Here is a 288,358-nt window from a genome sequence, read left to right on the forward strand (position 1 = left end):
GGTCACACAAACATTTTACTGTGAAGAACCAGGAACTCTGAGGGGAATTCTGCCTCACTTAAAAACTGAAACAGAAATAATTATATCTAGAAAAAAGAAACACAGCAACGAGACTAATGGCACACTGCTTTATGATGACTTTTCTTACAGAAGCCTCATTTGCAGGTACTAGTTGAACTGTATATAATGAGAATTAGATTGACAAGAAACTTCCTCACATACACACACCACACCTCCTATTTGTATTTTTGTCAACATAGGACAGAACTAGCACATTCTTTTTCCCTTCTCTCATCTCCACACCTGGCTCCCACTTCCACTATCCTTGCAGGTATTTCTGATATGCCAGTGTCTAAAATTACACTGGCTTTCTATTGAGTATTTAACTTGGGGAGTATTTCCAGAAGCTGAAGAGCCATATAAAGGATGAAAAATATCAAACATATTATTTGGGTAAGTAGACTATGATCCTCATATAGTGGTTAGTGCTAAAAAGTCTTTGTTGATAATGATATTTTAAATATTTTAAATAGATTGAGTTACACTAATCCACTGAAAGCTATAGTCTTAATTGTTCCAACAGGGACCAGAAAAAATCCTCAGTAGGCAAAAAAACCCCCAACATTTAGAGACAGTGTTCAAAATTTTTCTTCTTCCAGAAAATTTGAGAAATTAATAATCATCATCTGTGAGGCAGGATCATGACTATACTCATACCCTATGATACATAAAATGAAAAGCTTGTTTCACCTGTAAGAGCAGGAATAAAGAAACAATATTGTTATAGAGGAAATATAAAAAAATCAGTACATTGCATACTATTCTTTGGTTTTCTCTCATATACAGAAATAAGCAGAAGAGAACAAGTTTATACAGAAACTGCTTCTCAGTTCAAGAGAACAGTCTTTTTTTATTCTAAACAAAAAAAGTTCTGAAGAGCTATACAGATACAGCAAGCAGCTTACATTAACCTTGCCTGCCTAAAACATTCAGCAGCCCTCTTCTCCCACAAGCATTAAAAGTAAATTTTATTATATAGCTAAAATAATTTTAAATTAACATTCCCAATGAACTTCATGGTTTTGTCCTGAAAAGTAAAGAGCCACTCAATATTTTAGTCTAACGTAATCCACTCCCAATGGTACTGAGAGCCATAAAGCAATCAGTGGTAAGATGGGCAAGTGAGGATGACATGGTAGAGCCTCTTAACCAAGACACCAGCAGTTAGACTGCCGACTGCCACTCCTTCCTTCTCCCCTCCTTCCTTGTTGAAGGAATAAGCTTATGTTTGTTACGTGAATATACAAAGAGTTAGGTCTGCAACTACAAACCCATTTAAAGAAAAATATTGCACATATTGTACAATGTTTCTGACGGTCAGACTATTGGGACTATACAAACATCTTCTGTTCCCAGGATCCTTCCCTGCCACTGAGGCTCACTGGCACACAATGCATCAGATCCACACTATTATATTTTCTTAGTTTCCAAACTAGGGTGGCTACATGCAAACTGCAAGTGGCCACTGGCCTGTGCTAGCCCCTGAGAACGATGTGGGAACATGAAAAAAAATGTGTAAAGGATAATTCTAACCATTTTAAACTACCGATGATTGGGTTTAAACATCCATGGAAGTTCCATGACGCTCATTAAATTTACTGGCACAGATATAACCTTAAAGTAGATTCCCAATGATTTTGGCCATAAATGTTACAAATCCCCTACAATTATTAGTGTGCAGAAGCAGGAAAGTTTTGGTTATAATAGTAAATCACCATGACAATCAGCAAATGTGGGCAGCATATGATCCAGCTGCACCAAAACCTTCTGTGCTGTTATACACAGAACAAATACATAAAGGTCTGATCATTTTACCTCTGCTTTAAAACAGCTACTGAACTATATTTATTATCAGGGCTTTGTTGCTAAATTGGCTTATAATATTAACAAAACCTGTGGTTTGAGAGGGCCTGAAACAAGCTTACAATTATGATGGCTAACTCAGTAGGCTGTAAATTCTCTTTCTGCTCTCATTAAGAGGAAAGGGTATACACAGAGTAAGACTAATGAATTAAAAAAATGATCTAAATTAGAAGTGACAATGGAGTTGCCATGCCAGAGCTTAATTTCTGTACCAACAAACCTGAGCTAATTTTAATAAATATTGCTAGTTCTCATGAATTTTTATTTAGCCTTATAAAGCCTTCCCATGACTAAGACAAGCTACAGGTATTGTATTAATGGAATTGCATTCTTTCTGATGGGACTTTCTATCAAATCTAGGAGGTAGACACAGAGAAGAATATGAAAAGACAGCAAATATATACACAGATGTCTGAATGCCAAAGGCCAAGGCTAAAACCGATACAAAACCTGTATAATTACACAGGGATTTCCATGAACATAATGTGTAATTAATAATAAACAAGAACAAACAAACAAGAAAGCCCAAACTCATTATTTTAATGCTTACTCAGGAAATAGTCTGCTTGAGAACAAAAATGTGCTATGTGTTAGTTCCATTCAAACTATTTTCATTGACATGACACAAAATGCAGTCGTTTACTGAGTCCATAGTTCTTACAAGTATAGTGAGCTGTACCTGCATCATACCTGATGACTAATTGTCCTTACCCATCATTTACAGCCTTCTGTCACAAGGAGGCTACAGCCTGCCCGGGTAACCTGCCCAGGGCTTACTGCTACAGACTGTTTCTCAATGAGCAATTGTAATTTTTTTAGGTTTTGTAATTTAGACCTGTAACATCTTTTCCCATCCAGAGTGACTACAACTTTCCGTCATTCTAACAGTAAGTTTTCTTTGATTTCAGCTGTGACTGAGGCACCTGAGGAAGTGTATGTAGAGAGGAGAGAGGACAGTAAGTCTGTTAGGGCAGGAAAGCAGGGAAACAACTGTCTCTGGAGCATTAAAGCCAGCATGAATCCGGAGAGATACCACATTACATAGAGCAAACAACAACACTTGAGAAATGGTAACAGGAGTAGGTATCTTTGCTACGGGAAACACTAGAACACTTTTATTCTACAAATAATAGTCATGGCATGTTATTTCTTCTGAGCAGTATAGGAGAACATGCATGTACTGAAAACTGCCCACAAAACATTTGACATATTGTTTGCCTTATCCTTTCTTTTTTTCCACATTTATCCTGTTAAGTGTCCTAAGCGGACTGTGTTTACATGTATCTCTAAGCAAGCCACAACTGTTGCTAGCTACATATCATCTTTATAGTCCCATTATCTCCAGTTCTCCAAATTCAGTCTGGCCCACAGAGTAAATATTAACACTTGCTGGTAATGAGTCTTCTGAAAACCTTCTAATCAATGTGCCCTGCATGCAAGACAAATGTTTAGCTCCTCAATTATGGTACTTACCTGTTAATTTTCACAACTAGCTATGTAGCGTCAGCTTCAATGTAGAGCCTCAGGTGCTGTCTGAAAAGTAAGGGTTTAACAATCTCAGCTATGCAGAAGCTGTCTCTGAAATGTTTGTATATTATCGACACACAAAAAAACACGCCAATGTCTAGAGTGTCCTTTTGCAGTTCAGAATGTTCTTTATTTTTCTGTTTACACTAGTATCATTGAAGATACTCGATTAGAAATCTATCTATCCAAAGAAAAAAGCTGTTCTTATGTTTCTTCTAAGAGAAGTTGCCTTATTTATAATTTGTATTCTATATTACATATGTAACATTGTAAAATCCCTGATAAATAAAATATTGGAGTGGAAAAAAGCTATCATGGGCATTCTTTGTAATAAAAGATCTTTCAAAAAGAAGTGCTTATTTTCAGTGCATGTCTTTAATCTTCTAGAAAACAGTAGATAAAAACAGCTTCAAACCTGCACGGTGCCAGTTTTTATGACTGTTAGTGCTCTTAGCAATTCCAATGATCTCAGCACAATAGTGTTCAGAACTGTTTCTTCAGTGTTTTCAGATAAATATTCTTACTGCATCTCTATAGCTACAATAGATTGCATCACCAAGATACCACGAAGATTTAGAAGTTTATCATTTCTCCTAAATAGTCAATGGAACTGCTATCTGGTCTATCTGCCTGAGATTAAAAGTTGCTCATTTCAGAGGTATAAAATATTGCTGGTTTATTTCTGAAGGCATATATTGAGAGACAGTTTTCAGTTTCTTTCATAAGGAGGGCTTACTAAAAGACATGTCCTAGAGGCAGAAAGACTCCAGCAAGCATGATTTTTTCATCCAGGTTTTCTCTTATAAGAATTCCCTGATTCAACACTTGAAAAGTTTGGATCTGGGCTCTTTCAGATTACAAAATTAAAGATGAGGTTTCTCTAGTATTGAGTAGCATGATAGATTGTCCTTCAAAAGTAGTTGAAAATCCTTTCAAGGAACACATAACAATATTTTGATGTAGAGTGGCATTTGGAAAGAAACCAAAAAATAAGCACAGAAATTGGGTGAGATGGTCTCATCTATGTTAAGAAAGAAACAAATAACTGTGAGTTATTCTATCTGAACCTTTCAGCTGACCTTCAGGCTTGGCTTACCATGGCCTGTGGTGTGTATAATTCATCAAGACTGGTGTGATTTGTTTTAAGCATGTTTCCAAAGATGAAAGAACTAATTTATGATCTTGTTACTACCTCCACCCTCAAAGAATCAGGAGTTGCAGCTGAAGGTTACTTCAGTTATTGAAGTTATGTTATTGAATGAAATGCAACAACTCTGTTACATTTTATTTTTTCTGTTTACTATCAAACATTCCTACTATCCCTACTAAAATTACAAATAGTTGTAATAATGTGCAATGAGTTTGTTTCATCCAGTTCCCTAATTTCATCAGATCAGAAAATATGGCAAATAGTCTTGTTCATGCCAAGTAATAAGAAAACACCATGTTGTTTTTGGTGCAATCATGCATTTGTTATCTGCTAAAATTAATTAAGCATCTCTATACAATCTTGAGATGTTTAATAACAAAAAATTCTTGTAGCATTTTGTCAGTCACAGACCTTTTAAAGTCTTACTCTCTAAAAGTGGGATTCATGCAGTGCATTCCTAGAAATGCAACCAGAATTGAACAGGAAGATAAAAATGATGAAAAGGAAAGAGAATAAGCACAAAGATAAGGAAATCTGGAAATAGCAATAAGACAATAGTTAAAATAGGTGTTTATTGAAAAGAAAACTGGCAATGGCTGAGGAGAAACTTGTAACCAAAAAGAAGACATAGAAAACCCCTGAAAAGACAAAAGAGAAAATGACAGCGTTCCACTAGTAGCTCACAGAGCCATGGAAGCTATTATTTCCTAATAGTTCATTTAGGAAAGTCACTGTCAAATCTAGCGATTAATATATTGTTACATTAAAAATACATTTCTTAGAGTTTTTCATGGAAGTAGTTACAGTGGCAGAGAGCCATACAAGGAATTCTTCAAATTTAAGAGTGTGTGTATGTCTGAGCTGCTATATATGGGTCATTGCCAACATCTAGGCTCTACTTAATTTCATAGGTAGAAGTTGCCTTTTATGTCCATGTCCTAGGATCAGCCAGTCCAAAAAAATGGACAAAGGAAGGGAAAGATATGGGAGTAACATTCAGCTTGTTCCCATAGAGTCTCCTGCTGGCCTTTTAGCTCCACTATGTAAATTTGGTCAATTTACAATAATTCTTCTTCAGTGAAGCCCTCAGGGAAGGGCATACACGGGGAAACCTCCACCTCCCCCACCACACAGTCCTTCTGCAGTAAACTGAAAAAAGAAAGCCTTTCTAAAAGGAGACCTGAAAAAAAGATTTACTTTGGGATATTAGTCTTCCTGTAGGAACCTCTCCCCAGGCACAATTGTTTCAGCAGTCCATGTTCCAGAATGTTATGGCTAGATAATGTTTGTTCAAGATGTATTGCCACCCTTGTATAAAATACTTAGGTCATTCCCATAACATTCTCAATATGTAGCAGATAGGTATTTCATGGTCTTTATTGTTTAAGGCCAAAGCTTGAACTAAAGTCACAACAACATTTGTAATGGACACAATGAGGCAGTTATCTTGATCAGGGCAGAACCTGGTAGTTACCTTGTGCGTTTTCCCCTTGTTTTCCTTCCCTTTGTAGCTACACAGATGGAAGAAACACAGTTCAGTGGTTTTTTTGCCCTTCATCTCAAGTTTTCCTGTCGTAGGCAGAGCAGAACAAAGAAAACTGCCAGTTTAGGATTTTTGGCCTAAAATGTTAGCATTCCTGATGGCTGGAAATATACTTACCTTAAAATCATGGGTGTGGGTCACCTGAACTGCTTTTATTAGATGAAAAAAAACATTAAGTACAAACATTTCAGGTATGTTTGTGCCATAATATTTCTGCTATGGTTATCCATGCTCTGACTTTGCTGAGTTTGTTTCTTCAGCATCTATGTACAGTCTACACATAAGCAGCTGAATAGTTGCTATCATAACATGATTAATGACATGAAGCTTGGTGATGATGCTATCTATGCTTAGGCTTGTGATGCCTAGAACAACCTACCATGATCCTCTCCAATTCTATTACAACTGCAGTCCCTAAGCAGTGCAAGCTGCATGAGACAGATATGTATATAGATGCATCAAACTATCCTACAAATATTTATATCTGCCTAATATACAGTCAGAAAACCACTAATTTCTAACATCAAGCTATATGCAGACTTAAAGCAGAATTTTCTACAAATAAACAAATTGTTCTGGTTTAAGCCACAGCATGTCATGGGTGAGGGAAAGGACAGAATATGGTATCCTTCTTGCTGTTGAATTCCTTTTGTTAATGCTAGGCATTTAATGGAGTTCCTTGGAATTCACATGATGTAAGAACAGTCAATATTGGTAATGTCCGATAATACTGTGCTCATTTAATTGATCCTCTATCACACTGATACTATATTTGCATGCATCCAAACAGCAGAGCTATTACATGTTTTCAGAAGTAATTTATAAGAATGACATAACTTACAGAATAACAGAGGAGGACCATGAAGATGATCAGAGGGATGGAGCATCTCTCCTGTGGAGACAGGCTGGCAGATTTGGGGATGTTCAGCCTGGAGAAAAGAAGGCTCTGGGGACACATTCTAGAGCCTTCCAGTACCTAAAGGAAAGGGGGCCTACAAGAAAGCACGAAAGGAACTTTTTACAGTGACTTGTAGTGATAGGACAAGGGGAAACAGCTTTAAACTGAAAGAAGGTAAACCTAGCTTAGATATAAGGAAGAAATTCTTCATTATGAGAGTGGTGAGACCCTGGAAGAGGTTTTCCAGAGGAGTTGTGGTTGCCCCATCCCTGGAAGTGTCCAAGGCCAGGCTGGATGGGGCTTTGAGCAACCTGGTCTAGTGGAAGGTGTCCCTGCCCATGGCAGGGGAGTGGAGCTAGATGGTCTTTAAGGTCCCTCCTAACCTAAACCATTCTGTGATTTTATGAATAATCTTTGAACAGTACTCCATATTCTGACTCACCTATGTCTTCTTTATGAAATAAAACATCATTTTTTAGTAGCTGGGTCATTTCCATCTATAAAAAGCACAGAAATCACAGTGTTTAGTCTGGTAATATTTCCAATCCCTTCAATCTATTTAGCTTAACAGATGTAGAGAGCCACACAGATGGAAACAAATCAGTCCTTTTCAAGCTTGTTGTTCAAGAAATAATCAGGACAGCAAGCTGGTGACACTATTCCTGTCTTCTCTTGTAACTGAAACCATTGCAATGGTGATATAGGAAGTAAAAACATATTAATTTCTAGAAAACTATGGCTTCCGTGTGGCTTATCTAATATCCAGCCTATCTTAATCCCAGAAATAACTCCAATTTAACAGAAGAAGTAGCTCTCCTCATCAACTCTGAGCAGCATGCTGTTTTGCAAGGGCTTCTGTTGAAATTAATGGTTCATCCAAACTGCAGGTGCTGTTGATCCCTGAGCCTGCGTTGAGGTGGATGCTGGCTGCATCCTATGGCAGGATGAGGTGAGCTGCAATTGAATCTAATCTTTTCTCTTCCTTTTCCCTTATTTCCTATACTCCAGTTTACACTGGAAGAAGAAATACCAATAGGAAGGAAAGTCAGTGTGTGCTGTGCACTGGGATAGCTAACTGCAGGATCAGTAACAAACTACGGCAGCTCGGTAGCCTAAATGCGATTCAGGAAAAGAGACTACTGAATATAGAGTTAACAGAAGCTAATCAATGATGAAAGTTCATCACACTTTTCTAAGGAGTGATAGGATTCAGAAAAAAAACATAGTAGTGCTCTTTGGTTTGATGAGCAGCCACCTGTACTGCCAGATGTACAGATCCTCAGGCTTTTGTACCTTTCAAATCAGTATTCTGCAATCCAGTCACTCCAACCAGCAATCAGGTAACAGTCTCAAACATTCAGCATGGCTCACTCAGGAATTTCAGCTGGGATTTGGACCCTACAGGACTTTTCTTGGGGGAACTTGTCACAGCATGTTTGTGCTGACAGAGGTCTTTAGAAACAGACTAAGTTGTATTACTTTTTGTGAGGTAAAAAGCCTTTAGGAAAAGTAATAAATCAATAAATCCTCTTTGTAAGTTAATCTCATCACTGAAAAGAAAACAAACAAAAACCCACCTTGTTGTTTTGAAGAGATATCAACGGCACATTTTTGACAGCTTCTTCTTTCTTTTCAAACTTCCTCCTGTTTGATTCTTGAGATTTTGGGCTTCCCCTGATCCAAGGATCACTGTTTAATGCTGTATTCCTCCCAAGCATTCTTATCCCAATATACCCAATGTGCAAGCATATTTCTCTATAGCCTTGAATAGGTATGGGGAGATTGTACCAGTAATATTATTTTACCTTTCTTACTCACTTTTTTAACTCTTCCTTTGTTGCTTTCTTTTATTGAACTCCTAGCTGTTCAAGAGGCAGGCAGAAATACAAAGCTAAACATATTAGTAATTGAAAGTATCTCCACCGCCTTGCATCAAAATGTGTTTTGTTTCTTCTGCAGCTGTACACTGCACAAAGACAGATTCATGAAATCACACACAACTTTGGTTATTTTGAAGGCATAGGGAAAAAAGCAACAAGAGCAAAACAAGCAAAACATCCAAGAGTAGACATATCCTCTTTAATTGCTTTCTTAATGAAATTAAACCGTATTCTTCAAGAATGAATGCTTAAGGTGTCTAACTTAAATATATGGAAAGTGGTATTAGGTGTAATTAAATGCTTTTATTTTTTAATAGTTCTTATGTCAATGCTTACATGCAGTTTTACTTACTGTGACTCTCACACAATGGAAAATTACAGGTGTAGTGTGCAAGTTGAGACCTATTATAATGCAGACTGATTATTTTTTTCTAGAGGGGGAAAAAGAAAGTGAGCGATAATCAGAAAAATCATTGACTTAGATTGAACTGAAACAGCAATAATTCATACTTGTTAGAAAAATGAGCACTTCCTTATCTCCAAGTATCTTTTCCAAAAGACAATTTCTTCATTAAGGCATCAGTTAAGTTTTCCAGCCTTTGGAGTAAACACTTTAAAAAGCACTGCAAACTTTTTTTTTCCCTCCAGTGTCAGTTGAAATAAAGTCAGGATTAGCGCTCAGCGGATTTGCTGAAATAAGTGAATCTCACATACACAATAAATAAACTACTTGGATCCAGCTCTACTCAAAATGTATACAAATTTTCTTTTTGCTATGGGTTTATAAAGTACTATGCACAATGAATCCAACACAATTCAGGCTCAGATTTTGAGTGGACTCTCAGGCACACTTTCTATGTGTTATCTATTTCATTTGAAGCTATCAGGCTGAAATAAATAGGCATCAGCTTACATTCTGCATAATAACTAATAAATAAATTTGAATTATCCTGTTAAGTTGAGTTTTGAAAAGTCAGAATTAAACCAAACAACCTGCCTGAAATCTAACAAATGTGGAATACCTAACATTCCTTAACATACCATATTACAAATACAAATAACACAATTAATACACAACATAGGTAATAAAAAAACCAAAACCCAGTAGCAATATATTGATATCCAGTTGCCAAATTGCTCCTGAAGAGCTATTGTTATGCAAATCAGGAGAGGAGTTCCCAGGGAAATGTTATTTCTAAGGAACTGTTGCTATTAAGTGGTTATGCTGCAAGCAAGCATATGGATAATAATAATAACACTAATTTAAAGAACTAATAAATACTTCTTGAACCATAGGCATACTGCACAAATCCTGACTAAGCAAAACCCTAAGTCATGCCTATTTGCTTTCATTCCGTATTTTCACCTTGGAAGGAAACAAAGCCAACCTCCCCTCTCAGTTCTCCCCACAGGATCTCCAGGAATTAGGTGTTTCAAGCTGAACAGAAGCAGTGAGAAAGCATGGGATTTATGGGCTGTCGTAAGCAACTTCGGAGGGCAACCACAACATGAAATCCACACCTACCCTATCAACCACCATACAAAGCATTTAAAAACTTCTATAGAAGTGGGCTAAGATTCATAAACCCATACAGCTTTAGTCTTAAGGTAAACTCCAATTGCTCTGAGATTTCAGCATGCATACTGTGAACAGCCCTGTTATTAAAAAGTGCGCATTCACCTCAGTTTGTGAAGAAGGAAAGAGATTATTATTACTATTATTATCAGTGTAAATCCATGTTATATGTATGGCACAACTAGCTAGTTACAAAGAAAGTTACAAAAATGAAGGATAGAAAAATCCTAAAATACAGTGCTGATATGTCATTCTCAGAGGCAGGTCATATGGTAGGAATGGGCCAATAAATATTAATATAAACAAATAAAGCAATAAACAGTAATAAATATATATTGTATCATGACAATAAAATGGGAAGAGTAGCCTGGAAACAGCACACAAACTGTTTCCAAAATCAGGCAGAACTGATCTAAAGCTTGGAGGCAGGGAAGTAGAAGAGATGTTAATCTGATCATGCAGCAATCCTTATGACCCCTTTATGTTGATAGGATCATTCCTCTTAAGAGGAATTAAGACTTATGCAGGAATAAATATGCGAAACTGTGCTGAGATGAAAATGCTTATCAAATTGTATTTTGCTATGCTGTGAAGGCTGCCCATGAGACATCACTGCACTACTGCCGTGTGAAGGCAAGGTGCTCATTTTGAACAACTTGCTTCTGCAGGAATCTGTTGATTTGCTTGGCATATTGCATCACTGCCTCAGGAGCCTTCTTTCTTCTTTGGTGTTTAGCAGGCCATCATGAGGCACCTGGGTGTCCATTTGCTTCAACTAAAAAAACCACTAATGAAATATCAACCAGCTTCCATTCATGACTGGTTTAAGATTGCCAGACTGAAATGAGTAGGTGCTATTTAATTTTTGTATCACAGTTCATACCCAGACCTGGATGTTTCAAGAAAATTTAAATTAAGATGCCTATAATTTAACATTTTGAAAGAAATCCAACAAAACCAGAATTTCTGATACAGGTTGTGAACACAAGATTGTGCATTGTGTATATAAACAGTGAAATAAAGTTGGAAAGCTCAATCAACCTTCATGCTTTGGATCATCTGGAAGTCAAATAAGATTTTTACAAGAACAGCAAATGGACTAAATAAGAGGGAAAATAGATTTAATGAAAATAATTAAGCAAATATTTTTCTTTGATTACAATGTATTACTGTTAGCATTGTTCACTTCAAGCTTTTAGCTTATTATGGTTGTGTCTTCCTTTGGACACAACTAACCAGATTGCCTCAGCATAATTTAATTCTTTTGGGCATAATAAGCTTGATGCTTTATACGGCGGTGCTAAACCTAAAAATTGTTACACAGTCCTGTATATACAGAGAGTAATGGGTCATCATATAAATCACGTGTGAATAACCCAATTTGGACAAAGCTATAAACTACTTCAAGCAAGATTTGAAAGGTGTCAACACATGGCATGACACAAAACTATTTGTGCAAGAGAATATTCCAGGCACTAAAAATGTATTTACAAAACACAGATGCATTTTTTTTCCTTTTGCAAGACACCACAGCACAGCACAGTATCAACTGCACTCTGTACATACTAAATGCTCAGGTGAAATTTCAGAAATATTTTAATTAAAAAAGTTATCAATTACTTGAAAATTAAAATGTTCAAACAGTTCCTTATCCTCTTCTCACTTGTTAAAATTTCTGAGTAATAATGTTTTTCTGGGAGGGACATGGAGGAAGGAAGACAGCTCATAGATATTTTTACTCTAATGCTGAAGGCTATGTCTATAGCTGGTATGTAGTATATAAAAATACTAAGTATCAGTAGGTCTGTTAATCTTTTTTTTAAACCCAAGATAACTTCTGAGTGTATTGACAAATCTCCTGTGAAAAAGGAACTAGTCTTTTATTTAAAAGATAGAAAGATCTTACATGTATAAATATACTTCTAAAACCTTCCTTAATCAGAAGGATCAGTATTTGCATTTTTATCATATGCCACATCATTAGCCATTTATTTTGGAGTTTAGCTACTACTATTGAGATACATTCACAATATCTTTTGATTCTGGATTTCTTTTCTTAAAAGTTTCTCTTAATTCCCTTAAATTGAAAGTCTCATCTCCTCCTCTACTCTAAAAGATCAGTTCCAGTAGACTATCTCAAAAATCAATAACAAAATTTGCTACCTATGTTAAGTAGCCATAGTACTTTGGATTATTAGCAATGAAGGGATATTTTGTATTCCAGTGCACCTTTTGCAGTATTTGCTTGCTTTTTTTTTTTTTTTTTTTAAATGCTTTCTTTGTCTTATACAATAGAAAATACAAGAGTTGTGAACAGACCTAAACATTTCAGGATTTTGTGTCATGATGTAATCATATAGTTGTGTGTGTATGTGTGTGAGTTATTCTGCAGAAAATTGAAACCCATTTGTATGGTTTTCATGGTTACGCAACTTGCTGAACTGACATTTGAAAAATACATTTGACTCATACTGCCTCCTATTTTGAGGAAAACTTCTGGAGTCTCACAGCTCACAAGAGAAGAAACCTATGCAGACCTTTTGAGTTGATTAGGCAGTGTGACCGAGTTCAACCACATCTCCAAAAAAGACACTAGCTGTCTCTCCTTTTACTGCCTTTGTAGCAATGGACACTAAATCTAACATGCAGGGGAAATACAGAGCTTAAAGTTTTTTCCAGATAGAGCAGCAGAAAGATGGACTCCTCTTTACATTAGATAGTTGAGAAGATGCTGAATGAAGGCATGAACAAAAATATAGTCCTAGGGCCAGCGTGGTTAGTATGCTGCATAAGGGTGTCAGCTCTCTTAAGGATTAAAGCAAAAGAAGCAAAAGCTTCCAACATGCTGGGGAATTACCTCTTGTTCAAAGGGAAAATTTAGTATCCATCATAATACTTCAGTATTTCATCTAAAGAGAATGTAGCATCAAACAAGTGGAAAAGGGGCGGGGGGGGGGGAGGGGCTCAGGAAGAGTGTGACTATAGTCATTCCTTCATTCAACTTGATACATTTGCTCATTTTATTATTTTTACCAAAACAAGGGAAACCAAGCAGATTTTTTTTAAAAAAAAGAGGAAGAGCAATGAGGTAAAATGTTTCCTGGGCTTGTCAGACTTCTTTATTCTCAGAATTTCCTTGTCCGTTTTCACACAGAATCCACACAGAAATACACTGGCAGTGCTGACAAGTCCACTCAGTTCAGGTTTACTTCCCTTTTCCCTTTAACGTAATAAAATGGCTAACAACAATAACAAATATGTTGCAGTCCGCTAGTTTCACAAGAAATTCAACACGTATCTGTGGCTGGTGTGTACAAAGTAAAAAGTGAGCAATAAACTCTTATATTGTAATCACAGCCTTTTCCTAACTTTGAAAAAAATTCTACTATAGCTTAAGTGGTTCAGGGAAAGCCTCTTATTTCTCTCTTTTTTTTTTTTTTTCTTTTTTTGCACATTCAAATCTAGATATGAAAATCCCTGTATGTCAGCTGACCCTGACCTGAACACTTGCACCAAAGAAGTTGGTATGCAAAATGAAAACCGATGGCTAAGGCCTCTCTATATTTAATGGCTTTTATTATCTAAAATGTTACCCTATTTCCTTTGCAGGAGACCCTTCCAATGCTCTGAATGATGACAGCACCTCCATTCAGGAATACTGATCGTATGCTCATTGACCTTTGGGAAAAAGAAAAATAATTTAAAAAAAAAAAGCCACATTTGGACCTATACTTTCCTAAACAGGCATGGATTTCAGAAGACTCTCAGGAGTTTCACCAGCAGATGCAATGTCTCAATCAATGTGTCTTTTAACTTGTATGTCATGCCAGGGAACGTGCAAAACATTTCTTTAACCATCACCTAAGAGCATTCTTCCTCTGTTGATAAGAAACAATATAAAGTGGTATACTCTCTATCCTCATCTGTGTCTAAAATGACTGGATATAGTTAATCTCACAGGGCTGGCAGTAAGAAGACTGGACAGATGTAACCACCCCATTAGCACTGAGGAAGCTAGGCCCTAAAGCAGAATAGCCAGCACATAAACTAAACAAACTTGATTTGACTGTAGCAGTTAGGAATGGGAAGGGCTGATTACAGATTAGAGAATCCAACTCTATGCTAATGTATGGTAGAGTTGCCAGATAGATGTTACAGCAGATAAAAAAATAAGATATCTGACATACTCTAAAATATATTTAATACAGGAAGAGTATCTCCTGTAAAATGAATTGAAATGCAGAAAGGAAAATGAACAATGCTTGTTTTGACAACCTGTACCTCGATCGTTATTTCAGGGATTACTTAATGATTTACTCAGCAGAGGTTTGTATGTAAATCACCTCTAGGGCTTCTGTGTGTGCTTTTCGTTATGTAAATATTGTCAAATATGATATTCTGGCTTTTATTTTGTGCTTCCGTGTTGCTCCTGTGGCTGGAACAGTGGGAGGGATGACCAGCTCCCCAGCATCTTACTGTAACCACCACTTCTCCAGAGAAAGCAGCTCCCTGCAAATCAGTATTCACTCCACTCAGGTGCTTTCCCACAAAATCCTCAGATGGGAGGCTTAAAGTAAGCCCTTAAAGGGATCAGATTGTGCTCCTGAGGATCAGTTGCTTTTATATTCTCTTTTCTCCGGAAAAGGAACAGCAAAACATCTGCTGTAGGGTGTAAGGTAGGTAGAAAAAGAGGTTTTTGATAGGCCTAAAGAAGAATGAGGGAGAAGACAAAGTCTAGAAAACAGATAACAGTCTTAACATGTTGCTTCAATGTACTTTTGTAAACTACTGAAGATGCTTCTGCTGCATCTACCATTATTGATACAAAAGTATAATAAAATTTTGCTTACTGTAAAGTAAAAAAGTGAAAAATATAGGATTTACAGTAGTCTGAGAAACCTTAAATCTTTTTTCTTACGTAATTCTGGAGAGGTCAGAATAAACAGAGTGCTATAGAATAAGATAGCACCTAAGGATGTAATTGAAGGCAATATTATAATCGGTATATACAAATGCAGCATAACACTACCGGTATCTTTTCCTGCACTATGAAGCTTGTCATCTAGACTCAATAGTGTGTATCATTTTACACTAAGTAGTCCTTTCTTCACGCATTTCAGTTCTATAACTCATAAAACTAGAGATAGCCCTCAAACTGTCAGCTGTAAGACACCTCAGGTATGGAGTAACTTTGCCACTCCACGTGATGTAGTTTTATGCATGTTTTCATCTTCTGAAAAAAAATATGCCAAGAGGCGTAATAGGATCGACAAGCAAAATTAATTCCCATGAAATATACCTGCATCATCATCATATATGTATAATGTCTGGGAAAAAAATCCTAAAAGAATGTTATTTGGGATGTAACAGCAACAGTTGAAATGTAGCTTTCGTATATTATGAAAGCGACACTTCAGCTCTGCAGTGCATTCAGGGTTCCACAGCTGCCTACTGCGACTCAGGTTTGTTGCTCAGCCTTGGAGGTTCCAGGAAAAATACATGAGAAAGAGAATATATAGAGACTTTTTCAAAAGTTTTGTGACGGTAGTCACTGATGTCTGGGACTGTTTCCAGTAACAACTGCCCCGAGGAAACAGCACAATCAGCAGCTATGAAGTCCAAAAATTAGAAATTAGTTTGGCGTAGAAATCAGTAACTTTGAGGAAAGGAGCCAAATGAAGAACACTTTATGCATCTGCCGTCTGGTGAATAGCTGCTCTGTATGGCACAGAATGATACTGTGGGCAAAGGTTTGAAACAAACTAGAAACAAGTGGCTTAAAACCAAGTCTTCTGGGGACTGAGAAAAATTCCATGTTGATAACAATATGGAAAAGCTAAAATACAAGGCTCCTGTGAAAAGGGTGAACCACAAGCAGCATTGCTAGGAACATGGCTGAACAGAACTAAATATCATTTCCCATAGCTTTAGCATGCAGGTAAGCTAAAAACACATCTCTCTTAGTAAAGACAGCAACTGAGATTATTAATACATTATTAATTACATGACAAGTAGAAAAAAAGTTATTTTTAATGTGCTAGAAATATGAATGTTAACCTGTCAGTTCTTAAAGTTCACCATTTTTCAATGTGAGTGAGAAACGTGGAACTGGGATCTACCATATTAAAGCGACTCTGAATTATTATTTAAGATAAGGCTTTGTATAGCATTAGATGAAAGAAGGCTGTGAATAAACTAATGTTCCTTAAGCCCTAATGGGATTAAGGCAGCAACATGATGCAACTCGATTGATCTTTCCAATAAGAAGTTGAACTCATTTGGTTTTCACTGCCATAAAAGCATCACTCTTTTCTAAGCGTTTTTTATTTTGATGGGGTAGCCAGTATAACATGATGTGGATCAGCTTAAAGGCGGTTGTGTTTGATTATTTTCCTCTTGTTGTTTATTATGTTCCTACTGTTATTTTAAATATAAGGATCTCTGCAAGGCTGAGGTGGACAGATTCAAAAGCTGTAATTAACAAACTCTAGACATGGGCTACTCTGAATGTATACAAATACAAAAGAAGTCTTGAGCCAAATCTGAGCATGATAAGTAAATTATTCAAAGAGCCATTACTTAAATATCATCAGCAATGCCAGACTGCAAGGAAAAAATTGCAAATTGAAAACATGACCTTATATATTCCCTAATTGCAAGCACTGAAAATTTACAGAGCCTGGCCTGCTTTTAATTGTAAGCTCCCAAATGTCTGTTAGAGACCCTTTGACCTGAGGCACCAGACTGTGACCACATCGGTTTGGTTTTTTTTTTTCCCCACCCCGCCACATCGTACAGTGATGCACATGTAACTATGACCTACCAAACGAGTCTGTAAGACTCCTTTGGCCTTTAACAAGAGCAAGTGCTCCACCCTCTTGCCTTTGACTTTTTTCTTCAGCTTAGCCTCTGGTTTTAGTGTTAGCCTTTTAACCAAACGAGTGCTCGTGTTTTCTGTGGTCAGCTTCTCATGGGAACACCTACTACACTCATCAGCAGACACTGAACATTAACATGTTAACGTTCTCCTGCACATTTGTATTGCATTCATCTCAGAAGCCCACCTGTCTGACAAAAAGAGAAGGTGGTATTTCTATTTTTGTTAGACTACAAGTCTGTGGCTTCCATATACAAGAAACAAAAATTAAAACAAAGGGCAAGTGTGGGGAGTCAGTCTGGTTCAGCTGTTCTCAAAATACATAGCTTCTGACCAGGCAGAAGGGCCTCCAAGCTACCTTTGAAGTGTAAATGCTTATTAGTGGCAAAGAAATAATGAATTTTGCTTTGGGACATTACAGCGTAAGAACCAGGTCAAAGGATTCAGAGAGTGGAGCTTTTTGCTGCTTTCAAGTTGTCAGATTTATCTTGCGCTAAAAGCCACTGTGGTCCCTGGTGAAAGTTAGGAGGCTGTTTACACCTCACAGAGGGAAGAAATGACCCTTGGCTGATGTTTGTGAGATGTCTCCTGCAGCCAGAATCCTTTATAGTTCAGAAATCTGGTTCCTCTCCCCTAGCACCCAGGCAAGCTCCCTCTGCTGGGGATTTCCTCGGCTTGGTGAGGGAGAACTTGGCAGAGCCAGGAATCCGGAATAGCTTCCATTGCTCCCAGTTTAGCCAGACTTGGCAAGAGCAGTATTTGTCTCTAAAATTTCCCTTTTTAAAGCTATGTTTATAAAAACATGTGAGCAGTGATTGGGGGAAGGAAGCAGGATGGTTATTATTGTTAATTTAAAATTTATACTTGAATGGATGTACAGCGAGCAGAAAACATTAGTCTTTTAAGGCAGGGCTACATTCAGTGCTGTGGCGTTGACACTGAGGTCTGCTGTACTGCAGCAAAGCATTTTTGTTTTGGTATTGGCATTTCAGTTTGGCATCCTTGGTAGACTCCAAAAAGTCCATAAAAGGGTGGCTGACACCCTTGCGACACACACCTTTCCCTTTTATCCAGCCCCTGCCGTTGCGCAGCGTGCATTTGCCTGGGTACTTTTCAGGCCAAAGCAGCCTAGTAATGCTTTAAGGCTCACCCTCCAGATCCATTCATCCACCTCATCTAGACAGGGGCTGTACCCTTACCTTTTTTGGCAGAGTTAAATACTCAGGCATATCATCTCAGAAGTGAAAATTTCCGCCATTTCTTGACATTTATACCACAGAGATGTTAAACCACTTGATAGACAAGATGTTACTATATTTGTTAATCAGATAAAAATGACGGAAATCCAACCACGACTGAAAAATCATTCTAATACAGCGTTCTCACTGATACAGCCAAATGGAGAAACGTAGATCTGAAATGACGGAAATCCAACCACGACTGAAAAATCATTCTAATACAGCGTTCTCACTGATACAGCCAAATGGAGAAACGTAGATCTGAAAATACACCGGTTGCTTCCAAAGCTAACAAAATCTTCAGTGCAATTTCTCCTCCCACTGTATATTTCTGTACTCCTGTGGCTTTTTAAATCCATAGGCTCACACACCCACACAGAGCAACTAAATGAATCATTTTCCTCCACAACTTCCCCTATGTCTACAAAAAAAAAAAAAAAAAATTGAATAACCAGACTGTTAGCAGTCGTGTATAAAAATGAGAGACAATCAAGGAAACATGATTTCTCAAAATGTCACCAATGCCGTAAGTTCCATAAAGGGCTTTGAATGAGGTCACAGTTGCATATAGAGATAGCTTATGTTCTGCTGATCAGGCTGCCAGTTCCCTATCCAAGGGAGGCTCCCTCTTAAGAGCATCTGATCACTTCCATGCAAGAGCAATCCCATTGAGGTAACAGGAATATATGATTGTAAAGTTTAGCTCAGCTTATTAAAATGTCAGAGAACAGGGAACACCCACTTCACTCCCTGATTGCTTTCTTCAAGCATCTCATACCAAAAGCACCCTTTTAGTGCTGGCTAATATCAAGAAAACATATATGATACTCCTACCAACTGTGCAAAAGCAAGCTCCATTTCAAACTGTAAAGAAGAAAGAAATCCAAAGAAAAACAGAGAAAATCATGGCAAAAAAGCACTGGGGAAAGTTGTAACAAATGATGAAATAATCTTTCTTAGGATCATAGCTGAATTCATCAGTCTTTGAATACTGTGCTGCTTACCAAACATAACACATATTTCTGCTTTTCAGTAGTAGGAAGCAGCCACAGAGAAAAATCAGTTTAGGAGGAGGTAAGACACCTGTTACATTAACTACTTAGCTGTGGGAATACTTTCACATGTTTTGAAGAACCAGCCAGGATATATGAGCGCATATTTTTATTTCCCATATTCTCTAAAATCTAGAATGCAGTTTGCAGTTTAATTTTAATAATTAAGAAAGGAAGTTGAGCTTTCCTGTGGACAAGTGAGCATATTATGTGTTATCCCTAATGTGTAACATTGATTTAAAAAACTTATTTAAATATGATTAAAGGGCTATTTTCAGCTACTCTATTTTTCTCTTTTCTTGTGAAAGAAGTGTAACTTTTTCCTGTGTTGCAAAGCATTAACATGATACTGGGGGAAAAATTAATTTCAGTTGTATTTTATATGGTATATGGAGTAGAAAGAGCATGTGCATATGAGTACTCTGGAAGACGGTTGTGAAGAGGATCTGTGAAATTTCTGTTAAATTTGTGAGGCTAAAGAAACAGGAAAAAGAGAAGGCTGAGTAGGAAATGATGTATGTACATTGACTGAGTGAGTACTTAGTTTTCTAAAGTGAAGTCTGTTGCAAACATTGCAGCATTATCTCTCTCTTCTTGACAATTGCAGTGGAGTTGCTTGGGATACCTAACAAAGCAGATGAAATACTGGCCTTAGTGAGCTGGGGAATACTTATACACAGGGAAATTTGTAACTGTGCTAGGAGCTAGCACACTATTTATTTTCTTCTGAGAATTCAGTCAGGCTAGATCACATGAAGAATTTTAAGGGAGCCACTTAAATGCAAGGATGGGTTTCACAGAGATCTACTTTTGTGTTGTTTAAACTTAGAAAATGCACAGACACAGCAGAAGGGTTGATTTATACAGTACTGGCTGCTACTGACTGGGACTACCACAATCTCCTGTAAATCGCTCATCTTGTTACTGTCCTGTTCAAGGCTGCAGAGACGTATTTACCCTTAGAGACAGTTAAGCATCTGCCAGCTGGTTTTCTAATGAAGAATTTGTGGCAGGAAGATAATGGTCTTTAAACAAAAAATTTTGCTTTTCCCCTGTCTTTCTTTTCACTTTCATTATGCAAGGAACACATTTCTTCATTGTTACATGCCTTTTGCTTAAATAACTAAACTAAATAGCTTAATATCTATTAAACAGCTTAAATAGCTACAAGCAATAAAAGCGTGTAATGCCAGAAAACTCTGTCAGATTTTTGCAGACTATAACGACTTCAGAGAAGAAAACATCACCCTCCCCTCATTACCAGTCTGCATACCTGGTTCTTTCCCTATTGCATTTAAGCGTATCAGCAGAACCACAACACTCAGATTTCATTGGAACAAATTATAACCTTAAAGCAATTGATTGTGCTGTCTACCCTGTCATGTGATAGCCAGGCAATCCATTTATAGCTGTGCTGTTAAAATAAAGTATCAATAATTTAGAGGAAGCAATGAACACTGCAAAGACTCTGTGTACACAGAAGAAGAAATCTATCAGTAAGAAGTATTTTAGTGATGCTGGCATTCTCTAACGAGTTCCTCGTTTTCCCTTTGGCAGAGTAGCAGTCCCTTTCAGCACACTGCAGTCTGGATTTCTAGCAGGATGAGTGCACTCCAGCAGTACCTCTTAACCACGGTGAAAGCTGGAGGCTCATCTTTCTCTATAAAATGTGTTACACAGAAAACAGTGGTGCAAACTCCTACATGGTGCTTGCACTTTTTGTGGGTGAACGGGTAGTGCATTCTCCCCTTTTCATCCACATTTGCCTGCTGACATGACAACTAAAAAAAAAAATAAATTGAAGAGTAGTTTTATCTGTGGATCTGTCAGTGGTGTACTGCACCGTTTATGCACTGAAAACAGGACTGAAATGTAACCTTTTCCTTATGTGATAGAAATTGTTAGACAAAATTTTTCTGGCAACTCAAAATTAGTACTGAAATAGAGAAGAAAAGCATTTTGGAGGTATTTTTGATTCATCCAAAAGTCTGGCAAAGCCCTTGACTGAGAACGTAATAGAGTCTGTTTGGGCAGCTGATGATATCACAGTGTGACAGACACACAAAATGCCATGAGTTCTGTCTTTTTAAAATTCTTCCTCACATGACTGCTAACAATGCTAGACAGCAGTGTATTTATGATTTCATTACCTATGTTTGTGCTAAATACAAACATTTTTAAGTTGCTGAAGATATGTAAATATACAGTGACCCAATTAAGGCAGCCTGAATTTCAAAATCCTCACGAGCTGCTTGTCCATCTCAAAATATTAGGGTTTGGGGGGGACATGGTTTGGTGTTAGACTTTGCAATGTTAGGTTTACAGTTGGAGTTGATGATCTTAAAGGTCTTTTCCAACCTAAACGATTCTATGCTTCTATGAATATTCCTCACACCAAAATTTTGTGGCATTCTAGTTCCCCTCTGCTTTACAAAGCACAATGACAGCGTTGTCTTGGCCGCAGAGGGATCCCAGGAAGCACATCTGTATCCACCACCCTGTAACGTGAACAGTAATACCATTTCTCCATAAAGATAGTGTTGAACTGTGGTACTAATTCTACCTGTTGCAAAGGAAACGATGTATTGTTATGTATGTACAGAACAAGGAAGAGCTGCTTCTGTCCCTCCCCAAGTGGTGTGGGTGCACTTCCAGACAATTCGCAAGTGGTGCAGGCCTGGGCTGCTTTGAGATTGGAAACAGGAGATGGGGCTCCAAACTGGTGAGAAAGAGGTTGAATTTCTTATCTAAGAGAATTGCACAAGCCATAAAGTATTGAGGAGGGTAAGGCGGCTGCTAGATAGGCACGGAACATGTAACAGAAAGGTTGGGGGTCTTCTACTCCTTCTGGGAGTTGTCCTTCAGCTGAGAAAGGGGGTAGAGAACTTTAGGGATGCAAAAGCATGGATTTCTGGTCTAGACATATGAACTCTATTTGGAAGCTTGGGAGATGCCAGCATCAATATGTAGCTCCTGTCAATGACTACTCATGTTGGAACGTGTTAGATAGTTCCCATCACAGCCCAATAAACTGTAGCCAAATAAGAAAAACTCTGCTCTTAGGACTTAAAGCTGGATTTCCAGTTGAACAAGTGTTCATTGGTATTGTAAGGAGCCTTTTCTCTATGTAATAGAAATTATTATATTTTATGGAACAATAATTTTGATTGTATCATCTTGAGCGACAGAAATGGTCTGTCCTGCAACAAAAGTAATTTATACATCTACAACCTCGAAATTATGCAAACCATACATGTGTAAATATCACACGAAAACTTTCATTCTAAATGGAAAAAAATGTTTGATCATACAGTTAGTGGATAATGTGTCAACTTGACTGTAACTGAGTGAACAGTGTTGTCACATGTCTCGTGATGAGTCTATTCTTACTGGAGGAGGTTATAAAGAATGCATATTTCATCCACACACCACAAACTATCTACATTTCAGCAGATGTTTTCTCACAGCAGAAATTTTGGAAACAAAAGCCAGTCTTTTTAACCACAAGATATGAATCACACTGCAGTAGCATGGAAACCAAGGTTCTAATATGATGTGCATTCAGAAAAAACAAATAAAGAACAAAGATAGCAGTCTATCATGATAACTATACTTCTCAAGAATTTCTACAGGAAATCTTGTTTGCTCTATGAACAAATTAAACTTTACAGTTTACTTATGAATGAGACTGATTAAATTCTTCTGTCTCTGACTAAAAGGATTTTCAACCACTAATTATGCTTTTTTGCAAGTAATTCTAGCTCTAGTCTCATATTTTAAGTTATGTCTCACTGAGTTTTACAGACGTGAGATGCTATTTGCACTTACATTTTAAAATTGAATACTTTGGAATTTATAAGATGTAAAAATAAAGTTAATCTCCATTTCTTGAATCCTTCCATCACTTTTTGCCATACCGTGTGGTTTGAATTAATTAATTAATAATTAATCCCATAGAGTGTGGTTTGGCAGAAAAAAGAATATGTTTACCCTCCCTTTCCCAGCTCTTGTTAAGCAAATCTGAATTATCCTGCATTTAACGACTAAGAATGACATAATAAACATGTATGTTTTTAGCAAAATCCTAATTAAAATTAGAAAGATGAAGTTAATTCTTGTATCCTTTATTGTTCTTACATACTGCAGGGCAGAAACCAAGCAAATAAATAAAACTGAATACAACAGACCTCTGCCTTCAGCTAAAGTTGGGATTATTAATGTATGCAGACAGGTCAAATACTGTTGTGGTTTCACATCAGTTTCTTCTGGTTTACTTCCATATTTTTGAGAGCTTCCCTTAGGTAAGGAACACATCTGTTTATGTCTGAAAACAATAGATATGCTCAAGCTGGAATGTGGAAGAGGTTTCTCTTCACAAAACAAGCACAGCACTCTCCTGGCAGGCTTGCCAGAGGGCACAACATAACTAAGAATATGAACTGCTCCACTTACCGTCTCTACAAACACAAGGTTTTTCTCCAGACAGGCTCTTGATGATACCAGGAGAATGTATCTGAAGCTAACACTGGAATATTCCCTTGTACTTCCTGACACTGAGATAACCTATCCATCAAACTCACAAAAGCAGGTTACTTCCAGTGTAGTATTATTCAGATTATTACACTGGGGAAGGAAAAAAAAAAAAAAGGAAAAAAAAAGCTCAATGTGCATATCAGCAATAAAATTGTGCATAAACAGAGCAAAATGCCGGCCACCCTACAGCCAGAGAGTTTTTGTCTTCATTTTTACTGAAATTAATATTTAACCTTAAATGTCTACAATATTCATGCAATTAAAGATGTAGTCTATTGAAATGAAATCAGATCTGCATTCACATGTTAAAAAACCCCATTTGGCTAAGCTTTAAAGAATCAGTCATGAAAAGGTTACATGTACACTACTAGTACGAGATCAATGTTAGAGATAGTGCCTTGGCAATGATATTTCCTTCAAGCTATGGTGAGAAGAGAAAAACACATTTTTAGTGCAGTCATTAAGTTAACTTCTTTCATAATTAATAAAGAATCATGCGTCACTTTCTGGGAACAGTATTAAAGAAACTTCAGGATGTAGTATTTGAAGAAAGAGAATTTGGGAAGTCCTGTGATATTGTGGTACTGCATTTCTTGATAATTCAGGCAAGTGATTTTAAGCAACTTTGGAGGAGGTGTTGGTGAATTCTTTTAGCAAAAATGAATCACAGAAGTACGGGATGCTGGAACCTGACAGTCAAAATGAAACATCACCAAATAATACAAGTAACTAGCAATATAGTTCTGAGATATAAGCCAACCACAGGGTCCTGGCAAGTGTTTTATCAAGAAAACTTGGAGTAGTTACAGCAATATAAAGCACAGAGTGGTTAGGTTGTCTGCTGTTTTAACCACTGAAGCCTTAATGGTTTAGCAGGCAATACTGGTTAGGAAATTACTAGTTCTATATTCATACATGTTTATACATATATTTACATATATTTATAGCATTTGTTTAAGATTTCAGATAACACAGTTAAGAAATCAACAGTGATGGAAATCATTCTATCTAATTAGTTTGCTTATTTCAGATGCAGCTTCAGCAAAAGGTCGGGGTTGTAGCCTCTGCTTTCAGGACTGGTTTTTATTTTGTGTAGCAATGATCTAATATAAATGCATACATAATCCTTGCCATGGCATTTCAGTGGTGTCCCTTACCAGGCACTCCAGCTGGTGGACTAGGCTCTCTTTTACCTGCTTTCCTTTTTACCCCATGACACCTCCATTCTCGGCAGCACAGATGAATCAGCTTCAGCCACCATAGCAGCATCTCAGTCAGGCTGCTACTCAGCCTTGTGGTTAGGACAGATACTGGACCTCAGGTTCAATTCTCTCCAGTTTAAAGCACCCAGTACTACCCACTTCCTACAGCAATATCAGCCTCCATCAGACTTAACTGTGCACTTGAGCATATCAAACTTCTAAGATTTTCCTGCAAGATTTTGATGAAGCAGCTTTCTACCCACAGGACACCAAAAAACAGGTCAGTCTCTCCCTCTGTCCCGAACAGCCTCTGTGAGCAAATGTTCTGAAATGCTGAAAATATTGGGGAGGGGGGAGAAACTGAAAATTCTGAAATGTTCTGAAACTTTTACTCAGAAGGCCTCACAGTCCCTGAAACTGGTGAAGTAAAGGTCCCAGATCTTTTTGGTATCATGCAGGCAGATTCTGCTCTATTTTATTATGAAATTCCTTATATAATCATGTCTGATAGGAAGGCTGGTTCTGCTTGCATCAAGGAAGAGGAACTAGATCCTGTGCCATATTTTCACGCTTCTCTAATTTACTTGAGCATTACTTCCTGACATGGCTTCAAAAAGAAGGAAAAACAGATTACTACGTTCCCCTCCTTCTTCTCCAGCCAAATTAAAATTCTTCCCTAAGACTTGTTTATCCATCACAAGGTTAATAGTAACAATAGTACATTTAATAAATGGTACATTTTATTCAACAACAAGTAAAGATTTTTACAAAGCAGGAGAGAAAGTTTAAAGGTAAATGTAAAAGGAGGCATAACTTATCTTCTCATCTTCCTTTTCCATTCTGCTCTTTTAAAAGTCTTTCTTCCTGAAATTGTTACCTTTGTCTCACATTCCAATTCTATTACATAAACACTCTTACTAAGCCTTTTTTTCCCTCTAGTAATCTACCCCCCCAACCCACCCCCCTCCCAGGAGAAAGATGAAAGGCAGGTAATTTGTCTGCAGAGACTCCAGAATTATGAGAAGCAAGAGATTCTTTGCACACATGACTAAGAAAACGTCACAGAAATGGGTTTCTCAGTGACACAAATACTGTTTGGAACCAGTAATCGATCAGATTATATATTTAAGCTACTGCAATGAGAAAGTAAGAATCTGTATTTTAAATTAAAGGGTAATGTTTCCACTGAAGGTAAAAAAAAAGCAAAATGTTTTATTTTGCTTGGGAATAAGAACCCCAAAATAACGATCATGTCTTTTTAATCTTCCAGAATAGAAGTAATCAATCCTCATCAGTAAGAGGAAGCTTTATGAGTATATCTTGGTTTAATTAGCTATTCTGTAAATATATTCTTCCTAATTTAGGAAGAAAATTTGAAACATTTGATCTCAAAGAAATAAATATTTACTCTTTGAAAGCTGAACACATCCACACACTGCTTTATTGAGCCTGTGACAAAGTTTGAGGTGCAAGTTGTAGTAGACACATCTGTGCTTTTGTCTTTTGATGGAATTTCGACCCAAAGTGTGGAAATAACTGAAGTCAGATTACTCCTGCAGGTGAAGTAAATAGGTCCTGACATGAGCAACAGAAACAGACAAACTAAATTACTTTCAAGAATATATCCTTTTATCTAAAATAAGTAGTCCACCTGCTTTTTGTTTCTGTTGTTTTAAGACTGACTCTTCATTTGAAGAGAAGTTTTCTTCCCTGAAGGGGAAATATAAGGAATGGGAACTGATAACAAAAGATAACAAGCTTTACAAATGTATCCAAGGGACACAAGTGCACAGTGCCTCAGGGGGTAAATGAAAAAAAAAATATTTCCAGATATTTCTATGTTGTTGTCAATGACAGTCTCTCAGTAAGAGGTGGTATTAACTTAATCTTCACCTGCAACAACCCCCCCAAAATCCTCTGTCTTAAGAAAAATCTTTCCAGTTCCTCTGTTTTCTTTCAAATGTCAGAAGGGAACCTAAGTGAATTTAACAGGTAGGTAAAGAGAACATTAGCAGAAACTAAAATTTACTGTTTCATTATGCAAACTAGTGTAAGTCTTACAGCGCGGCTCCTGGTAAAGCCCAGGACGGTCCCGCCGGCAGCTCAGTGCAGGGGCTGGCTGGGACCTGCTGCTGCCCACCTATTTTTGCTTTTGTGCTCTTTCACTCCAGAGACAACCAGCAATGCAGGTAATTCTGTTCACATTGAAATAACTCAGATTAAAGAATAGCCTAAATAACTGTGCTTATTCTATTTCACAGGACTGAAGGAAATGCCATTCCTTCTCCTCCCCCCTGCCGCCCGCTGTTATTTCTTTTAATTTTAACTGGGCAACATAACATCTACACATCTACACAGTATAATCAACAGGTTACTTCTCAGAGATCACCTCCACCCCTTCCCACAGCTCCTCTTCCAGCCACACCTCCTACCCCAGTCTCTCTTCCCACACTCTAACCTCCCAACCACTGCCAGCATGCCCTACGGTTTTTCAGTCTCAGTGGAGTATTGCAGTAAGTGTCGTTCAAAGGCTACATTCACCATACAAAACTAACCCTTATTAGCTATTTCCCTGATAAATCCTTTGGCAGATATGTGAAATACAGTTGTCTCGGACATCTGGAATGAATACTACATTCACAACTTTTAAAAAATAAGCATACTTCAAAAAGTGTTGGCTAAACATATTTGCCTTCTTTCTCCAGGGAATAATGTTAAAAAAATGAAGATAAGGCAGATGACCCCTGCTTTTTTTTATTACATGAGTGATCTAAAACAGTCTTTGTGCACACACACACACTCCCCCAAATCAGACTCTACTATCATCAAGCATTTAAAAGATGAAAGTAAACACAAGTGTAATATAACATTGACAGAATTACACCAGGTTGCTTCCCTTTACGCATGTCATAGGCTAAAGGCTCTCCTGCAAAGACCTGCTTTGCCTCTGCTGCTGTGTAGTCCTTAGACATGCTGGTATAATTAATTACACTGTGTGCCTGACTCTGTCATTAACTGGACAAAGTAAAACAGCTGCAAAATGAGGCTTTAGGTATCAGCCCGTGAACCATCTAAATCCATGGTTTCAGATGAAGAATCTTAGTGTAAAAGTTTACATGGTGATCTGGGAGGAAAGTAGAAAGCAGAAAGAAGAAAAACTGTGCGTGAGTTTCTCTGTCATCAAAGTATAGGTCTTAATTTAAGAACATATATTATGATACTATTTGGTAGTGCCTGAGGGTCAATAAAGAACGAAGCCCTGCATCATCCTGTCTAGCATCTATACAAATAGAGACATAGGTTTCCTGTAAAGCTTATCAAGCAAATAGAAAGGGAAGACCCAAGGCAGAGGAAGTGGTAAAATAATTAGATTTGAGCTGTGTGAAGGCAGCACTTTCATGTTAGTTTCCTTATTGATTAGAAAGGAGTAAAGTAAATAGAAAAAAAGGAGTATGAAAGGGTGTTGAAGGAAAAAGGGTAAGAATTAAAATGTAAAATGAAGGATGGTAAGGAGCCAGTCATCACAGGGCAAAACGTAGCCAAACCCAGGAAGATTACCTGAATGCCAAAGCCCCTGATTTGGTTTTCATGGATACATCTGAAAGTAGGTGCTCTGCTACACACTCCTTTGTGATATTCCCTAAAATTTCAAGCATGGAGAGCAAGAGCACCTTGTACATCTCAATGGATCCAAAGCTGGAGCCTCTTCTACACTGGATTGCTTGCTGGTGATGCTCGGCATGGGGGCTGTGCTTGCCTCTGCGGGACCCTTCTGAGTATAGGTGGTTCCAGGTATCAAGAATATAAAAGCAAAGGGGGGATGGAAGTCAAACACACAGCAGACACACATCTGATATCTAAAAATAAATTTAGAAGGTCAATGTGTGACAGATCCTGGGTAAAAAAAATTACGCTGTTTCCTGCTGTACGTAAAAGCTGTTGGTTTTGTTTCTCATTCAGTTTTATGTTGTTGTTTCAATGCCGAAGGAATCTCTGAATGCAATACTTCAGCAAGTAACAGGTAATGCACAGCAAACAAGCTAACACCCTGCGTATAGTTGCCTGAAAATTCGTACAGTGAATGATCACATACATCATAACATGTTGCTGACTCATTGCTAGTACAAGAGAAAATAATTTCCCCTCAGGGACAATAATAGCTTATCTGTTATCTCTCATCTGCAAAAAGAATAATAACCTTGAAGTCATAGAAAATGATCTCCACCTGTGACACTGATGAAATACTGAAAAGAAGCTGGCCAGGTGAAATTGTAGAGGTTGCAACTGTAAAATAAAAACATCTGTCTGGAAAAGGCTGTATATTCACACATAAGAAGATAAACAAAAGGACAATGTTCAGTTATGATATCTGTAGTGGAATATAATGAGTCAAATAACCACAGTGTGTGTTGTAGCTGGAAAAAAAAAAAAGAAGAGACATCTGTCTGAGTCTGGCATCTATAAGAAAAAAAAGAAGTTCCTTTTCTGAGTAAGTTTCTCTTTTTAATAACTTCCTAAACTCCCAAGGTATACTTTTTATTTTGCTCTATAACTAAGGAAGTAGAAGCCAAAAAATGAAAAAAAATATTGCACAATATCACAAAGGAAAGACTATGTCTGTTTTAGAGATGGATCAGATTAGTCTGTAAAAGCAGAAACTTTGTACTTGTGAAATTTAAATGTCAGTATAAGCACTTACTATATTTGAGAGCATGTAAATGCTGAATGCATATGTTTGGGTTTCTTCAGCAGAACTTGCAGGATTTTTCTCACCATTCATCCAGAGTCAGTGAAACTTTACATTGGTACAGACTGGGGCACCCATGTGCTCCCTAACTTAGCTCAGATGGGCTACCAGCATGGTGAGATAGATGGTGCTAGTCACCCCCTCTAAGTGTGTGCAGCTTCAGCAAAAATCTTTGCAGTGAATCAGTCTCCTAATTCAGAGTCTCATTTTAGTGCTGCCTTGCCATAATTTTATTTACCTTGTCCCAGGAAAGGGGAGTCCACCAGCACAGGCGCTTCACTTCCTGAAAATACAATCAATAGACAGAGGGAGACATCTTTGGAGACCAGGAGAGGAAAACCCAGTCCATCTAGCATAGATGGTTTCCATCTTTTTGGATGCACAAGCAATTGATGCAATCTTCAGTTCATTTTGCATAGGTATCTAGCTCTTCCATTGAAGGTACAAGAAATAAAAAATTTTAAGCAAATCAATCTCTTTATGGGCCAGCCGGCTTAGTTTTCTTTTGACAAGCCTAAATCTGTCTTCTAACGTGACTCTGCCAATGTGAAAAGGTTCTTAGACCTTAAACAGTTTGGCAAAATTAGCTCCTGGGATACTGCTACTGATAGAAATAGAGACGGAGGCTACAGCGTAAAGAGGCATTGACTTTTTTATCAGGGTTCTGCTCTGTGAAGATTTAGTGGGTAACTGTAGCACATGGAAGAATTACCTGCATTTGGGAGAACTAAGCTCAGCAGTCCATGAAAAGCACCTGATGAAGCTGCATTGATGTAATCTCCAGAGCGGCTGAAGCCCATGATGTAGATAAAACTACGCTGAGTAGCTGGGTGTTGTATATCAGGAACCAGTGAAAACATAGTCAGCTGACCATAGCCAGCCTTCCTTGCTCAGTCTCTGAGTAGACACAACTGCACCTTTGTGCAGTAATTTCAAGCACAGAGATGTCTGAGCCTTTACCAAAAGAGAATTACGACTACAGTTTTCCTTGTGGTTATGGAGGCTTTATTCTGAAGTCTGATACTACAAAAATCAGAGTGGACAACAACCTTGTATCAAGCCAAGGTCAGAGTCAATCTTGGTCTAATTGGGCCACTAATTTATCATGTTCTCATGTTAAGATTCACTAATTGTTACTGACAGCAGCATAAACTGGCATGATGTGGATTATATTATGCTTTTAACTACACAACCTCAACATTCAAGTACACATTTACAGGAGGGAGAAATTTTTGGAAGCTTTTGGCTTCAATTTTGACCTCTATATCTGCAGTGAAATTTATTCACCACCATCAATGTAATAGGTATGGAAGAAGAAGTTACTTACTCCAGTAAATACATAAAAAACTTCTCATTTTCTTATAACCATTGATTTCCAAGTTGGCAGGATGTATGTAAGATTTCATAAGACAGAAAGGGAGTAATAGTTAAGAACATTGTGTCCTTGCTTTGAAAGCTTTTGCTGGAAGCAAACTTTTATAATTGAATTCAACTTAGAAAGAAAAGGGTATGGAATGACCCAAGAAGATCTTTCACAGTTGATTGTGCTTTCATAATTTAAAACATGCACCAGAAAAGTAAAAACCCAAGAAAAATAGTGGTGGTGTTTTCCCAAGATAACAGCCTACACACTAATTTAAATCTACTCTTTCTTATGCCCTGGGATAGCAGCCAGAACCAGTTTTGAATTTGTTAATTTTCTTTTAACCAGAATTAAACATTTCACAAAGAGGTTATTAGATCTTAGATGATAAAATAGGTCAATCAGTCTAACATGCAGCATGGTGTTTCTGAGGAAAATTCAGTAGAAATGCGCAGGTTAATACAGAGCATATAATGTGATTCTGTGAGACTTAATTTTCATCATAGTCATTATACTGCCACTATGTCATAGTCCTAAAGCATATTTCTGTCAGCATCATTTGCTTATTGTAACTCATCTGTTCTATAAGCTCAGGTACACAGCAACCATCACAGAGGGCTGGAGAGATTATATCACTATGCTATTGCTAATTCAATGCAATCACTTAATAACAGCATATGAAACTACAGCCTGTACAGTTGACAATAAATATCCAAATGTTGATGTAAATATTCTTATCTAGAAATGTTCAGATGGAAAACCTCTAGAATAAATTTTTTTACTTGCTGCACTAACAGTTTCCCAGGCTCTTTCTGTTCTTGCCTACTCAACGTGTGCAGTTTGTCACGCAATACTGAATGGACAAGACCCAGTGGAGGGTCAAGATCCTGACAGGGTGGATCTGACCACTGTCCAATTCCAACCGGTATGTCAAGGCACCAGAGCCTAGACCTTCATCTGGTCCAGGTCCTATTGAGGGAACTCCCATAGGAATTAAGAATCAATACAGAATATACTTTATGTGTAACTTTATAGTAAATTTTTAATTTTATGTAATTAAACCCATTCAAAAGTCACAGTCTGAACCCTGGTATTGCTTTTGTGACTTCTGTTTAAAACAATTTCAGCACTAATACAGATGATAATGAACCTATGTACGTACATGTATACACACACACATACACACATACACTCTAAGTGGATAATCTTTCCTTTAATAGCCTGCTATTTTTTACTTTCACTTGTGTCATCATGTCTTAAAATTGAGGGAGCTCCCAGATGCTCAGATTGGCATATGTTATCACTTTGTTTTGGTTTATTAAAATCCATATATTTATTCACAGTAAAGATAGCTGTACTTCATTTTCCAGCACAGTGTGTATGTAGTACAGCGCCTGCTTACAGAGCATAAGTTCTTATAAACTTTGTGAGAGAAATACAGACCTCCCTGAACTGTGCTGGACACAGTGGTTCTGTTGCTGGCCCCTGAGAGTTTGTACTTCTACCCCCAACCTCCCTGTTGCTCTACAAAGAACGTGGACACCTTTTGAGTCTAAATTACGTTAGCTGAAAGAAACTAAATACTGGTTATTAAAGCTTCCTGTTTTCATGTTGTTAGGAAGTCTAATATTAAACAAACTAATCCTTACCACCCACACCTGTGAATCCTGTGAAGTGTTCACCTTGGTCCATAATCTTAGAACTATTGTAAGTTTAGAATCTGGGAAGAAAAGCCAAAAATCAGAAGCAGAACTCTGTTAATGATTCACTGGTGATTCAGAGTGTATCATTTATCCTCTATTTGTTACCAAGGGAACTTAACACCCACTTCCTACCACATCATCGCTACAACCAAAACAGTGTCAAGCCACAATATTGCTTTGCTGCTGCTTACAACTGCTAAATACCAACTTCTTGTAAAAAGTAACTGTGTAAAACAGGTTTTTTAAATATCGTCATTAAGTTTTTGGCTTACCGCTATCAGTGGCCAGCTTGAAATCACAGTGGAAAAGAACAGTATGATCTGCAGCTTCTAATCTGTCTTCTGCAGAACTGTTGAACTGGTTCTGCTAAGGGATTTGAACTATTGGACTATAGTACACCCTCAAGCTTCAGTTGTGTAAGGGGCTTGATGGGTTTTTACTGAAATATTTTCTTGACTTCTGAAACCATTTCAACAAGAAATAAGCTAAAATTGGAGGTACTTGAAAGTGGTTTTCTGGTTTGTAAAAAATGTTCTGGGGTGGTTTGGGTTTTTTTTTTGGTTTTGTATTTTTCAATTTATTTTTAATGTGGTTTACATCCAAAATAGATTAAATCAATATTTTCCAACACTTTCAATTAACTGCAATCTTCCCTTACCTTATTCACTGCCAGTGAGACTGGTATTCTTGCCACCAGATGTGTCTGCTCTGAGGACAGGGAACTGAAGTGGCATCTAATACACTTTAACTGAAATGGTTTAGGCTCAAACAACTGATATCCAAAGAAGGCATCTTGCTGAAGATTTTAGGGCCTAGTATGATAAAAATATTTCAGACTGGTCCTATGCTTTCTGATTTTAAAATCAGTTTAGCTGAAATGATTTCAAAACACTTTAGAAAGTCCCACATACACTTTAGACTGACCTGTGGAATCACTCAGTGATCTCCCTTGCCTCCTTCAGACAGGTCTCTGTCTACCACTGTAGAAGAAAAAGAAACAAGAGAATTGAAGAGAAGCAATTTCATAATAAACAATAAAATATGTTTATTTTGCTTACGGTCGTATTTACCTTATCACAGTGTTGCAAGGTTTCTTGGGTGGTTTGCCTGTTAGAGATTCTGCTGTCACTGAGGGCTGGGGTTTACAAGTTGTTGGATAGATCTGCATTGGGAGCATTTCCTTGTCACACACAGAAAATTGGTTTTGAAATCTCGTTTTCTATCGGTAAATAGGTCTTGAAATCTCTTTTCAAATCGCCACTAAATGAATTCAAGAAAAGCATGGGAAGGGGAGAAAGTGCTGCATTCTACTAGGAAGGGCAGTTATTCAAAACCTGGAGTTCAGAAATTCTACACTGGAAGCCCATACTTTTTTCAATTCAGAGTGACCTCAGACAAAATCTTTGCTTCAAGCCAATCAAAAAAGTAATTTAAACCTGTGTCTTCTACCAACAGAATAAAACATACTCCCCAGACTAATCTATGCTCTGTGGCATACTTTCACTAGAAGTTCTTCTTCCACTCAACCATTTTTTTTAAATTTCTCTTTGCCAAAACAAAACTTTTTGGTCTTTACTATGTGACATTTTGGCAGAAAGAAGGCTTGGCAAACCCAATTTAGTGTTTAACACAGTGGCTTTGGTCCAGCAAAGCACTCTGCATTCTTACCCCTAAGACTTAGCCCACATTGTTCCAGCTACTTGAAATTATGTAGAGCGTTCTTTACCATCAGGGATGTAATACAATAGGAACTTAATAAGAATATATTCTCAAATGAATACCCTGCTATGGTTCAAAATACACATGAGTAACATGTTCTAGGAATTCATTAATGTTACAGTATTTTGATTTAATTTGCCAAAAACAATTAGAAAATAATTGAAAAAATATTTTTAAACCTCCTGTTTATCTGTTTGTCTCATTCCTCAAGAATTAAAAATTGAAAGTTCCCTAAATAACTATCAAAGCCTAGTACCTGACGAAAGAAGAATTCTGTAGTACAAGTATGGAGCTGGAGTATAATCCCATTTTATGTATGCTCTCTTTTTAATACCATATTTACAATATCTTTTTTCAATATGAGAAGTAAATATACCTAAACATTCAGGTGTTTAGAAAAGCTAATTGCATTTTAAGAAGAAGCTGTACAGATTTGTAATTGTTAAATATATGAAAATACAAATATGAGGGCCATATGAAGACCAAGGATATTTATTTCTGTCTTCCCAAAGTCATGTGAATAAATTTTGCTTGTAATCATGTCTATGTTGATATGTATGTATATACATAAATAGCTAAGAAGATATTTCAACAAAAGGTTTCAATGCCTGCTTGTGCATTCAGTGTTTTTCATCCGAAAAAATTTGAATTTCCTAACTTTTTTTGAGTTTAAATCCACTTGACATAAAAAACATAATAAAAAAGAATAATAAAAATGATAGAGATAGAGATAATAAGATAATAAGCAGGAATAGATAGACAACAAATAAGAAAAAAATATTTTAAGCTTAACATTTGTTATACTCAGCGCAGTGTGAGAAGGAGTTAGAAGATCAGGTTATATTATTCAGGGCACAATGTAGTCTCTTTCTGGGGCCAAAAAATATTTCTTACTGGCTTTTTAAGGGCCAGTGAGCAAAGCTGGAGTCCACTTTCAAGGTGCCGATGCAGAACATTTTGCTCCCCACAACTTGACTTTCCATGGTCTACGGCACACACTAGTGTACTCCTTTAACTTGCCAGGAAACTGAGGCAAAGAGAGGCTATTTGCCCAGCCCCAGAGTAGATTAAGGAACCTTTGGGAAGAATGGACAGCCAGTGGCTCTCAGCCAGCTTTTGGTAGCCACGTCTGGGACCCTGGGGCCTCTGCTGGGTGGGTGCTGACAACCAGAGGAGAGTGTGTGGCACACCAGCAGTGCCCTTATGTGAGAGACCTGGAGGCAAGGTTGGAATGAAGCCCTGTGTCTTTAGTGTTTTGGAGAGAAAAGCAGGGAGGACATAGACTTCAAACATCTGTTACATTGCCAAGCAAGCAAAAAGGAACTTAATTACAACTGCTAATGTGACCAGCAGGGTCAGTGGTCCAGCTGGAAGCCAAGCTCTGTTTGCTTCACGTTCAGGTTCCTTTGAATCTCCCCTGTGTCAAATGTTAAGGATATTTTAGATGGTAACCGTTTCTTAACATAATTTTAACTAGTTCACTTGAAAACAACAATAAAGCTTCTATTGACTTCAGTGAGATCAGGGCTTGACTGTAATCCAGGACCTGAGAACATTTCTTACATTAGATAAGGGCTCCATTTCATCTTGGGTTACTTGTAAACTTTTCTCCTTAATTTCTTCTGAAGGAAGGGACTTGCACCCTTAGAAAAAAGGATAATACTGGGTCTAGTACTTCTGAAAGAGTAGACCGCACTCTTCTGAGTCTTCTCAGCAATATTTTCATGCCCAGAAGGGAGGCTGACTAGCACAACCCTGTTGTGAAACTTGCTTCGGTTACTGCTAGAAAGAATGCCTTGGGTGTATTTCTGCTTTCCAAGCGTCAAGTATTGTAAGATCAACTTGAAAATACAAAAGAATGTATTTATTGTAGTGTGAGCTAATGAAAATTTCCTGAGTTAAGTACAATTAGCAGATAGAATGTTAATGACGTGACGTTCGTCTCAATGCTGTGAGCTGCTTATATGTTTAAGAGATTTTAAGCATATGATTGGCATTAAGGTGCCATTGTTATCTTGTAATACCCTCCTCTACACATACCTTTTTTTTCATGGTCAGGCTGGATAAAAAATATTAAAAGTGTGGTACATATTCTTTTCTTTTCTACAGAAATACCTGTTGGCTGCAGTCAGACATAACAGCCCTTCATCTGACTTTTTTCTTGAAAGAAGGGATCTATCCTTGGTCCCTCGGCATCTTCTAATATCCCTGTTTGCAGGAACAGTTACTTTTAGATTCTACTTATGCAGCCTTGTCAATTCAACAATCTGCACCACCACTGAAAAGAGGAGGATTGATGCCCTTCTGCGTGCTGACTCTAGTCTTCAGGTGGCTGCTCTGGGAACTAGATCAAGGATTCAGACTGCCTGGAAAGACAAAACAAATCCAGCAGCCTGCATAGCAGCTGGGTGAAAGTAGCTGTACAGCTCCAATCATAGCAGAGTTGGTGTTGACTGAAAGGTAGAGCAGCCTTGAAACTTTCCTAAAATAGTCTGAGGTCCAACCTGCTGCCCAGTCAGAAAACACCTCTGGCTTCAGCCTTGCACAGAGCAGCACTACATGGAAGTGGACAGCTGTTTGTCTGGACTGCTGGGTGGACAGGCGGCTATCCCAGCGTCGAAGCATGTAATATTGTTGTTGAAGGCATTCACGTTGCTCCCTGTTACAGATCGTGCATATCAGAAAAGTTTGCTAACTTTGAAATATTTCAGACAATTATGATTTACAGCCTTTTCGCTCCTTGCTCCATTTTCACCCAAAAAGGAAAAAAACAAAACAACAGTCAGGCATTTTCAAGGTTTCCCAGGTAAAAATTACATTGTATTGTGTGTTGTTATGTAATCATAGTTGAAATTAATGTTTTTTTTTCCTTGGGTTACTAAGTCCATGCTTTGAACTCCAAGTGTTGGTATGCATTAAAGTCAGAAAAATATCAAAAGTTCAGTGCTCGAAGGCATGTCTCCCTTTTTAGGCAGCGCTCAGGTCTTGAACTTTGGAAGAAAAAATCTCTATTTTTCTAATACTGCTGTGACTACATCTGCAGCTGTCAGGAGATCTATATCCAATAGCCCAAAAGGCATTTTGAGATGAGTTAGATTTAATTTTTAATGTGAAAGAAATAGCTTAGTTCATTTTATTAATTCCATTTAACTTCCATACGCATTCTCCTTTTCTCTTGTATTACCAAAAAGACTGTCATTCCTATGCCCAGCATAATTTCTGACACAGCATATGGACTCTTGTTATAGAACTGTGTGTGGAATAAATTTTCTTTGTACTTCTTTAGTGCCTTATGCCAGAGGTCACTAAAATGATTCAAAAACATCCACTAAGGCAACATATACTGGAACAAAGAGATGTTTATGGGTTGCTTTACTCAATGCTAGATGACAGAAGAATGTAAGCAAAATACTCAGTAGCTATAAGCCACTTAATGTTTCAACCCCAACATTATTTTTTTCCTGGATGTGGCTGAAATCACTGCTTTTGCAAAATGTACCATGTGTTACACACATAATAATATATACTTTTTTCTGTACACTACATCTACTCGTTCAAGAAGACAGCTAGAGGTAGCTACTGTGGTCTTTTCAAATAATATTTTCCAAGGAAAATGTTGGGGTTTTTTTCTTTTTCTTTTTAACATAGAAACCTATTTTAAGAAGAAATCTGCTGGGTTTTTCTTTAATTTTTTCTGCCTTTTTTATAAAAAGCTTTGTTATCAGAGAATCTTCAGTTATCACAAGTGATGAGTTTTATACTTTATCTGAAAAAAGGCTCCTTCAAGAATGTAAAGATTCTCATCACTATAATACTGAGCATGGGGGTTAAGTCATTCTTGGAGTAAAGTGCTGTTCACAGAGGGTCACCGTCAAACATTTTGCAGTCATTTATTTTTTCCGGATGTCACCCTTCTTTATATTAAATTAATGAAATGCTTATTTGGTGGTGATACATGAACACAACATAATGTAACTGGATATAGACCAGCTGCTTTGATTGCTAACAGAGTCATCATGTGGATGTGCCTGGCCACGTGCAGTCACTGATTGAATGGTTGGATAGATTTGATTGATTCTTTTTGCCTAAAATCTTTTAGTTGAAAAATGAGGGTTTAGCAGTAATAAACTTTTTCACCAGAAAGATTTTAATCTTTCCAGAAATATTTAGATTTTTTATTTCATATTTTATTTTGATATAATATTTTTAAGTCCAATATAAAGTTGCATTAAACTTTCAACAATAGGTGAAACTATGCCTTGAGTTGCAACTTACATTTCGATCATCTTCACAGAACCCAAACACTCTTCTAATAGAAATAAAACATACAAGTGAAATGTACAAATAATCTTCATTTCTTTAAAGCATCAAAGAAGTATTTTATTTGGGTTATGGAAACTAGAAGCAGAGATTTAGTCCACCTTAAGTTGCAACAAAAAAAAAAAAAGGTAATTTTATTGCCAGCTAACCCAAAAGAGTCACATCACTAGTTTTCTTAAATCAGGGGGCTGTATTGAATCACAAGGCCAGGAGAACAGGAAAGGTTGCTAAGGCCTGATGGTTCTGAAGGGCTGCAAGAAAAGGTACTGTCAAATGATAGCTTTAAGTCATCCCTTATACAAGAAAACTTAACTAATTAGACACTTCAGCTACTTATGTGGTCAAAATAGATTTTCAAAGTAATAGGTCAGAGATTTAAAGAAATCTCACTGAAGTGAGCAGGAATTTCCTTTTGACCATTGGTGTTGGAATCAGCTTGAGTAATGCTTTACTCAAGGAGTGACTTTACCCTCTCCTTCATGAAGCTGCACCCACCAGGCAGCTCAGCAGCCCCAGAAATCACAGCCTGTTGCAGTTTCCTGACATTTTGTGCAATATTTTCATGAACAATTGAAGGCGTGGAGCTGCAATTGCAGTGAAATCTTCTTTGATGTCCACTGGGATAGTTCCTTCCCAACTGACAGACCGTTTTCACTGTTGTATCCATATTATGAATGTATTATTCTTTGTTCTTTAAAACTGCCTTCCAAAAAAAAAGGTGTGTGAGCAAATTGTGCTACAATGACGGACCTACATCAGGAAATACAAATGAGATCTTTGAACTTCAAAGATCTAAAGTATTTTTAAATGCTGTGCTGAAGAAATTAGATTTATATGTATCTCATGTTCCCCAGGCTTTTAAATGAATTAGTAAATGAGAACAATCTTCCCATTTCATCCAAGTGAAACTATCTTGGGTAACATTTCCCTAGTGTATAGCTGCATTTAGGTTAGGTGGTGGCTGAATATTTTTTCATGGTAACTAAATCCCTTAGCCAGCAGACATTACTGTGGGATTTAAGAAAGATTAAACTTCTAGGATTCTGCCAAAAGCAATAATTAAAGTCACTGGGTTCTGCTTATATAAACAACTGTCATTTTATTTTAACTGGGACTTTTGCCTTTCACTAGTGTCAAACAGAATAAGCTTCCCAGAGATTCAGCTTTCAAGAGTTCCCTTTAGTAACTGTATCTTTTCTGAAATTTTAGTACGACACAGTATTTGCATACTCTGCCCCTTCTAAGACATACGTATAAACTCTTGAGAATTGATTATGTAATGATCCTGTAATGGCCATGGGGTAGAAGATGTTCAATGTAATAAAAAGATCAGAAACATGAGAAGGAAAAGGAATAGTTATAATGACAAAGAAAATAGTCAGCTGGGGAAGAGCAAGAAGAAGCAGTAAGCCTAGCTTGGGCTGCAGCTGCCTGGGTCCTGAGTGCTCAGGACACCCAGCTTCTTGCCCTGTAAGTAGGTATAAGTCATCTGGTCACAGTTGCTTATGAACTCCAGTGACCTGTGAGACACAGCACTCGTTCCTCTAGGATGAAGCCCAAGGTATGAGCAGGCTATCAGCAGAAGGCTGGGTCCATGTTGGAAGAAGCAAAGTCTATCCACAAGCAGCATAGTGGACTCCTGGGAAGTGCATGCTACCCCACCTTGTCTCCTCTTGATCTCCTTCCCATGCCACACATGCACAAGCACAGCCTGGATCTGCCCCAGGCCAGCCCTGAAAGTCCCTCAGCAGGACAGCAAGGTGGGCAGCTGGGGGAACGGTCCCCATCCACCCTTCAGAGTACAAGACAGGGCATAAGGCTCCCAAGACTCAAAAGTGTGTGCCCAGCCAACAGGAGACCCTGTTAGCTACTACGGTGAGGGCAGGCACAACAAAACCCTCTTTCTTTGGCTTCTGTGGAGACCCATATCATGGTTTCATTGATGGCGGGCCCCTCATGCTCATTTTCCCCAGTCTAGAGCTCCAAATCCTGTCTGAGACTTCCTGTAGGTTGCAGTGAGCTCTTATCCAAATGCTCCATGACGACAGCTCCCAGTTTTATGAAGTTATTGGGTACTAATAGGAGTTCTAGGATGTGGCCCATGACCTGTTACTTTTAGCATATGTTTCATTTATGTTTCTACTTTTCATTGCACTATTTTGGCAGGAAAAGAAGGAAAATTTTGTGTCGGGCTGCTGAAAATCCATTCTTAGCCGCTGGCAAACCAGCACTTATTTTTCATTCTCCTCTAAGTCCTGCTTGGAGGACAATGGTTTTAACTCTATTTTCCTATCCTTTAAGTAAATTAAAGCATTGTATTAAAAACAATGCCAGCAATGTTTTGCCTAATAGACAGATAGACATACAGAGCTTATTGGCATAATTAAAGGCAGACTGGTCTTTAAAAGCTAACAATTTCCACAGAGTCTAAGAGTCTGTCATTGAATTAAGAGGAAGCAGTCGATGTATTTCATGATTTCTTGTCGAGGACCTGCCCTGAAAACTCAGTGCCAAGTTCCTAGGTAAGGCCAAAGGAGTCTTAAAATTCCCTCCAACTGTCAGCATCCACATTATCCCAAGCCACTTTAAACCTGACAGCGTTTTTAAATTCTGGCTGCTGAAAATCACACTCTGAGGGACTAGAGAGAAAGGTGTACAGGAAAATCTACTAGCAGGTGCGTGTAAGAAATTTTAAATTAAAGAGACCACCAACTGCTTCTACACAGATTATGTTCTGGCTTCTTGCCAGTTAAATTAGTAACATTTTCGACACCCACATAACAGATACTTAGAGAGTATACATAACAGAACATAACAGAGTCTTAGAGAGATTTACAAATGGAAAACACGCAGTACAGAGAATTGCAGGTACTATCTTGTGTGTCTTTTTATAGAGTTAATGACTTTTTCTTTATAATCAATTATGTATAGAATAATTGCTGATTATTGACCCCAGATGCACAAATATAGCGGTCATGAATATTGTCTCTCCTCCTGTAACCTGCATCCAATCTGACACTAACATATCCCCGTCAGAGGCGGAGACTTGAAGGCTGGTCTCTCAACAGAGAGGATATGTGAGAACTGGGCTATACTTAAAGTTTTGTTGATTCTGGCATTCAGTGACCACATCTGTCTGTCACCAGTTCTCACAGCTATACAAGTATACAGCAGTGCGCAGAGCAGGTAAGTTTATTTGAGAAGTGTAGGCATTTCTGCGGGCTAGGATAGCAACTCTGCAGTGCTGATGGAGCATAACGTTAAGGGGGCTTTCACCTCCTTCCGGTACTTCTCTGTACCTAAAGCTTCTGACTCTGCTATTCCCTCTCTTTTCTATGCCTCAAAAGCTTTCAATCACTAAATTCAATGTTTAATCTTTATTTTTTTATGTACAGCATCTCAGGCAGTTTATGTACAGTTAAGTCCTGCTATGCCTTGCTCAAAATGATCTTCTAAAAATAAAGCAACTTGGAAAAAAGAGTCATCAAACCCAGGGTGCAGTTGGCCCTTACTAAACTACAGCTAACCAGGATCACTACACTGGGTGATACATGATAGCCAGAACCTTAAGCAGTTTTCTGAAGAAAAGTCAGGGTAGGGAATACACTCAGATGGTAAGTTGTTTCTACTATATTTGCTACTGGCATAGGGGAAAGAAGATTATAAACAGGGAATAATTTGCTGAGTTACAGCCACAGCTGTTACTGTAAAAAAGAATTTTATTGTTCCTGGACAATATTTAGTTTCTGTTATGGACAGAGGACAAACGGTGCATTTCCAGAGCTCATTGCCACCATCTTTTGAAAATATTGAGAAAAAAATTAATGTATAATAATATTGTATCATATCATATCAATCATATCATATCATAGTATTGTTTGCTTTGGAAGGGACCTTAAATATCTTCTAGTTCCAACCCCCCTGCCATGGGCAGGGTCACCTTCCACTAGACCAGGTTGCTCAAAGCCACATAAAATTGCCTTTGCAGATTTAAAGAAAACTGAAGGCCTTGCAAACAAAAGCAGATATTTTCAGACATTTTTTTTTTCATAAAGAGACTACACCACACAATAATGTTGACTTAGCCCTCACTAAATAGCAAAGCACAGGTTATTTCATCAGTGCCCATGTTTACATGCTATAGGTGTTAGTGGTAGGCATTGACCACCAGCAGGTTTCATGTCCAAACTACCTGATGGAGAACATCTGAGGAAAAGGAAGATGGAACACAGTTTTACAAAAGTGTTGTTACCCTTCTTTACTACAGGTCTGCATGACTTCAAGTGTATGCTAGTACTGGGGCAGTCAAGCCAGATGACCATGATTATACTGCTTCTATCACACAGTCATACAGTCATGTATTGCTACTGGCATAGGGGAAAGAAGATTGTAAACAGGGAATAATTTGCCTCTGTGTTAACTGAGTTTAGCTAATTAGTGTGACACACAGCAAGGAACTTTCAAAGCCAGTGGAGTTTCTGGGGATGATAGGATCTCAATCTCCTACATTGAGCCACAGATAAAAACATCCTACAACATATGCCTTGAAAAAGTTACAGTATGCAGGAAGGTGTTGCAGCTTCCTACCTATCAGCACAAAAAGTTGTGGAAACACAAGCAAAATATTAGGATGACAGGAGGCAAGTTTACCTAGGTCAAGTTTAACAAGCTGTTGCTGTAATCTATAAGTGAAATACCAGTTACAGAAAAGAAACTGTCAAACCTCTATCCATTCCCTCTTTCAGGAATGTCAGCTCAGCAAAAGTGGCTAGTCTTTATAGATCAGCGCTCCGCCTCAAAATCCGACCCCATCTAGAAATCGTGTGTGAAGAGCAGTCTTCCTCGCCAACAATTGGAAGTGACGACCATTCTATTTGGAATCTTACTCAAAAAACCTGAAAACACAATGTGTCATCACTTGTACAGACCAGCAAAATATCACAACTTCATCATATAACAAATAGTTCTGGGAACAAGAAGAATCATCCAGGCAGTGGTCCACTGACCTGAGAATTTTGTTGCCAACAGCCCAGCAGCCTAACTGCAAAAGAAGACCCATAAAATTCTACTGTTTCAGCCTCCAGAAATGAACATTTACTGATGCATTCCCTGAAGCTGGAGTAGTTATATCCTCAAAGGAGACTCATAGTTTGATTTATTAAAATACAGTGCTATCGTATGATGATAGCAGTGTCCCCATACAGATAGCAGTGCCTTTAGCTAGCACAGCCCTCACCCTCCCTTGCAGGCAACAAACCGATTGACAGCTGCAGTCATTTTTCAGAAGATGACCAAGCTGAGCAGGGCTGTGAACTAAAATCATCAGAGGATTCGTAACGCAGGCAAAGCCCAGTGAATGAGCCAAAGGAGGGGCAGGTTAAAATTACAGAAAACACCAAAGGAACGCATTTCCACTTCACATTGAACAGTCTTTATATCAGAAACTCATGGTATTTCTTATAGAGCTTAATAACTGTGGAAACTGACAGCCTAGCTTAGTGTAGGCTTTTCTTAGTTTGATGTTATTCTTCCTAACTTGTAAAATATGCTGGGGGCCTTGTGGCACACGTGTATGATGGATCTCTCTCTACAGCCTGTTTTGGCTGCAGAATTCCTTAAGTGAATGTAGAAGATCACCAGTAAAAGGTAATGCTGGAAGTCACCTAGCTTGCCTATCTCTAGTTATACTTTGATAAAGCTGACTGGCAACCAGCTTTCCCATGTAATTGGCAAACTCCTCTCTTTCATTGCTTTCTGAAAGAGAACTTAAACTGAAAGTGCTGGAAGGCTCCATGAAAAAAACAAACCCCCATAACATAAAGGTAATTATCTAAATAAAAATAAAAATAAAGCACCACATTCTAGTTTCAAACATTTTAAATGTTTCCACTTTCAATATTAAAAAATGTTGAGTTTTCTTAGTTTAAAATGTCATTTTAATGGAAAATGGGGATCATTCCACTAAGGTGTCAGAGAAGCTGCTTTTTTAATATTACTAAAAAAGTCTATTTTGTCACTTACATTTTTTTAAGGCAAACTGCATTTTCATCCAAATCAGCACACTTTTCCAGCCTTCTGATTTTTATTGATATAAGCAGCAGTTCCCCTTAAACCAGACTACTTGTAGAAGGCAAATGGGAATGCGTATGCACATAAATCCTCTGCAAAGATAGGGAATTTTACCTCTAAGTGACCTTCGTATTTTCATGTAATCACCACATTCTGGATGGACACGCTTATTCTAGAGGAACTGACATCAACTAAACTTGAAATAAGGTTAAAATAATTACAGTATTTTAATCACTGAAGTCGTATACCTTGTTTATCAGTGCCATTTAGAACCTGATAAGATTATGGAAATTGAATGAACGCTGACCCCACTCACTTTCTTATCTTCAATGTAAAAAAAAAAAAAAAAATTCTGGCAAGAGGAAGCACAGAGAGCCTTTGTTGGCCAGTACAGGCTGTAGCAGTTGTCTATATCATGGCATCGTGGGGGAAAACAGAAGCTTTGTAAAGTCAAATTGCCAGTGATTCTGCAACCTGGAGCTATTTCCTAATTGCCTTTGATGAACGATAGTCAGTCTGAGTGTGTAAATTTCTTCTGTTGTTAAAGGACAGTAACACATATATGCTCAGTGTAAGTAGTACATTTTAGGATTAGGAACATCTTGTTCTTGCAGCGGTTTCAGAGCACCTTTTAATAATTTGGAAGAATATTTTTAATGCTAACTATGTCTGGCACCATGACACTGCCAGGTCTCATATTTCAAGTATTTCATGGTTGCCAAACACATGTGCAAGCTAAGGACGCCAGCAGGGAATTTAAGGTTAACTTGTTCTTTTTTTCACATTCATTTTGTTTGTTTTTTCCCTCCACCTAATCCCCAAGATCCAAACATTATCATCTCTAATTTTGATTTTTTTATATGTTTACATTGAGTTGGAATAAGTAAAACTTTCTTTTAAGTGCTCAGCCTATTTTCTCTAATGTAATAAGGTCCATTCTTTGTGCACAGGGAATGTACAATTTACACAAGCTAGACCAGAAGTTTGCATAAATGTCATGGAAATTTATTCTTGTTTTACAAATATGTAAAGTAAACACTGTTTATATGGTACTTAAGGTGCTCTGAAAAGTAACCCAGTCATCAGATTTGAATCAACAGGGAGGGAATGGAGTGCTAACAGAGCATTTGCAGAAAGATTTTCATAAGGAGTAATTGGTTTAGGAAAAAGAGTAGTAGCAAAATACTCACAGAGGGCCAAGCCCAGAGTTGCCTTCCTTGTCTTAATCTGTCGGACTAACACAGGGGCCAGGAGTGCCTTGATCTTTCCTAAATGTGTGCCAGCTGCCACAAAAAGAAGTTTGTCTGAATGAAAACAGAGCGCCAAATATTGGCTGCACCAGTTCCAGTGGGAGTTTCACCAAGATTTCAGCCCATAAGAACACTCAAATTTTGGCTCTGAAAAAAGAGCTGTAGTGGGAAAAAAATTAAGGAAAATTGAATAACACTAAGCTGAGTATCATGGCCTGGAAGTAATATTTAATGAAGAGGTGCAATATGAAGATTATAAGGCAGAGAAGGGAAAATGATGCCATTTAAATAGAAAAAACCTCAGGGATATACTAGCTATTAAATGAAGATGAACAGCTCTACATCTGTGCTGGACTTGAAACAAACCAGGGTTTATAGGAATCTGTTTAAAATCTCATGTTTAACTGCTGATCCACAGCTTAGTCCACAACACAGATGCCTAATGAGCAGATATCTGTGTTGGACAATATAACTGAACATATTTAAATCATTTGCTCAGAAAAATAAAATTTTATGAGAAAGGAGAGGTGCAGAGACAACTGAAGGGCCAAATTCTGTTCTCAGTTACACATACGTAATTCCACTGATTTCAAATTCATGTACTTGCATGTAAACTGAGAGCAGATGCAGGGAGAAAAACAGATTTGGTCTGAATTTGATCAATCTGCCTCAGCCCAAGAGGAACCTTGACAACTGGATTTCTAAAATTGGTTTTGTTTCTTTCATTGAGTGAGATCCATGTGCATATTTAAGGCGCTATGGATCAACAATCACTCATGAACACTATTAATTAATTTTATCTGCATTAAATATTACCTGTAATACTGAGTAATTCTGGAATAAATGGAGAGGGATTAAAGTGTCTTGAAAACACAGTGGGTCGATTTCTGCTTTAACTTGTGCTAGCAGAAATCAAATTATTTTTGTATAATATATTATTAGAAACTATGAGTCAAGCAAGCAACACATTGGCCCTTTAGTAATAGATTCTGGGAGACACTTTCAGTCTCAAATGACACCACTAGAATATTTCAATACCTATTTAGAGTGAAAAAAATGAGGCTCTTACCCTTATATATCTTTACCAAGCTTGGTACTGTTTAGGGCAAGTACTTTCCATTATCTCTGACAAAATTTACATTATGTGAACAGTATTTTCATCTTTGATAGCACTGGGAGATCAACAGTTTTGTAGGTGTTGCATTGCATAGGTCATAGCTAAAAATAGGATAAATTATACTTTCCCTGTATAAGAAAGGAAACTCCTGTGACTGATGTAAAGACTTACCTATATGCATCAGTCCTTAAATGAGAAGCAATCCACTTAAAGAACTTTATGTATTAGAGCAAAAGGTTTGATCACTAGAGTAGCAATCCTGTGGTGTTTGCATACCTCTACAGGATTCTGTAGCCACAGTGTTTATGAATGTGAACATCAAAATTAATTTTACAAGAAATTATTTCCTTCTGTGTAAAAGAAGTTTAGTTTTCCCTTGGAAGAATCAAGTTTTAAGTTGTTTGCACAACAATGCTGATGTCTTTTACAACTTGACTTAATGGCCAGACTAATAATCATTCAGTAAGAAGCAAAATTATCCATGTATTAAAAAAAGGAAGACGGAAATTTAAAAACCTGAGTTTAATTTTCTATGGCATTAACATTCCTGCAGCAGGTTCAAAAATAATTAGAGATGAAAAAAACCCTGAATGTGTACCTAACCTTATGACCCAAATCCAGGTCAGACATGCTTTTTTGGTATGCAGATCTGAGATGCCACGTTGAGTTCCTTTCCTTTTCAGTCTTTGCTGAAGATACAACACGCTCCAATATGATATGGATTAGAGATATTTTTGTGTAGAATACGTCGTTTAGTTTTTCTTATCACAATGCAATACAATACCCACCACTTTGAATCTGATGCTTTTCTCTTTCATAGATGTCCAATTAATGTGATTTGGTGTTGGTCGCAGAGGGAAAGAGCATGTTGAGCTGCAAAAGCCTCAGATCTGACCTACTACGGTTGTTCTCATGTTCTAATACAACATATATCAATATTGCCATGAACTATTCTTAAAGACAGAGTAACAGCACTTAACTGTAGGCATACTTCACCTTGTGGATGTGGATTAATTTATTTCTCTGTCATCCCCACAGACCACAGATCAGTCCTTTAAAGAGAACATTTTCTCAGACTCTTTATCCCCTGAGAATGCTTACCACAGGGCATAAGAATTACTTTGATAACAGAGAATAGACACCCAAAAGCTTCCTCAGTATTAGTGGGTTGCCAGTAAAAGAGAGAAACAATTATGCAGGGAGTTATGATTCAGAGCCACTGACTCCATTGTAACAATGTCTCCTTTATCATTTCAACATAGATCATAGCCTCATGCTAAAAGAAATTGCCAAAAACAATCAGAAAAATATCCAAGCAGGCATTTGGAGCAACAACATTAAAGCATATTCAGAGAGTGTGTAATGTGCACTCGCACCCATTTGTTGGGTCATTTGGGACTCACTGACCTTTTTCAAGTAATTTCAAATCTTCCTGACTGGGATGAGCCTATTTGCCATAGCTTAGTAACTTGCAGTTCGGACCAGTTATATTTGTTTTGGGAGAGAAAAGTATTTACTCCAATAAATGTCTGTGTGATACAAGCAGTACTGTTTCTTCCTGCACTTACCAAGATTCTGAGTATAAATTTGACATTTTTGGTCATTGTGATGACCTCAGAACAGTGATGGGTGAAGAAGACACACACTGTCAACATTGAAAAAATGCGAGTGCAACCATATGAAAAACGAAAAGCTCTTTCAACACGGTACGTGTCTTCAGAAGAAGTAGTTACTTATTTCTGTACACTTTGCAGCTCCTATGTGGAGTTTCTTACTCACTGTATCCCTACCATTAGCAAGACATGCAGACTATTTACTGTAATTAGTCAGTTATGAGGTTTCCTCCTTATATGCCTTCTCGAATTAATGTAATTAGCCAGTAACAATTTCTGAATAATGCTTACTAATATAATAAGAAATACCAGGAATGGAATTTTCAAAGGAGAGTAAGGAAGTCAACTCCCATTGAGGGTTGTGTTTTTAAAGGAAAGAGTTCACACGCAATTGTTTTTATGGAGTATTACTTGCTAATTAGTAGCAAACTACACACCAGATTCCACAATTTATGGAGCTGGCTGGCTGGTAGCCAAAGCACAGTTTTCATCAGAGCAATAGATTATTGATTTTAGGGAAGAAAATTACTTCCCTTTTTCATTAGCAAAGTGTCAGATGACTGGATAAAAAATGGGTTTATAACTGCAACTGTAGTTTGTGTCCTGTTATACTCAGAACTTAAGTTGAACAGGAGTATTGTTAGACTCTCCCTGATATCCTTAAATTCCTCCCATAGGGCTTTAAAAATGGGGTTTCAAAATGTTGAATGCTGATGCAAAGACTGAGTCCTCGGTTTCTACAGACCCAGTAGGATCAGGCATCAAAGCTGATTCACAATGTCTTGCTAGTCCTAGATCATCAAACACATCAGGAAGGTTTCAAGTGTTAAAATACAGGCAAAAAGCATCATTTTAGGCATTCCTGAGTGTCTGACACAACAACCCAGGACTTACAAAATGACAAAGGACAACTTGGGAGACCTCCAGCATTCAGGAAAAGATGGGATATGCTGAACAGCCTAATAGGACACCAGACACCTACGATGAAGCCCAGTAATCTCTTCTGAAAAACAACAAGAGGAAATAGCTTCCCATTTTAGCAAAAGTGAGAATGTAGACTTTCCTCAGGACCAGAAGACAAAACCTCAAGTTAGAAAAAAAAAAAAATTAGTTTGCTGGACTGTGCTATTTATGGTTTGGTTACTTCTGTATATTTTCTGAAGGTGTCTGAAAATTCTGTCTTCCTAAGAAGTTCAAAATGTCTGCATAACTTTTCTGAGAGTAATCAAATATTCAACAAAAAACTGCCAAATTCTCATTATGTAGTTCTTATTTTTCATCTAAAATTACTTACAAAGGCCCCCATACCTTCAAGCCAATGGATTTCTGATTGTAATCAAAGTAAAATCTGTACTTCAAAATTAAATTCCGCTTTTCATAGGCTTCAGGTGTCGTAGAAGACATGGAGAACAGCCATATCTCAGCCATGTCATGTGCTTGTCCCTCAGCCATGCATTTGGTCTAGTAAGAATATACTCTTCATGCCTTTGGTCTTTTCTCTGTTTCCATAAAGCTATGTGTTACAATTAATTTATCAGCAGGCTATTTCACTTCCATTTCTAAGACAGAAGTGTTTTCAATAAGCTAGCCACCTTTATTATATATCTGCAGCCTACTGATACAGGACAGTTCATAAAGAAATAACTTTCTACAATTGTGGTTAAAGAAGTGTGGAAAATATGTGCCTTGTTTCTCACTGCTTGACAAATCCCTTCAGGACAGCCTCAAATGTTGGGAGCTAGGCCCTAAAACTAGGATTGTTTTCAAAAGCACAAGGAGTTACATAGTATATTCTTTTTCAAGGAGTCAATAATTAAATAAAGCAATTATCTAATTATATCTCTCTTTCAACTAAAGCATCTGATGTAGGAAAATTTATTTTTTTTTTACCCAAACAGCAAACAAATGCCTTGAAAAGGCGCTAGTGGGTATTTTGTAGAAAAATGTATTCAAAAGTCTTATCTCCTTCCAAACAGCCAAGCTTTTGCAACAAACATCTGCTATGAATTTTCTGTGCCTAAATTGTGGACTGCTAACTGAAACTGTTGATTCTTTTCTTCTGCCAACAGAAAAGTCCTTAGACCTAGATAATCACTGTATTGTATAAGCTACAGTCATTGCTTACACACCTGCACACCTTCATATGAGCAATGCTTTTGGGACACAAGTTAAAAATATATCTATGACAACTGAACTTCTTCCTTGCTTACTGTCTTATTGCTCTTTCTGTCATTTGAAGTTTCCCAACAGGCCTGGCCTGAAATGGAGTTTATTTCAGAGGGAAGAGTGGAAAAAAATTTAATTATGATTAATTACATTGTTTGGAATTTGATGTTCCCAAACTAATAAAGTCTTTAGAACAAGAAGTAGCAAATATTCATTTTCAGTGTCTTTACAACATCATTGAAATGATATGTAATATCAAAACAATTGCTTTCAGTGAATTGGCAATGGTACCCAGTGAAACTTATATAACTGTCTGGGTTCAGAAGAATACTTGTTTGAATGCCAGTGCTTTCCCAGATTGTGTCAGACACTCCTTTCATGGCTGCAAAAAAAATACCCAGAGCCTTTCCCATCAAATGAAAATAAGCTGATATTCTTAATCTTTTCATTAATGCTAGATAACAGGGAGCTACAGAGGAGATTAGCTGAACTTCTTCGAGTTATCTGTTGAAAGAGTCTGCTGTTCCAGTCCCAGAGCTTAACAAGATCATAAAGTAGAATCTGAAACAAGGAGGAGCCCAACATGTCAAGAGTCATCTATCGTACAATTCATTTAATGAAAATCCTTTCAACAGCTACACTGCTAAAGTCAGGCCAGCCATGTTGCATTTTAAAAGGGCTATTTTTGTAGAACAATGTTGCCCAAAGCATTTCCTGTTCTTATCGCTCCTACAGCAATATGTCTGGAGCTCATTACCAGTAGCTCCTACTTTTAATAGACAATCTTTCGCAAAAGACATTCATTCATGTTTTCTCCCCTTCCTCACCAATTTGCCTTGTGAATTATCTGATAATATATCACTGTTGCACTGATTCACTTAGGAAAACACAGACAGGCCTATTCACATCTCAAGAAAGTGTTGAACAAAAGGCAAATTCTCAGACCACCCACCCACTGAAAATCTGTACCTTGCAGCTAAAAGATTTCAAAATCTTGAAGGAATTAATTTGCATTTTATTATTCAATGTTTGTCAAGTAAGTAATTAAGTGGCCATGTTGAGAAGTCAGACTATGCATGTTCTTTGTTTCTTTTTTATTGAAAAGTATATACTAAGAACATTTGGTAACAATTTTGTGTGTATTTGTTCTGTGCTGATGGCCCCTGTGTGCTGGTTGCTGTGAATGCATGGAATTATCATGCTTAAATATAACATCAAAAGAGTAAAACAATATAAATATAACACATTCTGGAAGCTTCAAGGATGAAACCAAAGTTATAGAGAATTAATGGATATGTGGATGTACATAAACTAATGAAAGGGACACTATAACGTGGCAGGAAAATGGAGTTTATGAACCAGGATGTCTCTTTCAGGACCATATTCTCAGAGGCTTGTTGATGGGACAGGATGAACTGAAGTCCTGAAGTGATTATGGGAAACCTGAAGCAAAATGCAGTGGGGGGAAAAAAAACAACAACTTTCCACTGAAGCTGCAGTTCAGCAAGTGGTGCAAGCATGTGCCTATCTTTAAGCACAAAATTACTCCTATAGAGAGAAATCGTGTCTTCACTGAAGTTACATTTTCCTCAGAGACCCACCAGGGTTCAGTCTCTGCATTTCTCCATTAGTTTCAGAAACCTTCATAAGCTGCACCCATGTCCAAGCAGGCAGGCTTTGCCAGACAGATTTTTCAAGGACAACTTTCACAGAGGAATTTTGCAAGCTGGTAGGAATTGCATGCTTGCCTCCCTGCTCCTTGGGTGAGCTAGGTGTTTGACACAAGGAAGTGGTATTCACACAGGTTCTATAAGGAATATAATTTTCGTGCCAAAATCAATAGAGAGGGACAGTTCTCTTAATTACTTGATCAAAATTAGCATCTATGGGAGAGTCTACATCTCTCCATTGACTTTACAGGAATTACAGACTTGTAGTTCATCCAGTAACTTTGATAGCTCCACCACAGCCTGAGATGGCCAGCCTGCTGGCCACCACTCACTCACCCCATGCAAGCCTCTGGAGGAGTGATTGCACCAGACCCCATGCCACACTATTTCATCAAGCTAAAATTGGAACAAACAAACAGCTGTTTTGGCAGTGAGGATTTCTGATGGTTTAATGAGATGTACCTAATTGCAGCATGGAGGCTGCTAGGGACAAGTAGACATGTCCTGATCAAGAATGAGAGTCAGGATGGCACCACAGCAGCCACTGTCAGCTTGGTCATGGAATTCAAGCCCTGAGTTAATGACTTAGATGTTAAAAAAGGAGCGCAGCACTGAATTCAAGTCTGATACAGAGAAACTTGATCTCAGCTTTTAATTATACTATTGGGAAAAAAAAAAAAAAAAAACAAACAAATGCAAAAAACACAACACGGTGTTAAAAATATGACTTGTAAGACCCCAGTGCCACAAAGACTTATCCACAGGCTTATGTGTCTCTTTATATTCTAAGTGACACTCCCAGGAGTATATTGCCTGGTAAGAGAAATACTGCCATGAAAGCCAGATATACCACATAAGAACATGTGAGATACCAGGATACATTTCTAAGTGATGATTAAAGAGTGGGTAAAAATAGCACATTATCTAGTTTTGAGGATTTACATTTTACAGTGAAAGACCTTTTAAGTGTTGCCAATAATTAAAAACAAAGGAAAAGCTCATAAATGAATGGAAATTGTGCAGGCATGAAGTGTACAGTGTTCAGAAGGTACTGGTCTCCTGTGTACCAGTTACTGCAGGGTTAAGAAAACCCTAATTACTTCCTAAAATAATTTAACTAAATGCATATTTTTTACAGTAATGGGCAGGCTGTTACTGGAAGTAGGCATAAATGTACCACTATTTGTATGCATTATAAAATCTGGAAAAGTACTATATTCAGGAATTCCCCAACACTGGCTCTGCAACCTGAACCTCTGACTCAGATTCTTACTTCTTTTGTTTTCATCCAGCACTTGCATAAACCCAGTCAACTTAACTGAAAGACCTGATTTTTACAGTGTGCAATTGCAATGAAGCTTTATACTCTCTGGAGGCTTTTCAAGGCAGGGAAGTTAGTGTACTGTAAACCGGCAGGCTGATTGATATACAACCCAGCAGTTGCTTCTGACCTCATAGTGACAATCTGACAGCTAAGTGGTCTGCTGCACCTTCAGCATGTGTTGGCAGGAGCCTGGAAGAAAGGGAAGGCAAGAAGCTAAGATGCCCAAATTAATAAGCTGTTTTCCCAAGACTCTATTATCAAAGGGTAGGGTCTACGGGAAGACCCTCCCTTTTCCTCCTCATCCATCATAGCCTAGCACTCACGGCACCAGCCAAAAACAAGTTAACCTCCCTCCTTCTTGCCAGTTTGGTTTTGACTCAGGTCGGTTTCTGGATCTGCTTTAGCATGTGGCCATACACGTTGGTGTTGGCACAAGGTGGGGAGAGGCGGAGAAGAGTAGGAGGGCAGGACTGCCTTTTTCAGGGGCATCGTTTTGTACGTCCTAGTTTTATTCAAACTGTTTTTCCTGTGTGAACAAGTCTTGGCCCTGAATTTCCTTTCCTCCTGGTTATTGTCATTGACCCACCCAGTCACACAAGTGAGAAAAGTATTACTTGTACCTTGTCTATGTCCACTCAAAGCAAGGTGGAAAAATCCATAAGTTTTATTATTATAGAATTATGACTACATTGCTATAGATTAATGGAATTGGACTGTGACACAAAAATCATATTTTTAATGCAAACACATCAGCTTACACTACACTTGAAGCCCAAAAGTTAGGGTATGTCAAGAAATGGGTCTTTCATGCTATTCTACCTCAAGCCAGAGGTTGCCAAATATCTTACAAGAAAATTATTTCTTATCAAAAGGAGTTTGAAAAGTTTTAATATAAGGATTTTTTCAGAGCTTATTCCAAAACAAATGCTTAGCACTGAGACCACTGAAACATTGAAAAAACAAAAGCTAAAAATCTTTCTTAGACTTAGACACTTCAAAGTAATCTAGATTTAAATTGCTATAGCCTGAAACAACTCTGCTGCTCTCAATGTGAGGAATTATGTCCTGCATATTCAGACATGTTACAGGACATATACATTATAAGACAGTTTTCAAGCCACCACTTTCTCTTCTTAAGAGTGCATGACCTGAAATTTATGCTTTAACTTTTGCTCAAACCACTGTTTTTTTACATTATTTATATCCCATACCACTAATGAACTAAAGATGCATGAAAATCTTCCAGGTTTTGAACATCAACAAACTTTGCCACGCACGAGGCAGAAGCTCTCGATTTGTAACGGAACCCCAAGGAGGGCAGATTTGGGCCTGCTTTCTCTCCATAATTTTTGATGCAGGTTTGGTTGAAAATGTTTTCAGTCAAACCCCCATTTCTGCTTGCTCATCACTTTCTCTATGGATTATTAATACATAGTCACAAACTCAGATATGGGACTCACCACATCAGTGATTTTTTTAATGTCAATTTGTTTTGAAAACTTTGAAACAAACCCATTCTGCTATCAAATTTAGTCATACGCTCATCTTTTTCTGCATTGCTGCATTTTAATTCAATACAATGGGAGAATTACTGAGAGGATGTTACATAGTTTGTAGAAATTTCTTCTGTTTAATTAGTTCATATGGAGTACATTTTCCTGCCATGAACCATTTGATTAGCTTATTTAAAGCCCAGTCTACAAGACCATGTAAGGTGACTAATACGAAAGGTAAACTTGCATTTAAGAAAAACAACATACTAGGAAAGTACAGAGGAAAAATTCCCACTGGCAGAAGTCTTTTGTAATTGGAAGCTGGTTTTCCCATTTCTGTCTGGGAACAGTGTTGGAAATGAGGTTCAAAGTAGCAAGACGAGTACATAATGTTAAAAAGCATTAGTTTATACAGCAATTCTTACTGGGCTTTGCCCTTCAGTTGTGCCTCTGAGAAAACAAATTGAATTTCCTGATTTCAAATGGCAAACTCTGCTATTACATACTTTGTGATTTCAAAGAGCATCTGTCATCACACAAAGACAAATACATTTCTTGGAGAAACATCTGGTGCTTTTTTAAACAAGCCTGGGGCCAGGTCTGCGCAATGAATGAAATATGTACTATAGATAGAGTGTTATTTAGTGTTGCTTTTCATTTAATCAACTTTGTGTGGAATGTTTGTATTGCGTTAACTATCTCTAAAATATTGGCTCTCCTACCACTTTGGGCAATTGCTGCCCTTTACAAAAAAATTTAAAATTGTGCTTCGAGTATAACAACAAAGAGCAGTAAGTCGGCTCTACTTCCTAGTTCCTTGCAGGACATCTGTGGGAAAGGCAGTAGATGTTCACACACTTTTTTTTTAAGAAGGCAAGTGTTTAGTCTTTGTGCTTTGCAAAAAACAGCAATAAGCTCTTCATTTGGCTGTCTGAATCTGCAATAGAAAAATTAATATACATCCAACCCCACCCCTCACTGAGCTAATGTAAAAAATCTGTACTGTAGCTCAGAAAAGAATACACAGCAAGCTAATCAGCATAGCAGTACCCCTGAAGACCCATTTGTCAGATTTTGAACGTTTTCTTGGGTACTTCTTGCTGTGATGGCATTAAACCAGCCAGTAGCATGGTTGTGTCACAACCACCCAGTACAGGTGTCACAAGCTTGTTGGTAACATTGCTCTTATGCCAAACATCAGAGCAGCGATGGCTGTTGAAGAGCTCCTTGATTTCTCTCTGTGTTTAGGCTTTCTCATGTCCCTTGTCTGACCATTTCTTTCACAGTAAATTTATGTGTGGAGTGAATGGATAAGGGGGCAGTGTCACATGCATGAGTAAGGAAGCTGCTGAGTAACTGATCTATGGCATACTGAAAGTTAACACAAAAGCCAAAAAGAGAGAAAGGGAGAAAAGGATGGAAAGGAGGTGAAGTATCTTGTCCAGATCATGTGGAACGGCCATAATGAGATATTCATATCGGGGACAACACTTCCCTCTTTTCTTGAAATGAAGGGGCTGTGCTCTGGTTTGACTCACTCTATTGCCCCTGCTAATGTGTTATTCGATATTGGTCCAAACATTTTCAAAGACTAGTTTCTAGGTGTGATGCAGACACATCTCACTCTGTGTCTCCCTTGACTTACAGTACCCTGGAATAGCACACATTCGAAGAGCAGAATTGTACAATCCATTTACCTTGGCCTTCGTTCACTGTAGGGAAAAAGACAGCATATCATCTGCATCCTTTACATTCACATCCTGCTTTTAGGTGAATGGTTCAGCAGTCAAAAATGCAACTAGTACACTAATGTAAATATACTGCATACACTTGGAGGACAAGGAACGAAAATAGCAAGTATGCATAAATAGATAGTCACAAAACACTAAAAAAGCACTGAATAACAGAATCAAGCTTAGTGTATGTCTACATTCAAAACAAAACAAAAAAAGACAAACAAGACCTCAGAATGCATAAACAAATAATTGGAACACAGATACAAAGATCTATTGCTAGGCAATGTAACATCCATCCCACTGAAGTGTCTTCTGCAATACTGTCTGCGAATTAAATCTTCTAAGCCAAACCTTGTTCTCATTAAGAGTGACTGTCAACTAAAAAAGTAATTTTCGAATGAATGAGAATTATCATACTTAAGTGCATGAAATAATCTCAAAGTAATAGGGGTCAGAAAGAAAATTCCATGAATAGGAAATTATACAAGCTCCTGTACAGTTTTAATCACATTCTTCCGAAGCAAGTGAAATGTGTCACCGTTGGGCTGAAAATTGGATGTAGAAAATAGTGATCTGATTTGGGCAGTTTAAGAGCTTTTTTATCCTCTAGAAATGGGAAAAGAAGTGTGATAGACATGAAATACCTCTTTTGAGCAAAATTCTTTGTGTGAGTGTAGCATTTTGGGAAGAAAAATATTCCTTTAGGAGGACAACAGCAGCCTGGCTAGCAGTATTGTATAGCGCACACATTCAACAGGCAGCTCAAATTACAAAGAGCTTTTCCATTGTCTAAGCCAAGGATCTCAAAGTGTTTGTACTGATGCCAAGTTTTGCACTGACAGATTTGGGTGGGCATTAGTGGCAGTGAGCTACAGTGCTTTTTAAAGTAAATTTGGCACCAGATGCTGAAAAGGTTTACCATCACTGATCCAAGCTACTCCATTTCAAATCTAATGGCCATTAGTCCAGGAACGTGTGATAACATGTCTGAGATAAAGCAACTATTCTCTGCTCTCAAAAACCATGTGAATAAAGATCATAGAATCATAGAATCATTTAGGTTGGAAAAGATCTTTAAGATCATAAATCACAACCTTTAATCTAATGCTGCCGAATCCACCCACTAACCCATGTCCCTAAGCACCGCATCTATACATTTTTTAAGTACCTCCAGGGATGGTGACTCAACCACTTCCCTGGACAGCCTGTTCCAATGCTTGACAACCCTTTTAGTGAGGGATATTTTCCTGATATCCAGTCTAATTCTCCCCTGGTGCAACTAGAGACCGTTCCCTCTTCTATCACTTGTTCCCTGGGAGAAGAGACTGACTCCTACCTTGCTACAGCCTTCTGTCAGGGAGCTGCCGCGTGCGATAAGGTCTCCCCTGAGCCTCCTTTTCTCCAGTCTAAACAGCCCCAGTTCCCTCAGCTGCTCCTCATAAGACTTGTGCTCCAGAACCTTCAGCTTCGTTGCCCATCTCTGAACACGCTCCAGCACCTCAGTGTCTTTCTTTTAGTGAGGGGCCCAAAACTGAACCCAGTATTCGAGATGCAGCCTCACCAGTGCCGAGTACAGGGGGACGATCACTTCCCTAGTCATGCTGGCCACACTGTTTCAGATACCAGCCAGGATGCTGGTGACCTTCTTGGCCACCTGGGCACACTGCTGGCTCATGTTCCGCTGGCTATGCACCAACACCCCCAGGTCCTTTCCCACCAGGCACTTTCCAGCCACTCCTGCCCAAGCCTGTAGCGCAGCGTGGGGCTGGTGTGACCCAGGTGCAGGACCCGGCACTAAGCCTTGTTGAACCTCACACAGTGGCCTCGGCCATCAGCCCAGCCTGCCCAGACCCCTCTGCAGAGCCTTCCTGCCCTCCAGCAGATCAGCTCTACCGCCCAGCTTGGTGTCACCTGCAAACTGACTGAGGGTGCGCTCGATCCCCTTGTCCAGATCATTGACAAAGACATTAAACCGGACTGGCCCCAGTGCTGAGCCCTGGGGAACACCGCTTGTGACCGGCTGCCAGCTGGGTTGAGCTCCATTCACCACCGCTCTCTGGGCTCGGCCATCCAGACAGTGTTTTACCCAGCGAACAGTACACCCGTCCAAGCCCTGAGCAGCCCGTTTCTCCAGGAGAATGCTGTGGGAAATGGTGTCAAAAGCTTTACTACAGTCTAGGAAGAAAACATCCACAGCCTTTCCCTCATCCACTAAGTGGGTCACCTTGTCATAGAAGGAGATCAGGTTAGTCAAGCAGGACCTGTCTTTTGTAAACCCCTGCTGACTGGGCCTGATCACCTGATTGTCCTGTATGTGCCATGTGATAACAGTTATGAAGATCTGCTCTGTAACTTCACCTATCATCAAGGTCAGGCTGACAGGCCTGTAGTTCCCTGGATCTTCCTTCCAGCCCTTCTTGCAGATGGACATCACACCGGCTAACCTCCAGTCAGCTGTGACCTCCTCAGGTCGCCAGGACTGCCGTTAAATGATGGACAGTAGCTTGGTGAGCTCCTCCACCAGCTCCATCAGTACCTTTGGGTGGATCCCACATGGCCCCATAGGCTTGTGTGTGTCTAAGTGGTGTAGCAGGTTGCTGACCATTTCCCCTTAGACTATGGGAGCTTCATTCTGCTCCCCACCTGTCTTCAATTTCAGGGGGCTGGGTACCCCAAGAACAATTGGTCTGGCCATTAAAGGCTGAGACAAAGGAAGAATTAAGTACCTCAGCCTTTTCCTCATCCTTTGTCACTATGTTCCTCCCACATAAAATAATTCTTAGCCCTTACTTTGTTGCTAATGTATTTATAGAAAGATTTTTTATCGTCTTTTATATCAGTAGCCAGATTAAGTTCTAGCTGGGCTTTGACACTTCTAATTTTCTCCCTGCATAATGTCACAACATCCTTGTCACCCCCCTCAGTTGCCTGTCCCTTCTTCCAAAGGTCATAAACTCTGGGGTTTTTCCTGAGTTCCAGCCAAAGTTCTATGTTCAACCAGCAGCTCTTCTTCCCCACCAGCTTATCTTTTGGCACATGGGACAGCCTGTTCCTGTGCCTTGAAGATTTCCTTTTTGAAGACTGTCCAGCCTTCCTGGACTTCTTTGCCCTTCAGGACTGCCTCCCAAGGGACTCTGCCAACCAGTCTCCTCAAAAGGCCAAAGTCTGCCCTCAAGATGGCAAATAGCAGTGGCCACAGCACACTGCTTGGTCTGAGCACAGAGCTCCAGCTGGCGTTGGCATCAAAGCTAATCTGCCAGCCTTGCCCTCATCCAATACACATCCCCTGCTCGCACGCCCTGACTCCCACCCTTTGTAGGGCCATCACTAGAAAAGCTGCAGTCCTGTCCTACACTTGCTCATCGGATCCTAAGTGAGGCAGACACATAGCCTGGAGATGTGCAGGAGGGTTTATCCCTTCAGGAAGGTCTGTTTCATATCCCTTCGAGCAAGCAGTGTCCAGTGCTTCCTCTCAGCACTGACTTGTACCCTCACTCCCCTGTACTACTTCACCCATCGTCCTCTGGACAGCAGATGCCCCAAGTTTCCATGATCTTTTCTTTTATTACCATCATCTCTACCCAGTAGCCTTGGTATAAATTCAACCTATGATCAAAAAAAGTATTCCTGCTTATGCTAAACCTGCAAGCATAGATTAGTCCTCTGTACTCAGGTTCAGATACTGGTTCAGCTATAGTTCAGACAAATTCAGTTATACAAATGAAATAACAAAATTTAAGTAATTTCCTTGATGTTGTTCCCATAATGTAAAGTTATCAAACTAAAACAAAAGGTTAAATAGGCTGAATTATCAACTAGAATTATGGATGGCTACATCATATGAACGCAAACAAAGGTGATGGGGGATTTAAAATACACAGAACTGCAATTATTTTCTTTTTAAGTAATGTAAAGGTAAGAAATATCAGAGAACAGAGAAAATAACTCCAGTCTGATTGTAAATACATGAAATATGCCACAGTTTTGTAGTTCTAGGCATAAAAAATGTACATATACATTTGTATAAGTGTATGTATTGCTTTGAACACTGACTATTGTCTGACTTCTCTATTATTTCCACAGATACCAGGTTACACTGAGGGACAAAACAGACCAAATAACATCCCAAGATAGGGAGGGAAAACTCTCATGTAATGAGGAAGATTGCATCAGTCTGAATAAGGCTTTCCATTTCTATTGAATTTATATTGCTTTAAAAATATTTATTTTTCAAACAGCTTCTCTTGTGGGAAGTTTGCCTGTACCAGTGCCAAAGCACTCTCCAAACCATCAAGCTGCAAGAAGGTCTTTTATTACCATCTCATACTAACACACTTCATGCCAGTCCCTCTGCTGCCTTCTCCTCATCTCACCTCATCCAGGACCCACTCTCTCTTCTTTTGCTTCTTCCTGTCTCTGCTTCTTCCTCAACTGCTCTCTCTTCATTGGCTCTCAATAACTTAATAGAACCAGCCAGCTGCACCTTATCTACATCAGGCAACCCACCGCCCCTGAAGCCAGCCCACAGTTGTATGTTATCAATGCTAATTAACCCAGCTTCATTCCTCTGCATACCAGCAGCAAAGCATAGCTTCTGCTCTCCTATGTGCATGAGCTCCCTGAATCTCGGGAGCAGCAGCATCTCTTGGGTGGCTCAGTGTGGGAGGTTTGGGCCAGTGGCACTGAGCTGTGTGTCAGGGGGTGAAGCCAGAAGCATCCCTGGAGCAGGGCTCTGAGCTGGCATCATCGCCCCTCTCGCCCACTGCAGTCTTCAGGCACACTGCAGTGCCTGTCTGAAACCAGCCTGGGGCAATTTATTAATGCTGACTTGTTAATTAATTTATTTGCTCTGGCTTACCCTTGACAGGTTACAATATTTTGTTTGCTGTGGAAGAAAGATGACAAAAAGATAGGAAAGTAGGAAAACAGGGCAACCAGACTCTTCTGAAAGCCAAACAAGTACAGAAAAGAGCTTCACGTGGTAAAAGCCAGCAAGACAGCAAGATGGTCCTCAGAGGCAGTGTGACGTAGTGACAGAGCAGTTGGAGATTAAAAAAACTTGCAGCATGATTTTCAGCAAAGGAAGTCGTGGGGAGATTACAGGAATCTAACTAAAACATGGATGTTTTCTTATACTAAGATTTGGGATTTTTTTAAAAATCCCTTTAATTTCCTCATTCTTTAATACTGGAAGAGTGTGGGCTTACACAGTTTTATACATTTCAATGACTAATACGCGGTAGGTATGTTGAAAGGTATTTCTTTTGCCTTTTTAACCAGAAATTGACTTCATGGGAGTATTCTCTATGATGCCTATCATAAAAATGAGAAGCTGTGGACATGTTGCAACAAAATGTGATTGTCACTGAAAAAACCTACTACGGCAAGAAAATAGCAAAGTATGCTGATAGTCACTTTACACATACTTACAACTGCAACAACTTAAATAAAATAAAAATGGTCCAAGTCCCTATTTTGACAAAACTGTTTCATTATTAAAACTAGTCAGGGTAGTGCTTTCCGTTGAGAATATTTCCATTAAAACCATTCTATCCCATAAAATGTGTTTTTACCAGGTCTTACTGGAAACATGGTATTTTTCAGTGCTTCTGTTAAAAAAAAAATATTATTCAGTACCTCTTAGTATTCAATGAAAAGAAAACCTGTTATTGAAATAAAAAATATTAACCTAACTCCATTTTTAACTGGATAAATAATCAAACAACATATCAGTCCTCTTCTAAAGGACTGAGATGTAAAGAAGATACTTGTATAGAATGATCTCCAAATTTAAATCCAACAACCTAAGGCTAAAGGAATAGTGACAAAACACAAAAAAACTGAAATTTACATTAAATTAATCCCACATTTGAAATCTGTTGTTCGACTGTTTATGTTAGTTTGTTTTAGCTTGATAAGATCAACAGTTTAAAATGGATTAATATAATCATGGGAAGAGACATAGAACATGCAGACATGATGTAACAAAGACAGTTAACTCTAGCAAGCAAATTGCTTCATTGCTTCTTTCTTGAAGATAAAGTTACAGATGGAAAAACAAATGTTTTGAGGAAAATTAAAACAAGTCCTAGAAGGACAAAGGAAATTAAGGAACATACCTGACCCATTCATAATTGAAGTATAGGTAAGTTTAAAGTATAAGCTTAAGTTCTGTTATTAGTCAAGAAGTAGGAAATAAAGGGTGTATAAAAATCCTCAAATGTTCTTGTAAGCTAAGACAGAAAACCGTATCTACAATAAGAAACCAAATGCTAGCTTGTAGGCATTTTGCTATATACTGTAACAGTGATACTCAGCAAGTACCATTTCTGTCCTTTTATTTATGCTGTTATGCAAACATCTTTACCCTCACTGTAAACCCGGGGGACTGAAGCACAGCACAGTGGGGATGGGAAGACCAGTGAGCCAAATTTTCCTTTCCTTAGATAGCAGCTTTGAAACTTTTCCTGCTGCATTAGGCTGTGATTCCCTGTAGAGCAGGGAAGCAGCCCCAGTGCTGACAGAGGGAACGCACAGTAATCTAGGAACATCCCATCCCAAGCTCCATGTTGTTAGTCAGTCCTGTGGTTAACTGTGCTCCTAAACATCCGCTGTCCTTCTAGGAGCTCCCTTTCAAATCAGAGAGTGCTTGTCTGTTTACATCTCTCTTTCTCCATTCCGCATAAACTTCCTTTGACCTCAGATGGTCCAGCAGCTAACTATGTCTCTTCTGCTATATAAGCACATCCCTCTGATTCTCCTTTTCATCCATCACTTGTTATTCTTGCAAAAGACCTGGATCCTCTTTATTCTTTTTGAAAAATACAGGCTGGCTGGACAGTCTCACCTCTCTGTCCAGCAAGACCAGGGAGCAGATCCTCCTGGAAACTATGCTAAGGCACATGGAAAATAAGGAATTGAGTCATGGAAGCCACTAAGGGCAAATCGTGCCTGACAAATTTGATGGCTTTCTACAATGGAGTTACAGCATTGGTGGATAAGGAAGGAGCAACTGACAGCATCTACCTGGACTTGTCCAAAGTGTTTGACACTGTCTGACACAAAATCCTTGTTTTTAAACTGGAGAGACATGGATTTGATGGATGGACCACTCAATGGATAAGGAATTGGCTGGATGGTCACACTCAAAGAGATGTGGCCAACAACTCAATATCCAAGTGCAGACCAGTGATGAATGGCATTCCTCAGGGGTCCATACTGGAACCAGTGCCATTTAATATCTTTTACAGTGACATGGACAGTGGGGTCAAGTGCACCCTCAGCAAGTTTGCTGATGACACCAAGCTGTATGGCACAGTCCACAAGCTGGAGGGAAGGGATGCCATCCAGAGGGACCTTGACAGGCTTGAGATGTGAGCCCATACAAACCTCACGAAGTTCAACAAGGCCAAGTGCAAGGTCCTGCATGTAGGTTGGGGCAATCCCAAGCACAAATACAGGCTGGGCAGAGAATGGATTAAAAGCAGCCCTGAGGAGAAGGACTTAGAGGTGTTGGTTGACAAGAAGCTCAACCTGACCCAGCCATGTGTGGTTGCAACCCAGAAAGCCAACTATATCCTGGGCTGCATCAAAAGCAGTGTGACCAGCAGGTCAAAGGACATGATTCTCCCCCTCTACTCTGCCCTCATGAGGACCCACCTGGAGTACTGCTTTCAGCTCTGGGGTCCCCAACATAAAAAGCACATGGAACTGTTGGAGCAAGTCCAGAGGAGGACCATGAAGATGATCAGAGGGCTGGAGCACCTCTCCTGCGAAGACAGGCTGAGGAAAGTTGGGATTCTTCAACCTGGAGAAGAGAAGGCTCCAGAGACACCTTCTAGCAGCCTTTCAGTACCTAAAAGGGGCCTACAAGAAAGCAAGAAAGGGACTTTTTACAAGGGCCTGTAGTGATAGGCCAATGGGCAACAGCTTTAAACTGAAAGAAGGTAAACCTAGCTTAGATATAAGGAAGAAATTCTTCATTATGAGAGTGGTGAGGCACTGGAAGAGGTTGCCCAGAGGAGTTGTGGATGCCCCATCCCTGGAAGTGTCCAAGGCCAGGCTGGGTGGGGCTTTGAGCAACCTGGTCAAGTGGAAGGTGTCCCTGCCCATGGCAGGGGAGTTAGAATTAGATGGTCTTTAAGGTGCCTTCCAACCCAAACCATTCTGATTCCTTGATAAACTGTGTCCCTTTGTCAGTTATGATCTTTTGATGTGGTCACAGATTTTCAACTCTCATTTTTTTGGTGGTGTTTTGGTTTTTTAATATCTATATATTTGGAGGAATCATTTGTCTCAACTGCAGCCAATATTGTTAAACATTCACATTTAAAGTCCCCAGATGACTGGAGCTCTCTCTTGCTTTAGCAGGTACTTCGTAAAGCCCTAATCAATGTGCTGTCTTTCAGCACATTTAAACAGTTTGTAATTTTATCATGTCAGCTGGAACTTACCATTCGGCAATAGAAATCTTTCACAAAGCTACATCCATGAAATCCCAGTGAAGAAAACAGACATCATTTAGAGCACATACACTCTTATTTAATATATGAGACTACTACTGTTAGTTATTATGGAAAACAATTGCTTGCAGTACATAATTATTATTAAGCCACATATCAAATATCATATTTATAGGTAATATATATCATGAAACTGAAATATTACTTTGTAAAACTTCTGGTTTAGATGATAGTTTGGAAACTTAACTTCTTCTGAAAAAGATTAGTCTGCTTAGTTTTGCTTCAGTTAGATCAGGTAGATTTCATTTTCCATACTTTTTTCTTTCAACACAAACATGTTACAGACATGAGAAACTTCTAGTTCTGTATTATTCAAAACTTAACTATGTACTTCATTAATGAGCCAAAAAAGTAAATCAAACTTCAGAACACAATCACTTCAGCACCGTAAAATGTACCAGGTACTTTCTGAACAATACTGTTTATACAGTACTGACCTGACTGTAATGATGAAGTATATCACCATTATGTGGTCATCTAGTGTAAGAGTAGCAAAGGAGATACAGTTACTTAATGGAATTGTTTTCTTCTCTTTATTCTACCCAAAAAAATCTTTCCACCAGATCAGAATGTGCTATCATGATCATCCAGCCTGGCCTCTTCCACAGCCCTGTAGCACTGTTTTAGCTTTGCTCCCTCAAAAAGCCCAGAACTGCTGCTCAGGCTAGAACTGTTTGGTTTTTTGGTTTGGTTTGGTTTTTTGTTTGTTTGTTTGTTTTCCCAGAAAGGTGCAGGTTATAGAGTTTACTCCAAAGATCTACATAAAAGAGACTGAGGAGAAAGCAGAATGCAGATATTAGGTTAAAAATGCAAACAAGTAATAGTTATAACTTCTGCTGTCTTCTTTGTGAAGCTGGACTTGGGAGGCACTGCTGATCTGAAGAGGAGGAACAGAAAAGAGCAAATAAAGCCTGTAAACAAACTGATTATCAGCTGCTCATTGATGCTGAATTCTCTTAACTTACACATGGGAAGTAATGTTACAAAGCTTCCTGTGAGCAGATGCAGTTTTGGCAGGATATCAGATGAATAATTCTGTATGAAATCATGTGTGTTTAAGGTATTTCAAGCAGTGGATTTATAGCAAAATGAAGAAGCTCCAAGCCACACAAACCATGACACAGAGATAATCTTGATGATGTGAATATGTTAACACTTTTATCAAATGCTTCTGTTGTAGTAATGTGTGCTGTTCTGGTATTCTATCACGCAGGTACAGGCAAGAGTTTTAGTCTTCATAACAATAAAGACTGTGTAGTAGCAGTCAATTTTCAATGCACACGGCATCCTAACCACAAGGATGGTAAGAGATAGTTTGTTCATGCTATCCATTTGTCAATGGTGTTGTCTGCATTAGAGTAAAAGACAGGTGCACATTGCAGTAACGGCTCTGTCAAAGATGGTCACTAATTAAATTCCCTATCTAGAGTATACATATACATTTCCCCCTCATATACCTTCTTAATTAACACAAAGTTCAACCTATAGACAAGTATGTTTTTGATTAAGAAGTAGATCCCTGAATTTCTTTTTGCTTTTCAGATGAATGAGAAGTTGAGGAGGGCATACTCTTCTTTTTTCACCAGGTTCTGAATTCCAGTACAGTCTGTTGAAATCTGGATTTGTACTTTCAGCCCTTGTGACCGTTGTCAAAATGATCAGTCTTCTGAAAAAGCATAATTCAGCTATGCAGTATCAGTCACAGAGCTAAATCATGTCTAGTGTCCCAATCCTAAAAGGTTCTGAGAGCTGCGAGTGCCTAAAATTCCAGTTAGAAACCAAACCAAAGTGTATCTCCCATCCAATTTCATGATTTCTTTATTTTGAATGTTAATTTAGCTGAATTTTGGCTTATACAGTTGGAAAGAACTAATGGTTTTTGCTTTTAGGGTATGTGTCTGTGTGTGTATATATATATATAAATGGGTGTGTGTGCAGGTGAACTGGAAAAATTCCTCTTTTTTATTGTAAGCATGTAAGAATGGGAAATTTTTTCTTGTGAGGGCTGTGTATACAAATAGAATTGGAAAAAACAGGTTTCTACAAAATGTCATAGGTGTTTTAGTCACAGAACTGTGCTGAGGAGGAATCACTCATATCCATTAGCTGTTTCAAGGCTAAAGTTTCATATCAGAATCTCACAAAGATAAACACCCAAGCTAAAAGCAGGTTTCTTTTTAACTTTTATCAGAATCAAGATCTGAATCTTCCCAAGAAATTTGAGTCTGGATTTGATATTCTCATACTATTATTTAGCAAGATAATTATATTGAAAGTGTGGTTTTCTATGTAGGAGTATATCCTGAACAAACAGGGAAGACTTATAATAAACAAGAATACCAGAATGCTAAAACAAAATACATAGCAGTTACATCATTTATCAACATTGTGTGAAGCTTGATACCTTGGAATATTCATGTTCTGCTCTAAATTTAGCACCAATGTCACTATGAACTGAAAAAGTAGCATGTTTGCTGTCTTCAGAGAATCCAGCTGAGTCTCTAAATGTGATGAATTAATCAACTTAAAAGGTGCCTTATGTCAAACTGTTGACTTCAGAATGTTAGAGATTAAAGCATCACCAGATGTGTTGTCCAGCTACCACTACACACTGCAATGATGTTGTACACAGTTACTGATTCTTACCAAGTTAAGTCCCTCTACTCTTTGTCATAAGTTACAGCAGTCACTTATAGGGATTTTACACAGTAACTCACTGTCCAAAGGACTTGAAAATACAAAGCAAAAGAAAGGACAGATCAATTCCAGGAGAAGATTACACTCCTTGTTACAATTAGCATTGAATATTAAAGAAAATGTCAATATGCAGGATTTAAAGAAAAACAATCCAGGACATGTCTCGTGTTCTGTAACATATGCTAGGCTAATGCCACAGGACAAAACTGATAAGGTCTTACAAAATGTCACTTCACGCTGAGTTTTATTTACTGTTGTTGGCAATTATGCATGTAAAAATAGGTTGTTTAGACAATAAGGATTTCTAAAGATGTGTCATATGTTCATAGTTAAATTTGCTAAATGTCACATTAAAGCTGACATGGCTATGGCTCAAGGCAAAAACATTGTCAAGCTGTCTATGACCCAGATGTGGTATATGTCATCAAGCTGATTGTTTCTGTTTGACTGTAGTTTATAGTGCATAATATTGAGTGTCAAATGTCCTGCAAAAGTGCTGCTTGCAATGAGAGAGGTTTTCCTCCCCCTTTGGTATTTACTTGTAGTTTGGTCTTGTTACAGCTGCTGACAGATATTAAAGATATGTTTCAGTTAGTGCTAGCTTCCCTTTAATTGGGAAATATGTATGTATAAATACACATATGTGTATATAAGTATATGAGAAAAATGTAAGTAAATATATGGAAATTAAATTAAATTACTGTGGAGGCATACTCCTCAGAGGAAATCAATAGCACTACTGTGCAACCTTACTATAGTAGGCAGACTTTCTGGAGAAGCCATGAATGTGTGGGAAAGCTAAGATTTTTCCACTAAAGTCTTGTTTGACTGCTTATGGATCAGCTAAAAGTGCTCTTTTGATGACATTTTTTACCTCAGGCCTTAACTTTGTCCTTTTATTAGTGGAGCGAACCAGTGCTTTTAAGAAATAAGTTTAAAGAACCTTCAGTAGCAGTTGACTCAGAAGACTACCTCTGGAGCAAACCATTCTGAGTGGTGATTTACAATATTTTAATTATTCTTAATATATGGCTTTTTAACACAGCTGGACCTGCATTGCAGTTGTACTGGGAATCTGTACTTGCTGGCAGATAGCATATTATTTTTTGCCAGACAGATTTCTATCACCACTTGTAACTTTTTTTTCCATTAATGGGATATTTATAAACACTGTTTCAGGCATGTGTTTGCAGCATAAGTTATCACCAATTAAATCCTCTAGGAGCCATTCCAGTTCATCCTAGAAAATCAGCATTTTTCATGTTTTTACTGTAGCTCTAGAAATTGATGATAAAAATAGTAAAAAGGCTTTCTTTGGACTGGAGAGAGCCTTTGAGTGATAGCTGCTGTTACTCCCAGAGAAGACCCAAGAAGGATTTTTAATATTATGTCATAAAATGCCTTTCTGGTTTCCACAGAAAGAAGCTAATGTGATTTTTAACTAGATTCAGAATATGTACCTTCTTATAGCAGATCAGCTCTAATTATGGCACTTCAAATTGAGCAGAATGGAACCGGGTCTCTGTATCTTTCTTCTTCTGGTGGGGAGGCCCGTTTGTTCGTTTGAGTGAAGAGCAGAGGGTATACCCTCGTTTCTGTTACTGCTGTAGTGACTCCGAAGAAACTTTATAGGGTCTTTGCACCCTTTTGTTGTTCTGTTATGCTGAGCCGCGATCTATTCCCTCCTGCCTAGGGCAAAACCAAGACTACCAAGTGATGTAACTAGCAGTCATTGAGAAAGCTTTGATGGAGCCATTTGGCACCAGAAGACTACTGGTTCCTGTAATCATGACCACTCCAACCATAACTGCTTTCACTGAAACAGAAATGGGTCCTGACAAATATCAAAATTTATGTGTTATAGTTACAGAATGAAATGTTTGACACTAAAAACCTTTTTGCCTAAGTAGGAGGTAGAGGTAATTACCCATATTGCATATTGTAATGGAAGCTATCTTTTATTTGTTTGGCTTCCCCTGGCCCCATCACATGAAGAATTTCAAATTTTGGAGCATTTGTTCCAAACTGGAACCAAAAAGAAATGATGAACTCCAGTGGTCTTTGACCAAACAGATTTTCCATCCTCAATACATCAAACGCTCTGCAGAAAACTGTCAATGGTAGCTTAGTTCTGGTTTCTCTCTTCAACTGATAAAGCAGAAAGGGGAAGCTCAAGCTCTATTTAATCCCCTGAGGAGTGCACTTAGAGCTCAGAAGTTGCCATAGTGGCTTGTGAGGAGAGCAGAAGGACATGGCTATCAGCTTGAGGCACTCGCAGTGCTGGTGTCACAAGCCTCACCGTTTTCAGTGGCAGGTAAGCATTAAGACCAGTAGAGTGACTAATCTCTCCCCCTGAATGTGGGGGAATGGAGATACTGCCTGATATTTTTGTGCCTTTTAGGTTCAGACACAGTTTGACAGCATGTAGGAAAAAGAATTTTTATTCATGTCTTGAATACCTCCAACATACATGATTTCTTGTCTTAGAATACTAAGAAATGCACTGCTCCAGTTAGTATCTGGATGTCCCATGCAACTCCACGGCCAAAAGCTCCACATTTCCAACATATTCCTTGCCAGATCTGTAATGAGTAACTCACTTGTTCCACAGAGTTTAGGTGCCCCAACAGCTCCATATCTCTGGAGAACTGTAAAGACAAGTAGGTGGGAGGAAGTTTCTCCACTTCTGAGCACATCTCACCATTAGCACCCCCCAAAACATATACAGAGGCTGACAAAAAAGGCATACTCCCACACATTTTTAGCACATTACCAAGTTTTGTAACCCAGAGCATGCAAGTCCAAACTTGGTAAACACATGTTTTATAATTGCCTGTGAAGAAGTGTCTTATACTGTCTTCATGCTCTTTTTACATTTTCAGAGACAGTGGAAGATACAGAGTCATTCTTTCATTACTCTTCCTTTTTGAAGTGTAATATGAGCCACAGATCTGATGCCTCCATAAGGAAGGCATTGAAATAAGAAAATTATGTAAATCATAAATCTGGAAACTGCTTTCCTGACAAAATGAGCAGGGCTCTAAAGTTAGGCTGTAACTAATGACTTCATGTGAATTAAATGGCTATAACTGAGGTTAGGATTTGGCACTTCTGGGGCTGAAATTCATGAGTACAACAGAAGAAGATTGCATAATAAAAAAGAAACCAGCTGATTTTACTCCTGTGTAGGTTTCCCAGCTCTGCAAAGGCAGTTCAGCTGACGTAACTATGACTTTTTGCATTGTGTAAAAATCATAGAAGAGGTTAGCTGGTTTTGATAGAATAGAATCTGACTCCTAGGGGGAAATCAAGTAATACCTGACAGCTGAAAAGCACCCACATGACAAAAAAGCAAGAATCAATGTTACAGGATTCTAGATCTCTTTCAAAAGCATTTTTGTTGGATTCACACCAAACCAAGGTTTAAATCTTAGCTTTCTTTCTGTACACCTACTATAACCTGTCTCCACACAGACTGCTTCAACCCTCTGCTGCCCCTTCTCCCGTGAGCCAAACATCTGTGCCTGTGCTTATGCCAACAGGCAGCTTCTTCATCTCATTTTGTTTTATGAGGATGATCAAGCTCAGGCCATCTCTGTGGGTTCAGTTCTTGATGGGTCAGTCCTCCTTTCTTGTTATTTGGTGCTCTCTGTGGCTTTTCCTAACATAGATAGAATCAATGTGTCTTTGCGTATCTCTGCCAGATTTTAATCACAAAGTCACCGGTGTTTACTGTGATGATAGTAAGAAGACTTAGAGAAGGAAATAAAGGTACAGCATTGGCAAAGAATACAGCTAATGGCCAACTACCAGTTAAGGCCAAGCAGCAGCAAATGTATACAATCAAGTCCCACCCTTACAGTGTCTGCCCAGGCAGAGCATTGCTAAGACATACGTATATAAACATATTTAAGCTCTGTTGCTAGTTATGAAATCTGGGTGACTGAATTAAGCACTGCATAAATGGAGTAACAAAGATCTCATTAAAAAAAAGATTATTCTGTAAATAGAAATCATAAGCAGAAAGTTGAGAGGAAAACAAGGAAAACAAAGGACAAAGTTGAAGTGATGTGCTCAAAGGAAAACATCAATAGCTGAGGAACCCAAAGGTTTTTCTTGTCTGTTCTTTTACAGGATGCAACTGTTCAGTTTTGTAGATCTAATATAAAATTTAATATTATCAATGGAATTATACCCACTGAGGTTGGCCTTGGAAAGAGACATTTTGATTTTCATTCTTCTGTTAAGATCACTTCTTATTCCATTTTCACAGGTTGAGTTGTATTTAACACAAAGCTGGCTGAGAGGTCTTCTATAGTGTGTTCTTACTGGAAAATGCCATTTCTTCTAAATCAGCTCTTTTTATGAGAATGAACAAGCTTCAGCTTGACACTAAGCTCTTGGCTATACTATTCTTGCAGGCATTTCATGTTTTATTAATAGTAATTCATACAGACTGGGGAGAGAACACTGATTGGAGCAATTGCCTCATGTTCACCTCCCCGATCTGCTGCTGTCAGCGCTGAGGTGAATGCTCTGACTAGGCAGCAATACCAGGAAGGGCTTTCTCCATCTCTGTTCCAGAATAAACATCCTCTCGCTAATTTTTTCAAAAATCTTTGAAAAGTCTTGATGGTATCCCAAAATTATTCTAGTTATACCCTCTGTCAGATTAAAAGAAAACAGAATTAGGAAGGTGCTTTCCATGTCACCTGTGCTTTCCCTTGCTGGAAGACTGCCACATATGGCATACTCCTCTGCAAGATTTGCCTCTGTCCCTCCAAGTTCCCAATAGCTAGCTGTGGGACTAGGCTTTTGAAAATCTCTGAGTGAGGTTTCACCTCCAATTCCTGCTCCTTACGTACATTTTGAGATGAGTTATTTTACATACAAAGCCATGACAGTCCATAAAACATCCCTAAGAATCTGAATCAGTAATTAAATGTGTGTTTTCCGGCCTTCAATCACTACCATGTTAATGCAATTTTCTGGTATTAGGCTGACCAAGAAATTTGACTTTGCAATGAGACCCGCCACAATTTAGACATACGTAGGGAAATGTCTATGGATTGAAATTCAAAAGATTTCTCTTTAAATCTTGTATATAACAAAAATAAAAATACTATATAATCACATTAAGGTTACAGAAGTTAACATAATTGAACTGAAATTCTCATAGCACTTCCTTCTTGATGGTTATTTTAAATTTGCCCAAGATTGTGCACTTGTTGAATGGCTCCAGTATGGGGTATAAACTAGGAAAAATAATTACAGATTGTAACAAGAATGGTTAGACAGCCCTCTGTACTCTGGTCATGTCACCACAGAACAGGGTTCTCGGCTTCCTCCAAATGCAGCTTACATGTATTGTAAAAAGCTAGCTCACGGCAATTCAATTTCTATTCAGTTTTCAGTCTGCATTTTCTTTCCATCAAAAGAAATAGATAAGGTATTTAAGGAGAACTGGCCTCTCGTGATAGCACCAGGTCATCCGTCTGGATTGCAACAATGCTTTTAAGAGATGTTACATAGAAGTTTTTACCCATTGATTCTATCTTTAATGCTGCAAAGATTAGATGGTGGTTTACAGTTTGGAACCTAAACCAGATCAGCCCATTTATTTAACTGTACAAAAGACTTTTTTACACTTTTTGAAATAGGTGTATGAGTAAGGAATGCTAAAAGAGTCCAGGAACGATGGCCTAAAACACTTTGCCCCCAAATGCCTCTTATTTTACTCTAGTATTTCCTCTTCATCCATGCTTTTATGTTCTTTTAATCTCATAGACTGAAGGGAAGAGTTTGTGAGGAAAATATTTGCTAGCAGTCATGATGGACAGAAGCCTTGGCAGAAGCCAACAGAAGCCTTTTTTCAACTGCCTTGATGGGGGAAAAAGGTGAGTGAAGCATATGTAATTTTGCATAATCTTAAAAATATTAAAATCGGGCAATTTGAGTTAAATCAGCGTGGGTTTCAGCTCTTTGATTCTGTTATGCATATTTAAATAGGTCTTTATGTTGCTTGCTGGTTGCTAAATGTAATCTAAAAGCACAGGTGTTTTTCTTATTTTTTTCCATTCCTAAGAGAAATGATGTGGTATAGACCACAACAAACTGTACAAAACCCCAGTAGGAAGACCAGTTCTTCAGAAATGCCAGTAATGGCAGAGCAGATTGCATGACATGCAAATGATTCTGTGAATTTCAGCCACTTGCCAACCTTTGTGGCCTTTCAAAGAGAAAATAGCAGCACTTCAAACTATAGGCAAGGCTTTGCTCCTCAGGTGGTAACAGAGGTTCTTCTCTTCTAATCGATCTTGTCCAGGTCCTAGTGGATAACCTCACCATCACTTGTTTCCGTGGACAGGATTTCTTCCATTTTCTAAAAATGCACAATAGCTACTAGGCTGTACACCACAGCAACTTCAAGCAAGCACTGCTTATAAATCAGAAAGCCCAGCCTGTAGCAAATACAAGTAAAAAGAATTGTTGGTTTTACATTTAGGTTTTGGTAAGTAATTCAGGAGTCTGCTGCTCAAAAGAAAACTATGATTTTCTTCTCTTCTCCTCTCCATCATTTGTTCTAGCCATAGAAGGCTTTCAGTGGTAGTTTTCAGAGCAAAGTTCTCAATTCTTTTGTAACAATCTCTGTAGAGACCAGGCAGGCAGGGATTGGAGGCTGTAGAGCTACCATGAGACTCAGCTGGGATAGAGAACTTCCAAAAAAAATTTGGATTCGATGTGAGGAGTGGAAATTCATTTGTCAGTTCCTGAAGAAGAAATAAAGCTGAAATTGAAAACCAGAGGAATGGCAGACATCAACCCAAAGGAGGGTGATGTCAACATCTTCAGCCTGCAAGACAACCCAGCTGAGTGGAGGCAGGCTGACCTGTAAAGGCTACCATGTCCTCCATCAGTGGTAGAGATTTCCTTGGAATGAATAGGAATTGCCAGGGTTTTGAGCACAGCAGCCTGTAGGTCATTTACTGATAAAGGGAAAGTCAAGCTCTCTGTGCAACTGCAAATTGTTCAAGTTGGAAGGCGTCCTAAATAACAAGAGGCACAAATGGTGAGCATGTGAAACACCCACCTTTGAGAAACCTTGCCACAGATATTTTATGTGCAGAACTGAGGAGATTTCAAGTCATGGTTTCAGCTCATTGTCATGTGCTGATATGCATGAGCAACTGCCATCAGTTTCAATAGCATTTAACTGCAGGGGAAAACCTGTCCCCTCCCTGCCGTGCTACAGCCCTGGGCTGTGCAGGAGACAGGATCATAAGAAAAGGTTGTCTGAAATCTGCAGCCTAACTTTAGGCCTGGTATCAAAACTAATATCCATCTTTGTTAAGAAATAGCTATCCAGCCATTTGTATTGAGAAATCAGCCTGTAGAGATATCTATCTGATCCTGAAAGCATGTGTTGATCCCACCTCCTTCCCTCCATCTGTTCTTTATGCTCCTGATACCCACTGTCATGTTCCATTTTCCAGGTACCAGTCCCAGGTTACAGGTATGCTTCAGTGACTATGGACTAGCCTACGAGAAATGGCAGTACTGGGTATAACCAGCTCCCCTTTGGCAACTAACCAGCTACCTGCAGCTGAGCACCTTCTCGGATCATCAGCCAACAGCCTCATGACGTTTGGCCATGCAACCAGGCTTAGCCAGAAGCATGTTCCATATTACTACCTGCCAAAAACTTAAAGCTTGGACATAGGCATCTACACTTGCAGAAATATTTCTGCTGCCATAATATTCTGACAACAGTAAAAAGAAAATAACAAGACATCAGACACCAGGCACAGTGTGCCCGCTCCACCAGCTGCAGGGGAAGGTCAGTGTGAAATGAAGCATGGTCAGTGCTTCAAATGTGGTGCAGAGGTAGCCAAGGAGGCAGGAAAGTCATGGAGACAAAATAAAACCTTGTTGAATGAACTCAAATCAAAACAGAAGGCCAGACTGTGAGGTCTGTGTCTTTCTCATTACTCCCAAATATATGACATCATAATGGATAAAAAGGAAATACCAGACTGAATATATTAAGAAGCTTAAACTGTAAAATGGTCTTTGCACAGCCTATTCAAAGCAAGGAGGTCATGCTTTTTATCCCCTCTAAAGTATACATAATTCCAGGCAGGTAAATTGAGTCACCCTTTTACAGAGCAGAGTGAAAACAAGAGAATTAGGTTTAAGTCTTTTTCTCCTGATTCTATGCATTCTTGTTCTGTTCTGTTCTTTTCTTTTTTTCCTTTTTCATGTTTATCGGTTGGAATGGGGAAATGTACAGATAAGGAAACAGTGGAGTCTTTTTCTTTCAACTTTACCAAGTTTCCAATACAAATAAAACCCAATTTACTGCAGAAATATTATTCCAAGAAAGACATTTGCTGTGAATTTCCATAACTTAATTTTGTACTGTTGTATATTTTTGTGTCTCTGACTTCTCTTTACTAAAAAACAAAATAAGAGTTTGGGACTCTGAGTGAATTCCAAGAGAAAGGGTTTCATCATCTGCCACATATTATGCTGATAACTACAGACTTGCCTGGTTTTCAAAAATAACTCTGTCTTCTCAATTCTATTGAAAATTCCAACACATTATTTTTTTACTTTGAAAGAAAAAAAAACATAACCTTTGTTACTGCTTATTATTGGTTTGGATTGCGTTTACCTGGATCTTACATGCTACCAAAACAGCCACTGAGCAAACCTGATATTTTCTTCCTTTCCCTTTTCTACAGATTTGAAGTTGTCAAGACATCACAATGTTAATGACTTCATTTTCCCAACACTTTATAGTGGTCTAAGTGTTTCTTTAAATTGCACAATAGGAAACTGAATTTTAAAGATGTGACATTAAAGACAATTGACAGACAGCCTGATTTTCAAAGGTACTGACAAAGGGAGTTTGGATTACTGAGCACCACTGTTAATCTAGTCTATGTTGTTTCCAGGGACTACTCAAAATTGCTATACATTTTTAAAAGCCAAGACCATTTGGGCTATAATCTCCAACTACTTTGGCCTGGCTGTCAGACTTGTGCTATAACTGGAATTTTTTTTTTTAACTGTGTATTTATAATAGACATTTACCAAACACCTCACTCCAAAAACACTGTAGTGAATATTGACCTAATTTTACTTCCAAATTTAATCATGTGTGACGGCTGCAGAGAAAAGAGACGGTCCTGAAGAAGCTACAGTTGCTTAACTATGGCTGCTTCAGCTTTTTTGCTAATACACGATTCCCTTTTTGAGGTAGGAAACTAGTCTGTATGAACACTGTACAAGTACCTGTAAAACTGCTCTCAGACAATGAAGTTAAGTGAGTATAGTGCTAACAGAAAGACATTTTGAGGGTTTACAAGCTTTGATTTATTTTTTTTACTATTAGATTTTTATCCAAAGCCTACTATGCTCAGAGTAGCCCAGCCTGACCTTTTAGCCTGAAGAATGATGGGAAAGTTTTAGATGCCTGTATAGGATCAGCTCAGTGGTACCTTTTTAAGCCTCTCTAATGCACCATATCTTGTCCCATATTGCCACCTGCATAGTGCAGTGGATTGAAATGGTGTCAGGTGAATATCAAAGGCGAAATTCACAAGCTGCATCACCCTCCCTAGCAGGGAAGTACAATGTGTGCATAGCTTCTCAACCATTGAACTGATCCAGCATGAAAAACAACCCTCCCCAGAACCAGTATTTGCTCTGAGCATGGCTCAGCATCCAGTTTGGTGTGAGGTGGGAGCCTGCACTAGGAGCTGCATGCACCAGGGGCTTGCACTAGAAGAAAGGGGTGTGAAATGAGAGCCTCAGATGATAGACAAACACTGAACAGGTGCTTGCTCACATCTAGTTGGGATCATCCCAAATCTCTCACACTACCAATGCAGGCTGCACAGCACATGCCATCCTCACAAGGTGTCTGGTTAAACGCTTTCCACTGTGCTCATCACATTATCACAGCACTCAATGCCGACAACACCTCCAGCATTGCAGACTGCCTTTGCTGCGGGAACTGCCAGACTAAAGATGAAAAGATAATGCGAGGACTGCAGCCAGACACCTGGAGAGCAAGAGGGGAGAATAGTTCAGGTTGGTAGCAAGAGGCAATTAAATCTATCAAATGCTATGTAAGTTGAGAGTTAAGATACAGCTCGAATAAAATGATTGTGATTTATCATTCTTTGTGATTGACATTACACTGGTGATGGTAATAATTTAATAAAATTACTAGAGTTTTGCTATTTTTTCATTTTATCAAAGGCTCAAAAGCATTCAAATACATTAAATTGCTTGGAAGGAAAAATAATACACTAAAATTATACTTTTAGTAATCCTCTGTCCTAACTAAGAAAAATTACTGCTAAGGGTATAAATAGAGAGATAAAGATAGATTCAGGGCAACACAAGCAAAAGTAGGCCAAATGAACTCTTCCAATACAAGAAACTACACCTGCTAATCTACATCTCCCTCTCTATATTTTGGCTTGCTGTTCTCTGAAGCCTTTTGAGGCAGCTGTGTCCTGAAGATGGATGCCTCAGTGCTCTCACAGGTCATTCAGACCCTCCCAGACTTTTCCTGTCCTGTAAGCTTTGTGAATTTATGTTTGTATTTGGATGACGTGTAAACCCTTCAAATAGCTTTCAGCTCAACTGAAGAGCGTAAGTGGAGTGTGGGCGCTCCTCTTCTGTCAAACAAAATCCTTGAAATGAGGTGTTGAGTACTTCCTTTGCAACTATTTCTTAGACCTACTGGCTTCTCAAAGTGAAAGTCTTGTCAGCCACTAAGACCTGGACTGCCAAACAGCCCAGCATAGGCACTTGCTGTGTCTCCTGCACTGTTCAAAGAAGTAAAATATTCAAATATATTCATTCTGGTAGGCATCATTATTTATGACCTCCTCACAATGACAAAAAAGAAGGAATGCAATTTGTCCTGAAGTTCACTGACATATATGAGAGGAAATATTTTTAAACTAGTGACAGATATAAAAGGACAGCATATTCCAGGTGAATGAGGAGTAGGCAAAATGTCTCCTCCTTTCAGATATGTTTCTACAAGTTCTTTTTTTTTTTTTAATTCATGCTGACAAGCATACACTGAACCTAGCAGATAAATATTTTACTCAGATTTTATGCTGTCACTGACATGTTTGCACAGCAAGAATCAAGTCTGCTCCTCATTTTCGGGGGCATGCCAAAGCAAGTGCCAGCCTATACTGCTCTGCTCTTCAGAGGGCAGGCTCTTCTCTGATGGCTATCCCTGGCAGGCACAGCATGGCAAAGCTGCAGCAGATAGCTAATTACTTGTCAATTCTGTAGTCTAACAAGTCAAATGCAACCAGTACAAAGGGGCAGCTGCCTATATGGTAGTGGCATTTTGGTATTAAACAGCCTACCAGTGGAAAAACAACTCTGGCTGTGGGAACTGGGTAAGTAGGTTCCTCCTGCCCAGAGCCTTCACCGTGGGAGCAGGTCTAGGGACAGTCAGCACTGACTCTGGGCTCTCAGGATTTTTACCAATCTTGTTAACCATAGCCGCGTTTTACAAAGCCAAAAAGAGGAATTGCATGACTTATTACTCAATGGTTAATAATTTTCTGAATCATTCACAAGTTTCAGAGTTTGATATAGCAGTTGCTGGGTTACTGGGTAACATTTTAAAACATGTGCTCTGCTGCTGTTCAGATAAGATTTTATAGCAATTTGCTCTAGAAATGTGATACTGCTAGTTTAATACCAAATGTAGAAATAGGAGGTTAGAGTACAGGGAATCCTCAGCTACAGAAAGTTACTCTTTGCCTATTTACTGTAGTAAAAGCTACCTGCAGTGCGGTTTGCTCAGATGACTAGCTGTTTCAACAGTAGTAGGAAAAGACACTTTGTAAGCACCACTGGGTATTTCTGCCAGCAGGACTTTTGTACTTTTTTTTTACTTTTTTTTTTTGTGCTTTTCTATTGAGAATAGCAGCACCTTCAGCTATTGGTGCCAGGTACTTTTTATCCTTTTACTAGCAGTTCTCTCTTCTCCTCAGCTTCTTTCACACACCCTTGGTAGCTGAACACAAGAAGTGCAGTTCCCAAGAAACTAGTGGCATGATAATAATCAGCTCTTTATTAAGATGAGACAAAGCTAGAAGATGGAGTCAGTTACTGGCACCGAGCTGTTAGTACAAGGCACTGCTAAACCACATCTGCTTAATCCAGAAAGCTTCCAGTCAAACAAAAAGCAGGTTCATGTGCTGCTGATGCAGAGAGAGGTGAATCATCAACTTTGCTGGCAAGCTTTCCTTTACATTGGCATGGCCCAAGAGATTTCCAAATTACAAAATAATTGGAAGCTAATTTTCTCTGGAGAAAAGAAAATCAGCAGGGAGGGTGTTGTGATGGAGAATGGAAGTAACGCTATGCTTTGCTTCAGGTGTTACGTGCAGTCAGGGCTGCACCTTCCCTAGAGCACTGGAAAGTGACAGATGCACCAGGCGGTGATCAGCATGGGTGTAATATCTGGTGTGCTGAGTGGATGGGACCAAGGGAAATGTGGATTTCTCCACTGTGGTGGGCACTGGGGAACACTCTAGTAACAGCAGCAGACTATTGCCCAGTTTGGTGATAATCCAGCAACAGACAACTGGGCAGTTCACCAAAAGACCAAGCCCTGCGCAGGATTAGCATAAACAGTACAAACTCCAGCAGTGCAAACAAACACATAAATATGACTATAGCTAAACTGCCTTGCAATGGTAATGCTTTTTTCTTCTACTCTCACTGATTTGCTTGCTCAGATCTGTTTTCGTTCTAGCTTGACATCAGGATCTTTCAAACTGCTCTTTTAAGTACTTGGTATGGGAAGTTAAAGCTTGAAATCAATCGGAAGCAAATGTTTGCGATGCCACCCAAACTCAAATTCAAATGCTTTAATATAGTGTTACAAACTCCAAAGAACAGCTGCACTTTCACAAAGAATTTTGTGGGGTTTGGTAAAACTGATTTTGAAGGATAAAAAACCTCTGCCGTCTATGTTAAGTGTCACTTTCAACATCTGTATATTTATCGGTATTTTACATGAAGTATTTTTTTTATATTTTTTGAGTGCACAAACTGCCAGCTAGACATCATACAGTTGTATGTATTTCTAACATTAGCATTTATTTATATGCATTTATTTGTGAATTTATATGCACATGAGCAAAAAGCAACCTTAAAATGGCAGTCACAAGTAGAATGGCACTTTGGCAATGTTTGTGAATCATTCTGGCATATTAAGGAAAAAGTTGAAATAGGCTAATAAGTCAAAAGACTCATTCTCTCTAGAACAATGTGTGTACATATATATTTAACATGGGGTTTTTTCCAGTTTCTGTTGTCACCACACATATTCCTCCTCCTCTTTGGAATTACATTTTTGCGATATGGGATCCCAAGCAGCTAACTCTGAGCAACAAAAATCACTCTCAAAACATCAGTTTACTTACTTATTCACTTTATATAATAGTTTTTGCGAAATCTCAAGGAACCTATTTAACTGTGAATTGCTCAATGAACTGTATCCACATACAAGCTCTTTCCTTTGAGTCCCTATCATTGTGTAGCTGTATCAAACATAACAGTGGCAGGAACTCTAGAGGATACAGCGAACCAGTGCTGGAGGTAGTTCAGGAGGATGTAGCAGTCATAGGTGAATAAATAAATGAAAAAGCACCCCTTGGTGAGATTTCCCTATGCATTCATTCTGGTTGCTGCTTCTGCCCAAGAATTGTCTCTCCCCTTGTTTCACCAGGGAAAGACCATTCAACCCACCTCAGAGGCCCCCAAAGCTCCCTCCTCACCTCAGTAGCCCTGTGAGGCTGTCATGATACAGCTCCAATAAACTTGGCTCTAGCAAGAATTCTTATGTAAATATGTGATTCTTTGTGGAATTTTCTAACCAAAAATTGGCACACAAAGATACCACTTTCCCATTTTTTGTTTGTTGTTTTGCAAAAGATCGTGGGCCAAACAAACCTTTAATAACTCTAAATAAATGTTCTTTCCTTCTGGGGCTGACATGATAATATGTTATCAGTACACTTGAATTTTCTTCATGCTGTTGATTTGAAAGCATGAGGGGAAACATGTTATGCAAAGAAGCATCTCAGATTTGGTTTCCCTCCTCCTTTTTTAGACTTAGGCGGAATGCACGTCTTTGCTGCAAAACTTAATTCCTTTACATAATGCAGAGACTTCCAGGAACTCTTTATCAGATTGGGTTGCTGATAAAAGCATGACAATACCACAGCCCACAGGGCTCCACACTGGTGCAATCTACTCTTTCACTGTCATTTTAACCTAAGCCTAATTAATACATGATGGGGAGATACAGAGAAAATGACTGACATTTTCAGAGGGACCTAGACTGCTGTTACATCAAAGTCTTAGTAATGCAGGCTGGCGTGAAAGTTATAATAAGCTAATTTCAGAGCCTTAGTCATCGTGCAGACCTCCATGTAGATCATTTTCCTTCACTGTTGCATTCCAGCCATTTTGCTTACTGTTAATTAAATAATACTCACCCCTGACCAACCAATTTTTTTCCCCTTGATCTTTGAAGCAAATCTTGAAGGTTCAACCTCCCTGCTCCCAAACTTCATTCACACCTATGCTCTCCTCATTGGCGATGAAGTCCCCATACTCCAAACAACCTCCAAAGACCAGCAGCATCAGAGTGAATCACTAGACCACACACTAGAGAAGAAACCATGGAGTCAATCCTGATTTAGTGGTTCTATTCCCTGCACATACCAAGGGAGATAAAAAAAAAAATCTGTCAACTAACAGTAAGGGATTAAAAGCCAGCCTATCCTCCTTCACTGAAGATGAAAAGCTTAGAAAACTGAACAAAATCCCACCAAACAGACAAAAGGTCAAACACATTAAATAAAATTCTGAGTTCTAACCTGCATCTCCTGTGTGATAAAGCTCAAGACTGGTTTAACATGTGTCAAACATTGCTGAGCTTCTGGAGAGATGACCATCATGGCACCACCTCACCCTTCGGCTCTCTCTGCCTTAACCATGGCTATAAGAAAAGACCTCATTTTATTTATGAGGTTGTTTATGCTAGCTACTAGTGCCAGCTGCAGTCTCCCCAGGGCAATTACGATTTCTCCTTTATGTCACCTGTAACCAGCAGGGCATATAGGTGTAGTTCAGTTGAGGGCTCTCAGACCTCGATCCAGCCAGGCATTCAATATTGAAGTGAACTTTTGACTTGAATAAGGGAAGTTAAGCAAGCACTGGCTTCCAGTGAGCAAAAACTCCTCCAGTACTTTATGTCAAGACACACCTAGCCCCAGCACACCAAAACTGGAAACATTTCTGTCATATCTTTTGTGCCAACATGTTTCAAATCAGCCTCACAGAAAATTGCCACAACAGGAAACGAAAGCCTGTCTGACTGTCATTCACCAGATTTTTAAGACTTCAATGTATTTATGGTGAAGCAAACTGGTTGCTCAGTCCCCTTTGCCAGATATGCCAAACACAAAGCACTTCCAAATACGCATAGAATTTAGTTTATCAATGCAAGAACCATAAGGTAATTTAAGGTGGGACTTCAAACTGCCAGCAAGAAACAAATGGTAAGAAAGCGTGATTCAAAATACAATTAATCCAGTCCAGATTGTAATTGAAACAGCAGCTTTGGCAGTTTTCAGTAAATCTGTGCAGACCATGTATTCCTCTTTTTGTTATCCTTTAACATGAGCAGCCACAGCACTGAACCTTTGCTTTTTGTTCTTCTGTTTGTTAGCAATGCTCTGCACAGAAGATGACCAGGGTGTGATCCATCAGCCTTGGAGGTGAGCAGTAAATCCAGTGAATCCGGCATCTCTTAAATCATATTTTTAGCGAACAAACCTGGCAGAGGAATGGCTTAGAAACATGATACAATTGTATAAAAGATACCACAGCAGCATTTTTTCTTTCTTTTTTCTTGCACGGGCAGGGTCTGATCTGTGTGCCAAAGGCCCCTTTCTGTGCAGAAGTCCCCAAGATGATCTGGCTGTAAACTAACAAGCGGGTTGCAAAGGAAAGGTTTAGATTCCCCTTTTGACTAAATTCAAAGACTGCACACATTTTCCACCATGGTTTGTTTATGATGTAAATGATGGCTTAAGCATTGTTCTTCACTGAAAATAGTCCAGCTGCCCATAATCTGTCATTGATTTTCAGTGCATATTTTGCAGCTTTTAAATACATTCTTGGCAAGAAAGTTAGAAATTTTAGCCTAGGATATTAAAATCTGTAACTGAACTTGAGTGTGGAAACATTTTTCCTGGTCTTCAATCTGCTCCATTTTAGGAAACTCCACTTTAGTCCTGGATGCATGAGAACATTGCATTTGAGCCATCAGCAGGTGTAAAGTGCACCACTGCTCCAGGAGCATCATTTTTCTGAAGTCATTTCTGAAAAACAGGAGAGCTTGTGGCTTGCTGCGGCAGTACACAACTTTGCATTTGCTCTCCCAGTTTATGTACAAATTATCACATTATATAGTTTGAAATTCTTGTTAACACACTGTAAAACATTTGTAATTCTTAAAAAAAGTAACCCTCAATCTTATCATTCAGTCCGATCTCTTCAGATTTATGCCTAATCAATAAAATTAAAACACAAAAGCAAAAAGAAAAGCACTTCTCTGCTGCTAATGATGACTAAAGTTGCTAATACTCTGTCTGAAAGCAAGTGTACAATTTAAGCTCTCCTGATTTACAATCATTAAGGTTTTAAGTGGCAGACTTCTCTCTTCACTGACGTTGAAGTTAGCACGGGTTTCAGACATTCAGTGTAAATTATGGCTTAAACAGTATCCTTCATTTATAGCTGTGAATAATAAAGATCCAGACACACACACACCACTACGCCAAATTACACTGCTGTGAGAAAAGTAAACTGAAAATATACCTGAAAATCACTGTGCTATAATACTATCCCATCTCCCTCCCTCAAGACACTCAAAATACCAGGCTGAATCCTAGTAGAATGAACTTGTTTACACAGAGTTTGGTTTGGACATAATAAAGCTCAAAGATCCAACAACAGAGTCCTGAAAAATCTCAGAGAAGTTACTGTATTTTTGGTTCAAACACAATGCTGATCTGATGTGGCAGTCTTTTCATAAAAAACTCCATTTGTATATATCTTATTGAAAAGCCACTACACTGTAATACCCAAAAGAGAATAGTTATTAAAACTGGAGCCTTTGCAAATGTTGTATGGCAGTTATGACAGAAACAACCATTATATTCTGGCCCAATAGGTACAATATCACTGCTCTTCTGAAGAAACAGATAAAGTAGCTACTAAAGGCAGCCTGCCCTGACAGCGGTGGGAGGGGAAGAGGCGAGGTTTACCCATCAACACATTATAAACTTGGAATTTTCTTTAGTCTGCAAATGAACATTCTTGTGATTTTCTGATCCAGAGGTGGTTGATATTAACTGAAGATTTCTGTTGACTTCATTAAGCTTTACATTTAGTCCTAAAGAAAGAGTGAGTTTTGCCAGAAGTTGAGAACCTTGGTTTTTTTCCTCTCTTTGCCATCTCTCCAAGGTTCAGCTCTGCAGCAGCTCACTGAAACAGACTGAAAGCCTGAGTCCAATTTCCAGTTGATGTAATTTTTTTGTATTTGAGTGGATTTCCACCAGCAGATAATTTTGTCCCAGCATCCCTTTCTACAATAGCTTTGACACAGTATTGCCTCATTTGATATTACGGCCAAAGTGCATATGGCTTCATTCAGTAAATGCAGACTGCCAGGGAAGGAGGACATCTTTGGCTATCTCCTAGTGTCAAACCAGAGTAGGGCTTGGACTCAAGCTTTCTGGTCATAAGCACTACCTGCATGTTGACTCACAAACTGGCATGGACCTGGAGTGGGGCAGCTGGCTCCTGAGGCAAAAGAGCTCAGACACGGGAAACCTTGGGAACGCTCACTCCACTCCTCCTCTCACAGACACTATAAAGGGGTCTGTGCAGCCTGGCCCAGGGGACTTGGTCCAATGTTTGGGCTCTTGCAATGTCTCACCATGTGAAGGACTGAAATTTGTGTTGAATGGATTATACCAGCAAGCCAGGCTTTTCTCCACCACAGACTGATGCCAAGAAATACCTCACCCTTAATCAGAGATGACCTCAAAAGATTGTAGCTTAATTTTACTTCCACCGTGAGATGGACTGGAAATGTAGGTTATGAAATGTTCAAGATGTTAAATGAGGTTTCAGTTTGGGTTAGCCACATAATGGGAAAAAAAGGATAACTTAACACTTACAAAAAAGCTTGTCAAGTTTTGTTTCCTTCTACCAACATTAGCCAGGGAGGTTTGGATCTTGCTTGCATGCAGAGGTTGGGGAAGAAGGAGGATGGAAAGGTTCCACATTTGGTCTCTCTTTCTCACCGTGCTGAAAATTAGTAATGGATCACTCAGTTTCCTTCTGTTTGAAACTACTGTACTCTGCTGGGCAGATGTACCATACTAGTGCAAGCGCTAAGAAATATGATAATAACCCTATGGGATTCTATATATTCCATTAGCCTTGTAGATGCTTTCCCATAAATGTCAGACAGACAGTTCAATTCTAAACTGGTTATGTGCACTGCTTTTAACTTACTCCCTCCTACTTCATTCCTGTCCTGCTGCTGTTGCTCTCTGAAGTCTGTTTGCCACTCTCTGAAGTCTGTTATGTCTTTGTATTTCTTCTCTACAGTTTTTGTGCATAACTGGGTTACTGTTTTTTCCAAGCATTTTGATATTTTTCCTGTTCTCTTTTCTCATCGTGATATAATTCCCTAGGTTTGGTTTCATTCTCATAGGTCATGCGGCATTTGATTTGCTAGTTCAGGTTTTTTCGCATCTCTCTGTTTCTTCTCTTCTCTCCTCTCATTCAGCACTGCACGTTCCTCCAAAGGCTGATTCCTCCTTCTGACTTGTATTCGAATATCTTTTCTCTTTTATCACAGCCCTATCACAGTGTGTGCAATAGTTTCCAAGTGACTCTCAGAAGCTGTAAAGAGGTACCTTTCCTTCAAAATTACATCACATCTGTATTTGAATTTCCACAGAGTGCCACCTCTTCTAATAAAGGGGGAAAAAAGGATAAAAGTTTATTTTGAATGGAAACTATACTATTTTAACTGCACCAGATTCCTTGGAAAGTATAACCAGCTAATATCTGTGAAATGCTTCCAGCATTAAGAAAGCATGCCAAAATTGAAAAGTGTGAGTTGAACATGAACAGATTTGGAGCTGCCCTGTAATAATTACAAATACTGAATGCTGGCCTCCTTGTTGGAATAGTTACTGTGCAGATAGATTTATCAGTGGGAAAAAAACATCTAGGACAGAAGAAAATAGGGATAGACAAGTCACTTTTCTCTGGACAAGGGAAGATTGTTCAGAGACAATTACAGAACAAGAACAAGCCTGGCTAACAAAGGAGAGTAGTGGTTTTAAAAGCAGCATGTTCTCAAAAGAAGTATTCTGGGAACGAAACTGAGAAAAATGTACCCTTGTCGTTGTCTGAAGAAATCAAGCCTGGACCGCTAGCCTGGATTTGGTCAGGATCCCACTGTGATTACAAAGAACTAAAACTTTAATCAAGCAAGTAGCCCACTGAGTTAAAGATAAGAACATATGTCTCTGCAGGACCAGAGAGTTATTTTGCAGCCACTTTATGATTTTTGCTTGAGCTGATTCAAGAGCAAAATCTCAAAGCTTCAGTTGACTTATTCCTCCGAATATTTAAAATCTTCCAAAGTTCCCTAAAGTAGATTTAACATTCCTTTTAAGCTTTCTTATTAGTGTAGAGTGGCCAGTGTCTTTCCTACATGAAATTTCCCTTAAACACTCAAACTCAGGCAAAGAATTTCTGTGTTCATGCCAATAGTCCCTCTCCATGGACAGAACATGAAGACAAAAACAAAAAGAAATCAACCCTTGAAAAAAAAAAAAACCCTCTTGCAAAATTATTTTTAAAGAATAGTTAACAGAGCACAGAAAAGTCATGTGAGTATACTCCAGCCAGAGAGGTATGCATATTTTTCCGGCTTTTAATGCTTTCTCTGATGAACCTTAAAAATCTCAGTTCTCCATTACCATCCAGCCTTTGAGTCAGCAATCAAGAGAGAATAATTCAGAACTGACATCACAGCCAACTTCACAGTTTAATGTCAGCAGTTGACAGGGAAAGGAGAGACTTGCATCAGGTTTTCATCAAACTGTGTTTAGAACTTATCATGAGTTTCTAAACATAGGTCTGAACAGTCCCACATTTGGCACCAAGTGCAGCCTTTCACAGCCTGCTTTGGAAGGGATTTTTGTGACTTGATTTCTTCCTTGTCAGATGCTGTAACCGTTTTTAGGTGACTAATGAATATTTTAATCTGACCTTCTAACCTCCAAGTGTGTTACATGCCAAAGAATAATAAGATAGGGGAGAATATGTTACAAAATAGATGATTTCATTGAAAATCAGAATCCCTTGCCAAATTTTACTGTAGTTTATGTTCTGCAATATGCCAAAAATATCAGACAAACAGGCATCAGTATGATTAATTTCACCACTGTTTCCTTTTCTCCCTTAAATTGACCACTGAGGCCACTAAACTGGCACGCAAAAGCATACACTTTGCACATGTTAACTCAAGTGTTTGTCAACAAATTACATTCCTTTCTCCATTAGCTTGTCTTTAGTCAGCCATCTTGAGCTATTATACAAGAATTAGTATCAGATGAGTGGTTTGCTTTTGCATCTCCATCCATGCCAAACTGAAATGGGTAAAGATTCACAACAGAAAGGGGGGGTTGTTTCTTAAGATTTGGTGTACAGTTTTTAGTTCACTAGATCAAACTCCCTTGAGTATATCTTAGATCCAGAACCATTTTGAATGCTCCTAGTTTTTCTCGTCTAGAATCTTACTTGTAGATTATAACTAATAATTCATAAAATTAAAGGGTTTTATATCCAGATCCTGTCCAATGGTATAATTGTTGCAAATGTCACTTATGGCAACTGAAGTTTCATCTAAATTCCAAAGAATTAAGGGTAAACTCTGTCCACTGATATCTCACAGAAAGTTTAAGCAACATTAAACTGGTAGGCAGCTCAGGTCCAGAATAAAGGTCTGAACCATGTATAGAACTGCTTTTTCTTTCACAGTACAAAGAACATCACTTTTTCCAGAGCAGTAAATATAATCCTATCTTCTATTTAAAGCATGCAGTTTATTATCCCTATTTTTCACTTACATTTCTCTATATGGTCTCTTAATGCATTTCACTGAAAAGAGGATTTACCAAGTGTAGCACGTATCAGATTTCCTGACAGACAGACAGATTTCCTGTTTTCTTCTATTAGTAAATGCAAAGCTATTTCTTTTTGAAACTGTTCACAAGTGGCAGCTGAATGAAAAGATTTCCTTTTTTTCCCCAACTACTGTACAAGAACCCTGTGTCTACAAGAGTGTTGGAGGAAGATCAGAGGAATATTCATGTAGTGTCATGCATATGTACAAAATTTCTAATTGATTAATCATACATTATGCAAACCTGTCAAACATCATGTCAAAATGTATACCAGAGTTTCAAAAATGATGAATTATTATTAATCCTTCTGCGATTCCCAAAGCAGGTAAAAGATGACTGAATTAATCCTCATGATGATTATGTAAGACAAGCAGTATTTCACTTTGAAAGACAAGAATCATTATTTTCTACAAGGACTTCTCAGTGTGAACCTTCAGTAATGAACTTCCTGATATGGATTCTTAAAAGGAATCAAGAATCTAGAGATTGCAGTGTGTCAGATAGGCCTGTATACGTCGTTTCATGTCATCCCTTTCTGAACAAGCAAGGAAAGAAACAGCCTTTGTGACTACAGAAACAGGCACACAAAAAACTGACAGAATTGAAGTTCTGAAGGAAACATCAGGCAAGGGCTCTGCCACAGCCCAGCTGGGCAGTCAGGCCTCCCAACCCCATCACTTAACTGCGGAAACCATCTAGACTACCCTACACTATATACTAGGTCTCAGAAATTTCCCTGTTGGTCATAGCTTCTTTGCCATAGTCCCTCCAAGTATTACATGGTCCTTTTTAGCAAAATATTATTGTTTCCCATATACCTGCATTTTTCCCCCTTCTTTAAACATGGTCTTCTTGATCCTTAGAATAGCTGTACTGCAACTTCATTACCTGGTGGCTCACTGAAAACTTTTCAGATCCATACTCCAAGAAACACCTGAAGGAAACCTTCTTATCCTTGGCCTCAAGGTGCTGTTTCTCCATATGTGGAAGTAGGAAATGAAACCAGCAGTCTCCAGAGAAGTCTTGCCAATCTGATTCTGCCTCCTGCGGATGACAAGCCTGTAACAACATTATTTCAGCTGTCAGGTTACAGAGGTAGAGGGAGGAGAAAGGAAGGTGGAAGAATTTATTTCTTTTCTCCTGGAAATTTTCCTGTGACTCAGGGAAGCCAACTAAGCTAGAAATCTAAAGTTCATAAATCCACAGCCACACTTGCTAGTGCCTCCTGTAATTCTGAACACCAGAATCACCACCAAGCAATGGCACATCTGACAGCTTTGGTAGGAAAAACCAATCCTTCAGTCCTTTCACAAAATAATTTTAGAGGCACGGAGACTAGAACTAAATTCTGTACAACAACCCAGCAAGTTTTCTCCCATTTCACTGAATCACTGAATCACAGAATCACAGAATCAATGGTCGGGGTTGGACGGGACCTCTGGATATCATCTAGTCCAACCCCCTGCTAAAGCAGGCTCACCTCGAGCAGGTTGCACAGGATCGCGTCTAGGTGGGTTTTGAATGCCTCCAGAGAAGGACTCCATTGCCTCACAATCTGGTCACAATTGGGAAGTATCTGCATTCACAGCTCTCTAACAGCAGGATGCTCAACTGTCCCAGGGCTGCAACTCATACCAAAAATATTCAGAAGGCTGAAAGGCAGAAAGCCCCTAGGTGCATACTACACACCTCCAAAAGCTCAGAATGGGGGAACTCTGCGGGAAATTAATTGGCCAGGGGTGCAAGTGGTTCTCCAGATGTCCTCCACACTCACTGAGCAAGTGCCTGCATCCCAGTGCAGTTTGGCAACCGTGTCTCAGATGCCTTTTAGGCTAGCTTGCTCCGCCAGCCCTGCTTCCAGGAACCCAAGGCACTCTCCACAAGGAACTGCTCTGGAGCAACTCAAGTGCAATGTGAGTTTCAAGAGCTATTATTTAGATACATCTGCTCTTGTAGGCAGCGCACAAAAAGGTATTTCTGATGATACAAATGGAAAGGCTGAATGCAAGTAATGAAGGCTGCTGTTTTCTTCATCACAACGTCTCACACCCAGTCCCCCAAATGACCCAGACAGGGGAGCCTCCACACAGCAGTTCAAGTTTTGCAGCATCTTCTAAGGGAAGGGCTGCTGCACTGCAGGGTTCGGGCAGCTACTCTGTGTGGTAGTCCACAGAGAAAGAATTTTCACCTTCAGCTCTAGTCAGCACCGCAGCTGAGCTGGAAGAGAGCCAAGCTCCTGCAGATGGGCAGGAAAAAAATCAAAAATCAAAAGAAAGGCCAAAAGCAACTTTTATTTTTTGATAATATTGTGCTTGAGGAACATCTGATTAATGAACTTAGAAGTTCAAGAGCAGACAGAGTTCAGGACAAGCTTAATTTACCTGTAGTTCACAGTTCAACATAATTAGTAGTAAATAATGATGGGGCTCCTGGTCTGAAATCCAAGGACTTGGACTCTTTTTGCATCACATCACTGGATCACCTGTTTATAATTTGAAGTATAACAACCTGATGACATTTTGATGTGGACTGTTTGTGGATTTTTTATAGCTCTCAGGAATTCTGCCTAACCTTTTTCTCTAGCATACAGAAAGATACTCTGTTATGATACATTCTTGAGCCCCTGCTTCAGCAAAGGCTTTAACACTTACTTGGAGATAAGCTAATACGGAAAGGCTTTTCCTTACAACTTGCACGTTAGCTCATATTTGAGCACCAATGTTAGCTTTCAGGTGACTTTTTGGATTACTTCAGATGATACACACTGTCCAGTGTTGGTTTACACTAAAAATCTGTAAGTGTTTTTATCTGGGAGGAATTTTCTACTTGAGAAGGAGAGATTGGGTTTGTTGATCCTGTCCGTTCTTGATTTGTTTTTATTTTTTAATTTTTATTCTTTGATGACTTGGAAAACTGATGCCTGGATATTTTTCCATAGCTTTTGGGGAAGGAAATAGGAAGAAACTCACACTGGATTGGAGCCTATGTAACCTAATTTTAAGTTTTAGCATGCGGCATATTTATTATCAAATTACAACCCCTATAAAGCATAGTTTGAGAGCACCGTGGCAGGCTAGCATTTAACCGGATGGAGACAAAATATACAGCTGTAAAAAGCCACTAAACTAAAGCTGTACAACAAACCAGGCTGTACAAAGACTTTCACTGCTTACACAGTTTCTTTGTTTTAACTCTAGGGTTACTTAGCCTTGGCTTCCAAATAATTAAAACCTATTGTAATTATCCTCGTTAACTGTATCCTTTAATATAAAAAATGTCTAGCTTCAAAAGATGGTGATATAATGAGGATAGAGTGTGATGGACATGTATTACTTTGCTTCCAGGTACCCTGGAGGAACTAATATATCTTTATACTAATTTTTTGCCCTGTTTGGGTCTTATTCCACTTCCTCTGTGGTTGCCTTGCTCTGGGCCTGTGACGACAACCAATGATAAATGCAGACTACACACAACTCAGCTGCAGACTTACAGAGTCAAAAAATAGACAGAGCAGTAACACAAACCATAAAAACAGTTTCTGGGGAGGGTGTTCATGTAACCCCATCCCTGTCTTTTTCTTCTCTCTTCATTTCCCCAGGGGAACAATTATGTTTAAGAATAATCCCCTGTTTTAGCGTATTTGAACAAGGAAAATTAAATTAGCTGCTTCCCTGGCTACATTTCCTAACATTATTGTGAAATGCTTAATGAAGGCTCCTCAGAACCCCTTCATGCATCTTGTTAACTAAAAGTACATGGTTTACAGCTCCCAGCCACAATAGCCAAGAAATGCCAATTAGCAAATATGCCTTATCCAGAGAACATACACAACTGAAATATTAGACACAAATAATGACCATAGTGGCTCATGTTAGGATGGAAGCTTCCCATGTTACAGATGTACAGACTGGGTAATATTCGTTGCTCCTCACGGCTTTTTGCTTTGGCATAACTCTAGCTTATGAGGTGATGGGATGGGTGGATGAAGGCTTATGAAAGCCCTTGGAAAGTGAGCCAGTGGCCTGGACAAAAGAGTGTATTGTGATGAAATAGCCTTTCATGAGCCCTGATCCCCACTATGCAAAAACCAACCTCAGGCAAGATTATTTTTTTCCTTCAGATTTTAAAAAAATGAAGTTTGGGAAAATTTTAACGACCAGAAAGGCAAGAACATTAAAGAATAAATATAAAAATCCTGGATGCTAGAAAAAAATTTGCAGGGCCCTTGAGAGTGCTAGGCTGTATCCCAGCATTAAGCCAGCCTGTGTCATAAGTAAAATAAGAAATGGGGACAGACCCAAAGCCTACTGAAGTCATGGGCAAATGTTCTGCTGCTTTCATGGTATTAGGGCTAATGAAAAAGTGCCATCCTTAACCAAGTTTTAGTTTTGTTAGGACATCAGCCTTTTACTATAAAGTTATCTACCAACATTTCTTTTAAATAAAATATAAATATATTGTCCAAAATTGTCCGTTAACGAATACCAAAAGGAAACCAAATCAATAGTTTTCTTATATCTTACTCTGACATTACAATGCAAATAACTGAGAATCCTTTTCAGGTTTGCACTTTCCATACATATGTGTATCCACACCAGCCGTTGTCATATGATTTTACTCACAGACTAAGAAACACACTCTAGCAATTATTAAAATGTAGTGCAACTAACACTCTTAGCGGAGTAGTGTAAGTCAGTCTGAGATGCTTTTAAGGATTCTGTGCTGCTTGATCTGTTTGGTCTGGAGGTATTTTAGGATTTCTAAGAAGCATGGTTTGGTATTTTTTCCCCAGATAGTGGAAATGTGTTACAGATAGCTGCAATTTTGGTAACATACAGTACTAAAAAAACCCAGGACCTATAATCTAATACTACCCACTGGAAGGTGAAGCAAAGTAATCTGGCTCCTAGGTCTGAGTGTCCTGAAGTAGTGCCTTTAATCTGGTGGTGGAGTAATTTAAGAGGGCTCAGGGGCCTCTGTATGCCATAGATGCAGGCTATTGCTTATGGTGCTTAATATTACCTTAAGGTGTTTAAGCATTCAAAACGAACAGAGAAAAAGCATAGCCAAAAATTTTACTTTGATTCTAGTTTTTCACGTATGCTTTAGTCTGATCTCATTTGATTCACCAGTAATTAGATATGAGGAACGTCAAGCTAAACAGAAGTAAAATAACTATCTGTACCATTCTTCTTGGACTTGCAATCTATAGTCATAGACTAAGTTGAAAATCACCTAAATAAACACATCTGTTAAGCTAACATTTTCCAGTGATAGCAGTTTTAATGTTGTGAAATGTGTTTGATGTGTTCATGTTACAAAGACCAGTTTCCAAAATGTTACTTTCCAACTTTTTTTTTTTTTTAAGTGTAAACTGACCTTTTTCCTGTTGGCTCTGTGCTGGCCAAGATATATTTCTTTTAATACTGGCTAAAGCTAGAGGTAAAATGTTAAAATACTCTAGCGGTTTTATATGTACATTGGAAAGAAAATATTGTGAGGGTTGTATGGGGAGTAGGACCAAAGAATTTAGCTCTGTTAAATGTCTTCTCTAACAGTCACACACTGCAATAGATCACTTTGGTCAACATTTAGGTAGGAAAGACCACACTTTTTAAGATAATGACAACTGACTTTTTTGACCTCCAAGAGAAGGTTATTAATTATATGAGGTGATAACACACAAAGCCAGAGTCAGCACTGGCACATAATGCAAAATTATCTGTAATGCACATGTGTAAGCATTTATGCCTGTGCCTATGTAGAGGAATCAAAGTGCCAAAACATATTCCCTTTGAATGTGATGCAAGAAAGTCCTATTTGCCTTCAAGGTGCAGTATCAGGCTCCTCGTGATAACAGAAGCACCACCGGTAGGGTAATAAGTGATGATTAGCTGGACAAGGGGTCACTAGGGAAGGGAGGTGGTGCTTGAACTCAAAAAGCTTCTCTTGCAGTCGCTTTTCCTGTTGTTTTTCTGGGTATTCACATAGGTGGCCACCCAGCTACATACAGCCCATCATTTGCACCATTTTACTTTTCACTCCTAGATTTGGTCTTGAGCTTCTGGGAACAGACCAGAACTGAAATCTCAGAAAAATAGCCAAGAGGGCAGATACCGATTTTTTACTTCTCCCAGGCACAGAGAGGCTGGCCTGCCAAAGGTCCAACACCCCTTTGCTGGTGGATAGGTGAAGAAATAGTCTTTCATTTCTATTTCTCTTGAGAACACACCAACTTTGTTACTTGCTTAAACCAAGAGATTTACATTATTAGAAATCCTATGTCCGAGCATCATCCCAGTGATTTCCTTTTAATCAGAAATCAGATCTAATGTGCAACTGGCTTCTTTGCTAAAGAATCAGCAGTTGCACTTCAAATGCTATTTGTTTATTGTCATGACAGCTTATTTTTTCCCCTTAGCCTTCCAAAGCTTGATGAGGTTGAAAGGCTTGTACATGCCAGGCTGGCATCAGACACTGATTAAAAAAGAGGGCACATGATTTGTGACACACTGTCATTGAGTACCTAGAATGATCTCATAAACTCATCAGTCCAGCTATATTAAGACCTGTAATAAAATACACTCATTAGAGCACAAAGGATGGACAATAGCCTGACATTAAAGTGCTTTAATTCTCTTGCAGTACAGCAACCGCAGCACTCAAGTTTAACAGCATCTGCTCTTATGAAGCTTGATATAATGTGTATACAAGTAAATAAACCAGAGAGTACTGTTAATACTGAATATACAAAGTATTCAATGGGAGTTTCTGTGCCAAATGCTGAAATGAAGATATATTCATGTATTTATGGGACACAAAGGAAACATGGACTTGCCCAAAACTCAGCAGAATTCAGCAAGCAAATCACAGAAGTTACTCTGGAGATGGCAGACAGTGACGTCGAGCATTCAGGGGTGAAACTTTTGCAAGATGAATCAGGGTGTTAGATCGGTACAAACTTTTAATTGACAGCTGCTTTTCATCTCTTCCCCACACCTCCCATAAATAATGCCTTTATAAATACTGGAGAGACACCTCCTTTCTGACACTGGGAGCACTAACGGTGATGTGTAAATTCTTTTAATAAAGCCCAAAAGCGAGGAGGCAGGACAGATCCTGGGCGCCAAGTGTCACCTTGTTTCAACTGCCTTCCAGGTCCTCCAGCTGAGATCTTGAGAACTGGAATAACAGAGATGCTGGGAAGGAAGGGCACAAGAAAAGCAGGAAAAATGAGAGCTGTAAGTCTTCATCAGAGAGCAAGTGAGAATGATGATTGTAGGTCAAGGATGGCTAAGATGACAAATGTGCAAGGGCTGAGGCCAAAACAAGAACACAGGAAATAGTAAAGGCAGAAAATATATCAGATGAGGCAAAAGCTGCCCGCAGGAAAAGGAACAGGGTGTGAGTCACACACTGGTTCTCTGATACCAAAAAGTAGATAGGAGGAAAGAGATAGACATCCAAATGATGAGAAAACAATTCCAAAAACAAAGAAGGAAGAAATAAAAGGTAATAAAAAGAAATAAATAAATAAAAAAAGAAATTTAGATCAGCAATTTGGAGGTCATTTTGTTTCTTAAGAAAACAGTTGGTTGACAGTTACAAGTCAAATTCTTTCACTGCAAACATCAGATGTGGAGATGTTAGAAAGCTTTGTGATTGTGCCAGTTTGATAAACTAAGTGGCTTGCACGTGGTGGAGGTGGGGGAAACAGGCACTAAAATTTTTCCCCTAAAGTCAAAATAATCCATTTCAACACTTTTGTGAGATAAACACTTTTTTAAAAAATCAAAATGACTTTTTATAAAGTCCCTCAGTTTTGCCTTTTGGGCCAGGAGCTATTTTTAACCTAGCTCCCTTAAGAAAATTGAGGATGTCCATTATGGATAACATTTGACAGGATGGATTTTACCGACTGTAAAAATAGTTTACAATTTCTCCTGCCCATGCAGCCAGAAAGTAGCAGAAACCTGGACAAAACTAGTTTTCTTTCTTCTTTTAACTGCCAGTGAACCAAAAGGGGGGAAAAATCAGTCATTCGTTCAGTTTTAATTCAGAAAATTCGAGACTGACACTTTTTCACCACATCTTTTGAGCTCCTGGTGATGTTCTGATTGCGTTTGCTCGGCTCTGGAGAAGGCCCACAGATTATAAACTCTTTCTGACAAGGCCTCATTTATGTACTGCTGCCCGGAGTTGCCTTAGGGCTGCATGACGTGGTATGGGAGGCCTGAAAGACTGCTGAAGCTCACTTTCCCAGCATTGTCCGTGTTTTGTTACATAATTCAACATAAACAAAGATTCGATAACTTCTGACTGTTTGGGGGAACACTTCACTTTGTTCAGAGTACTAAAAAACCCTCTTTAATTGAGCTATTGAAAACTCATATATTATGATGTCTCGTTTCAGAATTCATCTTTATGATGCTTTTTACTGACGGTTAAAGTAATTAGCAGCAACTTCATACTGTTTCTGGCTACTCCCAGCCTCATGCTTCAGGAATATAATCATGCTCTACTGAACTGGGAGCCTCAGGTTCAAAGCCAGAGGCAAGAACTGTGAGAACTGCTTTAATAGCTTGCCTTACGATACATTAGAGCAAGAGTTTTACCAATACTGTATTTGCAGATTTGGCTTGAATGACTTGACAGCCTGCAGTCTGGAAGTATGCTAAGAGAAAAAAAAATAGCTCACTAAAAAGAGGATGAAATATTTCCCTATTTATTGGAAGAGATCCTATTTAGATTAGGCCGTTTCTCTTAGGGGCTTACGAACTCTGCCTTAAAGTCTAATATTGATAAAATCTCTGAGGCTATGGTTAGTGGCAAGTAGTAATCACCTATGGGAGAAGAAAAGCATAAACCAGAGACTATTGCACTGCATTTTTACAAATTAAAAACTGGCCATAACTTGTATAATGTGAGTTGATTCCATTACAGTTAATACAGCTGTAGTTTTCTCCCAGAGAACTGGGCTTTTTTTACAAGAGAAAGGGCTTAATTTTTTGTGACTATCTATCTTCTCTGTGGAGAATTTCTCTTCCAAAAAATGCTGAAGTTGAAAATTACCATACTGAGAACCATATGTTGAAAATACATGCTTTGTTAGAGGAAAAATGGGAGTGTTCATGCAGATACAATAGGCTATTATTTAGTGTTCATAAATTAGTGAATGCATTTCTTGGAAAGCTGTTGTTGCCGAAAGGCAGGGTAGCAATGTAGGTGGCCTTCTAACTTTATTAGTTGTTATCAACAAATTGTGGTAAAGAAAGTACTGTGAAGCAAAAGATGCTAGAAATTAGACAGAATTGGTAACTAACATGATGGGGTCTGTGTAATAGCTTGCAGCCAGTGTAATTCATACTGCAGTAAAAAGTGCTGTGTCTCAGAAAAATTCAAAAAGAAAACAGATACTCAAGACCAGATAGCGATGTATTTTTTCAGGCTAGTCAGACTTCCAAATATGCATATATGCATATATATATATGTGTGTGTGTGTGTATATATAATTTCACAAGAAGGAAATGCTTCAACATGATCTACTGAAGTTTTTTTTGGTCAAATTTAACAATCTGCATCTGTGATTACACAAGTAATTCTGACCTAGATCTTGGAACACCAGAGATTTGTTCCCACTGATGATATCACATCACTGTCGGTTTAATTTTCTGTTCCCTATTCTGAAAAATGAAATTGTATCCATGGTTCGTATTTTTACATTTTCCTAATTCCTGTACTCAGGCTGCTCAAGTATACTGCTCTCAGTATCTTTCCAAAACGTCCTTTCATTTGTGTCTCTAAGCGCCTCTCATATCACATTTTCTTTCAGGTATTCTGTTGGTCCTTCTCTCCGAAAGACTAACAGCGTTCACTCGATTCCTTCTTAACACACATATTTTCTGGGAATGTCAATGTTAATCTGTTGGAGATAGAGATCATTTAATAAAATAAGTCTGCACAACCTGAGAGATTAAAGCCCAATCTGATCATTCCCCACGTTTTATTTATGTGTCTGACTAGTACTGTTTATCACATTGGAAGTGTGTAATCTAAGGGAGTGGCCCTTGAGGTTCAAAAAGCATCACAGTCAGTATGAATGCTACATAAGATACACTTATTGTCTACATTTTAAAAAACAGTTTCTGATTTTGAGAAACCAAGTTGATATTCAGTTTTCAGAACAGGTGGTCCAGCCAGATCCACACCAACATGTATGCTTAAAATGAGGAAATGCAAAGTTATTAAACACTGAAAATTAGGTCAGTATAATCATAGGAACTGTCTTTCAGCACATTAGAAATAAAAAATTAAAAATACCTCTCTTGCCAGATAAGAATAAATTCTCTGTAGAATAGTGGAAGGCATATTTTAGCTGTAATGGATGAAGAGGAAAACCACCAAATATAAAGTAAAATTGCTAAAAAGAAAGAACATAATTTCATGGCAAGGCTAACTACTGCATGTTATTCTATCTTACAGTTGGATTCAAAGACAAAAAGAAATTTTTTTTCTTTTGTTTGCTAACATTTTGAATCCTAGATTTAACCCTGTACTTTATGCCAGGGGATCATTCAGCTACTGCTAATGAAAAAGGTGAATGAAAAAGCTTGCAATTTTATATGGCTGCATAGCAGGGATATGCAGGAATAAATTTTTTGTTACCGCAGGCTCATTAGAAACTAACTTCTTTGCTGCATTACCTTCTAAACAATTTCTCTCCAGTTTATGGACAACTAAACTTGACCTGCCCCCATAAAAGGTTTCATTAGATATCCTAAAGCACCCAGTTTCCTCAAATTATTCTTTTTCAGCCATCACAATACTGTTAAAACTATTTTTCGGATACAAGACGACATTGGGAGTTATTATCAAGTGCAGCTACTTCTGTAAAAATAAATAAAGACTAGTACCCTGTGAGCTAATGCTAATAAAAATCAACCCTGGGGACTTTTTTCCCACAGCCACTGGATCTGATCAAAGCTGCAAAGTCAGTGGAAAAATTGTTATTCACCTCAATAAATGCAGGCCAGTCTCATGCTCAAGGGCCCTGCAGCTCATTCCCCAGTGTCTTGCCACCGTTAGTGCTGCTGTTACTGCTGTGCCCCATGCATGTTTGCTGTCCATGGAGAAAACTCATCCAGCAGACTGGGATGATTTACATGCTCAGACATGGCACTGCAAAATAAAAGGCTATAAAAGTAATTCATTTAGCAACGTGACAGTGCTGGCTGTGAAACTGAAAAATTATTAATAATGAGGGTGGTTATTTATAGATCACCTCTAATCCACAGAAGATCAAGGCACTCACCACATTTTACAAACTGATTTATAAACTGTGTATCAGAGGGATAAGGTCACCTAGCAATGAAACCTCTGGAACAACAATTCATAGAAGAGAAGAACAGAACAGAGCATGAAGAAGAAATAATACGCTCGTTTAACAGTACTATGTGGGTATGCACTGTGCCAGCTGGAATTTGCCTAGGACTGCAGAGCTAGCTCCTCTAACCTTGTGAGAGTACTAGAGCACCATAAAACGTCATGCCTGATGTTTCATCCAAAACATAAGAAAAAGACTGAAAGTGAAGATTATCAATCACCATAGATGACATACTTAAACCTTGTTTTCTTTCTTACCCAGACAAGTGTCTGTTAAAACCTTTTGCAGGAGTTGCTTGCAGCAATTGCCTTCTGCTGCTACAAAGTACAGTGCAGCGACTTAGACAAAGACATGACACTTCAGAGCATTTTCTTTGCTTACACACCCCTGCACACACTCTGAAGCAGGTTTGTCTACTGAAATGGGATGGGAGCAAGAAAGTGCCCTGTAAACTTTCTTGGATAATTCAGCAAGTATAACACCTCTTGTATAAGATTTTATTATCAGTAAAATGAGTAACACCCATCTCTTGATTTCTGCATCAATAAACTGATATAAATAAAAATCATATATCACATGTGAGACATGCACAAAAAGCAAAATGACTTAGTGACTTGAAAATATGATGTGTAATACCTGTTAGTTTAAATCATGAGGCTAAAGAACCAAGAAAAAATTTACTTTCTTGTTTACAAAAATACTTCCTTGTATACTAATTTTTAAAATTTAGAATACAAAAAGTCCGTATTTATGGCCAAGAACTACATAGCTAGATTCTATCTGTCTGTATTACATGTTTTATATAAGAAATTAATCAACTGAAGAAATCTGTAAGGTGCTTAAACTTGAGAATAAACACTTTCTAACAGTCAAAAGTTTTATTTTTCTCCTAGCATTAAGGGAAGTACAGTGACTAAGCTGAAAACATCTGCTCTACTCCTTGCGTATGGAAGTACAACGGTCTATGTATAGTGCCAATATCAATATACTGTTTCATATTTGCAGAGCAGTGCTGGCTATCATCAAAAGCACACCTTTAATGGAGTAGCTGAAAGGCACAGATCCACAACCGTACTCAAGTAAGAATGGGATACGGCAGTGATTGAATCTAAATCTGTTCCTTATCATTTTATATCCCAGATGAGGTGAAAGACAGAAACGTTGTACCTTGCTCCTAGCTCTCTCTAAATGGTGACATGTACCATTTTAGCTCTAGCTCCAGCTCCAAGTCTGTCAAAGCCCATGCAATGAAATGTGACCTCTCTCCTTTTTCTTGCCCATACAGCTGCCTGATTAGAAGCCTTAGTGAGGAAACAGAAACATCACAAATACAGAGTGTACTCATCTCTGTACAGGTGACATTAACAACATCCTTCAAGCCAAGCTCCAGGGGTTTCTTATTGGTGGCAAAGGAGCCTCCATAAAGCAGATAAGCCAAACTAGATTTTTTCATTTTGTTTTGGTTTTTTTTTTACCCATTGTCTCTTACCAACAACATAGTCAAACATTCTGCAACTGAGCTTCTCCACCAGTGCGGTTCTTCTTACAATGATCACCAATAGCGGTCACTCACCCAGCATCCAGATGCCGCATGCAGATAACTTTACCTTTAAATTCTCTCCAGAAGGAACAAAATACTAGTTAATTCTGTGAGCTTCAGAGCTCATCCTCCATTTAACACCAGGAAGGATGTAACACAACAAAGCCAGCACCAGTCTGACTTTCCTCAAAGACAGATCCCAGCAGCCCCTGTACTGAAGGTGTGCAGCTGTGGGTTTTCCACCCCACAGGGACAAAAGGGCTAACGCTGTCCTGCTGGGATTGTCCATCCCCACAACACCCACAGAAACTCATTTAAAAATGGCATGATGTATACTGGAAGAAATTAAATTATCTGGTGAAGATGAAGGCCAGCAAACAATCTTTCATGCAACTAGACAGTATCACCACTGACTGCACATGGGGGACATCTAGCAGTCACTACTCATATTAGCCAATCCCACATACCAATTAATGTAATTTTTCTTCCAGACTAGATCTTTCCAAATAAAAAGTTATCAAGATATACTGTGATGCCTCCCTGCCTTTTATTTTATCTTATCCTTAATTATCCTTCCTTTTTCTCTTGTAGCTAGGCCAAGATTTCCTTACCATCCTCTTTTCCCCCAGCTCCTCTTCCCTCAGGAATGACTTCTCGCTGCATTCCCTCCTTTTTGGAGAACTCTAGTTTGTCCTCTGTTTTGCCTCATATAATGGGACTTCTTCACAAGCATGTGTGTTTTTTCTCATGTCAGTGAAGCATTTGGCACACAGTTGCTGTGATCAGAAGTTAATAATATACAGTAGTTGTGGACCAAAAGAATACCAGGAACAACATTTCTGACATATGAAGACAGAATCTGCCAGGAAACACTTTGTTACATTGAACTGCAGGTAGTGTCATTTTTCCCTCCTTTCTTAGCTAACTGGTTCTTTGCCTAATTCAAGAATAATTTACACCAGCATATATGAAGACTAACCTCTCTAGAGCTGTTGATGCCTAGGAGGAGCTTACTGTCCATTGCAGTCCTACCCCAGCAATGAAATCACACTGACATGTTGCCGTGTGTGCAGACTATAGGTAAAGCTATAGGTCTAGGGGTCTGTGAGGTCTGATATGGGATTAGTAGCTGGTGTTCTAGAGGCAGGCTATAAATTACCAAGACACTGGCATTTTATTACTGCTCAGAACTATTCAAAACAAAAAAAAAAAATGTGTGCGTTTTGGAATAAAAAACATTACCCACTTGAGTTAATAAACAACAAACAAGATGCCACTGTAAACGCTGCAATAATTAGTTACAACATCTTCACAGTGTTGGGTATCACATTTTACTTTATCTTACATAAGTTTCCTATATAACGAAGGCAGTAATATCTGCCATATGGGCAGTAATATTTTTTTGCCAGTTTTGCTACACAGCATGCTAAGGACACTGATATTTTACCCCTGTCAGGATAAAAGCCATTTGTTTTAACAGGTTTTTTGCAAAGATCCACAGAAAGCGCATGTGTATCTGTTGCTCATTAACACTGGAGTATAAATATTTTTTGTATGGTTAACAGAAATGGTAGCAGGAATATGTTAAAATGGTTTAAAACTGCAAACTTGCTTACTATCTCTTCTTTCACAGCTATCAGCATAATGATGGAGAATGCAACATAAAATTCACAGTTTGGATCAGTTTTCACAGTTATCTAGTATGATGAGCAATTACTCCAAGTATTCGTAAGTTATGAAGATGACAGATAGCCACCCAAAGTTATTTGAGAAAGAGATATTGTCTTTCAGAAGCAAGCAATGATTTGAATTTGCAGTTCTTGAAATCCTGGGGGCATTAAGCTGAACTTCCAAAACCTTAAACCTTAAAATACGCTGCCTAGGATCAGATGTTTTCACAAGCCTATGCTGGAATAAGCACCCAAACAATAGCTCTTCATCCCTAACTTCTGTATTTTAATCTCCTTGGTCTGCAAAATTGTGTTAAGACATTTTGCAACAGCTGTCTTTCAAATGAAGTTTCTGGTACTTCCTTATTTGTGTTAAGACAGGGAAAAACATTTCAGAGTAATATTATTTCAGAGCATCAGTATTTTACTTCTGCTTCTGATCAACACCAGAAAATGTAAGGGCAGACAAGGAAGGATATCTAGTGAGTGATAGGATAGGTATTGAAGAGGAGAGTTCAATCAGATTTTCTTCAGCTTCAGAGAAGATGTAGTTCACATTTTAAGCAAAAGTCTCAAAACCATTGTTAAATATTTTTTCCCAAAATCTTCATTATATATTTGTTTCTACCATAATTTTTGTGTGCAAGCTGTGTGACTATCTACAACTACCATAGACTGCTTTTTATGAGCAATACAGACTTGAAAGTAGTATTCAGAGTTAGAAGCAAGACAGCAAGAATAAGAAGGCAAAAGCAAGAACTAATCCAAGGTGCACCAGCGTAGCTGTACCAGTGGGACTCACCAAGACACAGCCTATGCCCCTTTGGGCAGCATCCAACTGAGCCAGTGTATAAACCTGGCTACACAGAAACAGCCAAGTACATGCACTCCATTATTTTTTCCTCCATGAATTCTGAGATCTCTTTTTCCTCCTCTCTCCCAAGAGAAAAAACCCACAGACGAGTGTTTATCAGCTGTATTTTTGCTAAAGAGTGTAACATGGGCTCTGACCTATGCGGTCTGAAATGAACTCATGTTCCTCAGCTGGAAGCACCACCTAACGAAACATTGATGGGAAGAAGGTAGAGAAAACTCACGCAGCTCATCAGAGAGTGCTAACTATTTAGCCCACCCATAGCAAATATTGTTTCCATTACTTTTGGGCTTCTCTGTAAATCTTACCCCCTCTGTTACTATTTACACTGGAAAATTACAAACAAGCACAGACCTAAATTACATGCGATAAAGGACCTTCTGACTTGTTGTTTCAGTAAATGTTTTGGATTAGTAAAGCCAATTAGACCAAACTTTCTGCCACAAATCTGGGGAAAAGTCCTTCTTGGAAATGTGGTAATCCCTGTGATAAACAGAGGTATGTTTGGAAAAGGTGTCCCAGGAATTTCTGTTGGTATGTAATCGGGGCATTTGTGTCTTAACAAGAAAAGCAGACATCACAGAATTGCTGGCTCGTTTATTTAGAGCTGAGTGGAAAGAACACATTAAAATGAAGGTGAACAACATCCAGTGGTGACAGAAGCAATTTGCTATTTATCAAATATGCCAATGTTACCAGACATAATGGCAGCGTTCTGCAGAGGCTGATGACAAATAGCATCTTCTTCAGTGTTGGTGCAGCATTTAGTGCTCCCAGACTGACAGGAAAAGGGGAGGAAAGGAAGTGAAAGGACCGTTCACACTGAGTTTCAGTTAATTAGAAGCAGAAATTTGGGAGAGGGAGAAGTCTTACTTTCTGAAATCTCACTTGCTTCTCTTTAGATTATATTATGCCCAAAGGCTGAATAAAGATTCTTTTGGTGTTTGGAGCCAAACAATGACTCTGGTCCACAAATATTCCCAGTGTCATTACATGTGCCATAGAAGAAGCTGAACATGTGTGTTTTCTTTTTTTCTCCAGCATCAGCAATGAAAGCAAAACAAGGACATTAAGCATTTGTGGTCAATTCATTGTGGAAAGCAAAAAAAGAAAAAGTAGATCACAGGAAATCACACTTCTATTCTGCACTTGTAAGATTGCTAGAAGGAGCTGATTGTAAAAAGGAAGCTAAAAATCTGGTGATTTACAAGAAGTGACCGCTTCCCCTTTAGGGACTGTCATCATATTCTGATTTACTGAGGGTACATTTTCCTGGATCTTAGACCAGAAATAAGACCTCTGCAGTAGTTCCTCTGTTTGTTAGGATCACCAAGAACAAATTGTGATTTACAGTATCCATTCTAGTAGTTATTCATACCTCAGTATTTGAAAATGCTCCATAACCCAGACATTCCAGGAATTGTCTCAGAATCTATTTGCATTTCCTTTTGTCCCATACACCATTGTTTCCCCATTTCACCTTCTTAAAAATAACATTGTACAGTCCAATATTTCATTTCTTTCACATTAATGCAGATAAAGACTTCATTTGAGTAATAGATTGTGTACAGTGATTTCTGATTATTGACTTTTAGGGAACAGTTTCCTTGAAGTGTTGGGATCTTGCTGTAAAATCTTGGAGGCCCTGATCCAGGAAAACATTCCAGTGTTGAAATAATTCCCATGAATTTGATGTATTTTAGTTAAGCATTGGCTGTTTTATTTTATTTTAAAGTTTCCCATCTGCCCAAAAGCTTTGTTGTTGGTCATGTTCCGAAGCACCTTGGCTTTGAGAACCAGTCACGTAACTCTGCTCTTGCACCCAGCCCCAGGTTCCAGATGTTCACCCAAGCAGACAAACAGCTGTGGGATGGGATTGCCCTGGGTTTAGCACATGCACTGCCCATGCAGCCAGTGGAGGTCCTCACAAAATGCCATTAGAATCACCATTTTCTTATAAACATCTCCAGCTATAGAAGGACTGCTGTGACTGCCTCCTCTTAGTGTAAAGCCCAGACCCAGCAGTGGGGACATAGAGTATTGCTTACTTACAGGAAGGTTTTAGGCCACTTTCTGGGATGTATAGGATGTGCAGGTTAAAACTCCTCGACTGAAAAAATCCCAAGATTTCCACATTTCATCAGGTACTCTAGACATCACTGTACTGCATAGTCATATCACCGATACTCACCCCACCTTCCCAACTATACTGAAAGAAAAAAGCAAGGCCAGCTTGTTTCCTCAAAAGCAGCAACGTAAGGCACTTAGGTTTGAGAGAGACATTTACGCTATGGATCACACCTGGGAAAGTCCTTCTCCCTCCAGCCAGGAGTGAGGGGGAGGCAGGCAAGAAGAAAGGGTTCACAACCCATTCTTGTCCTCACGGTTTCTCATTGGACTCTGCATGGTGTGCCCATGGACTCTCCTAGGCACAGCGCTGGCTGTGCAGGCCCTGTTAATCACTACGCTAATGAGGGAACATCCCTGCTTTCTGCTTAGGGAGTGCGGGCACCCACTGCTTCTCATCACAATGTGGGGACAAGCATGGCTCTTGGTGTCATTTTTAACTCGGGCAACTTTCTTAATTCAACCAGCTCTCTCTTGGCAGGGTGACTGTCACAGCCTGGCCCTGCTCCTCGTTATCCTCAATCACTTCCATAATAAGCATGGGTAGTTTTAAAACAAAATTAGTATGAGAGGAACTGCAAAGTCTTTAAAAAGTATAGCTTCCTGGCACAAATATAATTATCAATTCTACCATCTGAGACCGCAGCTCCTGTGATTCCAGTGACACAACAAACAGGCTTCTGCACTAACATCTGAGGTCATGCAGAATTTGAAAGGCTTTGTCTCACTTTATATTTTCTCTAGTTTCTTAAAATTCAGACCATCCAATCACTGCCTCAACCAGTTTGTTCTGTTTTATATTATAAACTCTCAACTTTGCAATCCAGTTTGTTCTTATAGCATGCATCTTCTCTGACATTTCTTCCTTTTTTATTCTTTCTGGACTGGTTCTATACAGACTTACATGATTTTGAAATTATAGTGGTACTGCCAGTCCTGAAAATGGCTAAACTAATTTAAAATGTGTATCTTTAGTTACTGTGGGTTTCTATATAAGCGGTTTTACATTTGGGTTTCAAAAAAACTTGCAAACAAATGTTCTTTTAACGGTTGTGCAAGCTTAGTATTTTGAAATTTTGTCCTTGCATTATTTTAGTGAAAGAACATATACTAATTCCCAGGTCAGTGCTATGTAATCTCTGGAGGGCAGCAGAAAGAGGAGCGACATTTTAGCATGGTTGGATAGATGTAATTCTGTTAACTTATTACTTGAACAGAAATATTTATGGCATGCTTTGTGCTTCCCTGGGAAACCACTCCAGTGTTTGGGTCTGATGCAGCTCACCAGCTATGTCTTTATTAGTAAATAAAAAAGGTCCAGAGGACAAAGTCAAGGCTTGTAGTTGCCCTATCCCTGGAAACATTCAAGGCCAATTTGGATGGGGCTCTGAGCAACCTGATCTACATGAAGATGTCCCAGCCATTGCAGAGGGATTGAATTAGATGACCTTTAATGGTCTCTTTCAGCCCAAACCATTTTATGATTCTAAGCTCTAGCCCAGGATCATCCAAACCATACAACCCTTCCCACAGTCCTGGCCACAACTTCAGGCCATGCTCACTCTCACCACACAGATACAGCCCCCAGCCCAGAGACTCCATGTGCCACAAGATGCTTCCTGCTGGTGGTTTGGATGCGGTTGCCCTGCCTGGTGTGCAGGGAAGGCACTGAGGCATGGACAGAAGCTGGGCCATGTTACTCACCTTCAGAGCCAGTCTGAGGTCTCTTTGATGACACTGACTGGCACAGCTGCTGGTGGTCTCCTCATAGACTTCACTGAAACTGGGAGAGCCCCCTTGTCAGTGAGCCCAATCAGTGGCATTGGTCATTGCCCTGCAGTGAGCGACAGGTGTATCAGAGTTCTGTAACTCGATACATTTTATTATTTTATCACAAAAGTGCTAACAAAATCTATTGCCTAAAAACATCATTTGTAATGAAGTAGAAGCACAAACAGGCCAAAGAGAAGAGAACATCTTCTTGAACGCTGAAGGACAAATTTCTACCTCAACTTCTCTGCTGAAGGCAGTACTACTTGAATTACTTTTTTTAGCTGATTAGAACCCAACTAACAGTGCCTGGTACCTACCTACCTGTGGGCCTCAATATTTGGTGAATGGTAACAGAGGTATAACATCATTCTGAGCCAAATACCTACTCCAAAAGTTGGAATTTTTTTGGTCAATAATGTCAAAAATAATGGCTGAATCAAGTCAGGTTGCTGAATGCATCAGCTCTGGTGAGATGGAAGTAGGCTATTATACCTTCTTCCAGACTATATATTATGCTAATAGATAATGTACTGTAAGGTTACAAAGCTAATTCTATTTGCCTTAGACAACAGGGTTAGGAACTGCAAAAAAATACCACTTCAGGGACAGGAAACAATCTTCTATCTGTAAAAGCACCCCTATAAAAATGCAGCCTTATGTACATGCATTTCATATCCCCATTCCACAACATTTGCATATGATCTATAATCAAAATATTTTGCTCCAGCAAAGAAGTGACAGCAACACCACTAGCACGTTATTTAATGAGTAAAACCAGGATACAAGCAACACAGGGATCTGCCTTAGTATATAGACAGGGAAGGAGAGTAAAAATTATTATTGGTAGATGGTTCATTGCAGTGAATTCCAGTTTTACAGAATTCAAACCTACTACCCATAATCAATCTGAGCAATGTCTTTGGGGTCAGCTCTGCTCTTAGAAAAGCAGAAAGACCCAGGTAATTTTCTTCCTTTTGCTGGACTTACATTCATTAAGCTCAGGTGTTCTTCCCACAGAGATGAGCATGAAGCCATACAGGTAAGCACAGCTGAGAGGACATAGACCATCCTAAGAAAGGTCTGCTGCTTCTCACTGCTGACAGAATCAGCATGAGCCCTGACAATGGGATGGGGTCTGAGAAACACTTCAAGCTAGTACCCATCCACAAGATGGAGGATGGAGAAAGCAGACCTTGCTCATGTCCCTGGAAGTCAGAGTGTGTTGTGTAAGCAGTCACCACATCTGTGGGAGCAGCAATTAGACAAAAAAAGGGGAGTGATGTGCAGGTGAGGTACATGGAACAGTAACTGGAAATAACCAGCTCAGCTGTGGGGTCAGAGCTCACTTGGTAAGTGGGTACTCACACCTCAGGCACATCTTAGCACCTGCTGCTCAGCTTCCTACTAGGGACAAGGACACCTGCATTCAATGACTGTTTTTCTCAATTTGCTTATTTGTCATTAAAGTGGTCTGACAACACATACGCAGCCCTTTTCATCTCTTCCTGTACTCATGCTCAGGCAGGGCAGTTTGAAGCCTGACACAGCCTGGGGAAAGCTGATCTTTTGTCAGACGTGTTTGAAATAAGTGTGTGTTACATTGCCAGTATTTCTGCTTTGTCTAGATTCAAATCTAGCCTTGGAAATGTCTAAAAAAATGTCAAAAATATCTGAGATCTCTGTGGGACCAAAGGGGAAAAAAAAAAAAGAAAGGGTGATTTAGGTCTGGTTAATTTGTAAAGCACCTTTCAGATTTGGCTTGAATTTTCACAACATATGCATACAGTTTTTGCCTGAGGAGTCTAGTGAGCCTGGTGTTTCTTCTGCTAACACAAGCCAAGAGTGAAAATGCATGAGATTGCAGGACAGGCTTCACTCCTTCAGTTTTCAACAGTTCCTTCCTGATCTTTTCACCCTGGAAGGGCCTCATTTAGAGGTGCTGCAGGGAGTAAAGCTGGCAAGAAGGGGTGGGGTTCCCCTTGACTTGTCTGTCTGAAGGACAGATATTGAGCCAATGTTCCTCTACAGCCACAGGAGAGACCAAGGCACCTTGTACCCATCTGATCCTTACTATAGGCCACACCATTTTCCTCTGAAGTGCCTCTCCCTCTCTCCTGTTTCTCCGGCTGTAACAAAGCCCTTCTCTTGCTAACTTTTCATCTGCTCACTTCCCTATACTCAGTTCCAAGTGAAATTGAGAGAGGAAGTGTTGAAACAGCGGAGAGCTTTTCTCACAGTATTTCTGGATCAAACAGAAGCACTGAGCACTGGAAAACTTCTGTCCAGTTTTGCACACTCTGAGGACAAGTAAACAGCCTCTATAGCAACATAGCTGTGACTAGACAAGTTACAAATATGACTGTAAACTTGCAGACATCAAGGACTCCATGACTTATAAGCATATATTAAACTTTACCTCCACCCTAAAATTATATAAAACATGTTTGCCTTCTGAATGAAAAATATTAAAAGGGAATAAATCAAAAACTACAGCCACTTTTTCTTTTCCTTTTTTTTTTTTTTGAAGGAGGAAGAAAATATGGCAGTTTTTCTGCCTACCCAAAACATACTGACATCCCTGAACTCAGAGATAAAAACTGTATGCTGCTGCTTTTTTTTTTTTTTTTCTTTCTTTTAACTTCTTCTGGTGCAAATGGGCATAGCCTCTGTCAATCTGGCTGCTTGGATCTGATGGCTGAAAATTTCAGCACCACAGTTGCACCAGAAGTGTATGGAAAAACAAAATATTTGAATCAGTTGGAGACCTAAACATGTATACTTAACAGAGTAAAACCAGCGTATCAGATTGCATGGTAAATAATAACAGAAGGGGTGGAGGGGGAAAGTGGAGGAAAGAGAGAACATCATTTGATATTTGTCACCAAACACAGAAGAGTGCGCTTCACCAGCTGAAGTTTCTGAATGACCTTTATGGACAGCCCTATGCAAAAGGCATTGCAATAATTTAGCTAGCAACTGAAGAATGAATAATTGTCCTGACATATTCGTGTGTTATAAATATCTATCCAGGTGCTGATGGAAAAAAAAAATCACTTATGGTTTTCCATATCACTTGAGACACTGAGTTCCTAAAACTAAATCTAGACATACAGCTGAATTTTTTCCTAAACGGTTTCAAGGCTTTCTCTCTTCTGTATAGGTTCTTGATGAGCATTTGTCTTAGGGAACAAATTGATTGATGCAGAGAGAGTAACTGCAAGGTGTCACTGCAATAGAAGAATGAAAATTCAGCCTAGGATTTTCTTGTAGCAATCAGAGATAAGAAAAAAATAATTTAAAAGTAATTTGCCCAAGCTATCTGCAAACAGAACTAGAATATCCTTCAAGTGACCATATAATTTCTTTCTGGTCATAGTAAAGAAATACCAAAGTCATCCTTACAAATGCATCTCCTACCAGTTTATGAAAACACCCCATGAAACAGGTTTCCCAATATTCTTTGGTTACCTGTTTCATTCTTCACTACTTTTATAACAAGGAAATAAAAAAAAAAAACCTATAACAAGTATTTTTTTAGCTAAAAATGTGATTGGTTTTTCTGGTTCTATCGTATTGGAATAGAATAACTGATCTTCCTCATAGGACCTTTCATGTATCAAACACTATGTCCTACACTATCCATCACTGCATCTTAGTCTTCTCTTCTAGACTACTCCTCAAACTTGATGTTTTCTAAACTTATTTATACTGCTTTTCTCTGGGCTACATCTAAGCAATCTGCCTATTTCGTGGAGTCAGGGACCCAGCTATGAACAAAATTTTCTTGCCAAGACACAAACAGCACAACATAAAGAATTACAAGCTCCAATCTTTTATATATGTAGTGCTCTTATCTCTGAATTACTTACGTTGTTTTCCAAAAGTGCCATATTCTTGATGCATTTTTTCATTTACAGTCTCAGATCTTCAGTATTCCTTGCCTAACCCTGATTTTTATGAAAAAATATTCAGATCATGCCTCACTTTCTTTGGCCCTGTGTTACTTTTACCTTGTATGAAATATATTTTTGTGACCGATGTTAATATCCATATGTCCTTTATTCTGTCAGCAAGACAGTTTCCAGACAGCAGTTCCATAAAGTCGTGCCACGCTTTCTTCACAAGCCATGGCAGCTTTAGTCCTGCAGCCCAGCATTTACAATACAAACCTAATTGTCTTTATTAGCCATTATATTTTTCTTAACAAATTAACATTTGAAAGGCTTGGTAATTCTATTTAGAGGGTCTGTTGTGGGAAAAACAACCTCCAACAAATAACTGAATTCCTCAAGCTCAATGCAATCATAATTGCTTGATACAAGGTACAGATTGCCTTTGTGTTTTCCTAAATGGGATTAATGCTTGAAGGATTCAGTAACTCCTCATTAACAGGCAAAATGATTGAGTGCAACTGACTTCCAAATAATGGCTTTGGTCAGATTATGAGTGTGCCAGAGAAACATATACCCTAAATGACTGAAATAGTCCTTTCAGCTTTCCCTTCTGTGCAGACCATGGATTTGAAGGGATAATAGACTCTCAGCTAGCATAATTGCAGAGTATCTTCTTATTATCTCTGGCTAAACATCTTCGTGGGCTGAGCAGAAAGGCAAACTTTTGACTAACATTTCCTGCTGCTGCAGAAGCAAACTGTGATATCGTGGCAGTTATCACAAAGGAGCGTTCCTAGATGCAGAAGTGCTTTTGTGGACCAAGCAAACCTGTCCACCATACAATAGCAATAGCCTGTAATGTGATTCAGAATTTCTGTGGAAAGAGAAGGGGGGAAAAAAAGTATCATTTGGCACTGAAGAGGACTCACGCTGTCATTTTTTCTTAGTGCGTGAAGCATTGTACGGCTATATGTTGAAGGAAAGGTGAATTCTATGCTTTTGATAAAACACTATGCACACCCACTACATAAATATCTGATGGAGCCAAACAAGGATTTGGCACGGTGTCCCTGGGCTCTCTGGTTTTTTTTTTTCTTTTTTCTTTTTTTCACCAGTGATTAATAATGCTACTAGGTGTATGATGCCAGGAACTTTGTTCAGTTTCAAACATCTGGCAAACTCTTAGCCTCAACAGTCTGAAAGCTTCCAGAAAGGTAATTCAAGAACTCTTAAGTGAGTCTCTCGGGGCAAATGACCATGGCATTAAGAGTATGATCCAGCTCCCACCGAAGGCAATGAAAGTCCTTTCACAGACAACAAAGGGAGCCAGATCAGGCTACTGTCACATGGTTATTTCCAGGTACCTTCTTCTTAAGCTGTAACAAGCATGCAGAGACCTCTAAAACAATGGTTTTACAGCACTGTAGATGCAAAGACCTATTAATGTACAACTAGAATATACCTGTAAAGCCTACTTCTTGAATTAATAATGTTGCTGTTATTTAGCTAAAGGCCTTTACTTACCTGAGAAATGTGCTGCTGAATTTTGCTTTCTTTGCTCAAGATGCCATTATTCTAAATAATAAAGGAATGGGGAGGTGAGAATGGGAGTGTGGATATATTCTCGGCACATCACCCTGTGCAGCATTCTGAGAGCTCCATGACCTCAAATGCACCAAGAACACACAGGGTACCACAGTTCTTGCTCGCACAAATTTATATTTTAAGTACGGCTACACTGTAATTGAAGTGCTTGTTTTTTACACTCTGGTGATTTCCAGCTGCAGAATGGAAACTAGCACTTCAAAGAGCTGAAATTATTTACTCAGCATCTTCTAACTTATTATGCACATCAAAAGACAAGATAACTGAATGATAATATGCAAGGATGTTGTATAAACAGCTTTAAAGCATTTCTTATGAAAGCACTGTGTGGTTGTACTAGATAGTGCATCTGCTTGCAGGAGGGGCCATGCTCCAGGAAATTTTAATGGGTCAGAAATTAAAAGGCACAAGTAGAAGGCTATAAAATAAAGCCTAAGCAAGAACACTTCTTATTTTAATAGCAACTTCAACAGAAATCTGTAAGACAGATCATCATTCAAATCAGCTGGACAAGCAGAAAAGCAGGATACTATGTCAGGAGAAAGGAGGAAGTGTCTCACAAAAATCACAAAAAAAAACCCCAAATTATCCCTTAGCTTCACATTTGAAAAATTTTTCAAGCTGAGAATTACGTTCTTTATGTCTCAAATGACTCAAAAATACTATCTTGATGTCATCCACAGACACAAAAGATAACAGAACATAAAACTGTAGCAGACAACAGATCTGTCTCTCATAGGAGAGGAAAAGGCCTAGAATCTGCAAACGTTGGGTGTTAATGCCTTTCTAGTCAAATACAGCTATCAGTTTGGCTAGTTTCCCATTTTATATGCTGTTGTACAATAAAGAATAAATTGCAGAAGCAGGGAACACCATCAGGCAGCATTGCTACTGAGCTAAGGAAATAGATACTCAGCACATGAAATTTCTCTTTAATGAAGAAACACCTGTCTTCTCAGCTCTAGGCAGTAGGATGTAGGCTCCATTTGAAAGGGTACTCCATTTGAAACCAGCTCCCATTTGAAGGGGTAGCTTTTCCTCTCCCCTGATGGGGGATACAGGAAAGGCGGATCTCCCCAGAGGGAACTGTGACATTGTCCCCAGCATATGGAACAAAGTTTTCCAAGGGGAGTTGTTCCTTGGAGAGGTGCAGCACATACTTGCTTGGCACTTACGAGGTTAGGCCAATGAATTACATTTGCCTCTGGTTTATACGGAGAGATATTTTTGTTTAAATGGGAACTTCATATTCACCAGTGTATTTTCAAATCTGCTTGACATGGTTTCTAACAGGATTTAGACCTAAATTGTTGGGTGGGTTTTTTTAGAATTTCAGAAACAGATGGAAATTTTCAGTTGAATGGTATTTTTTTTTCTCTCCTTTGTGGATTTTCTCGTTTTCTGGTTTAATTCCAAATGCCAGTTAAGCAAGTGAAGGGGGGGTGGGGGGCAGGGTGAGGGCAGAAGGAAGAAAAAGACAAATAACCAGTTGAATATCACACGACATTTATCAGTGATTTTTAACTTGTGAGTCTTTTCATCAAAATAATGCAGTCTAGTGTTACACTCTGTCCTGCTTTTCACATGTGCAAGAAGTCTCTTTCAAGAGCACTTAATATTATGAAGTTCTCTCTTCTATGCTTAACTACTTTCTGGAATAACAAGAGACTGCAGTTAAAGAAAACCCATTTTGTTTTGTTCAATGTCTTAGTAATATTTAACAGTGATAAAATAGATCATTAAATCATAACTAGCAGCATAATACTGTACATACATTGTTCTTTATTTATACTGAAAAGCTAAGGAATTTATATCTTAACCACGTACGGTGTTACCTAACACAGAGGTTTCTGAAATATTTTTAATGATGTGGGTGGTAATGATGATTAATGCAAAAGACACAAACAGCCTTCTCAAATTTTTTCTCTCACAGTTTTAATACTCACACGTCCAAACATGTCCACTGATGGGAAAACAGAAATTTATGTCAGGCTATACCAGAACACAGCTACAAAAATTCTGTAACTTGGGCTTGTTCCTCAAAGCCAGCGATCATTTGGGGAATCACTGTGGATTCAGATGTGAAGAGTGGATATGATTTCCAATGCTTGCAGCAGAAAGCTGCATTAAAGAAGATTAATCAGCGAACTAATCTGTGGCTCCAGGACCCGGGAACAGCATGATGGTCACAGGTAAGGGGAAAGGCAGGGCTGGAAAGTACAATGATTGTACCAGTCAGTTTAACCAACTAGAATGGTCCCTAGAACTGTAGGGCAGACATGCACCATCGTGTCCTTTGCAATCCCTTTTGCCTCAAGTGTGATGCCTGGGTCTGGCCACTGCATCTGGGTTCCTTCTTCAAGGTGCAGAGCAGGAAGGCTGATGCTCTCACCCACAACTGCAAGCTGTGGAGCATGCCCAGGTCTCAAACCCTAGACACAGCATAAGAAACCACCATACTTTTGCAGAACACAGAAAAATTTTTCTCTGTTGTTCTTAGCCTGGGGAAGTGAAAAGTGCACTAAAGGTTTACCCATACCTATGCAAAGCATTAATTTAATGGGAGCTGAAAGCTTTCAACATCTTCCCAGAGGCAAGTATGAAATGCCGGTTTAGAATGCTTGGCAGAATTCGCCAAAATATAAATAAATGTGGCAAATGTGTAAACTCTGTTTACCAGTTAAGCTAGGCTTCTGCCTAGGCTAGTCCAGCTGGGCCCTGACCTCTGGACCATTCAGACCGTTACTCTCCTGACCCACACCCTGACGGCTCCTGCTCCCACCCCTGTGCCTGGGAACTCTTGTGCAATGCAGAGGCTGAGCTACTCCTAAGTGCAGGCAGGACAGGGGCCAACCCAGCACGTCCACCTGTCGCAGTCTGAAAAGCACCACGATGGTGAACACCTTTTGCTAAGAGCTGAAGTAAATGAGCACCCTGGCTCTGTTCCCATGCTGCAGCATAAGCCACAGCTTGGCCCTATAATGCAAGAGGGGAAGGGTGCTCATATAGTCAGCCTCCGTAGCAGAAAAACCAGCAACAACTAGCACTGGTTTCAGCCAAGCCCACCAGCTCAGACACCTTCCCAGCTGCAGCCAGGTGTGGAAACACTAGCAATGAGCCCAGAGATGCACCAGGACTAGTGTCTGGATTCGGGATGGACTATATATTTGTGGGTGTGTGTATATATATAAATATATATGTGCAACACGAAAATGCAACTGGACTTCAAGGATAAACGTCAGCGCTGTGTAGTGGGTGTGCGACAGATTTACATCCTCTGTTGGCTGGAACTGGCAACGTGCACTGAATTACACAGAAACAATTCTATTTCCCAGATCCTTTCTCACAGTTGTACCAGCAATATTATTCTTTATTACTAAAACAATTCACAGAATTGTGGGAATAACACACTTACTCATCTAGTCTAATGTACTATATAGTAAGAAATGAATCAAATTTTACACAGTCATTAACCTAGGTCCGCCACCCACCCCAGTTTGAGTGAGAGAGACCTGGTTTTGGTGGGAAATATCTTCAGGGCAGAGACTGAGTGAACAAATATTTGAATGCTGCAAACATGCAAAGCACATGATAGTGGGCACCATGTGTACCCTGGCTGGCTATGTAGTGAGACGCTACTTCGGAGGCAATAGACTGTACTTCATTCACAACCTGTATGTTTTAAAAAACCAAGTAAAACCAGACCCCAAATCACAATTTTTGAACATAAGCCAGGAGAAAGCCACTCAGGATCTCCTGACAAGTATCTGGAGACACCTTCCTCACAGCTGACTACAGAAGGATCTTAGGGAGATGAAAATAGCTTCAGTGTGAGTCCATCCACAAGAATCACTGTCTCTATCCTCACATTTGAAATCTTCGAGCGGGAAGTCACTGTGGACAGTACTCTCAAGCCAAAATCCTAAATTCCTGCCCTGTCGTTTCTGGCATTAGTACTATTTTTTTTTTATTTTTTTTTTTTTTCCAAAAAGAAAATTATTTTCATCACATGAACCACGGACATGTCTCATGGCAGGGACTGGTTTCTGTTTCACCTAACATCTCATTGTCAATACACCTTGTCATATACTGCCCAACTTTAATGGCATATCTCACAATGAGCATATTATACCCACTTTCTTCATCCTTCCACAATAGCTACTGGCACTGAAATGCTGCCTGCTGTGAACACCGTGAAGAAAGCTGCACTTTCCACTCCTCAGGGTGAGAGACGCGTAAAGGGAAAGATCTTATATCTCACGAGAGCAATACAAACCAACACTTGCACATGTGCACACCTTGGGAGGTTGTCTGTTCTTAATACACTTGTCCCTTTGCATATTTTTGGACCATTTTCCCTCCATGACTACTGGACCATCCTAGAGTTGAAATAGTAAGGACCAATCTAATAAAGGATTTTTAACAGTGCCACAATAAAAGATCTTGGCATTAAAATATTTTTCTCTCAAATATTAGTAATGTTATGAAAATATTTAAAATCATGTTCTGATTTTTTTTTTCAGAAATACAGTGCATATTGTTAAAGGGGTGCTACTAAGCAGACTAACATGATTATTCCTGCTCATCCTGAAAGCTGTCCCTTATTTTTACAGTAATAAACTATATAATACAGGAACCTGAAACACCCTTATCCTTGAGCTTCAGAACACTCAGATAATATTTAGCACAACTTCAGATACTAAAAATCTTTTGTAACTACCCAATTCATCTGTAATGATCAATAGTGTAAACTTATTTATAATGTTCAAGTTTAAAGCTGTTAGCCTTTAAATCCCCCCAATTTTTCAAGCTGAATAAAGGTTGAGACCAATCATCTGAAATGTGATTGCTCAGCTATACCCTGGACAGTAAACAAAATTTGTTTAAGACTAATTTTATTTCAGGCTTGAGAATTTTGGTCATCAAAGTTTGCTTCAATAATCATGTTAGCTCTGCATCAGAACAGATGCTTCCAATTGTACGATTACAGTCCTCAGTTGAAGTCTTTACTCAGGTGAAGTCTTTGTTTAGATAAAAGTCTAATTTATCCCTTTAAACACAAGCCAGCCTACTTTGTAAGAGCACTGTAGGAGGACTAGAGACTGAGCTAGCATCCTGCACTGGAGTTTGCCCTGCTAGAGCATGGATGACCTCTGCTTTCTAAAAAGAAGCTTCAATTATGTTTTTAAAATACCTGAAAGAAAGGTGACAGTTTCCAGGGGTAGGGTTAATTTTGTACTATAACTTCTAAGAGTAACAAGTTTAGTTAGTTACAACTAACTAACAACAAGTTAGTGTGGAAAGTCTGGAGAGTAATTTGAACTTGTGCTTTGATTGCCACTTTAGTTGTGTGGCTCACAGTTGTGCAGAAAAAAAAAATGAAGATTTGGCTGGGAATAATCTAACACCAAATAATAAAAATGTCATTCTAGCAAGACAGGCTCTAATTTGCAGAAGGTCAGAAGGAATACCATAAACAGTATAATCTCTAGGTTCCCACTCTTTCTGTGAAAGTGGATCAGCAAGTCAACACTACGAAGTTTTTAACCACTTTTGACTCTCCTTGCTGTGGAAAGGGTTCATTTCTGTGGTGCACATCTAACAAATAACTCACACAACAGATTGCTATTGGATCAACCTTGATACTAAGTCTCTCTCAATTACAAGAATCAATTCCTTAGTCTTATACTTAGATATTACAATAAGGTTGGACACATTTGTATATTGTATAGTAAAAGTTAATTTGCACATAGTTGGAGTCATCTTGGATGCAACCTGGGAAACGATACCTGCTGGAGCCCAGTGCTCCCTGGCACTTTCACACAGGCACAATCACATCAAAAGGTGATAAATACAGCAAAGTCAAGCACTTGGCAATATGGAAAGACTACAGATAACCTTAATCTGAATTTGGTCCCTTCCCATCTAATCACTTTGTGAACAATAACATAGAAATCCCATGACATAACAAACAGTGTGGTCTTCCATAAAAACTTTGCGTAGTGTAGACTGACAAAGGCAGCTTCACACGCTGAACAGCATGAAGAAATGTTAAGTGTTCTTCCAAAAGAGGTTCTGTGCATGTACCAAGGTGAGAACACACTGGTGAGGATAAAGTCCTGTATGAATAGCAGTTTTTCAGCTAATAGCTAAAATAAATCAAAATAATTTCCTTCTTTCAGTGTTCCCTTATCACAAGTTGGATAGAATCTGCTCAGTTTCAGAAATTATGTTGGCTGAAATTGTTTGCATAACCCCTGTCTGCCTCGAGATGAGTCAATTCTGTTGAATCAAGGTTATGTTTGGTTTTGTTTTTAACTCAGCAATGCTACAGCTCTGTTTTCATGTCTGGCTGTATTTTAACTCCCACACTGCACCTGACTGGTTTTATGGTATCCACCTACAATGTACCTTTCTTAGATAAAAGATTTTTGCAGTTAAGTCTGTTTAGTTTTTTCCATTCAGGTATGACGGGTCAATACCACAGGATATTTTTCAAAGAAATCACATTAAATGTGAAATAGTATAAGAATAATTTCCTGAGCGATCTTTGGGGGAAAAAAAATAGGCCTAAATAAACTCAGTCTTTAAACTTAGTTTTTGGCTTCCAGTGAAAACGGGCTAATTTCCTGAAATCTGTGATATTCTGTTACAGTCCTTATCTCATGACTCTTGTTAATTTCCAAGAATAGATATTAGACATCATCTGATGTGATAATGTGTTATGTTATAAGTCTGATATGAATCATCTCCAAGTAAAGCTGTGGCACCAAGCTGACTGCTCCCTGTACAGGATCTGGCATACAAATTTCTCTGCTGCCATAAATTTGAATTATGACACAGGAAATACCAAACTTACCCACTTACCCACTAGTAAAGCCAAAATACTTATCTGGATCATTTGCCCTGAAGTGATTGATGCATGACAAGTTTTAATTATGTGTTTTATCCTGGACCTGCTCCACAAGGAGAAGCTAGTAAGCCAAGAAAAAAAGGCATTTTTTGAGAGCTGCATTCTTAAGAAGCTTTAGCATAAGCCAGTTAGAAACACTTTCTTTCTCATGCAGAATTTAAGCAATGCTCGTAGGTGTGTGTGCATCAGGTCTCCCTGTCACTCTTATGGTCTAACTGATGGCTGATCAAAACTTCTTGCCAGGACCAAATGGACTACAAAAATGCTGGGAAGAGAGCTGAAATACTGAAGAGGTGTGGACATCAGAATGAGTCCAATACAAAGGCTTAACATTTTATCTGCTGGCAGCAGGTGCCTGCAAAATGGCGAAGACTCAGAAAGACTCAGAAAGCAGATTTTTGATCATAGCACCATCTGTTAAACCAAGTTTTTAACAGATTTTGGTTAACAAAAGAAGGTTAGTTATGAAATTATATCGCAGCAAGTTGAGTACTGTACACCACAGGAGAATGAATTTTAAAGGAAGGTGGGGAAAAAAAGAGGCTGTTAGAGAGCTGCTGAATCCAGCAGCCAAAGAAAGGCAAGGCTGCCTCTGGCACGTCCCAGGTCCAGCAAGGCCAGTAGGCATGCACAGAAACCACATCTGCATATACGTAGCCATCCACACAGATCGACACAGGCAGGCACACTCAGCACACACCATGAACAGCAGCCCCATCCTGTTTGCCTCTCCGGCAGACCAGGATGAAGGTCCATTAATAGGAATATATATGTGCATGTGTACAAGGTGGATCCAGGCAGCAGCTGTCCAGCCCAGACGCTGCCCATTAGCTGTCCATGGATCCCAGTCTCCCCGGTTGCTGGCACTGGGGCATACAGGCCCTCAAGGCTGCAGGGCCCATGCAGAGCCCTCTTGCACACCCTCATAACCGCCTCTCAGCCAGCCCCGGACACCACGATCGATCTCTCCAGCAGTTGCCCTGGACCTCCTGGTTCCCACGGTAGCCAATTCTTCCGGTGTTCTCACACACAGTGACACACACATCTTATGGCTGTTTTGAAATCTGGCTGTCAGGACAGGTCTCCTACTTGTGGGCTAGCCCAGTTTGATATGTGATAGTTACTGCACACTAGCACAGGTACTCTTACTTGGTGTCGTCACTGGTGCCAGTCGTGTGGCCCCTGCGACCATGGCCGGACTCCAGCTGCTGGCACACAGACCTCCAGGCAGACAGGCACACAGAGGCAGTCCCCTCACACAGCAAAACAGTTAGAAATGGAGTTAATAAGAAGGTAGGACAGACTGCACTGGTCAGGTGTAGGGCATGGCCAGATAAGCCTACTGACCATCAGCCTGTTTACCTACAACTAGCCCCGACTCTGTTTTCCCACATTTCTTCCATCCCAAACTGCCTTGATCCCTCTCTTTCCCTGTCTTTGGTTCCTCCCCTAAATCTCCCATAATAAATCTTGTGCCATCCCAAAATACTCTTCCCTGCATCCTGTAATGTGTCCCACACCCCCAGGCAATGTCCCCTTCAGTGCAAAAAGGTGCTCTGCAGAGCAGCTGTCACTGGTGCTGGCTGTCACCCCCAGTACATGGGGCTGAAGGCACCACTGGGACAGCCCTGGAAGGAACCACATCCCTTTCCCTGACTGGGTTATGAGGTTCTCCCACCTGCCATTGTGCCCCTGAGCTCCTTTGTGTCTGTGGAGATGAGCTTTTTATCCCATAAGCTAGCAAAGTATTTCTGTCAGCCTTGGATCTGGTCATGCAGTTTTGTGGCTGAGGCACAAGAGGACCCTGTTAATGATGCACAGGAACAGAGGACTAGCCCTCACCTAGCTAGACCATGGCGAGCCCCTGAAGTCAGCCTTTACAAAGCAACTGGAATATTACAAGCGAAAAACATCACCAGCTCAGACTGAACCTTAAAAGGGACTCTGTCACTGTGATCACAATGAGGAATCAAAAATACCACAAGAGACCTGAGGCAAAAATCTCCAAGGCCATGTTCACAGCACAAGGAGTCCCACAAATTAGAGCAAGAGCAGACAGCAGGATGACATGTGATGTTTGGAAAAAAATACAAGAGGCTCAGTGGTTTATATCTCTTTGCCTGAGCTTGCATTGCCATTCAAGTGTGCAAAACCTGGGTAAATATAAAAGGCATCAGAATTGCTAGGTCAGGGCAATTACTTCTGTAATAAAGAGCAACATTGCAGTAGGAGATTATCAGACTACTCTTTTGCACTGAAAGCAGAAAGGATTGCATCAGTTTTGACAGAGATCTGTAGGTCAGTGTAGGAAAGACCTGCAAATCTGGATTAAAGCACTGGGCATCAAGGAAACCTCACTACTCTAACAACCAAATAGCTCAACCACAATAGCCGTTTCAGCTGGTTCCCAGAATATCCCTCTGCTGCTCTAGGTCACTGGGATAGTAACAACTCCTGGCTCCTCTGTGGCTAGTACCACATGCATCAGATACTACATGCCCCCCCAGCCTCCCACTCCACCCTCTTAATGTGGAGGCAAAAGCAGCAGATGTTTTTGGTTACTTTGTGTCAGGCTATTTGTAAATGTAGATGAAGGTTCTGACTGCGGGCACCCAACAGTTCTGCCACATCTCCCTGCAAGGGCTCCCAGTCACCTCTGCTGGGCCACACTGGTCTGCATAACAGAGAACTTGTCAGTATTTGAAATTCCTTTGCCTGGCAATGTCCACTGTTAGGTAACAATCCTTTTATGTTTTTTGAAAGAAGATGGAGGGAGGAGTACCTTTGGGAGGCTTTGATACCAGTTGCTTGGAGCCACTTGTATGATACATCTCATCCTTTATTATACAGTAATGCTTAGACTGTACACAATGTGAGGCTATAACTTGCATCCTGCAGTACCTCTTTTCCCCATATCCCCACCCTCCAACAGGCTCCCCAGTTGTCCAGACAGCATGTGACATGCCTTGGCACCCTCACAGCCTCTGCCCCCATGGTTGCACCCCATGGATAAGCAGGCACAGCTTGCTGGGGCTGGTGCATGCCCAGGTCTTGCTGCAGAACTGGGAAACAGCCAAGGCACATACCTGGTAGGAGCCGAGACACAGAATGAGAGACTCCTTGGCTCCATGGTGCTGCTGAACAACACATTAAATGTTGCGACCTTGGCCACCTTTCGAAATGGCCCTCAGCCCTTTTACACTGTAAAGGTAACACACTTCAGCTGGGTTTGCCATCCATCCAACTACAAAACTGTCACTGCAAGCAATGGGGAAAGGCTCTCTCTTACTTTGGACAGTGAGATGTAGTATAAGGAAAATTAATATGCCTTCTATATTCTCTATTTATGTATCAACTTCACCATTTGTGTAAAGCCTCTTAAAGAAGATGAGATTCCTTCAAGTGACGATGGAGGAAAAGGAAAAGAGAAGGAAAGGATAAACCCAGGTATTTTTTTCCCAAAAAACATGTAGTTTAAATAAAATTCTTACACAGAATATTTCATTATCACTAGTGTTAGATAAAAAAAAATCTCATCTGTTCTCACTGTAGCCTCTGGTTCTGTCATTCTGTTTCTTTTCATGTAAATTATTACAAAATGCTGCTGCTGCTGTGCATTCACCTTTCTGGCTGCTCTGGGAGATACCACCTTGGGCCACCAGAGCAGCTTTTCTGTTTGGAATGCATTACTCTCCAGCTTGCAAAAGGTTTTTCCACTATTATAAGGTACATTTGTGTTATACTTAGAGCATTTCTACCCTGAGGTAGTGTCAGACTGGCATCACCCAGAAATGCAGCCATGACACAGCGATGATCTTGTTAAATGCTGAATAAAAGCTGTTAATATGCTAGAGTACTGCCTGGTGAACGGCAAAGTCCTGCACCATCTTGTATCCGCTGCACAGTGCACTGTCAGCAAAACCCTCTCCTTGCCGTGCTATCCACCTCTTCCTTTGGTTGTCCATTTGTGTGCCTTTAAAATCTTTTAGCCACAAAGTGTGAAAAGGCTGCACTGATTTAGGCTCAGAATATTTTTTTCAATAGTCAACTGTTTCAGAAGCATTTTCTTAAAGCATCTATAAATATTTTTAAAAGGTGACTCACAGCACATTTTTTCAGGTTCCCATTTAGTTAGAATCCTAGAAAATACATCGCACTTTGCATCCTCTCATGAAACACTCATGAAATAATTTAAGAATAACCCAAGAAACTGTTGCAAGAGACTTTGCATGCCTGCATACCTTCTCATTGAGCAGGGCAGGTGAAGTGGTCACCAGGTTTACAGTTTCACAGGTTCCTTGGATCCACAAGGAAGAGGATAAGAGATCCCCGGGAGGGTTTTCTTTCTCCACATTGTTGCTTCTTTCTTAGAAATGAATGCCCAGCTTTATTAGTGATCAGAAATCTCTAAGTCAGCATAGATGGTTGTTGCTGCCTCATCCGTTGACTTCACTCCTACAGCCCTGATCCCATGGGCTCACAGCAAAAACAAAAACCCCAGCCACATAATCTAGAGAGGCATGGATACCATGAACCACTGACCAGAGGTAAGATCTTCTGGATCTGTGAAGAGGAAGAAACAGCGGCTAATGCAAGTGTGTGAAAGCCACAGGGAGAACCGGCACTCTGCTGCTGACACACAGAGAGAGGCTGCACCCGCCTCGGGGAGCCTCTGGCCCCAGAGAGCAGTGATGCTAAACTTCAGCTGCCAGAAAGCAAAGAGAAAGTAAATGCAAGTTTTGCCTTTTGCAAAGCCATTGATAAACACTATCTTTCTGCATGAGAGTAAATCACAGGCAATTTAAAATTCTGCACTGCAAGAGATACAAGAGCACTCCCACAGCCTCATTCAGTGATTCTCTTTCCTTTCTCCCAGCTCATGGATTAGATTACAGAGAGATGCTTTCTGTATTTACACTATTTGTTATATTCTTGTTAAGTTTTCCCTGCTAGCCACCTTAACTGATAAAATACTGAGTTAAGCAGGAGTTTGACTCATTGTGGCTCATTATATTGCCTTCTTACCTATTTCATATCATTTGCTCAAAAGAGAAGGGTCACCTCTCCTTGGCTCGCACTTGGTACGTTGTTTGCACCCTCCTAAGCAGGTATTAACCTGACCTGTTGGTACAGCAGAACTTTGTGCTCACATTTTCACAGAGCAGGACACAGCATATTAGAGCAAAGCCTTGTGAAATCAAACTGATAGTTCCTGTAAAATCTCAGACACCCTTCAGTAGTATTTCCTGACCCTCAGAACCTCATGACAATGGTATTAAACTAAAGATTTTAGTATTACTTCTATTTAATTTCTTTTTCACAGTTTTTCTGTTACTGTACCCATGGACTCCATTTGGTGATGAATTCCCAGCACAAGTTTAGCATTTATTTTCCGTAGTTTTAAGACTACTCTGAGCTGGCAAAACACAAGGGCAAGAGCACCTTTTGGGGAGAGGTTTCCTCGCCCAACACACCAAAACACAGAGACCCTTATCTTCGCATTCATTCATGTAGAATGACGTCTCCCTCCAGACGATTGCACTGACTTTCAGTCTTGCTTCATCGGCAGCCTTGAGGAAAACACACAAAATAATCCCTGCGACACCTAGATGGTGCATTGAGAGGCTGGAGTGAAGAGAATCTCTGGAGTTCCCTGCCTGCGCGGAAGCAGCCAGAGCCACTCTCCAACAGCTACACAAAAGAGCCTCTGTCTCTGATGATGAGAGATCCTTTTGAAGCTTGGGAATCCTGCCCGGCAGCATTTCATATCTGGCCATCTTTAGGTTTGGAGCAAAGAAGAATGGGAAGGAAGACAAAGATGGGAAAGAGCAGGGAATAAAAAAGGTAGGATCTGCTCAGAACTGGCTAAGAGCCTGTGACAACAACATGCATTTTGCACTACCACACCTATGCCATTTTTTGGCTTAACACTTTCTTATCAGTCAGCACGGAAATTTCCAGTTTGTTTTTGACATTTTTACCAGAGAGTGGGCAATTGCTAAAGAGATATAATTCACTATTAAGAAACATAAAACATCCTCAATATAAAGGTACATTGTAAAACATAAGCGCAAACCAGAAGCACGCAGTTTCATTACAAAGAATGCATGCATTGCTCATTTCTCTATCAGATTATGGGGAATTCTTTACACAAATGAATTCCAAATACCTGCAAATAAACTGCTTATGTTTGATTATGAATATTTCCAGGTTTAGAAAACTCTGATTTGCTTCTTAGGTCCCTGCTGTGGTGAGGTTACGAAATACTTTTACCCCTCTGTCTTGCTTTCTCCACTCATAAACCATAAAACTACCTTGCTGATATCTGTAAAAATATTGTAGCTGATTCTCATACCACAGCATGCATTCACTTTTCAAAGATCAAAAACATCCTAGAAGTTAAACTTTTAATGTAACAAATCTGTTCCTTGAAGATATTTTCCTTCACCACTGTCAACTTCATCTTTCCCTGATGTAGAAAACAGAAAAGCTTAATTCACCTGTCTGATCAACTGTTCTGGTTATTGTTGTTATTCTACCTTATTCAATTAAATATCATTTACTATGGCTGCAGTGGCAGAAAATGGCTTACAAAATAAATTACTCTTTCACTCTCAGGTCTTTGAATAAAAAAAGAATCAACAATTCATTACATTTGTGTTCCTTTCTTTAAAATGCATAACCTTGGTCTTATGAGAAAAGAACCCTAATATTAGATATTTCAGAGGCAAAAGCAAGTACTAAGTGTAAGACTTTTCTGACTGATATAAAAGGGCTCAAGAAATTCCTCTCCACATCTGAAAAAAAGGACAGACTATGATTCATCAAGGCCAAAGCAAGAATGGTAGAGAAAGAAGTAGATCTCAAGAATCAGTGATTCTATCACAAGTTCTAAAACTTAAAATCTTTCTTTTTTGAAAGTGTCAGAATTTCACTTTCTTCTGAGTATGCTTCCCAATGCTTGCAGCACTTCTGCTTTTTATCAAAGACTTGTAAAACTTCAAAATTTTCTTCATTACTTTACTGTAACAGGGTCTCTTATGAAATGTTCAGCCTAGAGACGGCCTGGCTGTGATCTCTGATCTGTGTGGAACTCAAAGGTGATGCCAGGTGACCAGCCCCAAAGCTCTGCTGGGGTGCTGCCATGCCTAAGTGCCCAGGTAATCTCAGCTGTCCACCACCTCATCCATGTCCTGCTGAAGGGGCCCCAGGAGGCCACTGCCACACTCTTCTGGCTACCAGCCACATTTCTTGGAGCTGCCTGTCCCCTCCATTCTCCAAACAGCTGATACTGGTCTGGCTGTGCAAGAAATGGGTGTGAGGGGAGGAAGATTAGGGAAAGTTTGCTATTCCTTCATTAGTGCTTTCATTTTGCTGTAATGTGTGAACACCTGCAAAGACAGGGGAAAAATAAAATAAAAATATTTCAGCATTTTCCTCTTCCTCCTACAGGTCAAGACAGGAACGTGAAGGAAAATCCCCTAACGATTAATTTAATGGGTGAGGAGATAGGGATTTTTTTTTTACACACCTAAGTAGATAATAGTGAATGCTGACATTTTTATTTAAGGTCTAAAATCTGTCCTCAAAGAGGTAGAAATAGCTGGGTGAAAGTCTGCATTGTGGGAGAGGCATAGGAGTCTGAAATACTGCCCCTCTTAGCCTCAGAAAAAAAATAAATAAAATATTTAAAGCCTATGAATATAATTTATTTGTGACTTGCCTACAACTACCGTGCTCACTGACTTCACTTGATCTACGCTGGTGGAGTTCATCAGCCTGGCAGAAGTGCTGCTACATTACAGTGCACTGACTCGATTAAAACAGTGCGCAAGCAGCTAAACTGGGGCAGCCCTACATTTACCAGAGCCTCGGCTGGCCCCGGCGGCTCAGGAGAGAAGCCAGCCCTAGCAGAGGGGGGGTGTAGGCAGGCTGCCCTCCACTGCACACCTGGAAGCCTGCATTTGCCAAAAAGAAGCCTCAGCGAGTTCCCTTGTCAGGGGACCGACCCTTACACTCCCGGGGAAGATGTCCCCCTGGGAACAGCATCTCTTTGCTCACGAAGGAGCAGTCGCAGAGCCCTGAGCAGAGCCACTCTGCGATTGCACTTCAGTTGTGCTCATATGCACATAACTTCTTGGTTGCATTACAGTGGTCAGACCAGTGAAAAGGCAAAAATCAGCAGCCATTAAGAGTTATCAAGGTTCAAACACACCCACTACCTCTGCCGCGATTCACTTGATGGGGAGCAGAGAACCATGACTGAAATCCAGCTCATCAGCACCAAGTCAAATATTTGCCATCTCTCCAGGTAGATCCCACTTGACGTCCGAGCTGGCGCCAGCCGGACTCCTGGCTGTTAGCTGATGAGACATCATAAAAACTCAGAAGCAGCAGTTACCTCATACGCAAACAGGTACTTATTAACATCTCCTTACTGGGTCTGACACAGCATAACATGTCCTGTATTCTTTCTGAAATAAGTAGACAGAGGCCCTGAGAGTTTCAATTATAATTATTATTACTGCTAATAGCCAGGAACATTAGGGCACTTACCACCAGCCAGTTGCTCCCCACCTGGGAACCTCTGCTGGGAGCACAAGCGGGTGACTCACCCCTCCTCTTCTTCTGGGACTTTGCTCTTTCTTCTGAGTATTTGAAGTCCACATCATCATTACAAGGTTTTACTTTCTTTTTTTTTTTTTTTTTTCCCCTTTTTAAAAGGAGTATTTTCTTTCTTGCATGGGATCTTGTGGCATCCTTGCCAGGAGCTGTTACTCTGAATGGTCAGAGAGGAGTTTTACCAGGATAGTTACAGCTCCCAGCTTTCTGCTGAAATTTTGGGAGACAAACATCTATTCATTTCAGTCAAATAGCCCAGGACCTTTCTCTTGCACTTGTCACATTCATAAAACAGGTATTACTTTCTCTTTCCTATCCTGCATCAAAACACAGCCTAGCTTTCCTACAGTCATTTTAGTCACAGCAGTTTAACCAGGAGGAATAACTAATACTGTTTTGAGCGGGGAAGCTCAGTACAGAAAGGTCAAGTGGCTTACCCCAGATAGCTGAGCAGGTATGACACACATAGTAGTGAAGCCCAGGTCTACTGCGCACAGGAGCTTTCCTGTGCAGCATAGCAGAGCTGCAGCAGGGTCCTGGTCCTGAGGGGCTCCTTTAGGATCTTCCACAGGATAAATAACTACAATTTCCCACTAACACTCCAAGCATTTCCTGCTATTAAGCTGTTGTTGGTTAACACAGTAATGTCAGGATATCAGATTTAAAATATTTGGCACCTAGAGCCACAATTAGGCTCAAAAGGATGTTGCCCAGATTTGTCAGAGGCAAATAATACCGGCATCTTGCACTCTTTTAGCATCAACTGCTTGCCCAAGTGCCTAGGTATAAGTTCCATTCCTAGCAGATGTCACCCAAATTAAAAAAGACTGTTCTTTACCATAAATTCACATTATTTTCAGCATGTTGGATTAGTATCTGTGATGAAGAGCTTTGCATTTGACTGAAAGAAGCAGCTTTTTTTCTCTGAACTGAGGAGCAGCTGACTTTTGTGGCCTTCTCTCTTTTTTGTCCAGGCCTAATTGTCTTGGGAAAAATGACCCGTTTATCGATTTAAACAAAACAACTGCTCTCCAGAACAGACCAATAAAAGAGGATTTATCTGAGGAGCTACGGGTTTATTGGCTATTGGTTTAAGCTGTTTGTCCTGTTTTAGGAGAGTAACATTTTTATTAGGTTTTTTCCCCCCCTGTTGAAAAGGCTATTAATTATATTGTCATAAGTAAGGAGCTACATTGTTTAATATGGCCGTTAAAAAGGAGGTTTATAGATCACATGATCACAAGGGTTCACTTAGGTCTTGTAGTAATTAATAGGAATGGATGTACAGCAGCAGCTCACAACGTGCTCGTTTGACCTTTTCGCCCTACATATTCGACCTCTTTGGGAGTGTTTTATGTAACCTCCCCAAAACCCGACCTTCATTGCCCTCTGCTGGCTACACCGCTTACTGACTGTGCACGAACTGGGACGCGGGCCGGGCAAGTGACAGGGCACCTGGACAAGGCTGCTAGAGGTAGGAGCTGTCTCAGGGACGGCAACCATGTTAACGACCTTAACCATGGTTACCTACAGGTACATCGCAGGAAGCACACTGCCGCTTAGGGCAGACACATCATGTTAGGGACAGAGTGAATCTTCCTACAACAAAAAAATATTTCAAAAAAACCCCCCGTATTAGTTCAAACCTGTACAGTAGAGCCTGCTCTGATAATCCAGCAGACATTGTACTTTACTAAATATCTTTAAAGACTTTTTTAACGCCTGCATTTAAAACAATTTTATTTCCAGATCAGTGTAAGAATAGCCAATTTCTGCAATATCATAACATGTCTACCGGTGCCTCACAGGAACTGGCCAGGCAGCGCTGCAGAATGGTAGCCAGCCCTCCGTTACTGAGATGTATTTTGTCTCATTTCAACAGTGAATGGTATTGCTTGGTAACACGGTGATTTATGTAAAATGTGGTTATGGGCACAATCCAGCCTCTCACAGATGCATTTCCATGAAACCAGGGAATTTGCTGGTTATTTGGTTGGCAGGGGCAGCTGAGGGGCCAGAGCTGAAGCAAGCACTGATGCAGAGCTCATCCCTCTACTTTAGCAGTGAAAAGTGTACGCTGCAGGTTAAGCGCGCTTGAGGGGTGGGGACATTTGAATTGTGGTTGTCTTTACTACATGTATTTCTTGAATAAGTACAATGTTGTTGTGCCTTCTTTCACAAGCATCTAATTCACTAACACTGAAAATACTCTCCCTTCACACATTCTCCATGTGCTTGGCAGGTGCTGATCACACATGCTGTAGGAAGCTGGCTTTGAAAGAGAGATAAAAATCCCCTTTCTGGCAGAGATAATGCAGCTCATGATTCTCTGGGTCTTTTATTTTTTCAGCCATATCCTTTCCCTTGAAAATGGTTCTGAGAAGATGTTTTTGCCAAATATAAGATAGCATATTTGGCAGAGCACCAAGTAGGCATTTTTTCACCAAGTAGGAGGTTCATATTACACAAGTTGAACCCTACAGGTGCTTTACATAAAAAAAAAAAAAAAAAATTAAAATGAGGAGAACAGAATATTCTGGGCATCTTGAGTTTTCATCAATTAGATCAAAATGTAATCACAGTGTAGTGGACCTAGAAAACTATGGAGTGGAGCTGTCCTTGAGGAAGAAAGAATTACCCTACATTAAAAAAAAAAATTATATAAAGAGCAAACAGAAAAGAAAGTTAAATGAGTCATGGTCTTGGAATGGAGAAGCGGGTATTTCTCTTGTTCTGTCTGAGTTCCCCTTGAAAATCAGCAGTGATAGTGCCCTGTGGTTTTCTTTGAAAGGGTTTCAGGACACAGAGGACTGCATCTGTTTTCCCACGGTTCATCTGCGGACTTTACCAATGCTGTCTGTAACTATCAAGCCAGTTACTGGAAACTCTTGAGGCTCTGCTAGGTCTGCCAGGTAAGATGAGGTTGTCACACAAGACCTCTGCATTCCCTGTGGACAAGAAAGGAAAGTCCCCTCTAAGTAGCTGTCATGGGGCCCTTTAACACTGTATACACCTTTTCCTTTAAAGGGAAGAGAGAGGGGGAGATTGCTATTTTGTTAAATTCACCTTTCAATAATAAGTTTATGCAGCTCCCTAGTTCCTATCCCTTATTCTTCATCACTTAGACTCTTTTCAACACAGTGGATAATATGCTGTAAGAAGAAAGCTGGGTTTTTCATTGGAGGAAAAGATGAGACCTGACTGACAGCCTAGCGAGAAGATGCTCAGCGTGCAAGGACCTTCCAGCCTTCCTGAAGTGCCTCTAGCCAATGTGCTATACAATCAAGGCACAAATGTTTAAACCTTAATTTAATTCATCTGATTCCCTCCAGTCTAATTTGACTGTTAAATCACACATCCTGAAGGAGAAAACAGCTGTGTTAAGTCCAGTGAGCTGCATGTACCTAGAAATGTGAGGCATTCTTTGCTCTAGCTCAGCAGGCTCTGTATGGAGACTCACAGGTTTGTTTGTCTGATTGAGGGTCAGTCAGAAGTGAACAGTACAGTGTGGGCAGGGGAAGTGTCCTCAAACTGAGGTAACGCTGAAAGTGGCTACAGCCAAATTCCTCAGCATCACAATGGTTTCCCACCTGTGACTCATCTGTCTGTCTTGCTGTGACCGTGTATCTGCTTTACACAGCCCCAGAAGGGAATGCTTCCTGTCACACACCTCCTGGGCTTCAAAACAAACATGTAGTGTGACCTAATGCTTCACACCCAGTACGAATTAACCTTAAGAAATTATATCATTAAACTGATGTGCTCCTGGAGGTTGTTAAGCAAGTCGTATGTTAGAGAGCTAAGCAGCTGTCCAGTTATCAGACATTTGGTCTTTATATAGTCAGGATTCTGGATACTGACTGGAGTTAAATGCCAAAATAAAGTGAGATGCATTTGGGATTTAAAAAAAAAATAACAAAATGTCAAGACACCTTGAAGAGTTGAAAGCAGAGCATTTACACTCCCAGGAGATAAGACGGTGAGACCATAAATCCTGCCCTGTCATTAGAACCAAACATTAGAGTATCTGGTCTGTTCAAGAAAACCCACAGAAATGGGAAATGTCATTTATGAATAATTATCCCTTTTTCTGGGCTCCTACTCACTTTACAAAGTCATCTGTAAAAATGGCCCCACCTCCATCAGAGCAAAGGGAAAAGAAAATTTATTCTTGACAAGATGACAAAATGTCAGGAGGGGTCCTCAGCAGGATCCTAGGAAACTGATTAAAAAGAAGACAGGCTTCTTTCTAAAATGTTATAAAATCATATTTTCTAATGGTGTCCCATGGCTTTTTCCTATTCTCCATTAGTCTGGAATGGAAAATGTTCAAAGGATCTTGCCATGAAAACAATTCGTATAGAATAATGAAAATCTCTGCTTCCATCTTGAAAGCAACATGAGCCTGCTATCCATTAAAACAACAGACAACAAATGAAGTTTCCATCCAAGTTCTGGGAAAGGGAAATGTAAACTCATATTCGTCTCTCCCTTGTCCCTTTTGATGTCATACGTACATTCATCAAAGAAATGCAGAAACAAATTGCGTGGAGGATAATGAGTTTGAGGGAAAGTTTCAGAAACTTCTGGCTTCTCTTTTAACAAACACCAAATCAACAACACATCGTTAGCTCATAAGAGACCCTATCCAAAATCAGTGAAATCAGTGGGAAAGCTTCCAGTTGGCTACGGCAAGCTCTGAATCAACAAAAGTGCAATTACAGATGTTTAAAATTTTTTACAGTGAAATTACTTTTTTAATGAAAAATATCTTTTTAACAACAGTGACATTCTCTTGGGACCATTTGCTTTCATTTATGTACTTTTGTCTCTTTGGTAGAGCAGGCTGGACATAAATAAATAAATAAATTTCCATCTCACCCATCCCCCAAACTTTTAAAATTCATTTATTTCTATTTTACTGGAAAAATATGAGAAACTGCATGAAGCCTGGAAGGGCTCAAGAAGGCAGCACAGTGGTCAGATCAGAGAGCTGGACCACCTGGAAAGCTGGTTGCTTGGTAGAAGCAGGGGAGAAATGATCCCAGAGGTGGGCAGCTTAGCCAGTTCTCTTACTTTCTTGGTTGCCCCAGCAAGCAACTCCTTTCTTCTTTGTCTTTTTTGATGTTGCACACAAATTGATTAAAGAAATGCAGAAATTATATTGCATGGAGTCTAAGAAAACTTACAGAAAGTCTTAAAATATGTAAGCAGAATTGATAGATTCCAAACAAGTAGTACATTTGAGCAGAAACGGAGAACATCAGCTGTTTCTTGGTCAGCTGCAGGTATATGGGAACTATACATGATCACCCATGACAGCCTGCAGAGTTCTCTTTCATCATTCTTCCCTCAGCTGTCCATTCAGTTTACTGAAAAACAATAAAATTGTTTTGCAAGTCTCCATCTTCCACCATAATACCTAGAAGATCATCTTGCTGAGCGTTTGTTTTTTTGGTTGTTTGGTTTTTTTGGGTTTTTTTAAGAAGTAATTTTCCCCTTCAATAGAAAGCACCGCACACATGAGACTGATCTGCCCTCAACAAGTGAAACACACCTGTGGTAACATCAAACATCTGGTTTCCTGAAGGTGTCCAGACAAGTACAGTGGCTACAATTATCTGTGTGCATTTAGACATGCTCTTATTTAGGAAAGGGTTATCAGTTGTTGCATTTGGTGTAGGTGTCAAGTAGTGAGGGGGCTGCAGGTGTGGCCCCTGTGAGAAGAGGCCAGCTCCAGTAGACTTACCACAGGACACAGGTGAGCACCACCCAAGCTGGCGGTGCCTCTGGGAAAATGTATTTAAGAAAGGGCACAGACACCAAACAGGCAGATGAGTAAGTGAAAAAGTGAGAAAGAGCACAGTGAACACCAAGGCCAGAGAACGAGGGGAGAAGGAGAAGCTCCCTGCAGCCTGTGGAGAAGACCATGGTGGAGTGGATGTCCACACTGCAGCCCAGGGAGGACCTCATTCCAACATTAGCGGATATTTTCTGAGAGAGCAGCAGCCTGTGGGAAGGCCACACAGGAGCTGGTTTATCTGAAGGACTACAGTCTGTGGAAAGGACCCATGCTGGAGCAAGGGGAAAAACGTGAGGAGGAATGAGCAGCAGAGAGGAGCTGCTAGGGACTGCCCATGGCCTCCCACATGGCCCATCCTGCCTGTGCTGCTCGGGGTGGAGAGGAAGTATAGGTGTCAGGAATGAAGGAATAAATTGAGCCTGAGGAAAAACGGGTGAGTAGGGGGAATGTGTTGCTTTAATCCTTGGTTTTGTTTTTGCTTTTGGCTATCTAAATGTATTTTAATTGCCAATAAATTAATTTTCCAAAAAAAAAGTTGTCTGCTTTGCCTGGGATGGTAACTGGAAGTGATATCCCTGTCCTTATCTCAACCGACAAGCTTTTTAATCTTATTTTCTCACCGTGTACTGCTGAGGAGAGGGAGTGAGCAACTGGGGGGCTGTGTCTAGCTGCTGGCCACATTTAACTCCCCATAGTTGTATACCTTTCTGTTGCTACTGGCTATCAGTTGCATTGCACTACTGTCTCAACATTAATGACATCATTTTTCCCTTCCTTCTTTTCAACTCTTATACAGTGTTGCACATATTTCATGCTATCCTGCCATCCCCTCAAGAACAGTCTCCAGCCTTGTGTTTAGCATTACTAAAATCTGGAGTAATAGTGCTTCTCCTTCCTGCCCCCCACCCCCACGTGTTTTAATTAGCAAAATCTTTGAGCCTTGAAAAGAGATTTACTACATGTCAGCACATGAATTGATGTTACTTGAGCCCATAACACTTTCTCTGTTATTTCATAGCCATAATTTACTGCATGCAAGCATCCTGTTTATTTTGCTAACTACTGATGCATATTGGCCAAACAGATTTGCTGAGATCTCTGCTTAATAACAGCACTCCTGAACAGAACTGGGAGCTGGGAAGCCCTGGTCGTCTGCAGCATCTGAAGACATTATGCCCACAGAAACCAGAACAGGCAGATTCTCAACTTTGTTATCACAGTTGCTCTTCTGATTTGCAGTGTTTAGAAATCCACTTAGCAGAGCAGGCCTGTCTGCAAGAACAGTTAAATCCTCACACCTTGACCACAGTCAGCCAAGTTAGAAACGGCTGCCTGCCTATCAAGTTAGGTCAGAAGCGATTGTTACCAGTTACACCACCCCCTTAGGAGCTATGGCTGGCATAAAATAGGCTATTCCCACTGCACTAGCCCATAGGATTATGTAGGTGTAGGCAGAAGCTGAAATAACTGTCTGGCACCCAAAAAAAAAAAAAAAAATCATCTTTGATTTGTATCTTTCTATCCAGTGCTGTTATACACCATGCACAAATTGCACATTTGTATTCATCTCCTTTTAATAACAAATTGTCAGGACAATTACCCAGTTAAGTCTTGTCTATTGTGTTGTTTTTCTTTCCCAGCTCTCACTTTTTCCATCTTTCTCCTCTTTTATGCTCCTCTAACAATCCTTTCTTTTATGTGGAGGGAAATAACACTCCATCCAAACTGACATTGACTTGCTGACTGGCACAAGGTCTCTGTCACTTCTCAAGGTAAGTTTCTGAGCTTAGGACACAGATCTTGAGCCTGAATGTGTCTTATGGGTAACATCCCAGTATATACTAGAATTTTCCACGTTTATCCAATGCTGTAGTATTATGTTTCCTGAATACTGCCACATGGCTTGAATAAGATGCAAAACGCATTATACTTTCTGTGCATACAGAAGTATGTGAAAAAAAATATGTTTGTTTTCCATATGTAGGAACTCTATGAACTCTGTTTTTCTCTAAATACATTCAGAGGTCCATGACCACATCTGACAATGTTTCCTGTCATCCCTTCGTGTTTCCTATAAAAATCCAGTATGCTACCATAAATGTCAAGAATGAGGCCAGATAGTTTCAATTAATTGTTTCAAGAAGATGCCTTTTAAATCACAGCTTCTTACTCAAAGTGCAGCTGTTTGGGTCACATTACACGTCAAGAGGCAAACTTCATGATTACTGATATTTTCTGTATGTGTAAGTCTCAGAAGGCAAGGAAGTGTGGAGTGCCTACATAAAAGAGCATTTCATAGTGAGAATTGCTTCAGGCACATACACTGCCACTGAAAGGATGGGAATCTTGAGAGGAATATGCCAGTCCTGGATAGATTAGCTCCATTTGATGTGCACCATGGTGACCAGAGCTGCATAAGACCTACAGTTATACCATGCCAATGTTCCCAGCAAACAGGTGAGTATTAATAGATGTTGCTTTCATCATGGCCAAAGGCAGCACATTCTGAAGTCAGCGGAAAGGCTTTCAAAGACAATGAAGAACTTTGATGACATGGTTGTTTTCTGTGATTTAGCCAAGAACTTAAAGAAAACGTAAGCAGGAGGCCTTGTAGATGACCATGTACAAAATACTACTGCTTTTTGCTACTTTATCAGTTTTTTCCCTAGGTTTCAATCTAAAAAAACCCTTCTTGGAGACAGAAGGGTCTGGAAGACATGCATCCTATTAGAAACCTGAAACAGCAGTGTTGCAAAGCTAGGAAACCTTGCTGTGGTACGCCATATAAACCAAATCTGCCAGGCAGGCATAGATTTGTATTACCTGACCTGTGTTAGTTCATCGATTTAAATACCTCCTGCAAAACTGAGATAATTCGGTTCAGCTGAAAAGCTTGCTAGTGAGGTGCTTACGAAGGGAGAGACTCCTTTCCCTGTCTATAGCCTCTAACACAGCTGAGAGACTCCACAAATAGAGACTCTTCTGCTTACTCAAAGCAATAACCTCTACAGCCATTAGCTGCACAATCCCATAAACAGAATTCCTTATTGCCGGCTTCCAAAATCTTTTTTCCACCCCATCTTAATGTAAGGTGTTTCTGTGCAGCTGAACTGTGTCCCACAGGAGCAGATGCAGACCTCTTTAGGTAGGTATGTTGAACTTGCACATTCTTGCACACAATGACCTAAACCACCAACAGTACCAGGGACCTCCTCCACCCATGAAAGTAAGCGGGAGGACTGCCAGTAACTGATTGTCGCAGCACTCTCGAGACTATCAAGCTGCAACAAGGTCTTTTACCATCTCATACCAGCACTCTCTTCACATCAGTCCCTCTGCTGCCTTCTCCTCACCTCATCTCACCTCACCCAGGGCATGCTCACTCTCTTCTCTCTGCTTTTCCTCTCTCCTCTTCTCTTCCTCGGCTGCTCTCTCTCCATTGGCTCTCAACCACTTAACCAGCCAGCTGCACCTTATCTACATCTGCCAACCTGCCACCTGTGAAGCCAGCCCACAGCTGTATGTTATCAATGCTAATTAACCCAGCTTCATTCCTCTACAACTGATGGCTTTAACAAATCAACTCAAGCTTTAAACTTTTCTATTAAAAAATAAAATTAAAAATTAATACAACTCTTTCTTTTTTTGTAGTGTGAAATTTTAAAAAACTGTAAAAAGTGTTACAGTTGCATCACACTACTGCCAAAGTTCTGAAAAGGAAGTTCTGTCTAGACATTTTTAGACTTATCTATACTTTATTCATCTCTGAAAAAATATTTAGGTCCTGCTGTGGTACATGCAGTTTGGTTGATACAGCTAAAGGTTTGTAAAACTTCTCTTGCACATCCTGTTCTTTGAAGAATGAAAAAAAAGCTAGTTATAGAAAGCCTTGAACAAGTTAATTTTTTTGTGGTAGGAAGTGTACTTCTAGCTGGGGAGAGGCACAACTGACTGCATATGGAACTTCCAGGTAAGACCATTTTTCAGATATTTTTTTAAAATACTTTGCTAGTTAATCGCATTTCTCTTGGTGTTCTAACACTGTTCTTCAACTACATTGTCTTCTAGAAGCTTATCCTTTTATACAGTTCGTATTTAGGTAATTGTTTTTATCACAGCCATTTGCCATGAAAATACAAAGTAATAATTCAGGTTAAGGTTTGTACATGATGAGGAAAACAGTAAAGCAATTAAACATTTCACATGAGAAACTATTACTACTGTTCACTTGTTACAATAAACAGTAATAATGAAAATATTACTGCTGATTTTTGCAGCGTTCCAGGAGTCATCTCTTTTCCCAGCTTAAAACTCAACTGCATTACAACATGCTGTAAAAACTCACATGGACCTTACATCTCTGTCAGAACAGTTCAGTGAAAGCTCTGATGGACATAATACTATAACCGTGAAATAAGTATAACTAGAATTGGTAGGCAGTAACATCATAACACACATATTATGAATGTATTCTAATGCATTCTCCAGGGGCAAAAACGTACCAAAGATACTGTGATGCCATAACATAGAAATGGGTATTTCCAAAATAACTTATGAAAATGATAGTTCATAAGCAGTGGGAAATGCAGCTCCTGAGACCCATCATGAGTACGACTAACAAGCATTGCTGAAGAGTCACAGAAAATATATCTCAGGCAAACATGGGAGAAATTATTCAAGTCCATTTTACACAACAGAAAATATACCCAGAGAAGTCAATAGGAATGACTATAAAATACTAATTGGTGGTTAAAATGTGACATAAAAATTGACAGATCTAATTAATACTTTGGAAAGCAAAATTTTAAAGTCACAAAGGCAGAGATGTCAGGTATCAGAAGTATGTGAATCAGAAGGCAAATCTGATAAAATATCATTAAATAAATTATGCAAGTGAATAAAATAAGGAGTTACAAGAAATCTACATAACATTTTTTTTGCCTCTTTTTTTTTTTTTTTTTTTTTTTTTTTAATTCATAGAAGTTGGTTGTAAGTAGCCTACCTTAGATCTTCATTTTTATGGTAGAAAAGATGAAGCATCATCAAGATGTTCAAGCACTATTAAGATTCTCATAGAGAAGATACAGGAATAAACTAATTTTGAAAGTGACTTCCCAATCATTTCTTCACTGATGTAAATTATCTTTAATAACGATAATCAAAGGAGGTAGACACATTTCCTCAGTGGCAGTTCTCCCAGAAGAAGTCCACGTCTGTGTTCACAGCTACAAAAGATTTTTTTTTTTCATTTCATACAGGATTATGTAGCAATTCTTTAGGATTGAGAATATAAGAAAATATTCTTCCCTCTTAGTCCTGCTGAGAGACAAAGGAAACACAGAGCCTGATCTTCGCTTCTTGTGCAGTTGACTGTATCGCCTGCGCTTTCCTCAGGCCACCAGCTCGTCCCACAGTGGGTTATACCTACAGCGGTCATGTGATGTAGAACAGACATGCAAGTACTATATGTACTTCATCAGTCACCAGCTTGAGGCCCCCTCCACATCACAGTTGACTTCACTGGTGTAGGATGAAACTCATACTGAAAGAAACAGGGCACGGCTAGAGGCTGGGGAACCAGTGTTTTGTGCTGTGTTTTGGTCTTGTGGTATTACGGGCACCTGTGAGTTGGGAGTGTGCGCACCAAACACTGTGACAGCTAGGAGAGCATAAAGGAAGCTTTGAACCTTTTTGCATTCCAGACTTCTCTTGTGGGCCTTTTGGATAGACCCAGCAAGCTGCCTTGGATAACCTGAGTCAGGTTAACCTAGACCCCATTTTCAGAATGAAGAACCGCACTTTGGGAAGAAAGAACCGATCTGTTACTTCAACTCTACATTTGGATACTGTGAGCTCTTTTTCTGCATTATTTAGGAGTGTCTGTGACGGTCACAGCTTACCAGCAGAGTACTGGCACTCCAGCAGTGAAGCACCATGCCATCTAAAATTTGGCGGGGGTATTTGATATTTTTGTTCTTCTTCTCTACTTTCAAGACCTCCCCCCATTTCTTCTGCTGTTTTCCTCATGCAACAGCCTTGTCCAAAACTTCCCGTTTATTTTTCATTGATAAAATTTCTCAGTGGTTTTGTAAATATTCATTATTTATTATGTGTAATGATTTAGAAATAGGACATCAAATTACATTATTGTCAATATTGCACAAATGCATAAAATTCAGACATACCACTCACCGAAGATATTGTGTACAGTATTTTGATAAAAAGTAAAAGTCAGGACCAAATAATAGTGGAATGGATGAAAAAATGCCAAGGAAGACTACTATAGCTGCAAAAACGTGTAGACTGGGTACTTAGGGTAGTCTGAGATGATAAATTCTACATAAAATTAAGTATTTTTTTCCATCTACTACCTACATTTGTACATTTGCAATGGCATTTCTCTCAGCACTGTTAGTTTACTAGTTTCAATTATGTCTGCTGATATGATTTTTTCCAAGTTTTCATCTTCCTTGGCAGAAAATGCTTTGGAGATTCACCTCTGTGATAAATTCTGATATAGATATATAGATATATATATATATATATTTCCAAATCCCATTTTCCATATGCTTCTATGACTATTAGAGACATATGAGCATATCAAGGGGAGTTTTAAGAGCTGCTTACAGATTGTGCCACGGACAAAACAGCAAACCAGGTTCGTTCTTCTCATGCCCAAGAACTTTTCCTTCCTTTAGGGCATGGTTGTGAAAACAGAATGTTTATTAATGTAAATTTGCAGGCTTGAGCTTTAAATCTGTAATTGTGAACTGCTAAATAAACCCAAGAGATTGTCTTTAGGTCTGTGCCTGGTTTTAAACACAGTTTTATTCTGTGGTTGCCCTATTTAACCTTTTCTGCTTTTTCACTCTAAACATTTCTGCTGGTTGGTTGGTTGGGGTGAGGAACTAGATGTACCTTGTTCTAAGCCTAATTTAATGTGATTATATTTCTGGAGAGTCATGAAATTAAAAAATAAAAAATGCAAAGTCCTGAACCTGGGAAGAGCTAACCCAGTGCAGTGGTGCAGTCTGAAGACTCGACAGCTTTATGAGCAGCTCTGCTGAAAAGGACTGGGGTCTTCCTTGACGATATGCTCAACATGAGTCAGCAGTGTGCCCTTGCAGCAGCAAAGGCCAACATCATCTCGGACCGAATTACTAAATGTCCTGCTACTGATTATTTCTCTTTACTCGGCACTTTAACAGACTGCATATGTAAACTTGCATCCAGGTTCTCTACCCCGAAGTACATGAAAGGTGAAGACAGGCTTTAGAAATATATTTAGCAAGACGCCACCAAGGTGTTCAGGAGCCAGAGCAACTGTCCTGTAAGGAAAAGCTGGAGGATTTGGGCTTAATCAGCCTGGGGAAGAGATGTTTTAGGGAGGACCTAACAGAAGCCTGCCAGTGCCTACTGGGAGGTAAGGAGAATAAGCCAAGCTTTTCACTGGGGGGACAATGGGTATAATTTGGAACAGGGAAGGTTCCAACTGGACTCAAGGACAAAAAAAAAATAAAAAAAAATCCCTGAAGATAATTAAGCATTTAATTAGGTTACCCAGAGAAGTCATGGAATCCCTTCTCTGGCAGGCTTTCAAGACTCAACTGGACTAAGCCCTGAACAGCGCAGTCTGAATTCATTGTCAAATCTGCCCTGAGCAGGAGATTGGACTAGAGACCTCCCAAGGTAATTTCCAACTTGAATGTTTCTGTATTTAACCACCAATGAATCTGGAGTCTGTTAGGAAATGGGAAATAGATTTATCTTAAAATAATTGAAGAAAACATTGATTTTTCCATTTTTAAAAGCATGCTTTGGAAGAAGTCAAAATTTCATGACCTGCTAGCCAGGAAAGCTTTGTGAAGATGAAAGGAAGGTAAACAGGCAAGAAATTACTAGGGTTTAAAGTGTTATCCTGTTACCCAAATGCCATCTCAGCACTGCAGCTAGTTTAGATCTCATGATGCCCCTCTGAAATGTGTTCAGTGTTGTACAAGCAATAGTACAAGCAATAGCTGTTTTTTCCTGTTCCTATCACGATTCACCTTTTGCTTATGCTTGCTTTTTAGTTTGGTGGACATTGTCAGTCTGAGAGACCTCCCTTCAGTAAGAACCCAGGGTCAGCTTGCTGTGTATGAGGATGGGTTAGTTTTAACAGTCCATTTCTCCAGAGGATCCTTCCACTGTGCACTCCCTCTTGTCACCATCTGAAACATATGGGGTAGATTCCCTGCACGCAAGTGCAGATGTCCACAGCACAGATTTCCATATTTGAGCTAGCCAATGTACCTTCCACGAACATGCCTTATGATTAGTGAAAGCACAAAACGTAGAGATCTCCACCACCCAGTTTTAGACTTCTACATTAGAATAAGACTAATCACAGTGCGGGTGTCTGCATTTGCCAGAGGGAATATCACCATGGTATTTGCATTGTATTGGGACTGAGTCTTTCACCTCAGCTAGAATACAAAAGCATGGGAAATTGTGCTATGGCATCCATATAGCACTCTCATGCAACTTATGGCTACTAGCAAGCTAAACTAGAATTAAATCAATGTGCAAGGGAAGGTAAAAGTCTTTGTAAGCCACTAGCATTCTCCCACGCAGCCCATTTCCCATCAATGAGATGCTGTGCCAGTGACCTCCACAGTAACACTACACTGCGGACCTAGTTGAGCATTCAGTCTAATTCATGCTCTTATGACAAACAACAGATGTTCTTTTCAGCACATTTCCACTGATCTTTACTATGTCATTTGTGCTGGATTTTCCTGCCATAATTAAATATCGTAATTAAATATTTTCTTTCCTTTTTTTATTAATTTATTTGAATTTGTCTTCCCTGCAGTATGGGCAGATTAACTCAGCCATTGGCAGATATTCTTTTTCATTCCAGTCTCACCACTGAAATCTTACAAGTACTGGTGAAAACTAGGTAATTTTCCTCCTGTCTTCACCCCTCAAGGAATGTCACAGATCACTGTGTAATTTGTATGCACATATCAAATGAAAAACTGAAAAATTTTCTCAGTTTAAAAGTAAAAATGTCCCTCCGTGTTCCTCCAATGGGACACCCTGTAGACTTTTTCTGAAAACTTTTCTTTCTTCTCCCTCATATATGATCTTCCCTTAAAAAAAAAAAAAAAAAGAACAAAATTAAATTAAAAACCATTTCTGCTGTTTTACAGTGTCAATAATACTTTTGGGCCAACATTAGAATTGTTCTTCTATATTATCCCAAATAACTATGGTTAAAATAGGGATTTTTCATCACTTAGAAAAACCTAAATGTCAGAAAAGGAATTTTCAAACTTTTTTTTTTTTTTTTTAACTACCAGAACTGTTAGGAAACTCTCTGAATAAAATTATATGCTGTCAAAAGATGGGCTTATGTTTCAGAAGACATACCACCACATTTCCAAAAGACAAAGACCTCTGGACGTGACAGTACAGCTCCATTAACATAAAGGATAAAGCTGCCTTTTATTGCAGTGAGATTGCTCCTTTTTGTTGAAATGAAAGAAAAGTACAGAAAATAGTCCCAAAATCTTGTGTAAAGTTGATATCTAAGATAAATACAAGACCTACATGCTTTCCTAGGATCTGTTTCCCCGCGTATTTGGGGGTCATGTGGTTTTTCCAGACATGCTGGTTTCTGTTTAAGCAATAGTCCTTGCAGAATATGGAGGAATCTACAGCTACAGCCCAAGGCACCTCACTTTGCAAGTCTCCTCAGTACCTGCCTTCAGCCAACTGAGAAGGAAGGGCTTTCCCAAGAGGGTGACTTGAGGAGTCTAGCTTAGCCTAGCCACGGTACCTTCCTCACTAAAAGCCACACAAAGTTAAGAAATGTGAATACCACTTCACAACCTTTAATCTGAACACGGTGTCTCCATGGGCTGTCCCCCATTTGCAGTGGTGCAGATGTGGGAGAAAGTTCATTAATTTCCTTTTCCTCGTGGAAATGCAACATGGCAGAAGATGAGCAAACAGAACCTCAGGGTAATTGCAACCCATCCCTCACCACAAACCACACTTCCTGAAACAATGCACCGGAATCTTTAAGCCAAATACCAGTTGCAGTGCTTTACAGGTACGTGCAACAATAACATGTGTCTTATTCAAGAAAAGGGAAAAGATAAGGTCACTGGAATCTCTTACAATGTCTTCTTTTGTGCAACATCACTGACAGAGATAACAAAGAACTGCCAGGTTACACCTGTCTACTGAGTCATCTCACTAATTCAAACAAAAGATCATCCTTTATTCCAAAACACATTCATGGGAATGTGCCACAGCTGGAAGCTGTCATGCAGGCCTTGGATATGATTGTCAGCAGAATATCGGTAAAATGGGTGTATGGTGATGACTAGGGCACCTTGTCAACTCCTTGAGGTTAACTTCAGTATCAGTAACAGATTTTAGTGTTTCGAATTTCTAGATGTTTGGGCTTGAAACCTGTTAAGTTTTTGGGGGGTTTGGTTTGTTTGTTTTGGGTTTTGGGGGGGTTTTTTGAGGTCTAACATCATCCGTTTCACTGTACTTGCTAAGGAAGAATGCAGATACACAAGAGATTCCAAAGATGTGACTGGAAAGATACCTAAAGGGACTAACATCAGCTGATGGGAGCCAATCTCCCAAGCTCTCTTTATCTGGTGCCTCCCATCCAGGTCCTATGTGGCTTCCCCAGATAGTGATTTAGAGTAGACTTAACCTATGTGTTTGCAGTCATCTCTGTTCATCTCCATCACCTAAAGTAGTGGCTTTAGGGAGACCATACTGCTTTAGGCTATGTATAGCCTGAGTGAATACTCCTATAGGGAAAAATGCAAGTTGTTCCAGTTTTCCTCACTGTAGAGGCCAGCTCATCCACATCTTACAAAGATTGTTAAAGACAAAAAAAGACACTCCTATAAAAAATTCTTTTCACAGAGATTACTGGCAGACATTTCTGCTCAAACTTTGAGGCCTGTCAATTGCAAAAGATCCTGGAAGATACAGATGTGGGTAAAATCATGGTCAGCCGTAGGGTGGATCATACTATGGTTGATCATTAGTGACTAGTATTTAAAAAAAGGCTGTAAGAGAGGCACATGTGACACTAGGAGGTATCAGACAATGGATTTCCAGAGAGACAGAGTAGTTGTACAGGCACACGTAGGACCGTATCTGTAACATAGTGGTAACATTTCTGCTTGGGAAAGCTGAACTCCTACTAGAATAGATGCAGAGAAGGACATCTAGATGAGGTGAATGAAGAAGTTTTCTTGCAACAGGAAACTCAAAATCCCTTCTTTGTTCCATCCAGAAGAAAGAAGACCAAGCTGAGATATTATTTCCCTGCGGAAATACTTACAAGAGAGAGAGTAATTATTTAGAGCAATGCTAGCAAAAGAGCATTTGATTAGAAGCTGCCAAGTGTAAGTTTAGGCTACTTAAATCAGAGTTTGTCTCAAAGGAGTGAGTTTCAAAAGCAGGCTTGAGAAAGAAGAATGGGCAAAATTCCTAAGTAACTTTAATGGATATATAAGCAGGATATTACAGTGTGGTTGCCCCCAGGAGTGGAGGACAGCACTTGATGATTCACTCAGTCCTATGTTTCTGTCTGTCTCCTGTTAATCTTTGGCTTTAAAAAAGCAACAGCAAGAAAATACTCTAGCTAGAAGCTAATCTGAAGCTAAAGATTTTTCTGCATTAACTACATGGGCTTACAAATGTAATAAAATAGCAAAAGGTTATGTTTGGCCAGGCTAAAAATATATTCCAAAACTAAAAGTGAATTGTTACTCAATGGAAGCCAGACAGTGATATTTAACAGCTTTTAATACGCATGGAGATAAAGAAAAGCAACAGCTCAGATACCCGTCAACATTTCAAGATACTCACATGTACTTTTAGATGTCCCCTCTCTCCATCTCTGCCACTCTACTCAAAGTGAAATTGTTTTCAATTAGGTAACGCTAATTTCGTCCTGCTTCTCAGATGTGAATCCTAACAATAGGAGACCACAGCAAGCCATAAAACCTGCGTTTGCTGGGGTTTTTTTAAAACTTCTGATTCAAGTGTTCTGAATATACTAAATATTCACATATATTATGGAGGATAATATATGTGAAAGCAGCTTTCTATTTTAGGAATATGAAAGTCTGTTGTCACTTACCTTTTTCAGACTGAAAGAAAAGTGTTCCACGTCACAACAGATCGCAGATGAAGAGACAACAGCTCCACGAATCAACCACAGTGAAGGAGCTCAGACCTAGGGTAATGGGTGAGCACCACCGAAGGGGTTAGTGCAGGGAATTCAGGTTGTTGCTCTACAAGATGCTCAGGTGAGCTGTTCTACATTGCAAGGACCAAAGCTGAAACCTTTCTGTGGGTAAGGCAGCATGGTCTGCTCAGTCAGTGAGGAATGATCAGCCAGAGCCCCTTTCTAGCAACTGGCTGTTGGGGATGAGCACGGCCACTCCAGGACAGGTCCGCATCAAAAAAGAAGCTTGTTTGGCTTCTTTAGGAGAAGCCTTCCTGGGGACTTGCCAGAGACCTCAATCCCATCTTCTCTGATGCAGGATAGACACTTGAGAACATGCTTAACTTTAAGCATATGAGTGGTCCTATGGACATCAATGGGGTTGCTAATGTGCCTAAAGTTAAATATGTATCAAGTGCTGTGCTGGAATAGGGCCAAGGACTCAAAAAACTTGCAGGATCAAGGTTTGGCTGAAGAACAGAGAGTAAGAAGGGAGACAAAAGCGGAGAGATACCGAGTTGCTCTCATGCCCTCTTGCATCAGTCCCTCATGGAAGCAAGCCCGACGATAAACCCCGTATTGCAGTAAACTTTAAAGACGTACCTGTAAAGAAATCTCATACACTAAAAGATACTGTAAACACATTTTACAGCACACAACGTCTTTTGATTTTGAGATGGTATTACATTTTACAGCAGATACAGTGATGTCACTGCAGGAAAACATCACAGAAACATTGCAGCAGGGCTCCCAGCGCGGGCCTGGCTGACTCACCCTCACAGCTGCGGCAAAGCAGTCCAATGTGTTTCTGGAGAGCAGTCTTGCTTGTGAAGTCTTGATTGCGACACTCTGAGTGCAGGGGAATGCAGCCGTTTTTCGTTTCTTGTGGCAGTCAGAAAGTTTCATTGAATATTTCTGAGCTCTCAATCTCTTCCAAAACACATGATGAATTTCCTGGCTTTCTTCCTTAAAATCTGTTCTGGGTTTCTACCCCTGTCCCCTCTCAAACTACTTTATGTGCACATAAATTAAAAAAAAATTAATATATATATATATATAAAGCACCCTGTATTTTCAAAATTTATTTTTAACTCTTTTTCCAAACTTTGTCAATTTTTATATGCGATCACTTTTATGTTTAAATTATTTGTATTCTGAACTTATCACTGGAATCCACCAGCAAAGTTAAAATAAAAACAGTTGTCCTTTTGCTATTAGTAATGCAACACTGCCAACTAGAGGCATTGGGAACAATCAAATTCTTGTCTTATGGACCGCATCGATAAATCTAAAGGGTTGTATAACTATAAACTCTGAAAGATTGTATTTGCTCTACAGAAATTCCACCTGAATCCTCCAACTACATTGGTGTTTGCATTTTATTTTCTTTAGATTTTGATGCTTCATTAAGTCATTATTTAATCCAAACACCACATCACATCATCCAGAAACTCAAACATAATCAAGTCAGATCTCAAATTACTTCAGGTTCCTCAAAGAGTTACTGAGCCATTCCACCAGCTTTTGGAAATATGGCTCCACAAGACATTGCAAGTATTTAAAAGATCAAAAATTTATAACTTTGAGGGAAAAATAAATACTAGCTATCATTTTCTCAATGCACAATTGAAATAAGACTTCATAATCTGTTGGAATAAAGAAATAATAATCTATTCATGTGGGCTAAAATCCAGTTTCTGTAAGTTTTCAGCTCTGTAAGATGGCGTACACTTTGAGGAGAGGTATTTGTTCACTGCTGAAGCAATAAGATTGAACAGAGAGAAGACATGCACTTGACCAGAAAAAGCTTAGTTACTGCCCACTGCGTGTGATTCCCTGACCTGTACGTGCTTGCTAGTTCATTGTATTGGAAGAGACTCAACATGAAGCTGCCGATGTTCGTGCACCGTGCACAGACTGGGGCTCCGCTGACCCTGCCCTCTTCCCTGCCATGCCCATGATGGCAGGGCACAGCACCGTGCAGCTGCCCACTATCCAGCAAGAGGCAGCTGGAGCAGAGGAGGACAGGGACCTTCTGCAGGTCCTCATGCCGGCCAAGGTCCAACAAAGCCTTGGGGAAAGGCTCTTTCAAGTTGCCCCCCATTCATCTTCTGCCATGTGACCAGATCAAACACAACCCTGTGTGCAGGCAGAGTCTACTGGTAGGGAGAAAACTGCGAGTCCTGAGGATGCACCAGGCTTCCAAGCTTATCCACTGTGCTCCAGACTTAAAAGGTACTCCTGCCTTTTCTAATTAAGGACTGTAAACAGAACACAGCTTGAGGAGCTGTACCTGTAGCAGGTCCCCTGGGAAAAATGTTTCTAAGGGACTCTTCTGAGATGGCAAAATGAATGCAGGCAGGTGGCAATCCTTCATGCTCCTTCACTGCCATCAGGATCCGCCCAGCCATGGCCAGGGAGTGTGCTGTACCCCTCCTGCCTGGCAGCATCTGCCCTGGGGTGCACCAGGAGCTTGGGAGGCCAGAATGGCTTCCAGGGCTTCCCCTTGCTATTGCTCTGTGCTGATATTCAGATGAAGAGAGGCCTGGATCTAAATAAACATGGCTTTTCTTTAGCAGAAGCCTAGAAAATTGGTTGAAAACTACACGGCTAGCACCACAGTGTAGCAGGAAGATCTGCTGGTAGAAGGGCAAGCTCTGCCTGTCAGAGCTGACACAGCATTAAACTAACATACTGTGCAGAACAGTTTGTACTTTCAGACTGAAAGGAGGAGCCAACAATCCAGCACTGTTTCCTTTTATTTACCAAAACACATTTATTCTGTAAAACTCAGCAAAATTCATGAAAAATAATAAATTACATTTTTCCCCCGACAGCCTTCAAAGCTTTATATCTATAAACGTGTCTGTGACATCTGAGAAGCCTGGAGGGCAGGAAAATCATCTCATTGGGAAGTGGAAGCCAGCAGACAGTAGTGACTCACAGATGCACAGAGCAGCAGAGCAGCTGACAGCAAGGTGCCGATTAAGCCTGGAACCAAGTTTTTCAGGGGCTGTCCCACGAGGCAGCTTAAGGATGGAGGAGCCAGTTTCCCAAAAATGTAGAGAAAACCCTGAGGGGGTTGGAGGTGACAGTATTGGAATAAGATGAAGGCTTAGAACTGAAAGCGTAGACATTGGCCTGGGAAGCAGAGAATATGGTTTCCAGCCAGTATAAATCACTGTAAAAACTAATTCAATAAATGTTTTTCCCATTATATTATTATGCTCATGTTCCATAACAATGCCTTTACAGGAATACAAAGCTAAAAAAGTACAGTGGTCCCGTGGAAGCAAACCACTGGGCCCAGGCAACACTGGAGCAGTCTGCCCACTTGAGCATTACCTAGAGCAATGCTTTTAGGAAAGGGGAAAAAAATAAAAAAGGAGGGGGGAAATAAAAAAAAAAAAAAGCATCTGTTGTGAATCAGCTTGTAATACCAGAAGTTGCATTTCCATAATGTTGAACCTTTTGAAAGACACACACAGAAACAAAGCAGTATGTCATATCTAGATTTCTGTAAACTTCTGTACTGAAATGAACCAGAAGTTTTCTAATAATGATTTTTGGCTGTGAGTCAAAATCTAAGCCAAATGGACACTTGCAAGGTTTTTCCATTTATTCATTGTTCTGTTTGGCAGTAAAAGTTAATGCTCAGCACTCTAAGCCCAAAGCGTAGTTCTCAGGTCTGGTACTGTGCCCTGAGGTCCAGACCCACTGCACACCGGTTAGCTGTGTCAGAAGTACCTCTCTTCCATGAAAATATGTGCTCTGTGAAGCTTTCTCATATTGTTTACTGTAAAATTTGTTTGGGCATTATGTCTTTCTAATCTCCTAATTAATTTTGTATTGATTTGCAAAGGCAGATTGGGCATATGTAAAAGTCTTTTACAGAGCTGCTGAAGGATGTTGCAGGAACAACACTGAATTACTGTCACAGGAGCTGTGGTCTCATCCCTTGTTTATGCATGAACTAAGGCAGAGTTGGACAGAAGAACTTTGTCAGCAGCCTCCCTTTCTAGGGAAGGAGATCAACAACAAATGTTTAACCCTCCAAATCAGCCCATGATGATCAGTCTTGCTGTTAGTGAGCGCTAGCTGGAGGTACCATCTAAGACAGACTCAAGGACTCTTCAGCTTCTTGCCGTCAACCTTTTTTAATTCTAATGTCCTGTTGAAAGGATTATTATAAGTTGCCTATTTATAGTCTCCTGAATCGATGTTTCATTTGATGAGTCTGCCTGCCTGAAGCAGCCTAGCGAGGTAAAGCCTTTAAAACTCAGGGCAGTCACTGGCTTCTCTCTGAATGAACACAGCTCACCTCAAAGTTATGACATAAGTCAGAAGGAAATCAGACTTTTAACAGAAGAATTTTAACAGGGTTTTCAGGATGCCAGGGTGAAAATCAGCTACTTCTGTTTACATCAATATTGTGCCAGAGAAAACTAGCCATTCTGACTGTCAAGGGATAGGCATTAATATTTAAACACAAAAGGCCTTCTGGTGTTTTGAAGATTTTCTTCTCATAAGGCTTTGAAAAATCACAGTACTGACAATGTTGGCTTGCTCCACCATGCAGTTGAGTTAGACACATTCTTAAGACAGTTCTCTTTAGCAGGTTCAAAAACAAAGAAGAAAAATCTACCTGCCACTGTGCCACAGTTAATATCCTTTACAAATGTATCACAGCAGTTTTTAAAAGCAAAACTAGGAGCTCTGTGATATCAACTTTCAAAAATAAATAAAAAAAAAGCTCAAACATTGCAATGTTGTCCATCATCACTTAATTCATGATAAGTCTCGCCACACATATGCCTGTGCAATTAAAACTGTAAGGATAATATAGCAGGTATATATTACAAAACCACACAGAATAAAAGTGTCACTATGGGATCTTTTTCCCTAGAAATTCCCTCAGATGTGGACCTTTTTCTTTTATCTTCTGTTCTCATACTAGGAATTTTCATATTCAGCAAATTCAGATCTGTACTCAGCTTAAGGGTTCAAATAAAGACATTCCCACAGGCTGGCAAATCTGATACGGGTATCATGGTAACTAAGCCCAACGTTGCCTGCACTGGTGCTCATGGCCCACAGAGTTCCTGCAGCTCAGTGAACACCGAGTAGCTCATTACACCATCATAACTGAATCACGTAAGTGAGCCATACCTGTGAAAACACTCTGGAAAAGACATAAGTTGAACTACAGAGCCCTAGGGATCTCCGCAGCCTGTGGATAGGAAAGACTGCTCAGACTGGCAGCGATGCTCATCCTCTCACTGACTCGTGCTGCAGACTGCAGCAAGCTACTTGGGTTTGAAGACTGCCTTTTCTGTCTACACCATGGCATCACTTTTGGCACTGAAGGTTTTGTGCACCTTACCCAGGTAAGTATTGTGTCTAAGTTTTGACTCAATAAAATTTTATAGGAATAAATTTTGTTTCTCTTATGCAGTCATTTCAGCTTATGCATATATGAAAGAAAATGTCATATGGGGTTGTCCTGTTACACCCTGATCAGCTTGTTGTTCCTTGCATAAGGGTATACCCTGCCTTGTGCTGGAACAAACACTAATGAGGCCGCAGAAAGGATGAGATCAGGGAATTGATTAATACAGTTGGTTGGGCTTTTTTCTGAACTAGCATTTGCGCAGCACTATGTAAAGCAAAATTTAAGTCAGTTTCACATTTTGTAAATGGGCTACATGTATAGATATGTACCTAAATCCACTGCTGCATGACTCGCACAAAAGCAGTGGCATGCGATTCCAAGTATCAGTTACCCTACAATGTCTTTTGCTTTCTAGAAGTCTGTTCTTTTCACACGCTTTTTTGCTGCCTTGCTCTGCCCCATATTCAGCTAATTCTTACATTTCCTAATTTTCACCTGGATACAACTGCATATACACAGTTAACCTATAGTTAATTGTACTTCCAAAATGAATCTTTTAGAACGGAAGAGAAAAATGGGAACACCTTCTGCCCACATTACCCTTGAGACTAAGAGCATGCTAATTCAATAAATGAGTGTAGAAACATGTCTTCAGTGCAGGGATTTAATACTTGGTTGGTAACTACACAGACTGGTGATTTGAACACCAGGCAGCACAACTGGTGGCTGGGATGGAGGCACCTTTGCTAGCATGAGCTCTGGCTTCACACTCAGTTGAGGTGTGGATGCTGAACACATGCAGCAGAAAGCAGGGACAGAGAGCTCATAACATCCCACCTAACAAGCACTGATTGAACAGGTATAGCGAAGGCATCCAGCTTGCATTTACAAAGTATTACAGTAACTGTTTTCCAGTATTAAACCTTGACAAGGTCTATTTGACCAGGACTGCCAATCTCTCCATGGCAAGTCTGACAAAGGTTGAAATCCTGATCTTCAAACGTAAGACAAATTGCTGAATATCATGCTGCCAAAGGACCCTTGCAGGTAGCTCAACACTAATTTTAATCTGTTTGATTGAATGTCTGTCCCTTTACTCCTTACAATAAGAAATCCGTGCAGCGAAGAATACAGTATCTCAGGGCTGAATAACACAATATCTTGGGGTGGAGCAGCAATACGCTTCAATACACTTGGAAAAAAATCTGTATTTCTAACTACTTAATGTTCTGTAATTAGTTGAAGAGTAAGAAGAATTGATGCTTCGTTGCCTGGAATTGCTGTGTGAAAGCCCAAAGTTTGGATGGAGGAAGGTCCTTTAAATCACTTTTGGTTTGGCATCAGATAGTCTTTCTTACATGCTTAAATATAAATGAATAAATGCATTATAGTACTTTGATTTAAATATCTGCCGCATTTCTTCTGTGACCAAACCACATTCCTTTCTTTTTCATCCATTCCAGGAGCTAAGTGTACTATGGATTTAAATATAGTTACTATACTTCTTTAACTGGAAATGCAAGTTTGAATTGTCCATTACAAATGTCAAAGATAACCTGGCCCTAAAAATACAGAAAGTTACATTTTGTATTTTTTTATACAAAAATAGTTGATAATGCATAATACAAGAACTGTATGTCGTTAATGTTATACATGTCAGTAACAACAGACATCAGGAGACCAAAACGTTAAAGACAAATAAGAATACAGGCTACACATGAAAAGGAGGAGGAAAAAGTGTAACCATACTGTCCATACAAACAAATATACGGAAGAGGAAGAACCAAAAGAGGATTGCTTCTGATTCTCTTGCAAAAGCTATCCAAGGAGGAGGGAAAAGGTGATCCAGCTAATTCCTTCTTTGTGCAAAGTCGATGAATAAAGCACTTTTGCTGTATTAGTCAAATTAGGTCAAAATTATATCAAGCACCATGTCCAAAGAATCAGACCATTTTCAAACTACAGCTCGCAGAAGCAATAATCAAGTACTTTCAAACATATTCTTTAAATCAATAGTTTTATTTCCCCCTCAAAAAAAAGTTCATTTTATTTGTTAATTACATTCCTCTACACAAAGTAACCCTTGTGTTTTCCTATTAGGTTCATACCTATCTTCAAGCACCAGTGAACCCAGCCATTCACTGGGAACAAAAGCACCTACAGTTCCAGCTTTCATTGGTGGTTTCCTTTTTCACTGGACACAAGCCAGACTCAAACTGTTTGAGGGGGAAGCAGCAGACACACATAAGCCGCTATTTATTTGCAATCTTCATACAAGACACCTGATACAAGCCAAGATGAAGAGAAATCCAGGGATTCAATGCATAAGAATGGGAACTCACAAGAGCGAAAAGTTGGAGGGATGGCAGAAAAGGAAGGGGGAGGGTGGAAACACATGAATTTGATTTTCAGCTAAGGTTCCTCTCATTTTTTTCCCAGGTGAATGTGCTGTTGTTGCTACGCAGAGACCTGGGCAGCTCAGGTGTTCTGTGCTTAAATCACACTGATTTTTAACTGAACAGCTCCAGAAAAAGGACCTTCCGTCAGGACGATTGTTCGCTGCTGGTGAGCAAGTATTTCTCATTCTTAACTTTTCTTTAGTACAGCAATGAGGTTTGGTTGACAAATGTGTTACAAGACTAGTTACAAAAAAAAAAAAAAAAAAAAGGTGATAGATGCTTAGAGATCAGCTAGCAAAACATTTGTTCTGACAGAGAAATGAAGGCAATCTATATGGTGTTGGTTGTCATTTTTTCTCTTTTAATCAGTTAACTAACACTGAATCATGTAACATCAAAAATTCAGAATACCGAATTTAAACTGCCTCCAGCTACATCGCTATAAATTATCCTTCCAAAACCTTATTGGTCTTCAATAGGATGAATCAATTATTTAAACTTCAGATAATTAGTGCAACCTGAAGAGATTTGCACTTTGATTATTTTAAATGAATACATCATGAAAGAAAGAATTGATTCATGCATTCCATACCTGCGTTATAGAGACATTATCTGGTGTGATTTCAAAGCCATAAGTATTTATGTTTAAATAGCATTTTAACATGTTAGCATAGATGCTAGATTTCATTATTAATTTCTGACAGGTAAACTGATACTAAAGATAGTTATTAACTTTCACATAGAATTGCTACAAATACTCTGTCGCCAAGAGTATAGTAGCAGGGTGCAATGATCTGCTTTTGCTGACTGAAGTTAGTGGTCTGCACAAACATAGGGAAAATTTGAATGGAATTTTTATTACAAAAAAAAAATCCTCATCCCCCAGACTTAACTAAAAGTCATAGTCTCTCTTTAAGAAACACTGGAAAACTTCACACTCTCTTATTAAACATTGATAAACACCAATCATCAAATTAATGTGCATAATTAGTAAGCCTCAGAGGACATTCCTTTCTAAAACTCAATCAACAATAGGTAACATGAACAAACCTAAAGAAGTTATGTGAAACACAGAACAACTCTGGAGTTGTGATGCCATGTGAGGGGAAAGGGAACTGTTGTGGACAAGACTGAGGAGAAAAATGTTACAATGATCAATTATGACATATCGGTTATTAATTTATGATTAATTTATTGTTGATAATTAATAATGCATTGAATATTTTAGCAATCTAGGGAAATTTCTGCAGAAATACAAGATTCTTACTATAAGATGATACTTTTTTTCTTCTAAAATTTTGCACATTTTAATATGCAAATTGTTCACCAGCCACTTGAATAGAATGCATTTCTTGTCTTGAGATTGCCAGTTATTGAAAGTGGCATTTGAATTCGTTCACTAGAATTTGAACTGTTAACAGGGATGTTAGTGATGTTGAGATTCGTTAGAGTAAGGATAAAAGCTGCTGCACTTTTCATACCTCTCTGTCCTAAGGAGCACAAAGCATCTTCTTTGCCAGTGCTCAGGGCTGTAGCTCCATATTGGATATCAATTTAAATTCAAGTTTGAAATTTTCTTTATCAGTACAGGCACAAGTGCTTTGAGAGGCGTTATTTATTTATTTATTTAAATCAAAGCACTCTCTCAACAGGTCATCCTGGTAACTCCTAAAGCTCAGCCTCTGAAAAACGGAATCTTCAGTGAGAACTGATAAGCCAACTGGATGGTATCCAGGGCTACATGATTTATATTTTTAACTTAGTTCAAACCACCCAGTCATCCACCTGTACATCAAAGCTTTAATGCCTAAAGATGATTGTAGCAGGTAGAAAGAAGACTTACCAATTAAAAAAACTTGGCTTTGTAATGCTTTTTCTCAACCATTTCTTTTGTTCTCTGACTTTTACCAAGACCAGTAGTTACTGCATTTCTTATAATGATCTTTGTCAGGAACAGAAGCAAACATCTTCAGAATACTGAAACAGCCAGGAGCACAGATGGATTGCTTTATTCAGCAGGAGTTGAGCTGAAAATCAGTTTTTAAATGTCATGAAGAACGGGGAATTTTTTTGACTTTTCATTGTGAGAAACAGCTGGAAACTTCTTTGATGTTCCTCTTACCATCTTTAACATCCTGGTTCACAGAGTGCAGGCTAAAAAAATGATGGCAATTTCAACATTCCAGAGGGATTTACCAATTTAAAATGTATTATACCTGGAGGCAAATATTGTTCAATATTTCTATTTTATTGAGGATATCATGAGACATCTTTTGACCAAAAAAACTACTATCCATAAAAAAGATCCTATGGTGTTAGACTTCACTGAAATGAAAAAAACTAACAGAAAACAAACCAACTAGTACCACTGACTTGAAATTGTCACGATCCAGTATTGCAGCACTGTACTAGTTTGTAAGAATCAAATACTGGGTGACCAAAAGTGAACTGAAATGAACTTTGTGCCCCTGATCACACTGTAGTGAGAACCATCCCCTGCAGCCTAATTTTGAGAGCTGAAAGCAGTGTTGCACGATAAAAGCCAGCACCTCCATTTTGCATTTTTTGTACAAAGAAAGGCATTTCTAGAAACAACCAAAATTGTCTCTGTAGCATAGATTGTTAGGATACCACTAACACATTGATTTACACTGTGCCAGGTGACAAATCCATGGGACTAAAGCTGTTGCTTTGTTTTCCAGTTTCCTTGCTGCATTGAAAAGGAAATAATGCTCCACTCAACACTGGCCTTGTCCCTCCTGCTAATTGCAGTCTCTTCCAACCTTGCAATGGCAATCAAAAAGGAAAAACGAGCACCTCAGACACTGTCAAGAGGTATTGTATATTTACAGTATGTAGTTACCTCCTTATCTTACCACGTAGGTCAGCAAATATTTTTATTTAGGATGTACATGGAAGCACTCACTAAGGTGTGTTTCTCTAGTGTTAAGTGACACTCTAAATAGTGCATCTTATTCCATGCCATTTCACTTTGTCAGTTTGTTTTTAAGGAGATGGCTGAGGGCCTCATATAAGCTGCATAATTTATATAACTCACAGTGACCCAGTAGAAGCAAACAACCTAAACTGAGCCTATCAAATCAGGATGCACTTGGAGAACTACCAGTGAAAAATTATTCTTTCATATACTATTTAGAAGATACTTTGTTATGGTAACTTACTAACTACTGAAACACTGTTTCATAACTTTAGTTGCTATGACACATTTTTTCTACAGACCCATTTTTATACACAGAAACCCAGTTTGAGTGAATAATTCACTTCCTTGTGGTGCACAGTTTTCAACCTGGATGTTGACTAAAGACCCTATTTTAAGTTATTTATGTCTGATCAGTCCTTAGAAATACAAGCAGAGAAATAGCTTACCAAGGTCTTTCCCTCTTCTCCATCTTCCCTTTCCTTTTGGGCCTATTCACCCCCAAAAAAATCTTCAACTCCCTTCCTGACCTCTTCTGCAAGCTACGCAAAGACTGCTGACCCCATAATTTGCTTCTGAGAAGACATCTTCCCATACAACGTGCTAAGAAAGCCCTGCCTGTCACAGAGGTCCCATCTGAGCCTAGTTGCTCAGGGACCACTTGGCAAAATCATGCAACACCCAGACTAACCAAAGAGAAATTGCAAATCACTCGTCCTAAGTGGTATCCCTAGAGAAAGGTTATAATCTGTCCAGTATCTATTGCCTCTCTTGCCTGGACCAGGATTTATTTTTCCCACTAAGCCCAAATGCATAAAAAGACAACAAAATCCCTTCAATTCTGGCAATTTTGAAAAAAAAAATACTCACAGAAAGCAAGTGCCAGTTTTCTCATTCTGATGTCAGGCCTTTGGGGATGCCTTAAGCGCTTTGCCTATAATTCTCACAGATCCAAGGGGAACACTTGAACCTGCTGTAAAATGACCCTTGCTGACTCTTCCGTGCAGTTACGTACGCCAGCAGCTGACTTGAGCCAGGGCTGGGAATACGCTGGCCAACACGCCAGAATCCCACCATCAACCAAACAGATCTGTATCCAAAACCGAGTGACTTGGTAGCATCACAAACAATTGTCCCATGAGAAAGCTAACAACAAATCCCTGCACAACCAGGGCTGGTCCAAGCGCTGTGCAGGCAGTGTAGAAGAAACAGAGCCTTGACTTGGTCCAGATCCAGAAGCTGTTCTACAATTCCCGTGAGGGCTGTCATGAATGGAGCAGCACTGCCTGGGAGGCAGGGATCTACTACACAGGGGCCGGCATCTTTGGGATCGGAAAGCATGGAACCAACTGTAAAATGTGCTATTTGAGATCAGTACATCACCAGCTATGGATGAGCTATGAAGCTGATGTTTTATTAGGATTTTGGTTTGGTGGACATTTTTATTTAACAGCCATTTTTAAATTAGATTATTTAATTAAATGAAGTATTCACAACTCCGAGAATTAAAATTCATTACTCAGGACTTAAGTTTATAACCCAAGACTTTTCTAATGACATTCATATTAAAGCTGATCTTATTTGAGCTGTCTTTTTTTTTTTTTTTTTCTCTCTCTTATAAGCACACTTTCTCTTTAAGCCCCAGAGTCTACATGAAATATGGAGCAAACAATATAAAGATATAAAGGATTTGGGTGCTCATTTAGGAATCTCTGAGTATTTAGATAGACATCTAACAGGTTTGCCAAAGGACTTGCAAACTGGACATGCAAGCAGCTGAGGGTTTTTGGGGGGGTTTGGTTGTTTTGGTAGGTTTTTTTAGTCTTCCAGTGCATCTATCAGGAAATGTAGAATTAGCATATCCACAACATTTGGGAACCTTTGACTAAAAACCTCATATCTGATTTGTATACAACTATTGATAAATATTAAAAAAAAGGAAATTTTTATAAGTTACTTGTCTAACCACTAGTTAATCCTTTTGTTATATTTCCAGGGTGGGGAGATGAAATTACCTGGGTACAAACTTATGAAGAAGGGCTCTATCAGGCAAAAAAAAGGTAAGAGATTAAAAAAAAGTTTGCAAGACAAAGCTGTTAATCAGTCACGCCTGAATGTACTGTAATGAAACAGAACCAAGAAACACCATGACAGCTGATCTGCACACCATATAGTTAAATACAACAGATTTTGTGGCTATAAATAACAGCCGTTGTAGGGGTCTGAAGAAACACCATGGGGTGATACTTTAACACTGTCATTTCTTTGTCACAACAACAGTGCTGTCATTTGAATAAGCATTACTAAATAGATATTATAATTTTAAAAATACAACTGTTCTGGTTTTTTTTAGTATCATGTACCGTTGATTACTTCCTTATTCAACAAATGGAAATTGGTTATAATTGCTCTTGCATGGCATTCTACTGCCTCTGGTGTTTTCCCCAACACTTTATTAGTTGGCATATGTGCATGATGTACTCAGAGTTCTTTGCTATCTTTGTAAAAATGAAAGTTCCAATTTGAATCTTCTCTGGGACTTAGCTGAAAATATATATAGAATTCATAGCAATGCTTGTTTAAATCTCTTTTACAGTTAATTTAAGATCATAATACTGTAGCATGAGCTACTGCTAAATTGAAGGCAAATTATTTTTAAGACAAAAGTCAATTAATTTCATATACATTATGTGAAAAGGGCTAGGAACTGAACAATTCTTAACAGTGACAGCAGATCAAGCATTTGTAATAGATTTGCTGAACACTAACAGTAGATTAAAAGAAATACAGGAGAAAATTCAATGAATTGTTTTGTGTTTTGGCATCAAAAATATACAATTTTGGTACTTCACCACACTAGAGAAAATATGATTTTCTGTATATCTGCTCAAGAATGCTTTAAAACCATGAAAGTTTTTATGGGAAATACTTGATGATAAACCAAATTTTATAAAAATTATTTTATTCCAGTTCTTACAGATTATTTTTATTTTCTCAGTCATGTAGAACTTCACACCTAAGCAATATTAAATAACTCTTCAGTTTGATTATATACTAACTGGGAATGAAATGATGGCAAAACTGTTTTTTCTTTATTCTAGAATCTTTTACTTTAGAAAACCTATTTAGATATATAGAAACTGTTACTATATTTCATTCTTTTACAAAGGCGATATGTTCTTTTCCCTTGCTCAAAAATTACTGTAATTCTTTACAGAGTGTCTGTATGGTTATACTGTGGGTTAACATAAGATTAAACATAATTTGCCTTTTCCAGTCCACTAGTAAAATCATCCATTTGTATACTTGTCAAATGATCTAACTACATATTTTATTATTATTATTATTAATAAAGTAACAAGCCACTGATGGTAATTCATCATTTGGAAGACTGTCAATACTGCCAAGGTAATTTTGATTTTTTGAGTGTTAAATTTTTCTGAATATTTTTACAAGTAACTGCATCTATCTATATATTTACCTTGCACTTACTGAAAATTACTTAAAGAAATAGGTAAATGAAAATGTATTTGAAAAGTTAAGAATTTATTACCATAATTTACAAATACTGGACTATGAAACTACCCAACAAAGAACATGAAAAATACTTAGTGCTGTTGTCCTGCTACCCCTAATGCAGCGCTCGTCAGTTTAAATTAGAATACACAGATTTGCTACTGACTCGTTGAACAGATTTAATATTGTTTGGCTCCCCTGAACTGGTAACTAAAGAAGGGAAAGAGGACAGGGCTGCTGAAATCGATCTAATAAGAATTTTCTGAGAATAATGCACTTTTGTCAAGCTGAGACATGGTATCAGTTGAGACGACAGGCTTCATAAATAAATAACAGAAGAGAGCTTCCACTTTCATAGCTGGGAGGTTGTACTGACATGGGTCAAAAAAACAAAAAGCAGTGATAGAGCCCCTAAGTGTCTCCTCAGGAATGCGAATCCGCAGAGACGGGAACAATGTGGCTAGTCTGGCCAACATGGTGCCTAAACACAGATGGAAAGGCAGAGTCTGAGACGGACTTCAAAATGATTGTATCTTTTCTAGCACTGAAGAAAGCTTTTGCAGGAAACGAAGAGATACAGGAAATGGCCCAAAATAACTTCATTATGCTGAACCTCATGGTATGAAGGGTATGGGGTGGTTTAGCTGGTATCTTTTTCTAGCCTGTGTTTTCTCTTCCTTTGTCTTGTGTTTTCATGTAATTTTAGCTAAATATCTCTGGGATTTCAGTTACATGCAAGCACAGGCATTTGTGCCGGTGTATCCACGCACAAGTAGTACCTTTTTTGGTTTTGTCCTCTGGTACAAGGAAGTACTACTTCAGGAAAATTTACAGAACTATTGTATTAACAAGCTTTAATTTCCCTGCCAGCATGAAACCACAGACAAAAACCTGTCACCTGATGGACAATACGTGCCTCGAATCATGTTTGTAGGTATGTACCTTCAAAGATGTGATATCTGAATCTATGGCAGTGTTCTCCTTTGGAGACATCAAAATCATTCATTTTGCAAAAGGAAAATAGCTCAAGATTTATCATTACCATGGCATTAGTCTGAAACTTGGCAGATCTGAGTTCAGTTCTCGCTCTGTCACAGGCTTTGGCCCTCGTAAACTTCCTCAGATTACAGATATGTTCTGGAGGGTACTGAATTTGTACCTGGTGGCAAGATGCTTAAATATCTGTTAGCATCTGGGCTTTTGCTCTCTGTGCTTCTTGCTAGTGCTGTTATAAGACAAATTTTATTCTGAACAGTCTGAATATAGATGTCTACAGTACGGACATTACCACAGAGCAAGTGAATAATCAGTGACATCTAAGGAATGATTTATCCCATCATAAAAGTGACTTCTAGAATAGATCAAATGAATTACGCCCCAGAGTGCCTGTTCCTTTTTACTGACTGTAGAGGGAGCCCAGAGTGAGTAGCTTTGTGGTGGCATCCGAAGTTAGGTAAGATGAAGCCCACAGTCAGACTGATGTAGTAACAGAAGTCAGTTAATTGACAAAAAGCTTGGAAGGAGAACTGGGAAAAAAGATGTCCACAACAACTTGCTCCCATGATGGAAACATCAGGAATCACAGGATTTTCATTCTGAAGGTTCTAGGTAGGTCATGCTAGTACTGCATTAGATAAACTTCACCCTCATTATGTATGCATCCAGTCAAATTAGCCTTTCCTGATGTAACCCCAGAACTTGTAAAATAGGGGATTTTTCTTTAAATATGGATGAAATGTTGTGTAATCTATCCCTTAAAAACAGTTGCATAACATACAAAGAAGCATTAGCTTTTGTTCAGGATTCCTCCAAGTAAAGAGACGTTGGTTGGAACAGTGTAATGTCCTCGTAATTGCCTTGTTGATGAAATCAAAACCTCTCAGAAACAGGGCTGTCAAAGTAGTGCCACAGATATCACCTTCAGCTGCTGTGGGAATGGAAAGCAGTGTTCAATACCATTACTTTTTCAGACCCGTCTCTCACAGTAAGAGCTGATATCACAGGAAGATACTCCAACCGGCTTTACACTTACGAACCACAAGACATCCCATTCTGTAAGTGCCCCCTTTGATGTGTTACTTTGCATTTCACATTGTAAGTAGCCAGATATACCCCATCCCAATCATTTGGGCTTGAGAATCCATTAGGATCTCAATGTAATGAATAAAGGCTGTGTATCTTATAAATTATAATAGCCTAATCCAGGGGTCCTCAAACTTTTTAACCAGGGGGCCGGCGTGCAGATGCAGTGGCAGGCAGTCATCTGCGGCTGCTTGGTTTCCCCCCAACCCCCGGCGGGGGGGGTCTGTAAATACCGGGGGCCTGATTGAGGACCCTGGGGGGCCGTATCTGGCCCGAGGGCCGTAGTTTGAGGACCCCTGGTTTAACCTGTTCTAGCAAAACACTTAGGCACACCTATTGTCTCATTTAATTTATTGGAACTACTCAGGCAAGAAAAATTGAAAGATATGGGTGAGAACTTTCAGGATCAAGATCTGAGCAATGTACTGGAGAGTGGTGAAAGTCACTACACTCAAAGGTATCCAACTACATAATGTAAACAGCCAGTGGTGGGAGGGAATCAGTAAAGAAATGCTGGTGGTTACCTGGGTACCACCTAACACCCATATTTCAGAAAGGAATGTGATTTTTCAGGTTGAGCTAGTCCCTACTCTACACCATCTATCTGATACCCATGCAGTATCTCACCACAAATATGCACATCACATCTGATTACCAGGTTTGCTGTTGAGAAATGAGGGAATTGAAAAGAGTCTTGTCAAATCCCTTTAAGTTAAACATTTTGATTCATGAAACTTTTTACCTTCTACTTTAGTATCAATGCCAGAATTTTCACAATAGAAAGCTCTAAAATATAATGTGACCATAAACTAATTTCAATGTGAACAATTTACTAATCAAACTAGGTGGTGGGTTTTTTTAATTGTACAAGTGCAACTTTAAGTACATTTTTACAGTTCTTATTTATTTTTCTTTCAGTAATAGAGAACATGAAGAAAGCACTGCGCCTCATTCAGACAGAACTGTAATCAGCAACAGTGAAATGACCATAGCTTCTGAGAGGTGCAGCTGCACCTCTTTGTCTCTACTAGCATTTTGAACTCTTGCCAAGCAACTTTGGTATATCAGATTTCATAAGAAAATTCTATGTACAATTTGAAGAACTAACACAGAAAGACTATCATATGTCCATTTGGAAAACAAGAGGAGAAATCTATTACATATTTTGAAATTAGTTATTTGAATAACTGAAAGTGATGGTTATAGGCGCAGTAACTTTGAGCTGTATTTTGTCAATCCAGCTATGACTTTGATAAGTCAGCTATGACTTCTGACCAAGAGTTATAACCAATCTTTTTGATGTCTATTTGCAATTTGTTTTATAATTTAATAGCTGCATCTCAGCTCCCAATTTTTATTTTTATTGCACGAAGCTTGTTAGTCATTAGTGTCCCTCTGCCTTTTGCACTTATTTCTCATTAAAGGAAAAGAAACCTTGCTGGCAAATCGGACAGGAAGGCTCTTCCTATAGATTTTGGAATAGCTTACATAGAAAAAAAACCCAATGATCTGGACTCAGCCTTCTTATGTATAATTCTTTCAATGTAATTCTGAAAGCTGAAAACAGAACAGCCATGACATTTCACGCTGAGCATGTGGTCTCAGTGAGGTGATAATCATCAAATTGCACATACAGGTTTTACTAAGATAAAGATACAGTGAAGCAAGAAAGATGGAAGGAGATAGCCCCAGAACTCCACTCCTGAGGCTAAGTGATGCTTGTAAAGTCTGGTATGGAAAAAATGAGCAGGCTTGTCCTAGCTCTTTTCATTTAAATGGCAGTAAGTCAAGTGAAGCTCATCCCAGGCCATTCCCTCTCTTTCTGTAGCATCCCAACCCAGACATCACAGTGGTAGCTTACTGAGGGGATCTCTACATACAAAGTCTTCACAAAATTTCCCCAGGATCACCACAGGAAAAGGCAGACACCTGTTTTGAGTAAAAAGCTGAAGTTAGTTGAAATAGTTTGTTATCCCAGAAATGTGCTTTTCCACTAGAGCAAGATCATGATTCATCCGCAGTAAGAGCATGTATGTTATATTATGTGCAAAGGATCAGTGTCACTTTTTTGTCTACATGCCATTTCCTACAATCCTGCCCGTATACACATACAAAAGATGAAGCAAGGATCTTTGCAGGACATCTTTGCTAATTTACAATACCTAGTATTAATTTGTCATAAATGAGTTATATTGCACCTATCTATGTCTTCATAATTATGTAAAATTTGGATATAAGCGTATATTCCAACAGTGGTGATAAATGACTTGTAGTACACTAACAGAAAAAAAAAAATCTTGTATTAGTCCTTAACAATACATTTTCATAATCAGTGAAATGATTTTTTAACCTATGGGAAAATGCTAGAACAAAATTAAACTGGTAATCACATTCCTTTGAATTGTGTTTAGCTTTACTCATTTATGTCTGTATCTATTCCAGATTTGGCAACATTTTCCAGTCTGTGGGCATACCATCTTTCAGGCACACCAGACACGTTCAGGAGAAAGGAGTGTGAGCTAGCTGCCAGAGATGGCACAGGATAGCCATGGCAGCACTTTCAAAATAGGGTCAAGAGCAGATTTACTTCAGAGAGAAGCACAGCACAAAATAACTTTGGAAATAATTGAGTATGGCACATTCAAAATATTACCAAAAAGAGTAGGTGGGAAGCAGTGGGTCTTTGCTGTCTTTTTTTTTTTCTTTTTTTTTTTCTTTTTTTTTTTTTTTGTCAATTTGCAGGGGAAATTTTTCCCTCCATATATTCACTTTCAACACCAGCCGAGATCACAAGAGACATTGGCTTGAAACAACCTCTGCTCTAACTCAGACAGGAAATCAAATGCGTAATAGTCACACCACCAGCCAAAGCCTGCTTCACCTACTTCCGATTCGGAAGGCTAAGACTGCAGGCTACCTGGATGGGTATCTGAGGGAAGGCTGCACTTGTGGAAGTATTTGCACAGCTATGCTTTCATTGCAATGCACAACAAAACCTTCCCATATCAGATCTGGAAAGCAGCTGCAAAACAAGCCTGTTGTCCTCCCTTCAACTCCAGTAAATACATCTTTGTCCAATGGTATTTCTTTGGCTACTACTACCATTCCATTAATTGTAAAGATGACAGTGTCTGCCGTAAAAGACTACTGTCATGGATTACCCTAGTTGGTCCAGATATTCCATCAGCCTTTCTGTAAAGGAAGGGCATCGTCACACATACACATGCTGAAGACCATAAATACACTGAGGGATCCTTTGGGATTATACAGTGGAGGAGCACTTTGCCTCTTCTTTCCTGTTAAGTAAATACATGCACATCCATACAGACCAAACCCAGGGACAATGTCCTTTTTGTGCTGACTGCTGTGACTCCTCATACTGAAGTTCTATACAATTATTCTATACCAAAGAGAGGGAAGCCACAGTCACAGTCTGATATCAGACCACTGCACCATGTAACAGAAAGTGCAGGGGGCATCTTGTTAATGTATATAAATACCTTAAGGGAGGGAGAAAAGAGGATGAAGCCAGGCTCTTTTCAGTGGTGCCCAGTGACAGGACCAGTGGCAATGGACACAAACTTAAAAACAGGAGGCTCTGTCTGAACATCAGGGAACACCTTTTTATGGTGAGAGTGACTGAGCACTGGCACAGGTTGCCCAGGGAGGTTGTGGACTCTCCATCCTTGATGATATTCAAAAACCACCTGGACATGGTCCTGGGCACCTGGCTGTAAATGGCCCTCCTTGAGCAGGGCATTGGACCAGACGACATCCAGAGGTACATTCCAACCTCAATCATTTTGCAGTCAGCAGTCCCAACTCAGGAGCATTATTCAGTTGGATTTATAACTTCGCTGCTTTTAGGGAATTGTCAGCTAAACATACAAGTCACTGCTTTCAATGACTAGAAAACAACACTTGCTTGTTTAACTGACTGGAGCAAAACCGCAAAAACAAAATAATTCACAGCAACAGGGTCTTACTTTACTTTTACAGTTTAAACAGTCAGGATCATAGAGATGAGGAGTGGCCCTCACAGAAAGTGAATACCTAATAGGCAAGAGCTATTCCAGGATACAAGGACATGCTGTAGTCACTCAGAGATACCAAACTCAACCCATATCTCATGGTTGTCCTCAGTGAATTTACTGTACTGAGAAATCCTGATGTGTAGCCTTTGCTTTGGTTTCTCTGGAGACAACACATGTTGGCTACCCCCACTCAGTCATCCTTCACTGCTGATAACAATTGCTATCAAGATACACACTTGTATATATTTACTTTGGCTGGTGCAGCTTTATATTAAAGTGGAGAGTATTGTCACGCTTCCCTCTTAGCAGGATATCAAGTTAAAAGACTAGATACCCAAATGAAATACATCTTGGTCCTTACAGAAACACTGAACTCCTGTATATATCCTGTGCTGTACTCAACTTATTAGTAGTTGACAAGTAGCAACAAGGTATTAGCTTGCTTGATCTGAAAGGTGTATGTTTACTATTGTTTTAGAGAAATATTTACATACTTAGGGATTACATTTGGGTCGCTTAGAAGCATAGAATCATTTAGGTTGGAAAAGATCTTTAAGATCATCAAGTCCAACCGTTAACCCAGGACTGCCAAGCCCATCACCAAGCCATGTCCCTAAGTGCCACATCTACATGTCTTTTAAATACCTCCAGGGATGGTGACTCAACCACTTCCCTGGGCAGCCTGTCCCAATGCTTGACAACCCTTTCAGAGAAGAAATTTTTCCCAATATCCAATCTAAACCTCCCCTGGTGCAACTTGAGGCCGTTTCCTCTTGTACTATTGCTTGTTACTTGGGAGAAGAGAAGGACAGCCACCTCACTACAGCCTCCTGTCAGGTAGTTGTAAAGACCCGTAAGGTCTCCCCCAAGCCTCCTTTTCTTCAGGCTAAACAATTCCAGTTCCCTCAGTCACTCCTCACAAGACTTGTTCTCTAGACACTTCACCAGTTTCATCGCTCTTCTTGGACAAGCATCTGCCTTGTTGGGCTTCCCCCAATTCTTCCCCATAAACATTCATCCTTATCATCACTAGCATTAAGCTCTAGACAATCAAAACACTCCCTAACATACAGGACTAGCCCACTGCCTGGCTAGCCATCCATTGCAGCACTCCAGTTGTGCAAGTCATCCTACCATGATGCCACCATGATGGCAACTATATCATAGTTTTCCTGCTGCACAGTGGCTTCCAGCTCCACCTGCTTGTTGCCCATGCTGCATGCATTGGTGTAGATGCACTTCAGTTGGGCTATTGATCCTGCCACCTTTTTTGAGGGAGAAGCCCTAAGTCCTACATGACCATTTTCAGGCACTTCTGTGGTTTCTAATATGTCAATAACCCTTGCAACCTTGCTGCCACATGGATCTCCATCCCCTACCTCCACTGAGACAGCAGACTGAAGGACTTTGCTAGCAGAGCATCCCTCAAACATCCGCATGCTGCCCCCAGGCTTATCCCTAATAGGTTGGTTTTAGCTCCTTCCCCTTTCAAACCTAGTTTAGAGAAAGCTCTTTCTTCTTTTAGTGGATCCATTCATAAGCAAAGACATGGCTGTTAGGAATCCACGAAGCTGGAATCCCAAAAGATTTGTAATTCAATATCACAGTCCAGAACTCACCTGGCCTCAGAAATACTAAACTCCATAGTCTGACTGACCTCAGTGCTGTAAGAGAAAATAAATGGTAAAATTATCACTTACTCAGACTGTGGAAGAAACAAGTAATGCAAGCCCTGGGTCTAGAATTCTACTGTTGTTCTTCTTTTGGGCATTTGGTGTTGAGCCAGCAGGCAGGAGATTAACTATGTGAATTAAATAAAATGCTATATTATAAATAACAAAATTTTCAGAACAATACAATGATCAGTGACTTCCATTCTCAAATGAAAGTTAGCCTTAATATCTACACTGCAATGCATGTTACTTTAACATTTAAATAAAATCTGGATTAATTTCTGAAGGTACTATTGATACTGGTTGCATCTGTAATCTAGAACAGCATTTTCCTCTGCAGAAGTTTTCAACGGCTTTGACAAAACACTCATCCAAGCAGACAGCAGCCACTTTCCACAAATGCCACAGGCACATGAAATCCTCTGTGTCAGATAAGTTCTCTTTGCAAAGTGACTAAAGGGAACTTCACCCTCTTCTTTCCTTCCTCAAATCCCCCTAGGTCCCAAGCTGAAGTGTATTCTCAGCTATAGCCTTGAGAAATGAGACTAAATCTTCGTGATTCTTAAAGATTCAGTCCTTTTGGTGGAGCTAGATATTCAGGTAAAAACCACCCTGTATGTTGCACACACATTGTCCATTCACAGCTTAGTTCAACATTCATCCTTGATTTTAGAGCTGCTGCTGTATTTCTGCCTTCTCCCCTTTGAAGATTATTTTGCCAAGTAATACCTCTCCTGATGGAAAGAAACTCAGAGCTCAGATTAAAGTGTCATTGCTCTGGGATAAGATAATAAGCCTGTAGGCTGTGCAATGACAGACACAACATGATTCTTTCCCCTTTTTTCCTCTGAAATAAATAGCATGAGACACTACACCTTCTTTTCTTCCCTTCTTGTCTGCTGGCATGCCATGCAGCTTTATTCACAATATTAGTGGGCAAATTTTTATTCATACTCTTTACTTCCCTCTCTTAAGAAAGAGTGAGAAACTGTTCCTTTTGTTCCTTGGTTAACTGGCACTAAACCAACCACATTTATTTGACTTCCACTGTTTGGGTTAAAGCCAAAGGAAGAGAATAAAAGACTGAAAATATGAATGTGAGAGCAGAAGTTGTTTTACACAGAATAAATTCAGTCACAATGTAAGGACCAATAGCTGAGAAAGCCTACCTGTGTAGACTGTGTGCTTTTACAGAATTCATAACCTATATACTACATGTATGGAGGCTAATATTAACATGAGCATAACACAGCATCACTGGTGGAAGCACGTTTTGTATAAAGTTGTATAAACTGCTCCAAGTTTTGCCTTTGCTATGAATGTGACGCATTCCAGGAAGCAAACTTTATTGCTACTTGTTCACATACCCCTGCTTACTTTACTGTCTTGACATATCTGCTGTAATCAGACCAAGGGTAGTCAAACAAACGTGGACTTAACGTCAGTGAGGTGAGGCACAGGAATCCGAGAACTGACAGAACAGGATCCTCCCCTCTGTATCCGTCTCAGCCCAGAAAGGTGTTGGCTTTTCTAGGCAGATGGCTGATGTATTGGTCTGCAGACCTAAAGAATTTTCCTGTGTGCAAATATTTGCGCTTCACCAGAACAAAAGAAAAGCCACCGTATCTTTGTGTACCATGGAGGTGAGAGACTTTGGGACACCTCAGCACTTAAAATGCAAAAGTAACTTGATCTTGCAGAATAAGGCTGATATACTTTGGATTGTTTCATGTGCTACACATGTTCTTGCCAAAGGGGGACACAAAGAAATTTCCAAATGCTGAGGTGACCTGCAGAGGATCAGCCATGTCACCAGTCTGCTGCCTTTTGTCTCTTCCTTTGTTTAAATGGATGCACAGATCCACAGTAAGAGTCAGGTGGAAACAAAAAGTCTCCATGGCAATTAAAAATTTCAAAAACACCAATCAGAAGGGGAGGAATATTTATTCCTCCACCAGAAAATCTGCGGGATTTGCAATCTACGTACTCGTACCTTTTCCTTACTGTTTGAGATGCTCATGCTATTTATCACTTACCGTCTTGGGTTGCTACTGTGTATTGTAAAGTAACTGACCCACTAGTCACTAAAAGTGGATCTATTTCAGCAGACCGTTTTCTTTCAAGAGGTATCAGATATTTGTTGATACCTTTAAAATAACAGAAGATAAACAAAAACACAGCTTCCCTTCTCTTTGCATAATAAGAAAGAACCCAAATACAGTGGAGTGTACACTGCATTGTAAAATTTCCCTGTAATTCCAACCGCAATTGTTCTTGAGTAGGTGTTCATCAAGTCACCCTTTGTACATGTCTAAGTGTGACCTGTGAGAAAGAGAAAAGATACCACAGGGAGTAATTTTTCAAGGTTGTAACACTCATGAGACATCGTTCCTTAGGGATTTTTATGGTGCTTAGACTTGGTTATTGCTTCAGGAAAGAGCCCCAAAATACTCAAAAACATCTACTGTGTCTTCTGTTACCCTCCTGTGCACACTGAAGATCACTCATTACTGCTTTGCACACCCTGTTTGTAGAAGGTTGGCACACATGAACCCACCCTGCTATTTATCGCTCAGCCAGCTGGGGAGAGCTGCGTTCACGGGTACATGCAAACCACTGGCTTCATTGCTTCTGTTCACATACAGGGAAGAGGACAGTGACTACCTGGAGAAGAAGCTACACCCTAAGGTGAGGTGTACTGTACAGGATGGGAAGAAAAGGAGCCTTGATCTGCTAAGGTATTTTTTGCTCCAAGCCTACAAGCAGGTGGAGCTGTGATTTTACACAGCTCTTGAGCTTTTCTAGCTGAGCCCTGTAAGAGCAGAACAAAAGCCTGCATCTCCCAGACCTGCACTGCTTTGCTTGGAAGACAACTATGTTACTGTTATCAAACATTTTCACATATACATGCCCACTGAGGAGCACTCTCACCCTAATTGAAAGAAATGTTCCTTCACAGCCTCAGTGGCTTTAGTTCTCATTAATTTGTATACTCTTGACCTTGACAAAAACCCACAAAAATTCCTAAATCCCACAATGATTTCCCAAAAGGGAATTCAAATAGTCAGAGCAGCAGTTACACTGGGCCTGGAAACTCAGTCTTTCCCTCCTTGGAAAAACACCCTTTCTTATTCACTAAACAAACAAATTAATACACAGGGAGCCACACTCCAGTGAAAACCTTACAGGGTGTTCTGCATTCTTGGACTAAAGATATGGGATGTGGAACAACTCCTTTAAAGAGAAAGAAAAAACTTTGGGGTTTGTTTGGTTGTTGTTTATAAAACCCAAGAAACAGCTTTGTTGATGTCTCACGGAGGTTTTTAAATAAATAAGTATTCTTTCATATGATATTTCTAGAAGGCAACAGTGCAAACATAAACCTGTCTTAAATGTTTATGTGGTATCCACTCACTAACACCATCAAGTATGACTGCTGGGGATACCTCGAGGCTGCCTTCCCTGACCGAACGTGTTGACTGCACAGATGGTGAGCTGAACTTGTACAGCCCCAGGTGCAGCTATAGGGCATCTCTGGAGCACAGAGCACCAGGCAGCTTAAGCATCAGGCAACGCTGTTATCCACAGGCAGGTACGCTGCCTGAAGGTTGCCAGTGATATGGGAGTAGCATTAAAGAGACTGACAGATCCTTTGGTTATTTACCCAGAAGAGAGTCACAGGAGCTAAGGATGTTTAGCTTTCTTTCCATATTTTTATACAGAAAGACCTAAAACATAGGCAAGTTAGAATCACGCAAAAAGCATGTGGCAGGACAAGGAACCGAAAGTGCATTTATCCAGCTAATATGAATGAAAATAAGCACAAACTGATTAGCGCTGCCTCCTCCTGACTGTGAAGTGTGTTCTATTAGTCATTTGAATTCTTGAAATTCAGGGGGAGAAGGCATTGTGCTAAGATAAATGAAAGAGAGCGTCCGCAATTTTGTAACCAATGCATAAACCTTAAAGCATAAAACCTTCCCTTCCTGCACTGAAACAAATCAAAGGATACGTGTCCCTCTAGAAAAAGGATGACTCACCAAGAAAGCTAAAGAAAATTCTTCCTGTGCTATATAGTTTCATAACATGCTCTACTGAGCCATAAAGAAACCCAGAAGTAACGTCTTTGAGAAAGAGTAAATTCCAGAAATATTTGTGGTAAACAGATAATTCCACAGTTTTAGCTACAGTGCTCGAGGTCTTATGGTAGCTACCATGTCTCCAGGTAAAGTCAAAATCAATTTAAAGAAGAAACTGTGGTTCCAAGTCTGACAATAACCAGTATTGCCAGTGCCAGTAAATACTTTGGCATTATTCAATGTGTATATTTCAGTCATGTAGACTCAATACATTTGTGGTAGTATCCTGAGAAATCATGGAAATGTTCAAACTTAATAAATACTAAAGGGCAAGTTGCCAAAAAGATGTCAGGCAGATAACCACATTTTGAAACACCAAAGTTGAAAAACAAGTAAAATCTTCCACAAAAATAATTACAGTAACTTAGAACAGTGTGGGGGGAAAAGAAAAAACTTAGGTATTTGTATGCTTAAATTCTGAATGTATTAGCAAAACTCACTTGAGAAACCTAGAATAAAAAATATACTTCTACTGTATATCAGCTTTGCATGCTGATATGGAGGTGGGAGAATTATGGGTAGCACTGTTATGGCTCCCATGCCTTCTGTAGGTAGCCAGCACAACTGCGTGCCTCTCTGAAGTGTCTGCCCACGGACACACACAGCATGGGGAACAAATAGGAGGAATTAGAGGTCTGTGTACGGTTGGTGGGCTTACTAGGACTGTAATGGGGGGCAGAATTTGGCCCCAACTGCAACACTTAGGTGGACATGAACACGTTTCCCCTTTTGGGCCATTACACCCCTAGCAGACAATACTGGCTCTGTTCAGATGAAGGGAAGCTACAGTACAGCTGCTGTACTATTATTGTTATTCTTGGTTCATTTTGACACAATTAAACAATAATCATAATCCCTTGGTTGATACAACCTTATCTGAAGTTTATCCAGTAGCTAAACACTAGATAGCCTTGTCCAAAGTAAGGAGAAGGGTTATGTTTAAAGGCAGAGCGTCCGCTACAGCTTGAGGCAGCCTACAGGAGGACTAGTGGGATGGCACTGTATCTACCACATATGGAGCTAACTTCTGTTTAGAGAATAGTGATTGCTTTGGTTGTCAGTGTGCAGCTAGTTACCAAACAAATCTTGAAGTTTTCTTACAAGATTTTTTCTCTTATTTTAGCTGTATTGCTTTAAAATCAGAATAACTGTTAGCATTAAGTGCCTGAATTAGAACAGATGCAGTGAATTCCCTATTTGTACCTGAAGGTGAATGTAAAGAAGCATGTGAGGACCTATCACTCTACGTGATTTACCTACACATCAAGTGTGTTAATGCAATTTAATTACATACTTGTAACTTCTTGTCTCTCCTGTAATGGGTGGTAGTATTTTTAATTACTACTTTTATGGCTTATAAGAAGGATATAAACTTATTGCATGAAACATCAAATGCATTGTAAGTGTGTTTCTGTGATTAAATTGTGGGGGTGGTTACAATCTCTTCTTTTAAAACGCTTGCTATAGAAAGGCTGCATCCTCCTGGTATATGTTAGCTTTAATCATTACTTTATGCACTTCTTAGGGGAACAAAACATACCTCTCATTATCCACATAGTTACCAAGGCGATAACCATGCAACGATTAAATTTTCAGATTCGTCTCCTATATAAGATAGGCTTTGTGCAACCAGAATAGAACAGCAGACAGGGATTAGCTTGTTTAATAGAAAAAGGAGAGCTTACACAGCTGAAATCATAACACTAGGCAAGAGTAGATACTAAATTAGAATACAGATTTCCTTTTTAATTTTAGGTGCAAATTGATGTAAATAAGTGGTAACATATAAATGTAACTTATAAGTAACTTACATAGGTGTAGCCACACTACACATTAATTAAGCTTGAAAAGAATATTATTTTTCTACAGTTGTTTATTTTCTTCTTCATTTTCACAAAACCACACATACCACATGGACCTGAAATTCATCTTTATATTTCAACTCATTCTCCAGGTGAGACAGCAAAGGAGACTATAAGTGGACATGATGATTTAGCAATCCATGCTGCTAAACCATTAGTTAATTTACTGCAAAACATCAGATACTAAGGAACATGAGAGTGATATATTTGTTAATTTGTTTTTAAAAAGAGTATATGCATCTCAATTCCTCTGGTCATTGGTATTTTGTCTACATAAAATTTCTATCCTCCCCTTATTAATGAGGAAAAAGAAGAAATAAAGCAATGTCAAAGGTAAGACTGAATCCAGAAGACAGTAGAGGAAGAAAGGATAAGCTATTCACCAGAAATTTCCTCTGTATAACTGAAATTATATTTTCCTGAACTTGAGCCAGAATCAAAACAGGAACTAAAACCTTGAAGCTGTCATTCTCTAGGAGAGAAGCAGCATGAGTCAGCTGTCAGTGGCTGCCAGGGGGAGGCAGGGCCTTCACTCTGACATGTATTTTTAAAAAATACTGTAACATATAGTCTTGTCCTACTCAATGAAAGATGGAATGACCGGGGAAAAAGCTTACCACAGGCTGTAAAGAACAACAATGTAAAACATGTCTTTAAGGGTGTTTTCTCCATGCAGACCATCCTTGTGAAGTAAAAAAAAATATATTCTTTGCACCAAAGAAGCTGGTCTGAGTTATTTTAAGCAGCCATTTTCCATCACGGATTTGCCAGGGAAGGAGCTCGGGAATCTGGCCACCCCATTAACAGCAATTACACACTGCACTCTCTCTCATGTCACCAGACCATGCAGCTTCCCCACGCAGGCAGGTTGTGCCTATGTCTTGGTCCTTCCCAGGACAAAGAAAAGGAATTATAGACATGACCAAAGAAAGGCCACTTGGATTTCTTGAGCTGGTAAATGAATCAAAGGTAAGAGTGGCAGCTTCTACAGTGAGGGCTAATTTCTCTCAAAAGTGACTAGAATATTATTTTATCACCAGGACAGATAATGTAAGTAGTATTCATAAAGCAAAGAAATTTTCACAATCAGAAAAAATACCGTAACTAACATGTTTACTTTTAGGTAAAATGGTAGAGGGATTTTTTCACTAAAACAGCACTTTGACTTTTTCTGTACTATAAAACTAGCTGCATAAATTAAAAAAAAAAAACTAGAAACGAGCATGTATGCATGACAGCAAAATTTTGGTGCCTGCATAGAGTTTTGGTTGTTGCTCAACTCTTCTTTCTCATCAGCTGTTTTATTATATTACTGATTGTCTTCATTTACCTTGAGATCCTTCTTTCTGAAACACCAGTGAGAACAGAAGCGAGCCAAACCCTTCACAATGTAGCTATTCACTGCGGACTCCACTAAGTGGTTGCTCAAGGTTATTCACATCAAGAGCAGTTGCAATTGTTCCTACAGGGTTTGTGGGAGATAACAGCATCCTTTCTCTGCACCACAGGAAGCATACACACCACAAGCATGTGTATCACTGCCCTGATTCTTTGCTTCCTCCTCCAGTGCAGAGCTGCAACCAGCAAGGAAACAGCCAGGAAGGGCTGTCAGTGACCGTCACACCCTCCCTTTTCGGCACAGAAAGCTCAGGGCAGGTTTCTTCCCTTTTTGCTGCATGATGACTCCTGTGTTTTGTTAAAGATTCTACACGTGACAGGCAAACTGGTCCGAGCTCCTATCCACTTTCCTCTTGTCTCCGAGCATCCACCCAGCTCAGCAAACACAGCAAGGCAAAGCCATGTTCACTGCAGCCGCCAGCTTGCACAGCGACGCCACTCCCTCTGCAGAGGCACGGTTGAGGCAGGGATGCAGACACTTAATTTCCGGAGCACATCTATCCTCCCAGGTTGGTTTGCACAAAGCAGCCTGTGTCCCTGAATTCTTTTCCACAGATACGATAACTTTACTGAATGCCCAGCAGGGCCTCACCCTGAGCAATGAACTTAATGTGACCAGCTTAGGGATCAAAGGTCTTACTGAGCATTTACAATACAAAAAGAGTAGGCAAACAATATGGCAAGAATGATCAAGCATTCAAGAACCATTCCCTACCGTTTTATTTGATAGGATATGCTGTTTCCTGTGCTCCCTCAAGCCCAGAACATTACAGGGGGGAAAAAGGCAGCATATTAATCTGCAATAATCAAGCAAGAAGGAAACAGGATGGGTCAGGATGACAGCTACTCCCCCATGTCAGTATATTTAATATCTTTGTTGAACAGGCTACCCCGTGAAAAACCTCCCTATAGTTCCCCCAGTACAGCAGCTTGGTGCAGTTGTTTAATCTCTCATTTCTGGGCTCCTCGGAAGCAAGAACACCATTAGAGCCAGCACTGAGGCACGCCTCAGCCTGGGCTGGCAGACCTGATCCCCTGCCCCTCCCCCACCGGGAAGATCACGCTTAGCATCCGCCACACCATGGACATCACACCAGGCACCATAAGGGGAGGCCTGACCATCTGCTGAAGACAGCATGTCCCCTCTCAACGGCAGATTCGTTCAACTTGACTGTCCCCCTTCCCAGACATGACTTACTGGTTTGGAATAGATTCACCCGTAGGGGAGCAGGCATTGGCTCTGCTTTAGCATTTCTTCTCCAAGGTAATGCCACCTTTGGCAGTGTTGTTAGTGCTCAATGCTGGCTGTTGATCATGATGAAAAGACCCTCAGATGGATAGTCTTGATGTTACTCTACAAAAGACAAGCAGGAAGGTCCATGAGGCTTTCCAATTTTGCAGCAGCAAGCAGTGGTCTTAACGGATACCAATTGTTTGAAATAGCGAGGAAACAAGCTTGTCTTCCATCCCCAAATATTAACCAAAAAAGAGGTCTACTGTATCACTGCTTCAGCAAGACCCCTTATCCTTTCTGGAGTCTGCATGTGTATAGTCATACATATATATTAAAAATATATATATATGTAGATTTGACAGAGAGACACAGTAATTTGAAATTTTTAGAGTAGCTTTTAGTGGTATATGGAGATTTGCATTTATTAGGAAAAGGAATGAAAGTAAACAAGACGTAGGACAGGTCTGAGATTTAGGACAAATCATTTAAAACTAATCAGCCTATAAATAATTGCTTAATACCAAAGGAAGTTCTTTGCAACTTAAATAAGCAGCAGCCTGAGAAGCGGAAACCTTCATGGATAAGTATAGCATGGGTATAATGTATCCCTGGAAATGCTCTTGAAAACATCAAGGCAGCAAGGAATAGGATGGCAGCCATTCACCGTCTGACACGTGTTCTTTCCTTCAGTGAAAGTGTTTTGAAAGGGACTTGCATGGCACAAATTCTCAACAGATCTGCTATCGCTTGGCAAAACATGCTGCAAGCAGAACATTTGCAGCAGACATATTATCTAACCTAGGTCACCTCCTGATTAAACATACATAGACTGGAAGGAGATGAGTCATTAAACCAGATAGAAATACAAGCCAAGCTACAGCTTACGTGGAGAAACTATATCCAATTAGCTATGTAAGTGAGCTAAAAGCAGGAATTAAGAGGAATGTAGTTCTAGGACACTCCTGCCAGCACATCCGGTTCAGGATGCCTGAACATATGCATGCTCCATCGCATGTGTGATTTATATTTCCACATTCTGTGCCACAGGGACGGTGTTTCAAAGATTATTAAATCTTGACATCTCCATAACTGGGAAATATGAAAAATGAAGGAATTAAAAGAGTTGAAGCAGATAAAAACAGATGCTTCACCACATTATTTTAAAACCAAGTTATAATCACACATATATGCACCATTGTGCCCCCAGGTCATTCAGGGAGTGGGCTGAGATCTTAGTCTAAGCTGGTGCCTCAGTTCAAAGCCAATCCCCAGAAACTGGACAGGAACCAGGACATAACTGAACATTTACGTGTGACACACAGGCATACCTCAGCCAGCTTAACCTTAAAACCATGTCTGGCAGAAGTGAAACTCTTCATATAGTGCTGGGAAAGAAAGGGGGGTTGAGCAATACAGCAAAGCTCACCCAAGAAGGGGAAGTTCTCCAGCAACTGAGAGAAATGGACATCATCGGAATGAAGGCACTTGGCTAAGCAGTTACCTGATTACCCATAATTATGAAGCCAAGACACTCCATCTGTCAAACTGACAGTACCATCACTGCTATCTCCCCAATAACCACAGTGCTGCACAGGCCAATTTTATTCCTTCCGGAATTAAAATAGGTGACAGCATCATATTACATCACCTAAGATTTCCCATTCAAAAGCTTTTCCAAATGTTCATGTAGCTGTGCTGTGCCCAGATGATTCCTTCACAGCTGTGTGCATTTACAACATTGCTCTGCTCCCATAGCTCTGGAACAGGTGACAACCTCAACCTGGCAAGCACTCTGTGCTCCCACAAATTATATTACTTCTCTTTTTGTTACTATAATAGTACAAATTTCATAACTGAATCATTTCATATGTTCATGATTTTTGGTTATTTGTTTCCCTTTTTTCAGGCATAAAAGGTAGGAGTCCTTTAAAGAAAAAATGGATCCAAGTTGTAGATGTCATATTGAGATGCCCAGCAAGAACTCTAGAATGACCCAGGTTCATATCTGAAACAAACTCTTCTGGAAAGGTAAAAGCTGTAGTCCTTGTTCAGTGCTAAACATCTAACGCATGTTTAACAGTTTCTAATCAACAAGAACATGAGGGTGACTGAGTAGAGTCCTGAGTAATGACTTAACCTATTTCATCTAGCCAATCTCCCACCAGACTGTCCACCTGGTTAAATCCTTTCTAAAATGCCAAGTTTGTAACTGACTCATGTTTTCACTTACAGAAATCTTCACACTGCCAGTTCTTAATAGATCTCCATGAGTTAGAGGCAACATCGGCAATTCTCTGCATCACAATTTCACTTTGGGAAGTGAAGCCAAAATAGTTACTTTTTCAAAACAATTTTTATTCCTTTTGCATGAGAAATTTTGAAAGAGTCTTACTTTTCATTCCCAGATTATTTTTTTCCAAAATGACAATTTGACACAATAAAAATCCTATTTTTCGATCAGGCACTCAAATATTAGGCACAAAAACATTAGCATTTCCCAAAACACTTTAGTGATACCACTATAAAGCTGTTATGCTTCAGACTGGAGCTCTGCAGCATGAAGTAAGCAGTGAAAAGCTTAACTGGGATTTATTTTTTTTTACAGATAGTTTTTTTAAAGGTGTTTAGTTGACAAGCAAAAAACTCTCTGCATCTCCAGCCTGCTCTTTCAAAAAGGTTACCCAAGTCATAGTTTTCATCCTTCTGCAGAAGTTTTAATGAAATGAAAAATGAATGAATGAAAGAAAGTGCCCTCCACCGTTCCTTTGATGTTTTACATGGTGCAGAAGCTATGAATAGGCCATGGGGCAGGCAGTATCTTCACTAAAACAAAGAACTAGTGCTATTATTACAGCCTCCAAACATGCATTTATTTTCCAAATTATCAACACTAGCATCTGCAGCTAACAGGGAAAGAAATGTTGCTGGGTCTTTCACTAGTATCTTTAATATTGACCTAGCATGAACTGGAGAATAATACAATCTTAAAAATGGAGAACAATGAAACAATAAACCAAAATTGTAGGGAGGAGCTTTTATTTGCATTTAGTTTTATATCCAGTTCACTTCCCATTAGTAAAATTGCAGTAGCACTTTTTGTACAACTGAGCTGCAATCTATTGTTTAACCAACACAATAAACCCAGCATTAACTTTTAGCCACCTCAGATTTGCTGAGTGAGAACGGCATTCCTGCATTAGGATGCACTCTCCAGTATGTTCAGAATGCCATTCCATCCTGCATAAAACACGTAAAGAGAAAGGAAAAGGCTATCATGCTTCAGGAGTAGAAAAAAGGTTTTGCCATTCATCTGCCATAATATTTAAACCTTATTACGGTGATAAGCCACAGGTGCACTCTCACTTGCTCTCCCCTTCCCTAATAAAACTAAAGGCAGAAAGTAGAGTATTTTGATTATTAATTAAACAAAGCCACTCCCAGATTGCTATGGTTCTAGAGAGCAGAGAGCCAACACCCAGGGCTGCTGCTATGAGAGATTCCTGCTACCAGCTCTGCGAATCATCCTGGACAAGACTTGCTCACCAGGCAGAATTCAGTGAAACAAAGAAAACTGGAGAGCAGCACTGTCACACAACTGGCTAGAAGGTGTTACAGAATTCAGCTCCTGCCACGATGCATCTTCCACTTGAGCCAAAGCATTTTATCAAGCAAGATTTCTATATAAACCAGTTTGCAAGGAGAGCCGACAATTTATTATACCAACTAATGCAGCCAGAAAAGCAAGGGGTGTTCAGTCTGAGATTCACTTGACAAGGGCTGACCTGTAAAAATGGAAATTTTTTCATGTCCCCTGACAGACCATCACAGTAGAATTCCTTCAAAAAAATGACCTTTTGACAAGTGGTACAGAGCTCGGTTTTAACCTAAAAATGTTTAGAAATTGCATTACAATAGATTTAAGAGGGAGTGGCACAGAGAACTTGGAAGCTTAAATCTCTCTGCTTATTATGAACCGGATCACTGAATGAACTCACAGAAAGTTTGTTTGCTCACCAAACAGGCAACAGGAAAGAAGCATGGCTACATGGTGTGCTCTCTTGAAGGCAAAACTGTGACTTTCCTGGAGGGGTCCTTTCTAATAGATTCAGGTGTTGCAGAGTCATTCTCCTTTACATGAGCAATGTTAGTGACAGGAAGAAAACCCCAAGATCATGCAGTAATAATACCACCACCTCTGGAATAATTTTTCTCTTCAATTTGAAATATCTGTAAACACAAAGCACCAGTTTAATTTTCCCCACACTTCTGTGAATTTAACACTTCTTCCCTTAAATGAACATCTTTATGTATCCAAGGCACGTCAGTTGGAAAAGATTTGGTAAATTAAAATCTTCCCCCCCCCCCCACCACCTCATTTCCCAAATTAGAAAGAACTAAGAAGCTTGCAGGTAATTCAGACCCGAGCTCTGCTAGCCAAATGTACACGCAGCAAATGGCCCTGCTGACTTCACTGGAGCACCTCAGAGCGTGTGTGGTACAACGCATTTTCACAGCACAGGCTCTTACAGACAGATTCAAACACTATGGCAGCTCCCAGAAACTCTTACAGTCTGCAACTGGAATAGTTAAAAGGAAGAGCTACTTGCATTAGGAGTTTTATATTCCTACATTTCCTGTATTGCTACCCCAGAAGAAATGGGGTGGTTTTATTTCAAATCCAGTCTGAATGCCTGAGAGAGACAGTTTGAAAATTCCTATTATTATGGTGCACCCATGCTTAAGTTTCATTAACATAGCAGTGTCAATCACCAAAAGGATGATCTCGTAGTTCAAGATGCAGCTTGCTACTGCTTATATGAATTCTCAGGCTTTTATGATGACTCTACTTTAATCAACCAGTTATAAGAATGTTATTTATTTTGGGGGCTGAGTCAGGACAGTAAAAGCAGAAAGTGGGACTGGTTCTACACAATACCTACATGAGTGACAAAGTCAAGCAAACTAGGTACTGGTACGTTGCACTTATCAACCAGTAAGCTTGCAAAGAAATACAGGTGTGACAATCTTACTGGTCAACAGAAAGAAGAAACCCAGGTATAACAGACACCTCTCAAAACAACAAAGACATCCTTAGTTGGACCCACTGTCTGGTAGACTGTCATTTTCTTTTAAAAGGGAAGAGAAAGATTTTTATAGGAGACCATGCCAAAGGTCCTGACACCTAACCATAGAGAACAGCTTTGCAAGTACACAAGCATGACATTTGCAACATATGAGAGTCCATGTGAAGCTCACCTAAAGCTGCAAATCATTAGATAAGATCTTTGCCTAGTCATTTTAGGGTTTTAAAACAGAAAACATAGGGAGCTAGAACAGATGGTAGAGCTTACCAGCTGTTTATAGGTTATTCTTTGACATCACGTGAGACAGGTGAAAGTAACATTTATCATATAAACCTTTAATGTTTAGCTGGGAAATATATGGTAATTATATGTTTATATATAAAAAAATATTATATACATAATACATACATTAAATATATGTATATATGGGAACATATAATGTTTTATATGAGAAAAGCTCCCATGCCTATGGTCTGTTGGCATGTGGCACCCATATAGTTACAAATTACTGAAGAGTATAGCACAGGCTATTTGTTTCTCTCCAGGTAAGTGACATCATCTACTTGACTGCTATTCATTGAATTCAGTTTATTTTAGCTTTTTAGAAAGATATTTGACATTTAAAACTTACAGTCAGTGGAGGGATCAGCACCATGTATTAAATTAGCAACTTGGATGTCAGCCCTGCCAGCCAATATACCAAAGTAGCAGACACCAGAACTTCACACCAACCAGGCAAAACCAGACATTTCCCCCATTCTTCCTGTGCTGATGATTTACACCCCCTCCACCCATGCCAGAAAGCAGGTGGGTGCTACCAATTGGCCCCAGGTTACTTCTGCCCAGTAACAGCTGCAGAATGCAGCAGGCTGCTGGTCGCAGGCAACCACTGGCTGTAAGTTTTAAATGGTCTAATCTCTGCATGACATGCAATAGGAGTACAAATTGCTGGCATTTGTAATGACTCAACGTATTTAAACTCTGAGAACTCAGTCAAACTAGGATAGTTACAGATCTTTCAACAGAGGACAAGAAATGTCACTGTATTTCATCTTTTCCACTCAGGCATTAAAAGCAGAAGTAGCTCCTAACAGACGGTTGACATAGCAACTCTAGTATGTGCATTTTTACATACGTATGACTCCTCAGGAAGTTTTAAGTGGTCTACCTTCAGATCACCCTCCCTTTTCCATCTTTCCCACCCAAGTTCGTTGTCATGCAGAGATTAGACCACCTATGACTTGACTACATGGAAATTCCCTGCCTCCCAGGGACTCTCCAAGTGGTACAGCTGGATGTAAACGACCACATTGCCTAAGCTCATTATTTCAGGCATTCTCAGCTGCTGGAACGACTTTACGGGGAGGGAGAGGAAATGAGAGCTGGCTGCTCTGCCCCAACTTTTCTGTGCTAAGCAGAGCTGAAACACATCTCAGCCCTTGGACTGCTGTAAACTAAGGATTTCACAAGATTTGGGATAGCGTTGCTTACACCAGCTACAAAAACCGTAGCTTTAAAGGAGCATTTTGCATTTGAATGCCAAGATAGAGCCACGTTATCACTATGCCACTGGCTGGAACTGGGCCAGGAGAAGAGTGGGAACACCCATCCTCCTTTCTGCTCCCTGTGACTGACGCTGCTTATTTGGTGGCACCACCTGTGGGAGGGTGCTTACCGTTTCCAGGCCATAGCATTCGAACAAGACTTTAGGTGCACATTGCCTGAAGTCATTCTAATTGGCTTAAATATCCAGCTAACTATTCTGATAGGGATATTACAACTGTGTTTGTACAGTGTATGACCCACATGGTGGTGAAACATGAGCACTTCATGGGTAAAAGTTAATAACCATTCATTACTGCTCCAGCAATAATATCCTAATCTGTGACCACAGTATGGCATGTTTCCATTAATTTAGCGTTTATGTGGCAACAGGTCGGCTGTAGCTGAGAGCGGAATATGACTGGGTTCGCTTATAAGTCCACCTTTGTACTATTTAACCTTCCTTTCATATATGCTACATATGTAGAATCATTAAATAACCAAATTGTTGGATTTGGAAGGCATCTCTGCAGACTGTCTAGTCCAAGACCCCTGCTCAAAGCAGGGTCACCTACAGCAGGTTGCTCAGGACTGTATCCAGTCGTGGTTTGAGTATGTCCAAAGATGGAGATTCCACAAATTTTCTGGACAGCCTGTTCCAGCCTTCAGTCATCCTCACATTACGGAAATAAGTTTTATCTTACATTTGCATGGAATTTCTTGAATTTCAGTTTGGGCCCATTGCCTCTTGTCCTGTCAGAGAAGAGTCTGGCTTTGTCTTCTTTACTTCCCCCACATCAGGTATTTATAGACATTGATGAGATCCCTCTGAGCCACCTTTGCCACAGAATGAACAGTCCCAGCTCCTTCAGCCTCCTCTCAAAGACAGATGGTCTAACCCTTCATCATCTTTGAAGTCCTTTGCTGGACTTGCTCCAGTATGCCCATGTCTCTCCTATACTGGGGAGCCCAGAACTGGACCCAGCACGCCAGATGTGGCCTCGCTTTCTTTGTCCTGCTGGTGATGCTTTGCCTAATGCAGCCCTAGGAGTTGTTGGTCACCTTTGCCTCAAGGGCATGCTACTGGCTAATGTCCAACTTGCTGTCTACCAGGAACCCCAGGTTACTTTTGGCAAAGCTGCTTTCCATCTGGCTGAACCCCAGCGTGCACTGGTGCCTTCCCAGGTGCAGGTGCTTGCATTGCTGTTTGTTGAAGTTCATGGCGTTCATTTCTCCAACATGTCGCGGTCCCTCTGTGTGGTATCACAACCATCTGGTTTACAAAATGCTTCTCCCAGCTTTGTATTGCCTGTAGACTAGTTAAGGGTGTACTCTTTCTGTCCATTAATAAAGATGTTAAGTAATATTGGCCCCAGTATTAACCCCTGGGGTACACCATTAGTGACTGGCCTCCAGCCCATGCGTTGCCAATCAGAACCCTTTGAGCCTGGCAGTCCATGTCACTCTCCTCTTACTTAGTCCATATTTCATCAGTTTTTCTGTGGGGATGTTATGGGAGATATATCTTCTCTCATGCAAAGTGACTGTGTTATGCATACGTTCCCTGACCGAGGAAACGGCTCAGCTCCTTCAAGACAGATGATCTTTGAGAAGCCACCATCATTGATGCTACTGCTGACAGCTTTCTGCACAAAAACATTCTTTAGCAAGAAACTCAGGGTAATTTACTGGCAATGTGTGCTAAGAGATTATTAGCAGTAAAATGCGATTCTTCAAAGAAATAGAGGGAAAGAGTCTCATCCCTGTGAGACGGGCTATTTTTGCAGGAAGTGGGGTTTAGACAGGAGGAAGATTGAAAATTCAGCAGAACTTTATACTCACACAATCATGGAATGCAAAAAGAGGAAGGATTCTGCCATGGGACTATGTCAGCTGTACAGGGATTTTTTAAAGTGATCTTGGTTAAGACCACTTTATGTCCCTAACATTTGTGTTATATTGGCAAAGTTATATGTCCCTAACATTTGTGTTATATTGGCAAATAAAAGATTATTTTTGGAGGCAGAATATCACCTTAGCATAGAATATAGGCAACCTAAAAAATAAACAATAAGTCCTCAAACTGACGGAATAGTTTGGATCCTTCATCTTTGTAGCACCTATTTAAGTAGTTGCAGCCTGCTATTAGATAGTGCCTTAACCTCCTCTTTGACATATTAGACAAGCCCAGCCAATTTCCTCAATTTTAGTAGAGGAGGTCAGTTAGACAGAAATTTAGAGCACTGCACACTGTGCTAAGAAGCTAAGAAGGTGAAAGCATAGAGGACTTTACCCTTGATCGAAATTCAGAGAATAAGTTTTACAACTTTGTGTCTGAGGCCCGGATAAAAAAAAAACCCAGATTATACTCAGGATCTGGGAAATCCGACTCAGAAAATGAGACTGCTAAATCTCAAATTTAACCTTGACAAAGCAACTGGAATTGTCAAAGCAAAGACCCTCATTCAGTTCAGACTGAAGTAGAGGGAGAAAAAGCTACTGTGATGTGGGCATGGTGGTGACACGGTGGAATATCTGAGATATGACAACTGTGCGATCTGCTGCAGAACAGCAGCTGAACGTCAACACTGGAATCCCTTAAAACTGTGCAGTCTGTGCGATTGACTAAAACTGCACATTCTATGACAACTACACAAGCCAAGGCAAAGTCAAGAGTTTGGGAGAAGATGGAGGGTGCTGAGGAGCACATCACACAGGCCAGAAGGTGTCAACACCATGAGAGTCTGTACAGCTTGGAGAAAAACAGTGACAGAGACAAACTCAGCAGAACAAATACACTTCATTGCAGAGGTAATGCTGATTACGTTACTGGCCCAAAATCAAAAGCAATATTAAATAATGTGAGATTATCATACAAGCAGTAGTGGGGCTAGGAAAGCAGTTGTGTCAGTGGGTTCAGCTGGAATTTCACTGAGCAGATGTATTTACTGTTCATTAATAAAAAAATTAAAATACAATTAAAAAAAAAAAAAACAAAAAACAAAAAAACAAAAAAAAACCAAAACAAACAAAAAAGAACCCCAAAGAATTACCAGGATGGGATCCTTTTCTTTCTTTTTGTAAACTAAGGCAAGTTGGTAGGAATAAAAAAAAAAAATAAAGACAATCCTGTCTCTTACTACTTAGGGACCATTTCTGGGAATCAGAGCTGGCATCATGTCACTGATATTTACTAGAAGCCAAAGTCTTCTGATCTTCAGGGTAAAGCATTTGGAAAATTGAGAGGGCCTGGGCTGCAGATAACCAAACATAAATTTGAAATAAGAGCAATGAATACAAGGAGCCACACGGAGAGATGACTGTAAGGTGGCAGCTCCAGGAGACTCACTGAATTACGGACATTGTGGCTCAGCTACTTGACCATAACGGAGTTTATCATCCAAGGACCAAGGGAGGCAGGTTTTCTTAAAAAGTTATATTAACAGAAAGGAGTTAATTAAAAACACTCCATGTCATACTAAGTACAAAACTAAGCTGTTCAATACACAAAGGTCTTCCCACCATACCCATATATCACAGTACAGTAAAAATAGGAGACTGCTGGCTTAGAGATTTTGAACAATACTGAAAGCTGAATATCAGTTGCTCAGACAGGGGAGGAATCATTTGCTTTAATCTTGGAGTACAGCAGATTTTCTGGTTTTAAACACAGGTAGTTATTTCCATTAATTAAAATGCCTTTACTTAAACTTGAATTTTAAATAAAAGAAGTATAAAAATTTCAGGCATGAAGCCCTGCTGATCATAACTGACCTGCCCAGTTAAGAAGACCTGATAAACAGTCTTCTTCATAGGCTGTGGTCCACCCCCAGCTTCCCAGTCCCCCTCATCAAAGAATCGCTCTTCACTTCTTCCCTGTGGGTCCGAACAAAACATTTCAAAGTTAAATCTATATGTTGTCAGGACCAGGCTTTCTCTTACCAAACAAAAGTTGAGCGATGAAGTCCCACATACACTGAAAACCTTGACACTCCTTGGTGTAACAGATCATGATAATTTCCTTACTGTTGTGGAAAAGGGCACTAAACAATACAAGAGCAAGTACATCTACTACAGGTGTTCAAATGACTTATTGAATTGAAAACACATCATTCAGCAATGCCTTCCAGACATCCTAGTACTTCACAGTTCAAAACAGAGTGTAATAGAAGAACTGGTTACATTATCTGAAGCTATGCAAAGGATGCTCCATGCTTTTCACACCAGTCTGTCAATTTATATCAAGTGATGGTGATTTGTGTTATAAAAACGCACATGCAAGTGGAAAAGAATACTTTCTTTTATATCAAAAGAGATACCAAAATCCTTATGAATTGGTCTTATGTTTTGAAAGCAGTGAGCAAAAGGTCAGAATGTCTTATTTTATATTCTAACCACCTCTTCCGCTATCCGATTTGAAAATTATGACCAATAAACTGTAGGTTTATTGAGTTAAGTTATGCAAGTTAATTGAGTAATTCATTCAACAAAAAAGAGGAAAGTGTTGAGCTGACATATTTGGGGAAATCATCATCCTTCAAACAAGATCATCAGACTCTTAGCAGGTATTTACCTGAACTCCAGTTACCATTTTGAGTGTTCAGCAGTAGAAATCTGCTGAACTTTTGACTTCCCAGCTCTACATTGAAATGTGGCTTTGTTCCGAAAATAGAGAGCAAAATGGTTGAACCATGGTCTTCCACCTCTCAGGAGAATGTCTGAACCACTTATAGGATACCAAGTCCTTCCTCAGCTCTCCTTTAGTAGTGCTCTCCATTTGTGTGTATTAGCAGACATTTCCTGAGGCAATGTGAGAAAAACTGCTTTCTTGCCTAACGGACCAAGAGCTAAGCCAGGATGTGGAGTATCTAGGGTCTGGTACCTGCTCCAGCATACATGACTGCTACAGAAAAAGAAAAGGTCTTGACATGAGTGACTGGGAACATTGATTTTAATGCCGTATCCCAATCTAGAAAGCACCTGCCTGTAACCTTCCAGATAAGGATTCAAATTATTTCAGGGGGAGAGGGAAATAGAATGAGACCTGCACCTGCTATAGGTGCCAGAAGTGTCTCAGCTCCTAAATTTTGGGGTGAAAGGCTTTCCAGAAAAAATATCAGGCAAATTTCATCCAAGCAGCTTTCAATGATAAAAATTTACTATTCAGTTCATGTGGTTAAAGCACTCACAAAAAAATTCTGACCAGTTCTCAGATTAATGCATTGTACTTTCAACCGCTGTGCCTTACAATATACTGCAACGTTCACAGCACTGGAAGCTCACTGACTCCCAGGTACAGCTGTCTCTGGCTTTGACTCAGAGCACTGCTAGTCTGGGTCTGACTGTACCTTTCATTCATTACTTGTATTCCTCCGATGTAAAGTTGTGCTATTTATTCTGAGCAGCAGATCACAAGACTTGGAGGCACGCCATTTGTTATGAAATTAGAAGAAATGGCTGAATTCTAAAACTTATGTATTACAAAACACAAGGAAAAATTATGTGTTTCAGAAAATGCCTTCAAAACAGCTCTAACATCAGTCACCCGATGCTGTGCTGATTTCTTTGAAACATAATGAGCAAAGGTACCTTCAGACCAGAGAAAAGAATGTCAAAGGAATAATCCAAAGTCTAGTTTTGTAAGGATGTTAAATATTAACAGTAATGGGGTCTATCAAATCTTTATAACAAAAGAGGAAAAACATTCTGGGATAGTCCTATTTTGTTCCAGGCTCTCCTGGGGCAATTCCTGCAGGATTTAGTCACTGAGGTGGAGAAAGTACCCCCCGATAAACAGCCAGAAGCTAGCTCAGTGGCTGGGTACGGTCTCAGGACCCAAGCAGGGAGCTGTGGGAAAGGCTGAGCTCCCCTTCAATAACAAGGCACAAGGATGGTTTAGAGATATGTTCAGCTACCTCCATTGAGATCACTGGGTTTGGGCCGACAGGGCAGTCCCTGTGAGTAGCTGTGTTTGAATTACTGAGTTTCTTGAAGGCGACAATTCTGCCAGAGCAGCACAAAGCTACGCAGAAATAGGCAAAGTTAAGTGCATCTCCTGAAAACAGGAGAAAGCAAAAGGGCAAATTAAATGGAAATACATGTAAGCAGGAGCCAAGGAGCAGGTGGGGGCTTGGTTTTGAGAATGCATTTTTAGATAAAGCCCTATTTAAAAAAAAAAAAAGGTGTGTGAGTGGGAGCCTACCTGCTCATTATCTCTTTGCATCACCAGAAAGCATCTACAACTTCTGTTACAGCTTTAAGCCTACCACATGCTGTTAGGTGTGATCTGAGAAGACAATCAGCAAAAGTGTGTTAAATTACAATCACAAATTGCCTAAGCTGAGACCAGGATTTCAGAAATGGGTACCTAATGTTTGACTCCTACATCTCCACTGAAGCGGATTAAGGATGTAACCTGATCGTCCAAAGTGAGCGCTCGCTCCCATGTCCAAACATGGGTCTTGGAAACTTACTTTGGTATATGTTTTATATCAAATCTATGGATTTTCTGTGGATGTGATTTGGATACGCAGTACAGAAGCTAACAAAATACATCTCTGAATCTTCAGGGAGAAGTGCCTGAGGAGGAGGAGCAGTGATTCATATACAATCTCTCTCATTTAATTTCTTTATCAGGAGAACATACATTTGTCATGAAACATCCAGAAACAGGAGTTAAAATGACTGACTTCCCTGAGAGCTTTGGTTTCACCCTTCTAATAAGTCAAGAGTCTAAGCAAAGCATGGTACTACTGTACATTTGTAAGGAATAACATTTTTTTCTTTTTTTACTGGAGTTCACCATCTTGCTTCTGCACCTTGTTTTCCTAATTACTGTTTACAAAAGATTTTTTTTAAAAAAAAAACAATCATCATCATGATCCAAAGCACTAAGCATGTTCTCTTAAGCATATTCATAAAAAACGGGTGCTGTTAGCAGCAATCAGAGAGTACTGTGAATTTCAAACAGGAAAATCCGTATCTGATGGATTTCATCTACCCAGCTGAGTAATGCTAAGTGTTCACTGCCCGTGAACATGAGATTTTAATCTCACTGAAATATATGAGGCATGCACCAAGGAGAACACACTGTCGTTTCAATATACATTGTTGAGGACAGAATCACACTGACCTCAGAGGAAGGACCATCTGTAGTCAGCACAACAGTAGGGATGGCCTTCTAACCACCCAAAAAGGTCTCGTTTTCCTGAGCACTGCACTGTATTACACATGTATCTGAAACCTACAATGGTCGATTGTCATGTTGTAGTTACAAATAAATGTCTACACAACTAATTAAGCCTGGAATTTGAACTACATATTCATTTAGACCTCTGCTTACAAAGGCAGTTTATTGCTATAGCTTCCACGTACATTTTTGTGGAGATCTTTACAAACTTTCTTTTAGGTTTTACTACAGTTTTCCTATGGGCTGTTATATGTGCGTGTGTGCACACATATCTGTATAATGTGCATAGTTAATTATCTAATTAACATCTAAAGTTCTGAGTCATCAATTTAAGTTTTTCAAAGGGCTAAAAGAACAGCATACCGTATTGATTTTCCAGCCAATCGAAAAAGGACAAATCACTCTTCAGGCAAATCAGGAGTCTGGACTTAAGCTTACCTGGACTTGGATCTTTGCCAGCCTTTTAAAATCACCTTTCATTAAATGTCCCAAAAGACTGTAGAATCATCTCTAAGCTTTAGATACAGCGTCGGACAGGAAACAGTAATGATATTTAATCACAAAATTAACCTTGAATGTTTTGGTGGGGAAAAAACTGGAAAGTTTAGTTCTTTGGAAGTAGTATTCAAATTCAAAGCTTGTGGGTGGAGCTGGGGTGTGTGAAGGTGCATAAATAGGCAGTAGGAACAGCCCTGTTCACACTGTAACCGGGACCACCTTCGCGCCCTGGCAGGTGTCTGGGAGAGTAAACAAGGTAAGGCACGGCACGGCACGGTGCGGCGCGGCACGGTGCGGCACATCTACTGCTTCAGAAAGTACCTGAGGGAGCTGGGAGCCTGGGTTACCTGGGGCGGGGGCAGCCTGGTCAGTGGGAAGAAAAGACTGCAGCAAAGTAGACACAGCTCAGCACAGGTCACAATGAGGAAGAATGTACAGAGAAATGTTGGCTTTGCAGGTTAAAAGAACCAAGAGAGGAGGGTTTTCAAAGAGCATATTTAATGTTCCTCTGTCTTTGCTTTCTGCATCAGCAACAGCATAAAATTTGCCTGCTCTTTGATGTCCTGGTCATCCCATACCTTCTTTTTGCTTTTTCCCAAGGAAGCATTACTTCCGCTACACAGCTTTAACCAAAACAGCTCTCGAGGCAATCCTGAAAATCCACTGGGTTTAATTTAATTTTATGCAATTTTCTTCCTTGCCAAAGAGACTTTTCTTAAGGCAGAAAGGCAGTCTGTGGCAAGAGCCATATTTCATGCCCTTGAAACAGTGACTTTTTGGATGTCTGAGGTGTGTTGGATATCTTTGCAAAAAAGAGCACTGCTGGAAACTCAGCTAGCTTCTCCTCCTGTAGTTCCTACCCAGAAAAATGCTTCTGTTTCCCCGGAATTTAATTTTCATCATCTGAATTTTAAAAACTGTCAACCTGTTGTAATTTTTGCATGAATCTTTAGAATTTTCTATATTGCTTTTGGAATATCCGGGATTTTCTTACTGTACCTATTACATTGGTGTTCTAGCTTCTAGGAAGAAATTTAATGGGCAAACATAGGGTCATGTTACTGAGGTGATTTCCCCCTTCAGAGAAGCATCCCCGCTGAAAGGCTGAGGAGCTTCCTGACAGACGAGTCTCACCTCCACCGCCATGCCCCAGAGCCTGCCTCAGGAAAAGCCCGTGTGTTGCTGAAACCAGCAGGCTGCACTTCGGTTCTCAGTGGTCCGGTCCACACAGCAACGTCTCCCCACTCTTTTTATTAAACATCCTACTGGGTTTGAGGATTAGATGATACTTTTAAGGGGGAAGACATGATAGGAAGTTTCAACACAGCATTAAGCTGTGCCAGGGGTTCCCTGTAAAGCCGAGCTTAACACCCTGGCCTCATCTGAGTCACTCCCGCTGCAAAATGGAGGAAGAGCTAAGACAAGCTAATTTTTCAGCACCTGCTGAGTTAGGTTACTACAACACTGAGAGATCCAGGTAAAACTGTGACTTATTAGGACTGGCAAGTACTTTTGGAATTGCCAAAATGCGGTTGTTTTACTGAGCAAATCCAATATATGTAAAAAGGAAAGAGAAGCTAGCGCATAGGCGCGCATCTTAAAAGGATGGCAGCACGACGGCATGAACAGGGCAGCAGAAAGCAGCCAGGTCCTTCCTGGGAACGTGCTCAGCAAACGTGACACTGGCCAGGCCCCCAGCGCAGGCCCCTGCTGGAGCAGCTCCTTCCAGCCCGACTCACCCTGCCACATACCTGTGACCCGGCCTCTGCTGTGTGCCGCAGAGCAGGCGACAGCCTGCGAGGCCCCGCAGCGTCAGGTCTCTCACCTGTTCCAGGGGCAGCCATGGAGAAGAGTTACACGTCCATGTTCCTGCTGCTCATTGCCATCTCCTCTGCTCTGGCAAAGGATATGGGCAAGAAGGAGACAAAGGAGACTGCCACTAAACCGAAACTGCCTCAGACACTCTCCAGAGGTAAGCAGAAGAAAACAAAACAAAACAAAAAAAGGGCAACGTGCTAAAGTTTTAACTCTCCTACGCTGTTCTACTAAATTACTTTTCTTGCAACTCGTTCTGCAAATACATTTTCTAGTATTTCCTAGCGTGTACACAGACACACACCCCTTAATACCTGCTCTGGCAGCGGTTCGGTTCAAAGCCCTTCGCGGCAGAGGCAGGACGCGAACCCGCGGGCTGAGAGCCCGCTTATAACGCGCCGCTGTCCTTGCCCCGCAGGCTGGGGAGACCAGCTCGTCTGGACGCAGACGTACGAGGAAGCGCTGTTCCGCGCCAAGCACAGGTACCGCGCCCCGCCCCGCGCCCCCTGTCGCCCCCTGTCGCCTCCCCGCCCCTGACGCGACTCTTCCTCTTGCAGCAACAAGCCGCTGATGATCATCCACCACCTGGAGGACTGCCCGCACAGCCAGGGTAACCGCTCCGCGCCCACGGCAGCGCCAGCCGCGGGGAACCGAGGCACCGCCTGGTCCTCGGTTGCCGGTTAAACGCTGCTTTCAAAAAAAAAAAAAAATTATATAAAAAACGCCGGGCACGGTTCTGCCCGCTGGGCAGGCCGCAGGGCAGGCCGGGTGGCACGGGGACGGGGGCGGGGGGACGTTCGTCATGCCGCTGTCCCGCGGGGGTGTCTGCTGGTGTGCAGAAACACAATAGGAACGGTACCGCAGTGCATCCGTGATGCAGAAGCGGGCAGGGGCCAGCAGGCACGGACCCGTCACAGCCAGACCTGGGGCACGTCACAGCCCTGGGGCACGTCACAGCCGGTCCTGGGGTATGTCCCAGCCCTGGGGCATGTCCCAGCCAGCCCCAGGGGGCATCACAGCCAGCCCTGGGGTATGTCACGGCCCACCCTGGGGTATGTCACAGCCCTGGGGCACGTCACAGCCAGCCAAAGCCAACAGCAAGACTCAGGGCAGTGAAGAACAGTGATTTCCTGCAAGGACACACGCAGCCCTCAGCACTGCTGTGATGGAGGCTGAATCCAGCCAGGGACTAGAGCGTGCTGGGCTGGAACTACTGGCTACTCTGCTGGTAACTGGGAGTGCTCTGCTCCCAGCGTTCCCAATTTACCCGAGGGCCCTTCCTCCCGCAAGCCGCGGGGAGCCCTTCCCAGTGCGCCAGGCTGGGCCCCGCACCCCGCCTGGTCGGTGCCTTAAGGGCTGGGGCCAGAAACCGCAACAGGAGGCTGGAAGGGTCAGATGCTCAAACTGCGACTGAGGCGGACAAACCTGGGAGCAGGCGGCACTACCCGGAGGAGGGAGGGCCGTGGGTACCATGGCAATTACTCTCCACCCCAGAACATAAGCGGGCTGATCAAATTCCAGTGGAATGAACTCAAAATTTTTATTTGCTCTAATTGCAAACTGTGAATTCTCATTTTGATTCCCTCAGTTTGTCTGAATTTCTTTTTCAAGGACAACATATTTCAGGGGCATATTTTTAATTTTCGTTCCCGTTTGTTTTCACTCTAGCCCTCAAGAAGGTCTTTGCTGAACATAAAGAGATACAGAAACTGGCTGAAAAATTCATTCTCCTGAACCTGGTGGTAAGTTTCCCAGTTACATTTCATTAAGTGAAAGCAACACAGTTCTATTTTTAATTACGGCTTCTCTAGCTATAATTAGTTTAATAGCTGCGGTTGGCTGGGAAAATGGCCAGTGCTGAAGCATAATAGATTTAGTAATAAGTCTCTTTCACCTGTACCTCCCATAAACTCAAAATACGAGGGAATTCAAAGGTTAACATTCACATGAGGTGTTGTCATCAATTCGCAATGCCAGCTGTTAAAAGATCACATCCCAGACAGTGCATCTCTTGAACCGCAAAATGTATTATTTGAGCTGTATTTTGTAACACAAAAGTACATTGGAGAAAAAAAATAATTCTGTAACATGCCCTCCTTGACTGGGAACCTCTGTTTTCTTCAAGTATGAAACCACAGACAAGAACCTTTCCCCTGACGGCCAGTATGTCCCTCGGATTTTGTTTGTAGGTGAGTACCGCAAGCACCACAGCTCATCTCAGACTGAAGGCCCTGCTGTGCCACCCATCCCAAATCCTCAGGCTTACAAGCAGGAATTTATTCCATGAGAAATACAAAATTTCTGCTTGGTTTTGTTGGATCAAATTTCCGAGCAACCCCTGCCAGGTCACTAGCTTCACAGGTCCAGCCTGTGAATCCTCCCTCATGGACTCCTCAAACGATGCAATTCCATCTGCTGTGTTATCGAAACGGAAGTCGCTGGAATGGGTGGGCACTGGCTCAGGCTCCCACACCCTCCTACCTCTAGAAATTCTGTAAACCCCTTGGGTTTTGGTTTGTAACACAACCTCAGACATCGCAGGAGCAGCAGTGATGCCGGCTGCTTCAGGGGCCGATTTCCAAGGCTCAGCGCTCGGTCCTGCCCCCCCCTCACCTGCACAACCCCCTCCCGAGCATTCACGTTTTGGAGACACATTCGTGGCCATGCATGCACCCAGGTATTCCCACTCCCAGCACAGATACGTAGCCTCATGCACTGCACACGCGCATCGTTCACCCATACCTTCATAAATCTAGGTCATCGTGACTATTTTCAACAGACTAAAACAACTGCCATATTCTCTCTTCCTTTATTATTTCTTTTTTAATAATACTCGTTGCCTGGAAGCAGCCTCAGCTCGAGGAGTTGATTCAGGTACTATGCAGTGGCACAGGGTGCAAGGCTGATCAGCACTGATCAGAATTAAACGTATGCCCTGTTTAATAAACGTGCAACTGCAACATTTAAAATTGAAATGTCGGTGACTGTGCAGAAGAACCATCTCCTAGTTGTTCATGGAAGCAGATGTGTCTTGCAGAAACATTTACGAAACAAGCAGAAGTGCAGGAAGGGTTGTTTCCTTCTGCTTGAAGGTCAGTCCTGTCCTCTACAGCTTCTCTCATCCTTTTTTCCCAGATCCTTCCCTGACTGTGAGAGCAGATATTACTGGAAGATACTCAAACCGTCTCTACGCATACGAGCCCTCTGACATTTCGTTGTGTAAGTAGTGTATTCTGAAAATATTCTGAAAGCAGTCACATCTTTCACGCAACAAGGAATAACACCAGGCATTACAGACTAGCTGAATCAGTACTAGCTGAAAAACCGTTAACTAGGATTAAAACTAAACAGGAGGCTAGACTTAAACTCAGTGAGGTGAAGAGAATGATTGCAGAGCCCCGGAGCCTTAAACATCCATCTGTTTAAAAGAAAGCACACGTCAGTAGGAACTTGCATAATTCAGCAGCGTTCACTGTAAGCAACAACGAGAATTCTTGCAAGCAAGCCCTGCCGGGCCAGGTCAGGAACCCTTCTGGGAGCAGGGAAGAGTTGTTTGCTGCAGCCTCCCCCACACTGCTGCCCAGCTCCCATCTCTGCCCTGCGAATGCCTATGCGTTTGCATTAACAGATTTATGTTCTTACCAGTCACAATTAAACAGCTGACTTGCACAAAATGCCTGGAAGAGCACAGTGCAACAGAATCCATACAGCAATGCACATGTGAGCAAAGGCTTTAAGCATAACAACATTTTCTCTACAGTATTTGTAGTCGCTGGCAGAGGAAGCTGGAACAAAAATAACATGTATGAATATTTCATTTCTAGTGTATTCAAACATGCAGAAAGCGCTGAAGCTCCTGAAGACTGAACTGTAAGGGGAAGAAGGAAGCCCTTAAACACTATGAAGTCTGATCTTCCATCTCTTCTCCACTCATTGATGCTGGTGAAGAGACTATTTAGAGTGATACTTAGTGATGTGTAGTGCTGGTTTATATACAGAAACACTACAGTTTTACATTAGCACTTTTGTACTGGGCAGCATTTGTAAAAGCTGGAGGCTTTTAATTTAAGGCATACAGGAGAATACTGTATGATCCAACTGTAAAAATGATTTTTTTTTTAATAAATTCATTTCAAGTGTTTACACACAAAACATTGCTGTGTTTTGTATTTTTTCCATATTAACACCTACCACTGTTAGAAGGAGTAAGATCACTGTGTTACCTGAGACCACAGCTTGCAATTTTACATCTAAGCAGTCTGGAAGGAGAAGGGCTCTTGTGGGTTAACCCTGGCCATCAGCTCAGCCCCACACAGCCGCTCGCTCACTCCTCTCCAGAGGGAAGGGTGAAGAGAACTGAAAAGGCAAGAGTGAGAAATCTCATGGATTGAGACAAAGACAGTTTAGTAAAGCAAAAGCCGCACACACAAGCAAAGCAAACCAAGGAATTCATCCACTATTTCCCGTGGGCAGGCAGGGGTTCAGCCATCTCCAGGGAAGCCGGGCTCCGTCACAAATTAAGTTACTTGGGAAGACAAATGCCATCAGTCTGAACGTGTGAGTGTGTCCCCTTCCTTCTTCTTCCCCCAGCTTTTATTGCTGAGCGTGATGACGTATTGTCTGGCATACCCATTTGGTCAGCTGAGGTCAGCCGTCCTGGCCACGTGCCCTCCCAACTTCTCCTGCACCCCCAGCCTACTTGCTGGTGAGGTGGTGTGAGAAGCAGCAAAAAAAGCCTTGACTCTGTGCAAGTATCAGTAATCACAGAAAACATCCTTGTGCTATCAACATTTTGGTCACAAATCCAAAGCATAGTACCATACAAGCTACTATGAAGAAAATTAACTCTACCCAGCTGAACCCAGCAGAGGAAAGCAGCTTTTGATCTCGTTTCAGCAGCTAGCTAAGCCCTGTATTGCTCAGCCTATTTTACCTCCATTTATTTTCTTGTAGCACCAACCTATGCCAAGCTCTCATGATCAGCCCTTTCTTTATGGTTAGGAAAGTGCAAATCTTTTACAGAAAAGTACTCGAGACTAGAGGATGGGATAGTTTACACGCGGCGTTTTTTGGTTTCTTTTTTTAAACTGGCTCTATTCTGAAGTGATCCAAAGATCACCTTATCTACACAAAGATTATTTTTTAACAAAGATAAAAACTGCTTCCCTTACAAGATTCCTGCTTAGATCAGATTGCAGTAAAGCCTTCAAAGGATTAATAGAAGTGACACTGTATTGAGTACGTGGCTGGTGTCATGACTGCATCACGGGTTTTGATTACTTATTTGCAAGGCCAAAAGCGACAAGAGAAGTCAGAACTAAAAGAAACCCCACAGCTGAACATCATGGAGTACACACCACTTCAAGGCTTAGGCCAAACGGAGACTTCCCAACCTCAAACATCTAAGAACTCAGCAGCAGCACCAGTGAGAAAAACTTTGCCCAGGACTATACACCCGTATCTTCTCAGCTTTTTGGCAATGTCAGCCATTATTCCCACTGCTGTTACCATTACTACCACTACTGGTCAATGCGAGAACCACAAGAGAGGAACACACTCGGGAGGGCAGGGCAGGTAAGAGAAGCAAGGGTTTCAGTTCCAGGGAATCTCTCAGGAAAATTAGAAGCAAGGCACCCACTAACACATCTTTGGCAACCCTACCAACCAGAAAATCTCAAGCGGTACCTGGAAATGGCCCCAGACAGGCAACTCAGTACTCCTTCAGCAGTTCAGCAAGATGTTCCTTTCTGTTGCAGCATCCAGAAGACAGCAGAAGAAAAGGATGCAGTGGGGCAGAAATATTCTCTAGAAGCAGCTATCAGCCACAAAAAGCAAAACCAGTGGTTACACCACTTAGCAGAGGGAGGCTGGGGCAACTGGTTATCATAATCATCTTTATCTACTCAACTTGCTAAGGCTGTATCTCTGACATAAAACAAGAGCTGCCTGTGCCATCACATTTTACAAGTCCGTTTTTGTAACAGTACTGAAGTAGCGCCATTTTCTTAATCACATGTGCTGATGCTATGGATAATATCCAGCAAATGGATATAAGGTATAATCTACAAGGGTCTAGTAGTCTATGTGCTACAGATACAAACACACAAGCTAGTTTAGCCTGCAAGTATCAAGGAATTAATTTTTGAAACTGAAATCAATTTTTTGCACTCAAGGCTATGCTTTTGTCATTTGCTTTTTACCTTAGCCAAATTTTCAAGAATCTTAAAACACAAATGGTCAACTGAATTCTGCTCTTTGCATCCCCTCCACTAAAAAGATTATTAAGTTTACAGAGGCATCAAGCCAAGCTGAGATACATAAAAATACCTCTTCTCATTTCTTTGGAAAACCTGGGAAATCATTGCTGAAGTACACATGGTTGGTAATCTGAAGTACATAGGATGGATGGGGTTTCCAGAATTCCACTACCATTCAATCTTTATATAAAAATCATTTAAATAATGATGCAAGCTAGTAACATTAGCACGTTCCTATTCATTTTCAGCTATAGATTTTAAGGTACATTTTTACAGGTATCAATTCAAGTTAGGCAAACCTTCTCTTTTTGTAACAGTTATTTTCATGTGAAAGGAGGCAGACACTGCGCCGTGGTATCAGAATGTTAGTTAAGATCTGGATTTACTTTCTCACACAGGTGCAAAAGAATTGTATTTTATTATTTTATAGCCAGTTATTTTTATTGGATAAAAATGTGTAGGTGTCTTGAAGGAAATCAAGACAGCTTTCTACACATTTCCAGAATAAACAACTTTAAGTAAGCATTTCAACATAACTAAGGTCAAAAGGCATCTAATGTAAGCATTAAGAATGCTCCAAGTTAAGCCACTTTGTTACTTTGATACTCCGTCACTATAAACAGCTTCTAGAAAAGTACACTAACGCACAAGTCAGACTTCCCCTGAAGGAGGCTACTCTCTTCCCCCTGAAAACCAAAGTCAGACTGGATGTGTTTTATTGCCCCCCTTAAGAATTACCCTCTGAAAGTGAATCCTCACCTCTGATGTGAATTTCAAGGTTTTTAGTGGTTGTGCGGCTTTTTTTCAATCACAATCTTGAAGAGACAAAGTATTATTAATGATAGAAAAACTTTAATCAATCCACACAGATCCACCGATCTGTCTTTTGACTACTAAACCAAATTCATGTTATGAAACATAGTTTGTAAAGCGGTAGCATTTTCAGTATTTTCTCAGCAATGCACATTCACACTCCAATGTCACCTACCACATTGATGAAAACAGACCCGTCCAAAACTAAACACCAAAAACAATTAGGAAAAAAAGTCACAAAGCAGCAACGTGGTATTATTTTAAGCTTCATACACTTGCTCTATCAGACTCCTCCTTTAATTTATTACAGTCATGTACAGAATACAGAGCCCACCTAGACCAGGAAAGTTACTGTCATTAAAGTCAACCACAAGATGATCCCTGTCCTCTTGCCACATACTGAGAACAGCTGGTAGGTTAGTTGCTTAAACAGGACAGCACCTGGGCGAAAAGAAAAGCTGTGTACATTTACATTATCCTTCAGTAATAGTCTGGAGGCTCCTGAGGTCTTTCAGTACATGAGTGGGCTCTTACACCGAATGTGCAAGTACGTGCCGGAACCAGACGCCCACACGTCTCGACGCACGAAGCAGCGATTCACAGCCCGAGCGCCAGGAGATGGCGCCGGCAGCAGCTGTTGCAGCATCAGCTACACCCGAGGAGCAGCTGGCTGTAGCTCAAGTTCTTGACATCCCTCTGCGATCAGGTTCAACTCGTCCCCTTCGAAACCTCGAGACAATTCCTTCTTTAGAACCACTGGCACAGGAAAGCCTCAACGTGTTCTGATGGGCGTGTATTTCAACCTCTTTTTGCCTGCTCTGCAGGAGTCAGGAGACACTTCCCTAGTAAAGGGAGATTGTAAGAGGACCCACTTCTGTCTGCCCTCACAGTGTCCCTTTCCACCTCGCTCAGCTGCTGTACTCCTTGGCAGATGGCCTTAAAAACTCTCGCCCTTTTCTTCCTGCAGAGCCATCTTTCAGGAATATACTACAGGTACAGCCGCCTACCACAGCAGAAGCAGCAACAAAATGAAGGTGCAGTGCAGGTCTGCAACTCAGTGTGATTAGAAACAAATGGAATGTTACACACCTCAGGTGTTTAGATGTCTGATGTGCCAGCTGATGCATCACTTCTAATACAGGTTGGAAGAGAGACTGTGCCTTCCTTCTGCTCAGCAACACTTACACTACATGACAATGTACAGTTCTAACTTCAATTCTTTTCTTTAGAAAGAAAAACAAACGAACTACTGGAAACTGTCACTTTTAAAAAAAAAAAAAAACCCACAACTTTTTTCTTTTTTACACATCTCATGAAACCAAGACTGTTAGCTGGACGACAGAGGAATATACACTGCTGAGTTATTACAGCAATAATTTTACACCATCTGAAAAAATAGCTGTACAACAATTTTCCAGACAAAGTTTCTTACATTAAAGTTGACAGACCACTATTGATTCTGATGTTGTGCAAATACCAAACTTCATTCACTTGTCAAAGAAAAAAAGTTTCAAGTTAATCAGCTGCAGATCACATTCTCCTGGCTTTCTTCATTCATAGTTTTCATAGTGAAGATATCCACTAATAACCAAAAAGATTTATTTTTATTCTCAACAAAATGCTAAAGCTACCAGAAATTCAAAACAAACAGGGAAGGGAAGGAGTGAAGACAACAGTGGTCATTAACACACACTTACGTGCACTACAGAAAACAGTATCTTTCGCTTCTATTTTTAACTTAATAGGAAAGTGGGAGACCATTATTAAGACAAAAAAGTTGACTAGAGTTCAACCTAAAGCCTAATCAAATCATACAGTCCAACCATCCACCATGTATTTTCATCATTTTAATGAGCAACTGTGAATTTTTTGTAATCAATGAATACAGCAGAAAATACTTGTGGCTTTTTTTGGATACCAGTAGTGCTATAAAACCCACTATGTAGAGTTCACCACATCAATTACCAAAGTCTTACCAGAGTTATTTAACAAGCTCAGAGCAGCAGTTTGACTCTGCCCAGCTACTAAATACACCGGTCTACTTCAAGACAGATTCTCAGAAGAAAAATAGTGGGAAATTAAATACGAAAACTACAAATTTCTCGTAACGTTTTATTTTGGGTACATGTAGAATCCCTATTATGGACAAATATCAAACTACAGAGAATCTGCATTTTGAAGCAGAGGGTGCAGAGACAAGATTCAGTCATTTATAAACTCAAAGAAATGCACTAGGGTTTGCACGAGGATCCTTTTGGTTCCTGTATCTATAAGTCAGCCAGACTCCCAGAATCTGAAAACAAAACACAAAGATATTATTAAGCAGGCGGTCTCCACCCCATCTTCTATTTGTTTTAAACATAAAATCCTGACAATTCTGAGTATGCAAATTTAGGATATTTTACTGTTGCTAAAATGGCACCACACACCAGCTTTCTTAATTAGAAAAAGAATACACCTTCTCAGAAAGTATTCATAGCTAGCAACAAACAAAAACCCCAACACTTTATCTGCAATGCAAGATATTTTCCATAGGCATGTCTAGTGTTAAATTATTCTGCCCCTTCCCCAAATTGTAAGTAATAATAAACCTGGTTTTAGTGCAATGATAAATCCTCCAAATTGTTTTATTTTACAGTTACCACTTAATTATGAGGCTATTTTTCTAGTACATTTTCAAATCTTGTTATTCCCCCCAACCTCTCAGCAGCTTCGCATTTTTAATAAAGAAATTGAGGGCAGAAGTCAGAGTGATTCTACTTAAGTTGCTGTAGTACCTACAAACCTTCTCAAAACTGCACTATAGAGCAGGAGGAGTATTTTCACATGCTTTACTGTGGGGTTATGAAAGACCTGCTCTGAGGGTTTTTATCCACTGCTCAATAAAGCCAGTACCCAGTACCATCTGGGTACCAAAGCAAAGACTCAAAGACCTTTTTAACCTGATGTTTAAAGTACATTTCACTCATCATGAAACTGTATCTTTGCATTACAGAAGGCATACACAAAAAAAAAAACAATCCCCAAATAAAAAAGGCCCAAATGACCTGGGGGGGGGGGGGGGGGGGGGGGAGCGGGGAGTGTAGGCAGAAGAACAGGGAAACAAGGTAAAGTAATGGCACACTTTTAATTATGTTTGAAGAATGGTAAACCTGAACAGCTAACTTTCTGCAAAACTTTAACAGTTTACAGCACCACATTTTAATGTGGTATCTAGTTGCAGTTTGTAGTATAAATAACAAAGATGCAAGAACTCCCAGTGTTGAATAAAGACAAGCCCTCCTCCTGGCAGACTTCAGCAAGCTGACAGCCTAGAAAAATTTGATCTAATTATTTGACTCCTGAGATAGTACTGAAAGTTCCTGTAATAAACCTCCTAAAATTAATTGCTTCCTAAAACAATGCCTTAAAATTGGGGAAAAAACACTGCATTTTCTAACCTCCTACTCACCTCTGTGAAACTGAAGAAAAGTCCTATGCCTCCAACAAATGTCAGCACCATTCCAGAATATTCTTCTATTATCGGTGCACATGGTTGACACTGGCGACTTTTAAAACAATCCTGTAGCAGATACAGAGAATTTGCACTCCCTTGTCTGATGACACTTCATTGACTGAAAGCACCTAGCTAGCCCTCTAAAAGACTGCCAGGCATGAAAAAAACTCTAGCAGTTTTAAAGGACTCCAGAAAAGCAAGCATACAAATAACAATGGGGTACAACCTTTGCAGGGTGCTTTGTGATTACACTTCAAATAAGTTAACAAAAGAGCTTAGTATCATTGTTAACAACTACTTTACACATTTGTTAAAAAGCTCTGCTTTCTGACACTACAAAAACAATTGTACATTTTCAAACAAACAGAATGAGAAGAAGTTTTTTCACACTTGAAACACTTACAGAGGAGCAGGTTTCATTCTGATCAAAAACTCTGAATCCACAACAATTCAGATTTCTCTCAATATCTGTTCTCGCACTGTTAGTGTTATTCCATCCCACCTCTAGAAGTTGACTCTAGAAGGCATAAGCAAACACATGTTAATTGAGCTGTTTTGCATTTCACTGGAAACCAATACACTAGACCAAGTTGAAAATTCCCTAACTAAAACCTTCAGATCCTGAAGTCTAAAAGGATAATACATTAAAGAATAACTTGAATGTTCAAACAGCCTGTGTAGCCAACGAAACAGCAGCACTTAGCAGCAGCACATTCACGGTTGTAATTAATTTTCTTCCTTCCTTTTTCCTAAATACAAGAGCACTAGTAATGGGACATGCAGCTAATCTAACTGGGACTCCTCAGACTTTAAACAAAAAGTGTGTTTACATGTAAAAGCTGATTATTTACCCACTGTACTTTTGCCCACTTCTTATGCGGTAAGAATTAAGTCTCCATACCTCATGGAAGCTGGTTTTACTTTCACATTTAAGGGTCACCTCTGTTCTTAATGTAGTTAACTTTTTCAGTTACACAAGAACAATTCAGTGGCTTTATCATCTTTACATTATGATTACTGTAGATTTCATCAGCTTATCTGGAATTGCTGAACACATGACATAGCCAATATATCATGCTCCTACGCTTGTGACCCTAAACCTAGGCAGGAAGCTTAAAACCAAATTAATTATTATTTTTTTTTTTAAAAAGACAGCTGAAAGTCACTTTAGGACTCAGATGTTATTTCCTTCTAGCTACTACAGCCAAGCACTGCCTAATTCTAGTACTTAATTAAAAGGATAATGTTGCTTTTCTTAGAATAGCCTCTCTCCATTTTGTGGAAGACTATATATAAATATGTGTGCATGTATGTACAACATACGTATTTACAGTATTATGCTATAGATTAACTGAGAAGTCAGGAAACTTACCTGCTGTTCCTTGTTTAGTGCCAAACAGGCACAGGAGACAGAAAACTGGACAATAAAGACTAGCAAAAGAATAATCATGTACTGGAAATAGTTAAGGATATACTCTCAAATTAATTTTGCTTTTATAACACATATGCCTAACGGTATTCCTTATTTCACTGGATAACAGTAAGTGCTTTAAAATAAAAGAACTATAGAAGTGAATTCTCACTGGATGTGGAAAAGATGACCCAAATAATGTTCGCAGACCTCAATCACCATGTATTGCCTCTTTCTGGCTACTACTATACATAGCTGTTATTTCTGGGTTAGGTGTTTCTTGCCTAGCAAGACAGCATGAGCAGAAACGTTAATAAGAGGAGGTTTCAGAGAGAAAAGTCTACAGCCAATTTCTCCAGCTTTAGGGACTCATGTTGTCATTACAAGATACTTCAATTACAAAATTACAAAAGATACTTAATTACAAAAAGATAACTTTAGCCTAAATGTAAAAAAAAGTGAAAGTTCCTTTTGGAACACAGCCTCACACACTTCTGAACTAATGCATCTGAAGACAGTGTAAAACAAAAAGAACAAACTGCGATACTAAAGATGACGTTTTGAAAGTCAAGCACTGCCTTCACAATCTGGCTGCTGTGTTCAGAGGTAAATACGTAACTCACAGAATTAAATGGTTTGTAAAGTGGAGGTCACTATTTATTCATAGACCATAACCAGAAAAATAAACAGTTTTATCGAATAAATCTCTTTTCTCATCCAAACAGGCTGATTTTGTTATGCAAGGCAGCACCACAGACTGCATACACACTGTTGGTGTGCACAAAGGGGCAGGAAAACATACTGAGAAGGTCTGCACTCATTTACAGTCTGGGTTCGCAATTAAAGACTAGGTATGAAAAGAAAGTGCTTCTTGACAGGCTGTATTACCAACAATGCACTCTCCTGCCAGCTACGACCAGCTCACTATCTGGAAATACCACCCTTTTCTACTGTTAAACATTAATAGTTCACATACTCTAGCTTGGTGTAGGGTTGAGCATACAGTAAGAGGCACCTGCGACACAGTGAGCCACCACAAAAAGCCCTCAAAAATTTGAATTATTTTAATTTTTAAAAAGAGGAGACATGAAAACTTCTGTCTTCAGAGCACAAACAAGGGAGAAAAAAAAGAAGCTGGAATAAAGTTACATGGGAAGGAAGTTTAATGTAGCCTACATTTGCCCAAAATAAGATTGTGAATTTCTGTTCTGTTTCTGAAGCACCTTCCACATCAGTCTCAGCTGACAGACCAGGTTGTTTACATGGCTTGAACCAAGCTGCAATGCATGTAATGCATCAAAAGGATACAAAGAACAGCAGTACTTGATGATGTTTCACCGCACCGATCAATCCAACTAAGGCAATAAGGAAGAGGAAGATTCCTACTGCAATTGCCACTCCAACAACTCTGAAGCTAGAGATGAGGCCGAAGCCAATTCCCCATGCCGCAATTCCAATCAGCAGCAGGCTTACCAGCTGGAGGGAAGAGAAAAAAAAAGTTAGTCTGCATATTAAGAGTCAACCTACACACAGCTACATTCTTTACATTAAAGTTGTTATTAGAAAGGTACAATTTTTCTTTTCAGTGAGAAGAGAAGCAGCACAAGCCTAAATAAACCAATCCTCCACTTCATCACAGAGGTAACTTCAGTTCCAGATGCTTTAAGGAACGCATGTTCTTCAACACTGTTAATGTGGAACTGTTACAACTTAATCTACCTACAAAGTCAAGTCATGTTGCATTATCTGTGACTGAATAGAGACATTAAATTGAAGCGCGGATTATAACAGAACCAACAAATAAGCTAAAAACCATTAGCTCATTCAGCTTTAATTCACAGAATGAAAGAATGAAAATTCCAAATGCTTTCTGAAACAGAAGGAGTGTATTTAAAGAAAATAGAACATAGAGCTCCACATACATAAAAAAAGCCCACTTTGCCAAAATTTACTGTAATCAGGAATACAGCTGTATTAATTCTACAGTTGATGATGTAACACAACAGTTGGCAAGATCACACAAAAACACTTTTTAGATCTGTATCTCAAGGACTTCATGTAGTAAAACAATAAAGGTGCCCTGTCTCTGCTACATATTTCTTCAAGAAAATAGCTCCGCTATGAAGTCAATCCTATTCCAATACCCAAAACACTCTTACGTCATTTCCTTCCTTCTAAAGATGGTATTCAAGGAAGGCAGGCAGAATCTGTCCCAGTTAGTTTACTCGGATTTATTGTTTATACAGGCAGGAAACTCCAGCCTTTCCTGTTTCCATGCCAAAAACACAGAAGAAAAAAAAATTCCAACATGAAAAGCTGCAGAGAAATCTGTAATGAGGTACAGCATGAGGGAAGCAGCAAAGCCAATCCAGATGTCCAATACACAAGATGCCTAATACTCTCTTGCTTGAAACAGTTAAACCTATGTGTAATCTACCACCCATTACATTCTCTGTTAAATAAACACTGATTCAACATGCAAATTTTAACCTCCCAAAACCATGACCTCACCAAAATATACCCAGAAATTGTATCATTATTAAAAAAAAAAAAACAACAACAAAACTGTAAGCATTTGGTCTAGTCCAGCCACTTGGCTTTATTCAACAGAAAACACAGAGTGAGCACCTACACTTGCTCACCAGTTGCCATTCAAACAAGATGCACCTCATGATGTTTTACTACTTACCCTGAGGGATGGGGAAGAAAAAAAAAAAGAGGACATTTCCAACTTATTTCAGTATATTTACCCTACAGCAGGGCATTTTTGTTGATTTTAATACCAAATACATCTGTATATTTTTTCAGCTTAAGTACATCTTAGAAAACTGAGCTATGTAATGCTGCTTTTGAAACACGGAACTCTAAAATAACATCAAGAAAGCTAGTAAAACAAGTGGTGATGCTTATCAAGATCAAAATACAGTGGGTGGTTTTTTGTGTGTTCACGGAAGAACACATCTCAAAAAATATTTTTACCAAAAGCCAGTAAACCACATAAGAAATTTATGAGTCTGCAAGAAGAAAAGGAAGGTATTTGTTATACCTACACCTCTCTCTCACCACAAGGACAGACAAAAGAACAATATACAATTTCAAGCAATTCTTCAGTAGCAGTAGAGTTTTAGGATTAATTCACATTTGTCTTTCTTTCTCTTAAACAAAAAGCCTTAACCACCATGTTTATTTAAAACCAAAACACCAGGCCAAGCTGTAGTGAAACTAAATTATGAAGAGGGGAGAAATAAAAAGTAAAACAAAACAAGAAGCCTTGGCTCAGCCACAGACAGATTTTCTGAATGCACACTGCACATTCCTGATGTCATCATGTTAAAAATTAGCCTTGCTAATCAGACAGTTATGTGCAAAACCTACCTGGTCTGATCTATGCCCATTCACTATATTTCTTCATGTCATACTACCGGGAAGATTTATTTTCCCACGTAAGCATCAGAAGTGAACAACAAAAGAAATCACATAACCCAGTTTCCAGTCAGAAGGTGCTGGCTGACGTCCCATACTCTGCACCAACTTAAAAGCACGGAGGTCACACTGCCAGTAAACAGCTCTTCAAAGTGTTACCTCATAAAAAAACCTCAAAGGCAATGACAAATCTCAATTAACAAAGAAAAGCAAAAAAACTTTGTCCCTAATGATTTTCACCAATACTTCTTCCTTCTGCCTGAGCTATGAGTGTCAATCTTTATTTTCACCAATCTGCCTCCAGGACACCAAAAACTGTATTTGTTCAGCTCTTTCCTCATTTCATAAGAGGTCTAACCCAATTTGATGCAATTACTTTCAGTCTTGAAGTATCAAAATCAAAAGAAGAGACTTGAACAATATCTGTGCCTAAAACACCTACTGGATAAATGCAGTGTGTGAACTGCAGGGTACTGGTTTCTTGCTGCTGTTACTCATCCCAGCATCCATTATTCTGACAATATGTACAAGAAATGAGTGCGTATGGCACTAAAAGCTATTACCATGACCCCCTGGCCCAAGAAGTTTTTCTGGCAGACACATTATGAATCTGGAACTGCCATGGTTTTCCAGTTGAAAAGAAGCCTCTCTGGCCTTTAAACCCATTCTTGAACCCTGGATGTTCAGGAATTGTGTGACCGACTTTGAAAAATGAAGTATCATAAAATAGTTCAGTTTCTCTTTTGATCACATTCCAGTTTTAGAGCTATCAGTCTCATTTTCAAGCTTTACCTCCATAATATCAAGGCTGTATTTTCTCTTTTCACATGACAAAGTTGTCCATTATCCAATTCCTTAAAACATCTGGAAATTCAGTATGATCACAGATCCAGGCTACTGGGCTCTGCTTGACAAGCTAAGTGAAAATGCTGTATCCAGTCAGGCAGATACATGATTTAGATAAAAGTAACTATAAGCTACTCCAATTCTGGCCATTTAAACTAATGGAAAACTGACTTCATGTTTCAAAACTGGAGATGGCAGGTTTACAAACCATTCTAGAAACAGATTCAGTATTAAGTTCCTGACTCCTCAGCATGTTGATGTAAAGATGAAATCATGGTTATTCCTTCATTTTCAGGTTTGGATTGGACTATCTGAATGTTGAGCAGTAAAACTATACGTAACACACACACATATATATAGTGCCATAATGTGAAAAACTAAAGTAAACATACTACTACAAGCAGGAAAAATAATGTAAGCTGCTTGGGGAAGAGGTTTTAGAAGTCTGTAAAACAATGCAAGGCTCATAGCATTAGGCACTGTTCAGCCACTAGAAATGACTGCTCTACAGGGCTTATTTCAGTGTTTTGGAACAAAAGGATTTAGATGAAGTATTTCTAAAAGTGAAGCTGCTAAGACTCTGTAGTAAAATGTACTTGAAACAAAAGTACTTAGTAGCCATACTTTTAAATGAGTAATATGTACATTCTAAATGGATAAGCTTTATTTACTTACAAAAAAAGTAAAAAAAAAAAAAGTTCCTTTATTTCTGTTAAATAAAGGAAAAAGGACTGTCTACAGAGCTTCTGAATGTCACATTTTCTTTTTCTGAAATGACATTTCACAGCACCAGATTCCCCTGAAGAAAACAGCATCATCACTGGAAGATTGAAAGTATATGTGAAACTTCATTTTATGTATATGAGTTGACTTACATAAAGTTAGTCTTGGTTACCAACACTTCAGATTTTTGCTTGGTACATCTATCAGAAATGTATGAAATCACAGTTCAGTTTTTAGTGATTAGGACTGATCTGGTTTCCCACAGCAGTCTCATAAGCTGAAAAGATTGGGTTGGAGAAATGACCAGTTAGACTGAATGACAATAGGTTGGACTGCTTGAGCTTCAAGGGTAGCAGCTGATGGCTCATCATCCAGCTGGTAGCAGGTAAGGAACACCACAAAGGCTGATACAAGGCCAATATTACACAGTATCTTCATCAGCAACCTGGGTGATAAGACAGAATAAATCCTCAGAAAATTTGTGGATGATACTAAACAAGGAAGAATGATCAACTCTCCAAATATATTAAACTCAGATAGACCTTGATAAACTTGAGGAATAAGCCAACAGGAACCTCATAAAGTGCAAAATTCTGCTCCTGAGGTGCTTCCGGGGAGCCTGGGAACAAACTGGTTGAACAACAGCCCTACTGAGATAGATCTGGAGATCAAACTGGTTGCCAAGCTGAGTATGAGCCAAGAGTGTGTTCTCATTGCAAACAGGGAAAGCCAAGAGGAGTGTACTCAAAGAAAACAACGCTAGTGAGACTGCAGCTCAAATACTGTGTCCTATTTCAAGTCCCCCAGGTCAAAAAGGAATCTGAGAACCTGGAAATGGCCTGGAGCCTTGCAGGTGATGTTTGAGAAGCAGGTGATGGAGCTGTGTTGGTTTAGTCTAACAGAGAAGCTGCCTAGGGATAGTCTAATAGCAACTGAAGCTGGAGGCGATTTGCAACAGCAACGGAGGCAGTGTTCTCAGCTTCACAAGTAACAGCTTTGGAGGTTCAGACTGGACATTAGAAAAAAACAGCTGCAAGGTGGTCTGGTGCCATACTCGGGTGATAATCTTTGTTCTCAGAGGTTTTCCAGACTCAGTAGACAAAGCCACAGCTGACAAGTATTAGTCATAATCCCACTGTGAGCAGGAGCCTGGACAAATGAGCGAGCCCCAGAAGTCCCTTCCAACCAGCACTCCCACACACCACAGCCAGCTCTTCCACTGCAAAAATTTTGCCACTCTCCACATCAAAAATCAGAGTTCTAACAGGCAGATAAGAGACAGATTTAGCACTACGCAAGGACTGTTCTGTACCATCTAGCTCACTAAATATCTCCTAAACCCCATACCAACAAAACACCTTCTTAAAAGCAGTAAGGTCCCCCAGTAAAAGAGCAATGAATGATTCTGAAGAAGCACTTAAACAGCTTCAAAACCACCGGGACAAGCCAACAGGTATTAAGAGCAAAAGAATTTATTACAGTCTCAAGCTGGAACAATTTGTCCCACGGAAACATGCTATAAACACACAGTGTCTGCAAACCAAAAAAGCAACGTAAACCCATGGGAACTGTGTGCATGTGGCGGGGGGGTGACAGCTAATATTTTAAACTTAATATCCTCATTTACTACATACTGTGTTTCCCATCAATACAAACCCTAGCTAGCAACCTTATTTAAAAAGCACACACGCAAACTCAGGCTTAGCATAATTCTACATATAAACGCATCAATTTTGAGGTTAAGTAAATGCTTTACCGGAACCAACCTACAGGTAGCACAAATCCTAAGTGAAGAACAGACAGTAGTTTTCACTATGAGATTGAGCAGTTTTTATAAAGAGTAAAAAAAAATATTTAAGGAAATCAAGCATATTACCAACAGACAAAATGTTACTCCATTATCAGCACCTCTACCAGAAAAATTTTAGGGACTGTAAGTTCAAGAACATTGGAATGGATCAGACTCCACTTTAAGTGATTTCCATTATATATTTATATATATATACACACACACACACACACACACTTGAACTTCAGAGATATTTAAAAATTAATTTAGAGTCAAAGAATGTCTTTGTCACAGAGATGAAGTCATCACAAGTTTGACTGCCCTGTTTTCCGGTTAATTTCTCATTAACATGATTAAAGCATTAGCCTTTACAATACTTGTCAGGGTTCTCTTTCCCCTTACTGCTGCATGAATTACTACTCCTATCAAAAAAAACCTCCAAAAACTCTTAAATTGCCCTATTCTTTAAATCCAAGTTCTCCTGTGCACACAGCTGCTCATTACCCTTGCTCCTGTACTGGAAAAAAGTATTTCTCTTCACACTTACCCTTTGTGTATTTATCCACAAGGAGTCAACATTACAAGAAGAAAACATGACACTGATGAGTTATTTCTCTAGACCATGCCACTGAGAAACAATGCAAATACCCAGACCAGTTCCTCCTTCCTTCAACAACAATCCACAAGCAAATGTGCTGTTTTAACTAGCAACTATTCAGTATTGCAACTAGCTTGGACTGCTCACAAAGAAGGAAGTCATATGCAGAAGTTTGTTTTCCCACTGTTTTCTTGTAGGCTCAGCCCAAAAGGGAGTTAGTAAAAACTGCATTTCAGAACTTACATGTCAAGAAATACAGCCTCACCATTCCCAGATAAAGAGACTATAGAGCCTTTACACTGGTACCAGCAAAGGAAGTATTTACAGACTACGTGTCAGGCTGGGTATAGAACAGGAACTAAAACCAGAGAGATTACACACATGAAGAAACACATCCTCCCTAACTTCTCTCTCCACATTTAAGTTCATCTTCCACTTCTTTAAGGGGGCTTTAAATTTTAAACCTCAAATGGTATATACTTCGAAGGTAGAGATCGCCACCACCCTGCCTTTCAACTGGGCCAACCATTTCTGCACAGCCACAGAGACTCTAGAACACAACTCTCCTGGATCCCTGCACTTCATCTAAAACCACCACATTAAAATAAGTGGCAGTATATAGTGGTACACCTTTAGCAAGTTTAGACTAAATTGATTTCTATCACAGCTGTGAGCTAGCCAACCTGTAAGCAACCTTGTCTCCTTACAGTACTTGTTCAGCTTTGCTGAAAGCAAAATAAAGGCTGAGCAGTAAGGAAAACTCTGGGTACCTCCAAAGGATTTCTAACAGAATGCAAAACCTTCCACCCTTAGGTGCCTTATTTAAATGAAGTTATCAGTAGTCTGGTTACTGAACAGCCTTGAGACACATCACGTGGAACAAGTAATTTCTGTGAAAGGCAGAATTCCTGTTATCATGAAAGCCAGTTCTTTCTGTTTCAGGCCTACTTCAGAGTTCTTCATGGCACTGGCCAGCACTTACGGTCAAGTTGGTTTTGACGTGTAACAAGGTCCTTCCACATTAAAATGGCAGAGATTTAACCTATTTCGTACTCCCTGATCTTTGGAAATGAAAGCTTTCTGCTGTGTATCAGGAACAATTATGTTCTAAAATATTTATTTTTGCTTCCTTTTTTGTTTATTGTTTTTTAAGAAGCTATGAAACATTTTCAGGAAGCCCGATGATCCCACATACCCTTCTTCCACACATGTATCTCCTTCAACACAAAACTGATTAGATTAGATCACAACTAATAAATTAAGCTACAAGGCTACAAGACATTCAAAGGGCTTCTCAATAACTGTCATCTGCACCACTAGGATGGCTGAAAACATCAGTGGTATCAAAACATGCCAAGCTCCATACAGCCTCCTTCTTCTGTGCCCTGTTGTTCTCCAGTTCCTTCATGAAAGTGTCTGCCTTCCTAGCTCTAAATGCCACTATGCACTCTGCACAAGGCAAGTCAAACAACAAAACCCACTCATATCTGGTCTATGGACCCAGTACATGTCTCAGTTCCCACCTGCTACCACAAACCGCTGTCACATTGGCTACAAACTGACAGACAGTACAGCTGAGGGTATTCCCAAGCACTGACAAAAGGTCTTGTAGATCCATGTTTTGGCTGTAGCCGCCCTTTCATGCTCTCAAGCGTGAGCATAGAAACCTTCCCCCAAAGCCAATGAATGCAAAACAAAACAAAAAGGCCAAATGCAAGACTAAATTGACATGACCAACATTAACCTTCCCTGCCACACACCTGGGAGCTTCTGTACCACTTTAATTTACGTGTCAAGACTAGATAGTACAGCTTATACTGCTGCCTTCAAAATGTCCTTGAGAATGACAGAAATAACTTACAGACAACCTGTCCCACTTGCCAAGCACCCAGTTAGGATGCCGAGCTAGACCAGCCCAGCACAGGCTAGCACTGGGGCAAACTTTTGACTCTGCACTCTTAAATGCTGACTAAAGACTGTCAGACACAGCAAACAGCAGGCTATTTACTGGTCACTTCTTACAGTAAAACAAACTTATACAAACCAAAACAGAACTGAACTCAGAGATCACAGGTTCATGAAATTGCTGCATAAGGCAAGAACTGTGTTTCTCTAATTCCTGTCTGCTTGTACCTGGCTCCGTATAGCCACTACAGCAGTCAGGAATTATCAGACAATGCAGGAAACAGTCACATCCCCTTTCCATAGGAATATCCACATGTTCGCCCTGCCTCTAACACCAGGTTTCCCCCATGCAGCAAAAAGACAGATGGAGCTAGCACACTTGCATGGAAGATGCAGAATGCTCACTCCTTTGCAACGGAAACTCTGTATTCAAGACGAATGTTATTAAAAACCCTATGATGTCAAGCACACATTGTCCAAACCTGAAAATTTCTGCACTCACCTTTCACACTCCCATAATACAGGCAAAGCAATTTTGATAGAGGGCAGAAAGCACAAATGCACTAACTACACCTCCAATAATTGCTGCATCCAGAGAACAGGCAGCGATAGGAAAAAAGAAACTAACAACTTTCAAATACAGTGCTTGAAAATGGATGCAAAAACCAGGACATTTCATAGACAATCAAAAAAACAGGTTCAGAGAACAAAGTCATAGAAAAAGTACATTACTTTGACAAGGTACTTTAAAGTGTTCTGAGGAAATGTGGATGATTTTGTGGAATGAACTCTGTGCCACTAAAAAATACACACTTTAATGGTAAAGGTACCCTGTGTTTTAATTTCAAACAGCCACTCTAGGTGTAAGAAAAACTGAAAGCCTGCTCATCAAAACAAATGTGAGATGTTTACTTACCAACAGTTCATGTTTGCTGCTACAGCAATAATTAAGTAGCTGCTTGGGTGACAAAACCAGCACACACCATCCAAATGAACTGACTATTTTTTTTTTTAAATTTAAGTATCTGTGGCCCAGCTACCACCCAATCTTTCACCACTAATTAGCGCTTAGGAATTTCCCTTTCCGTTCTGAAAATCTGATTTGAAATAACAAATCAACTGTTCATACTTCAACACAATTACTCAAGACCTCCTTGGAAGGAACACTGTCTACCTAAGGAAATCCTTGTCTGGTTAACGTGAACAAATACTGGTGGAGCCAGCATCTAGGGTTCTCATACCTGGAAGATTAGAAGCCTTAAATTACATACACATCCTTGAATTTGGCTGAATTCTGTGGACAGACATTTTAAACAGTTTGTATGGGTTTGCCATTTGATGGGAAATATAAGTATGACTGAATAAAGACAGACAAAATTTGACAGAAACCCAAGGCTAGTATCTTAAAGGTCCTTGTATACAGACATTTCTTCCATGTCAGACTTCATTCTGGCAAGTACACATAATTATATACACAGAATCAATAAATACTCTCAATTATTCTTCTTGACTCTTCCTATAAGAAATCATACTGAAGTCAGCAAGATTCAGCATAGATGTCAGAATTACTCATGTAAAATACATTTTAAAATAGAATCAGGCCCTAAGGACATTAACTTAGACCAGAGAAGAACCAAAAGTCATTAGCAAAGTACCATCCAAAAAGAACATTAAATAAGCAATTAGGTTAGTGGGTTTCTGGTTTCTTGCCTTAAACCAGTAACTGATTTATTACCGCCAGGACGTGTATTTTTCTTGGTGTACTACCATAAAAAGTAATATGCAATAGACAGCAATAGAAAAATAAAATAAAAAGAAATATAATAAAATAAAATAAAAATAAAATAAAAAGAAAATTAAGCTCCAATATCCTATTCTAGAAGTCTTTTAAAGAAAAACGGAGTATAAACTGTAACCCCCAATATACAGTTCTAAGCGTTTATTTCTTTCAAGAATGTGATACAGCCACATCAATGCTAGCTAGAAAAACATTCGATGAGTGTTACCTATTTGAGCTGATACCCCTTCTTACCCCCACTACTCCCCTCTCATCAATTATTACAGTGAATTAATATTGTTTAAAAAGATGATGCTTTTGCTTGTTTTTATTCTGTCTTCTGTATTTTCTTCCAGCTGGGAAAAAAATAAACCTATCATTCATCACTTTTGCAACCCAATTCTTGTATTGTTAGGGTTTTGTCTAGCCAAGGACCAGAGAAGCCCACATAGTTTGCTAGATCAACTCCACCAGGCCAACTAAACACCTTAAATGTTATTTCTGCAACTCAGAATTTTAAAGCATTAGTCTTGTAACTCGTCTATAATTAATACACAACACAAGCAATAGCAATTGAATATTCCAGTTACTGTAGTTCAAAGAAGTCATTCCTTCCCTTCAGCAAAAATGTGTGGTCTGCATAGGTCAAATGAAAGAATACCATGTGACACCCACAAAGTAAATTTGACTCAAGGAGATATCAGAGCAAGATGAAGGTCACAGGTGCACTGTACAGGTATCACAGACAAAACTACAGAGGTCCCAAAGACCAACCCACCCTTGCTGAGGCCAAATATGTCCAAAAGGCCTACCAGACCTCTTATACCTGGTGAATATGTAGCTATAGGAATAAGTAATGGTGTCTTCAGAGAAAAAAACAACACCTACCATCCAGGTGACCTCAAAATGAGATTTGTGCATGTATTAGGTTAGAAAGAACCAGATTTCTTTCACTACTCTGTCACTAAAGAAACAGTAACAACAATGGCAAAAAGAAGTCTTAAATTAACCTCTGGTTTACTGAAAAGAGAAACCAGGATGGGACTATTTACCTGTATCCTATCCATTGGGACGGTGCAATCCCACAAAAAGCTGGCCATGATGATTCTTTGAGGTCACTTCCAACCTGGGCTATTCTATTCTAACCTTCATTATGACAGTCTACAAACACTGACCTTGCCTCCAACTACAGTTGCCAAACGTGGCAATGCCTGCCTGCTCCCCTCTATTCTGGCTGGGGTTAGCTTGGGCGATCCGTAGCATCACAGGGATCCTGGGTGACTTTCACAGCTGTATAAGCAGGGACTTCCTAAGCATGTTCCACAGACTTTTTCAGGGACATACTCGCTCCGCAAGCTCCTCCAAGGAAGCACGTGCAATAGCACAGCTTCTCCTATATTAAGTTCCCTCTTTTCTGAGGGAACTTTTCACTCATACACCAAAAAATACAACAACTCTGGCTTCAGCACAAGCACTTCTATATCCATTTGTGCTTCGTCCTGGTGACTAGCGTCAGGTCCAGTAACCGACAGCTACGAGAACTCCTTGTTCTGATGAACAGCCTTAGACCTGTTTATCCCACTGTCCTGCCCTCAGTCGAGATCAGGCAGTGCTTTCCGAAAAGCACCACCACCGCTGCCTGCAAGCACTGGCTGACCCCAATTTCAGCCTGCTGGAAGTCATCCCCAAGCATGAAAGTTAACGTGAAACATTAGAGGACATACTACCTCACCAGATGAGCTGTGAGAGGAAGCCATTACATGCACTCACTCCTGTCTCTTGCTGCTTCTGTGTCATTTTAAAATAGATAATGAGGAAAAAAACCTGCAGCTACACCGTAACTGGAGATTTTATTGTTCTCTGTTGAAAACAGGCCCTCCAGCTTGCAGAGGCGAAGCGAGGCACCTGCCTGATGCTCCCCAAGAAGTCAGTTATTTCAGTTTATTACACTACTATTTCCCTGGCCCTCACACACACAGACGTTACCGCCGGCCTGGTCCATCCCCGGGAAGACCAGGGGGCCGGGGGCCTTGTCGCTCGCCGAAATGCACTTACCTCTCGGTGCTACTCCCTGGCTTAGGAATAACAAAGTGATCCCTTCCTCACTCGCGCCCGGCTTGGTGCAGCGACCCTTCCACGCAAGGGAAAAGGGCACCGCAGCGCCGCCGCTCCGCAGCCCGGCCCAGCCCGCCGCCGGGGATGCGGTTTCCCCGCGGACGGGCAGCCTCGCCCCGCCGCCCGCTCCCAGACCGCCCTGGATTTTGATCCCGGGGAGCCACGTCTCTGCAGTGACAAAGCCCGGCCAGACGGGTGCCACCTCGCCCGCAGCTGGAGGCCGCAAGCGAGCGGCGGCCCCGGCTCCGAGTCCCCCCAGCCCCTGCGCACCATCCCGCCGAGAGGAGGCCGCCTCAGCCCGCAGCGGAGCGAGCCCCGCCGCCTCCCCTCCCCGCCGCCGCCCCCAGCCCACCTCACCCCGCCACCCGCCGGGCGGGGGAGACGCGGCCGGACAGCCCGCGCCCCCCGGCCGCCTCGCCTCACGCACCGTGTAGAGCAGGTTGAGGGCGCAGAGGCAGTTCTTGGAGCACGCGAAGCCCCCGCACACCATCGCGCCGCCGCCGCTCGGTACCGCGCAGCAGGAGCCGCCACCCCGCCCCTCGCCGGCAGGCGGGCGCGGCCGCAGCAGGTGAGCGACGGCGGCGGCCGCTGCTGCACACGCCGATTGGCCGCTCCCGGGCACGAAGGTAGAGACACGCAAATGAGGAGACGCGGAGAGGGCTGGGAGCGCGGGCGGCGGCGGTGCCAGTCACCCGCTATCTGCGAGCCCCGAGCGCCCGCTGCCTCGCCGCGGCGTTGTGGGGGCGGGGGCGGGGCTGGGGCCGCCGCGCACCCCTTTCTCCTCCTCTACTGTTACGAAGGCCGCCGGGGCGGTGGAACGCGCCCGGCCCGCTGAGCGGGGCCCGGGCCTGGCCCCCGGGGCTGGCAGCGCCACCTGTCCCGCCGCTGGAGGAGGCCCTGGCTGCGCGCCCCGCCCGCGGGGCTGGCTGGGGAGCGGGGAGCTGGCGGGGGCCGCGGCCGGGGCGGGCCGGGCACCTCCGGCCATTTTGTTGTTCAGGGAACGTGGGGGCCGGCCCCGCCCGCGGCGGTGCCCACCTGTAGGCCGCGGCCCAGTGTGACCGGAAGGAAACGTCCAGGGATTTACCGTCCCAGGGCGTTGAGGTATTTGGAGTACTGTTAAAGTTTTGCCACCTATTCACCTGTGTATTTATTTCTCTTCTTAAAACTGCTGTTTAAAAGTTTTATTAGCAGTCACGTTTCCACTGTGCCAGTTGTTACGTGTTTGCACCTGTGTATTTCCTTAGTTCGAGGGTTAAATATTTTTGCTTACAGGTAGTCAAACTCTTTCATCTCTAGTAATGATTTCCTACTGGTCAGTACCAAGTTTTTGTTACTGTTTTTAACGGGCTTGAATGGTGTCCCAGTTGTCTAGTACCTTCTGAAATCCTGTCTCCACAGTCGCCGTGGGCCAGGCCGTGCTGATGATGCTTTATAATAAATACAACAAATCTGATCACTTCCAGCTACTTGAATGTGTACATGTGTTGCAGGATTAGCGTCCAAGTTATTTTCATTTTTTTGCTGTGCTTCATAAAGAGACAAGGGGACATGTTCCTCCTTTGGGACGTCTGTAAGCGTATGCAGCACAGCAGTTCTACTTTGTCACTGTTTGGAGCCAGAGGAGGTGGTGTGATGGTCAGTTCCTAGTAAGCAGCAGAAGCAGCATCTATTTTCTGATGAATTCATAACAGTTCTTAAAAGGAACTTGTCATCAAAACAATTGAGGAAGGAAATTCCAAAAGGGTTTTGGTTTATGTAATTTGGATGCCTTTTGTCTGGTAAGGGAAGGCACGCAGGCTAATAATCCTTGCCAGCAGTGAGACAGAAAGAGGCTGAACAGCAGCAGGCTTCATCTTGCTTGGTTTGTCACTCAGATCTTTTTGCCCTTTTTTTTTTTTTTTTAATATCTTCTTGTCATGCTTTTTGATGTTTTGCCAGACTTTTTTTCTCATACAGTAACAAAGACTCGTCACTTTTTAACTGATGTGTGTCTACCTCTCAGCTGCTAGCCAGGCAGCACATTAAAATTCTGCAGTATTTGTGACCACAAATTAAATCTGAATGTTCAACAGCTGCTGAAGCTTTCAGTTTGTTTCTAAACTTGACAGACAGACTGTCCCTACTACTGCAGCTTTGTGAAGTGAAAGGATGAGTGAAATATCTGTTGTAGATTTTTTCCCCTTGCTAATTAAATTGTTGATGTGGCTAACTTGGCCTATTGGAAATGCAGATTTACTAACAGGAGCTACTGCCTTTACAGGGCCGTACTTCTGATCTTTTGGGCCCAGGTCTATATACTAGGCCCAGCCTAGTATAAAGTCGCTTGCTTCAGTGCAATTTTACCAGCTGCTTTTAATTCTATTGTAAAGACAGGTTTCAGAAATTGTTTGATGCCCACTCAATAGGAAGGAGTATCTTGAATACATACCCTTTCCTGAACACAAGAAGCCATCAGCATATCAAATGTTTTTGTTGGATTTTTGTTGCAAATGCTCACATCTAGAGTTACTGTGCCGTTGTTCCTTTGGTTATAGTGCTGAATTATTCAGTATTATCATCCACTGCCGCCCTCAGACAATCTCTTTCATTATTAATAATTAAAAGGTGTACCTCCACTTTATTAATTAAGGCTGGTGTTTCTTACTAAGGGACCCAGCTCCTACAGCCCTTTGCGAGTGGGAAGTACCTATTACAGGTTCAGGGTAGGCATTTAACTAGGTCTAATGCAACTTAGCTTGTACCCACTTCTGACCATAAACTCTGGGGCAAAGTTCAGCAGATATAAATAATTGGAGGCTTCAATTAAATAAATAGAGCTATGACAAATTAGTGTAGCTGGGATCTAGTGCTTTTTGTCCTTCCTCCATTTCTGTTTCCAAGTTGTAGTACAAACTTGGAGTATGGTTTGCATTTAGAATACTACTTCTTGCTGTTACAGCAATTCGGCTGTGCCGCCTACTGTAATTTGTGATAGTGGTCAGAAGTGTGTCTGTGCTCCTATTCTGCATCAGGCTGCAGAAGCTAGCTTGTATTCTGGCTAGAAATGGATCATTACAATTGTTAGTTATAAAAAGGCTCTCTTGCAGTTGGAGGAAAGCCCTTCTCTGAAGGGAAAACATAGATGGTGTTGGGTTTTGTTTGGTTTTTTTAAAGTTTATTTAAATAACTGGTCCAAGTGAAGATCCTAAATATTTATCTCCTCACTCTTTGTCTCTATAGGGGACAAATTCTGCACTCACATCTGTTATGTGAATCTAGAGCTGCTAGATGTAACCAAGAGCAGACTATGCCTTTTCCTTTTCTTCCCTCACGTTTTTTCAGATGCTTATTCTCCGCTTCCTTGCACAGTCTTTGTTCTCCTGCCTTTCTTTGATGCCTTTCAATGGCAATGCTGGCAACAGAAGCAGCTATGAACAGCGTGAATTAGTCGCTCTTTCATGGGAAACTGTGGTGGGGGGAAGAGTCCACTGGGCACTTGTAATGCTGCTGACGTGCACTCAGAGATGGGACAAAAGTATGCGAGGAGAGAGGGGAGTGAACACAGTGGGGCTCAGTGCTGGCATCCTTCTTACTCATCAGAAGAGCTTGAAATTGAGCCATTTGGGTAGTTCACTCTTCATTTCCCTGTAAAGGTCACATCAGCTGGGTTGTTTTCAGAAGGTTTTCTGCATGGGGCCTTATGCTGAAACACTGAATGCAAGCAAATCTCTTCTGTTTCTGTAGGTTGTGATCCTTCATTATTGTTGCTGGTTTATGTTATTTATTATGTGCCTGAAATCTAAAGGTCTGTGTCACTTCTGAGGCACAAATTTGAAATGTGAAGGCTGAAGTATATACAAAGTTCTTAAGTATATACTGTTGTCTTACAATTGAGACACTGTAACCTTTTTCCTTACTCTGCTATTATGGAGCATCTAAAACATTGTAAGTGAAACACTCTTTGCAGAAGTTTATTTTCATTGCTTTATTTTTCCCAGGTTTACAGTAAGCCATTCATGGCTCTCTTATTTCATTTCGCTCTTTGTCTTGTAAAGTCATTTTTCTTCCCCTGTTGTTTGTATAAACTCTGTCATGCACATCAAAATCGGGGAGAGGAAAAACAAATTAAAAAACCGAGGTGTTTTCAGGAGCAGGAATGCCACATGCAATCTCTGTACTTGTAACTATTAATGTTAGGCTTTAGTTTGACTTTTTCTTCTTAAATGTATCAGCAAAATACTTGTGATAGTAGGAAAAATAAGCATAAGTCTAAATTGTGTGAACTCTATCACAAGACAATCAGGCATGTTAAAACCAGGGCTAATGCCATTAGAATTTTAAACTTGGAATGCACCTTGCATAATTTTAGTTTCTGGCTACATTTGTTGTATTTCTGTTTGTTTTGTTGTTTTTAAAGTCTAGCATTAGTCATTTTGCTTCCTTTAAGACACTATAGGAAAACCAGAAATGACAGTGTTAAAATCAGTAATTTTTTACTTGTTGCTATGATGATGCAGCATCTAGGGAATTTGTCATTTTCCTTTTATATGTACAAAAGGGCCCCACAGGATGGTTTTTAAAGCATACTGCATCAGCTCTAAAAAACAAGCCAAGCATCTGCTGTCTAAATTGTTTTCAAAGTATTTATTATGTACCGTTGACATTTTTAGGTGTTGGTGTTGAAGTGAATGGCATATATGCCCAAAGGGGAAGGGTTTCAGCTGGATTAACTTGGAGTAAATAAAGGGGCTTATCCTACCATGGCAGTTGACCATTAAAGCATGTTCCTGCACTTGGGCCAGTAAGTGTGTCTGAAGTTTGATGATGGCTGTAGGATCTGTGTTTGGGTCAACAAAGTCTGTGAAGTAAAATGCTGTTTGTGATCAGCTGTGTCTCTGCATGGGAAGTAGAGGCTCCAATGTCCAGACATTTATTGTGTCACAGAAAAGGGAAATCTGAGTCATCTCAGTCACATGAACTGCCTCAGTTACTCAGTGGTGTCAATTAGTCACCTTAGTTATCAGTAACGCAGCAGGTAGCATATATGGAGTCAATAAAACATACACTTAAAATGTTATCTGCAGTAACTATCAAGGGTTGGGGTTTTTTTAAGCTGAATTCAGTGCAAATGTCATGAAGATACACTCCAGTTGTTTACTGACTCATTTATTAAGGAATTGGCTGTGCCGTGGTGAATTTCTCTCCACTTCCTGGAACAAAACCAGTTCCCTGGCAGTGCTATTGTGCTTGTGCCATTCCACCCACAATGTTAAAGAAGCCCTTTCTGGCACCAGGCGGTGAGGAACAGCATAGGCAGGTGTAGCTGTTGCACTGATCTTTGCTGTCTTACGGGCAGACGAGCAAGGTGCTGTGGTGGTGTGTCACGTTGATGATTATGATGAGCAAGACACAAGGGAGAGATGATTCTGGTGTACAGAATAAACTTGCCTGTGTTGTTTGGATCAGGCATACATTTCTGCAGAGGAGAATTTTTATTTATTTTTGGCATTTTTATTTAATTAATTTTTAGTGAAGTGGAGCATTGTAGATTAAAAAGGGGAAATCAGAACAGGAAAATAGGCCATTTAAGTACAGTGGCTGGAGCAACCCACAACTAGGTCAGAAATTAGCTCCTCCAAAGGCAAACACACAACAAATGTTCAGTTTAATAAAGTTAACAAGTTGTTACGAATGACTGCTGAAGAAATAATGGTTTGTTCATTTGTGCTCTTGGAAAGACATATGCTGAATGTATTTTTTGATTAACTTTCTGACCAGAATCAAAATCACATAAAGTCCTTGCATTAAGCATGGAAATGTAAATCACTGTTAGAAAACTACCTAGAAGGGAAGCTCTTTTCAAGTAAAAGCAGCTATAGGTAAGTGTGAAGCAGTTGTTCTGGATGGAGTAGCTGGATGTCCAGCCTTGCTTTTTAAGCCATTCTTTATGATTCCCACCCCATCTACCATGCAGTGGGTGAAAATACATTGCAGTGTAACAATAATGTTGACTTGTTAGTTCAGTTGATGCTCATGTCTTTTGAATCGTCTCATGAACAGTGCTTGCCAGACAAAAGATAGGTTTGGTGAAGTTTGTCCCTCTAACATTTATAGACAGGTGAGGGGAAAAATAATACCATTGAAGAACTAAAACAGGACCAGGCCACTGACTTTAAAGGGAAAGTGTATTTCAGAGGTCAGCCTTCGAAAAGTAGTGAAAGAGGCAAATACGCATTTTATAGATTCAGAAGCTAGTTCTTGGGATTTTCTGAAGATCTTATCTTAATTGTAAGAAACGCCTTTCAGCACATTTAAAATCCATTTTGATGGTGGTGGAGGATTACGATAAGGAGAGTTTGTTGCATCTAATATATTAAAGAAACAACTGGAGGCTGAAAATAGCAGTATAATGATATTTTGAATAACATGAAAGGCGGGACCCAAAGCCCTGTCCTTCTGTTTGAGACCAGGATTTGGGAATGTCCTGGAACTGGGCTGGTTTCAGTGAAGTCTGGAAGAGAAAAAGGCAAAATTCTAGATCCAGGTAGCGAAGTGGTATAATGCTTCCTGCAGCCAAATCCTAACTTACTTGTGCTGTTGTGTATAAGGCATTTGCGTGTCTCTGGAGAGGTGGATAACTGCTGGGAAGGTGGCCTCTCTGAGACAGTGTGTATCATACTCTGTTCTCATGGGAAGTGTATCAATGCAGTGTGCTGGCACCTGATCCACTGTCACATCTGTTCTTCAGGTCTGATATAAACCCAGCAAACTTCAACAGTAAATACAAGTTAAGACAATAACTCTGTGATTAACAGGACATGTTAACGCCTGTGGACTAACAGTGGGGTGTAAGCAGTGAGAGAGTAAGCAGTTTTCAAATTAATTGTAGTTTTTATTGGTCTTAACTCTGCTGCAGGTTCTCATTACCATCGCATCCCAAAGATTTCCTCTTTATCAGGTTCAGGTGGAAACCATCACCACTTGGTTTTGGTTTGAAGGAAAAATGGATACCATCTGCTGAAAGCCCTCCCAGGTGATTCTTTGGGAGAGCTACAAGAAATCCTGAAGTAATCAGGCACCATATGCTAAGAAGCAGAAATCTGAAGTGTTTACAAGTATGTAGAACCACAGTAGAGCATGGTCTGAGCAAGACCTTGTATGGTGGGAGCAGAAGGGTGGGGAGAGATGCTGTGCATAACAAAGGAAGTTCCAGCACCAAGGTTCTGATGTAAGTTGTTTAGCTAAGTGCTCCTCACCAGGTCTGTCTGTTGACTGTGTTGCTGCTCACCCTGTGCATGTGAGCTGTGTGACAAGTTGTCATGCATGTCACAGAACCATGGAGAACACAGGTTGGAAGGGACCTCTGGAGATCATCTGATCCAACCTTCTGCTCAAAGTAGGGCTAACTCTGGAGCCACAACAGTTTGCACAGGGAGACGTTCAGTCAAATTTTGAACATCTCTGAGGATGGAGGACCACAACCTGTCGGACAACTTGGTCCAGTGCTTGAGTACTCTTACGGTGAAAAACTTTTCTGTTATCAGAATTGATTGTGTTGCAACTTGTGGCTGTTGCCTTGTTCTTTTGCGGTGTCCCTCTGAGAACAGTTTGGCTCTGTCTTTACTCTAACTCCTTTTAGAGAGTGGGAGACTGCAGTCAGGTCTGCCCCCAGCCTTCTTTTATCTAGGTTAAATAAACACAGTTCCATCATCATTTCTATGTCATTTGTCCAGGAGCCAAAGCAGTCCTTTTTTCTATGTGATGTCATGAGCTGGTATTTTCCTTTGACTTCCTGCTAAATTGGGATAGATCACTTGTGAGAGAATAGACATGTTTGCTCCAAACCAGCAATCCCAGGTAAAAAAAATTCATAGGAAGAAGAGAAACACAAAATGCCAGATTCTGGTATATGTGCTGTTTCTTTCTGCAGTTTCAGTAAAGCACAGTCGGTATGCTCACCCTGCTCTGTTGGCATGGCTTATCTGTAGTAAAGTTAGCTGCCGTGGCCTTCTGATGATGTGAGAATCTTTCAGAAATGGACAATTCATGAAGTATTTTCAAGTATCTTGATGTCTGCCTCGAGTGTCATCTCCATGACTGGGATGAAGTACAGGAAGGTCACAGGCCTGACAGAACAAAGCAGAAGATCCCTCAAAAGTACAGGGTTTATTCCAGACACTGGATAAATCTTGAACTGCAGAAGCAGCTAAGACAGTTCTTCTCTTAAATTGTATGCTTGTTTTATTTGACATTCCTGTGTCAAACATGTGCCCTGCGCTAACCAAATGCTGTAGGCCCCTCTGCATTTGGGGAGTAGAGTACATTTGGTATTTTTATTCAATAGGTTTTTTTTCACTGTGCTTTATCAGACCTGTTTAATATTCTTTTACTGGGCTGGGTGATTTCTGGTTTTTTGTTTGCCTCTGAAGAATGTATTTCTGCATGTTACAGGCTAGCACAGCAGCGAAAGATGGCTGGTGAGAGGTGGGTGAGTAAAATAATTGCACTTTCTCCAAATACCTTCTCGAAAACTGGAAGGAGTTTCTGTTTCTGATGCCTGTATCTTGGGGGAATATCTGGATTTCCAACATTGCCTTTTTATGGGGTGCAGTAAGAACCCTTGGGAATTCCATAATTTTTCTGGGTTTCTGATATTTTAAGCGGCCTCCTGTGAGAACAGTCAGCATTAATTTCATCATGGAAACAAAATTCCAGCTTAAATGTCATCCACAGCATGGTTCAGACCTTCCCATTGTTGCAAGACTTTAGCTGGCAGGTTGTTGCTTTGCTATCACTCTCTCGTTTATGTTTGTAAGAAGGCAATGCTTTTGTGCTTTTCCTCTAGTTTACTTCTAGGTTCTTGTCTATACTATTAAAGTTGTCGCGAATGGATTCTTTTTTTGATATGGAAAGAAGCTGTCCTTTTTCTTCCTCTCTGAGGATTAGTATTCTCAAGAAGACCACACTTCTGTGCCTTTTTCACGTTAATTCAGGGCTGCTTTGCAACATCAGCACCACCATGTGTTCCTCTTCAGTCAGTTGTCCGTATATCCGCTTACGTCTTTCAGACCTCTCCCAGACCCTGTGGAAACCATTTGGAGTTTAGGGTCATGAGAACGAGTTGCTTTAGGACTTCTTTAGATATATTCATATAACTTCCATTTATCCCTCCTGATTATTCTTGCCTGCATCTGATTCTTGCATTTCATCTATCCTGAAGTTTAGTAACGTATGAAGTTGAGTTTGCGCACAGGGCATGAACAAGTGGCTGTTTGCTTTGCTAGTCCTTGAAGGGAGGCTTGTATTATTCAGCTTTAAATAAATCATCCGGATGTGTACCTGTATCATTTGAGCTGCATTTTGCCCTGAGAATTCTTCAGTTAAAGGAGCACCTAAAAAGAGCTGCTGTTTCAGGAAAGTTTCTTTAAAAAAACCAGCCATTTCAGTTGCTTTAACAGCCACTAAATTATAACACAAATAGAATGACATAGATGCTACATAAATCGCTAAACTGTAACAAGCTGGTATAAAGATATTAAAACTCACCCACACAAACAAAACAAAGAAAACATGTAAAGGAAACTGTGAATGTGATTATGCACAGAATGCACATGAAAGCTGAAATAAAAGGAAAAAAACTCGAGATAAAGCAATCTCTGCACATTGGCAACAAGGACCAGGGTGTGACTGTGGGAGGAACAGCACATGAGAGAGCAGTACATTCATGCTATTTGGTGCAGAAGTGACGGCACATGACCTTGATTTGTGCAGTTATTCTAAATTATCTTTCTGTCTTGCTTTTTGTATCCAGTATTCGTCTCAGGACTTGTACTTCTCTGTCTCTGCAGTATTTCCGGGCACTGGCGTTTCCCCTGACAAGCTGCTGGCCTATTTGGGATCTCTGGAGACTGCATCCCCGTGAATCTGGCTGCTGTGATTATTTTAGCCCTCAACGCAGATTTCCCTGAGGAACAGAGGAAGTCTGCCAGCAGATGTGGTTCATGAGATTTGCTTACCCTGGGCCCAGCCAGGAGGCTGTGTGCCAGCTGGAGGGGCCACCAAGGGGGGTCCAAAGCAGAGGATTTGGTCCCTGCTCCATTCCTTGGGGAAGGAGGGGATCCCCCCTCCTTCCCTGAGGTGAGGGGCTGCAGCAGGTACTGCTGCACAGTTGCTTTGGCAGCCAGCAGCACAGGAGGGCAGATGGCTCTGATGGCAGGTCCAGAAGTTGAGCTGAGTGTAACAAGATGTTTCCCCAGTCTTTCTGGAAACCTGGGCCAACCTGTAGGGGAGAGGTGATCTGCCTGGGAGCAGAAGGCATTTCCATGTTGGATTTCTTGAATTATGTGTGTTTTCTGAGGAGGAGGGGGGAGAATTCCGGATGTTCTCAGCTGGGTGTAGTTTGAGGTACCCTTTGATTAGAAATCAGCCTTAATGGTTTCTTTTGGAACAGCTTTACAGGTTCAGAGGTTTCTGGGTTTATTAATGTTTTAAGCTCAAAGCAAAATGCAGAAGATAGATAGGAAGTCTGTCATAGCAAGTGGAAATATAACATTGTTTCTGTTAACCTCAAAATCCAACTATCTTGGTAAAACCACAGAATTTTTATTTTATATTCAAAAGCTGGGAAAAGTGTGATCTTCCGGGTCTGTTCATACACTGCTTCCTTCTCCTGACACGAGAGAAATTTCTGGTTGTGGAAGTGTAGTCTCCAGGCTCTTTCAGAAGACTTCTTTGCATTGGTGTTATCCCAAGGGCCTGAATCATAGGGACAGAAAGGGACAGACTTGCTGCATGGATGGGCACCCAGCCACATGCCAAATATCGTTTTTTTCCCAGTTAGTGTAGTGCTGTCTGTGACCCTTGAGCGAGGAGGGAGAAGTCTGAATGTTCTAGATTTGAACTTCTTCAGGTATCAACACAGTAAGAGAGATTGTGATATCTTTTAACCTTTGCTTCCACTGACACGTCCTACTTATTCCACAAACTATAAACTATGTGCCTGCCCACTTCCCTTTAGAATATCCTTCAGTATCACAGATACCATCTGTTTTCTCTCAGGTCGTTTTATTGATAAAAGTCTAACTACATTGCAGAGCGGTTGTTCTCAGTTGGTTTTTCTTTTTTTTCAAGGCTGTGCTGCTTCTATTTTGGACCTGGAGAAGGACTGAGGTACTTGAAAGCTTATTGATTTTTCCCAGCTAGACTAGTGAGCCTAATAACATAGGTCTGCCTACAGACCTTATTTTGGTCATATCCTTGGATGCATCAACAATACTGTTTATTTCTTCTGGTGTAATTTATGGCTGTCAGTGTTATGCAAATAACCCAGCAATGACGTGTAACGAGATGGAGAGAGTTATGTTGGCCTGTCTGCAATGTTCCTAAATTTCATCAGGGAAAAATAAACAGAAAAATCTCAGGCAACTGATGTACTGGACGAGACTTCAATGCAAATGCATCTTATCATTATGAAGTTGCCGTATACAGCCATTTGTTCATTCTGGGTCAAATCTTTCTTTTTTTATTCCTGTGTGTTCCTAAATCAGAGAAATTTGGTGTTCATGGGTGTGTTAGTGGAGTTCCTGAGCAGTTTGCAGTTTCCCTGCAGTCCCGCAGGGTGACAGGTGCGGGACAGTGCGGAAGCAGACACTTGAGTCTTGTAACACCATCAATAGAAGTGCTAGTGATGAGTGTAGGATGCAGTGGCAGTCATTAACGTTAAGCTGTTAAATGAGACACTTGGACTGAGGTAATTTGAGTTTCTGGCAGCCAACAGCCGTGGGAGTGACAGATCCAAGTACCAGAATGTTGCCTGTCAGTTTGCAGCTGTGTCATATTGGCAGTTCCAGCATTGGGCTCTTTCATCGTGCTGGCTGGGAGAAGATGATGGAATGGTTTGGGTTGGAAGGGGCCTTAAAGATCAGCTGGTTCCAGCCCCCTGGTGGTGGATATCGGCATGTACCGTCCAGCAATGCCTCTCCAGTGGGCAGGGAGCACGTCCTGTACGTCTGCAAAACAGCCACCTGTGTAGTCCTGCTTAGTGATGGCTGAGACCAACAAGTGCATTTCTCTCTTGCCTCCCTTGTGGGAGAGGCAGCGGGAAAGCAAGCACATACTCTTTGCTCTCCTCTTTGTCTGGATAACTTAGGATCTCAGTCAGACTAAGGACACTGTTCTCCCAGTATGGCCCTTGGTGCCCCAGGGCAGCAGGGAGCAGTGGTGAGGTGAGACTCCAACCTGCACAGCTCCTGCTGAAGCTCCTGAGGTCCTTTATAAGCTCGGGACTTCTTTCTTGTCTGAGAGTAATGTGGGTAAACTGGAAAGAAGAAACCCAGAAGGGGCCAAGCATCTGAAAACACTGCTAGCACGTGGGGTGATAGCAGGCTTCTGTGGGAAGGAACCGCGGCCACTGTCATGCTGGTAATTGGGTCCCTGCCTGGAAAAAATACCAAGTGAGCAGGTCACCCGGGATGCCAGCGCAGCAGCTCTGTGCCAAGGGCCACATGTAGGCTGCGCACACAGCCTGGGAGTGCTCGCCTGCCCGAGTCGTGTCTTCTGCAGGTGTTGGCATAACTTCCCTTCCCTGGATTTGTTTCTGTTTACATGGATGTCTAAAGGCCCGCATGGCTGGTAAGGAGCAGGAATTAACTTTTCTTTAAATGTCATAGCACAAAACCAAAAGCCTGGTGAAGATGAAGAAGCCAACCCTGAAGGTTTTCTTTTTCCTCCCTGCTAACTCAAAAGATGTGGCCTTTTTGGGAAAATATATGCTTATGCAATTTGTCCTCATTTTGGTTCTTGATAACCAGCACAACTCGGCCAGCATTGAATGGATGGCTGCAATTAACCCATGTAATAGTGTTTATGGCTCCTTTTGAGAAAGGACTGTTATTTCTTAGTCAGCGCATAAGCCTTATTTTAGGTAATCAGAAGCCCCATTTTAAGTGCCAATGTGATTTTAAAGGTACTTCATGAACATGACAGGAACTCAAAGCAAAGCCTTTGAGATGCCAGAGGAGACCTGTTAAAATTACCAGGCAGTTTACCAGTGCCTCAGCAAGGGCATGTTTGAGAGCAGCAGGTTTTGTGACTTCTGTGAAGTCTTCTTCAATTTGTGCTATTCAGACAAACTCAGCAAGGCTGAAGCTTCACGTGCCCTACATCTGAACCCGTGGTTTTGAAAGCTCGCATTTTGAGGAAGGGGTTCAAAACAGAAGCCAGAGTTCAGCAACCCCACCCCCTTACACCACTGAAAGTAAGGGATTGGGCTGCATTTTCTCATGCTCTTTGCTTCTCTTGAAGAGCTGATCTGTCATTGCTTAAGTGCACAAGCTGTCTTGAAATAATAATATGCTGCTCAACTACAAGATGCCAAGAAGCCTGCTTCTTGCTGCTAATGCAATACCACAGTTGCTTGTCGGTGCCCTGCCCCAGGCACCACCGTCTGGGGGCTGTGGTGGGAGCTGGAGCCCCACAATGAGCTCCACCAGAGACCCAAAGCCTGAGTGCTACCTGCGGAGGGAGGAAGGGCCTCCATCCCTCTCAGGTTGGTGGATGGGTGTTTGAACAAAGTTCTGCATCTTAAACCGTGAATTATGGCTGCATTGCAGGTCAACGTTAATTGACCCCCCCACCACCCATTTATGAGACCTTGTTTAACACACCTTATGCCTCTAAATGGACTGGGGGGTGGGGGATGGGGTGGTGGTGTGTGCTTTTAAACATTTGAGCAAATGTCTCCTTGTCACTTGAACCCTTGATTTGAGTGTCAAGTGATTATTTGAGAAGCGAAAGAGTTTCAGTGTTTTCAGCAAAAAAAAAAAAAAAGTCATACCTGCATGAGACTTAAGAAAACCCAAAACCTAGCTTTTGTGGAAATTACAAAAATTATGGAAGCTGGCTAATATGACCCTAGAGAGAGCAGGAAAACATGAGCTCCATTATTACAAAGGAGTGTGTGTAGCTTAAAGATGTGGTAATGAGCACTGGTGTGGGTAGTACTGAAAGCATATGTTGTAGCGCTGTTTAGCATATTTTATGCTTTTCACGTTATACCACTATCCTGTGTTTATACTTAAGCTTGCTAACCCTTTTGGCCTGCTCTCAAGAGTTGGAAAACGATCATGCAAACTGCTCACTTGTTTCAGTTTTTCTGCCCAGCTCTGTTATATGCCAAGCAACAGGCGTGAAGTGTTTGATCCTCAAAAGTCTTACCCAGGAGCTTGGCTAGGTAAGTCATAAGAGAACCCCCTACCTCATAGCTCTTAATGAAGAATAGCAGCCCTTCTGAAAGGTGTTTCTCAAGCCCAGAGAAGATGTGATAAGAGTAGCTGCTTCTCATGCATGGATGTGCCTCCACATGGCTCAGTTTGTGCTGGGCCATGACGAGGGTTTCAAGGCATTCCTACGTTACAAGTAAAGTTGTTAATAAATAGCATATCCTGAATTATGCTTAAAATACAAAAGAAGTGGTATTTTAAGAGATTTTTTAATAGCCTTTGAATCTTCTAATTTGAAAAGCTGCAGAGGTAAAATAATGCATAGCTGAGAGGTATTAAAAGGTACCTAAAAGCTATTTTACCAGCTAGATGGTAAATTCTGTGTGTTTTCTTAAAGTAGTTGCCCAACTGTTTCTTACAGCACAGGAAGGGAAAAGCTGAATCACTTGTTTGTCTGGTTGTCACCTCAGTTACTAGTGCAGAGTAGGGTAAATTCCAAGCAAACACATTATGTGTAAACAATGCTTCAAAATCCTGGTGTTCTGAATTTTCTGAATGTTCTTATTGAAAACAAGGTTTTTTGAGTAAAGCCAACAATACTCTTAACAAAACAAAAATATATTGTAAAAGTTTTGAAGTTACAAGGTAGTTTATTCACTTTGAAATAACAACTTTCATGGAATGAAACTGAATTGTAGTCAAAATATTCTGTGTTTAATTATCTTCCTTTAGTACTTCACACATGCTTTGCACTAGCGTGGTGACTTTCTCATGTACATACATTTTAAATAGTTTTCTTAAAAAATAATTTAACATTTATAAAATGGTCTTTGTATATTATTTAAAGATCTTTAATATTCAAATAAGGCATGAATAATGTCATATTAATTCTAAATATGTATTTTCAGCAATATTAGACATTTATAAATTTTATTTCTATTGAATATACTATATTAAGCATTTTAGTAAGTATATATTTTATTTATAATTTAAGAATAATGTTCAAAAGTAGTTTTTCATTTTAAAATCCATTTTGACAATGGACAGGGCCTTAATCAGAAAGAAGTAATTACAATAACTTGGGGTTCTGTGTGGAATGAAAATGTGTTTCAGTTCACCAGGATCATCTATGTCCTGAAACTTTTAAATACTAGAAGAGTAACTAGCCATTAATTTAATATATGTAGCCAGCGGATGAACTCAGTTGCAAGACATGTGGTTAGTTTGTTAGAAAACTACTGACACCTGTAAGACTGCACAAAGAGCTAAATTCCTTAATTTGCTAACTCATTGCTAGACTTACCGAGAGCCACTTTTGTGTAAAAAATCCTCATTGTGTGCACACACACCCCCACCCCCACCCCTGATCTCTCCCTCTCCAAGGTGTAGTCGCAGACTGGACCCTGGGACCCCGCAGAGGTCTCACCTCGTAGAAGCTGGTTTCTTTGGGTGGTAGACACCCTCCTTGCCCAGCCAGCCTGGAGCTGCCCCAGGGATGAGCTTGGGAGCTTTTCCACCACTCCTGTTAGGATGCGTCTGGCCACTGGGTTTGGGATGTGCTGGCTAAGCAGATGAGAGGGATGCTGGCGTGGAAGGCCATTACATGTCCTGCAGGTAAATCTCTATTGCTCAAAACACGGTGAAGGTGCAAGCAGGGTTGCTGCTGAAAACACTGAAGTGCCAGCTTGATGATGGTTTGTGATCTGCAGGATTATTAACTGCTGTGGGGTAGGAACCCCCTTTGTACAGAGTCTGACACAGACAAGCCTCCAACGCAGTCAGGCAGTTGAAGCCAGAAGAAACAGGAACTGTAACGACACCTTTCAGATTTCTGCCCAGTGCTTTAACCAGGGGAACCATAGAACCTAACTCACTGTGGCATCCCAAGAAAGATGCTGTCCCTCTCTGGGAGGGAACCTGCATGCTAGGAGAATGTTTTAAAGCAATAGAAATGGCTCTCTTAGTTAAAACCTCAGCATGACTTCAGGAGGGAGAGGCCAGAAGGGAAAATCACCTTCAAATTCAATAATCCCCATGTTAAAGTGCATCCCATTGCAATTTATTGTTGGGTAAGAGAGGTGTGTATAGTTCTGACATTTAGGTTCCACTGATGTTTCAAAATTAAATGCAATGTATTATGTGAAGCATATTTTCTATGCAGTATCTTTTTATAAGACAATTTACTCTGTATTTGAAGAATATATTTAGTGTTGACTCTAACTTTCATTTCTTTAGCAGAGAAATGCTACTTCAAGGGCTGTGTTAAAGAAATGCTTTGGATTGGGGACATTTTTAACTGAAATGCAGACTTGGTGAAGGCTTCCAGGGAAGGGTGCTTTGCCTGAAGAGTCACCATCAAAAACCTCGCCCAGCTTCTAAACCACAGAATTCTTGAAAAGCCTAATCATGACATACATTTGTACTGAAATTTGGTCTGATGCAAACAAGGTCTATCTGTATTTGTGCCCCTACCTAGTTTGGTTAACAGCAGGTATGCGAAATGCTGGATGGAAATACATGTGTGAAAACTCCCCATCTGAGCTGATCTCAGAGATTTAAGTGGAAAAAATTCCTGAAAACTAGATTAAGAAACAGTGCCTAAGCAAAATAATGCATCATTTTGCTGGAGGAGGGAAAGCTGAGAGGGTTTCCCAGGAGCTAAACATCAGACACATGGAAGATATCGGGTTCTGGGAGTTGTGTCACTGAAAATTAGACACCTACCATCAGTCCAGAGTGCAACTCCTCATCCTGCTCTGCATCACAGGTTTCAGCATGGCCAGCAGCCCTGTCTTAAACCCGTGTTTCTCCAACACAACATCTATAAATGGAGCCTGGGACAACTGCATCAGCAGTCGTAGAATCTCTCAAGTTGGAAGGGACCTATAAAGATCATTGAGTCCAACTTGATCGGTGCCTGGCTTGTAGGTACCTGAACTTCAGTGAAGTGGATCCTACTGAGCATGAATGCGCCTGGCTTGAGGCTGCAGCCAGCATCCGAGACTTGCTGCCTTTTGCCACCAAGTGCCTCCTGCCAACGATGAGTTTTCTCTCCAGCAGATGGCCCAGCCAGCCCGCAGGAAGCCAGCCTTTACCTTGCCATCCCTGGCACTCCAGCTGCAGGTATGCTTATGGTATCCTCTGCACATTATTCTAAATGGGCACCTTTGAAATCGGTTTGAGTTTTAGGCTATACAGAGAAGTAGTTTTACATACACACAACTGAGTATTCATTGGTACCTCAGAAAACCACAATTTTGATTGTGAAATGGTTTTGGCAATAATGACTCAATACTACCACTTCACAGCTGCAGAGTTTGTGAAGAGATGGTCCCCAGGTCAGTAGTGCCTGGCAAATTTATTTTCTGTCATAACAAAGACAAATGGAAAGTGTGCAGCTAATGCATCAGTTCTGTTTTTGAATATGATTCTTACTGTCTCCTCTAAGTTACTGGAAATATCCACATGACATATTTCCCCTTTCAAAGATCAATAAGTGTTACAAAATAAATGTTGTTCTAGATGGAAAGCTGGCATTCAACAGTGCTTGATTTCCACTTGCTATTTGCTGTTTCTAGTAAAGCTAGATACATACTGAGACATTTACAACCATATGATCTGTGCTTTATATGACTTTTCCATAAAAAAAATCTGTACTATTTGTTAGCTTATTGGTTTCTAGTGACAAAATACACCACTTCATTAGTTAATTATACTCTTCCCCTGTAAGAATACAAGCCTGCTTTTTCTTAACCTTACTAATCCAATCACTCATATTTCACGTGGATTTAACTCTTATGTTTAAAGGGAAGGATGCAGAGTGTTTAAGTTACACCTTCTTAAAGAGAAGCTGAACTGGAGCAGTGCTATGTAGCAGCAGACTGACTTGCAACCCTAGTCATTCTGGGCCACCAGCATGGTGAGGCACAGACAGCAGAGGGAGGACTGGGGCAGTAGACTACTTCTAAAGTACCTTGTGAGAAATAAAATCGCAGCAACTGTTACCCAATTCTCTGCTGTGTAAAAAAAAGGTGCAAGTCAGACGATGGTGCTGCGCTGGACCTTTGCTGTTGCGTTCACATCCACAAGGCACAACACTGGATTCCAGGAACTCTGATCCCAAGTGCTGGCTGAGTCTTCCCACAACATCAGGGCTCTGGGCTTGGGTTTTGAGACTTACATGCATGTACTAACCCGTGCATTGGCTCTATTTATGCAACATCCCTGTCAGGTCCCAGGCACTGGAATTTTAAGTGGCATCACATCAAGGCACAAGGTGAATATTCAAGAAAGTGTGATGGGTCCTGAGAAGTTTAAAGATTAGTTTTCTGTATTTCAGTCAAATATCTGACTGCAACATCATGGCGATGTAAATAAATTTCAGATTTCACATGTAATGACTTCTAGTCATGTGTTTCGAAGCTAATGTTCTAAAATGACATGTTTTCTCTTGAACAATTTAGCCCTCGCCAATAACAAAGTATAGTTTGAGCTGAGACCGCACATTATGCTACTTATCACTTGCATAATGGGGACTCCACAGATTTGTGCCTGTAAATTTTCTTTGAATTAATGGAATAAATCGATATTTGTTACGGAATCTGGCTTATGTCCAAAGTTATGTGGAAATACGGCAATAAAGATTAGACAGTGATCCCAATCAACTACATATGCTGATTTTTTGGGTAAGAAGTATGAAACCAATGTCTTGCTATTCTTGTGTAATTTTCACTTGAAGAATCATAAAAACTTAAAAAGCATACACTAACACCACAAAACTAAGATATAAAAGCCATTTATTCAAAAAAATGTGGTGGTGTCAAATCACATACACAAGCCAATATTGAGCTACAAACACAGACCAAACAGTTCTATAAACAGAAATTGGAGTGTTCATTTACCATAGTACCTGAAAAAGACTGTTAATAAAAAGGAGTCCATAAGTATTTCATTTCACTTTTTCTACATGGCTCCTTGCTGAATGTCTTTGCCTAAGTTAGTGTACAATGAGCCAGAGGTAGAGTCCCAAGTAAAGCATCTAATGCCTCAGGGCTCCATTAAAAACCTTTATTCTTCTAAACAAAAGGAAAGCCTAGCCTATAGTTTTCTGTATGACACTGAAGTAAAGCCTCTTTGCTTGAACAGTACGGCATTCCCAAGCGCATTTGGCATTAACCTAGATTGAGACTGTGCTTTGTTGAGCTGTCTCAGTTCTCCTCCCCTTCAGACTCCGACTCTAGAAGAGAAGAAAGTAAAATGCTTCATGGAGGTTGCATAAGGACAGTGATGTGAGTAATTCTGTAAAAATAACAAGATATCCTTCCAAAATCCAAAATTTTCATCACACCTAGTACCTTCTAGGAGAGGTTGGCAGATTAAACAGTTGACCTAAAAGTAACACACAGCTGGTTCTTCTACTCTGCTACCCTCCACAGTGGAGCTCTTCATTTATAGATCTGTCACTAGAATTTTAACCAGATCACTATGAATTATTCTGGTCCTCATCTGCAGACTCATACAACACACATCTGAGTTTCATAAAGGAACAGCATTATTTGCTAATTGCTATGAGCAGACTGTACTGCTGGCATCCAGGAAGCACCCTTTGAACTGTTTGCTCTGCAAATATCCATCATCATCATCCAGCCCATCTAGAAAGGCAGATGTGCTGCTACCCTACAGCAGGTATGATATCTGCGCACATTTTTTTATGATTTGTATAGCGTAAGATAAAAGTAATTTAGAAGTAGAAGCAGGAGAAGTAGAAGTCATTTAGAAATAGGAACATACGTGGTGTTTTTGTTACCTAAAGCTACTTTAGATCATACTGTATTTCAGTCTGTGTTCACCTGACAGGAAAGGGCTTGCTGCCAACAAGTGTCACACATTAGATCAGATTTCTCAGAGCAAACATGGTCTGCGTGTTCTTACAGCAACATTTTGTCTCCATTTGTACTGGACTTGGTAATTAAGGACATCTGGCAGTGGGGACATGCAGGAAAGGATAAAAATAAAGAGCAGCAGAGAGACATACAAGCAGAAGATTAAAGGGGGGGCGGGGCAAAATGCTTAATTAGACCAAGATTGCTGGTCCAAAGGCTCAAGTGTGAAAAGAGCTACCATTTTTATACTGCTACCTGCACATGTGAATTGCTGCAGTTTTATCTGCTCCTTGGCATTACTACATATTCCCTTAAAATTTCTAAAACTTAATTATTTTAAATGGGTGAAAATGAACACTAATAATTATACCCCTATCTATTACACATGGGTTGATCTTCCCACTATGTAATTCCTTCTCCATGCAAAAAAAGATAACTTACTTATTCAGTACAAACTGAAGTATTTTCCTGTGCAGAACATGAGAAAAACAACGTTGGGAACTAAGGAAACAAGTTCCTCTCTGCAACAACCACTTTAAAAGCAGCAAATTCAGCCCACCTATCAGCCTGACCATTCAGCTAAAAGCAATTTCAGCTGCAGTGGCACAGGGAGGCTATATTCATGTCTCCAGTACAGATGATAACAGCAGAAAAGGCACTGACACAGTGAGCTGTTCAGTTGGGCATGCTAACACCAAGGTACTTCACACTGTCCTCAGTGCAGCACTCCTTCCAGCAGCAGCTTGAAGCATTTATCTACAGACAAGTGGTACCTGATGACTTAAAGACTTCACAAGGACACCACAAACAACAAAAAGCACCAAGTGTTTGTTGTTAGGCTCAGGCGCAACTGGAAACAATTCGGAGAAGGCATGCCTGGTGTTTTTCTATTCTAAGTCTGTATAATTCATATGCCTGGTACAACGAAAATCTGAAAAAAATAAATTTGATTCACGAGGAGGCTACTATAGTTCTTTAAATAACCCATACCTTCTTCAGCATTTTGCAGCCACTCCACGAATTTCTTCATCTGGTCAAGAAAAACACTTTTGCCTTTAGCAACATGCGCTTCTTTATACCACTTGAGGATAGCTTCTTCACTCAGAACATCAGCTGAAACACAGATCAGTGTTTGTAAAACATCAGTGTACTTCTTAGAGGTTAGAAGATTTTGAACATGAAAGAAGGAGGAATTATTTTTTTTAAAGGCAGCATAAAATAAGTTAATGTGGTCGCAGTGGAACAAGCTCTGCGTGAACTACATTAGGCTACCACTACAGAATATCCGATGCATGAAAGGGACTCCAGATCCAGTAAAATGTGTAATGTATTAGGCTTAAAATAAAGTACCAAGTATTGTGCTTCTGTAAAGAAAAGTTCTCTATTAATCTGCTTTAAATACACCACAGAAGATGGCTGGATTAAAAAAAGAAAAAATCAGTCTGCACATCTTAGAAGTTACCACTATAAGAAATACCATGCTTTTTCTTGCTGTTTGATCACAGAACTGTGCATGGTTCTAGAAATCTGAAGTGACAGACACCTCCTGATTGAACAGTTAAAAGACAGCCAGTAGGGACCTTTGGCAATCATTTTTCCCTAAAGGTTTTATATTGGTTTTAGCTATTAAGTTTTAAGGTCACTATTCAGACCACCCGTTTTAAGGGACTGGCTCACATGGACAGCACAGCTGACTTTTTTATGTCAAGCATCAAGAACAAAACAGCCGTCAGTGAGGGATTGTGAGGCTGAGTACAATTCAGAATAAAGAAATCCTAATAAACAGCAAGGACACTTATTGTTTCCAAGAGATGCAAATTTAGGTCTAGCAACAGACCTCTAGCCCCAGGAACAAAGCTCCTGTGATCCAGCCAAGCCAAATATCTCAGTAATTGATGGCTGTGGAGGCAAAATCTGGGATCCACGATGGCATTTTGGCAGTTACGTAATGCAAGAGGCAAGAACAACAACAAAAAAATCAAACTATATTTGTTCTATAAAAAGACTAAAGACAGCTTTCTACAGCTCATTAAAATTTCCATTCTTTTTGTCTTTCAACAAACTACCCTTGCTCTGCAAAATCAACACATTTATGTCGATTTCTTCACTGCTTCCTTGAGCTCTTGGTGCCGTCCCACCCACTGGGTATTTGCTTGCCAAAGCGCCCATCCTGACCATCACCACCTTCTTCAGCCTAAAGGTCACAGAACATGTGGCAGGGAAGGAATGAGGGCAAACTGAAATAAGTGACACCAAAACCCCAAAGCATCTGATCAAATGAGACACAGTAGACATTTCACATGCACTGTTGAATAATAAACAGATGGAAGCAGCCGGGGATACATTTGAACTTAATCAAAACTATCCCAAGACATCCAACAGTAAGAGAATATGAAGTCTCACTGAAAATCTGGAATTTAGTGAGTGTGACTGAAGTTAGTTACCTTGTCTCTCAGATGCTTTTCCAAAACAAATCTTGTCCACAGTTTGCTGCAAGTGACAGTAAGCTTAAAACGCAGGGAAAACAGGACTGCGCTGGCTCTAGGCTTTTTTCAGTACATATGAAGTTGCACTTGGTGAACCCTCCAAGTGGCGCACACAGCTGTATCTTCCTGAAATCACAACCCACCCCAGTGGACTTTTTCTCCAACGTAACCGGGACACACGACTTAAGACAGAGGCTCCAAACATGTTGCATTAAATACTTGCCAGTAGTCTTTATCAGCAGCTCAAAGGCATTACAGCATTTAACAAATCGGGATTTTCATTTAGGAAACCTCAAAATATTTCACACGGATTCATGGAACTGCAGTGTAATCCCTGCATGTAAAAAGCTTATGTGCACCATAGTCCTGAGCTCACACAACTACATCCGCAGAATTACTCGGGGTGTGACAGTTATTATGATCCTTAGGGACAGGCAAAGAAAATCGGGAGAGGACAGATTTCAGGGGGGAGGGGAGGAGGGGAAAGGGTTGAGCAACCCCCTCCCTAGCTCAAGCTAGCTCTTGGGTGTTGTGGACATTTAAAAACATGCAGCTGCTGTACAGAAGCAGCTGCAGAAGCCCACTGCTGCATTACAGTCCGTATTACAATACTGTGCCAGGAAGCACCTCCAGGCAGGCACGTATCTCAGTTCAACAGTAACAGGATTTACATTTAGTTTTTTGATTTGCAGACTGTACGCTCAAGGGGTTTGCTACCAAAGAGGAAGGGGGAACGTCTCCCTCCCTCCCCAAAACCCCAAACCTGGTAACAGCAGCATGCTTTCTCACTGTGTGCCTCAAAGATTATAACATTCTCAATCCAGGTGGATGAAAAATTTGCCTGTATGTAACTCCATAGCAATAAGCCTCCTACAGTAACAGAAAAGAACAAAATGAATTCAACTCCAAAAAGGACAACTCCAACTCTCCTTTCTTTTCTGAACAATATTATTTGTAACACATTCGTGCCTCCAGTGCTCATAAGAGATGATATGCTCTTGTCAGTACAGAGATGCCCAATTAAACAATCATGCAGGACAGGGTATAGTTAATCCTACTTCTCTAGGTTGCTTTGAAGCAATGGGAACACTGGGGGAGACGGGAGGAGGAAGGGAATGATTCATTTTGTATATTTATAGTTATTCCTCATTAAATTTGATTATAGATACATTTCAACAGCTGAACACTGTGGTTTGTGGGCGTGTGCACATCATTTTCACCACAGTCCCAGGTGATGTCAGCCTGAGAGAGCTGGTTTATCCTGCAGGTGCAGCCAGCTGCCACTCACACCACCCACAGCCAGAGCCTCCAGGGATGTCCCTCATGAAAGGGAGAAGCTGCAGAGCAGAGACTGAAAAGCCCCGTGTCTTTACTGCAGGGTTAACTGGAAAGTTACTTGAAGTTCAGGTCTCAGCTTTGTACTAAATCACCCAGTCTGAATGAGTTTCTGCTTTCAACTCAAGCTGCGTAGCCATCGGCAGTAAAGGGAAAAGCGCACCCTGTCAGCTGCCAACGCAGCCAATCAACCTGCATAATTCAACTCTGTCACAGCTAACTCAGTTGGGAGGACAGAGCCTTAAGGCAAGGGCTCTTTCAATGCAAGGAGTATCACCCACAGTGCAGTTACGGTCTCCATGGTATTTTTTTTTCTGGGAAAAATTCGCATCTAGTACCAAAAGAAAGTACTTGAATAATGGAAGATATTTCAAGATAATTGTGTTCCATCAAAATGCAAAACCTGTGTATCAAGCGGAACTGGAAGATTCCGTTCTTGTAAGCATGGGATTCCTGCAGCGTTTGAGAAGACAGCCTGCATCATTTGGTTGCAACAACTCCATACTGCAGAAGAGTATCTCTGAGGCCTATTCATGCTGCCGCAAACCAGACTATGACTCCACATACGCTTCTGATTTATTTTCTTTCTGTATATTGTAAACATTGTCCTGAATTCTAATGCAGAAGTACACAGAGGCTTTGTGCCTGCTAAGGGTGTTTGCTGTTCAAAGGGTGAAATTCTGATCCTTATGAAAGGAATGGTTATTAAATTCAATAGGGTCAAGATTTCACTTTTGAAATGCCCAGGTCAGACACAAGCTAAAAAAAGGGGAGATTCTGCAAGTGACTCTGATATATAGCATGTAATCCAATAACAATAATGCTTAATTAACCCACAGTTAAAGGACACACTGCAACACGGAGTGGACTAAAAACCAACATTCAACTTACATAATTAGCAAGGAGGCTGGTGAACTTACTCGGTATCCCTCAGAAGAACTCAGCAATTCTTATTCTGCAGCTGGCACGTTTACAATTGCACTGGCTTTAAGTGATAACCAGAAAAACAACCTGATCATAGCCAGGGATCACTGGACAGCTTGTTTTTCTCTACATTGTACCAGGAACAGAAAGATATAATAATGTTGACAAGTTTCAACTGACTACAGAACTGCTTTTGCAGATGATACCTACAAGCAGGTAAGAAGCTGCTCCCCACATAAGGGGAAACAGGGCTTGGGCTTTCATTGGGGGAAAAGGGGATATTCCTCCTTGTTCAGAGACAGAATAAAAGAAACCAAACAGCACAGGCTTTCAAGACCTTCTAGATGCTAATGAGTCCCATCATTCTTGTTTATATGTTTAGGTATCACCAGGTAATTCCCAGGAAAGTAACCCAAGGGCTACTTTATGATGGAAATATTGGAAAGATTTAAATGCAAGATGTTGGACATGCTGACAAGAGGCAGTCATACAATTTAATTTGTCAAAGCATGAGTGGCATTTGGTGCCTATCATCACTGCTGACTACGTTCACGCCCAGGAAACACTCCCTCATAATGAGTAATAAGCAATAAACTGTCATTCATGCTGGTAGATAGCTGTGTTTCTGTCTGCCCATCCACAGATACTTCAGATGCCTTTATATGTCACTAGAAAAAGTTAATTGGGTACCCTGAAGCCTCTCGGATCCTGTGCAGGTTACACCTGAAGCACAACAGAAGGAGAACGCGGGCATCTGTTGTCCCCTTACCACTGACAGAGCCAGTAATAGCTTGTAGGGGTCGTCTTCCTTGACTATTAGGAAACACAAGATACGCTGTCATCAGCAACTTATCTACAATGAAGTGTATTTCTCTAAAAAGACTTGATGGCTTGTTTCTAGTTGATAGGTATGATCTGGGGAGAAGGAGGGGGTGAGGTCTACCAGCACTGAAACAAAGCAGAGGCAGGCAGCATGGCTCTGGACAAGCCAAAGCCACGAGCTGCTAAAGCTCAGTAACACCATGTGGGAGAAACAGGAACTGGAGGACTACCAGTGCTCTCGGAATCCTCCCTGGTGAATGCAGTGGCGTGTCCTCACCTAACGGACACCGTCTCACTGCAAAGATGCCTTAACACAGATGGAAACGAAGACTTCCTTGCTGTGCCCAGCACTCAGAAGTGCCCTACGGCCAGCGGCTGCAAAGGCAGGTGAGGAGCTGGTAGCAGGCAGCAGGAAGCCTGCCAAACAGGGCAGAGCTTCAGCCTCCGCGGGCCAGGACGGCTGGCAGCTGCAGCAGGCGCCGAGGCAGGTGCTCCGGCACGCCTGCCTGAGGTATTTCAGGCAGCAATATGGGCACAGCGAGTATCGCGCTTGTGGGACACGCTGAACTCGCAGCTTCCACCAACAGGCTATACAGTAGCTCCAAACACTCTCCTAGACATCATGTGAATCCTGAACAATATTGTGGCACCCGTAGTGCTGAGGCTAACGTCTTCTCACCCTTCCTAACAAGCCTGCCTGAGAGCTTCTCCAGAGTCAGAACAAGAGCATGCAGGCTGAGCAAGCAGATGGGAACAGGGTTCTTGGACCATGTTAAATTTAACATACAATTTAGTGATTAACGTTCTTCCTTTTTTTTTTTTAATGCTTTGGAATGTCAGGGTTGCACTTGCTGGCTAACACAGCAATGAATTCACAAAAATTCTGAAGGGAATCCAAACCAAAACTATTTCTGGTTTAACAATCATTTATGGGCTGAGTGCACAGCAGTTACAGCACTCATTCACCATGTCCAAAGTGAATTTTCTTTTCCAAAGAAAAACGAATAAAGTGCTTGCTGCAGGTTGCAGTTTCAAATCTGTCCTCAGTCATTAATAATGTTTACAATTTGTAGAATTTGACGGTAGCAGGACAAAGTGTATTGCTTTTTCATTTAAACATTGAGGCCATGGCATATTGACACAGGGATAGAAATAAATCCACATGATTCACTTAATTCTGCCTTCTGAAGCCATGGAATTATTTTAACGGTCTGAACATGTTTGCCTTGAACATGTGCCTGGGCACAACAGGGCGAACAAAGACCAGTATTGGGTTTCTACTCCCACTGATTCTTCTCCTTCAACTATTTATAGCAAGAATGTCAGAACAAACTGTTTAAAGGCACCCCCTCATCACATGCAGTGCAAGACCATTAGTCTCTATGACAACCCCATCAGAATAAACTTGTGAAGAAGTCAACTTCACAACAAAAATGAAATCCCTCAGACTATGGCACCTGTAAGAAATTGGCAGGGAAAGGAAAAGGGAAAGAAGAATAACGAAAGCTCCTTCTACCAGGGAGGGATTAACAAAAAACAAACAAAAACCAACCACAAATCCTGAAAAAAACCATCTTCCTACCACGAGGGTTTGCAATTTCAAGGTTTCTTAAAACCAAGCTCTAATCTACTTTTTAAATCCTCCAGGAATTTGTAGAAACATCTTCCTAGAACTGGTTTTATACAAGGACTAAGCTGCACTTGAACAGACTGTGGATGGTGCCTGGCTCCTGCTGGTGCTTCTTGACTACAGGATAAACGCAACAGAGGGAGAAGGGCTTGTTTTGGCTTTTCCTGCTGCCACACGCTCCTTTGAACTATCAAAGCGTCTTTCAGGGTTCAACTCCAACACAACCTTCTTGTATGCAATACTCCGAGAATGTCTGTTTCCTATCCCATCACAGCTGTGTGGATTCCCTATGCCAACCACTCACAGTATAGAAGAGTGAATATAAATTTTTACCTTTATAAAAGAGTACCACTATCTTCTGAAAGGCTTTCATGAAGTGGATGTTGTCATAACAGTACTCCTGCACCTTCTGGAGAAGAATCAGCTCTGACTGGCCTTGAGTGCTGAACACAGCAAGCAGGGGGGCATATTGCTAAAAGGAAGAGAGGGTAAAAACCAAAATACATGTCAATGTCAGTACTGCTGTTTGTACTTCTCACAAGGTAGCACGCTACTGATTCAGGAGTGATGCTTTATTGATGTTCACGATGTAAGACATCTAAGGATTAAGTGTATGAAAATACAAATCTCTAGTTTCACAGCGGTTTCAGAAGTCCCAGGAACTGGAATTAAATTAATCCCAGTTAACTGTGATCAAGTGTCATTATGTTTTCTCATTATCATCATCCGAGTATCATGACAATCTTTGCTTTGGTGAACAGCAACGTATTCAAACCACGATATTAACTGCTAACGTTATTCTGACATGACAGTAGCAGTACATTTCATTGTCTTTTCCCAGAGTTTATTATTGTAATAAAAGATAAATAAAAAACTTCTTTGTTATGCATTTTTCCCCCTCTTATTTCAGATCTTAAAATTAAAAATTACATTAAAGGATCATACCCTGTTCACTCTGTCCTACAGTATTTATATCCGTATTTCTCCAATTTCCTTTCCTCGTACGCTGTAATGAGTCCAGCTAAGACTGTGATCTTAAATTTAGTGCAATATTAAGAGCATTTTTCAGAGCTGAAGGGAAGATGAATTACCCTTGATCTTCAGAGCCCCTAGCCAAATGTACATGAAGGTTACTGTTTAAATTGTTCTTGCACTGATCAGTTCAGCCTTTCTTCATAATTTTCAGTAACACTCTCAGTTTAGTGTTTTTCAGCTGGATTTGCAGTGGCCTGATATCACAGAGTTCTGGTCTGTGCAACCAGGGCTGCCAATGGATGCTGGCCAGTAACAAATGACCCAACACCCACAGCACTGATGGGCATGCTCAAAAGTACATCCACTTCAGGAGTTGTCTACAAGAGGCTAAATCCTGAGGGTTTTACTCAATATGATCTGCGGAAAAAAACTATTCAAAAACATGAAAATCAACTGAAATTTGAAAGGTCCAGAATGTCCTCTGCAAAATAATTATCAGCTATTAACTTAAAGAAAGAGCAAGAAATCACACAGCAACTGTAACAAGAGCAGCTAGGAAGGCAGACAGTATTTTGGAAGAAACTCCTTTAAAAAGTACCTACCACAAATTACTAGATGTAGCTAACACCAGAGGTTGAGTTTTTCCACTTCTGGCAGGTACATCCAAGTCCTTAGAAACAATGTTACTGTTTTGGTAAAAGCACTGCAAAACTTGTGCAGTCTGTGCAGGACTCTCTATTTTTCCGGTTTGGTCCTTGAACCATCCAGCTGGTTATCTAGGCAGGTTGCAGGCAGGCGGGGCAATACACATTGAGGTTTGTTTATTTTACAGCCTCAGCAGAAGCCACTCCCATCCCCAGGTTTGTGAGGTGCAGCTGTTTATAAGCATTAAGTAATTTATACTAAAAATCCTATATTTTCAATTTAGACAACACCTTAATCTTGCCACATCTGACTAGCTCTCTTCACATGCCTCTATCACTCCTCAACCGGTACAGACTTGTAAGTTTCACAAGTGTCTAACTGACTAAGGAACCATAGAATTAGCTTCTGCTTTGCTGGCTGAGCTAAGTGGCAATATTTTCTATTTGCCTCGGGTTAGGTAGCAGCGGGTCAGCAGCTGCAGTGTCACGAAGCTCACATCCCAGCCTTGCCTGCAGTGCGAATTGGGTGGGGAGCATCCTCCAGACATGGGGAACGTCTTGTCTCTGCACCGAGGGTGACCCAGGGGCTAAGCCCCAGTGTCACAGCGAGGTTACTGGGACAATAAGGAGCTTATCCTGTAAGATTCAGGGTTTAGCAGCTTGCCCTGTCTCCTTCTGAGTGCATCTCTCCTGCCAGTTCTGTCATATGGACGGCAGGCATGACATTTACTGCACTGCCCGAGTACGCTGGTTCATGGCTGCCCACCACCTCCACTGGGAAGCCACCCATGCAGCAAGGCTTGTTAAGAACTGTAAACTAGGTCACTGTTCTGTGCCTTGATACATCTTTTCAGGGGTCCCTTGTACACAGCTTACTAAAAGAAATCTAATAAACTGAAGAGACTGGTACCCAGCTGTCAAAGCTTTGGGAGCTGTGCTTTGTTGAAGTTATCTGTCAGGTACAGCCATGCAGGAATAAATCCCACCACCAGGCATGGCCCATGTCAAGTATGTCTTCATACACATCCTGACTCACACCACCAGGGTGAAACGACTCCGTGATAGTTTCAGGGCATGTTGACACACAGGAGGGCACAGGAGCTGGGCTCTGTCATGCTAACATTGCTAACCTCAGTTTGGGAGTTGACTCACACATTGGGGCGGTCAGCTGAGAGCCCAAAGAGAGGAATCCAATATCGTCTCCATCTATCCACAGAGGAAGGATGTGAAACAAATGCTGTTCATTTTTTAACATGGAAATGTAAAGATAACAGCTAGCGAAGTCTAAATTTCTATTTCTCCTGCTTCTGTTAAAATCTTAACTGTAAGTGCAAATAGTAAATACCCCATACACACTTGTCCTCTGTTTTTAGGCAGCAGATGTAGCTGCAAAGATGCCCATCTTACATAGGCAAAACGCTTTACCTTATGAGTGGGGTTACGCACATAGCTGACGGCTTGGGTCAGTGAGATGCATAGGACTAAGCATCCAGTCAACAATATTTACACTAAGCCAGCTATGCCTCTCTTTTCCCAGTGTTCAAATACTCCAAAAAGCGTTTGTTAATTTGCCCTGCAGTACTAAGACAATAAATCTCAGTGGATACTCTATTGCAACTTGAAGAGATATGATCAATTATTACATCAAAAAGAAAAACAATGTCTTTCCTCCTTCTGAGAACTACCTCATCTTTTTACTGCTATTTGGGTCACTTCAGAAGAAAGACTTCAAAGCATTCAATTTTACTATCAAAGACTACGTAAGATCCCAAGAGACTACACTTCTAGGATGACTGATTGGGAAACCAAATTCAGGTTTGGTAGGACAACAGTAGTAAGAGCTAATCCAACGTGGGAACTCCAAATATGTAGAGGCATCCAACGTGAAGAAGAAAGGAATTCAGATCAAGCTTAAAATCCATTCTATCATAAAGAATAAAGTAAAGATTGCTTCTGTCTTAGGGCAAATCTTTGCAGCCCTGGCTATGAGGGAGTATTCTCTTGCTCGCGGTTTACCAGCTTAAAAGGACTAACTGCTGAAAAGCTTCTGCCTCTGTTCTCCATTCAAGTGTCTTGCACCACACGATTCCTTCAGACTTAGATGAGGAATACCAACCATAACGACTCCACAACACCTCTGCATTGTTTTTCGGTTTTGGGGTCTTCTTGCACTCCAGGGTCACAAGCTTTTTGTACCAACCATGATACTGCAATCTGTCATCACTTAGCAAACTGCAGCCTGCCTTCCTAAGCATTCTGTTCTCTCATCCACAAGGATGGTACCTGGATGAGAGTAACCACACTACAGAGTGCACATGCTCTCAAGCCAGCTCCTGGCTCGTTAGTTGACAAGTCATTGAGTATCCAGCTCCCACAGTCAACATCAGCAACAGCCATTTCACAGATTCTGAGCTCAGTACCCTGTCTAGATCTAACTACCTCTGTGCAAAGCCAGCGCAGGTGCAGCCTCACCATGCTCCCAAGAAGTCTTTGCTTCTTGCAAAGACATTGCAAAGGCAGTTCTGCAGGCAGGTTCAATCAAACGCTGAGGCATTTGCTTAGCCCTGTCCCCAGTGCAAGGAGCCTTTCAGGACCTGTTGCACTGAGAAAGCACAATGCAGAGGCGCTCAGGCTGTGACCACCACAGTTTGCACTGGCTCTTTGCACTGTATGCCTCAGGGCATTCGATAGTCTGAACTACCTCAACCTTGCATTCACTTAACCAAAGGAGAAGGGACTACACACAATGCTTGATGTGCTCAGTATCAGTCCTCAGAATTCTTCAGTCTCCTGGATTTAAACAGGTAAAAACTTGACAGCTGTAGAATGTATTTGTTAATTCACAACAGCCCTTCCACTCTATACACATGCACTCACCTTTAGGTGTTTGAGGGCCTGCTCTGCAACCAGCTCTTCTTTCTTGTTCCATTCCACAGCATTCATGACACAGGTCCACAGGAGACCAATCACTGCCGGCTCTGGCAGCTCATTTCTTTTCATTTCCTCTTTTACATAAAGCACTACCTGGAGCAGGAAATAAGTAATGTTTCCAATCAGCCAAAACCGATGCTGACTTCAATACTTGCAGTCATTTACAAATAACACCACAATATAGAAGTAATAAGAAACAAAATCAAAACAACAATAATAATTAAAAAAAACCATTTAGCATGCTTTTATATTTAGCAACGTTACTATAACTTGACTAAAGTTTTGTTCCTCCTCTCCAACCTAACAGTTAATGTCGTTAAATGAAATCCATTCCACCAAGCATAACTGAACAAAACCCCCCACCCTGTAGGCAGCTGCACTTATAAATCCAGAGGATGTTTTGTTGCTTTAGCCTTAAGCAGAGTGAACTGATGAATAAATTAAAATAATTAACAGAAAAACAGAAGAAATCTATGTGGCGTTCATACCTGTTTCTCTCAACCTAGTATTGACTTAAGTCTTTGACTATGATTATTTGAACAGAAAGTTGTAAAAAAACCCCACTCTTTACCTCTTTAATTGGGCATTCCTGAGAGAGACGTTCTTGCAGCTCTTTTTGAAGTTCTTTACGAGTCCCCAGTGACTGCTGAACTCTAAGGAAATCTGAGAGCTCTTTTAGACCTGCTTCAGTAAAATACTTGGCAAAATGGTCCACATTCTGCCGGTTGGCTGGAAATAGTTCCTAAAAAGACAGGAAGGCTCTCTGTTAAATAAATAACCAATTGTGACTCTCGACAGAATAGAAGGAACATTTTTTACGAATGAACAATGGGAGTCACCTGGTACCGCGCTTGAAAAAAGTCAATGCTTACATTAACACTGGAAAAATCAACAGTTCACTCGTGTTTCATTACAGCGGAGGGGAAAAACGATGCCTGGTTATGCAAAAACCCTAAAACTCAGTCCGTGTGAACTGCACGTACTTATGAATAGCTGTGAGGTAAAGATGTGGCTCAAAACAGCCCCCACAGAAACTACACTTTTTCCAGATTCCAAGAGTCTTGTAGGGAAAGTACAAAGGAATAGATGGTAAAGCCATTACATGCGAAGCACCTTTACTACGCCCTCTCAGTGCCTCCACACACTTCCCTCTTAAAAAAAACACCACACTTAGCAATATGTAAGTGGCCCAGGCACCCTGGCCTGATGTGATCGTTGCTCAGCAGAGTAGCAATCACTAATGCATCATTTAAAAAAAATCACAAAACCCACTATGTATTGCATTACCTCCTGTAGGCATTTCTAAATCATAGATTGACAGTGTCTTTGAATTATTAAAGTCCAGCTACTTAGAAAATTTGAAAATATTCTTAAACTTTGCTACAGCAAATGTGCCATCTTGACAAGGATTCAATGTCATTTGCTCACCACCCAGCTAACCATCTGTCCTGGTTTCAGCTGGGATAGAGTTAATTATCTTCTTAGAAGCTAGTGTGGTGCTGTGGTTTAGCTTTGATGTGAGAACAACGCTGATAACACACTGATGGTTTTAGTTGCTGCTAAGTAACATTTATACTAAGTCAAAGACTTTTCAGTTCCTCAGGCCTTGTTAGTGAAAAGGCTGGAGGGGCACAAGGAATTGGGAGGGGACACAGCCAGGGCAGCTGACCCAAACTAGCCAAAGCAGTATTCCATACCATGGGACGGCACGCCTGGTATATATACCTGGGGGTTGGCCGGGGCAGGCAGGTCGTTGCTCAGGGGCTGGCTGGGCATCAGCTGGCAGGTGGTGAGCAGCTGCATTGTGCACTGCGTGTTTCTTTCTTCCTTTCCCTCTCGATTTTATTCTTTCCCTCCCTCTTTTTTTTTTTTTACAACTTTTGCAATCATTATTGTTCTTTCATTTTTATTCTATTTCAATTATTAAATTGCTCTTATCTCAACCCTCGAGTTTTACATTCCTTTCCAACTCTCCTCCCCATCCCTCTGGGTGAGGGGGTGTGTGAGAGAGCGGCTGCGTGGTACTTAATTACCAGCCGGGGTTAAACCAGGACACCATCTATAAACAACTTGTGGGACAGCATTTTTTTGTTGTTGTTGCAAAGAAGCTAGAGACCCTCAGTATGGTTACTTACTAAAAATGAGATTAAGACGACAGTTTCATGAAGCCATCTATGCCAGGCCACTTCATCTGTTACTTTGTAGTTGTTTAATATAGCCATCTATGCCAGGCCACATCATCTGTTACTTTGTAGTTGTTTAATATAGCAGCATAATGAGACCCAACAGCTGAAAGTTTAAGTCAGTCAAGTTTCAAATAGAAAGAAGACGCAGTTTGCTTTTTTCCTCTCTCTAATAAACAGTGTAATTAGCCCATTTCCCAGCTTTACGGCAAATTTTTTATGACTTGGAGTCTTAAAATCAAATACTAATTGAAGAGATGAAGGAGTGTGGGAGGCTGCTTCATTTCTGAAAGATTTTTCCTTAATCATAAATTATTGAGGTAGAAACAGGAAATACTACTGAAATTCTCCAGGCAGTGCTACACAAGATGTAGCATATTTGATTGGATTATCACAGCAGAAATCTTTTTGAGGATTAAAAAAACCCTAATGATCTTCAGACAGACACTGGGAGAGAAAGGCACATGACATTGCTGCATATTCATGTATACTCTAAATACCTCAGGCCATTGCTACAAAGCCAGAACACAGGTTTGGAGTCCAAAGGCTGAAAAGCCTTCCTGCATTGCTCCTACTAGGTCTGCTGTCATCACTGCAGGGCCAGTTACGCTACCCAGATGGCTACTGCTGTAGAAAATTAGCTTACTGTCCTTTTGCTATACTATTTAAACACTGTCACTTTGGAACCTTATATTCTACTCATAACACTTGACACTTTATTATTTAAAAAAGTAAAACATAATTCAAAAAAAATAAAAGTCCACACAAAGCTGCTGGTGGTTTGTTTTGTTAGCAGTGGTTAAGAAAAAAACCACACATTTAATTAATTCCCAAGCCCCATATACACAGTCTTTCAGAAGGCATTTAACCACAGGATAAATAGAGACAGAATGTAAAAACATGTGATATTTAATATCCCTGAACCTATATGAATGCTACAGCCATATGAATATTGCTGTGATTCAAAATATTTGGAAAAAAAAAAAAAAAAAAAAGGTAAGAGTCTGAGGGGGAGTTTACATGCTTACAGCAAACTACCATCTGCATTTTATTTCCTTCTCTTTCCTAAGGAGACATAAGGGTTATTGAAAATATCTTGTACTTACTAGCAATCTCTTATCAAGGTTGGCTTTTCTTAAAGCAGAGGTAACAGAATTGGCATCTTTCTCTGCCATCCATGCCTTAAAAAGCTTTACAGCAAAAGAGGCTGCAATCCCTGTTTGAGAGGAAACACACACTTCAGCAATTTTCAGCATGAATTAGAGATGGGCGTAAGAATTACAAGGTTACAACATGGTTACAAGAATATGGAATGTCCATACATTCATGACAATGGGACCAAACATGTAGAGCTGAAATGTTTTTTGTTTTCTTTCATGCAGTATTAATTTTCTGAAGTATGCTTGATTGTTTGAAAAATCTTTTCATTTTGTATCACTCATCATCCATTCACTTGTTCAAAGATTTTCTCTGCAATTTTTTTTCCTACCTCCTCAATTTACAGACCAATTCCAATGCAAAAGGAAAAGTTACACAATAAATCAGTATGGAAATGAAGGCACAAAATAGTAAAGGATAGTTAGGAATAAGAAGTGGAAAAAACATATCTTCAAAGAGCTTTTAAGCAAGTCCTGGAACAGGGTTAAATGACTGCAACTTAAAGGAAACTGATTGTACCCTGTCCTCCTAGGAGGCATTTAGTAGCTGGTAGGACCAGGCACAAATACTATTTTAAGTGGAAAAACTCCTTCCTTAAAATACAACTTAGTGTTTTGTGCATTAAATCAAATGAACTCTACCTCGGCTAGCTGTAGGTTTCCCAGGGAAGCTAACAAACCATTAGCCCCACACCTCCTGTTTCCTAGAGAGCACCACCACGGCTCTGCTCTGGCTTCTTGGCTGCGAGTAGCAAGTGCAGGGAGCTGAAGGAAGCTGAACGGTCTGAGATGGAGACCCAGCTCATCCTTGAGAAAGGTCCTTGACAGGCCAGTTATGCTTCTCTGTACTACACTCATATCAACATTTACAGTGCTATGGAGAGTGGTGATAATGGTATACTATGCTACAGCCGGTTGTTACAGTTTTCTGTTTCACCTCCAAACAGTCCTGAAGCTCCGAGAGCTACATGGGACATACTGGTAGGAAGTAGCTTCATCATTCTTAGTCATTGCACTTTATAGATAGATATCCATTCTTTTTACTTCCAGGACTGACTAAATGAGTCATCAAACAAGAACAGAAGAAATTATTCCCAGAGCAGTGTAAACTTCATTAACATTCATTACAGATCTTGACTGTTACGACAGTTTTGGCAACCTTATTTCTAGAGCTTAGTACTACTTTAAGGATCTTGCATTACAACTATGTGGAACCATGGATGCTCAAAACCACGCCAAGAGGTACAAATACAACTTCGGGCTTGTTTTACATGTGTACAGCAGGTTCAAAGTGAAATCAGCATGATGCAGCAATTTTAAGTACCGTAGGCTGACCAGTCAAGACTCACAAAGCCTGGTCCACCAACAGGGGACCTAGGAGTAACTTCCACCTCTGATTTCTGAACCTGCAAACACAGTTCGGCATATCCAACATGGGGCTTACGTGTTCAATACCAAAATTGAATGGAACAGTCTCTGTCACAATGCACTGTCCCAGTACCCATGTCCTAAACCCTTTTTCAAGTTTTAGCTCAAAACAAAACAAGTTTTATGTCAGTACCAGTATTAGAGGAAGATTGTTCTAGGGCTTCACTACTCACAGACGTTTTCAAACTTGTAGTTTACAGACCAAATTTATCACCGGCCAGTTCCTGTATGTAAGATGAATGCCATTAGCTGCTCTTTGCATTTGCACTGGTCTTCCAGCATGGGTGACAAGAAGGGTACACTAACCCTGATGATGTTCCACCACTGTCTAGACCCTTCTTTGTCCTTGCTAGAGACAACCCCCCCCAACATTTTTTTTTACACCTATACATCACAGTAAAAGTAATGACAACACTGAAAATAAGTAATACTAAAACGCATTTGGTATCTGCCCTCAAACTTGACAGATCTCCTGTCTGCAATCTACCCTTATCTCACTTTCAGCCAATTCCTTGATAATATTACAATTCCCATGCTGATCAACAACTCCCTCAGCTCACCTAATCGTTTCCTCATGTATTTTAACTTTCCCTGCGGGCAGCATGGGTTTTTGTAAGTCAAAGAATGTATCAAGCTTATTTTTATAACCTGTTTTAAGCCTTGCTCTTTTTCCTGTTTCTCAATTATCTTTGCATCTTTAATTATTCTTCCATAAAAGATCTATTTCAGGACACTGATTGAAAAATCTTTTCCTCCAATGCTGACACAGGTATGTTTTTAGTATATATAAACCAAGAACCAAAAGTATATGTAAGCTCCTGACAAAAGTTTAGGGCTCCCAGAAACATAAGTCCATAATGCAAATGGAATTTGTTCTAGGATTCCTACATAACAATTGTATTCCTAAAATGTTAAAATTTAAAATTTAACAAATTGCTGGAGTTTTAAAAAAATACGAGTTTTCATATGCCTCTTGTCTTTCCCCATAACTAGGAACAGACTACGCTTTAAAAAAATTGCAGGCAATCACCCTAACACATGGATTAGTGCTTGTTTGAATTTTCTCCTACTTAAATTTTGATTCTGAAAGCTGTGAGTGATGACAGAGCAAAGCTGCAGCTGTGTCTTTTCTTTCTGCAGCATTTCGAAAACAAATGTAATGATTATCATGCGGCAAATGAGAACATGAAGTTAGAATACGTTTTTTTTAAATGAAGATTAGAATAAATTTTAGCTAATATATAGTTCTTTAACAAAACCAGAAAGATTTTGTGTAAACTGTTCAGCACTGACAGTGCATTTGTAATTATTTCAGGTAGACAGTAACTGGCAGAGAGAGACATTGTTGAACAAGCATGTGGGAAATCAGGACTCCAAGGCTGATGGCTATAAATAAGTAACCAAATAAAAACCCACAAAAAAAAAAAAGTCATCCCAAAAAGACATTATACCCTAAGACTGAAAGAACAGTTACTCATCACATGGTGAATACAAGTCCGTGGGAAAGTGTATCAATCTGATCACTACTGGTATGAGGGCAAAAATAAAGGTTTGAGGGGCTTTTTTATTCTGCAGTATCCAAGTTGGCCTGTATGTGCTCGCTGTCCCGCTTCACACTCAAATTCACACAATATTGGCAACACTTGAAAAAATCCTAGTAGACATATCTCAGGAATAGATGTTATACTCCACACTTTTATAGTATCACAATAATACATATATTGTGCACACACATGTATAACTTCCAAAAAACATAACTCCTTTGGGGTTTGTTTTTGCTTTTTGTTGCCTTTTTCCTATACTTGACCACCCTCTTACTAGATTTCATAAAGTATGTTAGCCATTGCTGTCTGTATATGCTTCTGCATTAAAATACTGATTTCTGTTGTACAGTTACAAGCTTCCAATGTATAAAATATGTTGCAATAAAATACATCCCCTATTAAAGCTGATATAAGAAAAAAGACCATATAGAAAATTACCTTCTTTGACTATACTGTCGGTGAAGAGGCTTGTTAAAATTGTAGCAGGAAGAGTCCCGTTGGCTAACAGGATGCCAGAAAGCATTGCCAGCTTTGTCTGTTCTGTCTCAGTAAAGGCTTTAAGAAACAGCAGAAGCTGTGGGTCAGACAAGGGGGAAAAAAAAAAAAAAAAAAAAAGGAGTTGAGCCATAGGCAATGAAAACAAGTCAAGACTAATGTTAGCACAGTTAAGTTCTTCTTTCTCAAGAAGTCCCACTATAATTAATAGCAAACATGTCAAAATCTGTCCTGAAACATGGCAATACTATTTCACCGATTCTTGTAATTTCACTTTTTGTAAGAATGTAAGCATGTGGAATACAGCCTTACTCAGGGAGACAATCCAAATATACAAATATATGGGTAAAACCAGAAATGCTTGGTAAAGGCTTGAGACCCACAAATTACAGGATGGCAGACTTACTGATTTCAACAGGCTGACAGGAGCCTGCCCATTCACATATTCAGACTTTGGACTAAGCCCCGCACAGCTGTAGTGTATTTTCTAGCTTACAAAAACTATTACTTATACAAACAAAAGAAGGATGAGAAAGTTTCCTGTTTTCCTTTTGGGGAAGAGAACACAACACAATCACAACAGATTTTCTATTGGCTAAAATAAGAGATTACATGTAAAGTTCAGGCATTCTTGATAAAGCTGACAAAAGACAGACAGGAACAAAACCTGCTTTAAAACCTCACCATTCCCACTACTAATTACAAGAGGAAAGAGATAGGTTGAAGAAGGATTACAAATCTTAACACCTTAAATGCTAGAAGATCTGAACCATGTATTTAACTTAAAAGTCCAAAAATGGCAATTAAGTCTATTTTAAATATCTTAAGATCATATGTCAAAATTAATTACTTGAAAGCGCATTGATGAAGTACATTAGACCTCTTTTCCTTTACACCAGGAAAAAAGTTGTGCAAAACAAGATTTTGTCACTAGCATTACTGTTAACACATTAGCAATCACAATATGGGTGATGGGAAAAAGGAGGCTAGACAGCAAAGGGCAGCTTCATTCGTTGCAAAAAGCTGCTGACTCCATCAGAAGCTCACTTCCAAATTTACTGCCACCACACACACACACAAAAAAAAAAAGACTGCAGACATCCATTTCTGGAGTTAAAATGGAACTCTCATTTCCTTGTTCAGCTACCAGCACTTTATTCACTACCTTCTGCTGTCATGATACCCTTTTTCCTTCTCCAAATGGGCAACAGATGCAATCAAAGCAGAACAGCTCATTCTGATGGAAAATTCCCACCCAGTTTCCAAATTAAGGGTATTTCTTAATTACCAAATTCTACCCATACAAAGGGACAGCATATCACACACTCCAGTGCTTGTTTGTTACCACAGAGCGTCAGAGCTCTTCTCCAAGATACCTAAGCAACCTATAATTAACTGCAAACCTTTCTGAATGTAGTGATACTTTAAAAACCTGGATAAATAATGAAGTTAGTTATTAAAACTCACGTCTTGTTTTATGAATAGCTCTGCTCTGTATCAGCGAACAGAACTAAAAAAAACCTCATTCATTCCGTGGTACTTACATCATAACATCAGCTTTAAAATTACAGCTTACACAGGCCTGAATGATTCAGCCACAGACAAATCCTTTGGGTTTTTTTAGCAGGCTTCAGCCAAATGACTGCAACACGCAGTTTTAGCTTAAAAGAAGAATTATGAAACTATAAAATCTCAAGGTGTAATTTTATTTCAACAAACTGTGACCCACAACCAAAAAATGTATGAAAATTTGGGATGCAGATGAATGGAATTATTATTTCTAAATATATGGAGGAGAGAGAAGCGGTGTGCTGAATTTCCAAATGCAGCAATTAACTGGTCCATATAATGGTGCAGGAAAAGGAACTCCAGGGCCACATTTAATAAGACTTTTTTACAGAATTTCAATATAAGCCTAGTGTAAAATGGAGGCCTGGGGATTTAAAGCTTTCTTTATACAAACTTTATCAATAATACTCTACCAAAATGAGATCTGCCCAACAAGAAAAAAAATGCTGGAATTAGACCTTTTGTTCTTTACTGTAACTACTAAGACTGAGCATGTTAACAAAGAGGAAACAGCTTTAGATTTCTGTATAGCCTACTTAACTCTTCTTCCTTCTGCTCCCATGCAAGCAAAAGATGACCATTCTGATTAGAAAGTGGTCACACTCATTACTTTAACACGACAGACCAGGTTTTGACATACTTCTGAGCTATAACCTCCACTGGATTTTGTCAGTAAGGACTAGATCACGAACAGTTTCACCCATTCTTTTCAGATTTGAGTCATAAAAGCAAAACCGGCAGGAAATTCAGCTGCAAAGCCAGAATTATGCAGTCCAAGGTAGAAAAGGATTCTAAGAGAAGGACATCCAAATATTTATCAACTCTGGTTTTGAGAAATCTGTATTTGTTCAAATATTTTGTAAGGCCTGAAATCACCTACCTATGAAGTCCACAGACTCATCCTCTTCCCCTTCTTTTGAAACATGTATCTTGCAAGTCTCTTAGCATAAATCTGAATTATAGGGTTCTTGAACTGTACCCCATTGCAGTATGTTCTGAGCAGCAATCTCATCTCCCACACATCTCTCACTATTTAAACCACTGTTGGTGCTACTAGGATAATTTTTGCTTTACTAATATTTTTTAAAAGCAGCTCAAATAAATGTACATGTCATTTTCTGCTGTTCAAGGATATTATTCTATACTTTCAAGCAATTGTGAAACAGTCTGATTTAGAGGGAGACTGGGTGATAGGATGAATAAAACCTCTAATGAACCTACTTAAAAACCATCAAAAAGAACAAAACATTCAGTTCAAAGCTGTTGTTTCAGATTTTTATCGCTGTTTACTTTAAGAGCTTTACTTTTACCATCATGATTACATACCTCAGCAGGGAAGTCACAGAATGTCCAAGTCACTTCAGAATAGTACCAAATCACCCACAGAAAGTTCTCCAAGCTGATGCTTCCCTGCTGTTAGCAAAGCACTGGCTTTGCTGCTTTTGTTACAGATACAGACTGATTCCAGACATAAAATGCACAGTTCTGGCTCAACATTTTGTACTTCTCTCATAGCTTTAAGAACTCCCACCTATTTAAGTGGGAGTTCAGAATGCCTAATAAGCACAAGACCAGACCTAATGTGCTGTTTCATGCTATTTCTGCCTTTAAAGAAAAAGTCTTCTGGGCACAAAAGATATGCACAAGTAAAGACATACATGCAATGTTAAAAAGCATACAAGAAAAACAAGTGCTTCTGCTCTCCTCTTGTGATCTGGAAACCTTGATAGTGAAAATTAAGGAATTTTATCCACACAGGAGTGTGGTGTCTTCTTATATCTTCATTATCTGAACTGATCTGTTGGTTTAGCATCTGATAGTTTGTCACATTTGTAGACAGCACTGAATTGTCAGCAATGGAGAAGGCAGCTAACAACAGATACCTGCTGACCCATTCTTGCCTTTCATTTAGCTGACTTGAAGCATCTCTATTTACTCCCCATTTAATCTCAGAATGTTAGTCTCCTCTTATGAAACGTCCCAAGTTGATTTAGGGTTCTTTCATTAGGAAAACAGGACCACAAAGGACCTCGTAACACCTCCCAGTACGTACGACAGCCTCATATGATTTAATAGTATTTACCGCTGTTAAGACCAAAAATGTACTTACCTGTACTTTATCCCAATTTTGATAATAAAAACATCTATATGGAATGCTACTTAAACATGCAAACATACTATATAAACAGCTAATATTGCATTCTTCATCCACTGACCTGAACAGAAATACATACGTAAGAAAGATGAACACAAATTTGGAACTGAGAATTTTACTGAAATTATTGCAAAATGCTGTCATAGGTCTATGCCAGTATACTGGGCAGCGCTCATATGAACTTAAAACTGCTTATGTCAAAAAACAGCAGGTCAACAATGCACTTAATCATCTTTGTCTTCTGTTGAAACTGCTTGCACAAAAGAATTTAGACATAAAACTTCAGAGGTATGATTTGCTTATGTCACTAGAAGAAAGAACAACTGGCAATTTTTGGGGTACAGAGTTAAGAAATGAAACAACCGAAAGCCAGAAGCAGACAAAAAAGGGAAAGGTGCTGGGAAATAATAATGTCCTAATGGCAGAATTTTGAACTGGAAGACAAAAAGCAAATACTTGTACAAATACTGCCATTTAAAACAATCTCTCTTGAAAGAGAAGTCCCACTGACACCATTTGCTTTTTTACAGTAAAACTGCTGGTATTGCCTTTGGTTTTTTCAGCATGACTTCTTCTGCGAGGAGAGCGAATTTTCCCCCAAGTGCTCTAGCTGCCTAATGAATCTGCCAGAAAAATCACTTCCATTGCTGGGACAACCCATGAAACAACATCAAGGAGTCACTTTTGCTTTTCTAACCACCAACTGCAGTAGTCCTTGAACTACTAAATCTTACAGAAACACCTAGAAACACTGATTTATCTGTCTTCTGACCCTCTATGAGCACCTACTCTTATAGAAGTTATTGAACACAGGGGTTAAAGCATTAAATAGTTAAAAACCCAGCAGCTTCATCAGCAAGATGACAGTCACTTGGTGGGTTCACACAAGCAGGGGGAGGCAGAAGGTAAGCAAAAGGCATCTATGAACAGTCCTCAAGGGTTTTAAGGCAATGACAGAGCAGGTGCAATACACAGGCCCAAAGACCTTCACAACCACCTTTCTAGTTTCTAATTCTTTGATAAACTGCAATAACCAAGGAAGAGGGCACACCTGGCACCCACACTGAAAGGCCAGGTCCCCAGGAGCCACACAGAGATTTGCACCAGCACTAAGGGTGATGAAGGAAGGGCAGATAGAAAAAAATTCTCCTCAGCCTGGGACCACGATGCAGACCTAATCCCATGATCTGTCATGTAAGATGTAATGTGACACTGAAAAGTATACAAAAAGCATGTACATAAAATAGAGACCTGCAGTCTGCAAGGTGAACAAACCCACTCTGACTCCCCACTTCCATGACTAGGATGCTTCCCATGGCTTTAAATTAGTAGCATGGCTCCAGTCACTCTGCACCTCAAATAATTTCCTTCTCTCAAGCTAGCATATGGCTAAACTTTACATCGGGGGCACTTGTTCTTCAGCTGAAGAGTCAAATTATTATATATTAACCAGTTTCATCTTGTCATTAAGTGTTGCAAAGTGAATTCTTAGGAACTTAGAGGGTTCAAAGCCAAGCAAGTTACAGAAGAGAGAGGAGGCGGCTTGAATTGACATGGTATTTGCTTAATATGCTGAACACTCTGAAACTTGAATGTTATGAGTCAGCGCTTCTCATGTCAGTGATTATAGTAATTAACAGCAAGAACATTAGATTTTCGTGGGGACAGAGGTAAATTTAGGTCTTTAGAATGATGTATTGAGCAACCAGCATCAGCTGATAGGCATGCTGGCCACAAGTGCAAAAAAATTTTCCTATAAGCAAGAATGTATAAATCTGAGCCAAATTTATTCAGCCACAAGAGGTGGTGGTAAGGCATCACTTCCACACTTACCCTCACTTGACTTCTGCAGCAATCTTTCTAACGTTTAAATAATATGGAAATGCTTTCAACAGACATAGTATTTTACTCACAGGACAGGTTTTACCATTATCAGCATGCCTGTTAACTTACAGCACAGCCCACTGTTTATTATTCAGACCATTAGAAAAAGATACATTTGTTACTAGGAACTCAAAACAGACAAAACAAATCTGTATTTTGTTTTTCAAAAATTTCCACCCAGGTTTCTCCTGCCTCCTTAAAATTCAGTATCACAAACCAAGACAATATCCACAAATATCCACTACAGTCTTAACAGGCAAATCCTGAGAACTCAGCCAGCGGTGATGACTTTCCCCTGCACATATCTATGACCTTGAATACAAAAACTTGTGGTTAGGATTCATTCCACAGTGCAGCAGTAGTTTAATACTCGTACATCAGGTGCCATTCTGCACAGTTGATTTGCACCTCTTCTATGGGAAAATCACAGAGAGCTGTTCTGTTAGGACAGTAACACCACCTCTTGTTAAGAGCTACACCCCAAAACATATCGAAGATCTGCACAAAAAAGCCTGGGATAAGAAGATGGGTATGGTCAAAGCAACCAAAGGAAACATTAATTCAGAATTACTCTACTTCAAGTGCTGTCAGCAGTATTCCCACAGAGCTAAATTTGCACACTAAAGCTACCATCTGTAGATTCCATCCTCTTTTCCAGTAGAGCTAAATAAAGCATGTAACAGTGCCACACTTGTATATATACAATTATATTAGACATAGGGTAAGAAATATTAACACTAAAGAGGAGACTGCCAGCAACATTACCTTTTTGATTTCATCTTCAAATGCTTTCTCCAGGTATTTGTATCTCCTGATAAGTTTATTGAAGACCTAAAGATAAACATAGATAAACTTAAAAAACTGTAACAATCACAGCCATCCCTCTCTACAAAAAAACAAGACTGCCACTACTGAATCCATAAAGAATATCTTTTGACTAATCCATGATAAGACAGTTTTTTCTTTTTGTTGTCTCCACAGAAGGAAAGAAAAAGTAGGAAGCACTACTGGCTTCTCACACTCTAATATTCCACAGTTCTTTGACATTGTTTCCAGGAATTAAGCAGCCAGCGCAGTATATCTGCAATTATGTGTTGCATTGTCTATCTCATGGCAGACCACGAAACATCCCTCTCTATTAGTTTGTTCACGAGTGGAAAAATACAAGTTTTGCAATTCTTGCTTCACAGAGGAATGTATGAATCAGAATTTACTGCAGTTCAAGAACGGTCTTTTTCGTATTTCTCAAAATTTCATCCATACACTACTTTTCACCCTATCCATAGATCAAAAGCAAGGGAAAGGAGAAGGAGAGGGAGGTTAAATCTGCACCCTTCCCCTGGTAATGCAGGGCTCTGCTCTCTGGGGAAGTTGTCAGGTGTAAGCCAATGGAGTGAGGCAGTCAGGCACTGCTGGGCATCTTCAATAGATGCAGGATCTTTGTCGAACAAGTGAAAAAATCAAGTTGTGGCCATGCTGAGAGGCAGAGATATACAGAATTCTAATAAAGTGTAAGACGAAAATGTAAGCTAGCATCTTGTTCACATCTCCAAACATAGTTTTGTGTATTTTCAGAAGCCCTTGTAAATGACAATTTACACTTCATAAGCAAATAAACTGCTAATATAGCAACACGAGCTTTAGTATTTTTTCTTGAAAACTTTTCAGTCTTTGACTGAAACCACAAAAAAAAAGCCACACTACTAGTTCATTTGTGAGGCAGAGTAAGAAATTACCTGGAAGATAAGGAAGCTCCAAACACTGTTTTAGTCTAACACCACTTTTTTATAATACAGTAAGAGCTCTATTTCCCATCACGCGTGAAAAAAAAAAAAACTGGTGAGGTATATAAAACGATACATCTCTTCAGACATTAACTACAAAATGTTGACTGATTTTTGTGTCTTTTGGTTTGAAATGCAGTGAATACACTGAAAATTTCACTTCAGATCCTTAAGTCCTCCCCTTTCCATTTTCTAACATGCGACCTTTTACTTTAAAAAAATTCTCCTTGAGGGACTGGTACTGCCAATTTTTGTTACCAAACATTTACCAAAAATACTAAAATTCAAGACGACAGAAACAATGCTTTTACCAATAACAGATTTTCCTGAGGTAAATACCCTGTTTGTAAGAGATGATAAAGCTGATAATATTGACTCCCTTTCCAGAAATAAGTGTATCTTGTGTATTTCACTTTTTCAGACTATCAAAGATGTGTTTTTAAAGGACCTTTCTGCCATTTAGCAAATATTTGTTACTGATGCAGATGCTGAACTCTGCATCCTTTAAAATCAACCACGAACCTTTTCAGCAACTTACCACCCTCAACTCCTTAAGCAGGGACAGTGGCTTTTATGCTTTCATTCACTGTCTCCAGCATCCTGATAATAACTAGTTATTTTTAAAGATAAATACATTACTTAATTAACAATAGACTTTTGATATATGGGAGTTTAAACGGTGTTGCATTTTTATGCAGTCCTACTTGTATCCAGAATTGCATGGTGGATTCCAACTTTCAATAAAGCTTTCAATAGAATTCTTACTGTATTTTCTCACATAATTATCACAATCCGTTAGAGTGTCACACAATGTTAGCTTCTCTTCAACAATGTTTTAGGCTTTGTTGCGTTTTTATTTCACACAGGCCTATTTGTGCAAGCCTTATTCCTGCAAGAAGAAATTATATATCACATATGTAAGAGAAATGAAAGCTCTTGGAATATATGCCCAACTCCTAACTTGAGCTACTCTTACACAACTGAAGCTCGGAGGCATGAGCTTTATATTTTTTTGTCATTCATATACTTCATAGAACCATTTAGACTAGGAAAGACCTTTAAGATCAAGTCCAACCATTACCCTAGTGCTCCCGAGTCCACCACTAAACCGTGTTCCCCCACATCTACATGCTTTTTAAACACCTCCAGGGATGGTGACTCAACCACTTCCCTGGGCAAGCTGTCCCAATGTGTGACAACCCTTTTGGTTAATTTTTTTTCCATCTAAATATCCAATCTAAACCTCCCTGGTACAACATGAAGCTGTCTCCTCTTGTCCTATCGCTTGTTACCTGGGAGAAGAGACCAACACCCACCTCGCTACAACCTCCCTTCAGGCAGTTGTAGAGAGCGATAAGGTCTCCCCTGACCCTCCTTTTCTCCAAGCTAAACAACCCCAGTTCCCTCAGCAAGACTTGTTTTCCAGACCCTTCACCACCCTCGTTGCCCTTCTCTAGACAGGCTCCAGCACCTCAGTGTCTTTCTTGTAGTGAGGGGCCCACAACTGAACCCAGTATTTGATGTTCAACCTCACCAGTGCCGAGTACAGGGGGATGATCACTTCCCTAGTCCTGCTGGCCACACTATTTCTGATACAAGCTATATTTTTGACACAATTCATGTGTTTCTAGAAGTACGCTCATACAAATCTTTCAGGCTGCATACAGAAATGGTCAACAAAAATAATCAGGATGGTGTCTAAAAATATACTGAACCAACAGCAGACTGAAATAAGACTCCTTTCTTTAAAAGAAAGCATTGCCAGCTGTGATCAGATTATCTTAGACATCCTATTTTCTTACCTAAAATTTATAAATTAGGGCAGATTACTGGTTAACTGGATTTTCAATTGCCCTCTAACTAACCTGTTGCAGCCTAGACAGCCTGCAGATGTTCCACTGTAATCCCCTTTGATACATAAATGGAAAACAGTAATGAACCACACCTTTACTGACCTGAGCATAATTTCGGATGGCATCATGGTCTTCATCTGCAAAAAATACACAGTGATTGGTCATCTTGGTCTTGTCATTGTCATCAATGCGTGTGCCTCCAGGAGCTAAAAGAAAGAAAGAAAGAGTCACGAAACAATGTCTTACTTTAGAGACTGTTATACAATTACAAGTTTCAATACATCTAGGAAGTCTTATGTTGTTATCACTGTGGTAAAAGGCAAGGGTAAGAGAAAGAAGCGAAGAGGGGTGAACAGAGGGGGGAACTGAGCTTTGCAAGGCTGTGGTGGCACCTGGCAGAAGGGACAGATGGCTGACATGCTGCACCTTGACCTCACAGGACTGAGAGATTCAGTTCACACTAAGTAATCTCAGCTGGTTTTGAGAGCACTAAGTGTGATCAAGTAAGTATGGGTTGGAGAGTAACTTCTGCGCATATTTTAACTACTGCTTTAAACTCCACAATAATGTAAATCCTTTCCAAAGAGAAAAGCATCAGCACTCTGTTACTGATTTGAGGACTTGGAACATCCTCCTAGCCCCTCTAATGCTTACCAGGCCCACATAAACATTCAGAACACTGCTGCAAAGTCTTCTCCGGGCTTATTTTGTTGAGGGCTTTTTTCCTGGGTATTTCCACTGGGTTTTGTTTCCTGCATTACCTCGTCTTACAAAAACATCTTTTCTTCTTGCATACTGAAGAGCAGGAAGCAGGAATCAAACCAGTATGGCCACGAAAAAGTGCCAACTTACCCAAAATACAGAGGAAGGTGAAAGGCATGTTTTTGCCCAAGCTGCCACTAATACTTGGGAGAAATGCCCCATGAACATCCACAAAGCATTCATCTTTCACTTCTCCTCTTCGCTAGCCTTTGTTGCAACGTCCACAAAGCAAGCTTTGCAATAGCTAATAACTGCAGTGTTGTACACAACATTTTAATGCTAATCATTTCCTCTGTTTCCCCTGCTAGGTTTTTGCATTTTTTTGCTGTGCTTTTATACGCTGTTTCAGCACAGACTGAAGACTTCTCAGAGCAGTATCCTTTTGTGATATTTGCAGAATTCCTCACACAATCAAGTCCCTAGGTATTACTGCACTACAAACAACAAACAATGCTATGAGACAAGATGCAATAAACATCTATGTAAGTGCAACTGTAATAGTTTATAATTTCCAGTTTGTAAAAGACGACAGAATCAATCTTAAAAGAAGCAAGGCTGATCATCAAAATTCTGTATCAGGTACACTGCAGGTTACCTAGCATGCTGCCAGCTACCAAAATATCAAAGAGTGTGTCAGCATAGCGGCGATAATCAAGTCGTGAGCCTGTTGCATCCAGAAACTTGGCTATAGCTTCCAGGTCACTCCCAGCTTCATTGAGGCCTTGGACAATCGTATCCCTGAAGACTGTGGGTTCAAATTTCTCCTTTTCATCTAGAACAGAGATAACAGAGAAGGAAAAGGAGAGAAAGAGTCACTTTTCAAACTTTCTGTTAAAAGCCTGTATCTACCAACAACTGAAATGACCATGGCACCTAAACATGTTCTCCCCATTCTGGTCAACACACCAAAAGCTTCCTTCTTTGACTTTTATTGCCTCTGGAAATTTTGCAGTGTTTACCCTCGCTTCCTTCTTCTCATCCCCTCAACACCAAAACACACACAAACATACAGGAACAAGTACATAAAGAGGAGGAAAAGCAACTATTGAAATTGGCTTCAAATTTCATAATCTTACTTCTCTAATTGAGGATATCGAATGTGCGTATCATTACGCATTGCTAAATCTCATAGCGGAGTAAAGGGAAGGTCAGTAATGTGTGTGTAATCTCACTGTAGGAATACGCTGTTTTTCATTTCTCAGTATTTTTCTCTAAATAACTGTGGTCCCATACCTAAAATGTTTTCAAAAGAGACAAGTCTTCAGGAAAAGATGAGATCAAGGTATTAATAAAAACAGGTTTTGTGTAAACATTTAGGATCAGGCAACATAGTATAACCCAAGAATTTATCTTTCATATTCACAGACTTAAGAGTAGTAGGGAACACAGAAATGCAGTGCTCACACTGCATTTGCTACAGCTGTCCCTGGTTGAACTCGATTAAGGTACAGTCTGACCTGCAGAAGACATCCCTATGTCAAGGCCATTAGTCACAACATATATAACTGCAACCTCCAGATAAAGCCAGGTAGATTTACCCATACCTCCTGCTGCTTTTCCTTGCAGCCTGTGAACAGCTTACCGCAGACACTTGAAGTTTCCTAACAAAACAAATTCCAGCCTTTATACAAAGGCACACACGAAATGCTTGTTGCCATCAAAATAACTCTGAACTCCAGAAATAAACCCGGGAGCTGTTCTATGGCACTCAAAAAGCAAGTTTGTTTGCTCCTGGGGTGCACTCATTCTACCATCTTCAGTGCATCACTTGCACATTCTCCCCCTCTTCTAATGCATCCCCTTCCCCCACAACAAACCTGTCTGAGAGGCGCAAAGCAGTCCCTTCCATTCAGCATCCCAGCCCACTGGGAAGCTCCAGAGACCAGTTAACCAGTCCTTCCAAGGAGCTGGGCAGCACCCAGCCAACAGCAGCTGCAGGGCTGTCTGTCAAGTGCTCAGAAGTGCTGGTAAAATGAGCATCCCCTTATTTTCCAGAAATCCCCTGCTATGCCTAGCTTTTAGTGGCTTGTCAACTCCATTACCCATCTCCACACGGCTTGCTGCCTCATCCCCCAAATCTATCCTCCTCAGACCACAGTTGAGGATTACTCAACTCCACGGATACCCACGTATATGCTCACAAAACCACCTGCTCCCAACTCCAGCTCATCCTGAAGTGAGGCATACAACCATAGTGTCAACCTAGATTCTCCCCTATCAAGCTCTTGTCAACCAATAAACTACCAGTATGCCCCTTCTCTGGACTGCAAGTGACTTCTTCCCAGGTTTTTACTTCACCCCAGACCCTGGAGATATTCAGGCTCTCAGCTTTGTTACCCCAGCTTTCAGCTGTGATGAAAATCTGGAGTCTGCAACTGAGTAACCATCTTCCATATCTGCAGGGCATGCCCATGGTGGACAACCCATAGAGGGTCAAGTGGAGAAACTGAAGAACGTGCCTTTGCTCTGGAGAAATGCCTACAAAGAGGCATACTACTGGAATACCATCTGAGCTATCAGATCGGTTACCAAATACTCCGTTTCAGCTCTCGGAATTCCAACTTGAAGCATTAAAACGACCCGAAACAACCAACCCACAAACAAACAAGCCTTTTACTGAAGTGTAAAGTACTTTGGTACGTGTACTTCAGGCAGTTTTATTTGCCCACAAGAAACTCCACTCCACCCATAAGCAAGTATCTGAATATAATTATTCTCTTTCTGTTTACCAAATAAGTATGTATTATTTGGAGGTTAAAAAATAATGTCTGATGACTCATAAACCAGTAAGAAGACAGAGTTCTGTCTTAATAGAGGAGTTAACCCCCTCCCCCCATATTACTTTTTCAAATTTATTTATTTTGTCTAAAAATTTAAGATGTTCATGTCTAAACTGAAAGGTATTATATGCCTGGCATTATGGGTACACATTGCTCAGTACAAACACAAACATTATGATTAGTATTTCTTAGCTATTTTAAAGAGATTCTTCTCCTGTCCCAGAAGTTGTCCTCTCATCTAGAGTACCCTATCATTTTCTTGTCTATCGCAATCTAAAAATCTACACAGGAAGAGGAGGTAAACTCATTGCATGAAAAATTATTTATAATTTTATTGAAACATTTTCCTACCAAGCTAATGTATTGAAGAGGAATATGCTGATGTAGTACAACAGGGTGAGTAAGAAGCCATCATCAAGAAGTGGTGACAGTATGTTGAGCTGTCAAGTACACAATTACTGAACAAGCACAGTTTCAATCATGGGCTAGCAGAGGCAGGTGTAGCTTGCAGATGTGATGCATACAATACCCAATGTAACAGTGCTATACACAGCTTTTCATTTTCATCATGTTCCTTATTTCCTTTCTTTTACTTCTTAGAAATCACAAAGTCCATTTAAACCTCTCTCCTTAAGAATTAATCTTAACTCCTGAGCAGAAGGCCCACAACTGTATTTCTCTGGGAGAAAAATGAGATGCCCTGTTTGGTCCTTCTTCTGACTTCACGTTAATGTAAAGGTGTTAAAATTGACTTTTTATTGGATAATTTTCTTCCTGAAAATAATATGCATAATTTTGCTTAGCTTTCTTTTATGCTGACATTTACCTTTTTGCACCATCTTTTTAGCCAATATTAACTCTATGTTACCTATACTACAGGAACAAACTCGGGTGTCGGGTATTGCTTGTCAGCTTGCTTTAAACGCTATTTGTTCCTGTTAATGCTTTGGGAAGCTTTTTGTCCTACAGGTATTTGCCAACTGTCCGGATACATAAACTTTCCTTACTACCTACTGGCATTTTTACTATTCCTATTCCTTCCTCTTCCATTTCAGAACACGCAAAGACATCAATTTGCATGCGTGCAGTCAACACAATCCACAGCCCATGTATCTGCACTACAAGCACAAATACTAGCCAGAAGCCAACTACTGCTGACCCTTAAGAAAAAAAAGCAGTATTCAACAGGTATGGAGATTATACTAAGAACTAACCAAGCTATTTTCTTTACCCAGATTGCTAAAAATTTGATATGGACCTGTGACATGCTTCCTTCCCTCAGAAGGTTCTTCCATTTACGGCATGGAAGATTTTTTTCCTTCAAATCTTTTAACATGATTTTAATGCCTGCCACTACGTATGCTGGAGGCAAGGTTTATACCTTTTATTAGGTTATCTAATAGACCTGGAAGAAGTAGGATTTACAATCTCCTCCTTCATAGTCCTCTCTCTTACTTTAGACACTAAGCATGCTTTCAAACTTCAAAGAAAAGAAATGTATCATCTTCCTTTTTTGCTCTATGAAAATTTCAGAAATTGTTCATATTCGGAGATCAGTTGCAGCTAGCTGACCAGTGATAATAGTTCATATGGACAATTATTTTTATTAGATGCCTGATGGCCATGTCACACTTCCACTGTCTCTTCAGATGGCAGTGCTCCTGGCAGCTCCAGAAGCAGAAAAAGAGTATGATGGGACACAAATCAACTGGTAAGAACAAGGAGTCATCGCTCAGCCAGCTCACTTTCCCCAGCATTTGCTCATTTCGGACCCTGCTACCTGCCTGCCTGCTACACACAACAGCATGGTCTCCGATAACTGAAAATGCCATGGTGAAACCGCAGCCGCTGTACTCTGTCCTGTCTGGGTGAAATCCAAAGACTCCCTGATACACTGAAAGTCAGCACAAAAAAACCTAATAGCATCTTCGAGTCTAAGTCCAGGATATAACAGTCTGTGACACTGCTATGATTATGATACAAAAAGTATATACAAAGAGAAGGCAACAGACATGCTAAGAAGCCATTTCTCTACCTCAAGCCCTCCTCCTCCAGAAAGAAAACAGGCATCTACAATTTTCTAAGCAGGCCCCCACCATAACTGAAGAAGAGATTTTATGCTTTAAGGACATAAAGAAGTGTTTGCGTGTTAAAAATTTTACATTAAAGCCATTTAATATCCCAAACCCCATTTAAGTAATCTCTCTCTCAAAAAAAAACCAAACCCAAAACACCCCCCCAGTCTTCCAGACACCCCCCACCCCCCAAGTGTCTGTCTTCTTCCTTCAAGGCCAGGCTGGACGGGGCTTCGAGCAACCTGGTCTAGCAGAAGGTGTCCCTGCCCACAGCAAGCAGGTTGGAACTAGATCCTTAAGGTCTCTTCCAACCCAAACTGTTCTATGAATTTATGATTCTAGGTGGTTAACAAGTGATCTAGTGCCACTTCCAATCACTGCAACAGAAATTCACATTGGCACAGAATTACAAATAATATCTTTTTATTCTAATTATTACTTGTATAAAATAGGAGACAAAGACTAAATCTGTATTAGGACCCCTTATGCCAAACACGGTGCAAAACATGGACTGAAAAGGAAGTCTTTATGAGAGAACATTTTCTAAGACTTTTTTTTTTTTTCAAATAACATATGTACCATAACTGACTGACCTAGACTAAGTAACATATTGGATCAATCCAGCAGTGTGCATATCTGATTGTTTTTACAAGTTGATTTGACAGACACTTCTTCAGGGATTGTTAATTCCACTGTTCTCACTACATCTATGGTATTGCTAGTTAATGCAGTGTACAGCTCCTACTGCATAATGTTCTGGACCATTCTGATACAAAGTTAATCCCACTAATTACGTGAGCATCGTAATTACAAGCAATATAGGTTTCTTTTTTTAATGAATTATACCTACAAACATTGTATGTGCATCACAGAAAGGACATTTTCTATTTAAGAGACCACATCAGTCAAACTGAAGAAGTGACGTGTGAAAGGGAGGAAAGACGAGAGTTTCTTAACACGACTGCTTTTTAACATGACTGAAACAAACTAATTTGCAATTCTCATCCAAGCTTCGTGATCATCCTAGATCTTAGAACACTCACTCAGCTCCTCTGACTCATGATAAAATCTGTAATTTTCTGAGAAAGGTTACTAACCCTTTTTGTTTCTCTCATTCACACTGAGAAAACTGTCTTAATTACATCTTCTGTCACAAGACGTTAAAACCAGTAGTTAGCTTTTGATCAGAAACAGGACATTCAAGATGGAAAAAGTCTGTCACATGACAGATAGGAACCCCACCTGCGTGTGCTATAATAGTTTGCTATTGCAACAGCAAAAGATCTAAGTCTTCTTTTCACAAACAAGACTTTCTTTTTCTGAAAAAAAATCACTTATTACGTATATTTTTGCTCTCTGCCTCAAAGTGTTGGGCATTCCTCTCAGACACCTACATTGTGACAAATGAACTCTGAGTATAATATAAGCAAGAATGTTAGGATGATGCTTGCTGAACAAAATACATGGATGATCAGTATAACTAGCACCACTTTGCTTTCTTTACAGATTGATGCAAAGAAAGAGTGTTGGGTCATGTTTACAGAAAATAAGTATCACAATGAGTAAAATGGGACTTACACAATGGTAATTGATTTATTTTAACAATAAAAACCTAAACTACACTAACACAGCAGAAGTATTTGTGAAAAAGGAGCTTTCTGACCTCTGTTGTTACAGAAAGCAGGGCCAATGAGATGATCTGACCATTTCATGGAGAAGGAAGGTGAGAGAATTCCTTTTTAGATGTGAAAGGTTCATTTATAGAATAGAGACGGCATTGATTTGAGCCACAGAAATAAAAACAAAAACCAAACCCCAAAAAGCCAGATAATACTCTTTACACAACCTTTAATTAAACACTCATATTTTGCTTTCTCAGTTGAAAAGGGCATTTTAAGGAACACCTAAAAAACCCCCATCTAATAAGTTTTCTTCCTTATATGTTAATATACCATAAACTCCATTAGAATCTAATTTTTAAACTGAGACTTCTACAAGACTTAACAGCTAATAAACCCAAATTTTACAGAAAGTCCTAAGATATATAGCAGAAATAATAACATTTGTAGTGCCTAGTTAAAAATAACATCTGGACTCTTAACATGGCTGAAGAGAAGGGGAGAAAACCCTTATTCCTATTCAACTTTCAAGTTATTCCACCCGCCCTGTTTCCAGTCCTTTTAACAGAAAGAAAAATAAGTAAAAAATGTAACATAACCTACCCCTCTTCCTAGTTTTGAACCGCTGGCCTGTTAGCACCGGCTTCTGATTCTTATTCATAAAATTTCTAGAGAAAAAGAGAAAAACATATTTTTACTATGGCATTTACAGATGACAGTTTAACCTAAAGGCAAAATAAAGATTCAGTGAGTAAAATCTCAGCATGTGAAAGGGAAAGTTCTTGATGTATACTCAAAGAATAATTCACATTATCTTAAATATGAGGAGCGCTACAATCCAAGAATAACTTCAATGAGATGTGCTTCTCTCAAAACCTGGCTCTTCACATCTCTACAAAACACCCTGAAGGTTCAAACCTGAGCAGAAAGGTGATGGAGGCTCTGCCCTTACTGCTGCCCCTGCAGCTCACGAGGATGCTCGGGGGCACAGAAGACAGCAGGTGCAGGGCTGGGAGCTGTCCTGATGGGGTTCAGCATGGCACAGGTCTCACCCTCCATGCCAGGCAGCAAGTTCACCAGGCAGATTGACTCCCAGGACTGCACGCTGTCCTGCTGAAGATGTGACTGCTGTTTAACCATTTAGGCAATGTTTTAACCATCAAATCCCGCTCAAATGTTTCTTCCAAGCATCGCTGTATCTTGTTGCTAAAAACATGTTGGTGTTGTAAAAATAAAAGATAACCAAATCCCTCCCCCCATCAACTTTGTGTATAAATAAATAGTATTCACGCTACACACGGAGTAAAAATATTCGGCATATATTACTTAAGACCTTAACAGTGAATCTCAACATGCAAAGTTTACAAATTTGGGAAGTAATCACATATTAATGCCATTTTATCTAAATAAAACTATTTTTCAGCCTTGGATATAATTAGTTTAATGACACAAGACGTAGCTGAACGCAAACAAAAGTGAATACAAGGAAGCTTTGCAGCATGTAGTAATCATCACGGCTCATCCCCCTGTCTTGCCAACAGCAAGTGCCAGCACTATGACTTTCAGGCCACCTACTTCACACCCTGCAGGTCATTAGGTCACTGTTAGGTACGATTCACTCATCCAGAAATATGCCTTACCAAGCTTTGTCCTTTGGGCATGTTCTCCTAATACAAATTTTTGTAAAACTAAAGTTATCATTTATATTTCTTCATTGCAGACTCTGCAGGTCTAGTTTAAATGTACATACATTTTCCAACACTTCTTACCATGAGTAAAGAGAAACTCGAGGTCTGTGGCTAGAAAGATGCCATCAATCACGTTACTATCCAAGTAATGCTCTCTCTACCCCTGAAAGTTAACCATTATGTTAACAATGCACCAGCTATACAGTATGTTCCCATTCGCCAAACTTCCTCATCTAGTTGCAGCATCACTAGCTGGCCACTTCTGCAGCATTTCAAATGTTTTAACTTGGCAAATCACTGCTTTCTATGCTTTCTAGTCTAGGTCTACCCCTTAGCCACAGTCAAAAACTGCCTGCAGGCACTGGAAATAGCCAGTAAAGTTCAGAGTCAAGACTGGTTCTGCTTCCTGCAAGTCTTGAAAAATACAAAGATGCAACAAGCAGTTAAACTGAGAGGTTCGTATTCACCACTGAGATTTAAAGCTATGGTTTTAACAGACCAAAGGGCATTTCAAAACATCTGCAACACTGAATAGTCTTCTGGAAAAAACAATCCGCCCATCGGCAAAGAGATTTAAAAATGGCAAACCACGATATCACAGGATTTTCTAAAGCACTGTAGGATCCAAGCCTCCCTTCACAGCAGAGCTCAAAAGTCTCCTTCCCCCACTTAACCCTCTCAGTGGCAGAGGGACAGGAGCTGCTTTACAAATTAATTAGGCAGATGAGGTAGCAGTCCACAGGGATAAGCAACAGCCCAGCCTCTAGCCAGCTAGATTTGACTTATTTATCTGGTTTGCCTTTCTGACCTTCAGTTATCTGCAAGAGACTGATCTGTAAGATGTAATATTCACCCATGTATTTTTGATTGTTTTTATGCTTGGCCCTGATACCTTATGCCTTGCTCTGGGTCTAAAAATGTTCATTTCAAGAGACTGCAGGAGCCCAAGAGGTTAGGAAAGAAAGTGTCAAGCAAGCCACGCAGCAGATAATAATTAATCCTCTTGTCACAGCTATTTCAGAGCACAAACATGGCATCGGGCTGGGATTGACAGTGCCCGCTTAACGAACACACACAAGCCTTGGGGGCAATGAAATTAATGACACCTGACCTTCAACCCAGCCATACTGGTATGGCTTCCCACTTGCTAGAAAAGATATAAATGCACATGCTACCTTTCTAGCACTAGACTTCTTTCCTTTGACAGTGTCTTTTTAAACTGAGAGAATTGTTGCATGCACCTGAAGCTTGACTATCTGATTTTAGAACTGTTACCTGTGAACTGTGAATATAAAATATGCCCTTTAAGACAGCTGGGAACAAGATTTTAACAAAAAACCCCAGTTAAAGTAAGGCTCACCACTTGCGGCAGATTTAATGACTAGAGGTTCAGTGCAACAGAAGAGACTCTTGAATAGTTAATTACTAGGAACACAGGATCTGCCTTCTTCTGTATTTAGCTTTAAATGCACTGCGCTCTAATCTGTTATCTGAGTGAGGGTCAGGCTTTATAAGGCGATTCCTCAAGCCCAGGGAGAGCACGGGCACCTCCATCAAGAAACTGCAGCACGAGCCTGAGCAAAACCAACCCAGTGATCTACATGACAGCCCAGGATGTATCTATACTACAAATAACATCAGCTACTGCAAATAAGACTTTCCAGTGTTGTTGCCACCACAACAAGTGCCTGGACAACAGCTTAAAATTTACAAAACAAAGCAATGCAAAATTTTTGGTGTTTTGTTTTTAGTCAAGAACACACCAACAACAACACAAAAATGATGTCTCAAGGTTGTAAATTCAGGGTGGCAGCATATCAACTTGTACGGTACATTCGATTGCACCGCAGTGCAGCCTGCCCCTCAGTTGTCATGTAGCTATAAAGCCTTGAAATCATAAAATAACTTGAAATATTACATATATTCTCTATTTTGAAAGGTATAGAATCTGGGTAGGTCAAAGCCAAAGTCAAATTTTTAAATGCCAGCTACAGAAGCCGTAATTGTTTCAGAGCAGTAAAGATCTTATGGATGGGTATGGGTAGGAAGGAAATAGCCTCAGAAAGAAAACCCAAACCACTAGTCAAAGTTATATCTTGCAGCCCAACATCCTCCAGGATTGATACAAATTGCTAGCAGGAAAGTGAGCAAGAGATGTGGAATTGATAGCTCCTTAGCACACGCCTTCCACAGACTCCACTCTTCTACAGAAGAAGGGAGAAGCTCAGCAATAAATGTTTTACTCTTGATTCTCCCTTTAGGATTCATAAAACCTCTTGTAGAAAATTCATGTGTTTAAATTCCATAGCCAAACACTTTTATTTTATAAGCAGGTAAGTCAGAAGCTGGGCTGACTCAAGGAGGAGATGGCAGAGAGCAGCACAGAACCAGACACCACATCCTAAAACAGGTTCATTTTCCATACAAACCTCAGAATGTCTAAGCCTGCTGATAACTAACTTACAGCTACAGAAATAATCAGAAAAATAAAAAAAATGCATGACTTAACAAGAGTAGGAGTGGATTTGGGAACCTGTTTTAACAGGCTGCTGCAAAACAGATTCATATTTAAAAAAATACGTAAGTTGTTGAATTGTTACACTCTCCTGAAACTGCTTGAAGTGCACAAGTTCAGCTTTCTCTGCAGCTGATTCTCACTTACATGCTAAAGACCCTGAACAGTTAAAACAAAACTGAGGGACGTCTACAGTTGTAGATACCTGGACATATATTATATAGCAGTTTCTATAATCAACCAATCCTTCCCACACAATTAATAAAAAATTGCAACAGATTCAATTAATAAACATAGCATTAATTAAAATTAATTTATAAAGCCAGCAACAGATGAAGTAAAAGTTACCTCAGAGCTTCACCAAGTTTGAAGTTGCTTAACAAGTTAGAAAAGTGCCGTCTTTTATCCATACCACAGGGAAATTCTTACAAAGATTAACTCCTAAATTATTTAAAGCCTTTGTAAGGCCAAAGTTTCTACCAAGCTACAATACTGGAAACATTTGGTCTTGGAAACATGTTGCTCAAATTAAACAAAAAATAATAAAATACTGAAATCTTTTACCCAAACAAATACTATTTTTCTAAGCATCACTTGAAATCTCAGAATCATCGGAGATTCTTCAGCTATTAACATGCTCACAATGAATTCAGGAACAGTTGCTTCTCAGCAGCAAAACTTCACTGTCCTACTTAGAGAGAGAAATCAATGCCAGACAATATTAAAAAAACCAACTGTTCAATAAAACTCCCTACCAAGAGTTTATGGCTCTACGTACGCAGGGCACTGTAACAACAGCAAGGGAGCCCACAGGGGCAGGTGGCGACCCTTTGGGCAGCCGACCAGAGGGCTCCAAGGGATGCTGATCCGGCTGCAGGCACTCGTGCTGACAGTGTCTGATTGACAGGGTGCTGGAGAGAGCTGCCAATGCACCACAAACACAGCACCACCAGCTTTCACAGGAACAGATGCTTGGCAGGAATTACTTCCATCTTCTTCCCTTGCTCAGATATCATGCAAGACAGGAGCACTCATCACAAAGGCAAATAAAATAAAAGCATAGATGGGGAGAGTTTCTACAAAGGAAAAACCCCAACCCATGTATCAAGGCCAATCTTTTTTCCCCCCAAGAACTGGAATATCCAGAACACTGAAAGGCTTTATTGGGTCTTTTTCATCCAGCAATGTTTACTACGTGTTTTCATCCTCTCACTGTTACAGTTCCAGGTTTAGGATGAAAACCTGAAGAGGGTTTTCCTCTTCTTTCAGCAGCGAGCCAAGGAGTTATGTCAAAATCAAATTACCAAACTCGAGCAGCATGGAGGAAGAGCTGCCCTTGTACTTCTGCTGCAGAGGAAACATGTCAGTGTGCAGCCAACAGCTGTCTCCACTCCCCAGGAAGGCAGCAGGCAGCTAGATTACGAGCTAACAAAATCTGTAGGTGCAAAACGCATAAATCATTACCAGTACAGAGGTACAGAATGATGTAAGGGGATGACAGGACAGAGCGGATGCAATGCAGCCACCGGTTCTCACCAACTCCTTGTCAGGCTTCCCACTTTCCACTGGGCCACTGAGTCCCTGTGGGGACTCCTGCAGCTCCTACTTTTCCACAGGCACTCCCCAACACCTGGGTGCAGCGAGAGGCAAGCAGACACAATGCACATCGGTCACGCAGCCCTCAGTTGCTGCAGCATTCACTGCCATGACAGCTGTGAAACATTTTCTGCTTTAACACAGCTTTCACACCCTCATAAGGCTAAAAAATCCACCTCAGCTGCCAACATTTCCAAGGTTTGGTCAGTATGAAGGAAAAGCACTTTATTTATACATCTCAGGCAGTACAGTGGCTAGCAGTGTCAATGCTCCCAACCTCCTGCTGCAGCTCATTTTGATACTGTGGAAAAAATAAGGAAGTAAGAAGCTCCGTTTGCTGCTTCCCAGGGTTCCAAATGCAGAGGAAAGGACCAGAGCAGCGCTAAGAAGCCACCCTTCCTCTCTCCTTCATCGCACATCTGGGGAGACAGCAAGAACAAACCCCTACACTTAGTGAGATGCATTGGATTGTCTTTACACAAGTTGACAACTGTTATTTCAACACCATTTTCCAACTCTTGCCCTCTGTTCCTAAAACATAGGGTTTTTTTCACAAGTGACTAATAACCTGGAGGTCTGCAAGTTCAACGAAGGTGTAAATCAGCAGTAAGGGCAGCACTGGCAGCCAGAAGGTTTATCTTGCTATTTTGCCCACAGAGGCCACCAGCTGAGTTACAATGTTTATGAGACCTTTACCCCAAAGGTCCCACTCATTACAAACAGTAAACCCAGAGCCAGGCTCTTGCCACATTAAAATCCCCTCACTGATTTTACTGCACAAATGACCTCGATGGCAATAGGGAAGGACTAAGCAGCCACATAATGATGTGCAGGGTAAATACAATCAACCTCATGTTTTAATAATTACATAAAAAAAGGATACTGCTAGTCTACATGTTTATTGCTGAAAAATACGTCTTCTTTTATGGATTGATTTTGCTTATGACATTATACTACATGAAGCAGCTAGATACTGACCTTTGATTTCATACTTGGAAGCATGCCCTAGTCACCAGTGGCTATCGGGTATTATCTTAAACCTGCTACAACACTATCTTTTGACATACGCTAAATGCCCTGCCTTTCCCAAAAGAGCCATCCAAAGCTCTTAAAGCACTTAAATCTTTTTTTTTCCATTTTTAATACAGAACAGTGTTTTTCCACAGTAAAGAGTAAGTGTCCACTCAAGTAAAAGTATTGCCCTTTATTAGTATGCCCAACAGGAGAGAGAAAACAGATGAAACAAGTGGAAGTGATTTTCATTCTGTAGCAAGTACAAATACTAAAATAGAATGAAACTTAGCACACCCTAAATAAAGTAAAAAACTGTGTTAATGCAAGACTCTCCAGCCAAGAATTGTGCATGCAACTTGTGAGTAGCTATCCAGCTGAGAACTAAGTAAGACCAGAAAAAAATGAGAAGACAAACTCACCAAAATTTGCATCATCTAACCGCTAAACTGGGATGCGCAGGAAGATGTTTCTTGAAAAACAAGTCATAAAACCCCATGCCACCAATCACACACTGCATGAGAGATCTAGCTCAATACACCTATTTCAGCAGAGCAGGTGTTTATTAGGTCACTAACCAAGAATTTCTACAGAAGCAGCTCAGCCGAATAACAAGGTAAAACCAGAAGTCTCCCATGACCAAAGCACTCCAGATGCGCTTCACAAGGCCAAGAGAACTGTAAATTAAACCACGAAGGCAACACACTTCTCTATTTCATAATCAGCGATCATATGAAAAATGCATGAGTCAGCACAGAGAGGAATAAAAACCCCCAAACCCCCCAAAACAGAGGTAAAAATTCTTGATCATCGACAGATGAAAATACAAGCCAAGAAAATTAAATCATGCACTTGGGCTGACACACACAGAGTTATCTTTTGGTAACCAGGTTTCTTTCAGCAACTAAGAGGAGGAATTGGATATAAATTCTTCAAGGACTAGGTATTAGTAGGAGCTTTTCTCAGACTGTGGAGAGCTCTCTAAGGCAGCTCCTTAACTGTTCCAGCTAGGCTCCTAACTGGAGTACCCTGAGATAATGGAGAATGTGTATTGCTACAGTTCAGTTCATAACCAACTGACATTCATTTTAAGGTGACTGCTAGTCATCCAACTCCATGGCAAACGTTGCCAGCAGGAAAACCTCTTAGAAAAGGATAAAAAGCATCAGCAGAGATTAGAATCAGGTGAACTTAAAAAACAAGCAGAGAATGGTACTCTTCCAAAGCTAACAAGGTTTTTTCCTTATACAAAATACCACTTTCAATATACAGTGTACACATTAGAACAGGATTCTTGAATTCAGAGAGACATTGGATGTCCTGTTTATTCTGAAAAATATAATCATCTCAGCAATCCTCACAGGAGATGATGCTGCTAAAGGGAAAATGGTGTAGCTGAAATCCTGCAAAAACATGATTATAAAGGTACTGCTGCAATTTAGCTTAATCCTTCATTAATGCTTGGCAGAGATAATTCTACTAACCACTGTTCACAGTACACTTGGAAGAAATATTTTTATAGGGTCCCCCTGAACCAGGTCTCCAATAAACCAATAAATGCAAGTATTCAGAACAAAACATGTTAAAAAAAAATACAAAGAGGCTTCACTTGTAGCAATGAAGTCCATCAGACACGAGACAACAACAGCTCAGTAATGAAGGCCAGTGCAGGAAGAACAGCTTTCTCATCTAGAGTACCACTCCTCTGCTCAAGTCCACCCTGCTTCTCTGTCTTTAATGTATCAGCCCTCTGAAAGTTCTTACAGTGTTGACCCTACCCATACAATTCAAGTATCACAACAATAAAACTAGAAGATGAGCCACTTCCATTTTTCATGCTACTGCAAAGCTCTGACCAGCAGCAAAAGCGCAGGAGATAACCAGTGTCTCCAGGATACAGCACTGCAGCATTTGAAAACCCAGAAACTGTCTTCAAAATTACACAGACTAAGCTTAAAAATAAAAAAAAATAACCACAAAGTGTGCATTCTCCAGAAAGCAATGCCCCCCAGCTGCTAACAGTTTATTATTTCATGAACTAAGTACAGTAATCGGAGGAGGGATGTATTAATAGCCAGCACTTCCTACACACTTGCAAGTAGCGAAGGCCTTGGCTTTAACAAAACGACAACTGCTGTAAGCAGTAAAGCAAGTTTTAACTTAGAACTCCCTAATTATTTCTTCAAAGCATGTGCAAGGGCAAGGAGTTCACCAAGTTAAGGCAGGGCTTTTTACCTACAGGACAGTGAATCAGCTTCCAGATACCTGAATTCTGGCTAAAAAGAGATGGCATAAAGAGCCAGCAGTGGAAACTCACAACGCTTTTCACCATGTCAGCTATTCCAAACATACCAGCTAACACTGATTATGCTGTTAGCAGCATTCACTTGCATGGAAAAGGAGACCATAACTGACTTGTATCACTCTGTATCCCAAAAGCGGTCCCACGTTCCCTGTGGCTGTTTCCTCCTCCTCAGAGTGGGCTGAACATTTTCACAGAACACACTCATTTTGATGAGCAAATTCGTGGAGCAGGGGATAAAAGTATTCAATGCTTAGATTGCTTCAACCTGCAAATAGTTACTTTCTAGGCAGTGATGGATACAATTCCTCTCACACCCAGCTGTGATATTCTACAGCAACAGATAATGATTCATATCCACAAGTTGGGTGCTGAAAAAAAAAACCACAACAACCAACCCCAAAACTCACCCAACAGTGTATGGCATGGGGTGGCTACACACACAATCAGCTATTATCCTAGATGAGTCAGAAAAATAGCTATTACAGATTGAACATGCAGAGAGGGGACACACAACACTTGCTATCCTACCCACCTCTTGGCAGCTCACATACCAGCACTCTCACCCTTACTTCAGAAAGTCATTTCTTCACCTTTGTGCAGAAGCCCAAAAGCTCTCGGATGAATCCATAGATTGCTCTGAGCCAGCCTGTAAAGAATATTGTGATTCAACCCACATATTTCTTTTCAGTGATTGGGGATGTCCACCATTGTGATGGTGAGTATATTGTAGAGACTGGTAATAGGAATCATATCGGTATTGCAGTTGTACTGTGTATTGCAACTGTTTTACTTTGTTACGTGTAACTTAAATTTGTATTGTGTTTTCAATACATTTGTATCACTCTGCTACATCATAAATCCCATGTAACACCAACTATCTTCAGGTAAGTAAATTAGGTATTAAATATCACACCCTCCATATGTGGAGTATCTAAAAGAAGCTGGTCAGAGTATCGGACCCCAACACTGTTCACACATCAGAACAAACTGGGAGATCAGTTTCAGTCTGGTAACCAAAAAGCTCAAATGCTAAGCAAACACATATGGCAGCGTCCTCTATTTTGATATACCATGCATGGACATATTCACAGAAGTGCTCAAACCACCACATCTTCTTCAGTTTCAACAGTACAGCTTCCCTTTTCTTAGCTTTCTTTCATGCTGTATCTGAACATAAATGACACTAAATGCAACACTTATCTGAAAATATAAATGCATAAAATCATGAATATGTCTTTGTTGGTAATCCAGATTCAGGAAACTCTGAAGTCCATCAAACTAAGCCAAAAGATTCAGAGTCTATCTATAAACACAGCATTGCAAGCAACAGCTATTATGAACGCTATGAATGCATCTTAATAGTTTTGCTCCTCAAAAAGATCTATTTATAAGCCATTTTGATCATTACTGCAATCAGATGAAAACCCCGTTCTCAGAAATACATTTATATATGCAGGTGGCCAAAATCTCAGAATTAAGAAACACTGCCACAAAAGGAAGTCAAAGTAGCAACATAAACTACCTGAGCTAGAAAAAAAAAAATATTAGCCTGTTGCTTCACCAACTTGTATCTATTTTCCAGTATCAGCATCATGTACTAACAGCTTAACCACATTACAAAAAGCTAGTAGAAGTTATTGTGAGACTTGCGTCTCATCCATATGTAGACCAGAGCAGGTATATAGTATTTCACCCCACTCAATCACAGAGGCAGCAAATCCCACCTGTGGGCAGCACCACTTACACTGCAGCAGTACCTGAAGCACTTCGTGCCCACACACTGGAAAGGGGAGCACAGGCAGCTGTCAGTTCAGTCTAACGCAAACCCAACAATTTAATTGATATTGTTAGTTGTAAGGACCACTACTTATTTCACTATCGATCATTTTAGGAGGCAATCAGTTAAACTAAAACTCATATCCACTTTTTTTGACCAAACAGCCCAAATATGAACCCAAAAATGGGGTGCATTTGACCTAACTTTAAAAATCAGCAACAGATACCTACGTCTGACCCTGTGATCCTTGCCTCTTTTCACCATTGATGTACGTAAATATTTCCAGAAAATATCTTATTCAAAATATCCTGCTTGTCCATCTTAAGGTGAGATCTTAAGGGAGTCTCTTGTGAACAGCTTCACAGCTTCAGCTTTAGGCACTTCAGATATCTGAACTAGATCAAACTTCATCGGTTTCTACAACAGAAATTCACACCTGCAGACTAGCAATCTGTGTGAGTCTATAGCTCAGTGCCCTCTGAAAATGTCTCAGGCAGAGTTAAGAGTTTAATTACACACCCAAAATTAACAATAGGACAATTACTAATGGTGTATTATTCAGTTCTATAGTTAATTTAGTAGACCTGCTTGCTTATCTTTCTGAAATCATTCACAGAATTTCCATTGTTGGCTGAGAAGTTTCAAAATCCAGCGTGCCACAAATACACTGTGAGAATGTGCTCAGTGTCAGACCACAACCACACACCCACACCCAACCCAGTTTCTGAAGCCAAGTGTTATGCAGGAGTTACAGATTTCTAACTGGAAGAGGCTTACCATCTTTTTAAATGGGCATAAAATATTACCACAGCAGCCAGCCTAGCCCCCATCGGCAGAAACAGCACACATCTGCTTTGTGGTTGGTTGGGCTGTATCAGTATCAGCTCAGCACAAGGGTATTTGACACTGTTAATAGGGAAATTATTTTCCTGTTTACAGCACTGTTGTTCATGCACTGGAAAGACCAGTATCAGCAACCTGCTTCTGCAAACAACCTAACAACGGTTCCACGCGATATGTATCTGCAGGTATATGCATAAAGATGTACACACAAGAGAGCAGGAATACCAATAAAAAACTCTATTAATAGATTTCTACAACTTGCTTCCTATGAGGATGCAAGATAGGAAGAATTTAAAAGGTTTACTAATGAGAAAGGTTTGGCTGGTTTCTCTGAGGACTTCAGAAAGACACACCAGTTAATCTAGGGCTCTTGAGCATGTATCTAGAAGGGATTCTACAAAATACATTAACCTTCAGTGAAAAAGGGGCATATACCTTTCAGTGCTACATCTCCTGTCCTTTTGAAAGAAACAGAAGCTTTCAATAGCCAAAAAAAATGTTAACAGCTACTGCATCTATCATACAACAAGGAAAACTAAAAGAAAAAAAAATAATCTAATTTTAAGAAGTGAATTGATACTAAATCCCAAAATATATATCTGTTCTGTCATGGATACAGCCAGACTCTCAAAGTCAATTAACTGACTGACGAAGTCCATGCAGACCATTGCATTTGCACCCCACCTCGAATGTTGCTCTGCCTAGTTTGATATGTTCTGTAGAGATGAAGGACTAGAAAACCTGATATATGTTCTTTCCTAATGGAAGATAAAATGCAAAGTTAGCGAAGCGCCAACCTAAATTTAGGCTTTTATAAATCTAAAACAAACGAAAGCAGATGTTCAA

At 40.1% G+C, this 288,358-nt stretch overlaps 4 protein-coding genes and 3 long non-coding RNA genes across 15 annotated transcripts in view; 4 read left to right on the forward strand and 3 right to left on the reverse strand.

Annotated features, from left to right (window-relative positions):
* Nucleotides 1–654: 654 nt before the first annotated feature.
* On the reverse strand, nucleotides 655–141,603 carry LOC130147823 (uncharacterized). Of its 7 annotated transcripts, XR_008821356.1 has the most exons (9): nucleotides 141,464–141,603; nucleotides 109,557–109,686; nucleotides 91,147–91,317; nucleotides 34,137–34,192; nucleotides 33,159–33,229; nucleotides 30,385–30,429; nucleotides 14,091–14,175; nucleotides 7,484–9,352; nucleotides 661–7,135 (listed from the first exon to the last, which is right to left on the reverse strand). It is a non-coding gene; the product is annotated as an uncharacterized LOC130147823 (long non-coding RNA). The 7 variants fall into 7 exon arrangements; XR_008821360.1 differs by lacking the exons at nucleotides 30,385–30,429; nucleotides 33,159–33,229 and having other exon boundaries at nucleotides 655–3,456; nucleotides 6,075–7,135; nucleotides 7,484–14,175; XR_008821357.1 differs by lacking the exons at nucleotides 30,385–30,429; nucleotides 33,159–33,229.
* A 2,145-nt stretch (nucleotides 141,604–143,748) lies between these two features.
* Nucleotides 143,749–154,713, forward strand: LOC130147824 (uncharacterized). The gene is made up of 3 exons (XR_008821362.1): nucleotides 143,749–143,884; nucleotides 144,054–146,560; nucleotides 148,637–154,713. It is a non-coding gene; the product is annotated as an uncharacterized LOC130147824 (long non-coding RNA).
* A 65-nt stretch (nucleotides 154,714–154,778) lies between these two features.
* Nucleotides 154,779–167,442, forward strand: AGR3 (anterior gradient 3, protein disulphide isomerase family member). The gene is made up of 8 exons (XM_056335549.1): nucleotides 154,779–156,671; nucleotides 159,208–159,340; nucleotides 161,440–161,503; nucleotides 162,799–162,851; nucleotides 163,502–163,578; nucleotides 163,830–163,893; nucleotides 164,930–165,013; nucleotides 165,960–167,442. Exons 2-8 carry the CDS (start codon nucleotides 159,235–159,237, stop codon nucleotides 166,007–166,009), a joined length of 498 nt encoding a protein of 165 aa, XP_056191524.1. The 5' UTR covers nucleotides 154,779–156,671; nucleotides 159,208–159,234; the 3' UTR covers nucleotides 166,010–167,442.
* Nucleotides 167,443–193,365: 25,923 nt separating this feature from the next.
* AGR2 (anterior gradient 2, protein disulphide isomerase family member) lies at nucleotides 193,366–199,661 on the forward strand. 2 transcript variants are annotated; one of them, XM_056334039.1, is made up of 8 exons: nucleotides 193,366–193,950; nucleotides 195,529–195,666; nucleotides 195,928–195,991; nucleotides 196,067–196,119; nucleotides 197,178–197,251; nucleotides 197,635–197,698; nucleotides 198,645–198,728; nucleotides 199,334–199,661. In XM_056334039.1, exons 2-8 carry the CDS (start codon nucleotides 195,537–195,539, stop codon nucleotides 199,381–199,383), a joined length of 519 nt encoding a protein of 172 aa, XP_056190014.1. In that variant the 5' UTR covers nucleotides 193,366–193,950; nucleotides 195,529–195,536; the 3' UTR covers nucleotides 199,384–199,661. The 2 variants fall into 2 exon arrangements, with proteins under 2 accessions (XP_056190014.1, XP_056190015.1); XM_056334040.1 differs by lacking the exon at nucleotides 193,366–193,950 and having other exon boundaries at nucleotides 195,453–195,666.
* Nucleotides 199,662–204,411: 4,750 nt separating this feature from the next.
* On the reverse strand, nucleotides 204,412–221,398 carry TSPAN13 (tetraspanin 13). The gene is made up of 6 exons (XM_056334038.1): nucleotides 221,090–221,398; nucleotides 208,795–208,962; nucleotides 207,448–207,528; nucleotides 206,479–206,592; nucleotides 206,031–206,141; nucleotides 204,412–204,872 (listed from the first exon to the last, which is right to left on the reverse strand). Exons 1-6 carry the CDS (start codon nucleotides 221,150–221,152, stop codon nucleotides 204,798–204,800), a joined length of 612 nt encoding a protein of 203 aa, XP_056190013.1. The 5' UTR covers nucleotides 221,153–221,398; the 3' UTR covers nucleotides 204,412–204,797.
* Nucleotides 221,399–221,669: 271 nt separating this feature from the next.
* Nucleotides 221,670–239,257, forward strand: LOC130147216 (uncharacterized). The gene is made up of 3 exons (XR_008821160.1): nucleotides 221,670–221,763; nucleotides 237,096–237,983; nucleotides 238,668–239,257. It is a non-coding gene; the product is annotated as an uncharacterized LOC130147216 (long non-coding RNA).
* A 382-nt stretch (nucleotides 239,258–239,639) lies between these two features.
* Nucleotides 239,640–288,358, reverse strand: part of BZW2 (basic leucine zipper and W2 domains 2) — a 56,571-nt gene continuing 7,852 nt past the window's right edge. For both annotated transcript variants that reach the window (XM_056334037.1, XM_056334036.1), the window contains 11 exons: nucleotides 276,381–276,445; nucleotides 269,899–270,075; nucleotides 268,644–268,747; nucleotides 265,670–265,735; nucleotides 259,240–259,375; nucleotides 255,779–255,888; nucleotides 253,061–253,231; nucleotides 252,436–252,582; nucleotides 248,273–248,411; nucleotides 241,733–241,855; nucleotides 239,640–240,096 (listed from right to left, as the gene is read on the reverse strand). In XM_056334037.1, coding sequence (XP_056190012.1) covers nucleotides 240,068–240,096; nucleotides 241,733–241,855; nucleotides 248,273–248,411; nucleotides 252,436–252,582; nucleotides 253,061–253,231; nucleotides 255,779–255,888; nucleotides 259,240–259,375; nucleotides 265,670–265,735; nucleotides 268,644–268,747; nucleotides 269,899–270,075; nucleotides 276,381–276,438 — 1,260 coding nt within the window. In that variant the 5' untranslated portion in view covers nucleotides 276,439–276,445 and the 3' untranslated portion in view covers nucleotides 239,640–240,067. The remainder of the gene's footprint in view (nucleotides 240,097–241,732; nucleotides 241,856–248,272; nucleotides 248,412–252,435; nucleotides 252,583–253,060; nucleotides 253,232–255,778; nucleotides 255,889–259,239; nucleotides 259,376–265,669; nucleotides 265,736–268,643; nucleotides 268,748–269,898; nucleotides 270,076–276,380; nucleotides 276,446–288,358) is intronic.

This window comes from Falco biarmicus, chromosome 4 (genome assembly GCF_023638135.1).
Source record: "Falco biarmicus isolate bFalBia1 chromosome 4, bFalBia1.pri, whole genome shotgun sequence".
Classification (NCBI taxonomy): Eukaryota; Metazoa; Chordata; class Aves; order Falconiformes; family Falconidae; genus Falco; species Falco biarmicus.

Bases quoted from the DNA above. Each gene is read 5' to 3' on its own strand.
- AGR3 (XM_056335549.1), top strand. From the start codon at position 159,235: ATGCTCCACTCAACACTGGCCTTGTCCCTCCTGCTAATTGCAGTCTCT. The intron at 162,852-163,501 runs GTAATTTTGATT...TATCTTTTCTAG, and splicing joins AGACTGTCAATACTGCCAAG to CACTGAAGAAAGCTTTTGCA. The intron at 165,014-165,959 runs GTAAGTGCCCCC...TTTTTCTTTCAG, and splicing joins ACCACAAGACATCCCATTCT to TAATAGAGAACATGAAGAAA.
- AGR2 (XM_056334039.1), top strand. From the start codon at position 195,537: ATGGAGAAGAGTTACACGTCCATGTTCCTGCTGCTCATTGCCATCTCC. The intron at 197,699-198,644 runs GTGAGTACCGCA...CTTTTTTCCCAG, and splicing joins CCCTCGGATTTTGTTTGTAG to ATCCTTCCCTGACTGTGAGA. The intron at 198,729-199,333 runs GTAAGTAGTGTA...TTTCATTTCTAG, and splicing joins GCCCTCTGACATTTCGTTGT to TGTATTCAAACATGCAGAAA.
- TSPAN13 (XM_056334038.1), bottom strand. From the start codon at position 221,152: ATGGTGTGCGGGGGCTTCGCGTGCTCCAAGAACTGCCTCTGCGCCCTC. The intron at 206,142-206,478 runs GTAAGTGTTTCA...TATCTGCTACAG, and splicing joins AGAATGAAACCTGCTCCTCT to GATTGTTTTAAAAGTCGCCA. The intron at 204,873-206,030 runs GTGAGTAGGAGG...TTTTGTTTTCAG, and splicing joins TTTTCTTCAGTTTCACAGAG to ATTCTGGGAGTCTGGCTGAC.